At 45.0% G+C, this 274,570-nt stretch overlaps 1 protein-coding gene across 1 annotated transcript; it reads right to left on the minus strand.

Moving 5' to 3' along the window:
* Positions 1 to 12,885: 12,885 nt before the first annotated feature.
* On the minus strand, positions 12,886 to 188,123 carry LOC137364732 (SH2 domain-containing adapter protein B-like). Its single transcript, XM_068027764.1, has 5 exons — positions 187,797 to 188,123; positions 182,647 to 182,776; positions 117,289 to 117,492; positions 52,295 to 52,448; positions 12,886 to 13,009 (listed from the first exon to the last, which is right to left on the minus strand). The coding sequence occupies exons 1-5, from the start codon at positions 188,121 to 188,123 to the stop codon at positions 12,886 to 12,888; spliced, it is 939 nt and encodes a 312-aa protein (XP_067883865.1).
* Positions 188,124 to 274,570: the final 86,447 nt, after the last annotated feature.

Consider the following 274,570-nt stretch of genomic DNA (forward strand, 5'->3'; position numbering starts at 1 on the left):
TCATCACGAGATAGGGGCAGTTACATCATCCTGACTCCTACAGCTGAGGTGGGTACTAAGTGATTCATTGGCCTATACTGCAGAGCATAAAGCATGCGCAACAGTAATTTCATTGGAGGGAGGGAAGCTCTGACACTGATGTTCTTTCATTATTTCCTTTCATGTAAAATGTGCCCTTGAGAAAACAATCCTTGACACTTAAGGACGGCATTCAAGCAAAGGAGGCAGTGCAGGAGATGACGCAAGGATGTGATGATTCCTGCATCTGAGGTGGGTAATAAGTGCTTCATTGGCGACGTTATCAATTGGTGCCTTCACTGCAGAACTTAAAAAGGTGTGCGCAACAGTAATTTCAGTGGATGGAGGGAGGCAAGCTCTGACTCTGATTTGCTTTTCTTCTTTTCATGTAAAACATGCCGTCGAGAAAACAATCCTCGAGACTTACGGTCAGCATTCAAGCAACGAAGGCAACTAGATCATGCTGCGGAGCTCATCACGATGTGGAAAGGAACATTGCATTTATGGATGAATTGGGAATGCACATTGGGATGCGCTTGGGGAACATTCACCAAGAATAGACTGAGCTCAGACTCTTGTGACTTTGCCTTCTTCACATGGATAATACAGTAGTGGAATAGAGAGCCAAGCGTTCATTCACCACAAGGCTCTCCAGGAACAATCTCTTTAGCTGTGCATAGCAGAGACTCGGCCTGTCTGTCTAATGGGAATGCTGGACACAACACTCATGTATCCATGCACAGCAGTTCCTCGGATACTTAATGAACTTAATAAAACTTTTCAATAATTAAACCCAGAATTGTTGAGGTTTTGTTTTGCATGCTATTTCCCCGACTTTGCAACTGCACTTCAGATATTCAACTATGGTGGAGGGGTGGAGGTAGGGGGGGTAGAGGGGGGGGTGGGTGAAGAGGGGGAGGGGAGGGGTAGGTGAAGAGGGGAAGGGGTGGGGAGAGCGGGGAGGAGTGGGGAGAGGGAGCATGCAAAATGCAGGGACCAGACAGTTGCAATGCCTGAAGTACTGTGGAGAAGTAGAGAAAGCAACTGCGTAGGGGAGAAAGCAACTGGATTGGGCATCCGCAGCTGGAGGGAACGGCTGAATGGAGAGGGCCGGAAGCGAGAGGCCGCAGAGGGCCGCGGGGAGCGAGCGTGCGAAGACCTTGTGTCACCGGGTCCAGGGACTGGCCAGCAAGTCTTTTGCTGTTGTGTTTATGGCGCATGCACAGAAAAAGGCGCTCCTCTTCCGTTCCGCTGCTCCCCCCCCGCCCACTCTCTCCCCTTCCTCCCTCTCCCCCTCCCCCCCCGCTCTCCCCCACCTCTCCCCCCCCCTTGACCCCTCCCTCTTTCCCCCCCTCCCTCTCCCTCTTTCTCCCCCCCCTCCCTCTCCCTCTTTCTCCCCCCCTCCCTCTCCCTCTTTCTCCCCCCCCCTCCCTCTCCCTCTTTCTCCCCCCCCTCCCTCTCCCTCTTTCTCCCCCCCCTCCCTCTCCCTCTTTCTCCCCCCCTCCCTCTCCCTCTTTCTCCCCCCCTCCCTCTCCCTCTTTCTCCCCCTCCCTCTTTCTCCCCCCCTCCCTCTCCCTCTTTCTCCCCCCCTCCCTCTCCCTCTTTCTCCCCCCCCTCCCTCTCCCTCTTTCTTCCCCCCCTCCCTCTCCCTCTTTCTCCTCCCCCCCCACGTTCTCTCTCTCCCCCCACCCCCACGTTCTCTCTCTCCCCTCACCCCCCTTTCTCTCTCTCCTCCCACCCCCCTTTCTCTCTCTCCCCCCACCCCCCTTTCTCTCTCTCTCCCCCCACCCCCCTTTCTCTCTCTCCCCCCACCCCCCTTTCTCTCTCTCCCCCCACCCCCCTTTCTCTCTCTCTCCCCCACCCCCCTTTCTCTCTCTCTCCCCCACCCCCCATTCTCTCTCTCCACCCCACCCCCCCGGCACCTCTACCGCTGCTCTCCCCGCCCCCCCGCGCTGCTCTCCCCGGCCCGCTCCACTCTCTCACTTCGGCCATTGTATTCTGCCACGTGTTTGTTAGGTTTCATCTCTGTGATTCTTTGAGCAGCGCCATCTTTAGTCCTGGCAGCTGCTACAGTCGCAATCTGTGACGTTTTCGTGGCACATGCTGGATTTGCGCATGTGCCAAAACAGCGCCACCTACCGATCGCGTTGTCAACAATTGCGGTCATGTTTTATTGACTGCTCTCTCAACCTGTCCTGCAACCTCCAATGACATAAGCACTCAAGTGCATCTGCTCATGCACCTCGTTTAAAATTGTTCACTTGTATATTATCTCTCCATCTTCTTCCTACCAAAATGAATCACTGCACATTTCTCCGCATTGAACGTCAACGTCCACTTATTCGCCCATTCCACCAACTTGTCTACATCATTTTAAAGTTCTATACTATCCACCTCACAGTTCACAATGTTTCCAAGTTTTGTACCATCCACAAATTTTGACACTGTGCACTGTTCACCAAGGTCTAAGTCATTAATAGATCAGGAAGAGGAAGGGTCCCAACACTAACCACTGGGGAACTCCACTACATACCTTCCTCCAGCCTGAAAAACATCCATTAACCACTACTCTCTGTTTCCTGTCACTCAGCCAATTTCATATCCATTTTGCTACTGTCCCTTTTATTCAATGAGCTATAACGTTGCTCACATGTCTGCTGTCCAGCACTGTATCGAATGCCTTTTGAAAGTCCATGTACACCACATCAACAGCATGCCCTCATCAACCCTCTCTGTTATCTCATCAAAAAACTCCAGCAGGTTAGTTAAACATGATTTTTCCTTAACAGATCCATGCTGGTTTTCCTTAATTAACTTGCATTTGTCCATGTGACCATTAATTAATTTGGTCCAGAATTATTCTTCCTAGAAGTTTCCCCACCACCAAAGTTAAACTGACTGGCCTGTAGTGGCTGGGCTTATCTTTACACTATGGTGTAACAGTTCCAATTCTCCAGTTCTCAGGCACTATCCCTGAGTCTGAGGAAGACTGGAAAATTATGGCCAGTGCCTCTGCAATTTCCACTACAACTTCCTTCAGTATCCTTGGATGCATCTCATCTGGTCCTGGTGCTTTATCAACTATAAATATCGACAGCCTATCTAATACCCCCTCCTAATCAATTTTAATTCCTTCTAGTGTATTAATTACCTCCTCTTTCACTGTGGCCTGGGTCGTATCATCTTCCTTGGTAAAGACAGATGTCCTCAGCTATTGCCCCTGCTTCCATGCGTGGATTCCCCTTTTGGTCCCTCATCGCCCTACTCCAGCCTTTACCACACTTTTACAATTTATCTGCCTATTGAAAACATTGGGATTCCTTTTATGTCAGCTGCCAGTCTCTTTTCTTACTCTCTCTTTGTTTCTCTTATTTGCTTTTTCACTTCCCCTCTGGGAGTCTTCAGGGTGTGTGCCACTCTCAAACCATTACTCAGCATTGGAGACTGCTGGGAGTGACAACACCATAAAGGAATGCTTTCCAAAGGAATGCACCAATGGGCAAGGGACTGCACAGGAACGAACAGCAAAGAGTAGAAATACAGTTGTGATAGGAGATTCCATAGTTAGGGGACAGACAGGCATTTCCATCACTGTCATGGTGAGTCCCACATGGTGTGTTACCTCCCTGGTGCCAGGGTAAAGGACATAATTTTCTTTAGTTAATTTTCTTTCTCCTCTGCACCCTCCACCCTTGGATGCTGCTGGCTGCTTCTGGGTTACAGTCTCATTAACACCACGGTACTTTGTCCAAGTCACAGTGATTCACTGTGACCCTTGCTATCTTGTATTGACAGGCTCCTCAGAGAAAGGAGCATCACGGCTAGAGTTGTTAACTCTGGTTGGACATATTCCTGGAAATTTCACAATGATTTCCTGCTTCCAAACAGCCTGTCCAGCCTAACGGCACTTTTTTGCTAACTCTAATAACGTCACAATCAATACGTGAATGTGTTCATAGAATTTTACTTTTATTTAAAAAAAAACCTTTGTTTTTATTCCCCCTGTGAATTTTGAAGACTCCAGGATAATCCTGGCACGTTAGCAACCCTAATAGCAGCCTAATCCAAATCTGAACTTGGCTGATGTCCATATGTGCACTTTGAGCACGGTTTTCTGGATAACTATTGGAACAGGAGCTCCTGCTGAATGCCCCCTACCTAATCCCGTGACACTGAGGTTAATTGAAGTACAAACTAAATAGTGGGGGCAAGGGATCAAATTTGGGAAGAAGTGGTAAATCAAAGAGTAGAAACAAGGCAAGAGAGAAAGGTATTAGTATGGGAAATGATAAACAGACTGTGACAGGGAGGGACAGACAGTACAAATCTAAGAGTAAATCAGCAGTCCAGACTAGACGTTACAACGATAATAAAAGGACAAAACTAAGGGCTCTGCATCAGAATACACATAGCATTCGAAACAAAACAGATGAACTGATAGCACAAATAGAAATAAATAAGGATGATCTGATAGCCATTACAGAGACATGGCTGCAGGATGACATAGATTGAAGGGTACATGACATTTAGGAAGGACAGAAAGCTAGGTAAAGGTGGAGGGGTAGCTCTGTTAATTAATGATGATATTAGCACAATAGAGAGGGATGACCTACGTTCAGGAAACCAGGAAATAGAAGCAGTTTAGGTAGAGATGAGAAATAATAAAGGCAAGAAGTCACTTATGGAAGTGGTGTACAGGCCTCTTAACAGTAACCATACGGTATGACAGAGTATAAAGGAAGAAATAATGGCAGCTTGCCAGAAAGGTACGGTGATAATCATGGGGGATTTTAATCCACATATAGACTGGCCAAGGAAGCCTAGACGAGGGATACTTTCTCAGAGCGGCAGGTTTTGGAGCCAACCTGAGAGCAGGCTATACTACACCTGGTATTGTGCACCAAGATAGGATTAATTGATAACCTCATAGTGAAGGTACCCCTAGGCAGCAGGGATCATAATATGATTGAATTTTACATTCAGTTCGAGGGAGAGAAGAATCGGTCCAAGAACAGTATTTTAAACTTAAATAAGGACAATTATGAGGGCATGAAAGCAAAGCAAGCTAAAGTAAACTGGAAGATTCTCAATGATACAGGAGCAAAAGAGATGATTGACCTCCAACAACCACAACCATCTTCCTTTGTGCTAGGTACCATTCCAACCAGTGGAGAGTTTTTCCCGATTCCCATTGACTCCAGTTTTGCTTGGGCTCCTCGATGTCAAAAGATAAGGCTGAAGCATTTGCAACGATCTTCAGCCAGAAGCACCGAGTGGATGATCCATCTCACCCTCCTCTTGAAGTTCCCAGCTAATTCGATTCACTCCGCGTGATATCAAGAAATGACTAATGGCACTGGATACTGCAAAGACTATGGGCTCCGACATCATTCTGGCAATAGTACTGAAGAACTGTGCTCCAGAACGTGCTGCGCCCCGAGCCAAGCTGTTCCAGTACAGCTACAACACTGGCATCTACCCAGCAATGTGGAAAATTGCCCAGGTATGTCCTGTACACAAAAGCAGGACAAGTCCAACCCGACCAATTACGGCCCCATCAGTTGACTCTGGATCATTAGTAAAGTGATGGAAGGTGTCATCGACAATGCAATCAAGCAGCACTTGCTTAGTAATAGCCTGCTCAGTAACGCTCAATTAAGGTTCCATCAGGGCCACTCAGCTCCTGACCTTATTACAGGATTACAGTTCAAACATGGACAAAAGAGCTGAACTCAAAAGCTGAGGTGAGAGTCACTGCTCTTGACATCAAAGCAGCAGTTGACCGAGTATGGCATCAAGGAGCCCTAGCAAAACTAGAGTCAATGGGAATCACGGGGAAAACTCTCCACTGGTTGGAATTGTACCTAGCGCAAAGGAAGATGGTTGTAGTTGTTGGAGGTCAATCATCTGAGTCATAGAGTCGTACAGCATAGAAACAGGCCCTTCGGCCCACCGCGTCCATGCCGACCATAATGCCTATCTATACTAATCCCACCTGCCTGCATTAATTCTATATCCCTCTATGCCTTGCTCATTCAAGTTGCCTCTTAAATGTCGCTACTGTTCCTGCCTCCACCACCTCCTCAGGCAGCTCATTCCAGATACCCACTATTCTTTGTGTGAAAAATTTACCCCTTTGATCACCTTTAAAACTCCTCCCTCTCACTTTAAATCTATACCCTCTGGTTTTAGTCACCCCTACCATGGGAAACAGACTCTGGCTATCTACTCTATCTATGCCTCTCATAATTTTATATACCTCTATCATGTCCCCTCTCAGCCTCCTTCGCTCCAGGGAAAACAGACACAGCCTAATCATGCCCCCTACATTCATATCCAAGTCATTAATATATATGACGAACAACAGAGGGCCCAGCACTGATCCCTGCGTCACACTACTGGTCACTGGCCTCCAATCTGAAAAACAACCCTCCACTGCCACCCTCTGCCTCCTATCACCAAGCCAATTTTGTATCCAATTTGCTAGCACACCCTGGAACCCATGTGTTCGAACCTTCTGGGCCAGCATACCATGCAGGACCTTGTCAAAGGTCTTGCTAAAGTCCATGTAGACCACGTCCATTGTCCTGCCCTCGTCACCTTGGTCACCTCCCTAATCAGACCCTGCCTTTCCAAATGCATATAAATCCTGTCTCTCAGAATCCCTTCCAATAACTTTCCCACCTCCTCCTTTGTAATGTTGATACGCTCCAGGATATTGCTGTTCCTTCCCTTGAACTCACTAGCTTCCATGACCTTCTCCACAGCAAATACAGACGAGAAGTATTCATTTATGACCGCGTCCATTTCCCGTGGCTCCACACATAGATTGCCACACTGATCCCTAAGGGGACCTACTCTCTCCCTAGCTACCCTTTTACTCTTAATATACTTATAGAATCTTTTAGGATTCTCCTTTATCTTATCTGCCAGGGAAATCTCACGGCCCCTTTTCGCAGTCCTAATTTCTTTCTTAAGTGTAGTCCTACATCCCCTATACTCCTCGAGGGACTCGTTTGATCCCAGCTGCCTATACCCGACACATGCGTCCTTCTTTGTCCTGACCAGACTCTCAATATCCCTTGTCAACCAAGGTTCCCTAAACTTGCCAGTCTTGCCCTTCCATCTAACAGGAACATGCCAGCCCTGAACTCTTTCTATCTCACTTTTAAAAGCCTCCCACTTGCCAGACGTCCCTTTACCTGTAAACAGCCTCTCCCATTCAACTTTTGAGAATTCCTGTCTGATGCCATCGAAATTAGCCTTTCCCCAATTTAGGACTTCAACCCGAGGACCAGTCCTATCCTTTTCTACAACTATCTTGAAGCTAATAGAGTTATGGCCACTGGTCCCAAAGTGCTCCCCCACTACACAGTCCATGTAGAAATGCAGCAAGACCTGGACAATATGCAGGCTTGGGTTGATAAGTGGCAAGTAAGATCTGCACCACACAAGTGCCAGGCAATGACTATCTCCAACAAGGGAATCTAAGTATCTCCCCTTGACATTCGCAGTCGCAGATGACACGAAAATCGGTGGTGTTGTAAATAGTGAGGAGGAAAGCCTTAGATTACAGGATAATATAGATGGGCTGGTAAGATGGGCAGAGCAGTGGCAAATGGAATTTAATCCTGAGAAGTGTGAGGTGATGCATTTTGGGAGGACAAACAAGGCAAGGGAATATACAATGGATGATAGGACCCTAGGAAGTGCAGAGGGTAAGAGTGACCTAGGTGTACTTGTCCATAGATCACTGAAGGCAGCAGCACAGGTAGATAAGGTGGTTAGGAAGGCATATGGGATACTTGCCTTAATTAGCTGAGGCACAGAATATAAGAGCCGGGAGGTTATGATGGAGCTGTATAAAACGCTAGTTAGGCCACAGCTGGAGTGCTGAGTACAGTTCTGGTCACCACATTATAGGAAGGATGTGATTGCACTGGAGAGGGTGCAGAGGAGATTCACCAGGATGTTGCCTGGGCTGGAGTATTTCAGTTATGAAGATAAACTGGATCGGCGAGGGTTGTTTTCCTTGAAACAGAGAAGGCTGAGGGGGGACCTGATTGAGGTATACAAAATTATGAGGGGCATAGATAGTGTAGATAGGAAGAAGCTTTTTCTCTTAGCGGAGGTGTCAATAACCAGGGGCCATAGATTTTGGGTAAGGGGCAGTTTAGAAGGGATTTGAGGAAAAATCTTTTCACCTACAGGGTGCTAGGAATCTGGAACACACTGCCTGAAGGCGTGGTAGAGGCAGGAACTCTCACAACATTTAAGAAGTATTTAGATGAGCACTTGAAACGCCATAGCATACAAGGCTACAGGCCAAGTGCTGGAAGATGGGATTAGAATAGTTAGGTGCTTGTTGGCCGGCGCAGACATGGTGGGCTGAAGGGCTTGTTTCTGCCCTGTATATCTCTATGACTCCATGACATTCAACAACATTACGATCGCTGAATCTCCCACTATCAACATCCTGGGGGTTACCATTGACCAGAAACTGAACTGGAGTAGCCATATAAATACTGTGGCTACAACAGCAGGTCAGAGGCTGTGAATCCTGAGGCGAGTAACTCACTTCCTGACTCCCCAAAGCCTGTCCACCATCTGCAAGGCACAAGCCAGAAGTGTGATGGAATACTCTCCACTTGCCTGGATAGGTGCAGCTGCAACAACACTCAAGAAACTCGACACCATCCAGGACAAAGCAGCTCACATTATTGTCAACCCATCCACAGACATTCAATCCCCCCACCAACGATGCAGTGGCAGCAGTGTGTACCATCTACAAGATGCACTGCAGCGACGCACCAATGCTACTCAGGCAGCACCTTCCGAAGCCTCGACCTCTACCACCTAGAAGGACAAGGGCAGCAAATGCATGGGAACACCACCACTTGCAAGTTCCCCTCTAAGCCACACACTATCCTGACTTGGAACTATATCGCTGGTCCTTCACTGTCGCTGGGTCAAAATCCTGGAACTCCCTTCCTAACAGCACTGTGGGTGTACCTACCCCACATGGACTGCAGCGGATCAAGAAGGCAGGTCACCACCACCTTCTCAAGGGCAATTAGGGATGCTGACAAAGTATTGGTAGAAGTGGAGATGGTAGAGGTAATAGATGGGGAAGAAATTTGATAGGCAGGATGTACTGGAAAGGCTGGCTATGCTTAGAGTGGATGAGTCACCCAGTCCAGTTAATGTGCATCCCAGGTTGCTAAAGGAAGAAATGGGGGTGGAGATAGTGGAAGAGTTTGCCATAATCTTCCAAACTTCCCTAGATATGGGGGAGGTGCCAGAGGATTGGAAAGTGGCAAATATGACATCCTTGTTCAAGGATGCAAGGTCAGGTCAGTCAGTTTAACATCAATGGTGAGTAAGGTTTTAGAAATGTAAATCAAGAAAAGAATTAACAAGCACTTAGAGAGGTTTGAGTTAATTAAGGAGAGCCAGCACGGATTTCTCAAAGGAAGATCGTGCTTGATTTATCTAATTGAATTTTTTGATGAAGTAACAAGGAAGGCTGATCAGGGGAATGCGGTGGATGTGGATGGATTTTAAGAAAGCATTGGGCAAAGTAACACACAAAAGGCTGGTTAACAAAATTGTGCCTCATGTAATAGGAGGGTCAGTGTCAGCTTGGATAAAAAAATTGGCAGAAGGACAGACAATTGCAAGTCATGGTAAATGGTTATTTTCCAGACTGGAGAATGGTACTGTGACCCCAAGTGTCAGTGCGCGGTCCATTGTTCTCTTTTTTATATATATACATAAAAATTACTAGGAAATTGGAATACAGAGTAAAATTTCAAAATTTGCCAATACTGGGTCCCCTGTTTTTTGTGGTATATATTAATGATTTGGACGTAAATGTAGGGGGCAGGATCAAGAAATTTGCAGGCGACACAAAGATTGGCTGTGTGGTAGATAGTAAGGAGGATCGCTGTAGGCTGCAGGAAAATAGTCATGGTCTGATCAGATGGACAGAAAAGTGGCAAATGGTATTCAACCTAGAGAAGTCTGAGGTGATGCATTTGGGGAGGTCAAATGAGGCAAAGGAATACACCTTTAATGGCAGAATACTGAGAGGTGTAGAGGAAGTGAAGGACCTTGGAGTGAATGTCCACAGATCCCTGAAGGGACCAGGACAGGTTGATAAGGTGGTTAAGAAGGCATAGGGTATCCTTTCCTTTATTAGCCGAGGTATAGAATATAAGAGCAGGGAGATTATGCTGGAACTATATAAATCATTGGTTAGGCCACAACCTGAGTACTGTGAGCAGTTCTGGTCACCTTATTACAGAAAGAATGTAACTGCACGAGAAAGGGTACAGAGGAGATTTACAAGGATGTTGCCAGATCTGGCAAAATGCAGCTATGAAGAAATATTGGATAGGCTGGGGTTGTTCTCCTTGGAACAGAGAAGGCTAAGGGGAAATCTGATTGAAATGTACAAAATTGTGAGGGATCTAGATAGAGTGGATGTGAAAGGCCTATTTACCTGAGCAGTGATTAGAGGGTGTAGATTTAAAGTGATTGGTAGAAAGATTGAAGCATGAGGAAAATATTTTTCACCAAGAGAGTGGTGGGGGTCTCGATCTCTTGAAAGGTTAGTAAAGGCAGAAACACTCAACTCATTTAAAAGGTGTCTGGATATGCACCTCAAGTGTCGCAACCTGTAGGACTACGGACCAAATGCTGGAAGGTGGGATTAGACAGGATGGCCCATTTTTCGGCTGGCGCAGACACGATGGGCCAAGTGGCCTCTTTCTGTGCTGTAAACTTTCTATGATTCTATAATTACGCCAAACTTGAAGGTGTGGCAGAAAGTGACGATGATGCCAATCAACTGCAACAGGACACAGATAGACTAGCTGAATGGGCAGATATGTGGCAGATGGAACTTAATATGGAGAAGTGTGAGGTGACACATCTGGGAGAAGGGATAGGGAGGGGCAATATAAACTTAATGGCACAGTTCTAAAGAGTGCACAGGGACAGAGGAACCTGGGGGTTTATCTGCATATGTCTTTGAAGGTGACGGGACACATTGAGAGAGTAAAGCATAAATAGAGGCATTGAGTACAAAAGCAGGGAAGTTATGCTGAACCTTTGTAAAATTCCAGTTAGGCTCCAACTGGAGCAGTGTCCAGTTCTGGTCACCACACTTCAGCAAGGATATGAGGGTCCTTGTGAGGATGCAGAGAAGATTTACCAGAACGGTTCTAGGGAACAGGGATTTTCGCACCAAGGTTATGTTGGAGAGCTGGAGTTGTTCTCCTTGGAACAAAGGAGGTTGAGCAGAGATTTGATAGAGGCATTCAAGATTATGATAAGCTGAGATAAGGCAGACAAATAAAAGATGTTCCATTAACTGATGGTAAAAAGACTAGGGGACATAGATTGAAAGTTTTGGGCAAAAGATACAGGGTGCAGTGTGAGGAAGAACATTTTATTACTCAGAGTGGTAATGACCTGGAACAGGCTGCTCATGAGGGAGGTGGAAGTGGAGACCATCAATGATTTCAAAAGAAAACTGGATGGGCACTGGGAAATAAAATTGCAAGGGTATGGGGATCGAGTGGGGGAATGGGACTGACTGGATTACTTTACAGAGAGCCAGCATGGATTTGATGGGCTGAAAGCAGTTAAGATTCCATGACTCTTATATCTAATATCTTTCAAACGGGAATTGCAATAATTCAAAGAGGAAATATTTGGACGACTAAGGGAAAAGGACAGGGGAATGGGACTAACTAGCTCTTTCGAAAGAGGAACTGACACTTATTAATTTGAAACTCAAAGAGCTTAAAAGGTGTACCACTTGCTGCACTAATTCTATACCATTTGTTTTAGTAACAAAACTTGCTTTACACGCTTCCTCAATTGCAAAAAGCAGCTGCCATTGAATAAAAGTATTTATTTTGTTGGGTTGTATGCAGATGGCAAAAAGTCATGCCATTTAGTTGATGACTTAGCTGATGATATGAGCCTGCATATGTAAGCTGAAAATTTAATACTGAAATTCAAATTATTCCTTTTGTTCCCCTTTAGATTTATTTACCTCAATGAATTTCTCCCCTCAGCTAAAAGTCAGAATGAACAGATGCCAACCAAATGACTTTCCATTTCCTGTAGTGGAAAAGCAAAGAAAAGGGAAGCTCATAAGTCTGGTTGCTGGAACTGATTGTTAGCTCGTATTGAACTGCAATCACAAGAGTATTCTGAAGGAGGAGGGTGAACAACCAGAGGTTGTGGTCCATATAGATATCGTTGAATACAGCTAGGAATAAGAATGAGGTCCACAGGCAGATTTTGGGGAGCTAGGAAAGAATTACTAAGGCGGTGTTAATCTTTGTATTACTTCCAGTGCCACAGGCTGCTAAGTACAGAAATAAGAAGATAATGTAGATGAATGCATGGTTGGAGAGATGGTGTAAGAGTGAGGGCTTTAGATTCTTGGGTGCATTGGGACTTGCTCTGGGTGTGATGAGACCTGCACAAGTTGGACAGTTCACACCTCAAAAGGCTGGCACCAATATTGTCACAGAAATATTTGCTGTTGGGAGGGTTTAAACTCATTTGGCGGGGACTTGGGAACCTAAGTGTAGATCCGGAAGGGAGAGAACAAAGCTGGAAATGGAAGGCAGAAAATAAGTGAGTATGGAAGGCAGAGGAAACACATCAATCTAGGGTCAGGGATGCATTCCAAAAGGTACATGCTGAGTAAGAGTGATTGTACCATTTTGTGTAACCAGAAATCAATGTCTTGGTTCATTAGATTATGAGACAATCACTGCAGATATTTACACCTGTTTCTAAATTTGTCAGTAAATTATAGTCAATTGTTTAAGATGATTTCACTTACTTCAGTGAAAGTGAGTAATCATTCTTGTTGCTTTGGCTATTTCGGATGAGATAGCTGCACTCTTTACACAACCGTAGAAGATTTTCTGCATCTGTTCTGCTAATGGCCCCATGATACCATCTGTAAGAGAAAATGTGCAAAGAAATCAAAATACTCAATGACATGTGCAGGGAAACCCATTTTGAATGGGTGTCTCAGGAAATGGGCACCATTACATCTTTCAGGAGCAGTACAGCATCTTTCCACAAAGTGTCAGCTGTGACTCAGTTGGTAACACTCTCGCCTCTGAGTCACAGGTTCCACCTTTAAGTCCCACTCCAGGCCTTGAGCACCAAAATCAAGGCCGACAGTCCAGTAGTACTGAAGGAATACTGCACTGTTGGAGGTGTCGTCTTTCAGATGAGACGTTCGATCGAGGCCTTATCTGCCTGATTGGGTGATGTAAAAGATCGCTTGACATTATTTCAAAGAAGAGCAGGAGAGTTATTCCTGATGTCCTGGCCAATATTTATCGCCCAATCAACATCATAAAAACAGATTAACTAGTTACAATCACATTGTTGTCTGTGGGATCTTGCTGTGCACAAATTGGCTGCTGCATTTCCTACATTACAAAAGTACTTCATTGGCTGTAAAGTGCATTAAGATGTTCAGTGATCATTATATAAATGCCAGTATTTCTTTTAAAGAACATTTTCTTCAATTCAGAGAATATTTTAGACAAAGAAATATTAAATAACTTTATTTTAAAATGGTAAAACACAGGCATACTACCCACAATTTTCAGTCCATTAACTTTGATGAGTGAAAAACCATGGGAAGCATACTTACATGGGTGTCCTGGATGGATGAAGCTCCCTGCCGGAAGCAGATATTCATAAAATTGATCCTATAATGACTATAATCATTTTCACTGATTCATATTCACTGGGGTCCTCTTATTCTGATCTGCTTTAAAGTAATTCTCCAAATTTACCTCATCAGTAACAACTTGCATTACATAGCATCTTTAACATAGTAAAAACATCCCAAGGTGCTTCACAGGAGCATTCGAAGACAAATGTCGACACAATATTAGGATAGCTGACTATTAACCAAGTCAAAGAGGCAGGTTTTAAGGAGCGAATTAAAGGAAGCCAGAGAACAGTGTTCCTGCTAAGCTGTGCAGCAACCCGAAACTTCCCACGCAGGCTGGCACATGTTGGTTCCTTTAAGTTACCACACGTGAACAGTCACACCAAAACAAATTTACACTTAACAAATGGCCCACACAGTCCAAAAAAAAAAAGAGGATATGTTGGTAGGGAGGCAGAGAGATTTAGGGAAGGAATTTCAGAACTTGGGGTCCAGGCACAGCTGTCAATGGTAGAGTAATCAAAGATTTTGGGGTGGTTATAGGGCTTGGAAGAAGTTACAGAGATAGGGAGGGGTGATGCCATGGAGAAATTTGAAAACAATGACGAGAATTTAAAAATCAAGGCATTGCTGAGCTGAGAAGAAAAGAAGGCTAGTGAGCACAGGGGTGATGGGTGAACAGGACTTGGTATTTGATTTAGGATACAGGTAGCAAAATTTTCAGCAATGCCAACTCGTGCAAAATTTTTCGTGAGACATGCGATTTCTAAATAAAATTAAGCCTCCCTTATGATCTTGCGATAGAGGTCAAATCTCAGGATTCTTCTGGCATGATTTCGTGCAGTTCTGGTCGCCGCATTATAGGAAGGATGTGGAAGCTTTGGAAAGGGTGCAGAGGAGATTTACTAGGCTGTTGCCTGGTATGGAGGGAAGGTCTTATGAGGAAAGGCTGAGGGACTTGAGGTTGTTTTCGTTAGAGAGAAGGAGGAGGAGAGGTGACTTAATAGAGACATACAAGATAATCAGAGGGTTAGATAGGGTGGATAGTGAGAGTCTTTTTCCTCGGATGGTGATGGCAAACACGAGGGGACATAGCTTTAAGTTGAGGGGTAATAGATATCGGACAGATGTCAGAGGTAGTTTCTTTACGCAGAGAGTAGTAGGGGCGTGGAACGCCCTGCCTGCAACAGTCGTAGACTCGCCAACTTTAAGGGCATTTAAGTGGTCATTGGATAGACATATGGATGAAAATGGAATAGTGTAGGTCAGATGATCGGCGCAACATCGAGGGCCGAAGGACCTGTACTGCGCTGTAATGTTCTAATTCTAATTCTAATTTGCATGAAGCTTCTCAAAATTAGATTCAGAAAATAAATCAAAGTAAACGACACCACTACAGGTGCAAATACAATGCAAGCAGGAGCAGTTCCTATCCAGTAAAAAAAGCAGACTTTCAGATGAACATGCATTTTGTCTTGTTTGATCTGAGGACATTAGCATTGCCAATTCTGGAGTAAACAACCTCAAAAAGCACCCGGAAACTTACAAGCGTGTAAGTCGGGCTTTGGCCTCGAAAACGCAACAGTTGATTTACAGGATTTTTTAGCCCAGTTCAGCAGACTTAAGGTCAGAAAGTTACAAATACTGAAGTACTTTTTCATTAAGCCATTGCAGAACATGGATTACTGATTGCATTTGCAAATCATTTCACAAAACTCGTAAAGCTGACATTTCTCGATTCAAACCCTGCAAAAGCGTTTTTCTGTGGGAGAACATTGACAGAACCAGTGTCAAGTAGATTCTGAACAAGACTGGATGATTATGGGGGCAAATGCTGGATCTTAACAAAATGGGGACACAAGAAAAGCAGTATCCAGCTCTCAGTAAATTGATTGCTACACTTCTGATTTTCCCTTTTAATCTCGCTCGCCTTTCCTCCCTGATGTGGAGAAAGTAAACCACTTTTCAATCCAGAATCTGCAGCAAAGTTTTATCTGTTATGCCTGTAATAAAAACAGTCTGGCTTGCTATAAACTCAAACTTTCTCAACTGTGACTAGTAATTGCTAAACCTGCAACACTCCAGCAGATGTCATACAAATCACTGTCATTGTAACCTTAAACCGAGAGAGCAGGTATAGAATCCTGGAACAAAAACAAGAAATGCTGGAATCACTCAGCAGGTCTGGCAGCATCTGTGGAAAGAGAAGCAGGGTTAACGTTTCAGGTCAGTGACCCTTCTTCGGTTCCGAAGAAGGGTCACTGACCTGAAACGTTAACTCTGCTTCTCTTTCCACAGATGCTGCCAGACCTGCTGAGTGATACCAGCATTTCTTGTTTTTGTTTCAGATTTCCAGCATCCGCAGTATTTTGCTTTTATTATAGAATCCTGGAACTCCCTTCCTAACAGCACTGTGGGTGTACCTACCCCAAATGGACTGCAGCGGTTCAAGAAGGTGGCTCACCACCACCTTCTCAAGGGCAATTCGGGATGGGCAATAAATGCTGGCCTAGCCAGCGACACCCACATCCCTGAATGAATAAAGAAAAACAATCCACTAACAAGGTTTATAAACCAACTGTCAAATCTATGTTGGTTTATATTTTTAAAAAATTGCAAATCATTTATTTTCCTAATCTCTTGATTTTTAAGTGTTTGTCTCTTGATTTATGAGATGGTGGGGTTGGTATTAATACGTTTTGAATAAGCTTCAGTTTATGGAAGGAGGAATTTGAGAGACCGTCCAGGAGTGCATTCGATACGTTCAGCAGCAGATAAGATGGGGCAGGAATGGAGACAGGCAATATTATGGAGGTGTGGTCTTGGCGATGAAGAGGATCTGAAGTCGGAAGTTCAGCCCAGTGTCAAACAGGATGCTGATGTGGTGAACTGTCCAGTTCAGCCCCAGATAGTCGCAAGGGAGGAGGATGAAGTCAGTGGGTAGGGAACATAGTTTGTGCAGGGACTAAAGACAAGCACTTTGGGCTTGGCAATAGTTAATTGGAGGAAATTTTTGATCATCCAATAATGGATGTCAGGTAAGCAATGTGCTAAGTGAGAGAGATGGTGGTGAGGTAGAGATGGGCGTGGTCAGTGAACATGTAGAATCTGACCTTGTGTTACCAAGGGACAGCACACAGATGAGAAATAGGAGAAAGCCAAGGACAGAACGTGGAAGGTCAAGCCATCGCTCCCATGACTGACCCCATCTCCTCTGTCTTGGCATTGAGAGTGTTAAGATTTATATTACTCCCTGGTCCCTTTCTAAGCTCATTTTAGTTGCATTCCTTTCAATGTGCACATGTTTCATTTGATGGGCAACACTTAATATTCGCTAATATTAAATTTAGTCTACCATATGTCTTCCTAATTGCGTATAATCACATTCTTTGATCATCCGATTTCATTTTTGACAAGCTTACAATTAGAACAACACAGGAAAATTAACTCATGGGTGCCCAAAGGTCAGTGCGGGGATCTTTGCTTAGTGGGAATAGAGACAAAACTAATAAAAATTTGTCACTGGGCAGGAGGTTGCAAACAATCAGGAGCAGGTGCAGAAAATTCTCCTGAACACATTCAGAAACTCCTCCCACACTCTGCCCTTTACAGTACTACTATCCCAGTCTATAAGGGTAAGTAGAGTCCACTATTATCACTACTCTATACTTTTTGCACCTCTCTGTAATTTTCCTGCATATTTGCTCCTCCACATCTTTCCCACTAGTTGGTGGCCTATAGAAAACACCCAGTAGTGCAATGGTACCTCTACTATTTCTTAACCCTAACCTGTCATTGGCCCCTCCGCTCTATAATATTCTCCTTAATCAATACCGCCACCCCTCCTTTCTTTCATGAACACCAAGTACTAAGAAATATTTAGTACCCAGTCCTGCCCGTTGATGAGCCAGGTCTCTGTTATCGCTACAATATCATGTTCCCATGTAAAGGCTATTTGCACCTGCAGCTCGCCAACCTCATTTACCCTAACTGTGTATTTACATACATGCACTGTAAACCTAATTTAGACCTTATTGCATTCCTTTTTAGTCTAACTCCACATAATACCTTACTATTTCTTATACCAGTTCTATCGGTCTCTCCCAACCCTTTGTGCACCTAGTTTCTCCTTTCTAATGCTACACTCTTGCTCCTATTTCCCCTGCCAAATCATTTTAAACCCTCTCCAGCAGCACTAGCAAACCGTCTCACGAGGACATTGTACCTCAACAGAGTCAGGACCAATCTGTCTGGCCTGTACAGGTCCCATTTCCCAAAGCTGGTCCCAATGTTCCAGGAATCTAAGGCCCTGCCTCCTGCACCATCTTTCCGGCCACGCATTCATCTGCTCTATCCTCTTATTTCTATATTCATTAGTGTGTGGTACCGGGAATAATCCAGAGATTGCTAGGCTTGAGGTCCTGCTTGTTAATCTCTTTCCCCTCTCCCTAAAATATGCCTGCAGGATCTCATCCCTTTTTTTACCTATGTTGTTGGTATTGATGTTGACCATGATATCTGGCTGTTCACCCACCATCTTCAGAATGCTCTGCAGCCACTCAGTGACAAACGTACATACGAATTAGGAGCAGGAGACTCGACCCCTCGAGTCTGCTCTGTCATTCAATAAGATCATGGTTGATCTGTTTGCAACCTCAACTCCACATTCCCACATACCCCTGATAATCTTTCACCCCCTTGCTTATCAAGAATCTATCTACCTCTGCCTTAAAAATATTCAAAGACTCTGCTTCCACTGCCTCTTGAGGAAGAGTTCCAAAAACTCACGACCCTCAGAGAAAAAAATTCTCACCTCAAATGGGTGACCCCTAGTTCTAGATTCTCCCACAAAGGGGAAACATCCTTTCCACATCCACCTTGTAAAGACCCCTCAGGATCTTGTATGTTTCAATCAAGGCACCTCTTACTCTTCTAAATTCCAGCAGATACAAGCCTAGCCTGTCCAATCCTTCCTCATAAGACAACCCGCCCATTCCTGGTATTAGTCTAGTAAACCTTCTCTGAACTGCTTCCAACACATTTACATCCTTCCTGAAATAAGGAGACCAATACTATACACAATACTCCAGATGTGGTCTGCTCTGATGAAAGGTCACAGACCTGAAACATTAACGTTGCTTCTCTCTCCATAGCTGCTGCCAGACCTACTGCATATTTCCAGCACTTTTTGTTTTGTTTTACTCCAGATGTGTTCTCACCAATACCTGAAGCATAACCTCCATACTTTTGTATTCAATTCCCCTGGCAATAAACAGTAACATTCTATTAGCTTTCCTAATTATGTGCTTTACCCACATACTAACCTTTTGCGATTCATGCACTTGGACACCCAGATCCCTCTGCATCTCTGAGCTCTGCAATCTCTCACCATTCAGATAATATGCTTCTTTTTATTCTTCCTGCCAAAATGGACAATTTCACATTTTCCCACATTATACTCCATTTGCCAGAACCTTACCCACTCACTTAACATATCTATATTCCTTTGCAGCCTCATGTCCTCTTTACAACTTACTTTCCTACCTGTCTTTATGTCATCAGCAAAGTTAGCAACCATACCTTCCGTCCCTTCATCCAAGTCATTTATATAAATTGTAAAAAGTTGAGGCCCCAGCACTGATCCCTGTGGCACACCATTCGTTACATCTTGCCAACCAGAAAATGACCCACTTATGTCAACTCTGTTTCCTGTTAGCTAGCCAATCTTCTATCCATACCGATATGTTACGCCCTACACCATGAGCTTTTATTTCCTGTGTCATGCAGACGCCCACCTGCCAAGAATGAGGCATATTAATTTCACCACATGGTCATTAAATTTCAAATTATTGCTGGGAAAAAGAGAAGGCCTATTACAAGGGCTGCCAGATGGGCTGGAAAGACATTTCTGCATATTGACAGACAGCACTTGACAGGACAAAGGGGCTATTCCCTGTTCCAATTTAACCCACAATGGACTTTTGATCACCAGCTAATGTGTGCAGAGGAGACATTCCAAGGTCTGCTAGGACAAGACAATCCACAAGGGCCAGGACTGATTAGGCTAGCTGGTTACATGACTAACTGGCTGTTGTAGGTTTTTTTGAACTTGCCACAGAGAATTTGGCCATTATTAAAAAATTGCCCCTAGTATAGGTAGCTGTAGGGAAATATAGGGACAGGTGGGGATGGGATAGGAATATGAGATTAGTGTAGGATTAGTATAAATGGGTGGTTGATGGTCGGCACAGACTCGGTGGGCCGAAGGGCCTGTTTCAGTGCTGTATCTCTAAAACTAAAACTAAAACTAAGAAAGCTGTTCCTGGGCTGAGAAGACATCTCTTCTGCCTGCTCCCATCTCTTTCTCACGGAACTGAAAACCACTGAAGACATATGAACCCCATGAGAGAAAAGTCTTTTAGAGTGAACAAGGTTTAAGAATGCTGGGCTCCAATGAAAACCAAGATCAGCCTACAAAAGGACTCTACAGTGAGCTCGAAGAACTGTAACAAACCCTTCAGATATTGCCTCAAACCTTTCCACTATTTTGCTTCTGCTTTTTTCTGTCTCTATTTGCATGTGTGTATCCATGCATGCTAGCGTGGGGCTCGGCGCGTATCCGCAGGCATTAACCGAATTAGAGTTTGTAGTTTAAGTTTAATTAAACTTCACCTTTCATCTTTAAACCTAAGAAAGCCTGTTTGTGCTCATTTCTTTGCCTGATAATTGGAAAGCGTGAACAAGGATTTACCAAGCGGGAGCTCAAAACACAGTGTGTTAAAAAATCAAACCCTGTGACAGTAAGACCAGGTGAAGGCTGAGAGGGACCCCTAGACACCTTTCTCACCTGGTCGTAACATCCACAATAACCTTTGATGTGGCACCTTATCAAATGCCTTCTGGAAACCCAAGTACAGTATAGCCACCAGCTCCACTTAATCCACAGCACATGTTACTTCTTCAGGGAACTCCAATAAGTTAGTTAAACATGATTTCACTTTCACAAAACCATGTTGACTCTGTCTGATTACCTTGAAGTTTTCTAAGTGCCCTGCTATAACATCTTTAATAATAGCTTATAACATAAAGTCATAGAGTCGTACAGCATAGAGACAGGCCCTTCAGCCCACCGCGTCCATGCCATCCATAATGCCTATCTATACTAATCCCACCTGCCTGCATTAATTCCATATTCCTCTATGCCTTGCTCATTCAAGTATCTGTCCAGATGCCTCTTAAATGTTGCTACTGTTCCTGCCTCCACCACCTCCTCAGGCAGCTCATTCCAGATACCCACTATTCTTTGTGTGAAAAATTTACCCCTTTGATCTCCTTTAAACCTCCTCCCCCTCATCTTAAATCTATGCCCTCGAGTTTTAGTCACCCCTACCATGGGAAACAGACTCTGGCTATCTACCCTATCTATGCCTCTCATAATTTTATATACCTCTATCAGTTCCCCTCCCAGCCTCCTTCGCTCCAGGGAAAACAGACCCAGCCTATCCAATCTCTCTTTATAATTCAAGCCCTCCAAACCGGGCAACATCCTTGTGAATCTTTTCTGCACCCTCTAGCTTAATCACATCTTTCCTGTAGTGCAGTGACCAGAACTGCACACAGTATTCCAAATGCGGCCTAACCAACGTTATGTACAACTGTAACATGACGTCCCAACTCTGGTAATCAATGCCTTGGCTGATGAAGGCAAGCATGCCATACGCCTTCTTCACCACCCTGTCTACCTGTATTGCCACTTTCAAGGAACTATGTACTTGCACCCCAAGGTCTCTCTGCTCAAGAACACTCCCCAGGGACCTGCCATTCACTGTATATGTCCTGCCCTGGTTTAACTTCACAAAATGCATCACTTCACACTTGTCTGCGTTAAATTCCATTTGTCACTCCCTTGCCCACTTTCCTAGTTGATCTATATCCTGTTGTAACCTTAGACAACCTTCTTCACTGTCCACTATACCACCAATTTTGGTGTCATCTGCAAACTTACTAATCATGCCCCCTACATTCACATCCAACTCATTAATATATATGACAAACAGAGGGCCCAGCACCAATCCCTGTGGCACACCACTTGTCACCGGCCTCCAATCTGAAAAACAACCCTCCACTGCCACCCTCTGCTTCTTATCACCAAGCCAATTTTGTATCCAATTTGCTAGCTTACCCTGGATCCCATGTGTTCGAACCTTCTGGACCAGCCTACCATGCGGGATCTTGTCAAAGGCCTTGCTAAAGTCCATGTAGACAACGTCCATCGCCCTGCCCTCATCAATCCTCTTGGTCACCTCCTCGAAAATCTCAATCAAAAGAACAAAGAACAGTACAGCACAGGAACAGGCCATTCGGCCCTCCAACCTGCGCCGATCTTGATGCCTGTCTAAACTAAAACCTTCTGCACTTCCAGGGTCCATATCCCTCTATTCCCATCCTATTCATGTATTTGTCAAGATGCCTCTTAAACGTCTCAATCGTACCTGCTTCCACCATCTCCCCCGGCAGCAAGTTCCAGGCACTCACCACCCTCTGTATAAAAAGAAAAAAACACTTGCCTCGCAGATCCCCTCTAAATTTTGCCCCCTCGCACCTTAAACCTATGTCCCCTAGTAACTGACTCTTCCACCCTGGGAAAAGGCTTCTGACTATCCACTCTGAAAACTCGTGAGACATGATTTCCCACACACAAAGCCATGCTGACTATCCCTAATCAGATGCATATAAATCCTGTCTCTCAGAATCCATTCCAATAACTTTCCCACCACTGAAGTAAGGCTCACCGGCCTGTAGTTCCCTGGCTTATCCCTGCTGCCCTTCATAAATAAAGGCACAACATTAGCTATCCTCCAGTCTTCCGGTACCTCACCCGTGGCTAACGACGATACAAAAATCTCTGCCAGGGCCCCAGCAATCTCCTCCCTCACTTCCCATAGCATCCTAGGATACACCTGGGGATTTCAGGTTCCACCTTAATGCGCTTCAAAATCTCCAACACCTCCTCCTTTGTAATGTTGATACGCTCCAGGATATCAGTGTTCCCTCCCTTGAACTCACTAGCTTCCATGACCTTCTCCAAGGTAAATAGGGACAAGAAATATTCATTTAAGACCTCGCCCATTTTTTTGATTAGAGATACAGCACTGAAACAGGCCTTTCGGCCCACCGAGTTTGTGCCGAACATCAACCACCCATTTATACTAATCTTACACTAATCCCATATTCCTACCAAACATCTCCAACTGTCTCTATATTTCCCTACCACCTACCTATACTAGTGACAATTTCTAATGGCCAATTTACCTATCAACCTGCAAGTCTTTTTGGCTTGTGGGAGGAAACCGGAGCACCCGGAGAAAACCCACGCAGACACAGGGAGAACTTGCAAACTCCACACAGGCAGTACCCGGAATCGAACCCGGGTCACTGGAGCTGTGAGGAACCACTGCGCCACTGTGCCGTGGCTCCACACATAGATTACCACACTGATCCTTAAGGGGGCCTACTCTCTCCATAGCTACCCTTTTACTCTCAATATACTTAGAGAATCTTTTCGGATTCTCCTTTATCTCATCTGCCAGGGAAATCTCATGGCCCCTTTTTACCCTCCTAATTTCCTTCTTAAGTGTAGTCCTACATCCCCTATACTCCTCGAGGGACTCGCTGGATCCCAGCTGCCTATACCTGACATATGCCTCCTTCTTTGTCCTGACCAGACCCTCAATATCCCTCGTCAACCAAGGTTCCCTAAACTTGCCATCCTTGCCCTTCCATCTAACAGGAACATGCCGGCCCTGAACTCTTCCTATCTTACTTTTAAAAGCTTCCCACTTGCCAGACGTCCCTTTACCTGTAAACAGCCTCTCCCATTCAACTTTTGAGAGTTCCTGTTTGATGCCATCGAAATTGGCCTTCTCCCAATTTAGGACTTCAACCCGAGGACCAGTCCTATCCTTTTCCATAACTATCTTGAAGCTAATAGAATTATGGTCACTGGTCCCAAAGTTCTCCCCCACTGACACATCAATCACCTGCCCATCCTCATTTCCTAAGAGGAGGTCGGGTAGCCCCTTCTCTAGTCGGGCTATTAACATACTGCTTCAGAAAACTATCCTGGACACACTTAACAAATTCTTCCCCATCTGATCCCTGAGCATTAAGGCAGTCCCAGTCAATATTAGGGAAGTTAAAATCACGTACTATTACAACCCAATAATTCCTACACCTATCTGTGATTTCCCTACATATATGCTCCTCCACTTCCCTCTGACTATTGGGGGGCCTATATCATTAAAGTGATCACCCCTGTCTTATTTCTAAGTTCTACCCATATGGCCTCACTGGACATTCCCCCCTAAGTACTGCCTCTCTAATTCCTCTCTAAGTACTGCCGTGATGTCCTCCCTAAACATTTTCCCTATGATAGATGTTAAGCTAACTGGCCTGTAGTTTCCTGCTTTCTGTCTCCCTCACTTTTTGAATAAAGGAGTTATATTTGCTATTTTCCAATCCAACAGCTCCTTCCCTGAATGTAGGGAATTTTGGAAAACTAAAACCAACACATCAACTATCTCACTAGCCACTTCTTTTAGGACTTTAGGATGAAGTCCATCAGGGGAACTTGTCAGCCCGCAGCTCCAATAATTTGCTCAGTGCCAATTCCCTGGTGATTGTAATTTTCTTGAGTTCCTCCCTCCCTTCCAGCTTTTACGGTGATGTTACATGTATCCTCTATCGTGAAGACCGATTCAAAATACCTGTTCAATTCACCGGCCATTGCCTTATTGTCCAATATTAATTCCCCAGACTCACTTTCTATAGGACCATCACTCACTTTGTTAACTCTCCCTTTTTTTAAATATCCAGAGAAACTCTTACTATCTGTCTTTATATTTATAGCTAGCTTTCTCTTGAACTCTCCTTATCAATCTTTTAGTCGTTCTTTGCTGTTTGTATATTCTGTCCAATCTTCTGGCCTGCCATCTTTGCATAATTATATCTTTTTTCTTTAAGTTTGATGCTATCTTTAACTGTTTTAGTTAACCAAGGATAGTGGGTCCTCCCTTTGGAATTTTTCATTCTTGTTGGAATGCACCTATTCTGTGTATTCTGAAATATCCCATTAAATATCTGCCACTGCATCGCTATTGATCTATCCCTTAACTTAATTTGCCAGTTCACTTTAGCTATGTCTGTTTTCATACCCTCATACTTGCCCGTATTTAAGTTTAAAATAGTCGTCTTGGATCCATTCTTCTCTCCCTCAAACTGAACGTAAAATTCAATCATATGATCGTTGCTACCAAGGGGTGCCTTCCCTGTGAGGTTTAGTTTAGTTTAGTTTAGAGATACAGCACTGAAACAGGCCCTTCGGCCCACCAAATCTGTGCCGACCATTAACCACCCATTTATACTAATCCTACACTAATTCCATATTCCTACCACATCCCCACCTGTCCCTACATTGCCCTACCACCTACCTATACTTGGGGCAAATTTATAATGGCCAATTAACCTATCAACCTGCAAGTCTTTGGCATGTGGGAGGAAACCGGAGCACCCGGAGGAAACCCACGCAGACACAGGGAGAACTTGCAAACTCCACACAGGCAGTACCCGAATTGAACCCGGGTTGCTGGAGCTGTGAGGCTGCGGTGCTAACCACTGCGCCACTGTGCCGCCCATCAATTAATACCATTTCCTAGACCCTGGCGCAAGGGAGGCAACATACCATCTTGGAATCACATCTGCAGCCGCAGAAACATCTGTCTGTATCCATAACTATTGAATCCACATCACAATTGCTTTCCCAATCTTCCAGCCCACTCTACAGCTGAGCCACCCATAGTGCCATGGACTTAGCATTAGCTGCAATTCCCATAGGAACCATAGTCCTCACCAGCATTCAGAAGTGCACTACCGTCAGGTCCTCCTTGACTGTCTGGTGGTCACCTATTCCCTCCCTACCTGCACAGTCTTAAGCTAAGGGGTGAACACCTCCAGAACTGTGCTATCCACATATCTCTCAGCCTCATGGATGCACTGTTGTGATGCCAGCTGCTGCTGAAACTCCAAAACTTGGAGCTAGAGCTCCTTCAGCTGATGACACTTCCTGCATATGTAGTTGTCCAGGACATGAAAAGCATCCTGGAGTTCTCACATGGAACAGGATGTACATTCCACGGGACTGAAGTGCCCTGCCATGGGTCTAATTATTAGACTATTAAGTTTTTTTTATTCATTCATGGGATGTGGGCGTCACTGGCTATGCCAGCATTTATTGCCCATCCCGAATAGCCCTTGAGAAGGTGGTGGTGAACTGCTTTCTTGAACAACTGCAGTCCATGTGAGGTAGGTATACCCACAGTGCTGTTAGGAAGGGAGTTCCAGGATTTTGACCCAGCGACAGTGAAGGAACGGTGATATAGTTCCAAGTCAGGATGGTGTGTGACTTGGATGGGAACTTGCAGGTGGTGATGTTCCCATGCATATGCTGCTCTTGTCCTTCGAGGTGGTACAGTTCGAAGGTTTGGAAGGTGCTAAGGAGCCTTGGTACGTTACTGCAGTGCATCGTGTAGATGGTACACACTGCTGCCACTGTGCGCCGGTGGTGGAGGGAGTGAATGTTTGTGGATGGTGTGCCAATCAAGCGGGCTGCTTTGTTCTGGATGGTGTCGAGCTTCTTGAGTATTGTTGGAGCTGCACCCATCCAGGCAAGTGGAGAGTATTCCAACACACTCCTGACTTGTGCCATGTAGATGGTGGACAGGCTTTGGGGAGTCAGGAGGTGAGTTACTCGCCACAGGATTCCTAGCCATGACCTGCTCTTGTAGACACGGTATTTATATGACTACTCCAGTTCAGTTTCTGGTCAATGGTAGCCTCTAGGATGTTGATAGTGGGGGATTCAGTGATGGTAATGCCACTGAATGTCAAGGAGCGATGGTTAGATTCTCTCTTGTTGGAGATGGTCATTGCCTGGCACTTATGTGGTGCGAATGTTACTTACCACTTATCAGCCCAAGCCTGGATATTGTCCAGGTCTTGCTGCATTTCGACACGGACTGCTTCAGTATTTGAGAAGTTGCGAATGGTGCTGAACATTGCACAATCATCAGCGAACATCCCCACTTCTAACCTTATGATTGAAGGAAGGTCATTGATGAAGCAGCTGAAGATGGTTGGGCCGAGGACACTACGCTGAGGAACTCCTGCAGTGATGGCCTGGAGCTCAGATGATTGACCTCCAACAACCACAGCCATCTTCCTTTGCGCTAGATAAGACTCCAGCCAGCGAAGGGTTTTCCCCCTGATTCCCAATGACTCCAATTTTGCTAGGGCTCCTTGATGCCATACTCGGTCAAATGCTGCCTTGATGTCAAGGGCAGTCAGTCTCACCTCACCTCTTGAGTTCAGCTCTTTTGTCCATGTTTGAACCAAGGCTGCAATGAGGTCAGGAGCTGAGTGGCCCTGGCAGAACCCAAACTGAGCATCACTGAGCAGGTTATTGCTAAGCCAGTGCTGCTTGATGGGACTGTTGATGACACCTTCCATCACTTTACTGATGATTGAGAGGAGACTGATGGGGCGGTAATTGGCCGGTTGGACTTGTCCTGCTTTTTGTGTGCAGGACATACCTGGGCAATTTTCCACATTGCTGGACAGATGCCAGTGTTGTAGCTATACTGGAACAGCTTGGCTAGGGGTGCGGCAACTTAATGGAAACAAACTTAAGATTTAAATAAAATCGCACCAGCTACTGAAGGGAAAAAATAATAGCACCTCTTCCCACATGCACGACTGACTTTAGCACTCTTAACGATGCACTCAGTTCTACGATCGCTCTGTGCTCCCTATTCTGAGAACATTAATCTGGGACAAAACTAACAGTCGCTTTGACTAATATGAACTAGTTAAGGAAAGAGAGCACAGATTTGTTAAAGGCAAATCATGTTTAACATGATTTGAGTTTTTTGATGAGATAATAGAGGGGGTTGAAGTAGAGTATATGGACTTCCAGGAGGCTTTTTGACTAAGTGCCACATAATAGACCTACTCATGGAATAAAAGGAACAGTTGCAGCATGGATACGAAGCTGGCTGAGTAGCTGCAAACAGAAAGTAGTAGTGAACGGTTGTTTTTTGGACTGAAGGAAGGTATACAGTGGCGTTCCTCATGGGGTGGTACTAGAACCACTGCTTTTGTTGATATATATTGATTTAGACCTGGGTAAACTGGGCACAATTTCAACATTTGCGAACGACACAAAACTTGGAAGTATAAGTGTACTGTGAGGAGGATAGAAATAGATATCAAGAGAATAAAAGCAGGCTGGTGGAATGGGTTGACACGTGGCAGATGAAATTTATCATGGAGAAGTGCGAAGTGATATATTTTGGTAGGAAGAGTGAAGAGAGGCAATATAAAAGGTACAATAACAGAGACCTGGTGGTATGTGCATAAACCATTGAAGGCAGCAGGATGGGTTGAGTCATTAAAAAGGCATACAGGATCCTGGGCATAGAGGCATATAGAGTACAAAAGTAAGGAAGTTATGATAAACCTTCATAAAGCACTGATTGGCCTCAACTGGAATGCTATGTCCAATTCTGGGTACCACACTTTCGGAAGGATGTTAACATTTTGAGACAGGGTGCAGAAAAGATTTATGAGAATAAGGTCCCGCATGGGAGATTGGTTAAGAGCCCATGGGATCCAGGGCAATTTGGCAAATTGGATCCAAAATTGGCTTCGTGGCAGGAGGCAAAGGGTGATGGTCGAGGGTTGTTTTTGCGATTGGAAGCCTGTGACCAGTGGTGTACCACAGGGATCACTGCTGGGATCCTTGCTGTTTGAGATGTAATTTAATGATTCAGATGTGAATATAGGAGGTATAATCAGTAAGCTCGCAGATGACACGAAAATTGGTGGTGTTGTAAATAGTGAGGAGGAAATCCTTAGATTAGAGGGAGATATCGATGGGATGGTAAGATGGGCGGAGCAGTGGCAAATGGAATTTAATCCTGAGAAGTGTGAGGTAATGCATTTTGGGAGGGCGAACAAGGCACGGGAATATACAATGGATGGCAGGACCCTAGGGAGTACAGAAGGTCAGAGGGATCTTGGTGTACTTGTCCACAGATCACTGAAGGCAGCAGCACAGGTAGATAAGGTGGTTAGGAAGGCATATGGGATACTTGCCTTTATTAGCCGTGGCATAGAATATAAGAGCAGGGAGGTTATGATGGAGCTGTATAAAATGCTAGTTAGGCCACAGCTGGAATACTATGTACAGTTCTGGTCACCACACTATAGGAAGGATGTGATTGCACTGGAGAGGGTGCAGAGGAGATTCAGCAGGATGCTGCCTGGGCTGGAGCATTTCAGCTATGAAGAGAGACTGGATAGGCTAGGGTTGTTTTCCTTAGAGCAGAGAAGGCTGACGGGGGACCTGATTGAGGTGTACAATATTATGAGGGGCATTGATAGGTTAGATAGGAAGGAACTTTTTCTCTTAGCGGAGGGGTCAAGAACCAGGGGGCATAGATTTAAGGTAAGGAGCAGGAGGTTTAGAGGGGATTTGAGGAAAAATGTTTTCACCCAGCGGGTGGCTGGAATCTGGAACGCACTACCTGAAGAGGTGGTGGAGGCAGGAACCCTCACAACATTTAAGAAGTATTTAGATGAGCACTTGAAACGCCATAGCATACAAGGCTACGGGCCAAGTGCAGGAATATGAGATTAGAACAGTTGGGTGCTGGATGTCCGGCACAAACACGATGGGTTGAAGGGCCTGTTTCTGTGCTGTAAAACTCTATGACTCTAATGTTTAAGTTCAGGTTTCTTGTTTTGGACTGGAGTATGTCAATTTCAAACTTATTATGGAATTCAATTATATTGTGAATGGTCTCCTCCTGTGCTGCAACCATTCTGCGTCTATGAGGTGCAGAGAGATTGGGATAGATTGGAAGGTATGTTAGAGGTTGTGTCTACACATAAAACTGTAGACTAGTACAGTACAGATGGAGCCATTTAGTCCATCGAATCTGCACCAACTCTCTCAAGAGCAATCCAGTTAGTTCCAGCAATCCCTCGCTCTTTTCCCATATCCCCACAATATTTTTTCCTTCAAGTATTTAACCAAATCCCTTTTGAAAGCTACTACTGAATCTGTTTCCACCACCCTATCAGGCATAAATTCCAAATCCCTACCACTCATTATGTAAAAAAGCTTTCCTCATGTCACCTCTGGTTCTTTTACCAATTCCCTTAAATTTGTGTCCTCTGGATATTGACCCTTCAGCTACTGGAAACATTCACACCCTTCATGATTTTAAGCAACTCTAGCAAATCTTCTCAGCTTTCTCCGCCCGAAGACAACAACTCCAGCTTCCGCAACAATACTGATAAAAAGTGATCTGCTTGAAACATTAACTGTTTCTCTCTCCACAGATGTTGCCAGACCTACTGAGTATTACCAGCATGTTCAGTTTATCACCCCAGCTTCCATCCACATTACTGTAATGTCTCATCCCTGGAATCTTCCGAGTAAATTTCTTTGGTACGCTCTCCAAAGTCTCCATGTCCTTCCTATAGTGTGGTGTGCAGAATGGGAAACATTACTCTGGCTGGGGCTGAATTAGTGTTTTATCTAGGTTTAGCACGACTTCCTGGTTTTTACACTCTATTGCGTCAAAATAGTCATCAAGAGACATACGGGGAAGAACTTTTTCTATGCAGTGAGTCATGGAAGCAGACACAATCGGCGATTTGAAAAGAAAATTAGATGAGTACTTGACGGAAATAAATTTGAAGGGCTACGGGAATAGAGCAGGTGAATGGGACTGACTGGATTACTCTATAGAGAGCTGGCATGGACTCGATGGGCCAAATGGCCTCTTCTGTGTCATTATTACTCTATTTATAAAGCCCAGGATCCAATATACTTTATTAACCACTTTGTTAATCTATGCTACGTTCTTTCAAGATTAGTACAGAAAGACCCTAAGGCGTTCTTGCGATTCTTGCACTTTAAATTGTACCATCGGACTCTCTCATCATTCTTCTTACCAAAATGTATCACCTCATACTTATCGGTATTGAATTTCATCTGCCATGTGCCCTCCCATTCCACCAGCCTATTTTCTCTTTAAATCTATTCCTATCTTCTTAACTGTTTACTACACTTCCAAGTTTTAGATCATCTGCAAATTTTGAAAGTGTGCCCTGTACCACAAGTCCAAGTCATTAATGTGCATCAAAAACAGCAGAGGTCCCAGCACTGAAATCTAGAGAAAACCATTTTATTCTTCTCTCCAGTTTCACCACAACTCTCAGTTTTCTATTCCTTAGCCAATTTTGTATCCATACTGTTGCTGCCTCTTTTATTCCATGGGCTTCAATTTTGACAATAAGTAGATAATGCGATACTTTAACATCTTTTGAAAGTCCACGTACACATCATCAACTGCACTGCCCCGGCCATCCTCTTTACCTCATCAAAAAAACTCAATCAAGCTAATCAAACATGATTTGCCCTTAATAAGTCCTTGCTGGCTGTCCTTGTCCATACTTGTCCAAGTGGCTCTTAGTTTTCTTCCAGATTCTTGTTTGAAAAGCTTCCCTACAAATGATGTTAAACTGACTGGCCCCCTTTTTGAGCACGGCATGGGTTTAGGACATTAAAGGTGCTAGTTCACTAGAGGGCGAGGATGCATACTAGTTGCGCTGTGGAATGCTCAGACACTGACTTTGAGGGTCCAGACCAATGAAGAAGGCTTATGAGTATACACCAGGAAATGTTAGGTACATTGGACAACCTGCCAGCAAAATGTCTCAGAGCATGGAAGAATCCAGCTCCAGCATGTCTCAAGGCTTCATGGAGCGTAGAGACCAATCTGCCCAGTATAGACTGAGCTGTCAGCTCCATTAACATATCAGAGTTATGTCATTTTGAAGCCTCTGCTGACAGCTCTGATAATATCATAGAAACTCAGGTGACTACCATAGCAACTTACACTGCTGCAATGGAAGCTCAAACAACTGACACACATATTGGCTCTGTGGGCCAATGTTGACAGAGGCCCCCAAAGAGTCGCAGTCGTCCCACACTCACATTTAGTGTACGACTGCTGAGGAGCTACCTACAAGACTACGGACCAGGTGCTGGAAGGTGGGATTAGAATGGGCAGCTAGTTTTTTCAACCAGTGCAGATACGATGGGCTGAAAGGCCTCTTTCTGTGCCCTAACTTTTCTATGGTTCATGGGAAAGGCATCTGCTGTCCACTCTCAGAATGACAGAATATCTGTATCTCACACTGCCAGTCTTCTTCAACCCACACTGAGATGATGCAGTCTGCAGTCGGACCATAAAGACCCAGAGCAGATTGAAGTCTTTCATACCAAATGCAAATTCCCCTCCCTACTCCTGTCACCATTCTGAAGGGATCATTCCCTCCACGACACCCTGGTCCACTCCTCCGTTACCCCCACCACCACATCCCCTTCCCATTATACTTTCCTATGCATTCGCAGGAGGTGTAATACCATTTACCTCCTCTCTCCTCACTATCCCAGGCCCCAAACACTCCTTTCAGGTGAAGCAGCGATTTATTTTTACTTCTTTTAATGTAGTATACTGTATTCGCTGCTCACAATGCAGTTGCCTCGACACTGGGGAGACCAAACGCAGACTGGGTGACTGCTTTGCGGAACACCTCTGCTCAGTCTGCAAGCATGACCCCGAGCTTCTGGTTGCTTGCCATTTCAACACTCCCCCCTGCTCTCATGCTTACATCTCTGTCCTGGGATTGCTGCAGTGTTCCAGTGAACATCAACGCAAGCTCGAGGAACAGCATCTCATTTACCGATTAGGCACACTACAGCCTGCCGGACTGAACATTGAGTTCAATAATTTCAGAGCGTGATGGGCCCCCCATTTTATTTTTATTTTTAGTTATTTTTTCTTTTTTATATTTTTTTTGTGAGTTTATTTTATTTTATTTCATCTTAGTTTGTTCAGTTTGCTTACCCACTGTTTTTTTTTCAAGTTTGTACTTGCTGCTGTTCAATTTCCAGTCCTTTAACACCCTATCTGTACTAATGCTTTGTCTTTCAACACACCATTAACATATTGTTTGCCTTTGCTCCATGATCTTCTGGTCAGCTATTATGTGACCTTGTGCTATCTACACCTTCTCCTTTGTTATCTTTTGCCCCACCCCCGCTTTACTTGCTTATAACCTTTCACATTTCCAATATTTGCCAGTTCTGAAGAAGGGTCACTGACCTGAAAAGTTAACTCTGCTTCTCTCTCCACAGATGCTGCCAAATCCGCTGAGTATTTCCAGCATTTTTTGTTTTTATTTCAGATTTCCAACATCCGCAGTATTTTGCTTTTACTGAAGTCTTTCACTACAACCTGAAATGTCCTCAGTAGACCTCTAAGGAGAACTGGTGCAGGGGTGATGCAGGAAGTGATGCTTGAGCATGCTGATTTGTATGCTCAATGATGCTTCTTGTGGCAGCACAGCTCTCACTGTAGGATTGCTCTGCAGCTGTAACAGGAATGATGAGCTAGGTCTGGAGAGGACTGTCCAGCACAGAAGGAGGCCATTCAGACCACTGTATCTGTACCAGCTTTTTAAAGAGCTATCCACTTAGTCTTAGTGTCCTTCTTGCTTCCCACAGCCCTGCAATTTTTTTCCTTTAAAATCATGTGCCCAATTCCCTTTTGAAAGTTATTATTGATTCTGTTTTCACCATCCATTCAGGCAGTGTATTCAAGATCATAACTTGCTGCATTAAAAAAATTCTCTTAATCTCCCTTCCGATTTATTTGTAATTATCTTATGTCATCTGGTTACTGACCCTTCTTGCAGGGGGAATAAAATTCTCTTCATTTACGCTATCAACGTCCTACATTATTTTGAACATTCCTATTACGTTTCCCCTCAATCTTCTCTGCTCAAAGGATAATACCAGTTTATCTTTGTACCATGAAATCTTTTGTCATTTAATCTCTCCTCCCCTCCGCCATATCAGAGACCTTTCCTTTTGTTCTTCTTTCCCTCCACCCCCCTTTCACTTGGTCAAAACCTGTTACATTTCAAACCTTTGCCAGTTCTGACGAAAGGTCACTGACCTGAAACGTTAACCCTGTTTTGCTCTCCACAGATGCTGCCAGACCTGCTGAGCATATTCAGAATTTTCTGTTTTTGTTCCAGTTTCTCCAGTCTCTCCACATAACAGAAGTCTCTTGCTCTTCGGATCATTCCTGTAAATTTCTTCTGGATCCTCTCTGAGGCCCTGTCATCCTTCCTAAAGTATGGTGTCCAGAATTGGATATAATGCTCTAGCTGAGGCCTAAACAATGGTTTGTAAAGGTTTAACATAACTTCCTTGCTTTTGTACTTCATGCCTCTAATTCTAAAGTCCAGGATCCAGTTTGCTTTAACAGCCTTATCAACTTGTCTGCTACCTTCAAATATTTGTGAATGTGTAGTCAGCGTGTAATTTGTCACTCTGGTTAGAATCTAGGTGGCTTGGAGGACTGGTGCAAAATTGGAAAAGTCACAACTGCTGCCAAAGTAGCTGGCAAGATGTGTGGCCTATGGTCACAGACCAGCTGCACACATTGAGGAGTGTAATCCATTGCAACTGATACCGATGACAGATTAGTGATAGCGAGCACGCAAGGCAAGGTGGGTTCAGACTACAACAATGTGCATTTATACAGAACCTTTAACACAGTTAAACATCCCAAGGTAGTTTACAGGAGCATTATCAAACACATTTGACACTGAGCCACATAAGCAGATATCAGGACAGTTGATCAAAAGACTGTTCAGAAGTAAGTTTTAAGCAGCGCTTTAAAGGAAGAGACAGAGATAGAGAGGCAGAGAGGAATTTTCTACCTTCGAAGGCTCAGACATTGGGTAGATTCAAAACAGAGTTTGTACTAAGGGAATTAAGGGATGTGGGATAATGTGGGAAGGTGGAGTTGGGGTAGAAGATCAGCAATGGTCGTATTGAATGGTGGAGAAGGCTCGAAGGAAGAAATGGCCTACCCCTGCTCCTATTACGTATGTTTTTATGTTGACTTGATATCAGCAGTGAGTGAAATAATGCTCATGTGCTTAATGATCACGGAAAACATTCTCAACTTGACAGTTCTAATTCATGTCTGCAATCTCGCACAGGGCCTTCAAGTGTCCTACAGGAGATGGTCCAGAAATACAACGACAACTGCTCAGAGAAGAGTGAACAATAGACTGCAGCTGAACGCCAAGAGAAAAGGATCTCTCTCTCTCTGTCTCCCAGTCCAGCAAAGCCCCAGGGAAACCACGAGCACAGCTTCTAAACCAAGACTACAGAACTTCACAGACGACCACCAAGCAAACAGTTGAAACCTCCCTTCGGCCTTCTGGAACCAGTGAAGCAAGCCTGAAATTGAGCACTTGGCCCCCCCAGCGAGGACTCCAAGGCTTTGACTTCAGTTAAGGACATTAACTTACCTTCCGGGAGCAGAGTGGAGAGGATCTGCAGGGAGAACACCGAGAGCGGAGCCTACAAATCGAACCAGAGGATCGAGGCCCAGTCTCTTACCTTCTGGGAGAGCAGTCCAGGCGCGCCGGAGTTTGAAATAAACATCAACAGTGACATCACAGGAAGGCTGCAAGGTGATTGGTTGGTGAGTAACTGCTGTTAGGGAATAACTCTAAATAACTGGCTTAGTAACTAAGGTAAGAAAGGTCCACAGTTTATTTTCATAAATAGGAAGTAGTTTTTTTTTAGGGAGTTCTGTAGTAACGAGGACCAGGGAAGAAGGGCCCCAGAGTAATCGATATTATTTGATATTAAGATCTTCCAAAAGATTTAATTTAAAGGGTTAAGTGATGGCAGGAGAGCTCAAAGCTGTGGTGTGCTCCTCGTGCTCTATGTGGAAAGCCGGGAACAATTCCAGTGCCCGGGACCAGCATGTGTGCAGGAAGTGTCTCCAGCTGCAGCTCCTGGAAGCCCGGGTTTCAGAGCTGGAGTGGTAGCTGGGGACGCTGTGGAGCATCCACGAGGCAGAGAGTATCGTGGATAGCACGTATAGAGAGGTGGTCACACCGCAGGCTCAGACTCCACAGGCAGGAAGGAAATGAGTGACCACCAGGCAGAGCAAGAGGACTAGGCAGGCAGTGCAGGAATCTCCTGTGGCTATTCCCCTGCAAAACAGATATACTGCCTTGGATACTGTTGGGGGGAATGGCCTCTCAGGGGAAAGCAGCAACATCCCAATTTGTTGCACCACGGTTGGCTCTGCTGCACAGGGGAGGGGTAAGAAGTGTGGGAATGCAATAGTTATAGGGGATTCAATTGTAAGGGGAATAGATAGGTGTTTCTGTGGCCGCAAACTAGACTCCAGGATAGTATGTTGCCTTCCTGGTGCTAGGGTCAAGATGTCTCAGAGCTGTTATAGGACATTCTGAAGGGGGACGGTGAACAGCCAGTGGTTGTGGTACACATTGGCACAAACAACGTAGGTAAAAAAAGGAATGAGGTCCTAAAAGCAAAATATAGGGAGTTAGGAAGTGAGTTGAAAAGTCGGACCTCAAAGGTAGTGATCTCAGGATTATACCAGTACCACGTGCTAGTCAGAGGAGAAATAGCAGGATATATCGGATGAATACACGGCTGAAGAGATGGTGTGAGGGAGAGGGTTTTAGATTCCTGGGAAATTGAGACCGGTTCTGGGGGAGGTGGGACCAGTACAAACTGGACGGGTTACACCTGGGCAGGACAGGGAGTGATGTCCGAGGGGGAGTATTTGCTAGAGTGGATCAAGGACAAGAACAAAAGACAGTAAGGGAAATAAGAAAAGTGATAGGCAGAGAAATCAAGGGCCAGAATCAAACAGGGCCACAGTGAAAAATACTGGGAAGGGGACAAGTCATGTGAAAAAGACAAACCTTCAGGCTTTCTGCCTTAACGTGCGGAACATTCACAATAAAGTGGATGAATTAATCACACAAATAGATGTAAATGGGTATGATACAGTCGGGATTACGGAGACATGGCTGCAGGTTGACCAGGGATGGGAAATGAACATCCAGGGGTATTCAGTATTTAGGAAGGACAGACAAAAAGTAAAAGGCAGTGGAGTTGCATTGCTGATTAAAGAGGAAATTAACGCAATCATGAGGAAGGACATTAGCTCGGACGATGTGGAATCTGTATGGGTAGAGCTGGGAAACAATAAGGGGCAAAAGAAGTTAGTGGGGGTTGTATATAGACCCCCAAACTATAGTGGTGATGTTGGGAATGGCATTAAACAGGAAATTAGAGACGCATGCGATAAAGAAACATCTGTAATTATAGGTGACTTTGATCTGCATATAGATTGGGCAAATCAAATTATTCACAGTACCATAGAGGAGGAATTCATGGAATGTATATGGGATGGTTTTCTGGACCAATATGTTGAGGAACCAACTACAGAACAGGCCATCCTAGACTGGGTATTGTGTAACGAGAGAGGAATAATTGACAATCTAGTTGTGCGAGACCCCTTGGGGATGAGCGACCATAATATGATAGAATTCTTCATCAAGATGGAGAGTGAAGTAGTTGATTCTGAGACTAGGGTCCTGAATCTTAATAAAGGAAACTACGAAGGTATGAATGCGAGTTGACTGTGATGGATTGGGAAACGTTACTTGAAGGGATGATGGTGGATAGGCGATGGCAAACATTCAAAGAGCGCATGGATGAACTGCAATGATTGTTTATTCCTGTCTGGCGCAAAAGTAAAACGGGAAAGATGGCCAAATCATGGCTTACAAGGGAAATTAGAGATAGCACTAGATCCAAGGAAGAGGCATACAAGTTTGCCAGAAAAAAAACAACAGACCTGACGATTGGGAGAAGTTTAGAATTCAGCAAAGGAGGCGCAAGGGATTGATTAAGAAGGAGAAAATAGAGTACCAGAGTAAGCATGCAGGGATCATAAAAACTGACTGTAAAAGTTTCTATAGGTATGTGAAGAGAAAAAGATTGGTGAAGACAAATCTAGGTCCCTTACAATTAGAAACAGGGGAATTTATTATGGCGAACAAAGAAGTGGCTGACCAACTAAATGCATATTTTGGTTCTGTCTTCACAAAGGAGGACACAAATATCATACTAGAAATGTTGGGGAACACAGGGCTTAGTGAGAGAGAGGAACTGAAATAAATCAGTATTAGTAGAGAAATGGTATTGGGGAAATTGATGGGATTGAAGGCTGATAAATCCTCAGGGCCTGATAATCAACATCCCAGAGTACTTAAGGAAGTGGCCCTAGAAATAGTGGATGCTTTGGTGGTCATCTTTCAAGATTCTATAGACTCTGGAACAGTTCCTACAGATTAGAGAGTAGCTAATGTAACCCCACTATTTAAAAAGGGAGGTAGAGAGAAAACAGGGAATTGTAGACCAGTCAGCCTGACGTCAGTAGTGGGGAAAATTCTAGAGTCCATTATCAAAGATTTTATAGCAGAGCACTTGGAGAACAGTGGTAGAATCGGACAGAGTCAACATAGATTTACAAAAGGGAAATCATGCTTGACAAATCTATCAGAATTCTTCGAGGATGTAACTATTAGAGTTGATGAGGGGGAGCCAGTGGATGTGGTTTATTTGGACTTTCAGAAGGCTTTCGACAAAGCCGTGTAAAATTAAAGCGCTTGGGATTGGGGGGTAGTGTATTGAGATGGATAGAAAATTGGTTGGCAGACAGGAAACAAAGAGTAGGAATAAACATGTCGTTTTCCAAATGGCAGGCAGTGACTAATGGGGTACCGCAGGGATCAGTGCTAGGACCCCAGCTATTCACAATATATATTAATGATATAGATGAGGGAACTAAATGTAGTATCTCCAAATTTGCAGAGGACACAAAACTGGGTGGGAGGGTGAGTTGTGAGGAGGATGCAGAGAGACTTCAGGGTGATTTGGACAAGTTGAGTGAGTGGGCAAATGCATGGCAGATGCAGCATACTGTGAATAAATGTGAGGTTATCCACTTTGGTAGCAAAAACAGGAAGGCAAATTATCTGAACGGCTATAAACTGAGAGGGGGGAATATGCAACAAGACCTGGGTGTTTTTGTACACCAGTCGCTTCAGGTAAGCATGCAGGTGCAACAGGGCAAATGGTATGTTGGCCTTCACAGTGAAAGGATTCAAGTACAGGAGCAGGGATGTCTAGCTGCAATTATACAGGGCCTTGGTGAGGCCATACCTGGAATATTGTGTGCAGTTTTGGTCTCCTTATCTGAGGAAGGATGTTCTTGCCCTAGAGGGAGTGCAGCGACGGTTTACCAGACTGATTCCTGGGATGGTGGGACTGATGTATGAGGAGAGATTGAGTCGGTTAGGATTATATTCGCTGGAGATCGGAAGAGTGAGGGGGGATCTCATAAAAACCTATAAAATTCTAACAGGACTTGACAGGGTAGATGCAGGAAGGACGTTCTCGATGGTGGGGGAGTCCAGACCCAGGGGTCATAGTCTAAGGATACGGGGTAAACCATTCAGGACTGAGATGAGGAGGAATTTCTTCACCCAGAGAGTGGTGAGCCTGTGGAATTCACTACCACAGAAAGCATTTGAGGCCAAAACATTGTATGTTTTCACGAAGGAGTTAGATATAGCTCTTGGGTTTAATGGGATCAAAAGGATATGGGAAGAAAGCGGGAACAAGTTACTGAGTTGGATGATCAGCCATGATCACAATGAATGGTGGAGCAACCTCGAAGGGCAGAATGGCCTGCTCCTGCTCCTATTTTCTATGTTTCTAGGAGGTCACTCTCTCTGAGGGTGCACTGTCACAGGTCTCATGCAGACCAAGCACTAGCTCAGATACTCACACTTTGGTGGGACCGGTAAGGAGGATAGTTGGATTTTCACTTGGTGACTCACACATCACAAGTGAACAAAGCAGATGGTGGAGACAGGGGCAGCAGTGGAAAGTCTGCGTTGGAGGCTGCAGGACGCTCCAAGCTCTGCTTAGCTGGATGTAAACGCTGTACCTTGGGGGCCAATGAACAGGATGCTTTTGGAGCAGCAAAGAATGTGCGATGACTGGCAGACATCCCAGTTCAACTGTGCATGCTTGCAGAAAGAATGGAGAGTCTGTCCTCATGAATGGCATGATGTCACATGTCACCGATATGATATTTTCTCCAGTTCATTGCTAGCAGTAAGTGTGGGTGAGCCACAAGAGGGATGATGGTGAAAGTACTTCCACTCCTCCTCCGACAAAGCCCCAGGCAGTACCTCACATGCTGCCTTGTATCCTGCTGGCCAAGTCTGCCTGTGTAAAGGTGCTGGTGGAGCAGTCTTTGGTGAGGTCCTCATGGCTCCAAAACATAGAGGACGTCGGCAGAGAACACTTCAGCAGACAGAATAAGGACTTAAGCAGCCTGTCTCTACCTCTACTGAAGCCACGGACATAGAAATGCTTGGGCGTGGAAGATTCGTATTTGCACATGGGCGTGTTACACAATGCTGAATTGGAGGTCTGTGATAGAGATCATAAGATCATAAGAAATAGGGGCAGGTGTAGGCCATTCAGCCCCTTAAGCCTGCTCTGCCATTCAGTAAGATCATAGCTGAACTGATTCTGGCCTTAACTCCAATTTCGCGCCTGCCCCCCACCATAACCCTTGACTCCCTTGTAGATCAAAAATCTCAACCTTAAATGTATTCAATGACCCAGCCTCCACTGCTGTCTGGGGAAGAGCATTCCAAAGATTTACAACCCTCAGAGAAGAAATTCCTCCTCATCACCGTCTTAAAAGAGAGACCCCTTATCTTGAAACTGTGCCCCCTAGTTCTAGATTCCACCACAAAACAAAACATTCTCTCAGCATTTACCCTGTCAAGCCCCTTCAGAATCTTATATGTTTCAATCACCTCTCATTTAGAAAAACGCAAGTAAAGGCCTAACCTGCTCAACCTATCCTCATAAGACGAGCCCTTCATCCCAGATTCAGCCTAGTGAGCCTTCTCTGAATGGCATCATAGAATCATAGAAAGTTTAAGGCACAGAAAGAGGCCACTTGGCCCATCTTGTCTGTGCTGGCCAAAAAACGATCCACATATTCTAATCCCACCTTCCAGCATTTGGTCCATAGCCTTGCAGATTACAGCACTTGAGGTGCACATCTAGACTCCTTTTAAATGGTCTCTGCCTCAACTACCCTTTCAGGCAGTGAGTTCCAGATCATCACCACCCTCTGGGTGAAAATGTTTTTCCTCATCTCACCTCTAATTTTTCTACCAATCACTTTAAATGCCCCCTCATCACTGACCTCTCTGCTAAGGTGAATAGACCTTTCACCTCCACTCTATCCAGGCCCCTCAAAACTTTGTACAATTCAATCAGATCTCCCCTCAGCCTTCTCTGTTCCAAGGAGAACAGCCCCAGCCTATCCAATCTTTCCTCAAAGCTGCATTTTTCCAGTCCTGGCAACATCCTCGTAAATCTCCTCTTTACCCTCTCTAGTGCAATTACATCCTTTCTGTAATGAGGTGACCAGGACCGCACACAGTACTCAAGTTGTGGCCTAACCAATCATTTATATAGTTTCAGCATGACCTCCCTGCTCTTATATTCTATACCTCAGCTAATAAAGGAAAGGATTTCATATGCCTTCTTAACCATCTTATCGACCTGTCCTACTCCCTTCAGGAATCTGTGGACATTCACCCCAAGGTCCCTCACTTCCTCTACACCTCTGAGCATTTTCCCATTTATTCCTTTGCCTTGTTTGACCTCCCAAAATGCATCACCTCACACTTCTCCAGGTTGAATTCCATTTGCCACTTTTCTGCCCATCTGACCAGACCATCAATATCTTCCTGCAGCCCCTACAGTTATCCTCCTCGCTATCTACCACACAGCCAATCTTTGTGTCATCTGCAAACTTCTTGACCATGCCCCCTACATTTACGTCCAAATCATTAACATATACCACAAAAAGCAGGGGACCCAGTACTGAGCCCTGCGAAATGCCACTAGAAACAGCCCTTCAGTCGCTAGAACAGCCATCAACAATTACCCTTTGTTTCCTGCCACTGAGCCAATTTCGTATCCACCTTGCTGCATTTCCCTGGATCCCATGGGTTTTTATTTTTTTAACCAGTCAGCCATGTGGAACCTTGTCAAAAACCTTGCTAAAACCCATGTAGACCACATCAACTGCACTACCCACATCTATCTTCCTCGTTACTTCTTCAAAAAATTCGATCAAGTTGGTCAAACAAGATCTTCCCTTAACAAATCCATGCTGACTATCCTTGATTAACCCGTGCCTTTCTAACTGACAGTTTATCCTATCTCTCAGAATAGATTCCAATAACTTGGCCACTACTGAGGTTAGTCTGACTGGCCTGTGATTAGTCGGTCTATCCTTCGCTCCCTTTTTAAACAAACGTTAGCAGTTCTCCAGTCCTCCAGCACCACACCTGTATACAGTGAGGACTGGAAAATGATGGTCAGACCTTCTGTTATTTTCTCTCTCGCTTCTCTTAACAGCCTAGGATACATTTCATCTGGCCCTTGTGATTTATCAACTTTCAAGGATGCTAATCCCATTAATACTTCCTCTCTCCCTATGTTTATCACATCCAATACTTCACACTCTTCCTCAATTACAATATCTGCATCGTCCCCTTCTTTTGTGAAGACAGATGCAAATTATTCATTAAGAACCATCCCAACATCTTCCGCCCTTACACATAGGTTACCTTTTTAGTCTTTTATGGGCCCTACTCTCTCCTTAGTTATCCTCATACTCTTAATGTACTGATAAAACATCTTTGGGTTCACCTTGATTTTGCTTGCCAATATTCTTTCATGCCCTCTATTTGCTTTCCTAATTTCCTTTTTGATTTCACCCCTCCACTTTCTATACTCCTCTCGGCTTTCTGTAGTATTGAGCTCTCTGTGTCAGACATAAGCTTTCCTTTTCTGCCTGTAGCCTCTTGCCATCCATGGGGCTCTAGATTTCACCATCTCACCCTTTTTCTTTGTGGGAACATGTTTACTCTGAACCCCTTGAATCTCCCCTTTGAATACCTCCCACTGTTCTGACACTGATTTACCTTCAAGTAGCGGTTTCCAGTCCACTTTTTGCTAAATCACTCCTCAGTTTAGTAAAATTGGCCTTGCCCCAAAATCTAATGCAAGTATAGTCCTCAAGTAAGGAGACCAAAACTGTCTGCAATACTCTAAGTGCAGTCTCACCAATGCTCTATAAGTTGTAGCAAGACTACCCTACTCTTATACTCCATCCCCCTTGCAATAAATGCCAACATTCCTTCTGCCCTAACAACTTGCTATACCTGCATGCTAACATTTTGCGATTCATGTACAAAGACACCCAGATCCCTCCGTACTGCAGCATTCTAGCACTCTGCAGTCTCTCTTAATGTAAATAATATTCAGCTTTTCTATTCTTCCCGCCAACGTGCACAACCTCACATTTTACCACATTATACTCATCTGACAATTTTTTGCCCACTCATTTAACCTATCTTTTCAGACTATTGGTGTCTTCCTCACAACTTGCTTTCCTATCAATCTTTGTATTGCCTGCAAATGTGGCTATGATACGCTCATTCCCTTCATCCAAGTCATTAATATAGATTGTAAATAGTTGAGGCCCCAACACAGATCGCTGTGGCACTCCACTAATTTCAGTTTGCCAACCTGAAAATGCCCCATTTATTCAGACTCTCCTGTTAGCCGATCCTCTATCCATGCTAATGTATTACCACCCCCCCCACCCCCAACACCATGAGCTCTTAACTTATGTAGTAATCTTTTATGTGACAACTTATTGAACACCTTTTGGAAATCCAAAGACACATCGACTGGTTCCCCTGTATCCACCCTGCTTGTTACATCCTCAAAGAACTCTAATAAACTTGTTAAACACGATTTTCCTTTCATAAAACCATATTGACTCTGCCTGATTGTATTACGATTTTCTAAATGTCCTGCTATAATTTCCTTAATAATGGATTCTAGCATTTTCCCAATGACAGATATTAGGCTAACTGGCCTATAGCTTCCTGCTTTCTGTCTCCTTCCTTTCTTGAAAAGGGGTGTTACATTTGTGGTTTTCCAATCCCCTGAGATCTTTCCAGAATCTAGGGAATTTTGGAAGATTACTACTAGTACATCCACCATCTCTGTAGCCACTTCTTGTAAGACCCTTGGATGCAGGCCATGACGTCCAGGGAACTTTTCAGCCTTTAGTGCCATTACTTTCTCTCGTACTTTTTTTCCAGTGATAGTGATTGTTTTAAGTTCCTCCCTCCCTTTTGCCTCTTGATTTTCTGCTATCCTGGGGATGCTTTTTGGGTCTTCTACTGTGAAGACAGATAGAAAATACTTGTTCAAAGTCTCTGCCATTTCCTTGTTTCCCTATTAGTAATTCTCCAGTCCCATCCTCTAATAGACCAATGCTTACTTTAGCTGTCTTTCTTTTCATATATTTGTAAAAGTTTTTACTGTCCGTTTTTATATTTCTTGCTAGTTTACTCTCATACTTTAATTTCTTCCTTTTTGTTTAAAAGTCATCCTCTGCTGGTTTCTAACATTTTTCTAAACTTCTGGCCTACCACTAATGTTTGCAGCATAGTATGCCTTTTCTTTCAATTTGATACCATCCTTAATTTCCTTAGTCAGCCACGAATGGTGCGTCTTTCTCGTGGAGTCTTTCTTTCTCAATGGTATATATCTTTGTTGAGTTATGAAATATCTCCTTAAATGTCTGCTACTGTCTTACCTTTTAACCTATTTCTCAGTAAACTTTAGCCAACTCTGTCTTCATACCCTTGCAATTGTCCTTATTTAAGTTTAAGACACTATTTTTGGAACATAACCTTGCACCCTCAAACTGAATGTGAAATTGTATCAGGTTATGATCACTTTTGTCTCGGGAACCCTTTACTATGAAGTCATTTATTAATCCTGTCACATTACACATTACCAGGTCTAAAATGGCCTGATTGGTTCCAGAACATTGTGTTCTAAGAAACTGGTCCTAATACACTCTGAACTCATCCTCCAGGCCACCTTTGCCAATTTGATTAGTCCAATTTATATGGAAATTAAAACCGCCCATAATTATTGCAGTACCTTTCCTACAAGCCACCATTATTTTTTGATTTATACTCTGTCCTACAGCGTAGCTACTGTTAGGGGGCCTATAACCAATTCCCACCAGTGACTCCTATCCTTTGCTACTTCTTATCTTCACCCAAACTGATCCTACATCTTGATGTTCCAAGCCAAGATCATTTTTCATTACTGTATTGAATTCATCCTTTATTAACAGAGCTACCCCACCTCCTTTTCCTTTCGTTCTATCCTTCCGAAATGTCACATATCCTTGAATATTTAGGGGTTCCAGCTTTGGTCACCTTGCAACTACGTCTCTGTAATGGTTAACATTTCATAACATTTATTTCTATTTGTGCTATTAATTCATTCATCTTGTTAAGAATGCTGCACACATTAAGATAAAGAGCTTTTAATTCTGTCTTTTTTTTAACCATTTCTCCCTACTATGACCTTATTTGCTGGTGCACTTTTATGTTTGTACGCTCTGTCCCTTCCAGTCATACTCTGGTTATCATTACCGGTAAAACTACTCTACACTACTGCCTCGCCCTTTCTCGTTAACTTTCTAAATTCCCCTCATCTGATCCCTCCCCTACACTGTTTAGTTGAAAGCTCTCTCTCCAGCCCTAGTTATACGATTCACCAGGACACTGCTCCCAATGCGGTTCAGGTGCAGGCTATCCCAATGGAACAGCTCCCTCTTTCTCCAGTACTAGTGCCAGTGCCCCATGAATCAAAACCCATTTCTACTGCACCAATCTTTGAGCCACGCATTCAATTCTCTGATCTTATTCGCCCTATTTCAATTCATGGCTCAGGTAGTAATCCAGAAATGATTGCCTTTGTGGTTCTATATTTAATTTAGCCCTAGCTGCTCATGCTCCCTCCGCAGAATGTCTTTATTAGTCCTATCAATGTCATTGGTACCCACATGGACCATGACAACTGGATCCTTCCCCTCCCAGTCCAAGTTTCTCTCCAGCCCTGAGGAGATGCCCTTAACCCTGGCACCAGCAGGCAACACAGCCTTTGGGACTCTTGCTCTCAACTACAGACAACTGTATCAATCCCCCAAAATATCCTGTGCCCTAATGCTACTACATTCCTTTTTACTCCCCGCACTTGAATGGCTCCCTGCACCACAGTGCTGTGGTCAATTTGCTCATCCTCCCTGCAGTCCTGGCTCTCATTCACACAAACTGCAAGAACATCAAACCTGTTGGACAAGTGCTTGGTTGTTTGCAGCACTGTTTGATGTTAGTGGCAATAAGTAGGGCGGGGGTTTTTGCATCTGCTTGTCAGATGGTGTACTGGTGGAACCTAAGTGAACCTCACAATAATTAAGGCATCCAAGGCAGCAACGAGCACCGCTGCTGGTACAATGGCCATGTTCTGCCTCCTCCTAACAATCATCTGAAGATGCTCTATGCACCTTGTTCCTGCTGTTGGTCCAAACCTTGCTGCTGTGCAATGCTCTGCAGAGCATAGCAGACCACAATAATTCTGGTGACCCTGGCTGGTGCACACTGAACAACTTGAGTACTGTGTGCAGTCTGGTCACCTCATTACAGAAAGGATGTAATTGTACTAGAGAGGGTGCAGAGCAGATTTACGAGGATGTTGCCAGGACTGGAAAAATGCAGCTTTGAGGAAAGATTGGATAGGCTGGGGTTGTTCTCCTTGGAACAGAGAAGGCTGAGGGGAGATCTGATTGAAATGTACAAAATTTTGAGGGGCCTGAATAGAGTGGAGGTGAAGGGTCTATTCACCTTAGCAGAGAGGTCAGTGACTAGGGAGTGATCGGCAGAAAAATTAGAGGGGAGATGTGGAAAAACATTTTCACGCAGTGGGTGGTGATGGTCTGGAACTCACTGCCTGAAAGGGTATTTGAGGCAGAGACCCTCAACTCATTCAAAAGGAGTCCGAATATACACCTCAAGTGTTGTAATCAGCAGGGCTACAGACCAAATGCTGGAAGGTGGGATTAAAATAGGTGGATTGTTTTTCAGCTGGCACAGACACGATGGGCCCGAGTGGCCTCTTTCTGTGCCTTAAACTTTCTATCATTCTATGACAGCTCCAGATCTGCTCAGACACCTGAAGTACAGCTTCAGTATGCCGATAGCTTGCTCAATGACAAATCTGATCATATGGCTTTCATTGAACTGGTCCTAATTGGTTGTATTCCTCACAGCTGTCATCAGCTATCTCCGAGTAGCCAGTCGGTAAGTCTGCTTTGAGGTATGACGAGAACAGGGAGGGTGGACTGCTGCAGGACAAAACCATCACTGCAGCTGCCCAGGAACCTTGCACACATTATAAACATAAACATTATTTTGTGTTTGCACAGCAGCTGCACATTGATGGAATGCAGTGGAAGTGACGAATATGCCTGGGATTTGGGAGTGCCTTAATTGCGACATGCGTGCAGTTGATGGCGCCCTACGCCTGTGGGAAGCCAGCCTGAGCTCATTCTGACTGGCATCATTAAGGAAAAGTGCTCACGAGAATGGTTCCAGGGATGAGGAGCTTCTGTTATGTGGATAGGTTGGAGAAGCTGGGGCTGTTTGCCCTGATGAAGAGAAGATTAAGAGATTTGATAGAGGTGTTCAAAATCATGAGGGGTCTGGACAGAATAGATAGAGAGAAACTGTTCCTGTTAGCTGAAGGATCCAGAATCAGAGGGCACCGATTTAAGGGGATTGGCAAAAGCGACAGCGACAAGAGGAAAAACTTTTTCACGCAGCGAATGGTTAGATCTGGAATGCACTATTTGATACTGTGGTGAAGGCAGATTCAATCGAGGCATTCAAAAGAGAACTGAATAATTATCTGCTGAGAAAAGCTTTGCAGGGCGAGAGGGAAAAGGTAGGTGAGTGAGACCAGGTGAGCTGTTCTTGTAGCGAACTGGCAAGGGCACAGCAGCCGAATGGCCTCCTTCTGTGCTGTATCCATTCCTTGATTCAATGATAACAGTTGGCCCTGACAAGCAAGCCATCAGTTCCGATGAAGGGTCACTGACCCGAAACGTTAACTCTGCTTCTCTTTTCACAGATGCTGCCAGACCTGCTGAGTGGTTCCAGTATTTCTTGTTTTTATATCAGTTACCTTTATATGCATTTGTGGGCTGCCAACTGTGAGATCCTGCAAATATCTCCGGGAGAGCCCTGGAAGGATCCAGAGGCAAGGAAGTTGAGGGTGGTGGTGACTTTGAAAGCAATGGTAAAGTATGGCCACCAGGTCCACTTGGCAGCAGGTCTTGTTTCAACAGGCTGCAAATGCCTGCCATCACTTGGCATAACATCCTAAGACACTGGTGTTCAAACATATGGAGGAAGCTTATACTCTGCCTGTGAACCCTGTGAGCCGGGTATGGCCTCCTGTGAGCTGCAGTTTCCTGCTGATCCTCTCTCCCCTGGAGCTGCAGGTCTATGAGCAACCAGATGTTGCTGGTGCTGCTCTTGCTCCCGCTGCTGAAGCTGCTGCTGGTCACCCTGGTCCTCATCTAACGTCCAAAGTAACATAACATTAGCAGCATGCACGCTGATCTGATAGATCAGAGTTTCAAAGTGCTGAATGAGATGTGAAAACCTCCGAGGTGAAGATGATATCTCCAAAGACCAAAGAACAGTACAGCACAGGAACAGGCCATTCGGCCCTCCAAGCCTGTGCCGATCTTGATGCTTGTCTAAACTAAAACCTTCTGCACTTCCGGGGACCGTATCCTTCTATTCCCATCCTATTCATCTATTTGTCAAGATGCCCCTTAAACATCGCTATCGTACCTGCTTCCACCACCTCCCATGGCAGCAAGTTCCAGGCACTCACCACCCTCTGTGTAAAGAACTTGCCTCGCACATCCCCTCTAAACTTTGCCACTCGCACCTTAAACCTATGACCCCGAGAAACTGACTCTTCCACCCTGGGAAAAAGCTTCTGACTATCCACTCTGTCCATGGCACTCATAACTTTGGAAACCTCTATCAGGTCGCCCCTCCACCTCCGTCATTCCAGTGAAAACAATCCGAGTTTATCCAACCTCTCCTCATAGCTAATATCCTCCAGACCAGGCAACATCCTGGTAAACCTCTTCTGTACCCTCTCCAAAGCCTCCACATCCTTCTGGTAGTGTGGCGACCAGAATTATATTCCAAGTATGGCCTAACTAATGTTCTGTACAGCTGCAGCATGACTTGCCAATTTTTATACTCTATGCCCCGACCGATGAAGGCAAGCATGCCGTATGCCTTCTTGACTACCTTATCCACCTGCGTTGCCACTTTCAGCGATCTGTGGACCTGTACGCCCAGATCTCTCTGCCTGTCAATACTCCTAAGGGTTCTGCCATTTACTGCACACTTCCCACCTGCATTAGACCTTCCAAAATGCATTACCTCACATTTGTCCGGATTAAACTCCATCTGCCATTTCTCCGCCTAAGTCTCCAACCGGTCTATATCCTGCTGTATCCTGACAATCCTCATCACTATCCACAACTCCACCAACCTTTGTGTCGTCCGCAAACTTACTAATCAGACCAGCTACATTCTCCTCCAAATCATTTATATATATACTACAAACAGCAAAGGTCCCAGCACTGATCCCTGCGGAACACCACTAGTCACATCCCTTCATTCAGAAAAGCGCCCTGCCACTGCCAGCCTCGGTCTTCTATGGCCGAGCCAGTTCTGTATCCATCTTGCCAGCTCCCCTCTGATCCTGTGTGACTTCACCTTTTGTACCAGTCTGCCATGAGTGACCTTGTCAAAGGCTTTACTGAAGTCCATGTAGACAAAATCCACTGCCGTTCCTTCATCAATCATCTTCGTCACTTCCTCAAAAAACTCGATCAAGTTAGTGAGACACGGCCTCCCCTTCACAAAACCATGCTGCCTCTCGCTACTAGGTCCATTTGTTTCCAAATGGGAGTAAATCCTGTCCCGAAGAATTCTCTCCAATAATTTCCCTACCACTGACGTAAGGCTCACCGGCCTGTAATTTCCTGGATTATCCTTGCTACCCTTCTTAAACAAAGGAACAACATTGGCTATTCTCCAGTCCTCTGGGACCTCACCTGTAGCCAATGAGGATACAAAGATTTCTGTCAAGGCCCCAGTAATTTCCGCCTTTGCCTCCCTCAGTATTCAGGGGTAGATCCCATCAGGCCCTTATGTCAAAGTTTAGTTTAGTTTAGGAATACAGCACTGAAACAGGCCCTTCGGCCCACCGAGTCTGTGCCGACCATCAACCACCCATTTATACTAATCCTACATTAATCCCATATTCCTACCACATCCCCACCTGTCCCTATATTTCCCTACCACCTACCTATACTAGGGGCAATTTATAATGGCCAATTAACCTATCAACCTGCAAGTCTTTGGTATGTGGGAGGAAACCGGAGCACCCGGAGGAAACCCACGCAGACACAGGGAGAACTTGCAAACTCCACACAGGCAGTACCCAGAATTGAACCCGGGTCACTGGAGCTGTGGGGCTGTGGTGCTAACCACTGCGCCGCAGATATAAAAGTAACTTCCAAAGTGTGTAAAATAAACACTCAGGACAAGCATGGTGAATGGAGCCTTTCACACAAGCAGGCAAGAAAGCAACTGTGAGGTGGCAGTAGTTACTGGCATATTTCCTGTCACATCTCCAGTTTCTCAATTGCCACATTATTCTCACCTTGCCTTTACGTCAAGTTCCAGGAAGCCCGGGAAACCTGTGGACCCACAATTAAATTGCAAAAGCCATTTTAATATCGCTGTCATGGAATGACTGACACATTGAGACTGATAACCCTCCACTCCTGAGTGGGTTGCGACATGCAGCCTAATGCACTGAAGCTAAATGTAGAAGTCGTCAGGTTGAAACCCGCTTCCTGACACACTAACATTTTTGCCATTTTAACCTCACCCGCATCCAAACCCATGCAGGTTAAAACTTCTAATATGTCTAAAACTGATTCACCATGGATAGATCAGGAGAGTAACATATTGTGTGGCAACTGGTAACAGTGCCATTGTATTTTAAATCAAAATCTTTAATTCAGGCAGACTCTTCCTCGCCTTCCTGCACCTGCATACTATTGATTGCCTGGAACAGAACATTGCAGAAGTACAGGCTGAGGCAGGTCAGACTTGGTTTGTATATGTTCAAAAATTTTCGCCACCATATTCCTATTTAAAAATATACCAGTTCTGCTGTTCCTGATTGCTAACCAGTTAGGGGGGGGGGGGGGGGGGCGCGGTGGCATAGTGGTAATGTCATTAGACTAGTAACCCAGAGCCCCACACTAATGCCCTGGGGACATGGGTTCGAATCCCACCAGGGCAGATGGTAGAATTGAATTCAATTGTTATAAAAATCTGGAATTAAAAAGCCAGTCTAGTGGTGATCATGAAACTATTGTCAATGGCTCACTAATGTCCTTTAGGGAAGGAAATCTGCCATCCTTACCTGGTCCGGCCTACATGCGACTCCAGGGCACAAAGCAATGTGGTTGACTCTTAAATGCCCTCTGAAATGGCCGAACAAGCCACTCAGTTCAAGGGCAATAAGGGATGGGCAAAAAATGCTGGCAAAGCCAGCGATGCCCACATCCCCCAAACAAATTTCAAAAAGAGTTACTCCAACTGCTAAGTGCATGTCAGCTCTTGTGAGGACCACTGGGTGTGGCTGTGATGCTACTTACAGTTAAATAACCTGCCAACATTAGATCATAGTTAGCCAATAACAATGGCCACTTAGGCAATGTACTTATGTGCTGTTGATACCCAGGTCCTCATATTCCAACATGCACTGCCCATCTCCAGAAAAATGAGCAAAGGAGAGCAATTGGGAGGAACAAAATACTGAATTCCAAACTCGCATTTCTTCACACTGTGGTATCAATTTTATTTCCCTTCTCTTGATTCAAGATATCCTACTTTTCCACCTCACCCCCACTCAATCCCTAGCTCAAAGTTCCCAGGATGAATCAGCTGTCGATTCTGGATCCTGCAAGCAGGCAGAACCCAACTTTCACTCAGTGTCCATACATAATGGTTCCAGGGCAAAGATTAGAGATTTGCCTTAAAAGAATTACAGACCTAAACCTATATAGTTACTAAACCTGAAAACTGTCATTATTCGTGGCACAGTTTGTTACTTATTAATTTTGAAATCATAAATTATGATAAAACACTGGTCACATAAATGTCGTCAAAATGAACTCAACGGTTATCTCCATTTCTACAAGTACAGATGTGAATTTTAGTTTCCCACCTTGCAAATATAGGCAGCCAGTACATTGATTAATTCTCTGATAGAAAACATGACAGTTTAAAAGGGAGATTGGGCTGTTTGGAGCACAAAAGTACAAAACATTGACTTACACTTGTTTCTCCAGTGGGGTGTTTGGGTCTATTCTCTCTCCTATAATCCCACAGAACTCCGGACCGCCATGTTTGATTAGACCTGGGGGCATCAGTTGCCTGCGTCTGTCACGTAAGGGAGAGGATTGCCTTTTCTCAATTCCATTGAACTGGACTACAAAGAGACAAGACACAACAACCATACTTTAAAAAAGTTTTCTCCTTCGCTCTTAGCCATTCTCATAAGATAAAAAAATTCAGGACCAGGAAAAGTTATTGGACCCAACTCTTTTTTTTTGTTAGAACTAATTAAATTATTTTCTCAGCCTTTTTGATATCTTTATGAACTAAGATTGTCCAATGATTACAGATGTCGCAATTCAAACTTAAAAATGTCAACATCAAAAACAACTGAATGCTGAATCAAAATTCAAAAGAATAAGGACAAAATTCGAATCATATAAAAGCAAATTGCCAATATAACCTTGGCATGTTTTAATTGTATCCATCCGTCAGTGGTGAAGCTGCAGGGGTTCAGTTTCGTATCTTCCAAGTTTTCAGCCTGCAAGCACAGGAATTCCTAAGTTCCAACCATTCCTGCTTCTCTGCTTTCCTAATTGCCGTAAATTTTGATTTACTTACGATGAATATGAAATCAAAGTGCTATATAAAGACAGAATGGAGGACTATAATATGGTGTTACGACCAGGTGAGAAAGGTGTCAGTGGTCTGCTACTATCTTTGCCTGGTCTTATTGTAACAGGGTTTAATATTAAACACACTGTGTTTTGAGCTCCCCTTTTGTGAATCCTTGTTCACAGTTTTCCAATTATAAGGCAAAGAAATGAGCACAAACAGACTTTCTTTGGTTTAAAGAAGAAAAGTGAGATTTATTAAACCTTAAACTTCAACTCTAATACGATTAACGCCGATTGATATACGACATTCCCCAGCTAGCATGCACATGCAATTCAAACATGCAAATAGGGACAGAAAAGAGAAGTAAAAAATAAGTAGAACAGTTTGAGGCAATATCTTGTTACTGTTTCTCAAGCTCGCTGTAGTCCTTGATTGAATATATGGTCTTGCGCTTCATTGGGGCCCAGTATTTTTCGTAAACCTTGTTCACATATGAGATTTTTCCCTCTCTGAGTCTACGTGTTTTCACAAGATTCAGTTCCATGGGAAAGAGAGGGAGATGTTCTCAGACCACGAGCACTCGGCTTTCTGATCTCAAGTACTGTTTTCTCCAATTTAAAAATTGCCTCATAATTTCTTTGCCTTATAATTGGAAAACTGTGAACAAGGATTCACAAAAGGGGAGCTCAAAACACACTGTGTTTAATATTAAACCCTGTTACAATAAGACCAGGCAAAGATAGTAGCAGACCACTGACACCTTTCTCACCTGGTCGTAACACCATATTTAAAAAATCCAGTTCAAACCGTTGCAACAGCCAGTTAGACATGTGGCTAGAACTGGTCTGACCACTTCTGTGTATTGGGGAAGGAATTACTGGGTCCGCATTGTTTCAACACCATCTGTTACTGTGCAAATCAGGGGCGTGCAATTTTTTTTAAGTTTTAATGTTCATGTGGCAAAAATCTTGTGTGCCTCAATCTTGGCAGGTGGGGGTTTGCCTGACACCTCCACATCCAGGGGAATGAAATGCGATTTGAAGAAACATGGTGCATTTCATTACAGAGTTTGAGAGAAATATAAGATACAGAAAGTAAAGCCATGCATTTCTCTCTTTCATTTTCATTCATTCATCAATCTTAAGCTTATTTAAAATTGGTCTGTTGTGGGTGCCAGGGCTGCTTTAATTTTGCCCTTTTTTCAGGATAGTAGTAGTGGGCGGGTCTATCCTGAACTCCCCAAGTCATGGCTTCGGGGATGGGTGGTTCTCTTTTCCTCCGACTGTGGGGGAGGAGTCTTTGTTACACTTCCCTTTGTTCTCTCGGACACTCCTACCTGCAGGAATTTGTGCAGACTTAACTGCATTCTCCTGTGACATTTCGACTATGTGAGGCATCACCTTCATGGTTTCTGTGCCCCCTAGAGTACTCCCTTTGTCTCTACAGGTTCCTGTAAATGCTGTTAGCAACTCTGGTGGGGTGCTTCTAGAGTCTGCATTCCCATTGGAGGATATGAGGTCTAAGTTTTCACATTTGTCGGGGCTGGTTCCCCAGAATTCCTTTAACCTGTCCTCTTCGTCATTTTTTCCCCTTCTCCTTCTTAACATTTGCCAGCTCTGTGCCTGCCTGTCCCCTTTTGTTCTCGCCAGTTCCCTTACAGTTCACCAGCCCTCTGCTGGAGGATCCTCCTAACACTGGTGCAGGACTTAGAGGTGCAGGTTTCATTATAGATTGGGGTTTCCCCTCAACCTGGCACATGTGGCAACTCCTGCAGTACTCCACCACATCTTTGTGGAGTTTTTGCCAAATTGCTGTCTTATATGGGCTTTGGTCTTTCGTATACCGGCCACTGTAGTTTCATGGGCCTTTAATATTTCTCCCAGGTACCTCTGCGGCACTGTTGAACTACTGTCCACTCCTTGCCCTCAGGTCTGTGAGGAGAACTCCATTTCCTCATCAGTACCTCATTCTTTAAATAGTAGCAGTCAGGGATCCCCTCTGCTTCAGCCTGTGCGAACTCTCACAATACTAGATCAGCTCGCTAAGCCTCAGCTAGGGAAAATCCATTTAATTCATTTCTGGGTCTCCTAACTTTCCAAAGAAAGTCTCGGACAGGCAGACCTCGTGATCATTTGTCTGCACTGCCAATGCAGTCTCCTCTGGGGGAGCTGGTTTGATCATGGCCTGACCCACTACAGATTCATGGAAACTGCAGGAGACTGCCACTGCCCTGTCTCTCTGAACTCCTGTGGTCTCTCTTTCACTACTGGGGTTGGGGGAGGGAGGGGGGGGGGCTACCACCTTCACCCCTGCCAGATCATTACCTAGGAGCAGGTCAACCCCATCCACAGGCAAATTAGGAACAATCCCTACAGTCACCGGTCCCGAAACTAGGTCGCTCTCCGGGTGCAGCTGATGTACAGGTACAGGCATACACATTTATCACCATTTTGGTGTTCACTGCACTCTCTGGGGGAAAGGTCAGGCCTTCTCCCAGTAAAAGGGATCTGGTGGCCCCTGTGTCCCTGAGAATTACTATGGGCTTGCTTGCCCCACTCGAGGGATATGGGATTACTCTCCCTTCAAACACAAAACCCTGATAACCTTCAGGAATCTTATTAACTTTTCTTGCACTGGCCGTAGTAAGCTGCCTGGGTTGCACTCTTACTGCAGTTAAAGCCGCAGCTTGTTCTGTTTTATCCATCAGGTCCCCGTTGTCACTGAACGGGTGTGCCCTGTTTAACCCGACCGGTTTTCCCTTTAGTTTCCAGCAGTCAGCTTTTAAATGCCCTGCCTGATTACAATGGAAGCACACAGGTCTCCGGGTCTCACTTGTACTCACAGCACCTTCCTTTGTGGCTGGAGGAGGCCCCCTGCGTCTGCTGCTTTCCTTTCTCTTCCAGGACTGTCTGGGCAGATATCATCTTCCCACCCTTGGTCTGTTTCGGATTTGTGGGGGTGATTAGGAAAGGTTGTCCCCTCGGAAACTGACTTAAAAATTAAAGCAAATTCTTGGGCCAAAATGGCCACTTGCCGGGTTCCCTGAACCTGCTGTTCCTCGACGTGGGCCTTTTTGAGAGTGGGAGAGAGTTTTTAAATTCCTCTAACAGGATTACTTTTCTGAGAGTCTCATAGCTGAGCTGTATTTTTAAAGCCCTCAGCCATTGCTCAAAAGCCAGCTGCTTGCTTCTTTAAAACTCCAGAGGAATTTAATTGCCTTGCATTTTGAAGGTTCTAAACTTTTGGCGATAGGCTTCGGGTAGTAATTCATATGCCCCAAGGATAGCATTTTTGGTCAGTTTATAATTTGATGAACTTTCATCTGGCAACAAGGAATAAACCTCATGGGCTTTTCCAGTTAATTTGCTTTGTAATAAGAGAGACCAGGTCTCAGCTGGCCATTTTAATTGCTTTGCCAGTTTCTCGAAATACACAGAAAATGCATCCACATCTTCCTCATTGGAATTTTGGAATTAATTGAGCGAGTGTTAGCAACCTCGTACCCAGCCCTGAATTCTGCTGCTCCATATTGGCCATGCTTTCACTAGGGTTACTCTGTCGCCCCCTAGCTAACTCAAGCCGCCGTAACTCTCTTTCTTTGCATTCCTGCCTGAATATTCTTTCTCTCTCTCTTGCCTCTTGTTCCTTCTCCTGCCTTTCATTCCCTTCACATTCCTTTTGGAAGGCTCTTTCTCCCTTTCCTGCCTCTCCCTCTCTTTTTCCTCTAATTCAAGTTTTCTTTGTTCCACTTGTAACTTTGCTAGCAGTACCCTCTCTGGGTCTACTTCTAACCCTGTTTCTGCTTCTTCAGATTCGAGGGAACAATGGTTGGCCACTAGCCTTAGGGGTTCAGACTTCCTAGCCTTGCCATATACAGTGATCCCACGCTGCTCAGCCATTTTTCTATACCCCTTAATGCTTTTAACTTATCCCAAGTTACTTCACCCTAGTGAAGTACTAGAGAGCTACTCGTTTCGGTTGCAATTAATATTCAATCACACAAAACTACAAGAAAACCTGTATTGATCTTTGCTCTTTTTGATTGGGAACAATTTGACTTCCCACTTCCATTTCACTCATTCATCTGTAGGCAAAATCCCAGACGCTAGCACCCAATTTCTGTTATGACCAGGAAAGAAAGGTGTCTAGGGGTCTGATACTATTTTCACCTGGTTTTATTGTAACAGGGTTCAATTTTAAACACAGGGCGGCACCGTGGTTATCACTGCAGCCTCACAGCTCCAGCGACCCGGGTTTGGTTCTGGGTACTGCCTGTGCAGAGTTTGCAAGTTCTCCCTGTGACCGCGTGGGTTTTCGCCGGGTGCTCCGGTTTCCTCCCACAGCCAAAGACTTGCAGGTTGATAGGTAAATTGGCCATTGTAAATTGCCCCTAGTGTAGGTAGGTGGTAGGAGAATTGAGGGAAGGTGGGGATGTGGTAGGAAATATGGGATTAATGTAGAATTAGTATAAGTGGGTGGTTGCTGGTTGGCACAGACTCGGTGGGCCGAAGGGCCTGTTTCAGTGCTGTATCTCTCTATGACTCTATGTTTTGAGCTCCCCCTTTGTGAATACTTGTTCACAAATTTCCAATTATAAGGCAAAGAAATGAGCACATACAGGCTTTCTTTGGTTTAAAGAAGGAAAGTGAGATTTAGAATAGAATAGAATAGAACATTACAGCGCAGTACAGGCCCTTCGGCCCTTGATGTTGCGCCGACCTGTGAAACCATCTGACCTAAACTATTCCATTTTCATCCATATGTCTAATTTATTAAACATTAAACTTAAACTCTAATACAGTTAATGCCTACGGATATACGATGCGCTTACGCTAGCATGCACACTCATACACACATGCAAATAGGGACAGAAAAGAGAAGTAGAAAAGTTTGAGGTAATATCTTGTTACTGTTTCTCAAGCTCACTGTCATCCTTGATTGAAGATATGGTCTTGCGTTTCGTTGGGGCCCAGTATTCTTCGTAAACTTTGTCGCATAGGAGATTTTTCTCTCGCTGAGTTTACGTGTCTTCACAAGATTCAGTTCTGTCGGAAAGAGATGGAGGCAGGCAGACAAAAGAGGAGATGTTCTCAGGCCACCAGCACATGGCTTTCTGATCTCCAGTACCGTTTTCTCCAATTTAAAACTCTCAGTTCAAACCTCGGCAACAGCCAGTTAGTCATGTAACTAGAACTGGTCTGATCACTTCTGTGTATTGGGGAAGCAACTACTGGGTCCCCATTGCTTAAACACCATCTGTTACTATGCAAATCTCTTTCCAGTCAGGGGCTTGCAACTTTTTTTAAGTTGTAATATTCATGTGGCAAAAATCATGTGTTCCTCAGTCTTGGTAGATGGGGGGTTTGCCTGACAATGGGAACTGAATATTTACATATTTTATCTCTATCCGCATCACAGTAAATTGTCATAGGAGCTTTTTTTAAACTTCTGTTTAAAAACTAAGGGCGGCTGTGTACTTTTAAGGCAGAGAGAAGCTTTTAGATCCTCTGGGCAGAATGTGTGCCAACAGTAAGCCTGTTTCCTAGGCAACAGCAGGAGAGAGGTGGTCACATGCTGTATTGTTTCAGCTTATTGTGGGTAAAGAACCAGTTTGATCTGGAGACCAGCGAAGCGTGCTCTACATGGAAGAAAGGAGTTATCTGTCTCTCTCAGCAGAAAATCTACTTTGGTCTACAGGCTGTTTCACCTGGAGAAGGAAAAAACCCCTGAAAGAATATTTGCACTGTTGGAGGTAGCAAATTCCTTTTTACTTCCAATCTCTAAGAAGTCTTTTCCTCAGGAGAGACTTTCTGTTGCCTTTTTGTGCTTCTGGGAGTTCTGGAATTCTCAGTAAAATTTCTACTGATGGACTGCCAATTTAAAAATCCAAATAGACCTGTTGCTATACTCCTCGTTGAAAGAACTATGTGATGCCTGCTGCAACCAAAGTGCTTTGAACTATCCATTAAAGACTGTTCGTCGAATTTGCCTGGCGACTGCGATTGGCAGCTGACAATTCAATTCTGGGACACCCTCAACGAACCGGGAATGTAACCCACAAAGACTTACAACCCAGTTATTTTATTATTCCTAAGGAACAGCTCTAATTTAAACCATCATTTTTAAAACCGGTTAACATGTATATGTGCATGAAATTTAGGAGGCATAAGAATTTATAAAGTCTTTTAGACATAGATTTATCTTAATATTGTTTAAGAATTAGTTTATTTATAAATAGTTAATTTGTTGTTGTTTAAAGATACCTGGTTTGTATTTTTATTCTGGAGGGTTAGTAGTGTTTAATTTGGCTAATTTCAGTTATTTGGAAAACTTTAATAATATGCTACATGGGACTGAATTGACAGTGCATTACTCCTGCCTCAGTGGTAACAATATAAAGAATTTGGGGGCAAATTGGATAGCCCCTGAAAATGTGCATGGGGAGCGATGCAGGCAGCATGCAAACTCATCCCTTGAGTAGGGCAAGTAGCCATAGTAATTCTCAGGGACACAGGGGCCACCAGATCCCTTTTACTGGGAAAAGGCCTGACCATTCCTCTAGAGTGCAGTGAACACCAGAATGGTGGGGAATGTATTGGAGGGCAGTGTATGCCTGTACTTGCACCTGGAGTGCGACCTAGTTTTGGGACTGGTGACTGTAGGGATTGTCCCTAGTTTGCCTGTGGACGGGGTTGACCTGCTGCTAGGTAATGATCTGGCAGGGATGAAGGTGTTAGCCCTCTCAGTAGTGAAAGAAAGACCGCAGGATGTTAGAGAGACAGGGCAGTGGCAGGCAGTGTCCCCTGCAGGATCCCTGAATGTGTAGTGGGTCAGGCCATGATCAAACCAGCTCCCCCAGAGGAGACTGCACTGGCAGTGCAGGCAAATGACCATGAGGTCTGCCTGTCCGAGACTTTCTTTGGAAAGTTAGGAGATCCAGGGAATGAATTAAATGGATTTTCCCTAGGTGAGGCTCAGCAAGCTGACCCAGTATTACCAGAGTTAGCACAGGCTGCCCAATCTGAAAGTGAAGCAGAGGGAGTCCCTGACTGCTACTATTTAAAGAATGAGGTACTGATGAGGAAATGGAGTTCTCCTCACAGACCTGAGGGCAAGGAATGGACAGTAATTCACCAGTTAATGGTGCCACAGAGGTACCGGAGAGAAATATTAAGGGCCCACGAAACTACAGTGGCAGTACATGCCGGTATACGAAAGACCAAAGCTGGCGTGAGACAGCAGTTTGACTGGCCAAACTCCACAAAGATGTGGTGGAGTACTGCAGGAGTTGCCACATGTGCCAGGCTGATGGAAAACCTGAACCTGCAGTGAAACCTGCACCTCTAAGTCCTGTACCGGTGGTAGGAAGACCCTCCAGCAGAGGGCTGGTGAACTGTAAGGGACCCCAGAAAACAAAAGGGGACAGGCAAGCACACGGTTGGCAAAAGTTTTGAAAGAGAAGGGGAAAAAGTGACCAAGAGGGCAGGTTAGAGGAAGTCTGGGAAGAATCCCAGATGAAAACCCCGACTGTCCAGTCAACCAACCCCGATAAATGTGAAAAGTTAGACCCCACATCCTCCTATGTAAATGCAGACTCTAGAAGCACCCCACCAGAGTTGCTAACAGCATTTACAGGAACCTGTGGAGACAAAGAGAGACCTCTGGGGAGCAGAGAAACCATGAGGGTGATGCCTCACCTAGTCCAAGTGTCACAGGAGAGGGCAGTCAAGTCTGCACAAATTCCTGCAGGTAGGAGTGTCCCAGAGAACAAAGGGAAGAGTAACAAAGACTCCTCCCCTACAGTCAGAGGAAAAGGGGATCACCAATCCCCTGAAGTGAAAAGTCTTTGCATGACTTAGAGTGTTCAGGATACTACACCCACTGCTAACTCTCCTGAGGAAAAAAAAGGGGGCATTAAAACAGCCCTGGCACCAGAAAAGAGCATTTTTAATTGGCTTTAAGATTGGTGAATGAATGGAAATGAATGAGAGAAATGCATGGCATTTCTTTCTGTATCTTATATTTCTCTCAAACCCTGTAATGAAATGCACCGTTTTTCTTCAAATCGCATTTCATTCCCCTGCATGTGGAGGTGTCAGGCAAGCCCCCACCTGCCAAGAATGAGGAAAATTAATTTTGCCACATGAACACTGATTTTAAACTGATGAAGAAATAACTTGATTTAAAAAAACAATTGGAATCTTTGGCTGGAGAGACATTAGCATATCCACAGACAGTACTTCAAAGAACAAAGGGGTTGCTCCAATTTAATCCACGATGGACTTTTGATCACCAGACGTTGAAGGTGGAAAGGCTAGCATTCCAGATTAACTGCCAAGATGGCCGAATACACAAACAGATGTTTTCGGACCAGTTTGATCACATGGCTGGCTGACTGCTGGAGTTGTTTGAATTTTGAACTTGCCACAGAATGTTTGAAATCAGAAGGCTGTTAGCTCCTGGACTGAGAACACCTCTCTCCTGTCTGCTCTCATCTTGCTCAAACCAGCTTCGGAAACCACGGAAGACATATGAACCTCAAGAGAGAAAAGTCTCCTACAGTGAGCAAGGTTTTAGAAGAATACTCGGCCCCACTAAAAAGTAAGAGCTGTCTACAATCAAGGACTCTACGGCGAGCTGGAAACACAGAAACAGTAATAAGAAACCCCTTTTAGAGAGTGCCTCAAACCGCTCCATTTTATTTTTCTTCTGCTCTTTTCTGTCCCTATTTGCATGTGTGTATCGCGTGTGCATGCCAACGTGAGTGCGTTGTATATCCGTAGGCATTAACCGTATTAGAGTTTAAGTTTCAATAAAATTTCAATTTTCTTCTTTAAACCTAAGAAGGCCTGCTTGTGCTAATTTCTTTGCCTTATAATTGGAAAGCTGTGAACAAGGATTCACAAAGACGGAGCTCAAAACACAGCGTATTTAAAATTAAACTCTGTTACAATAAGGCCAGATGAAGACAGTAAAAGACCCCTCGACACCTTTCTCACCTGTTTGTAACATACTTGAAAGTAAATCAATGTCAGAGCAATGTCAAGGGGTTCAAAGTAAGCATACTCCCACAAAGAGAAAGAGTGGCAAGTCATGCTGCAGCTGTGCAGAACCTTAGTTAGGCCACACTTAGAATATTGCGTGCAACTCTGGTTGCCGCACTACCAGAAGGATGTGGAGGCTTTGGAGAGGGTACAGAAGAGGTTTACCAGGATGTTGCCTGGTCTGGAGGATATTAGCTATGAGGAGAGGTTGGATAAACTCGGATTGTTTTCACTGGAATGACGGAAATGGAGGGGCGACATGATAGAGGTTTACAAAGTTATGAGTGGCATGGACAGAGTGGATAGTCAGAAGCTTTTTCCCAGGGTGGAAGAGTCAGTTACTAGGGGACATAGGTTTAAGGTGCGAGGGGAAAAGTTTAGAGGGGATGTGCGAGGCAAGTTTTTTTTTTTACAGAGGGTGGTGAGTGCCTGGAACTTGCTGCCGGGGGAGGTGGTAGAAGCAGGTACGATAGCGACGTTTCAGAGGCATCTTAACAAATACATGAATAGGATGGGAATAGAGGGATATGGTCCCTGGAAAATGTAGAAGGTTTTAGTTTAGACAGGCATCATGATCGGCGCAGGCTTGGAGGGCCGAATGGCCTGTTCCTGTGCTGTACTGTTCTTTGTTCTTTCTTTAGTGGGATGGCCAAATCTAGTGTCCCATGGATGTCAAGGAGCTTACAGGGTAAGATAAGGCAGAAAAGGGAAGCGTATGTTCAACTCTGAGAGCGCAATACTGCAGAAAGTCAAGAGTAGTATAGAAAGTGGAGGGGTGAAATCAAAAAGGAAATTAGGAAATCTAAGAGAGGGCACGAAAGAATATTGACAAGCAAAATCAAGATGAACCCAAAGATGTTTTATCAATATACATTAAGAGTAACAGGATAATTAAGGAAAGAATAGGGCCCATAAAAGAACAAAAGGGTACACAAGAGATTTGTATCATCAGCAAACTTAGATTACTCCAAGTCATTAATATAGCGTGCTGAGGTCCCAGCTCTGATCCTTGCGGCATCCCACTATTCACTGCCTGCCAACTTGAAAATGCCCCATTTATGCCCACTCTCTGCTTCCTGTCTGTTAACTAATCCTCTATCCATGCTAATATATTACCCCCAACACCATGCACCCTTATCTTGCCTATTAATATTTTATGTGGCCCCTTATTGAATGCCTTTTGGAAATCTAAGGAGACAACATCTCCTGGTCCCCCTTTATCTACCCTACTAGTTACATCCTGAAAAAACTCTAATAAATTTGTCAAACAGGATCTCCCTTTTGTAAAACCATGCTGACTTGTTCGAATCAGACTATGCTTTTCCAAGCGCAATGTTAAGACTTCTTTAATAATAGTTTCCAGTATCTTCCTAACGATTGATGTTAGGCTAACTGGCCTGTTCCCTGTTTTCTCTCTACCTCCTTTCTTGAAAAGCGGTGTAACATTTGCCAACTTCCAAACTGACAGGACCATTCCTGAATCTAAGGAATTCTGGAAAATAGCCAGTGCAACCCATGTATAGGGGCCGAAGATGTTGGTATGGTTCTTAATGAATAATTTGCATCTGTCTTCACAAAAGGTGGGGGGGAGGGGGCAATGCAGATATTGTAGTTAGAGGAGGAGGAGTGCGAAGTATTGGATGTGATAAACATAGGCAGAGAGGAAGTATTAATGAGAATAGCATCCTTGAAAGTGGATAAATCACCAGGGCCAGATGAAATGTACTCCAGGCTGTTAAAAGAAGCCAGAGAGGAAATAACAAATGCTCTAACCATTATTTTTCAGTCCTCACTGGATACAGATGTGGTGTCAGAGGACTGGAGGACTGCGAACGTTGTAGCATTGTTTAAAAAGGGAGCGATGATAAACATCATAATTACAGGCCAGTCAGTCTAACCTCAGTAGTGGGCAAATTATTGGAATCAATTCTGAGAGACAGGATAAATTGTCACTTGGAAGAGCATGGATTAATCAAGGATAGTCAGCACGGATTTGTTCTTCAAAACAATTCTATGAGCATTGATGAGGTTAGTGCAGTTGATGTGGTCTACATGGATTTCAGCAAGGTTTTTGACAAGATCCCACATGGCAGACTGGTTAAAAAAAATAAAAGCCCATGGGATCGAGGGAAATGTAGCAAGCTGGATACAAAATTGGCTCAGTGGCAGGGTGGCAGGAAACAAATGGTAATTGCTGACAGGTGTGTTTTTTGCAACTTTTTCCAGTGGCATTCCGCAAGGCTCAGTACTAGGTTCCCTGCTTTTTGTGGTATATATCAACAATTTGGACGTAAATGTAGGGGGCATGATCAAGAAGTTCGCAGATGACACAAAAATTGGCTGTGTGGTTGGTAGCGAGGAGGATAGCTGTCGACATCATAAAGGTATCAATGGACTGGTCAGGTGGGCAGAAAAGTGGTAAATGAATTTTAACTTGGAAAAGTGTGAGGTGATACATTTAGGGAGGTCAAACAAAGGCAAAATATACACAATTAATGGTCGAATACTGAGAGGTGCAGAGGAAGTGAGGGCCCTTGGAGTGAATGTCCACAGATCCCTGAAGGTAGCAGGACAGGTTGATAAGGTGGTTAAGAAGGCATAGGGAATCCTTCCTTTTATTAGCCAAGGTATAGAATATAAGAGCAGGGAGATTATCCTGGAACTGTATAACTCATTGGTTAGGCCACAACTTGAGTACTGTGTGCATTTCTGGTCACCTCATTACAGAAAGGATGTAATTGCACTAGAAAGAGTACAGAGGAGATTTACGAGGATGTTGCCAGGACTGGAAAATTGCAGCTATGAGGAAAGATTGGATAGGCTGGGGTTGTTCTCCTTGGAACAGAGAAGGCTGAGGGGAGATCTGACTGAGATGCACAAAATTGACAGGGGCCTGTATAGAGTGGATGTGAAAGGCCTATTTACCTTAGCAGAGAGGTCAGTGACTAGGAGGCATAGATTTAAAGTGACAGGCAGAACAATTGAAGGGGGGGGGGGGGGGGGTGGGGAGATGAGGAGAAATGTTTTCACCTGGAGGGTGGTAGGGAACTGGAACTCACTACCTATAAGGATAGTAGGGGCAGAAACCCTTAACTCATTCAAAAGATATCTGGACATGCACCTCAAGTGCTGTAATCTGCAGGGTTACGCACCAAATGCTGGGTGGCTCGTATTTCAGCCGGTATAGACATGATGGGCCAAGTGGCCTCTTTCTGTGCCATAAAATTTATGTGATTAAAACAGCAACAGATGAAAGAATAGGAAGAAACCAAAAGACTTGCAGGTTGATAGGTAAATTGGCCATTATAAATTGCCCCTAGTATAGGTAGGTGGTAGGGAAATATAGGGACAGGTGGGGATGTGGTAGGAATATGGAATTCGTGTAGGATTAGTATAAATGGGAGGTTGATGGTCGGCACAGACTCGGTGGGCCGAAGGGCCTGTTTCAGTGCTGTATCTCTAAATAAATAAAGAAACAACACCATCATTCGCTCACACACTCTCAGCCACCAGCTCAGATGCTGACACTGCGCATACTTTAAACTGTAACTTAGAAGTGGGATCTGGACATTGGATAGCATAGAATGGTTAAAGTACAGGAGGCGGCCATTCAGTCCGTCAAGTCCATGCCGGCTCTCTGTAAGAGCAGCTCAGCTAGTCCCACTCCCTGGCCCTTTCCTTGTAGCCCTGAAAATTTTTTCTCTTCAGGTATTTATCCAATACCCTTTTGGAAGCCACAATTCGATCTGCCTCTAACACACTTGCAGGCAGGACACTCCAAATCCTAACCTTTCTGTTTAATTTTTTTTTCTCATGTCACCATTCGTTCTTTTGCTATTCACCTAATATTGGTGTCCTCTCGTTCTCCACCATTCTGCCAATAGGAACATTTTCTATTTACTCTGTCTAGACCCATTATAATTTTGAACACTTAAAGTGTCAGAGAGTCGTACAGCATAGAAACAGGCCCTTCAGCCCGCCACGTCCATGCTGACCATATTGCCTATCTATACTAATCCCACCTGCCTGCATTAATTCCATATCCCTCTATGCCTTTCTCATTCAAGTACCTGTCCAGACGCCTCTTAAATGTCGCTACCGTTCCTGCCTCCACCACCTCCTCTGGCAGCTCATTCCAGATACCCACTATTCTTTGTGTGAACAATTTACCCCTTTGATCCCTTTTAAACCTCCTCCCTCTCACTATAAATCTATGCCCTCCAGTTTTAGTCACCCCTATCATGGGAAACAGACTTGTGAATCTTTTCTGCACCCTCTCTAGCTTAATGACATCCTTCCTGTAGTGCAGTGACCAGAACTGCACACAGTACTCCAAATGCGGCCTAACCAACGTTATATACAACTGTAACATGACGTCCCAACTCTTGTACACAATGCCTCAGCCGATGAAGGCAACTATGCCATATGCCTTCTTCACCATCCTGTCTACTTGTGTTGCCACTTTCAGGGAACTATGTACTTACACCCCTAGGTCTCTCTGCTCAACAATACTCCTCATGGTCCTGCCCTGGTTTAACTTCCCAAAATGCATCACTTCACACTTGTCAGCATTAAATTCCATTTGCCAATCTCTTGCCCACTTTCCCAGTTGATCGATATCCTGTTGTAACCTCAGACAACCTTCTTCACTGTCCACTAAACCATCAATTTTGGTGTCATCTGCAAACTTACTAATCATGCCCTCTACATTCACATCCAAGTCATTAATATATATGACAAACAACAGAGGGCCCAGCACCGATCCCTGCGGCACACCACTGGTCACCGGCCTCCAATCTGAAAAACAACCCTCCACTACCACCCTCTGCCTCCTATCACTGAGCCAATTTTGCATCCAATTGGCTAGCTCACCCTGGATCCCATGTTTTCGAACATTCCAGACCAGCCAACCATACGGGACCTTGTCAAAGGCCTCGCTAAAGCCCATGTAGACCATGTCCATCGCCCTGCCTCATCAACCCTCTTGGTCACCTCCTCAAAAAACTTAATCAAATTCGTCAGACATGATTTTCCACACACAAAACCATGCTGACTATCCCTAATCAGACCATGCCTTTCCAAATGCATATAAATCCTGTCTCTCAGAATCCCTTCCAATAACTTTCCCACCACTGACGTAAGGCTCACCGACCTGTAGTTCCCTGGCTTATCTCTGCTGCCCCTCTTTAATTAAGGCACAACATTAGCTATCCTCCAGTCTTCCGGTAGCTCACCCGTGGCTTACGATGATACAAAAATCTCTGTCAGCGCCCCAGCAATCTCCTCCCTTGCTTCCCATAGCATCCTAGGATACACCTGGTCAGGCCCTGGGGATTTATCCACCTTAATGCACTTCAAAACCTCCAACACGTCCTCCTTTGTAATGTTGATATGCTCCAGGCTATCGGTGTTCCCTCCCTTGAACTCACTAGCTTCCATGATCCCCTCCACGGAAAATACAGACGAGAAGTATTCATTTAAAACCTCGCCCATTTCCCGTGGCTCCACACATAGATTATCACACTGATCCTTAAGGAGGCCTATTCTTTCCCTCGCTACCCTTTTACTCTTAATCTACTTATAAAATCTTTTAGGATTCTCCTTTATCTTATCTGCCAGGGAAATCTCGTGGCCCTTTTTCGCCTTCCTAATTTCCTTCTTCTGTGTACTCCTATCTCCCCTATACTCCTCGAGGGACTCGCTTGATCCCAGCTGCCTATACCTGACATATGCCTCCTTCTTTGTCCTGACCAGACCCTCAATATCCCTCGTCAACCAAGGTTCCCTAAACTTGCCAGCCTTGCCCTTCCATCTAACAGGAACATGCCGGCCCTGAACTCTTCCTATCTCACTTTTAAAAGCCTCCCACATGCCAGACGTCCCTTTACCTGTAAACAGCCTCTCCCATTCAACTTTTGAGAGTTCCTGTCTGATGCCATTGAAATTAGCCTTCCTCCAATTTAGGACTTCAACCTAAGGGCCAGTCCTATCCTTTTCCATAACTATCTTGAAGCTAATAGAGTTATGGTCACTGGTCCCAAAATGCTTCCCCACTGACACATCAACCACCTGCCCATCCTCATTTCCGAAGAGGAGGTCGAGTGTAGCCCCTTCTGTAGTAGGGCCATCCACATACTGCTTCAGAAAATTATCCTGGACACACTTAACAAATTCTTCCCCATCTGGTCCCTTAGCACTATGGCGGTCCCAGTCAATATTAGGGAAGTTCAAATCACCTACTGTTACAACCCTATAATTCCTACACCTATCTGTGATTTCCCTACATATATGCTTCTCCAATTCCCTCTGACTATTGGAGGGGCTATAGTATAATCCCATCAAAGTGATCACCCCTTTCTTATTTCTAAGTTCTACCCATATGGCCTTGCTGGACATTCCCCCCAGGGACTTCATACAATTAACTTAAGTAAATCATCAGTAACAAGGAAATTAATGGAACTAAAGAGTGAAAAATCCCCAGGACCTGACGGTTTCCATCCAAGGGTATTAAAGGAAGTAGGGAAGCACATTGTAGATGCCCGAACTATAGTCTTTCAGAGTTCCCTCGATTCAGGAGCAACATACCATCCTGGAGTCTCGTTTGCAGCCACAGAAATGCCTATCTGCACCCCTTACGATAGAATCCCCTATTGCTATAGCCCTTCCACCCCTGCTTTGCAGCAGAGCCCTCCGTGGTGCCACGAACTTGGCTGTTGCTGCTTTCCCCTAGGAGGTCATCCCCCCCAACAGTATCCAAAGCGGTATATCTGTTTGAGAGGGGGATGGCCACAGGGGACTCCTGCACTACCTGCCTGCGCCTACTATTCCATCTGGTGGTCACCCATCCCTTTTCTGCCTGCGCAGCTGTACCTGTGGTGTGACCACCTCACTAAACGTGCTATCCATGATGTCCTCAGCATCGCAAATCTAGCAAATCTCTTTCAACCTTCTCTTCTCTTAGCAGGACAACCTAACTTCTGCAATCTAACCACATAACCCAAGTGTCTAATCCCTGGAACCATTCTCATGAATCTTTTCTGCACCCTCTCTAATGCCTCACATCCTTCCTAAAGTGTGGTGCTCAGAATTAGACACGATACTCCAGCTGAGGTCAAACCACACTTTTATAAAGATTCACCAGAACTTCCTTACTATTGTACTTTATACCTCTATTGTCATGCTAGGCCCCCACCGACCAAGAATGAGGCACATTAATTTTGTCATGAACACTGATTTTGAACTGTTGCTGGAGCGAAAAAATGACTTGTTAAACAGATCAGCCATAGCTGGAAAAGACATTTGCATATTAACAGACAGTGCTTGGAAAGACAAAGGACCATTCCCTGACACTTTCAACCCACAATGGACCTTGCTCTCCAGGTGCTGTGTGTAAGTGGAGCATTCAAGAGACTGCTAAGGCGATTACAATCCAGGACTGGTTAGCCCAGCTGGTCACATGACTAACTCGCTGTTCCAGGGCCTTTTGAACTAGCCACAGAGAGTTTGATCAGAAAGACTGTTTGCTCCTGGACTGAGAAGATCTCTCCTATCTGCTCCCTTCTCTTTCTCACAAGCTTCTGAATCCACTGAAGACACAAGAACCCCAAGAGAGGGACTCCTACAGCGAACAAGGTTTAAGAAGAATACTGGGCACCAACGAAAAGCAAGATCTACCTATAATCAAGGACTCTACATAGAGTTATACACCACAGAAACAGACCCTGCGGCCCATCGTGTCCGTGCCGGCCATCAAGCACCTATCTATTCCAATCCCATTTTCCAGCACTTGGCCTGTAGCCTTGCATGCTATGGCGTTTCAAGTGCTCATCTAAATAATTCTTAAATGTTGTGAGGGTTCCTGCCTTTACCACCCCTTCAGGCAGTGTGTTCCAGATTCCAACCACCCTCTGGGTGAAAAAAAGTTTCCTCAAATCCCCTCTAAATCTCCTGCCCCTTACCTTAAATCTAAGACCCCTCCGCTAAGGGAAAAAGTTTCTTCCTATCTACCCTATCTATGCCCCTCATAATTTTGTATACCTCAATCAGGTCTCCCCTGAGCCTTCTCTGCTCGAAGGAAAACAACCCCAATCTATCCAGTCTCTCTTCATAGCTGAAATGCTCTAGCCCAGGGAACACAGTGGCGCAGTGGTTAGCATCGCAACCTCACAGCTCCAGCGACCCGGGTTCAATTCTGGGTACTACCTGTGCGGAGTTTGCAAGTTCTCCCTGTGACCGCGTGGGTTTTCGCCGGGTGCTCCGGTTTCCTCCCACAGCCAAAGACTTGCAGGTTGGTAGGTAAATTGGCCATTATAAATTGCCCCTAGTATAGGTAGGTGGTAGGAGAATTGAGGGAAGGTGGGGATGTGGTAGGAATATGGGATTAATGTAGGATTCGTATAAATGGGTGGTTGATGGTCGGCACAGACTCGGTGGGCCAAAGGGCCTGTTTCAGTGCCGTATCTCTAAATAAATAAATAAAATAAAAAAATAAAAATCTCCTCTGCACCCTCTCCAGTGCAATTACATCCTTCCTATAGTGTGGCGAGCAGAACTGTACATAGTACTCCAGCTGTGGCATAACGTTTTATACAGCTCCACCATAACCTCCCTGCTCATATATTCTATGCCTTAGCTAATAAAGGCAAGTATCCCATATGCCTTCCTAACCACCTTACCTACCTGTGCTGCTGTCTTCAGTGATCTATGGACAAGTACACCAAGATCCCTCTGTACTTCCTCGGGTCCTACCATCCATTGTATATTCTCTTGCCTTGTTCGTCCTCCCAAAACCTCACACTTCTCTGGATTAAATTCTATTTGCCACTGCTCCGCCCATTATACCAGCCTGTAATCTAAGGCTTTCCTCTTCACTGTTTACAACACCAATTTTCATGTCATCTGCGAGCTTACTGATCATGCCTCCTATGTTCACATCTAAGTCATTAATGTACACTACAAACAGCAAGGTTCCCAGCACCGATCCCTGTGGTACACCACTGGTCACAGGCTTCCACTCGCAAAAACAACCCTCAACCATCACTCTCTGCCTCCTGACACCAAGCCAGTTTTGGATTCAATTTGCCAAATTGCCCTGGATCCCACTTACCCTTTTTTTTTTAAAGAGATACAGCAATGACCAACAACCACCCATTTATACAAATCCTACATTAGTCCCATATTCCTACCACATCCCCACTATTCTCCTACCACCTACCTACACTTGGGGCAATTTACAATGGCCAACTTACTTATCAACCTGCAAGTCTTTGGCTGTGGGAGGAAACCAGAGCACCCGGCAGAAACCCACCCGGTCACAGGGAGACCTTGCAAACTCCGCATAGGCAGTACCCAGAACTGAACCCGGGTTGCTGGAGCTGTGAGGCAGCGGTGCTAACCACTGCGCCACCCCTTAACCTTCTTAACCAATCTCCCATGCAGGACCTTATCAAAAATCTTACTGAAGTCCATGTAGACTACATCAACTGCTTTACCATCATCAACACAACTAGTCACCTGCAGTGAGCTCGAAGAACCATCACAAAAATTCTTCAGATATTGCCTCAAACTTTTCCACTTTATTTTTCTTCTGCTCTTTTCTGTGTCTTTCTGCATGTGTGTATCGCATACGCATGTATCTGTAGGCATCAACTGAATTAAGAGTTTAAGTTCAAGTTTAATAAATTTAAACTTTTCTTCTTTAAACCTCAGAAAGCCTGTTTGTGCTGGTTTCTTTGCCTTATAATTGGAAAGCAGTGAACAAGGATTCAGCAAGGGGGAGCTAAAAACACAGCGTTTTAAAAATTAAACCCTGCTACGGCAAGACCAGGTGAAGGCTGAGAGGGACCCCCAGACGCCTTTCTCACCTGGCCCAGGATTCCACATACCTTATTAACTGCTTTCTCAACCTGCCCTGCAACCTTCAAAGATTTGTGGACAGAAACGTCCATGCCCCTCTGCTTCTGCACCTCTTTTAGAATTGTAACCTTTATGTTATATTTCCTCTCAATTCTTCATACTAAAATGAATCACTTCACACTTTTCTACATTAAGACTGCAATTTTATGCCCCCCCCCACCTCCCCAGAGCGGGCTGGTGGCAGTGGGGTGGGGGGGTTGTAAAATGGAGTGGGAGGCTCGGAGGGCCCTTCCCGACCCGCTCCCACCTCTGCTGCCACTTTACGCGGGGAACAGCCCGCCCGCCTCAGGCCTATCCAGGCCTTAAGTGGCCAATTAACGGCCACTTAAGGGCCTCCGCCCACCGCCAGGAAGATTTTACCGTTGGCAGGCATACAGTTGAGGCCTCAGAAAGTCCGCCTGATAAAAGTTGGAGACCTTCTGACGGCCTGGGTGGTGGCCCTTCTGATTTGGTACTCTGTGCCCAACTGAGGACCGCCCCGATGCCCCAACCACTCCCAATGCCCAACACGTCCTTCCCCCCGCCCAATCGACCTCCATTGTCTTGTTGGAGCCTAATCGATCACCCCCAGCGAGGTTCCAAAAACCCACCTCTTTTCTGGGCGACTTGCGTCTTCATCTTGAAGCTGGGTGTAGTCCCAGCAGCGGCCACTGCTCCCGGTGGCACTGCTGAGACTAAGAGCTGCCGGCCTGCTGATTAGCCGGCAGCTCTATTAGGTGGGACTTCTTGCCTCAATGAGGTGGAAGTCCCGCCTAAGACCAATTAAGGGCCTGTGGACTGTAAAATCCAGTCTGGATCTCCAGGCCTGGTGGAGGCGGGATCGCCGACTTTTCAGTCAGTGGATGGCTCCCATCCGACAAGCGAAAAATTCTGGCCTAAATTTCATCTGCCACTTGTATGCCCATTCCTCCAGCCTTTATGTCCTCTTGCGGTCTACCACTATTCTTACAGTTCACAATACTTCAAGTTTTGTGCCATCTGAAAATTTTGAAATTGTGCCCTGTACAGCCAAGTCTAGGTCATTAACATATATTAAGGAAAGTAGGCTCCTAATACCGACCCCTGGGGAACCCCACTTCCACCGGTATGCATAAGGACCGTTCACAACTACTCAATTTCCTGTCACTCTGCCAACTTTAGAGCATAGAACATAGAACATTACAGCGCAGTACAGGCCCTTCGGCCCTCGATGTTGCGCCGACCTGTGAAACCATCTGACCTAAACTATTCCATTTTCATCCATATGTCTATCCAATGACCACTTAAATGCCCTTAAAGTTGGCGAGTCTACTACTGTTGCAGGCAGGGCGTTCCACGCCCCTACTACTCTCTGAGTAAAGAAACTACCTCTGACATCTGTCCTATATCTATCAGCCCTCAACTGAAAGCTATGTCCCCTCGTGTTTGCCATCACCATCCGAGGAAAAAGACTCTCACTATCCACCCTATCTAACCCTCTGATTATCTTATATGTCTCTATTAAGTCACCTCTCCTCCTCCTTCTCTCCAACGAAAACAACCTCAAGTCCCTCAGCCTTTTCTCGTAAGACCTTCCCTCCATACCAGGCAACATCCTAGTAAATCTCCTCTGCACCCTTTCCAAAGCTTCCACATCCTTCCTATAATGCGGTGACCAGAACTGCACGCAATACTCCAGGTGCGGCCGCACCAGAGTTTTGTACAGCTGCAGCATGACCTCGTGGCTCTGAAACTCGATCCCCCTACTAATAAAAGCTAACACACCATATGCCTTCTTAACAGCCCTATTAACCTGGGTGGCAACTTTCAGGGATTTATGTACCTGGACACCAAGATCTCTTTGTACCCATGCTGCTACTGTCCCTGTTATGCTATGGGCTATAACTTCACTGACAGGCCTGTTAAGTGGCACTTCATCAAATGCCTTTTGGAAGTTCATGTACACATCAGCTACCTTACCCTCATCAACCCTCTCAGTTGTCTCATCAGAAAACTCCAGAAAGTTAGTTAAACACAATTTGCCCTTAATAATTCTGTGCTGGCTTTCCTTAATTAATCCAGATTTGCCCAAGTGACTATTAATTTTGTCCTGAATTAACATTTCTAGAAGCTTCTCCACCATGGAGGTTATACTGATTGGTCTGTAGCTGCTGGGCTAATCTGTACACCTTTTTTTGAACAAAGGCGTTCACATTTGCAATTCTCTAGTCCTCTGACACCACCTGGGTCGCAGGAAGATTGGAAAGTTATTATTTTTTTTAGAACATTACAGCGCAGTACAGGCCCTTCGGCCCTCGATGTTGCGCCGACCTGTGAAACCATCTGACCTACACTATTCCATTTTCATCCAGCTGTCTATCCAATGACCACTTAAATGCCCTTAAAGTTGGCGAGTCTACTACTGTTGCAGGCCAGAGCCTCCAAAATTTCCACTTTCACTTCCCTCAGCATCCTTGGATGCAGCTTATCCAGTCCCAGTGCCTTAACAACTTTAAGGACAGACATCCTATCCAATATCTCCTCCTTATTAATTTTATACCCTTCAAGTGTCTGAATTATCTCCTCTTTCACCATGACCTGTGTAGCATTTTCTTCCTTGGTAAAGACAGATGAAAAGTATTCATTTAATAACTGAACTATGCTCCTTGCCTCCATGTGTAAATCCCCATTTTGGTCCCTAATCGTCCCTGTTCCTCCTTTTACCTCCCTTTTACTATTTATATGCCTATAGAAGACTTTGGGATCCTCTTTTATGTTAGCTGCCAGTCTCTTCTCATACTCTCTCTTTGTTTTCTTATTTGCTTTTTCACTTCCCCTATGAACCTTCCATATTCAGCCTGGTTTTTGGTTTTATTATCTACCCGACATCTGTCATCAGCATACTTTTTCTTCTTCATCTCCATCTTTATCACTTTTGTCATCCAGAGAGCTCTGGATTTGTTTGCCTTACCTTTGTCCTTCATGGGAATATACCTTGACTGTGCCTGAATTATCTCCTCTTTAAAGGCAGCCCATTGTTTAGTTACCATTTTGCCTGTCAACCGTTGATTCCAATTTATCTGGGTCAGATCCATTCCTACTCCATTGCAGTTGGCTTTGCCCCTGTTATTTATTCTTACTCTGGATTGTTCCTTGCTCTTTTCCATAGCTAGCCTAAACCATATCATGCAATGATCACTGTCCCCTAAAGGTTCCCCTAGTAGATTGCACACCAGATTCATGAGCTAGATAGCAGAGAACATCTGTCACCCCGCAGCCATTGACTGATTTGCCATAGTGGCTCAAGTGCAGGTGGTACTGTGGGCTGTTGAAAATGAAGGCATCATGACTGCTGCCTGGATAGCAGGCATTGGTCTACATGATGTGCTGAGTATGATTACACACCAGTTGGACACTGAGTGAGTAGAATCTCAGAATTTATATGCTGCACCTACAAACCCTTGTGTGAAGAATCAATGGCACCCTGCACCATGCAGAAGCCTGCAATCCTCTTGAAGCTGTGTGCTCACTCCGCCTGCTGCTCTCGATGAAGCAGCAATGAACAGTATTCAGTTCTGTTTGCAGACTGAACTTTAGTGACTTCCCTTTACGCAATAGTAAACATCGAACTGGGAGATGTTGCAAATATCACCTTCTCAGCCTAGAAAGAGCCTGACACAGAGAAGTTCATGGCAATGATCACCTTCACAGCCACTGGGCAATGCCATACTTGCCCCACTCTGGGCTGCAGTTCCAGCTGCAATAGATGGCAGATTTCAGTGACCACCTCCTTGGTGAGGCAGAGATCTGATGCACTATTCCTTGCTGAGACGGAGATCGGAGAATTGTTCCTTGTAGACCCTGAGACAGATATGGCTTCCTGTTGAGATCATCTCTCCCCATCCACCTCCCCCCTTTTCCATGTAGCAGATAATGGCCATGCACTGCTCTGTTGCAAACGGAGTTACTTAATGGGTGGCACAGTGGTTAGCACCGCAGCCTCACAGCTCCAGGGACCCCGGTTCGATTCTGGGTACTGCCTGTGTGGAGTTTGCAAGTTCTCTTTGTGACCGCGTGGGTTTTCGCTGGATGCTCCAGTTCCCTCCCACAGCCAAAGACTTGCAGGTGATAGGTAAATTGGCCGTTGTAAATTGCCCCTAGTGTAGGTAGGTGGTAGGGAATATGGGATTACTGTAGGGTTAGTATAAATGGGTGGTTGTTGGTCGGCACAGACTCGGAGGGCCGAAGGGCCTGTTTCAGTGCTGAACCTCTAAAATAAAAAATAAAAATAAAACTAATGCACCTGCCAAGACATAGAGACACACACACAAACACAAAAACCCACCGCCCGAATAACGATACTAATAACGATATCTTAGGGGACTAGAACACAAGCAGGTAGAAGTCATGCTTCAGCTATACAAAGCCCTAGTTAGACCACACCTGGACTATGAGCAGTTCTGGGCATAAAACCTTAGCAAGGTTATATTGGCCTTGGGGGGGGGGGGGGGGGTGGGGGGGCGAGGGGGAGGGAGTGTGGGGGGTTGATTTATTGAAATGATGCCTGGACTCCAAGGGTTAATTTTGAGGAAAGATTAAATAAACTGGGGTTGTATTCCTGGAATTTAGAACATTAGGGAGTTTTTCAAGATATTCAACAGATAGCTTCTCCCAATCCACTCTATTTACACCATTTTGGGGAGTCTAGGTCTAGGGGGCATAGTCAAAAAATTAGAGTCACATTTTTAAGGAAACACTTCTTCATGCAAAAGTTGTAGAAGTTTGGAAAACTCGCAAATGGCAAGTAGTGCTGGATCAATTGTCAATTTTAAAACTGAGATTGATAAGATTTCTGTTAGCCAAAGATATTAAAGAATATGGGGTAAAAGGTGGGTATATTGAGTCAGGTTGCATATTGGTCAAGATCTCGCAACAGGTTTGAAGGGCTAAATGGCCTACTCTTGTTCTTATCTCCCTATGAGGATGAGTAGCTGACAATAATTAATGAACTAGGGCTGTAAATAAAACATATCAGGCCATTCACAAACTAGAATCACACTGTGCCTTGTTTTAGGTTGTTTGCAGCCAGCACAAGCAGCACTGTGTGTATTATACAGATACAGTAATACAGTAGGCTTTGGTCCATGCGAATGAGACAAACCAGTGTCACAGGAGATCCATGACAGCCCCCTAAAGAGGGGTTCCACTCATAATAAAAAAAAAAATGGCCTACCTAACCAGAACAAATGTGTGTGAATGTTGATTTAGTTAAGGATACGAATGCATGCTGTTTTCAAAGCTTGAGGCAGTAGGATACCACATAGGGACCGGACATAGACATGAGCACTCAAATACTCATTTAAACTACTTACATTTTCCACTCGGAATTGACAAACATAACTGACATAAGCAAAGGCAATATTCATTTGCAAGAAAACTTGTTTTGAGTTTTAATGATAGCTTTTCCTTTCCAACAAAAAACATATTTAACCACGCTGACTGAGAGATTACATGACCCTGTATGTAACCTGCTGAAAAAACAATTTGCAGGTTGTCAGGCACATAATTGGTGAACTCTTTGGCACATCTGTCACATTTAGATCTGTTCCTAATATTAGTAATTGGAAGTGGCAGATAAATAGGATGGAATAATAAGGGCATGCAGGGACTTTGGACATCAGCTTTCAGGTTTCAATGAAATCATGTTGATTTCAAACTGTGTTTTCAAAAGGGTCTTTAAAACATTAAATTAAGGAAAAATATGTAGGGAGAGTGGAAGGAGAAGGAGGTGAGTAACTTGTTCCAAAAATAATTACAAAAATATTATCGTCTCGACCTTCCATCCAAAAAGTGATATATATTTCGATACGTGTACCATGAATTGGAGCCTGAAAAGACACGCCATCCTGAGCTCCTTGTCGGAGACATATCCAATGGCTGTTTTTCTAACAGCGGTTCATCACTGTCTTTCCCTTTCCTCCCATTTGAGCAGCAGTAAAACACATTAGCAGGGACTTGGATATAGAAATGCAAAATATCCTAGGATCTATATACTTTGATCAAGAAAACAGCAAATTTGATAAAACCTAAAGGCTTAAAAATTCATCTGCCCCCTTTTTTGAGTGCGGGGTAGTGACTTGCGACCTGCCCGCGCCGGTTCCGTTGGAGGTGGGCAGAATGCAAACTTGGTGCTCTCAACTCATTCCCATGATTGAAGCATGGGGTAGAGCGGGTTCCTCATCGCATGGCCAAATAACTCTGTACTCAGAAGGGGGCCGAACAATATTGTTCTGAGAGCTGGTGGTATGGCCAGCCTGCTCTTCTTAGAGGTAAGCTGCCTCTCTTAAAGAAGCTGCACTGAATAATAATGTTGGAATTTAAAACGTGGAAAATGGAGGGTTCCAGGGTGATGGTGCAGCACTGAAGGCATTTGCGCTGGAGATGGACAGGAGGGGTGATGTCATGGTTCCATAGTGGACCAGGAGGCCCTTGAGGGCCCTCACAGAAGGTGGCAGGAGCAGGTGGCTAGGAAGGTCAATTCCTGAAATATGGATCTGAGGGTGCAGTAGCAGTGATATTGCTCAATGTATCACAAACTCATCACTCACCCAGCAATTCTCCCTGGCACTCAGGACTCACACCTAATATCCAGATACCCCACCTCACCCTCACACACCTACCAATGCTGCTAGCCTCACACACCTGCCTCAATGCCTTCATCGATCTATTCTGCTAAGGCAAGCACATCATCCAAACATAGTGCTGCACAATCACTGACATTTTGTCCTCTCTCTTACAGAACGAGGTTGCACACAATAGAAGGGAGATGTGTAACTGGCAGGGGACAAGAACGCCTGCCTCTCCTGAGCCCTATGGGGAAGATGGCTCTCAATATCATGGGGCCAGCTGCAACAGGGTCTGTGGCATCTGGAGTCACTGAGAACTTTGGGAATAACGGCTTGTTCCTACCTTATGCCCCGTCTCAACTCCCAGCACACCCTCATCCTGGTTTCTGGCATGATGAGCAAGCTGCTGAGGGTACCCCATGTACCTCTTGCCTCTCACTGCATTCCCATACCTTCACACCACCTTCCTCTTCTGATTTCCCACTTTCACACTCCCAAGAACTACTACCTGCCAAGTCACAGCTGCCCAAGGAGGAAGAGAGAGAGCGCCACAGCACAGCACTAATGCAGAGGCCCCGTCCCTTGATCTGACACTTGCAGCCACCAGCTCAGATATTGGCACAGCTTAGACACATCACTTAGAGGCAAGTGCAGAGTTGAAAACAGCACATGGTGGAATCATCTGAGCACACAAGACGGTAAGTCTGGCTTACAACAATTCTGAATTTAGAGCAGAGGGAGGAAGAAAAAAATGGAAGTTGTAGATCCCAGTTTGAATGCCAACATTGCTATATCTACAGGGGAATTCTTTCCCAGACATGGGGAGGCAGCTTTGGCAACATCCAGTTCTAAAGAAGTGTCACTGAGCTGAAATGTTAACTCTGCTTCTCTCTCCACAGATACTGCCAGACCTGTGTGTATTTCCAGCACTTTCTGTTTTTATATCAGATTTCCAGCATCTGCAATATTTTGTTTTTATTAACATTTAGAAGTTAACTTTTTAAAAAAAAATCTGCTTTTCTATTCTTTGTACCAAAGTGAATAACCTCACACTTGCCCATATTATGCATGATCTGCCATCATGTTGCACACTCACGTAACCTGACTATATCTCTTTGCAGCTTCTTTGGTTGGAATTTCACATTGAGGCAGTATCCCGTCCACCAGCTGAAATGTCAGGGGCAAACCTGCCACGCAGCAATTTTGCATGGCCCAGGCCCTTAATGAGCCTCAGTTTGCTCCTTTGAGGCAGGAAGTCCCACCTACAACAGCTGAGGGCTGGCAGCTCCCAAGTCCCAGCAGTGCCACCAGGAGCTAAAATGCTGCTGGAACACCTGGATCCCTGCCCTGCACAAGGACCAACAACCACTGGACAGATCAGAATGACCTGGCACCATGGTTGAGTCCAGACATTGGATGGCCCCACAATTTAGTCATGCCTCCCCGGAGATTCTCCTCCAGGCTGTAAGGAAAAGGTGGGAGGTCCTCTTTCCAAGGGATGGCAAGAAGAAATCCTCCCACCTGACCAAGCTGGCCTGGATGGAGATCGCAAGAGGTCAGCAGCTGTGGGATCACCCCATGCAAGAGAGTCAATAACTTCCTTTGTTCTGCCAAGATAAGTCCTCCATATCTCTCTCCTCTTTGGGGCTTGGATGTGGCTATGTGGGAGGGAGTACAACATAGGGAGGGAATGACCACAAAGGCACTGGCAAGAGGGTTAGGCATCACCATGCCCTGGCAATTGCATGGCTGCATCTCAGTGATAGGCTGCTTTCTTTCATAGCAAACCCCCTTTAACTCCCAATTGCAGACGTGAGAAGCCATATAAAGAACCCCAGCAGGAAACACGGAGCTGCCACTAACATAACTGCCCTGTTCCTCTTCCTGTGAAGTCTTACTATGTTCCTCTTTATACTTGCTGGACAAACAAGACAAGAGAGAACTCGAGGACCAGCGGAGGCATCCCAGATCTCGGGCCTCTGTCGTCAGCTGAGGAGGACGTCTGCTCACTAGCGGATGGTGAGACAGGAGCCTCGGCACAAGAGGGTGACGATGGTGTTCATGTGTCCTCCACCACACTTTTTGAGATCTACATCACACATGGACGGCATAAGGAGATTTGCACAACCTAACCCACAAATGTGTGTTCTCTCATGCAGGTTGTTGTCTGCAGGAGGCTAGCATTGATATTGCGGCAGGGAGCCAGCCATCGACCTGAGGAGGAGGAGGAGGAACTATCAGAGGATTCGCTATCACCTCATTCTCCTGCACTTTCTACTTGCACAGCACGGTTCAGGCTTAGATTCAGGGCCAGAAGCTGGTGAGAGCACCACACATGTGACTGAGCAGCTGATGGAGGCAACGACAGCCGGAGTCACTGACAGTCGGAGGACTGTGGGTGGCCAGGCCCATGCTGAGCCCTAGGCTGATGTCAAGCCTCTGATGTCAACAGCATACAGCATGCTGGAGTTGCAGAGGGAGGTAAGGCAACATCTGGCCACGCCATGCCAAGAGTGCTGCCATGTCTCAGGCATGTGAACGCACGGTTTCTTCCATCGAGAGGTTGGCGACCCTTAGAGAGCTAGATCCCACAGATATCCACAGACCTTTACACCATCGCCTTGGCCACGAGCTCAACTCAGCAGTGACAAGGCGAGAGAAGAGCGAGGCACCTGCAGTCTTCTCTAGCTCCTCGTTTTTCTCTGGTCAGCAGGGAGGTTCAAGTGAGCCTTGAAAGGTACGAGGTGAGGCTAACTTCCACACCTAGGGACTCGCCTCAGGACGTGCTGAGTGTGGACACTGGCTCCTCAGTCCCTCTGCCAGCGTGCCCAGCTCCAGTAGCCACTATGCATGAGGACAGTCCTGCACCCGTGTAGGAGTCCTTAACGCGGCCCTTGCCCTCCAAGCCTCAGGCACCCAGAGGACAGCCGCCGAAGTCATCCCAGGCCAAGGACCAGCCTGATCAGCAGCCTGTCTCCAGCCCAGTTGTTAACACAAGAGGCGCACCTCATCGAAGCACTCGTAAACGTATAAAGAGCACCTAGACACACTTGGGATTAATGGGTGTTTGGCATTTGGCCTTTTTATAATTTTCTGCACTTTTGTCATAAATAGAGTTAACAGTCAACATTCATTGTGGTGAAATACTCATTCTTTCATGCCTGAATTGTGAGATGGTGCCTGCACCCTTGCTTCCTCATTGGGCTGCCAGTGTAGGCACAGGCCCCCTTTGGTAAATGTCTCAGATGAGCCAGAGTGCTTGATGAAGCTGGACGCTAGGCAATGAATCGAGATGTGAAGGAGGCAACAAGCAGAATACAGTGAGGTGAGTTTTTATTGAGCTCAATTTGAGAGGTCATCACAATGTCAGGAAGCGGGTATATATGAGATTGTCTCTTGCCTCCTTTGTGCATTCCTCAATGTGCCTGACTCCAGTGGAAGGGGTTCTATATCCAGTGCTGCCTGCTCAGTAGCCTCCTCATTAGATGAGGAATGGCATTCGATCACGACCTCTTTGTGCAAGGCCTCCCCCACTCTGCACTCCTAGATAGTGCTGAGTGCAGCAGACCACCACGATACACGAGACCCTCACTGGGGCATACTGCAGGGCTCCACCAGATCGATCGAGGCAATGGAATCTCCTCTTCAGCAAATACATGAATAGGAAGGGAATAGAGGGATACGGTCCCTGGAAGTGCAGAAGGTGTTAATTTAGGCAGGCATCAAGATCGGTGGAGGCTTGGAAAGCCGAATGGCCTGTTCCTGTGCTGTACTGTTCTTTGTTTAACCCAATCGCCTGCTCCATTGCAGCTTAGATGGAGCCGTGGGAAGTGTTGTACCACTCCTCCACTGAATTGCGAGGGTTCCTCACAGGTGCTTGTAACCATATCTTCAATGGGTAGTCTGGTCCCCAAGAATCCATCCCTGAAGGGCAGATGGTGGGGGCTGCCTGAAAACTGTGGTACCTGGGACTGTCGAAGTATGTAGGCATCGTGGCTTTTGGCTGGGAAATGGGCACACACCGTAGGAAATGCTTCCAGTGCTCGCGGACCATTTGAACTTCGATTGAATGGAAGCCCTTCCTGTTGATGACGTCGACTGACTGGTCCGTGGAAGCCTTAATTGCCACTTGTGGCCAACTATCACACTTTGCACCTGGAGGAATCCAGCCATAGCCCCAAACCCGATAGACCTCCCCGCCCAACTATCAGGGTGGGTCTGGCATGACACAGTCACCAGCCCTCTTCAACAGGGTATTGGTCACCGCCTTGAGACCCCACACATGTCCCTGGTAGTTTCCTGGGAAGAGCTAAATATGTAAAAGTTGCATGCCACAGTAATCTTCAGGGCCACTGCACTGGGTGTCCACTGAAGCCGACAGGTTGCAACTCATTCTGCAGAATGGCGCATAAGTCGGTGACGGCCTCCCTGGACAGCCGCAGGTTTCACTAGCAATGCTGCTTGGACATCTGGAGATAGCTGTGGCGAGCCCTGTATTCTCTCTGGCGCAGGTAGGCCCTGCTTGGCATGGCCAGCTGCTGCCATTCTCCTCTTGGAGTTTCACGGGGGGAGCGTGGCTGCGTCCTGGCACTCCCTCCATCTGAGCCACTGCTGCGCAGCATGGGGGTCCACAACAACAGGGTGCATGAGACCCATGCCAGCTCATCAGTAGCTCTCCAAAGCGCAGTCCTTTCATAGACAAACTAGCTTGGCACCTTTCTCTTTGCTACTCCCCTTGGAAAACATACTAATTTCCCTAAGTGCCCAACCTTGCAGAGAGCCCAGCACCCAATAAAATGCCCACCCAACCCTGGCACCCAAGATATAGCCAACTGGACCTTGTCACCTGAGATATAACCCTGTCAGCTGATACATTGCCCACCTGACCCTGGCACCCAATACTGTGCTTACCTGTCCCTGTAACCTGAGATATAGCCCACCTGACCCTGTCAGCTGATACATTGCCCACCCAACCCTGGCACCCCTATGCCCACTTGTGCAGAGTGCCCAGCGCTGCAGGCCGACAATGACCTCCGCTCCCCGCTCTTTCTTTATCTATTGCTCCCCAAGGCTGCCTTCCCACAGTGTCACTTCGCCTCGACGCCACCACCTTTAAGCAGCCGGGGACCAGAAGGCATGTGATCCCTGCAAGCCGTTGACTCAATTCAAAACCCTCCATAGAATTGTAATCATTTCAGTGCTAATGTATGAAAATAAGCTGTTCATCAATTTATATTGCAGCCCAACTGCATCAGAGCAGCAACACTGCCTTGGAGTTTTCCCGTCACTGACAAATCCGGAACTGAAGTCATGATGTCGGGTTTCCGAGGGAGAGCACCTGACCCAATTTTTCAGCCACTCATGCCTCCATTCCCGCTCCTGCAGGCCTCACAGAATTCAGTCCGATCTCTCAATTTCAACAGTTTTATAACTGTCTCCCTCCAGTTTTGGTAATAAAGTATATTGAATTTTGATTCATCGCAACTCCAACATAAACTGAAATATTTACATCATTTAAATCCACATCCATCAATGGTTGATGTGCTAGGCTTTACATTATTCACCCATTCCTACCAAACTTCCACAGGAGACCAACACAGATCAATGCATTAGACCTCCTAGATTACAGATAATGTACAGCATAGAAACAGGCTTTTCAGCCCAAATAGCCTGGGCTGGTGTTTATGCTCCACAGGAGATTCCTCCCAAACTATTTCATCTAACTCTATCAGCATACCCTTCTATTTCTTTCTCACTCATGTACTTATCTAGCTTTCCCTTAAATGCATCTATGCTCTTCGCCTCAACTAGTCCAGGTAGCAAGTTACACATTCTAACTACCCTCTGGGTAAAGAATCCACTCCTGGATTTATTAGTGACTATCTTACATTCATGATCCCTAGTTTTGGATTTCCCACTTAATTTTTAAGAGCTCTGTCAGGTTGCACCTCAGCTGACTCTTTTCTCGAGAAATGAACCCCAGCTTGTTCAGTCTTTCCTGACAGGTACAACCTCTCAGTTCTGGTATCATCCTTGTCTTTTTTTGTACTTATATCATCATTTTTATAATATGGAGATAATAACTATTCACAGTACCTTCAAGTCTGGTACAACCAAGATTTAATACAAGTTTAACATAAACTCTCTCCTTTTCAATTCTCTAAAAATGAATCCCAGTACTTTGTTTGTACTTTTTAAGACCTTGTTAACCTGCAATGCTTAAATCTACTACTTCAAATTTAGCAATGTCAAAATTAATTTGCCATTTATACATCCATTCTGCAACTGTATTGATGTTTTTGATGACGCTGAGAGTCAAATATCTTGTTGCAGCTACTGGGCTGCCCGAAGCAATGTGTTTTATATTTTAACTAGTTTTATTACAAGGAAGATAGGCTGTATATCCCACAGCCACAAATTCTTCCCAAGAGCTGCAGTTATTGTTTGGATTCACTACTGATCTGTCAAGTCGCACTTATTTTAAGTAGTGCTCATTAAAAAAAGTAAACTTTTGTCCCAATGAATCCTAGCTCTGTTCATTTCAGGGAATTGATAGTGTAATTGTTGACTCCAAAATACTCCCTGTCGGCAGCTTTATCACTGGAATTTAATAACTCTGCACAAATGGAATCACAGCCAAATACAAGAAACTGCTACATTTGCTTAAAAGGGATTTTGATCTAAACCAAACAAAGGCTCAATCCAGGCAACAAAATTTGCACTCAGGATAAATATTAGCAAACAAAACAGCACAGCCCTCTGGGCTCATCTTTGTCGGATTTGGCTTATACTCAATCAGGTGACCAGAAAAAAAAAGAGCTGGAATTCTACCCTGAGGCTAAGTTATCTCATCAATCTATCTGGAGACGACCTTTGACTTCGGACTCAAAAGGAGGCAATTCCACAATTAACTGTGAGAATACAGGTTTGGTATACTGCAATCGTTCAAATGGGCATCAATATCACAGCATTGCCATGAAAATAAAATAATGCAATTACAAATTATCGCTACAGATTTAAAGAGATTGTTCTAAGTATTGAATATTTTTCAATGCATCCAGGATTTTCCAAATGTCTTACTGAAATTAACCACTGGGCGTCTTTTAAATGTTCTCAAGTTTCCCGCCTGACAGGCGGGCAGATTCACAGGCTTGTTGCCCATTGGGCTTAGGGTAGAAAGCAACCCAAGAGTGGATGTCAAATGAGGAGATTGCGATATGTGGGAGATACTTGGAGATCATTAGGGGTTTGGGAGGAGTCCAAGATTGCAGGGGGAGGGGGGTGTTGTAGATCACAGGGGATGGGGGAGCGGAGTCAGAGGTTACGGTGAACCCCTGGAGATCATTTTGGGTGAGGGAGGGGTGGGTGGTATTCGGATTTCGGGGGAGGGGTCAGAGATTGTAGCGGCCGGGGTAGTAGCTTTGAGGGGCTAGGACGTTAGCCATGCGTTACAGTCTATGTCCTGCTCTTGTACCTATGCTGTTGATATGGAGGATGATTGACCAGTCTCCTGCAATTGTGTTGGTCATCATCTACTCCTGGCCCTTCTCCATTAAAACTTGAAGTGGGTGGTTGGCTTTACCTCCCATTCACCATACATCCTTGGGGTAAAAATTCCCCTCAAGCTGCTCATTGGAAGTGGAAGCATGTTATAAGCTGTGACAGGACCTGTTATGACAAAGTGTTTTTGTCATTGCTGTATTTTGGCAACTAGAAAAGACGCTGCCACTTTGAGTATATTTTTGTTCCTAAGGTATGGACAATAGTGATGATGCCATATTTCTTTCCCACCCTTAATGGCCCCTTAAGTTCCTAGCTCCCACAGGTCTTCCAGAGTTTTATCTAGTTACAATGAAGGAATGACAACATGTGTGATTAACGTGAGTGACTTAATTGAGGTGCACAAAATTATGAGCGGCAGAGATAAAGTAGACAGGAAGGACCGTTGGTTAGGCCGTAACTGGAATATTGTGTGCAGTTCTGGTCGCCGCACTACAGGAAAGATGTGATTAAGCTAGAGAGGGTGCAGAAAAGATTAACCAGGATGTTGCCTGGTTTGGAGGGCTTGAGTTATAAAGAGAGATTGGATAGGCTGGGTCTGTTTTCTCTGGAGCAAAGGAGGCTGAGAGGGGACATGATAGAGGTATATAAAATTATGAGAGGCATAGATAGAGTAGATAGCCAGAGTCTGTTTCCCATGGTAGGGGTGACTAAAACTAGAGGGCATAGATTTAAGGTGAGAGGGAGGAGGTTTAAAGGATATCAAAGGGGTAAATATTTCACACAAAGAATAGTGGGTATCTGGAATGAGCTGACAGAGGAGGTGGTGGAGGCAGGAACAGTAGCAACATTTAAGAGGCATCTGGACAGGTATGAGCTATGAGCTCATGAGCAAGGCATAGAGGGATATGAAATTAATGCAAGCAGTTGGGTTTAGTATAGATAGGCATTATGGTCGGCATGGACGCGGTGGGCCGAAGGGCCTGTTTCTATGCTGTACGACTATGACTCTATGACCAGTTTCCCCTAGTGGAGAGGTCAATTACCAGGGGGCACAGATTTAAGGTGATTGGTAGAAGGATTAGAGGGGAGATGAAGAAAAACTTTTTCACCCAAAGGGTGGTGGGTGTCTGGAATTTGCTCCCCGGATTGGTGGTGGAGGCAGAAACCCTCAACTCATTTAAAAGGTAGCTGGACCTGCACTTGAAGTGCTGTAACCTGCAAGGCTATGGACCAGGTGCTGGAAGGTGGGATTAGAATGGGCGGCTAGTTTTGTTCAGCCGGCACAGACACAATGGGCTGAATGGTTCTTTCTGTACCGTAACTTTTCCATGGTTTTATGTCCAAGTTGGGATAATATGTGACTTGGAGAGGAACTTAAGAGGTTATGGTCTTCTTATGACATTTCTTCTTTTGTCTTTGTGAGTTTCTGTGATACTTCCTGCACGACATGTGCACTGCAACCATTTGTGCGACTTTTTGAAGCGGGAATGGGGGTGGGGATGGAAAATCATGTCGGAAGCATCCACCTGGCAATCCGGCATCCTGAGGTTGGTTCCGAATTTAGTCAGTAGCAGGAAAGCACCAAGGCAGCATTGCCATCCCCAATGCAACAGGGATCTATTTTAAATTGCTGACTGGTTAATTGTAATGCTTTTGCATCTAATTCACTGCAATTTAATGGTGGGTTTGTAATTTAGTGGACGGCAGGTGGCACTCACTTGCCTTTGGCTTCATGACCGTTAAAAGGTGACGGCACCTAGACGAGAAGCTTCAGTGCTGTGATGGGTAGGCATCCACAAATAATGCGGCATAGGGGAAGTGGGGGTTGCAGAGGTCATTGTTAGACTCCAGTGCTGTGCGCTCTGTAAAAGGTGGGTTGGGGGGAGAGGGGGGGGGGCGTCGGGGTCTTGGGAGTCTGCAAAAGGGGCCCTTAATTTTGCATGGCTTTATTGGGTGAATTAGTTGCCGATACTGCTGGATAAGAGGGATGGACATCAGCAATGCTGGGCACTAAGGACCATCAGGGAGTCTGCCGGGAGAAGTTGCAAAAGCTCAGTTGCCAAGTTAGGGACATCTCTGCATCAATAGTGCTCTGCAGGCCCACTGGACACCTGGCATGGGTCTCATACTCAGTATTTTTGGACCCTCATGGCATGATGCAGCGCCTCCAATGGATGGAGGGCCAAGAGGCAGCTGTGCCTGTCTGTTCAGTTCGACGGCGAGAGCAGCAGCAGCCAGTCATGCCAAGAATGGCCCACCAGACTTCAATCAGCTACCTCCAAATGTCCAAGTGGCATTGCCAGAGAAGACTGAGCCACTCCAGGGAGGCTGTCACTGACTTCTGTGCCCTGCTGCTGGACAAGTTGCAACCTAAGGGATTTGGGGGTAACCCTATGCCAGTGGCCTTGAAGATCACCGAGGCACTAAACCATTATGTATGTGGATAATTCCAAGGATCCACCGGGGCATGCATGGAGTTTCCCAGGCAGCAGCCCAACACTGCATCAAAGAGGTGACCAATGCCTCATTCAAAAGGGCCGGCGACTTCCAGACCGACCCTGACAGTCAGGCAGAGAGGGGCATTGGATTCATGGCTATCACTGGATTCCCCCGGGTGCAAGGTGTGATAGATTGTATGCATGTGGCCATCAAGGCTCCCCAGACTAGTCCACTGCACTGAGCAACAAGAAGGTTTGCATTCAAAGTTCAACTGGTCTGCGACCACTGAAAGCACTTCCTGCAGGTGTGTGCCCGCTTCCTGGGAAGCGGCCACGCCGCCTACATAATGCGGCAGTCCCAGGTACCTCAGCTTTTCAGGCTCCCTGCTGCCTTCAAGGATGGATTCTTGGGGACAACAGCTACTCATTGAAGACATGGCTACCGACACCAGTGAGGAACCCTCACAATGCTACAGAGGAGAGATATAGCACTTGTAAAGGCTCCACCCGACTGGCCAGCAGGCAGGAGATAGGGCTGCTGAAGATGAGATTCTGTTGCCTCGATCGATCTGGTGGAACACTGCAGTATGCCTCTGCAAGGGTCTTGCATATCGTTGGGGTCTGCTGTCTGCTGTCCTCTGCACAATCTAGCAGGCCTTGCTTGGCAATGAGATACCTAAGCTGCATTCCTTCACCAGCGAGGAGGATGCAGAGGAGGGAGATGAGTAAGCAGCACTAGATGTTGAAGCCCTTGCACCAGAGGCCAGGCAGATTGAGCGACGTGCCAAGGAGACAAGAGACAATTCCAGCCACCATGATGTCCACTCAGAGGGAAACCAATAAAGACTGACCTCAAAGCATGTATTCTGTCGCCTCCTTTCCATTTGTGTTCTGAGACTAGTGCCCAGCTGAAGCATGCGCTAGTACCCATGAGAGATCATAATTATATAAGGCCGTGCTTATCTTGGCATCCACTAAGGGGAAAAGGGGCGAAGTCAGCAGGTCATAATTAAGGCATGATAGAATAATCACTTTTACACAATGAAAATTAATGGGCTTGAACAAAAAAACTTTATATGAAGCATCTCATCTCGGACTCAAACACCCATGAACACCCCTCCCCCCAAGTGTGCCCAGGCGCTTTTCTTCACATGTTTACGAGTGTTTCTAAGAGGTCTGACCCCAGCACTAGCAGCTGGGCTGGAGGCAGGCTGTCCCTTGGCCTGTGATGACTTCGGCAGCTGTCGTCCGGCTGACTGAGGCCTGGAGGGCCCCAACTGCCTGAGGCTTTCCTGCACAGGTACAGGACTCCCCTCGCTTGTCGTGGCTGCTGGAGCTGGGCTCACTGGTGGAAAGGCTGAGGAGTCTGTGTCCACAATCGCAGCGCTCTGAGGGGAGCCTCCAGTTGTGGAGGCCAGCCTCCTCTCCTCCCTTTCAGGGCTTACTTGAACCTCCCTACTCACCAGAGAAGAACGAGGAGCTGGTGAAGACTCATGCGCCTTGTCCTTCTCTCGCCTTGTCACAGCTGCGTCGGGCTAATTGCCAAGGCAGGTCCATGCTGAGCCCCAGAATGATTATGAGCCTCTGGTGTTGACAGCACAGGGCATGCTAGAGTTGCAGGGAGAAGTAAGGCAAGATCTGGTGGAGATGAAGAGGCCATGCGCAGCCATGAGCAGATGATGGAGGAGTCCATCCATACCATGACTGCTGCCATGTCTCAGGCATGGGAGTGCATAGCTTCCTCCATCGACAGATTGGTGACCCTCAGGGAGAGCCAGATCCCACAGATGATCGCAGACCTGCATACCATCGCCCTGGCCATGAGCTCGATGGATGGGAAAAGACCCTTTGGTTCAGCCAGCTTGTGTATCACAATATTTACACTCTCCACCTTAACCAAAAACTGTGTGGTTTCCTGGGAGAGGGGAAAACCCAGATAATAACCCAGAGTAAGTTGGGGGTAAAAATCTCGGAAATTCACCTCCGCACCAGCGCTCCCCTGGCTCCTGCAATCACCTGCCCCAGGGACTCCAGGCAGGGAGTCAGCAGCACAGGGTCTCCAGGCAGGGGGTCAGCAGCACAGGGTCTCCAGGCAGGGGGTCAGCAGCACAGGGTCTGCAGGCAGGGGGTCAGCAGCACAGGGTCCCCAGGCAGGGGGTCAGCAGCACAGGGTCTCCAGGCAGGGGGGCAGCAGCACAGGGTCTCCAGGCAGGGGGGCAGCAGCACAGGGTCTCCAGGCAGGGGGTCAGCAGCACAGGGTCTCCAGGCAGGGGGGCAGCAGCAAAGGGTCTCCAGGCAGGGGGGCAGCAGCAAAGGGTCTCCAGGCAGGGGGTCAGCAGCACAGGGTCTCCAGGCAGGGGGTCAGCAGCACAGGGTCTCCAGGCAGGGGGTCAGCAGCACAGGGTCTCCAGGCAGGGGGTCAGCAGCACAGGGTCTCCAGGCAGGGGGTCGGCAGCACAGGGTCTCCAGGCAGGGGGGCGGCAGCACAGGGTCTCCAGGCAGGGGGTCGGCAGCACAGGGTCTCCAGGCAGGGGGTCGGCAGCACAGGGTCTCCAGGCAGGGGGTCAGCAGCACAGGGTCTCCAGGCAGGGGGTCGGCAGCACAGGGTCTCCAGGCAGGGGGTCGGCAGCACAGGGTCTCCAGGCAGGGGGTCAGCAGCACAGGGTCTCCAGGCAGGGGGTCAGCAGCACAGGGTCTCCAGGCAGGGGGTCAGCAGCACAGGGTCTCCAGGCAGGGGGTCAGCAGCACAGGGTCTCCAGGCAGGGGGTCAGCAGCACAGGGTCTCCAGGCAGGGGGTCAGCAGCACAGGGTCTCCAGGCAGGGGGGCAGCAGCACAGGGTCTCCAGGCAGGGGGTCGGCAGCACAGGGTCTCCAGGCAGGGGGGCGGCAGCACAGGGTCTCCAGGCAGGGGGTCAGCAGCACAGCAGAACAGGGTCTCCAAGCAGGAGTATGGAGTACAGCAGCACAGCAACGGCAAAACTTCATCAAAGGCAAAGCAGTAGCAAAGTCAGTTAATGAGTGCTGTCATGTATTCTGTATCTGTTGCAGGGTTAAAGGGAAAAGGCAGGAGAGTGAAACTGAGGAGCTCTTTCAGAGAACTGGCATGGACATGATGGGCCAAATAGCCTCCTTCGATGCTGTATCTATTCTATGATTCTATGAAGCAGCAGTTTAAGCAGGCCTGGCAGCACTTTAAAGATGTCGCCAGCACCTGCGTTGCCTCCGCTGACAATGCCATTGGTGCCTCACCGCCCGCCCTGGCACGTGATTTGCAGGGCTGTGTGCTGCCATTATGATAACTGGCTGCCCGCTGCATGATTATGGTGGGCTGACCACATACATGATGAGCAGTGACAGTGCCCACTTCAGGGTCCACCGCCAGAATCCGTGGTGGGTTCACTAAATCCAGCCTGCAGTGTGCCAGTGATGGAAGGAGTAGAGGGGTAGGGACATTCATCAAACAATCTGCTGAGTCCTGAATGATGATGTTGTGGCTGCACCCATCCAAGCAAATGGTGAATATTCCATCACAATCCTGAGTTGAATTTTGTAGAAAGTGCACAACTTTGAGGGGTCAGGAGGTTAGCCACTGGTCACAGACTACCCAGTCTATGCCCTGCTCTTGTACTCAGGTGTTGATATGGAGGTGCAGCTAAGTTTCTAGGATGGTGAGGCCCAATATATTAATATTGGAGGAATCAGTGATGGTGATGCCATTGAGAGTCATGGGGTGGGGATGGTTGTACTTTCTCTTCTTTAGGATGGTCATCACCTGCCACTTAAGTGGTGTGTATATTACTTACTGCATCTCCCCTTGACATTCAATGGCATTACCGTCGTTGAGTCCCCCACGAACAACATCCTGGGGGTTACCATTGACCAGATACAAGAGCAGGTCAGAGGAACAGCAGGTCATGGAATTCTGCAGCAAGTAACTCACCTCCTGACTCCTCAGTGCCTGTCCACCATCAACAAGGCACAAGTCAGCAATGTGTTGGAACTCTTTTTATTATTCATTCATGAGATGTGGGCGTCACTAGCTACACCACCATTTATTGCCCATGCCTAATTGCCCTTGAGAAGATGGTGGTGAGCTGCCTTCTTGAACCACTGCAGTCCATGTGAGGTAGGGGCACCCACTGTGCTGTTAGGAAGGGAGTTCCAGGATTTTGACACAGTGACAGTGAAGGAACGGCGATACAGTTCCAAGTCAGGATGGTGTCTGACTTGGAGGGGTGCTTGCAGCTGGTGGTGTTCCCATGCATTTGCTGCCCTTGTCCTTCTTGTTGGTAGATGTCGCGAGTTTGGAAGGTGCTGTCTAAGGAGCCTTGGTGCATTTCTGCAGTGCATCTTGCAGATGGTACACACTGCTGCCACTGTGCATCGGTGGTGGAGGGAGTGAATGTTTGTAGATGGAGTGCTATTCAAGCAGGCTGCTTTGTCCTGGATGGTGTCGAGCTTCTTGAGTGTTGTTGGAGCTGCACCCAACCAGGCAAGTGGAGAGTATTCCATCACACTCCTGACTTGTGCCTTGTAGATGGTGGACAGGCTTTGGGGAGTCAGGAGGTGAGTTACTCACCGCAGGATTCCTAGCCTCTGACCTGCTCTTGTAGCCACGGTATTTATATGGCTTGTCCAGTTCAGTTTCTGGTCAATGGCAACCTCTCGGATGTTGACAGTCGGGGATTCAGCATTGGTAATGCCATTGAATGTCAAGGGGAGATGGTTAGATACTCTCTTGTTGGAGATGGTCATAGCCTGGCACTTGTATGCCACGAATGTTATTTACCACTTATTAGCCCAAACCTGGATATTGTCCAGGTCTTGCTGTATTTCTACAAGGACTGCATCAGTATCTGAGGAGTCGCGAATGATGTTGAACAATCTCAGTGAACATCCCCACTTCTGACCTTATGATTGAAGGAAGCTCATTGATGAAGCCGCTGAAGATGGTTGGGCCTAGGACACTACCCTGATGTCCTGGAGCTGAGATGATTGGCCTCCAACAACCACAGCCATCTTCCTTTGTGTTAGATCTAACTCCAACCAGCAGAGAGTTTCCCTCCTCATTCCCAATGACTTCAATTTTGCTGGGGCTCCTTGATGCCATACTCGGTCAAATGCTGCCTTAATGTCAAGGGCAGTCACTCTCATCTCACCTCTTGAGTTCAGCTCTTTTGTCCATGTTTGAACCAAGGCTGTAATGAGGTCAGGAGTTGAGTGGCCCTGGCGGAACACAAACTGAGCGTCACTGAGCAGGTTATTGCTAAGCAAGAGAGCTGAACTCAAGAGGTGAGGTGATAGTGACTGCCCTTGACATCAAGGCAGCATTTGACCGAGTATGGCATCAAGGAGCCCTAGCAAAACTGGAGTCAATGGGAATCAGGGGGAAAACAATCTGCTGGTTGGAGTCATACCCAGTGCAAAGGAAGATGGCTGTGGTTGTTGGAGGTCAATCATCTCAGCTCCAGGACATCACTGCAGGAGTTCCTCAGGGTACCTTCCTTCGATCATAAGGTCAGAAGTGGGGATGTTTGCTGATGATTGCACAATGTTCAGCACCATTCGCGACTTCTCACATACTGAAGCAGTCCGGGTAAAATGCAGCAAGATCTGGTCAATATCCAGGTTTGGGCTGAGAAGTGGCAAGTAACATTTGCACCACACAAGTGCCAGACAATGACCATCTCCAACAAGAGAGAATCTAACCATCTCCCCTTAACATTCAATGGCATTACCATTGCTGATTCCCCCACTATCAACATCCTAGGGGCTACCACTGACCTGAAACTGAACTGGAGTAGCCATATAAATACCGTAGCTACAACAGCAGGTCAGAGGCTAGAATTCCTGCGGCGAGTAACTCACCTCCTGACTCCCCAAAGCCTGTCCACCATCTACAAGGCACAAGTCAGGATGTGATGGAACACTTTCCACTTGCCTGGATGGGTCCAGCTCCAACAACACTCAAGAAGCTCGACACCATCCAGGACAAAGCAGCCCGCTTGATTGGCATCCCATCTACAAACATTCACTCCCTCTACCACCGACGCACAGTGGCAGCAGTGTGTACCATCTACAAGATGTACTGCAGCAATGCACCAAGGCGCCTTAGACAGCACCTTCCAGACCAGCGACCTCTCCCACCTCGAAGGACAAGTGCAGCAGATGCATGGGAACACCACCACCTGCAAGTTCCTATCCAAGTCACACACCATCCTGACTTGGAACTATATCACCGTTCCTTCACTGTCGCTGGGTCAAAATCCTGGAACTCCCTTCCTACCTACCTCACAGGACTGCAGCGGTTCAAGAAGGCAGCTCACCACCACCTTCTCGAGGGCAATTAGGGATGGGCAATAAATGCTGGTCGAGCCAGAGATGCCCACATCCCATGAATGAATAAAAATAAAGTGGTGCTTGACAGCACTGTTGATGACACCTTCCATCATTTACTAATGATTGAGAGTAAACTGATGGGGTGGTAATTAGCTGTGTTGGATTTGTCCTGCTTTTTGTGTACAGGACATACTCTCCACTTGCCTGGATGGGTGCAGCTCCCAACACTCAAGAAGCTCGACACCATCCAGGACAAAGCAGCCCGCTTGACTGACACGCCTTCCACCACCTTCAATATTCACCCCTTTATCACCACAGTGGCAGCAGTGTGTACCATCTACAAGATACACTGCAGCAACGCACCAGGTTCCTTCGACAGCACCTTCCATAGGAACATAGGAAGATAGGAACAGGAGTAGGCCATTCAGCCCCTCGAGCCTGTCCAGCCATTCAATGAGATCATGGCTGATCCACGGCCTAACTCCATATACCTGCCTTTGGTCCATATCCCTTAATATCTTTGTTTAACAAAAATCTATCTATCTCAGATTTAAAATTAACAACGATTCTAGCTTCAACTGCTGTTTGTGGGAGAGTGTTCCAAACCTCTACCACCCTTTGCGTGAAGAAGTGCTTCCGAACAACTCTCCTGAACAGTCTGGTCCTAAATTTTTAGACTATGCCCCCTAGTTTTAGAATCTCCAACCAGTGGAAATAGTTTATCTTTATCTAGCCTGTCTTTTCCTGTTAATATCTTGAAGACTTCGATCAGATCACCCCTTAACCTTCTAAATTCTAGCGAAAACAGGCTTAATTTGTGTAATCTCTTCTCGTAACTTAACCCCTGTAGTCCAGGTATCATTCTTGTAAACCGACGTTGCACTCCCTCCAAGGCCAGTATATCCTTCCTAAGGTGTGGTGCTCAGAACTGCTCCCAGTACTCCAAGTGGGGTCTAACCAGGGTTTTGTACAGCTGCAGTATAACCTCTGTGTCTTTATACTCCAATCCTCTAGATATAAAGGCTAGCATTCCATTAGCCTTTTTGATTATTTTCTGTACTTGCTCATGGCATTTTAAAGATCTATGTACCTGAACCCCCAAGTCTCTTTGGACATCCATTGTACCTAACCTCTTCGCATTTAGAAAGTACCCTGCTCTATCCTTTGTGGGTCCAAAATGGATAATCTCACACTTGCCCACATTGAAATCCATCTGCCACAGTTTTGCCCATTCACCTAGTCTGTCAATATCTCCTTACAACTTTATGCTATCATCTAGACTGTCTACAATGCCGCCTAACTTTGTATCATCAGCAAATTTGGATATATGACCTACTATGCCATCATCCAATTTGTTAATGAATAATATGAATAATTGAGGCCCCAACACAGATCCCTGTGGGACACCACTAGTGACATACTGCATACATACATACCCATTATCCCCACTCGCTGTCACCTACCAAAGCCGCGACCTCTACCACCTAGAAGAACAACGGCAGCAGATGCATGGGAACACCACCACCTGCAAGTTCTACTTCAAGCCATACAACATCCTGACTTGGAACTATATCGCCAATCCTTCACTGTCTCTGGATCAAGATCCTAGAGCTCCCTTCCTAACAGCACTGTTGGTATACCTACATCCTGATGACTGCTGCGGTTCAAGAAAGCAGCTCACCATCACCTTCTCAAGGGCAATTAGGGATGGTCAATAAATGCTGGCCTAGCCAGTGATGCCCACATCCCATGAACATATATAAAAAAAAATCTCAGCTTAAACCTGGAAAGCATCCAAATCATGCAGTGGGATGGATGAGAAATAGGTCCTCCCTATCCAATCGAACTAGGCCCTTATAATTTTAATTACTTTAATTAAATCTTGCCTTGGCTTTTTCTATGCCAAAGCAAACGATCCCAGCCTATCCAATCTTTAGCTAAAATTCTCCAGCCCTTGTGTAAATCTCTGTACCCTCTCCAGTGCGATCACATCCTTCTGGTAATGTGCTGAGCAGAACTGCATTCAGTACACTAGCTTGTGGCCGAACTAGCATTTTATACAGTTCCAGCAAAATCTCAATGCTCTTACGTTCTATGCTTTAGCTAAAAATAGTATCCTGTATGTCTTCTTAACCACCTTATCTACCAGTCCTGCTACCTTTATGGATATGTGGACTTGCACTTCCAAGGTCCCTCTGCTCCTTTGCATGTCTCATTTATTGTGCATTTCCTTGCCTTGCTTGCCCGCACCTAATGCATTACCTCACTTGCCTGGATGGAATTCCATTTGCCAGTTTTCTGTAAACCTGACCAGTCCATTGATATCTACCTCTGCAGCTATCTGCTTCACTATCAACCACATGGCAAAATTTTGTATCATATGCAAACTGCTTAACCAAGCGACATTTAAGTCTAAATCATTGAGACACAACATGAAAAGCAAGGGACCTACCACTGAGCCCTGCAGAACCCCAGTGGAAACAGCCTATCAGTTACTAAAACAACCATCCCTGCTTCCTGTCACTAAGCCAATTTTGGCTCCAACTTGCCGCCACTAGGGCGGCACAGTGGCGCAGTGGTTAGCACCGCCGCCTCACAGCTCGAGCGACACGGGTTCAATTCTGGGCACTGCCTGTGTGGAGTTTGCAAGTTCTCCCTGTGTCTGCGTGGGTTTCCTCCGGGTGCTCCGGTTTCCTCCCACAAGCCAAAAGACTTGCAGGTTGGTAGGTAAATTGGCCATTATAAATTGCCCCTAGTATAGGTAGGTGGTAGGGAAATATAGGGACAGGTGGGGATGTGGTAGGAATATGGGATTAGTGTAGGATTAGTATCCCACACTTTTTGGGATTTTCTTCTCCCTGCTGCTTTCACATGCGTTCAAATCCTCTGAAGAAGGAATTTTCCTCCACACAAGATCAGGGGGCAGGTTGTTCAACCTTGCCCGTCTAAGAGCGAAGTCCAAAGTACGGAAAGTCCTCATCAGAGAACTCCTCTTTGCTGACGATGCTGCTTTAACATCTCACACTGAAGAATGCCTGCAGAGTCTCATCGACAGGTTTGTGTCTGCCTGCAATGAATTTGGCCTAACCATCAGCCTCAAGAAAACGAACATCATGGGGCAGGATGTCAGAAATGCTCCATCCATCAATATTGGCGACCACGCTCTGGAAGTGGTTCAAGAGTTCACCTACCTTGGCTCAACTATCACCAGTAACCTGTCTCTAGATGCAGAAATCAACAAGCGCATGGGTAAGGCTTCCACTGCTATGTTCAGACTGGCCAAGAGAGTGTGGGAAAATGGCGCACTGACACGGAACACAAAAGTCCGAGTGTATCAGGCCTGTGTCCTCAGTACCTTGCTCTACGGCAGCGAGGCCTGGACAACGTATGCCAGCCAAGAGCGACGTCTCAATTCATTCCATCTTCGCTGCCTTCGGAGAATACTTGGCATCAGGTGGCAGGACTATATCTCCAACACAGAAGTCCTTGAAGCGGCCAACATCCCCAGCTTATACACACTACTGAGTCAGCGGCGCTTGAGATGGCTTGGCCATGTGAGCCGCATGGAAGATGGCAGGATCCCCAAAGACACATTGTACAGCGAGCTCGCCACTGGTATCAGACCCACCGGCCGTCCATGTCTCCGTTATAAAGACGTCTGCAAACGCGACATGAAATCGTGTGACATTGATCACAAGTCGTGGGAGTCAGTTGCTAGCATTCGCCAGAGCTGGCGGGCAGCCATAAAGACAGGGCTAAATTGTGGCGAGTCGAAGAGACTTAGTAGTTGGCAGGAAAAAGGACAGAGGCGCAAGGGGAGAGCCAACTGTGCAACAGCCCCAACAAACAAATTTCTCTGCAGCACCTGTGGAAGAGCCTGTCACTCCAGAATTGGCCTTTATAGCCACTCCAGGCGCTGCTTCACAAACCACTGACCACCTCCAGGCGCGTATCCATTGTCTCTCGAGATAAGGAGGCCCAAAAGAAGAGTATAAATGGGTGGTTGATGGTCGGCACAGACTCGGTGGGCCGAAGGGCCTGTTTCAGTGCTGTATCTCTAAACTAAACAAACTAAACTTCCCTTTGTTTCCATGGCCTTTTACTTTTAGAGTCATAGAGTCGTACAGCATAGAAACAGGCCCTTCGGCCCCCGCGGATATGCCGACCATAATGCCTGTCTATACTAATACCAAATGCCTGCATTAATTCCATATCCCTCTATGCCTTGCTCATTCAAGTACCTGTCCAGATGCCTCTTAAATGTCGCTACTGTTCCTGTCTCCACCACCTCCTCAGGCAGCTCATTCCAGATACCCACTGTTCTTTGTGTGAAACATTTACCCCTTTGATCCCCTTTAAACCTCCTCCATCTCACCTTAAATCTATGCCCTCTAGTTTTAGTCACCTCTACCATGGGAAACAGACTCTGGCTATCTACCCTATCTATGCCTCATAATTTTATATACCTCTATTATGTCCCCTCTCAGCCTCCTTCGCTCCAGGGAAAACAGACCCAGCCTATCCAATCTCTCTTTATAACTCAAGCCCTCCAAACCAGGCAACATCCTTGTGCATCTTTTCTGCACCCTCTCTAGCTTAATCACATCTTTCCAGTAGTGCAGCGACCAGAACTGCATACGGTACTCCAAGTGCGGCCTAACCAACGTTATGTACAACTGTAACATGACATCCCAACTCTAGTACTCAGTGCCTCAGCCGATGAAGGCAAGAATGCCATATGCCTTCTTCACCACCCTGCCTACCTGTGTTGCCACTTTCAGGGAACTATGTACTTGCAGCCCAAGGTCTCTCTGCTCAACAACACTCCCCAGGGCCCTGCCATTCACTGTATATGTCCTGCCCTGGTTTAACTTCACAAAATGCATCACTTCACACTTGTCTGCGTTAAATTCCATTTACCAATCCCTTGCCCACTTTCCCAGTTGATCTATATCCTGTTGTAACCTTAGACAACCTTCTTCACTGTCCACTATACCACCAATTTTGGTGTCATCTGCATACTTACTAATCATGCCATCTGCATTACATCGAAGTCATTAATATATATGACAAACAACAGAGGGCCCAGCACCGATCTCTGCGGCACACCACTGGTCACCGGCCTCCAATCTGAAAAACAACCTTCCACTATCACCCTCTGCCTCCTATCACCAAGCCAATTTTGTATCCAATTGGCTAGCTCACCCTGGATCCCATGTGTTTGAACCTTCCGGACCAGCCTACCATGTGGGACCTCGTCAAAGCGTTGCTAAAGTCCATGTAGACAACGTCCATCGCCCTGCCCTCGTCAATCCTCTTGATCACCTCCTCAAAAAACTCAAATCAAATTCGTGAGACAAGATTTCCCACACACAAAGCCATGCTGACTATCCCTAATCAGACCTTGCCTTTCCAAATGCATATAAATCCTGTCTCTCAGAATCCCTTCCAAAAACTTTCCCCTTACTGATGTAAGGCTCACCGGCCTTTATCACCAATCTTGTCATTTGGAGTCTTGTCAAAAGTCGTGTGAAAACCCAAGTAGACTACATTAAATATGGCACCCTCAGCGATCCTCCTTGTAATCGCCACAAAAAATTCAGCCAAGTTACTCAGACACAACCTTCTCTTAACTAATCCATGCTGACTGTACTTGATTAATCTGTGCATTTCTAAATGATAGTTAATGCTGCCCTTCAGTACTCTGTTCCAATAATTTATCCATCAGCGGGGAATTTAACAAAGGGGCAGGAAGGAGTGAGAGTGTGTGAGAGCAGCGGGGAATTTACCACAGCAGCAGAAAGGAGTGTGAGAGAGAGACAGTGAGAGCGCCAGAGAGCGAGAAAGCCGGACAGTGGGAGAGCCGGAGAGCGGGAGAACGAGAGAGTGAGAGAGAGTGAGAGCGAGGGACAGAGCGAGAGAGAGAGCGCAAGAGCGAGAGAGATCGAGAGAGCGAGAGAGATCGAGAGGGTGAGAGAGTGCGAGAGACCGAGAGCGTGAGAGAGCACTAGAGCGCACGAGAGAGCACTAGAGCGCACGAGAGAGCACTAGAGAGCACTAGAGCGCACGAGAGAGCACTAGAGCGCACGAGAGAGCACGAGAGCGCACGAGAGCGCACGAGAGAGCACTAGAGCGCACGAGAGAGCACTAGAGCGCACGAGAGAGCACTAGAGCGCACGAGAGCGCACGAGAGCGCACGAGAGAGAGAGCGAGAGAGAGAGCGAGAGAGAGCGAGAGAGAGAGCGAGAGAGAGAGCGAGAGAGAGAGCGAGATCAAGAGCGAGATCGAGAGCGAGAGCGAGATCGAGAGCGAGAGCGAGAGAGAGCGAGAGAGAGAGAGAGAGAGCGAGAGAGAGAGAGAGAGAGAGAGAGAGCAAGAGAGAGCAAGAGAGAACAAGAGAGAACAAGAGAGAACAAGAGAGAACGAGAGAGAGAGCAAGAGAGAGAGAGCGAGAGAGAGCGAGAGCGTGAGAGAGAGCGAGAGCGTGAGAGAGAGCGAGAGCGTGAGAGAGAGCGAGAGCGTGAGAGAGAGCGAGAGCGTGAGAGAGAGCGAGAGCGAGAGAGAGCAAGAGCGCGAGAGAACTAGAGCGAGAGCGAAAGAGAGCAAAAGCGCAAGCAAGAGAGTGAGAACGAGAGAGCGAGAGCAAGAAAGCGAGAGCAAGAGAGCGAGAGCAAGAAAGCGAGAGCAAGAGAGCGAGAGCAAGAAAGCGCGAGCGAGAGACAAAGCGCAAGCGAGAGAGCGGGGCAGAGAGCGAGAGAGCGGGGCAGAGAGCGAGAGAGCGGGGCAGAGAGCGGGGCAGAGAGCGAGAGAGCGGGGCAGAGAGAGCGAGACCAGCGGGGAGTTTAACAGAGCGGGAAGGGGAGAGAGAGAGCGAGAGCACGAGACCAGCGGGGAATTTAACAGAGCAGCGAGAAGGAGAGAGCGCGAGACCAGAGGGGAGCTATCCTATTCAGTTCTGTCCAATCTGTGGCTCCAGAGTCGACCAACCGCATTCTGAGAAAGGTCGAGATGTGACGACACAGGAAAGCGAGTGGTTGATTGGTTAGTGAGTATTTTTCTCATTTATCTTTCAAAACTCGATTAATTTTAGGAATTGTAAGATTTTATTATCATTGCTAAGGGTTACTAATAGTAGTAAAGCTTATTAGACTGGCTTGGAGTATTTCCTCATTATTACTATTGCTATTGGTAATGTTTATTACTACTGGTGAGATTTTTAATACTATTGGTAACGTTTTAATATTGGTAGGGTGTCCTAATAGTGGTAAGGTAGAGTATTGAGTAAGTTTATTATTAGCAGTAGTAAGGTTATTACCACCATTGGTAGGGTTATTATTAGCAGGAGCAGGGTTTTATTAGTAGCAGTGTTTATTTGGAGTACCAAAGTTTATTATCTAATAGAGGAATGGCAGGGCTGCTCCAACCTCTGGAGTGCACATCTTATGCTATGTGGGAACTGGACACTTCTCATGTCCTGGATAACCATATGTGCAGGAAGTGTTGTCAGTTGCAGCAGCTTGAGCTCTGGGTTTCAGAACTTGAGCAGCAACTGGCGACACTGCAGTCCATCCATTAGGTTGAGGGGGTCGTGGACAGCATGTTTATAGTTGTGTTCACCCCATAGCTTAAGAGTATACAAGGAGAGAGGGAATGGGTGACAACCAGACAGTCAAGAAGAAATAGGCAAGTAATGAAGGAGACCACCAAGCTTATCTCACTTTCTAACCTGTATTCACTTCTGAATACTGAAGAATGCGATGGTTCATCTGGGGAGTGCAGCCGGAGCCAAGGCCATGGCACCACGGCTGGTTCAGCTGTACAGGGGATACAAGGAAGATTGGAAGAGTGATAGGATAGCCAGGGGAACAGACAGGCGTTTCTGTGGTCACAGACATGAATCCCAGATGGTGTGTTGTCTCCCTGGTGCCAAGGTCAAGGATGCCACTGAATGGCTGCCGAGCACGCTGAGGTGGGTGAACAGCCAGCAGTCGTGGTCCACATCAGAACCAATGTCATGGGTAGGAAGAGGGATGTGGTCTTTCAGAAAAAGTTTAGTGAGCTAGGTAAGAAATTAGCAAGCAGGACCTCAAAAGTAGTAATCTCTGATTACTCCCAGTACTCCGTGCAAGTGAGCATAGAAATAGGAGGATAGTGTAGATGAATACATGGCTGGAAAGAAGGTGCTTGAGGGAGGGCTCTAGATTCCTGGGATACTGGGACCTGTCCTGGAGAAGGTCGGACCTGTACAGGCTGGATGGGTTGCATCTTAACATAGCTGGGACAAATTTCCTGGCGGGGCGATTTGCTACTGCTATTGGGGAGGGTTTAAACTTAACTTGGCAGGGGTGTAGGAGCCAGGAGATAATACAAGAGAGGGAAAGTAAGGTGTATGGAGAGTTGGAAAACACAGAAAGCACTAGAGTAGGAAATAGTCAAGTGTTAGGTGGGGTCAGAGTGAGGGTGTTAGACAATAATAGAGATCGCAGTAGTTCTTTATTAGATGGGAGTGGACTGAGAAGGACTACGAGGAATGAAAGACAGGATTATAATGCATGTGCGAAAATGCACAAAGTGTTGTGAATAAGGTTGGTGAGCTACAAGCACAAATATGGGAATATAATGCAGAGGCAATAACGGAAACATGGCTCAAAAATGGCAAGGACTGGGTGCTTAATAGACAAGAATATAAAGTGTTCAGAAAAGAGAAGGAAAAAGGGAGGTGGGGTAGCAGTCGTGATTAGGGAAGACATTGCAGTGCTGGAAAGGGAGGATGTCCTTGAAGGGGCAAGAACAGAATCCATTTGGTTAGAGCTGAGGAGCAAAAAAGGGTATGATCACACTATTAGGGGTATTCTATAAGCCTCCAAATAGTGAGAGGGAGATAGAGGAGCAAATCTGCAGGGAAATCACAGAGATGTGAAAGAACTATAGAGCGATGATATTGGGGTAATTTAATTACCCAATTATCAATTGGGATAATTTTAGAATAAAGGGTAAGGAGGGGGAGGAATTTCTAAAATGTGTTACAGAGAACTTCCTTGATCAGTATGTTCCCAGTCCAACTGGAAAAGAGGCATTGCTGGATCTGGTGCTGGGAAATGAGGTGAGCCAAGTGGACCAAGTGTCTGTGGGGGAGCACTTGAGGAAGAGTGATCATCATATCAAGGTTAGACCAGTAATGCAGAAAAGCAAGGAACAAAATAAGGTAGAATGTCTAAATTCAACACAATGAGAAGGGATCTAGCCAGGGTAGAATGATCGGCCCCTTATCCTAACTGTGCCCCCGTGTTTCAGATTCCACGAACAGCAGAAACAATATCTCAGTGTCCACCCTATCCAACCCCTTCAGAATTTTGTATGTTTCAATGAGTAAAACTCTCACTCCTCTGAACTCGAGAGAATATAGGTCCAATTTCTCAGCTTCTCATCATAGGACAACCCCCTCACCCCACATTCAGTGATCCTTTGCTGTACCACCTCCAATGCAATTATATCCTTTCTTAAATATGGAGACCAAAACTGCACATAGTACTCCAGATGTTGTCTCACCAACACCCTGTACAATTGCAGCAAGACTTCTTTATTCCTGTACTCCACTCACCTTGCAATAAAGGCCAACATGCCATTTGCCTTTCTAATTGCTTGATGTACCTGCATGCTAACTTTCTGTGTTCCTTGTACAAGCACACCTAAGACAAGACTTCTCTTTTTACATCAACACTAACAAGTTTCACACCTTTTAAAAAATATTCTGCTTTTCTATTTTTACGACCAAAGAATTACTACATTATACTCCATTTGCCATCTTGTTGCCCACTCAGTTAACCTGTCTATATCTCTTTGCAGCCTCTCTCTGTCGTCAAAAAGGGGCCTGGAAAATGATGGTCAAACCCTGCACTATTTCCTCCCCAACTTCTATTTATCTCCTGTGAAGTATTACATTTGAGCCTGGTGATTTAACTACTTCTGAAGATGCTAAACTCCTTAACATTTCCTCTCTCATTCTCCATTATCTCACACGCCTCCTTAACCACAACATCTACTTCGTTCCCCTCTTCTGTGAAGGCAGACACAAAGTATTCATGAAGAATCGTGCCCTCATCTTCCACCTCCACACCGATCACCATTCTGGTCTCCAACAGGCCCTACTCTTGTTTTTAGTTATCCTCTTGTTCTTTATGCATTTACAAAACATCTTCAGGTTTTCCTCTATTTTACTTGCCAGTATCTGGGGGCTAAATATTCCTGGATACAAGGTGGGTACCAAATATTTCTGGGATACAAAGTGTTCATGGTGGGGGTGCTGGGTAGCTCAGTTGGCGAGATGGTTAGCAAATGGAAAAGAACAATATCAACAGCGTGGGTTCAATTCCTGTTCCAGTCTGAGGAAGACAACAGAAAACCATCTGTCATCCTACAAGAGAAGGGACAGTACTGGACCTAATCCTAGGGAATGAAGCCAGACAAGTGGTGGAAGTGTCAGTGGGGGAGAATTTCAGGGATAGTGACCAAACACTAAGATTTAAGGAAGTTATGGAAAAGGACAAAGAGGGACCGGAAATAAAGGTACTGAATTGGAGGAAGGCCGATTTCAATATGAAAAAACATTTACATACCAACAGACATCGAAGGTGAGGATGTGCATTCCAGGGCTGCTAAGGAGGATACAATCCACAAGGGCCAGAACTGGTTAGACCAGCAGGTCACATGACTAACTAGGGTTTTCTTTTGAACTGGCCACAGAGAGTTTGAACTCAGAAAGACTGTTTGCTCCTGGACTAAGAAGATCTCTCCTGTCTGCTCCCATCTCTTTCTCACAAGTCTCTGAATCCACTTAAGACACAGGAACCCCAAGACAGGAAAGTCTCCTACAGCGAACAAGGTGTAAGAATAATACTGGACCCCAACGAAAAGCAAGATCTACCGACAAAAACTCTACAGTGAACTCGAAGAACCATAATAAAAACTCTTCATATACTGCTTCAAATTTTTCCACTTTATTTTTTCTTCTGTTCTTTTCTGTCTCTATTTGCATGTGCATATCGTGTATGCATGCAAGCATGGGCGCGTTGTGTATCCATCGGTGTCAACTGAATTAGAGTTTAAGTTCAAGTTTAATAAATTTTAACTTTTCTTTAAACCTAAGAAAGCCTGAGAGTGACCCTTAGACACCATTCTCACCTGGTCATAACAGGAGTGAGTGGTGATTACCTGGAACTCGCTTCCCACGAGGGTGGTAGAAGTGGAGACAATCAATAATTTAAAAAGGAAATCGAAATAACAATTGAGGGAAATAAACTTGCAGGGCTAGGGGACTGACTGGATCGCTCGACAGACTCCAGCATGGACTCGACGAGCTGAATGGTCTCTTGCTATACTGTAATGACTCCATGACTCTATAACCTTTTATTAGCCAAAGCCCAGAACACAAGTGCAGGGAAGTTTTTTTTTTATTCATTCATGGGATGTTGGTGTCGCTGGCTAGGCCACCATTTATTGCCTATCCCTAACTGCCCTTGAGAAGATGGTGGTGAGCTGCCATCTTGAACCGCTGCAGTCCATGTGGGGTCGGTACACCCACAGTGCTGCTAGGAAGGGAGTTCCAGATTTTTGACCCAGCGACAATGAAGAAACGGCGATATAGTTCCAAGTCAGGATGGTGTGTGACTTGGAGGGGAATTTGCAGGTGGTGGTGTTCCCATGTATTTGTTGTCCTTGTCCTTCTAGTTGGTAGAGGTCGCAGGTTTGGAAGGTGCTGCCTAAGGAACCTTGGTGTGTTGCTGCAGTGCATCTTTTAGATGGTACACACTGCTGCCACTGTGCGTTGGTGGTGAAGGGAGTGAATGTTTGTAGATGGGGTGCCAATCAAGAAGGCTGCTTTGTCCTGGATGGTGTCGAGCGTCTTGAGTGTTGTTGGAGCTGCACCCATCCAGGCAAGTGGAGAGTATTCCATCACACTCCTGACTTGTGCCTTGAAGATGGTGGACAGGCTTTGGGGAGTCAGGAGGTGAGTTACTCACCTCAGAATTACTCGTCTCTGACCTGCTCTTGTAGCCACAGTATTTATATGGCTACTCCAGTTCAGTTTCTGGTCAATGGTAGGCCCGAGGATGTTGATAGTGGGGGATTCAGCAATGGTAATGCCGTTGAATGTCAAGGGGAGATGGTTAGATTCTCTCTTGTTGGAGATGGTCATTGCTTGGCACTTGTGAGGCACAAATGTTACTTGCCACTTATCAGCCCAAGCCTGGATATTGTCCAGGTCTTGCTGCATTTATACACGGACTGCTTCAGTATCTGAGGAGTCATGAATGGTGAACATTGTGCAATCATCAGCGAACATCCCCACTTCTAACCTTATGATTGAAGAAAGGTCATTGATGAAGCAGCTGAAGATGGTTGGGCCGAGGACACTACCCTGAGGAACTCCTGCAGTGATGTCCTGGAGCTCAGATGATTGACCTCCAACAACCACAACCATCTTCCTTTGCGCGAGGTATGACTCCAGCCAGCGGAGGGTTTTCCCCCTGATTCCCATTGACCTCAGTTTTGCTAGGGCTCCTTGATGCCATACTCGGTCAAATGCTGCCTTGATGTCAAGGGCAGTCACTGTCACCTCACCTCTTGAGTTCAGCTCTTTTGTCCATATTTGAACCAAGGCTGTAATGAGGTCAGGAGCTGAGTGGCCCTGGCGGAACCCAAACTTAGCATCACTAGGCAGGTTATTGCTAAGCAAGTGCTGCTTGATGGCACTGTTGATGACACCTTCCATCACTTTACTGATGATTGCGAGTAGGCTGATGGGGCGGTAATTGGCCAGGTTGCACTTGTCCTGCTTTTGGTGTACAGGACATACCTGGGCAATTTTCCACATTGCAGGATAGATGCCAGTGTTGTAGCTGTACTGGAACAGCTTGGCTAGGGGCGCGGCAAGTTCTGGAGCACAGGTCTTCAGTACTATTGCCGGGATATTGTCAGGGCCCATAGCTTTTGCAGTATCCAGTGCCTTCAGTCATTTCTTGATATCACGCGGAGTGAATCAAATTGGCTCAAGTCTGGCATCTGTGATGCTGGGGACTTCAGGAGAGGCCGAGATGGATCATCACCTCGGCACTTCTGGCTGAAGATTGTTGCAAATGCTTCAGCCTTATCTTTCGCACTGATGTGCTGGGCTCCCCCATCATTGAGGATGGGGATATATGTGGAGCCACCTCCTCCAGTTAGTTGTTTAATTGTCCACCACCATTCACGGCTGGATGTGGCAGGACTGCAGAGTTTCGATCAGATCCGTTGGTTATGGGATCGCTTAGCTCTGTCTATCGCATGCTGCTTCGGCAGTTTGGCACGCAGATAGTCCTGTGTTGTAGCTTCACCAGGTTGACACCTCATTTTGAGGTATGCCTGGTGCTGCTCCTGGCATGCCCTCCTGCACTCTTCATTGAACCAGGGTTGGTCTCATGGCTTGATGGTAATGTGGGGGATATGCCAGGCCATGAGGTTACAGATTGTGGTTGAGTACAATTCTGCTGCTGCTGATGGCCCACAGCACCTCATGGATGCCCAGTTTTGCATTGCTAGATCTGTTCGAAATTTATCCCATTTAGCACGGTGATAGTACCACACAACACGATGGACGGTATCCTCAATGTGAAGACGGGACTTAGACTCCACAAGGACTGTGCGGTGGTCACTCCTACCAATATAGTCACAGACAGAAGCATCCGCAGCAGGCAGATTGGTGAGGACGAAGTCAAGTCTGTTTTTCCCTCGTGTTGGTTCCCCCACCACCTGCCGCAGACCCAGTCTAGCAGCCATGTCCTTTAGGACTCGGTCAGCTCGGTCAGTAGTGGTGCTACCGAGCCACTCTCGGTGATGGACATTGAAGTCCCCCACTCAGAGTACATTTTGTGCCCTTGCCACCCTCAGTGCTTCCTCAAAGTGGTGTTCAACATGGTGGAGTACTGACTCATCAGCTGAGGGAGGGCGGTAGGTGGTAATCAGTAGGAGGTTACCTTGACCATGTTTGATCTGATGCCATGAGACTTCATGGGGTCCGGAGTTGATGTTGAAGACTCCCAGGGCAACTTCCTCCCTACTGTATACCACTGTGCCACCACCTCTGGTGGGTCTGTCCTGCTGGTGGGACAGGACATACCCGGGGATGGTGATGGCAGTGTCTGGGACACTGTCTGTAAGGTATGATTCCATGAGTATGACTATGTCAGGCTGGTGCTTGACTAGTTTGTGGGACAGCTCTCCCAACTTTGGCCTCAAGCCCCCAGATGTTAGTAAGGAGGACTTTTCAGGGTTGACAGGGCTGGGTTTGCCGTTGTCGTTTCCGATGCCTCGATCGATGCCAGGTGGTCCGTCCGGTTTCATTCGTTTTTATTGACTTCGTAGCGGTTAGGTACAACTGAGTGGCTTGCTAGGCCATTTCAGAGGGCATGTAAGCGTTAACCACATTGCTGTGGGTCTGGAGGCCAGACCAGGTAAGGACAGCAGATTTCCTTCCCTAAAGGACATTAGTGAACCAGATGGGTTTTTACAACAATCGACAATGGTTTCATGGCCATCATTAGACTAGCTTTTAATTCCAGATTTATTAATTAAATTCAAATTCCACCTTCTGCTGTGGTGGGATTCGAACCCATGTCCCCAGAGAAATACCCTGGGTCTCTGGGTTACTAGTCCAGTGATAATACCACTACGCCACCACCTACCCTTGTTATGCTGGAACTGTATAAAACACTAGTTAGGTCACAGCTAGAGTTCTGCAACATTTCTCATCATTACAGGATGTGATCGCATTGGAGACGGGACAAAGGACATTTATAAGGATGCTGTCAGAAGTGGTGAATTTTAGTTATGAGGAACGATTGGATAGATTGGGGTTGATTTCTTTGAAACAAAGGTGGCTGAGAAGAGATTCAATTGAGGTGTATAAAATTATGAGGGGCCTAGACAGAGTGAAGGTGGTCCTATTTCTCAGCAGAGAGATCAATAACCTGGGGGCATAGATTTAATGTAATTGTTGGAAGAATTAAAGGGGGATTGAGGAGAATGTTTTTTCATCCAGAGGGTGATGTGGTCCTGAACTCACTGCCTGAAATGGTGGGAGAGGTAGAAAGTCATCATCGCAAAAAGTCCATTCATATGCACTTGAAGGGCCGTAACCTACAAGGCTACAGCCGAAGAGCTGGGAAGTGAGATCAGGCTGGATGGCTGTTTCTTTGTCAGCGCAGATACGATGGGCTTAATGGCTTCCTTCTGTGCTGTAAATAACTACAACTCTATAAAGAGATATTAGGGTAGATGGCCAACAACTTGGTGAAAGAGGTAGGTTTTAAGTAGCACCTTGAAGCAGGAGAGAGGGAAAGAGAGATGCAGAGGATAAATGGAGGAAATTTCTGAGTTTAGGGACTTGACTGCTGAAGGTAGAGCCAATGTTGGAGCAATTAAAATCGGGTTACTCAACAGGCCAGCTTTGGATGAGTGCAGATATCTTGGAGGGTTGTAGGGATAGACAATATTACAGAGATAGGGGTGAGGCCATGGAAGGATTTAAAAACAAGGATGAGAATTTTAAAATCGAAGCATTGCTTAAGCAGAAGTCACTGTCGATCAGCGAGCGCAATGGGTGATAGGCGAACAGGATTTGGTTCAAGTTAGGATAGGGAGAACAGAGTTTTGGATGACCTCAGGTTTGTGGAGAGTAGAATGTGCGATTTTGGCCAATCGTGTATTGGCAGTGGATAGAGGGATACAGCACTGAAACAGGCCTTTTGGCCCACCGAGTCTGTGCCGACCATCAACCACCCAATTATACTAATCCTACATTAATCGCATATTCCCTACCACATCCCCACCTTCGCTCAATTCTCCTACCATCTACCTACACTAAGGGCAATTTACAATGGCCAATTTACCTATCAACCTGCAAGTCTTTGGCTGTGGGAGGAAACTGGAGCACCCGGTGGAAACCCACACGGCCACAGGGAGAACTTGCAAACTCTATACAGGCAGTACCCAGAACCGAACCCGGGTTGCTGGAGTTGTGAGGCTGCGGTGCTAACCACTGCGCCACTGTGCCGCCCAGTATTCAAGTTAAAAAGTCACAAAGGCATGGATGAGGTTTTTGGCAGCAGAGAGTTGATGCAGGGGCAGATTTGTTGGAGGTAGAAACAGGTGGTATTAGAGGTTGTGAACAGTCTGGTTCAGTCTCAGTTGCCAGGTAGAGGGATTGAGCCAGTGGCTAGAGAACGGATTATTGGCAAGGACTAAATACAATGGCTTTGGTCTTCCCCTATATTTAGTTGAGGATATTTCTGCTCATCTAGTAGTAGATGTTGGACAAGCAGTATGACAATTTAGAGATAATGGAGGGGTCATCAGCGTACATGTGGAAACTGGTGCTGTGTTTTTGGATAATGCCACTGAGCAGCAGGATGTAGATGAGGGGGCCAGGAACATGGAGTCACTTACGGCACTGAAGGAGGCTATTTGGCCAGTCAAGTCCATGCTGGCTCTCCACAGAGCTACGCAGTCAGTCCCACTCCCTGACTCGATCCCCGTTGTCTCTCAGGTGGCCATGAACACTAATCCAAACAAACTCACTAATCTGCATGATGCTGGATATCAAACATTAGCAATTTGTAGCAATGGAACGCAATCATACTTGAAGAAACTCAGCTATTAAGATAACAATGTATGAGGCAAAAATGGATCCGTACATGCTCAAGAGGCACGAAGACACAGTTCATATTGGGAAGTTTCAGTTTCCCACTGGAAATTTGCATAGGAAAGTTTGGTATTTTGAATGTAGGTGTAGACATATATGCAGCACTTGCTAAGAACATGGAGAAAGCCAGAATACATGTTACGGTACCAGCAGTGGTCTGAATCAACTTTGCAGACAATAGTGAGTACAAAAGACAAGGTTGAAAAGTGCACAACAATCTTCAGCCAGAAGTGTTGAATGGATCCTCCTGGCCCTGTTCCTGAGGATCCCACCATCACAGATGCCAGTCTTCAGCTAATTTGATTCACTCCACACAACATCAAGAAATGGCCAAGTGCAGTGGAGATGACAGAGGCTACGGGCCTTGACAATCCCAGCTATAGTGCTCAAGACCTTGAGGTCCTTAGCTAATCTGTTCCAGTACAGCTAAAAAACTGGCATTCACCCAACAATGTGAAAAATTGCCCAAGTACATAGTGTTCATAAAAAGGACAAATCCAAAATTGCCAATGACTGCCCCATCAGGCTAATCCCAATCATCAGCAAAATGATGGAGGAGTTATTAACAGTGCGATCAAGTGACACATAGTCACCAATAGCCTACTCAGTTTGGGTTCTGCAACACACACTCATTTCCAGATCTCTTGTGAAGTCCACAAAATGGAGAAATAACAAGCAATATAGAAAATCACAACTACCTATTATTGTATAAAACTGCAGCTTTGTAGAATGGCACTATTCTGTCTGAATCAGGAGAAGCCGGCGTTGGGGAAAACATAAGGAGCCAGCAAGCTAATCATTGTGCTGTTCATACAATGCATGAGTACCGACAGTTATAGCTGTGCAGGGCAAGTGAACCATTAGTCAGTGGAATCTTACATAAATAGGACATAGGCTGTTCAGCCAATTGAGCATGGTCTGCCATTCAGTTCGATCATGGGTGATCTGCATCCTAACTCCATTTACCTGCCTTCTTTCTGCAACCCTCAATAAACTTTGCCAAACTCTAGTTTATCATCTTTTCCATGCTCCTGACCTTCACCTTCCCTGCAGGTGTGGAAGGAGTCTGCTTGCACACTCAGTCAGATGGCAAGCTCTACAATCTATCAAGGCTGAAAGCAAAGACAAAAACACATCATGTCCTGATCAGAAAACTCCTCTATGCTGATGATGCTGTGCTCGTCGCTCACACAGAAACTTAGCTCCAAAGACATATGGACTGTCTCTCCCGTGCCTGTAACTTGTTCTCCTTGACTATAAGCGTCAAGAAAACAACCATGGTCATGGGACAAGATATTGCATCTCTGCCCCTGATCACACTAAACACCACCCCACTGGAAGTGGTTAGCAAATTCTGCTATCTTGGGTCCACGGTGATGCAGAGCTTGACACACGCGTAGGGAAAGCAGCTACTACCTTTGGCTGACTTGCGAAACGCGTATGGAATAACACCAAGCTGATTCTTAGGACCAAGCTGATGGTTTATAAGGCCTGTGTTCTCAGCACCTTGCTGTATGGCTGTGAAACATGGTCAACTTACAGCGACCAGGAAAAGCAGCTCAATAATTTCCATCTTCGCTGTTTGTGGCGCATTATGGATATATTCTGGCAAGACAAAATCACAAATGTGGCAGTCGCTCAAAGGCTGAGCTCCCAAGTGTATTGGCACTAATCAAACAGAGGCGGTTATAGTGATAGAACCATTGAAAAGGTACAGCACAGAAGGAGGCCATTCAGCCCATCGCGTCCGCACCGGCCCAACAAACTAGCCACCCAAACTAATCCCACCTGCCAGCACCTGGTCCATAGTCCTGCCGGTTACAGCACTTCAGATACATGTCCAAGTACCTTTTAAAAGAATTGAGTGTCTCTGCCTCCACCACCATTCCTGGCAGCGAATTCCAGATAGCCACTACCCTCTGGGTGAAAAAGTTTCCCCTCATGTCCCCTCTAATCCTTCCATCAATCACCTTAAGTCTGTGTCCCCTGGTAGCTGACCTCCCCACCAAGGGGACAGGTCTACTCTATCTAGACCCCTCATACTTTTGTACACTTCAATCAAGTCACTCCTCAGCCTCCTCAGTTCCAGGGAAAACAACCCTAGCCTATCCAATCTTTCCTCATAGCTGCAATCTTCAAGCCCTGGCAACATTCTTGTAAATCTCCTCTGTACTCTCTCTCGATAGAGCAATTATGTCCTTCCTATAATGTAGTGACCAGAACTGCACACAATATTCCAGCTGTGGCCTAACCAACGTTCTATACAGTTCGAGCATCACATCCCTGCTTGTACTCTATACCTTGGGCAATAAAGGAAAGCAATCCATATGCCTTCTTCACCAAAATAAAAGCAAAATACTGCAGATGCTGGAAATCTGAAATAAAAACAAAAAATGCTGGAAATACTCAGCAGGTCTGGCAGCATTTGTGGAGAGAAGCAGAGTTAATATTTCAGGTCAGTGACCTTCCATCAGTCCTGATGAAAGGTCACTGACCTGAAACGTTAACTCTGTTTCTCCCTCCACAGATGCTGCCAGACTGCTGACTATTTCCAGCATTTTTTGTTTTTATTATGCCTTCTTCACCACTCTATCTACCCGGACATGCACTCCAAGGTCTCTCACTTCTCCTACCCCTCTCAACATCCTCCCGTTTATTGTTTATTCCCTCACTTTATTTGCCCTTCCCAAATGCAACACCTCACACTTCTCTGGATTGAATTCCATTTGCCACTTTTCCGCCCGCTCAACCAGACCATTCATATAATTTTGGAGTCCACGGCTTTCCTCCTCACTATTAACTACATGGCCAATTTTTGTGGCATCAGCAAATTACCCAATCATGCTTTCCACATTTAAGTCCAAATCATTAATATATACCACAAACAGATCGGACATGTCCGCAGAATGAGATGGTCGCATACCCAAGGACCTTCTGTATAGTGAGATGGCTGGGGCCAGCCGACCAGTGGGGCACCCAAAGCTCAGCTGCATCGATGCTTGTAAGCATGACATGAAGGCCCTAACACACATGGGAGTCACTAGCGGGTGAAAGAGGGAAATGGTGACACTTCCTGTGGACTGGTGTGCACTACCACAATGACCAGTAGCTACAGCAGCTTGGCAACAGGCACCAACATCAAAAACAACAACTCACAGCGTAACTTGGCAGCTTCACATGTGGCACTTGCAGCAGAACCTGCCTCTCAAGGATTGGCATTCTCAGCCATCAGAGGTGCACCAAGAGAAGACACCAACCTAAACGGATTGTTTGCTGTGTGTCGATCATCTTTCGTAGATGGAAGGATGCCAAAACCAAAAACAAACCTCATCAATGTTTTGGGGGAGGGAGTTTGAGATTTCAACGACACTTAGTGTGAAGAAGTGCTCTATGATATCACCTCTGAACAGCTTAACTCTAATTTTACGGTTATGCTGTTTTGTTCTGCATCTCACCACCACAGAGTCATAGAGTTATACAGCACAGAAACAGCCCTTCAGCCCATCGTGTCCGTTCCGGCCATCAAGCACCTATCTATTCTAATCCCATTTTCCAGCCCTTGGCCTGTAGTCCTGTATGTTATGGAGTTTCAAGCGCTCATCTAAATACTTCTTAAATGTTGTCAGGGTTCCTGCCTCTACCACCTCTTCAGGCATTGCATTCCAGATTCCAACCAACCTCTGGGTGAAAATGTTTTTCCTCAAATCCCCTCTAAACCTCCTGCCCCTTACAATAAATCTATGCCCCCTGGTTATTGACACCTCCGCTATGGGAAAAAGTTTCTTCCTATCTACCTGATCAATGTCCCTCATAATTTTGTATACCTCCATCAGGTCCCCCCTCGGCCTTCTCTGCTCGAAGGAAAACAACCCTAGCCTATCCAGTCTCTCTTCAAAGCCCAGGCAACATCCTGGTGAGTCTCCTCTGCACCCTCTCCAGTGCAATCACATCCTTCTTATAGTGTGGCGACCAGAACTATACACAGTACTCCAGTTGTGGCCTAACTAGCATTTTATACAACTCCATCATAACCTCCCTGCTCTTATATTCTATGCCTCAGCTAATGAAGGCAAATATCCCATAAGCCTTCCTAACCACCTTATCTCCCTGTACTGCTGCCTTCAGTGATCTATGGACAAGTACACCAAGGCCCCTCTGAACCTCTGTACTTCCTAGGGTCCTACCACCCATTGTATATTCCCTTGCCTTGTTAGTCCTCCCAAAATGCATCATCTCACACTTCTCAGGATTAAATTCCCTTTGCCACTGCTCTGCCCATCTTACCAGCCCATCTATATCGTACTGTATTGTAAGGCTTTTCTCCTCACTAGTTACACCACCACCAAACACCAGAGGAAATAATTTTTCTCTACCTACCCAATCAAATCCTTTTAATCATCTGAAACACTTAAATTAAATCACCCCTTAATTTTCAGTATTCAAGTGAATACAAACAAAGTAGATGTAAACTGCTCTCACAATTTAACCCTTTTAGCCCAGTATTATTCTGGTGAATCTGTGCTACAGCATCTCCACGACCAATGTATCCTTCTTGTGGTCCAGTGCTCAGAACTGAATGCAGTTCTCTGGATCTGTAACAATATTGATGCAAATCTTACAAATCTAGGAGGAATAAATCAAAACAGCAGAGACCCAGCATGAGGGACACCACCACGGACAGAAGGTTAGAATGCTTTTAAAGATAAACGAACATATTAAGAGTACATAAGCCTCTTGTATGGGATGGGGGCAAAGAGATTGGTTGCTCATTACAGATTTGCAGCAGTGAACTGTAATTCCAAGAGGTTTGTGCATAGGAACTGAACAAGCAGAGAGTGTTCTTCTCTACTCAGAAGAAAGTGCTTTTAGTTTCTCCTTGGGAGAAACCAGACTAATGAGTTGCACATAATTTGTTGGTCGCAGTTGGTGGCACGAAATATATTCATTCCAGTTTCCAGCTGGCACTACAGAATGAGACATGATCATTAACCAGGTTCTCAGCTGGTAGTGTAAACCATGTCGTTCACATGTTTACTACAATACTGCACTGTAGTGGTTAGATTCTGTTTAGAACAGATGTCAAAACAGCTGAAGTGAAGCCCCTGTTGTTTGAGGTATGGAACCAGAAGACCAGATGAAAGCACTGTTGTCCATTGTGTACCAAAAATTCCCCCAAATTAAGAAATCTTCTGAACCAGAGGTGACATTGTTTCTCAACAGACTACACTCCTTTAATTAAGGAAATGACAGACCTATTTGAACAAATATGTATCAGTAAGAGTGCCCGTGTCTAAAAGTTTGCCACTTTAGCAATACTGTTCTTTGCCTGAATATTTGCAGTGAGCAGGAATTTTCCCCATTACTGATGTTTTCAACATGTGCTTGATAGGAGCTACAAAACTGGTCACCCAATTTCTAATTACTTTTTTTAAAACTTATTTCAAGTTGTACAATTGTATACGCAGGCTTTGACTAGAACATGAATATACTGATAAACCTATGGTGGTTGTCTTAATGTTTGGTAAATTTACACAGCTTTGCTGCCAGCCCATGATCTTGCTGAATGCAAGCACCAGTTGGAATTGGGACTACAACAATTCCTGCTGGTCCCAATGAAAGATGCATTTACTTCATAGTGCTAGATGCATTCCACTCTCCGACCTTCTGAAGGGGCTGGGCGCAAACAGTAACATTCCACTAAGATGCATGGTAACATCATTCTGATTCGATAATACATTACTAGCAACTACTGATGGTGAAATGCTCTGCACTTCCCCCATTGAGTTGCATATCTAAAATTAAATTAGAAAAGTACCTGCTAGGGTTGGCACTGTAACCTTATTCCACTCCCATGGTTGGTCATATTCCTCTGCAGGCCTTGTGTCGTCTTGTGGTAACTTGCTTTCCCTTAGGTAACTAGCATCACACTCTGTGTCTGAAACTACACCACTCCCTTCAAGTTCACAGGGTGTGTCATATAGCTGAATTTCTTTCTTCTGGCTCTCTTGCTTGTGAATCTCTGGGAAACAAAAGTAAGTCTCATGAGTGCAAAAGAAGAAAAGCAGCCAAGAAAAAAAAAATTCTATGAAGCATGCTGTTTAAAGTCCATATGATTTAATGTGGTTGCTATAAATTGAGGTTGTAAAAATATTAATATCAGGAAAACAGAAAATAAATTGCTACATCCTTTTCCAGTTTGATACTTTCCTCTTACCCCTTTACAGCTAAAAGCAATGATGCCTGCTGAGAGGTAGATCTGACCCAAAAGGCTATTCTTTGAGAGTCTGGAAAGTGTTGAAAGGCTGCTCATTCTCTCATAAGGCATTACAACCAAACCTGACGCTGTCTTACCAGGCATTGATACAAATGCCCATTCTAACAGGATCATGGAGTAACATTCCACTGTGGTTCATTTTCTTCCTGCAAACCCTGAGCACACTGAGGCCAACTGGATTTGTCTTTTTGTATTGCTGAAAATAGAGACATGTTGTCGAAGCTTTTCACCTTGCACTCGTCAGGCCAATCGCAAGAATAACCAATGTAAGGGAAAACAACAACTTATACTATATGAGAAGAGAGTGTTGAATGGTTATCAAGTGAACTCTGATTGGTAGAGGCATTGCCTTGACCAATCAGAGTCAAGCTGCCTGGTTTAAATTTTAAATGGTTCCAGGGATGGAGGATTTTAGTTACTAGGCTAGGTTGGAAAAGCTGGGTTTGTTCTCCTTAGAACAAAGGAAATTGTGGGGAGATTTAATAGAAGTGTACAAGATTATGACAGGCTTAGATAAGTTAGACAAGAAAAACTGTTCCCATTAACAAATGGAACAAGGACTAGGGGACACAGATTGAAAGTTTTGGACAAAAGATGCAGGGGGAATATGAGGAAGCACTTTTTTTTACGCTGTGGGTGGTAATGACCTGGAACTCGCTGCCCATAAGGGTTGTGGAAGTGAAGATGATCAATGACTTCAAGAGGAAATTAGATGGCCACCTGAGAGATGTAGATTTGCAGGACTACAAGGATCGAGTTGGAGAGTGGGATTGACAGCATAGCTCCGTGGAGAGCCAGCATAGACTCGATGGGCTGACTGACCTCCTTTGTTTCCATAAATGACTCGATGACTCCATGTCCAACTATCCTCCTCCATGGCTGCCTGATCACTGAAGCATGTAAAACACGTATATCAATATGAACAACTGTGTTGTCAGTTTATGCACCCTCATGTAAAAGCTGTGCTAAGGAAATATAAAATTTACAAAACCATTTGGCCAATTCTCCAACCACATGCTCATCAAGTGAGACTCCACGTCAGAAACCTCACCTCATGAAACTACCCCTAATATGTTTAGACTTGACAGTTAGTTGTTAAATGTTTGATAGATTTCTTGTATGAATTTGTAATGATTATCTGCATGAAAATAAAGCTTTTAAAAAAAACTTGAACCCATTAAAAATGCCAAGTGGTTAAGGAAAGATTGTTTGTACTGCATAGGTTTGAATCATTATACACACATCAACCTTAATATAATTCTGTTATACCTGAAGGCAGTGTCTAATTTTTGAGTGCCCCAATCATTTTAATCTATTGCATAAGACAAGATTGATCTCGCGTACATTTAAGAGAAAAAAAAATTTACACATTTTGAGCCTTCAAGGAATATTTTTTGGCTCTGCTCCAGACCTGTCAAACTCTTTTATCTGTCTCACAGCAGTTAAAATACTGCTTGATCTACACAGGTTCCATGACAAAACTGTTGCCTTTGAGAGACTTGTAACATTTCTTGTTCACACCAGAACTAGCATCACGGCCCAAAAACATTAGGTGCACAGGAAGTGTTTCCTGCATTTACTGTTTTCATTTCAGATTTCTAGCATCAAAGTGATGGAAGGTGTCGTTGACAGTGCTATCAAGCAACACTTACTCAGCAATAACCTGCTCACTGATGCTCAGTTTGGGTCCTACCAGGCCCACTCAGCTCCTGATCTCATTACAGCTTTGGTCCAAACATGGACAAAAGAGCTGAACTCAAGAAGTGACAACAAGGCAGCATTTGACCAGGTATGGCATCAAGGAGCCCGAGCAAAACTGGAGAAAATGGGAATCAGGAGGAAACTTCTCCACAGGTTGGAGTCATACCTAGCACAAAGGATGATGGTTGTGATTGTTGAAGGCCAATCATCTCAGTCCCAGGGCAATACTGCATGAGTTCCTCAGGGAAGTACTCCCCCGAGGGGGAATATTTGCTAGAGTGGTTGGGAGGGTTTAAACTAAAATGGCAGGGGGATGGGAACCTTTCCAAGGATTAAGAGGAGGGGGATCAAGGACAAGAACAAAAGACAGTAAGGAGAATAAGAAAAGTGATAGGCAGAGAAATCAAGGGCCAGAATCAAACAGGGCCACAGTGGAAAATAGTGGGAAGGGGACAGGTAATGTTAAAAAGACAGGCCTCAAGAATTTGTGCCTTAATTCGCATAGCATTCACAATAAAGTGGATGAATTAATCGCGCAAATAGATGTAAACGGGTATGATACAGTCGGGATTACGGAGACATGGCTGCGGGGTGACCAGGGATGGGAAATGAACATCCAGGGGTATTCAGTATTTAGGAAGGACAGACAAAAAGTAAAAAAGCAGTGCAGTTGCATTGCTGATTAAAGAGGAAATTAATGCAAAAGCGAGGAAGGATATTAGCTCTGATGATGTGGAATTTGTATGGGTAGAGCTGAGAAACACTAAGGGGCAAAAAACGTTAGTGGGGTTGTATATAGGCCCCCAAAATGTAGTGGTGATGTTGGGAATGGCATTAAACAGGAAATTAGAGACACATGCGACAAAGGAACATCTGTAATTATGGGTGACTTTGATCTGCATATAGATTGGGCAAATCAAATTAGTCACAATACCATAGAGGAGGAATTCATGGAGGGTATACAGGATGGTTTTGTGGAACAATACATTGAGGAACCAACTCGAGAAAAGGCCATCCTAGACTGGGTATTGTGTAATGAGAGGGGAATAATTGACAATCTAGTTGTGTGAGACCCCTTGGGGATGAGTGACGATAAAAGACAGAATTCTTCATCAAGATGGAGAGTGACGTAGTTCATTCTGAGACTAGGGTCCTGAATCTTAATAAAGGAAACTACGAAGGTATGAGGCACGAGTTGGCTATGATGGATTGGGAAACGTTACTTAAAGGGATGATGGTGGATAGGCAATGGCAAACATTCAAAGAGCGCATGGATGAACTGCAACAATTGTTTATTCCTGTGTGGCGCAAAAGTAAAACGGGACAGGTGGCCAAACCATGGCTTACAAGGGAAATTAGAGATAGCATTAGATCCAAGGAAGAGGCATACAAATTCGCCAGAAAAAACAACAGACCTGAGGATTGGGAGCAGTTTAGAATTCAGCAAAGGAGGACCAAGGTATTGATTAAGAAGGGGAAAATAGAGTACGAGAGTAAGTTTGCGGGGAACATAAAAACTGACTGTAAAAGTTTCTGTAGGTATGTGAAGAGAAAAAGATTGGTGAAGACAAATGTAGGTCCCTTACAGTCAGAAACAGGGGAATTTATTATGAGGAACAAAGAAATGGCTGACCAACTAAATGCATTCTTTGGTTCTGTCTTCACAAAGGAGAATACAAATATCATACCAGAAGTGTTGGGGAACACAGGGTTTAGTGAAAGGACGGAACTGATGGAAATCAGTATTAGTAGAGAAATGGTGTTGGGGAAATTGATAGGATTGAAGGCCGATAAATCGCCAGGGCCTGATAATCTACATTCCAGACTACCTAAGGAAGTGGCCCTAGAAATAGTGGATGCATTGGTGGTCATCTTCCAAGATTCTATAGACTCTGGAACAGTTCCTACAGATTGGAGAGTAGCTAATGTAACCCCACTATTTAAAAAGGGAGGTAGAGAGAAAGCAGGGAATTATAGACCAGTCAGCCTGACGTCGGTAGTGGGGAAAATTCTAGAATCCATTATCAAAGATTTTATAGCAGAGCACTTGGAGAACAGTGGTAGAATCGGACAGAGTCAGCATGGATTTACAAAAGGGAAATCATGCTTGACAAATCTACTAGAATTCTTCGAGGATGTAACTAGGAGAATTGATGAGGGGGAGCCAGTGGATGTGGTTTATTTGGACTTTCAGAAGGCTTTTCACAAAGTCCCACATAAGAGGTTAACATGTAAAATTAAAGCGCATGGGATTGGGGGTAATGTATTGCGATGGATAGAAAATTGATTGGCAGACAGGAAACAAAGAGTAGGAATAAACGGGTCTTTTTCTGAATGGCAGGCAGTGACTAGTGGGGTACCGCAGGGATCAGTGCTAGGACCCCAGCTATTCACAATATAGATTAATGATTTTGAGGAGGGAACTAAATGTATTATCTCCAAATTGGCAGATGACACAAAACTGGGTGGGAGAGTGAGTTGTGAGGAGGATGCAGAGAGGCTTCAGGGTGATTTGGACAAGTTGAGTGAGTGAGCAAATGCATGGCAGATGCAGTATAATGTGGATAAATGTGAGGTTATCCACTTTGGTAGCAAAAACAGGAAGGCAGATTATTATCTGAATGGCTAAAAACAGAGAGGGGAATATGCAACATTCTCTTACACCATTCGCTGAAGGTAAGCATGCAGGTGTAACAGGTGGTAAAAAGGGCAAATGGTAGTCGGCCTTCATAGCAAGAGGATTCGAGTACAGGAGCAGGAATGACTTGCTGCAATTATACATGGCCTTGGTGAGGCGACACTTGGAATATTGTGTGCAGTTTTGGTCTCCTTATCTGAGGAAGGATGTTCTTGCTATGGAAGGAGTGCAGTGAAGGTTTACCAGACTGATTCCTGGGATGGCAGGACTGACATATGAGGAGAGATTGAGTCGGTTAGGATTATATTCACTGGAGTTCAGAAGAGTGAGGGGGGATCTCACAGAAACCTATAAAATTCTAACAGGACTTGACAGGGTAGATGCAGGAAGGATGTTCCCGATGGTGGGGGAATCCAGAACCAGGGGTCATAGTCTAAGGATACGGGGTAAACCTTTCAGGACTGAGATGAGGAGAAATTTTTTCACCCAGAGAGTGATGAGCCTGTGGAATATGCTACCACAGAAAGCAGTTGAGGCCAAAACATTGTATGTTTTCAAGGAGTTAGATATAGCTCTTGGGGCGAAAGCAATCAAAGGGTATGAAGCGAAAGTGGGAACAGGTTACTGAGTTGGATGATCAGCTATAATCATAATGATTGGTGGAGCAGGCTCGAAGGGCTGAATGGCCTACTCCTGCTCCTATTTTCTATGTGTTCATGTAGTGTCCTAGGCTCAACCATCTTCAGCTCTTCATCAATGGCCTTCCCTCCATTTATTTATTTTATTTATTTAGAGATACAGCACTGAAACAGGCCCTTCGGCCCACCAAGTCTGTGCCGACCAACAACCACCCATTTACACTAACCCTGCAGTAATATTCCCTACCACCTACCTACACTAGGGGCAATTTACAATGGCCAATTTACCTATCAACCTGCAAGTCTTTGGCTGTGGGCGGAAACCGGAGCACCCGGCGAAAACCCACGCGGTCACAGGGAGAACTTGCAAACTCCGCACAGGCAGTACCCAGAAACGAATCTGGTTTGCTGGAGCTGAGAGGCTGCGGTGCTAACCGCTGCGCTACTGTGCCGCCCCATCATAAGGTCAGAAGTGGGGATGTTCGCTGAGGATTGCACAATGTTCAGCACCATTTGTGACTCCTCAGATACTGAAGCAGTTAGTGTCCATTTGCAGCAAGACCTGGACAACATTCAGGCTTAAGCTAATAGTGGCAAGTTACATTCATGCCACACAAGTGCCAGACATTGACCATCTCAAGCAAGAGAGAATCCAACTATCTCCCCTTGACATTCAATGGCATTACCATTGCTGAATCCCCCGACATCCTGGCAGTTATTATGGACAAGAAATTGAACTCGACCAGCCACATAAATACTGTGGCAGGTCACAGGCTGGGAATTCTGCAGTGAGTAACTCACCTCCTGACTCCTGACAGCACAAGTCAGGAGTGTGATGGAATCTTTTCCAACTACCTGGATGGGTGCAGCTCCAACAATACTCATGAAGTTCGACACCATCCAGGACAAAGCAGCCCGCTTGATTGGCACCTCATCCATCACCTTCAACATTCACTCCCTCCACCACCACTGTAGCAACTCACCAAGGCTCCTTCGACAACACCTTCCAAACCCACAACCTCTACCACCTAGAAGGACAAGGGCAGCAGATGCATGGGAATGCCACCATCTGCAAGTTTCCTTCCAAGCCAAACACCATTCTGACTTTGAACTATAATCGCTGTTCCTGGGTCAAAATCCTGGAACTCCCTAACAGCACTGTGGGTGTACCTACACCACATGGACTGCAGCAGTTCAAGGCAGCTCGCCACCACCTTCTCAAGGGCAATTAGGGATGGGCAATAAATGCTGGCCTACCCAGCAATGCCCACATCCTGTGAAAGAACAAAATAAAATTTCACATCCATTCTAATGTATGGTGCCCAGAATTGAACAATGGGCAGAATTTTAATTTGTCAAGGAGCATGGGTTCTGATGCGGACAGGGGAATTAAAATTCTGAAAAGTGCCAGTGGATCAGAAACCCGATGTGATGCCCCACTTTCGGGCTTTACCAGTGAGCGTTTGCAGGTGAGCGGGAATGCCTGTGGCGCTGTCAGGTCAATAAATTAAATATTTAAATAATCAATTAATTGTAGATTTAACTCAGGATTCTGGCTTTAACAGTCAGCGTACAGGTTTCCTAAGCTGTGTGGAACTTAGCAAGGTCAACAATCGGGAGAACAGCAGGGAGTCATTGAAAAACAAACCTGACAGACAAGAAAGCTTGTAAGCAGTGAAACTGAACAGCTGCAGCCCTGCCTATGGGAAAGGCTTGTTCTCACACAGCAGCTGTTCTGAGAGCCTGATTTCAACACTTGACAGGTGATTTCCAATTTCTTGGAAGTCATTCCATCTGCCTTGGACTTTACTCACTTTGATCTTAACTTCCATGTTGTCAGCCTTCACTCTAGCATGGCAGCAGTTTATGCAGCTATAGCATTGACCTCTGAAGAGCAGGAGGAGCAGCCACAACACCAGCAGCAGCAGCTGCCTTCTCTTTGAACAATGCCACTCCACAGGAAACAGGATAAGGACACAGAGCTCCAGCTCGAAGAAGGCAATAACCCCAGCACAGTGTATAGAAAGAAGATTAGCTTCCATGACATGACCAAGCAACAGTGCCTCAGGAGGTTCAAGTTTTCATGCAAGTCGTTGCTGGCATCTGCAGATTCCTGGAAGAAGACTTCCTCCTAAGAGGACTAGATGGGTATGTCAAGGTCACCACAGTCCTAAATTTCTTTGCCTTCAGCATCTTCTAGTGATTTGCTGGTGACATCTGTAGGATCTCACAATCAGGTGCCCACAAGGTAACATACCATATTTGCCAAGGCTGCCAGTTTCGTCCATTTTGAAACTGATTGAGGCCAGTCAGACACAGAGGGCTCTTGCATTTGCTGCAGTGGCTGGAATCCCATAGCTACAGGGAGTCATAGACTGCACAATGCGGCAGTCAAGGCACCCTGGAACAGCCTGAAGTCTTTAACAATTGAAAGGGTTTCCACTCCCTCAGTGTTCAGCCTCTATACAATCACTGGAAAGCATGTCGGTGCAAGATATCTGGAAGTTGTCATGAATCCTTCATCCTTCACCAGTCAGGTTTCCCTCCAAGCAGAGAGGGCGTGTGGCTCCTCTGAGGGCCTGGCTGATGACACCTGTGAGGAGTGATTCAGGTGCCTGGATAGATCTGGAGGTGCATTTCAGTACACACCATCAAGGGTCTTGAATATGATACTGGTCTGCTGTGCTTTCACAACATCGCACTGCAGAAAAGAATGGATCTGCAGGAGGAGGAAGGTGCAGGGCACTCGACATCCTCCAACGAGGAGGAGGACCATAGAATAATTATGGCATAGAAGGAGGCCATTCAGCCCGTTGTGTCTGTGCCGGCTGAAAAAACTAGCCACCCAATCTAATCTCACCTTACAGCACCTGGTCCATAGCCTTGAAGGTTACAGCACTTCAAGTGCGTGTCCAGGTACCTTTTAAATGAGTGAGGGTTTGGGCCTCCACCACCGTTCCTGGCAGCGGATTCCGGTGAATTTCACCCTCTGGGTGAAAATGTTTTTCCTCATGTCCCCCCTAATCCTTCTACCAATCACCTTAAATCTGTGCCCCCTGGTAATTGACCTCTCCATTTCGCGAAACAGGTCCTTCCTGGCCCCTCATAATTTTCTACACCTCAATTAAGTCACCCTTCAACCTCCTCTGTTCTAAGGAAAACAACCCTAGCCTATACAATAATATAAAAGCAAAATACTGCGGATGCTGGAAATCTGAAACAAAAACAAGAAATGCTGGATTCACTCAGCAGGTCTAGCAGCATCTGTGGAAAGAGAAGCAGAGTTAACGTTTCGGGTCAGTGACCCTTCTTCGGACCCTAGCCTATACAATCTTTCCTCAAAGCTACAACTTTCGAGCCCTGGCAACATTTTTGCAAATCTCCTCTGCACTCACTACATTACTCTGTAATGTGATGATCAGAACTGTACACAATACTCCAGCTGTGGCCTAACCAGTGTTTTATACAGTTCCAGCATTACATCCCTGTTTTTGTATTCTGTACCTCAGCCAACAAAGGAAAGCATTCCATATGTCTTCTTCACCACTCTATCTACTTGTCCTGCCACCTTCAGGGACCTGTGGACATGCACTCCAAGGTCTCTTACTTCTTCTACCCCTCTCAATATCCTCCCGTTTATTGTGTTTTCCCTCGCTTTGTTTGCCCTCCCCAAATGCATTACCTCACACTTCTCGGGATTGAATTCTATTTGCCTCTTTGCTGCCCACTCAGCCAAACCATTGATATCATTCTGGAGTCTACGGCTATCCTCTTCACTATCAACTATACAACCAATTTTTGTGTTAGCAGAAGATTTCCCAATCATGTCTCCCACATTTAAGGCCAAATCATTAATATATGCCACAAACAGCAAGGGACCCAACACTGAGCCCTGTGGAACACCACTGGAAACAGCTTTCCATTCACAAAAAACATCCATCGACTACAACCCTTTGTTTCCTGGCCCTGAGCCAATTCTGGATCCAACCTGCCACATTCCCCTGTATTCCACGGGCTTTCATTTTACTGACCTGTCAAATACCTTACTAAAATCCATCTAGACCACATTCACTGCACTATCCTCATCAATCCTTCTTGTTATTTCCTCAAAAACCTCAATTAAGTTAGTAAGACATGACCTTTCCCTAACAAATATATGCTGACTATCCCTGATTAATCAGTGACTTTCTTCTAAGTGGCAGTTTATCCTGTCCCTCAGTATAGATTCTAACAATTGACACACCACCGAGGTCAGACTGACCGGCCAATAATTATTTGGCCTATCCCTCGCACCTTTTTTTAAAAATGGTACATTTGCAGAGCTCCAATCCTCTGGTACCTCTCCTGTATCTGGTGAGGATTTGAAGATGATCCTCAGTACATCCACTATTTCCTCATGGCTTCCTTTAACAACCTAGGATGCAATCCATCCGGCCCTAGTGACTTATCCACTTTCAAGGATGTCAGACCCTCTAGTACTTCCTCTCTTATTATGCTTATCGTATCTAATATTTCACACTCCTCCCTTTTAACTACAATGTCTGTATCAACCCTCTCCTTTGTGAAGGCAAGTTTAATGTAACTTCCCTGCTCAGTTTTGACCTGCTAGAAATGAGTCTGTGCTTTGTATTTTTTTTTAAACGACCTTATGAAACCATGTTGCTTCTTTTGGTGTCTTGTGTATCATTTTTCGTAAAGACTCTCCAAAATACAATGCAAAGCAATGATCACAAATCTGTGCAGTGAACAACCTGCATCTCTTCAGGACCTTTAATGTAGTAAACCACACAAAGCACTTAAAAATTGTGATAAAAAAAACATTTTTTTGACATCGAGCCACATAAAGAGATATTAGGACAGCAAAGAGGTAACTTTTATGGAGCGTCTTAAAGGAGAGAAAGGTAGGGATGTGGATAGGTTAAGGGAGGGAACTTGAAAGCTTAGTTCCTAGGCAACTGAAGGCATGGTCGCCAATGGTGAAGGGAAGAAAATCTGGAATGCGCAAGAGGCCAGAATTGGAGTAGGATTGATATCTCAGAGTTTGGAGGGCTGGAGGAGATTGTAGAGATAGGAGGGGAAAAATTATGGAGGGAATTGAAAACAAGGTGAGAATTTTTTTTAAACGGGAAAATGCAGGTCAGCAAACATACGGATGAAGGGTGAATCGACTTGTTGAGAGTTAGAATGTGGGAGCAGAGATTTAGATGAGCTCAGTTTTTGAACAGTTGAAAATGGTAGATCAGCCAAGAGAGTCTAGATATAAAAAAAGGCATAGTTGCAACAGACGAGCTGAGGCAGGGCAGAGACAGGTGATGTTACGGAGGTGAAAGTACATGATCTTGGTGATGGAGTCGACAGATATGTGTCAGCAGTTCATCTCAGGATCAAATAGGACGTCAAGGTTGCGAACAGTCTGGATCAGCCTCAGAAAGTGCCCAGGGAGACAGATGGAGTCAGCGCTAGGCAACAGAGTTTGCATCAGGGCCCAAAGACTTTGGTTTTCCCAATATTTAATTGGGGGAAATTTCAGCTCATCCAGTACTGACTATTGGACAACCAGTGTGACAAATCCGAGGCAATAGTGGGGTCAAGAGAAGCAGTGATGAGGTTAGTGTAAACGTGGAACCTGACATCGCGTTTTTGGATGAGGTCTCCAAAGCATGCAAATGAGCAGTCGGAGAGGGCCAAGAATAGATCCTTAGAGATCTACAGAGATAGATGTGCATGAGCAGGAAGAGAAGCCATTGCAGGTGATTCTCTAGCTACTACTGGGTAGACAGGAACAGAATCAGGCAAGGCAGTCCCAGCCACCTGGACAACAGAGGGTAGATGATTCAGGAGGATGGTGTGACCAACTGTCAAAAGTTGCGCAGAAATCAAGGAAGAGGGGGAATAATTTACCACAATTATAGGTCAAAGTAACTTAAGATGTCAGCTGCGACTTTGGTAAATTCTAATTCGCTTTGTCAGGGGAAAAAATCTGAGGGGTTCAAACATGGAGTGATAGGACAGATGGGCACATATTTGGGAGGTGACAACACGTTAAAGGACTTTGGCAAGAAAAGGGAGGTTGGTGTTGGGGTGATAGTTTTCAAGTGCAAAAGTGACAAGGGTGGGTTTTTTGAGGAAGATGTGATGATGGCAGATTTTAAGGAGAGGGTGACAGTACCTGAGGAGACAGAACCATTAACGATATCTGCTAACTTCATGACTAGGAAGGGAAGTTTGGTGGGAATACTGCTGAGGAAGCAGTAGGTGGGCCTCACGGACAAGTTGAGCACAGAAATGGAATGAGGAGTGATAGAAAAGAAACTAGAGAAAGATGCAAGTTCAGGACTAAAGCAGGGGGAACCTATGGCGAGGTTTGGCTTGGTGATCTAGGGAAGGGAGGGAAGAGACAGATAGCTGAAAGAATGGTCTCAAAATCTGAGTGACAAAGAAGTCCATGAGCTCCTCACACTTGTCGTTGGAGATGACGGTGAAGAGGACAGAGCACAAGGTTTAAGATGATGGTTTGTAGTGGAAAAGTTGGTGCTGATCTTGGAATAATGAGCAGTCTTGGCAAAAGGGAACAGGATGCCATACTGCTTCATGTAGTCTAGCCGGATCTGGCAATGAATGGCTAAATCAGTTGTCCGCTATAAACATTCAAGCCTGCGTCCCTTGAACCTAAGGAAGCGGAGGTGCAGGTTGTACCGGGGGCAATTATGGCGACAGATAGTAATAGTTTTAATGAGGAAAAGGGCATCAAAGGTGGAGATGAAGGTGTGAATGAGATTCAGAAATGTTATGCCAATTCGAGGGCCAATGGCTATATAGTTTGGAATTTGAAAGTGCCATTGTATGTGACTTATGTTATGAACGTTAGACTTTGTAGCATGATAGTTTTTAAAACTGAGATTTTTTAAATGTCGTTTAAGATGGAGTCAGAGAAGTCAGGTGACCTCACATCAACTCTGCTAAAAGACAAGACAGGAATCTTGGTTACCAGGGCAACAAAGAACCCAGATCAAAGACCATTTTTGAAAAATAGACACTGCAGGGTATAACACCTTTCACCTTCCCAGACTTTCAAGTTGCAAACAAAGAGTCAGTGACTCTGAGAATGAGGCCATTCCTAACACCCAGAAGCAATGGAAAGCCCAGGTGGCTCTGCTGTAGTCAGACTTGTGAACTTTGCATATTGGAAAAAGATTACTGACTATTGATTTTTGATTCCAGATAAAGTCAACAGATTTTCAGAAGGCAGGCAGGCAGGATCGAGAGAAGACCAGCATTGGCAGCCAGAGAGAGAGAGAGAGGGAGGGAGGGAACAGGTGCTGTCAGAAGACTGATACAGCAAAAGGCTGTGAAGGCTTGAACCTGTTTTGAAAGATGAGGCTTGTGGAGAAAGACCAACAGGATCACCAGAAATTTCCTTATTCACAGATGAAAGTGCTCGGAAGATGTGAGCCAGGAGGACACTGACTTTGACAAAGGTCTGGGATATCCAACCCATTGCAACTGGGAGGAATTTGGGACTTTTAGCTGCAATTATTTCACCATCAAGGAGAACTGTGTAACATAGAAGTGTGGTATGAGGTTTTCAAGTGTTTTAATAAGTGTAGAAAATACCTTTCTCTGTAATATGGGGTATCCACTACTTACAAAGTAACCCTTACAAAGGGTTCCGAGGAAGGGTCACTGACCCGAAACGTCGGCTCTGCTTCTCTTTATACAGATGCTGCCAGACCTGCTGGGTGGTTTCAGCATTTCTAGTTTTTATTTCAGATTTCCAGCATCCGCAGTATTTTGCTTTTATTATTTTACTTACAAAGTACTGTTTAGTTAATGGAGATGCTTTTAGTTTAGTTGTAACAATAAGACTTTTAAGTAAGTAATTAAATAACATCAGAGAAGAACAGTGAGTTATACCCAGTGTCCCGGTCAATATTTATCAACATCACAAAATAACGATTATTTAGTCATTATCGCTTTGCAGTTTGTGGGAGCTTGCTGTGCACAAATTGGCCGCTGCATTTCCTCCATTACAACATGACTACATTTTAAAATTATATCATAGATTGTAAAGCACTTTGGAACATCGGGTGGTCATGAAAGGTGCTATATAAATGCAGGTTTTTTTTTTAAGAGGCCACGAGAGATGCTAAGTCTAAGGGACAACCATGAATATTTGTAGTTGCAATATAAATAATACACATAATCTGGACAAAGTCAGAGAGTCGTACAGCATAGAAACAGGCCTTCAGCCCACCGTGTCCATGCCGACCATAATGCCCATCTATACTAATCCCACCTGCCTGCATTAATTCCATATCCCTCTATGCCTTGCTCATTCAAGTACCTGTCCAGATGCCTCTTAAATGTCGCTACTGTTCCTGCCTCCACCACCTCCTCTGGGCAGCTCATTCCAGATACCCACTATTCTTTGTGTGAAAAATTTACCCCTTTGATCCCCTTTAAACCTCCTCCCTCTCACCTTAAATCTATGCCCTCTAGTTTTAGTCACCCCTACCATGGGAAACAGATTCTGACTATCTACCCTATCTATGCCTCTCATAATTTTATAGACCTCTATCGCGTCCCCTCTCAGCCACCTTTGCTCCAGGGAAAACAGACCCAGCCCATCCAATCTCTCTTTATAACTCAAGCCCTCCAAACCAGGCAACATCCTTGTGAATCTTTTCTGCACCCTTTCTAGCTTAATCACATCTTTCCAGTAGTGCGGCGACCAGAACTGCACACAGTACTCCAAATGCAGCCAATCCTACGTTATGTACAACTGTAACATGATGTCCCAACTCTTGTACTCAATGCCTGGGCCAATGAAGGCAAGCATGCCGTAAGCCTTCTTCACAACCCTGTCTACCTGTGTTGCCACTTTCAGGGAACTATGTACTTGCACCCCAAGGTCTCTCTGCTCAACAACACTCCCCAGGGCCCTGCCATTCATTGTATATGTCCTGCCCTGGTTTAACTTTGGCGGCACAGTGGCGCAGTGGTTAGCACCGCAGCCTCACAGCTCCAGGGACCCGGGTTCAATTCTGGGTACTGCCTGTGCGGAGTTTGTAAGTTTTCCCTGTGACCGCGTGGGTTTTCGCCGGGTGCTCCGGTTTCCTCCCACAGCCAAAGACTTGCAGGTTGATAGGTAAAATTCGCCATTGCAAATTGCCCCTAGTGTAGGTAGGTGATAGGGAATATGGGATTACCGTAGGGTTAGTATAAATGGGTGGTTCTTGGTCGGCACAGACTCGGTGGGCCGAAGGGCCTGTTTCAGTGCTGTATCTAAATAAATGAATAAAACTTCCCAAAATGCATCACTTCACACTTGTCTGCGTTAAATTCCATTTGTCACTCCCTTGCCCACTTTCCCAGTTGATCTACATCCTGTTGTAACCTAGACAACCTTCTTCACTGCCCACTATACCACCAACTTTGGTGTCATCTGCAAACATACTAATCATGCCCCTTACATTCACATCCAAGTCATTAATATATATGACAAACAACAGAGGGCCCAGCACCGATCCCTGCTGCACACCACTGGTCACTGGCCTCCAATCTGAAAAACAACCCTCCACTACCACCCTCTGCCTCCTATCACCAAGCCAATTTTGTATCCAATTTGCTAGCTCACCCTGGATCCCATGTGTTCAAACCTTCTAGACTAGCATACCATGCGGGACCTTGTCAAAGGCCTTGCTAAAGTCCATGTAGACAACGTCCATCGCCCTGCCCTCGTCAATCCTCGAAAAAACTCAATCAAATTCGTGAGACATGATTTGCCACACACAACGCCATACTGACTATCAGACTATGCCTTTCCAAATGCATATAAATCCTGTCTCTCAGAATCCCTTCCAATAACTTTCCCACCACTGATGTAAGGCTCACCGGCCTGTAGTTCCCTGGCTTATCCCTGCTGCCCTTCTTAAATAAAGGCACAACATTAGCTATCCTCCAGTCTTCCGGTACCTCACCCGTGGCTAACGATGATACAAAAATCTCTGCCAGGGCCCCAGCAATCTCCTCCCATGCTTCCCATGGCATCCGAGGCTACACCTGGTCAGGCCTTGGGGATTTATCCACCTTAATGCGCTTCAAAACCTCCAACATCCCCTCCTTTGTAATGTTGATATGCTCCAGGATATAGGTGTTCCCTCCCTTGAACTCACTAGCTTCCATGACCTTCTCCACGGTAAATACGGAAGAGAAATATTCATTTAAGAGCTCGCCCATTTCCCATGGCTCCACACATAGATTACCACACTGATCCTTAAGGGGACCTACTCTCTCCCTAGCTACCCTTTTACTCTTCATATACTTAGATTCTTTTAGGATTCTCCTTTATCTTATCTGCCAGGGAAATCTCATGGCCCCTTTTCGCCCTCCTAATTTCCTTCTTAAGTGCAGTCCTACCTCCCCTATACTCCTCGAGGGACTCGCTTGATCCCAGCTTCCTATACCTGACATATGCCTCCTTCTTTGTCCTGACCAGACCCTCAATATCACTCGTCAACCAAGGTTCCCTAAACTTGCCAGCCTTGCCCTTCCATCTAACAGGAACATGCCGGCCCTGAACTCTTCCTATCTTACTTTTAAAAGCCTCCCACTTGCCAGACATCCCTTTACCTGTAAACAGCCTCTCCCATTCAACTTTTGAGAGTTCCTGTCTGATGCCATCGAAATCAGCCTTCCTCCAATTTAGGACTTCAACCTGAGGACCAGTCCTATCCTTTTCCATAACTATCTTGAAGCTAATAGAGTTATGGTCACTGGTCCCAAAGTGCTCCCCCACTGACACATCAACCACCTGCCCATCCTCATTTCCTAAGAGGAGGTCGAGTGTAGCCCCTTCTCTAGTAGGGCCATCCACATACTGCTTCAGAAAACTATCCTGGACACAGTTAACAAATTCTTCCCCATCTGATCCCTGAGCACTAAGGCAGTCCCAGTCAATATTAGGGAAGTTAAAATCACCTACTGTTACAACCCAATAATTCCTACACCTATCTGTGATTTCCCTACATATATGCTCCTCCACTTCCCTCTGACTATTGGGGGGCCTATAGTATAATCCCATCAAAGTTATTTCTTTCTTATTTCTAAGTTCTACCCATATGGCCTCGCTGAACATTCCCCCCGGGATATCCTCTCTAAGTACTGCCGGGATAGCTTCCCTAATCAATAGTGCAACTCCCGCTCCTCTCTTACCTCCACCTCTCACGCCGGAAGGATCGGTACCCCGGAACATTGAGCTGCCAGTCCTGCCCATCCCTCAACCACGTTTCCGTAATGGCTATAATATCACAATCCCATGTACCGATCCATGCTCTGAGTTCATCTGCCTTACCTGTAAGGCTTCTTGCATTAAAATAAATGCAGTTCAGCCTACCAGACCTTCCACGCTCCCTGTCCTGCCCCTGCCCGGCCTGCCTACTGGACTTGCTTGCTTTAAACTCTACATTTGCTTCAACTATCTCAGATGACAGACTACTACTTTGGGTGCCACCCCCCTACAACACTAGTTTAAACCCTCCCGAGTAGTACTAACAAAGGTTACATTGGAAAAGCTGGGGCTGTTCTCCTTACAGCAAGGGAGACTGAGGGGATATTTAATGTAACAGTTCCCATTAACAAATAGTACAAGGACTAGGGGACACAGATTGAAGGCTTTGGGCAAGATGCAGGGGGAATGTGAGGTCGAATGTTTTTAATGCAGTGCGTGGTAACGACCTGGAACTCGCTGCCCATAAGCATGGTGGAAGCAGAGACAATCAATGATTTTGAAAGGAAACTGGTGGCCATTTAAAGAAAAGAAACTTGCAGGGCTACAAGGATTGAGCGGGGAAGCGGGGCTGACTGCATAGCTCCGTGGAGAGTCAGCATGTGCTCAATGGGCCGAGTAACCACTTTCTGTGCCATAAATAAATGGCTCTATATCACAGAATAGGTGATATGTCTGGACTGCAGATGTGGGTGTTTATGGACTGCGAGACTATCCCAAGCTGACTTATGTATCTTGAATTTCTCTGGCTCAGTCATTGAGGTGGAGTGGGAATTGCAGACACTCTGACACATAAGGGAGTGGGGGTAGGGAGGTGAAAAAGTATCTGGATGGTTTGCTCCAGACCTTGGTCACACCTCACAGAGGTGCAGAATCAGAACAGGGCTGGGGTGACCGATAGTGTACAGAATAATGGGAACCCAAGTGAGGTAGAGAGTGGGGATCTGCAGAAACTGATTCTATCCAAACAGGTACAGTCCACTTACTGCATGTGGGGATAAGGATAAAGACTGTTGGAAGAACAGCCAGAATGTTTACTGTGGCACCCTGGAGCAGGAGGTTGTCCAAATGGGGGAGTAGGAGAAGGAGGGGAAGCATAATGTAGTAGTTGTAGGGGATTCAATGATTAGGGAGCTAGATACCAACCTTTTTTTAACAGGATTGAGAGTCCCACATGGTATGTTGCCTACTTGGTGCCAGGGTGAGGGATATCTGAAACTGGCTCAACAGGGTGTCGGAGAGGAGGGAGAGTGATCCATTTTGGAACTAATGTATGGAAAAAGGTAGAGAGGGAGGCCTAGTCTTAGCGATTAAGGATGAAACTACTTCAATAATAAGAGGATATTATGAGAGAGAAGCAGGCAGTGGCGAATTTATGGGTCGAATTGAGAAATAGAAAAGAATTTAAGACGAAAGTGGAAGTTGTGCATAGACCCCTGGTATCAGCTGTGAAATGGTAGTTTGTATAAATGCAAAGATTAGACAAGCATGTAGCAAAGGATGAGTGTTTTTGGCTGAAAATATAATTAGCAAATCCATTATCTTTCTGACCACCAACGTTAAGCTAATTTGACAATGGTTTCCTGGACTTTCTCACATTATATAAGAATCACTAAATCCAGTTTTAGCTTGACAGTGTTCTTTAAACTCTGTCTTGATTTATAAGGAGGTAAAAATCTAGCCGCATTTAAGGTCATGTCGCAGCCTAAATCCCTAATGGGCTCAACATTATAATAACAACATTGACCCAGTGGCACAGTGGCGCAGTGGTTAGCACCGCAGCCTCACAGCTCCAGTGACCCGGGTTCAATTCTGGGTACTGCCTGTGTGGAGTTTGCAAGTTCTCCCTGTGTCTGCGTGGGTTTCCTCCGGGTGCTCCGGTTTCCTCCCACATGCCAAAGACTTGCAGGTTGATAGGTAAATTGGCTCATAGGTAATAGGGAAATATAGGGACAGGTGGGGATGTGGTATATGGAATTAGTATAGGGTTAGTATAAATGGGTGGTTGATGGGAGGCACAGACTCGGTGGGCTGAAGGGCCTGTTTCAGTGCTGTATCTCTAAACTTGACACTTTAGAGAAGGTACAAAGCATATTCACTGCGACACTTTCTGGTATGAAGAAATACAACTATGGAAAAAGACTTGGAAAAATTGGGGATATTTTCATTTTCATATGAAGCAATATCATAGAAATCTTTAAAATTATGAAATGATGGAACATGGTACATAGGAACAGGAGTAGGTCATTCAGCCCTTCAAGCCTGTTCACCATTCAATCAAGAATGATTTATATCTTAGCTCTATCCACCTGCCTTGGCTCTATAACCCTTTAACACCCTTGCCTAGGTTTTGAAATTTTCATCCTCTATCATCTTAATCCAAATACAAATTTTAGAATCATATGCAAACCAGCTGACCATACAACTTGTATTTATACAGCACCTTTAATATAATAAAATATCCCAAGCTGCTTCATGAAGCAATATAAAGCAAAATTTGACACCGAAGCACTTAGGAGATAATGACCAAAAGTTTGGCTTAAAGAGGAACGTTTTTAAAAAAAACTGAAAGTAGGCAAGCGAAGAAGAGAGGCAGAGAAGTTTCGGGAGGGAATCCCAAAGCTTAGCGCCTTGGCAGCTAAAAGCATGGCCACCAATGGAGGAGTAATTAAAATCAGGGATGTTCAAGAGGCCAGAATTAGAGAAGCGCAGATAACTTGGAAGGTTCTGGGGCTGCAGGAGATTACAGATGTGAGGAGGGGTGAGGCCATAAAGGGATTTGAAAACAAGGATGAGAATTTTAAAAACAAGACATTGTTGGACCAGGTGTCAACATAGGCCAGTGAGCACAGGAGCGGCAAGTGAACAGGACTTGGGCAGCAGATTTTTGTATGACCTCAAGTGCACAGAAGATAGAACTCAGGAGACCAGCCAGCAGTGCACTGGATCAATCAAGTCTAGAGGTAACAAGGCAAGCAGCAACAGATGAGCTGAGACAGTGGCGGAGGCAGGCTAACTAATGTAGTATCATTTAAATTGAGTTAAACACTACTTTGACTATTTCAAGTTTTAGAGAACAAGGTACAAATATTCAATTTGTATAACCACTGCTCCAGTCCATAGTAGGTAGGCTTGGATTACTGATAAAAATACATGATCCATGTATTCTACTGAATTAGGCATTACTTTTCCTTGCTCTATTATTGAGGTTTTCCTTGCTGAACATCACATTTTAAAAAACAATAAATACTGTATCTAAATATATCTGTAAAAATGTCCTGATCAAAATATGTACTTGTTAATCTCTGACCTGATGAGGGCTGCTAATATACCTCCTCCTCTCTTCGCTATCCAGGCCCCCAAATACTCCTTTCAGGTGAAGCAGCGATTTACTTGTACTTCTTTCAATGTAGTATACTGTATTCGCTGCTCACAATGTGATCTCCTCTACATTGGGGAGACCAAACGCAGATTGGGTGACCGCTTTGCGGAACACCTCCGCTCAGTTTGCAAGCATGATCCCGAGCTTCCGGTTGCTGGCCACTTCAACACTCCCCCCTGCTCTCATGCCCACATCTCTATCCTGGAATAGATTAGATTAGATTAGAGATACAGCACTGAAACAGGCCCTTCGGCCCACCAAGTCTGTGCCGACCATCAACCACCCATTTATACTAATCCTACACTAATCCCATATTCCTACCAAACATCCCCACCTGTCCCTATATTTCCCTACCACCTACCTATACTAGTGACAATTTATAATGGCCAATTTATCTATCAACCTGCAAGTCTTTTGGCTTGTGGGAGGAAACCGGAGCACCCGGAGAAAACTCACGCAAACACAGGGAGAACTTGCAAACTCCACACAGGCAGTACCCAGAATCGAACCCAGGTCCCTGGAGCTGTGAGGCTGCAGTGCTAACCACTGCGCCACCCTTTTTGCTGCAGTGTTCCAGTAACATCAACGCAAGCTCGAGGAACAGCATCTCATCTACCGATTAGGCACAATACAGCCTGCCAGACTGAACATTGAATTCAATAATTTCAGAGCATGACGGGCCCCCCCTTTATATGTTTAGTTATTTTTTCTTTTTTCTTTTTAATTTGGTTATTTTATTTTAGGCTTTTTATTGTGTTTAGTTTGTTTCTACTGTACCTACCCATGGTTTCTGTTTTTAAAAAAATAAAATTTTTAATGTTCGTGCTTCAAATGCTTTGTGCTTTACAGTCTATTCACACCCTCTCTGTACTAACGCTTTGTCTTTCAGCACACCATTAACATACCGTTCACCTTTGCTCCATGACCTTCTGGTCAGTTATTCTCTGTGACCTTATCCTATCAACACCTTCTCTTTTGTTACCTCTGGCCCCATCCCCAGCTTTACTTGCTTAAAATCTTTTACATTTCTAATATTTGTCAGTTCTGAAGAAGGGTCACTGACCTGAAACGCTAACTCTGCTTCTCTCTTCATAGATGCTGCCAGACCTGCTGTGTATTTCCAGCATTTGTTTTTATTTCAGATTTCCAGCATCTGCGGTATTTTGCTTTTATTATATGGCTGCTAATATGTTTGGTCAGTTGTTATGTGACAGACAATTAAGGAACCCAAAGCAGAGCTGGCTGCCAGTTGTTGAAACAGCCATTGAGTTTTGAGATATAAATCATTATGGAAGGTTACTTCCTGATAATTTGCAAAATCATCCCTCAGTTTTTCCAACCGACATCCCATTTTGTGTCTAATTCAAGATGACCAGGATAATAAAATACATCACATGCACAAAAATGCTGGATAAAAGATTCAGGCTCAAAATGGTATGAAGTCTGATTTACATGTATGTGTCGCAATGATGTTTTCCCCTTCCTAATTCCCCTTTAAGGTCTTACACCACGGCCTCACTGAGGAAAGACTGCAATCACCTGCCAATCTTACTTTATTAGCAGCCATTAGGAAAGTGATTCCCAACTCCTGGAAAGTCTCCCATGCAAAGGATGTTATTAATCTTGAAACCAACTTCACAAATTCCATAGGATCCACATATAGTGCCGAAGGATGTTGTAGGGTACAGAGGGACATAGATAGGCTGCAGAGCTGGGCTGAGAGATGGCAAATGGAGTTTAATGCGGAAAAGTGTGAGGTGATTCACTTTGGAAGGAGTAACAAGAATGCAGAGTACTGGGCTAATGGGAAGATTCTTGGTAGTGTAGATGAACAGAGAGATCTTGGTGTCCAGGTGCATAAATCCCTGAAGGTTGCTAACCAGGTTAATAGGGCTGTTAAGAAGGCATATGGTGTGTTAGCTTTTATTAGTAGGGGGGTCGAGTTTCGGAGCCACGAGGTCATGCTGCAGCTGTACAAAACTCTGGTGAGACCGCACCTGGAGTATTGCGTGCAGTTCTGGTCACCGCATTATAGGAAGGATGTGGAAGCTATGGAAAGGGTGCAGAGGAGATTTACTAGGATGTTGCCTGGTATGGAGGGAAGGTCTTACGAGGAAAGGCTGAGGGACTTGAGGTTGTTTTCGTTGGAGAGAAGGAGGAGGAGAGGTGACTTAATAGAGACATATAAGATAATCAGAGGGTTAGATAGGGTGGATAGTGAGCGTCTTTTTCCTCGGATGGTGATGGCAAACACGAGGGGACATAGCTTCAAGTTGAGGGGTGATAGATATAGGACAGATGTGAGAGGTAGTTTCTTTACTCAGAGAGTAGTAAGGGCGTGGAACGCCCTGCCTGCAGCAGTAGTAGATTCGCCAACTTTGAGGGCATTTAAGTGGTCATTGGATAGACATATGGATGAAAATGGAATAGTGTAGGTCAGATGGTTTCACAGGTCGGCGCAACATCGAGGGCCGAAGGGCCTGTACTGCGCTGTAATGTTCTAATTCTAATATAAAAGCTACAACTGGGATTGGATTTGATGTGTTTTGATTTTAATAACCTCTCCATTGAATCACACATTTTAAGTTCTTTAGTATCATGAACTTTGGCATTCCAGACTAATCAATCAACTCCAACATGTTGGTCATGTGGATTGCAAGCCTGGGCTACTGGCACTCAATGTAACTTCAGCATTTTGAAACCCGCTGTTTGGAAAAAAGCCTTTGATGCCAACTTGCCTGACCGACGATCAATGTTGCTATTGGGATTTAATGACATCCTTTTTGCTTCAACAGTGAAAGAAAGGAAAAGAATATTATAAGAGAGCATTCTATCTGTCTCAGTGAATACATACACTGTCTGGCTTGCTGTAGAACCATACAAAACAGTCAAGTCCCAGCATCAATCTTTGATCTGTGTTCAGTTAGCAGCTCAGAACTAGAATCAGCCTCAGTGTTCTAAGGCCAGCAATGGTAACAATACATAAATCAGCAAGAACTTTTGATCTGATAGGTCCTGGACTGTACTCGGGCTTGGCTGCAACACCTCCCACAATTGAAAAGTCTAATGATACTGTATTTAAATGGACACAAGAAAGAACATTCAGCTCTACAGAAAGAAAAAAAAAGAAAAAATAACTGCAGCCATGGCAGCAGCCATGGCAGCGAGGGCCACGTAATGAACTGGATCTCTGTTCAAAAACTTGAAATTTGTGCCATATGCAAGGTGTGTAAATTCAGGGGTACTGAGACCCAAGCTCCTAAAAGTTCCCCAGAACCTGAACATCTCAACAGCCGTTCATTGATCCACAACACTGTACCTCTCAGCTACGTTGCAGTATGCAGTAAGCATTCCTGTACTCTGTGATCTTGTAATGCAAGGTTACATTCATAACAATTTTTGGTATTTCACCAGATGCTGTTAGTGGAAGAACAGATGTTGGGTATGACAACTGATGGACGAGGAGCACGGATTATTCAGATGAACTTCTGTTCAAGGAACCGCTGCCAAATAGCTCTGCCTATAGGCAAATGCTAGACTACCTCCGCTTCCTCACCATCCTTCATCTCATCAGCGTCCGCTCCCTAATTATGTTGAAGGTCATGCTTAAATGGTTGAAATACTCATGTACTGTCCTTGTTGGAAAACAAAGTTATGCAGCATTCAGCATTGATTTTTGAAGACACTCTTCGAAGCCACCAGATTTGTCTAGGCATCTGAATTGTTCTAAGACTTCAAAGATCTGATCAAACTCAAGCATTTTCAAAGCAGATGCAATATAGCCAAGTAAGCAGAGTAAGCATACTTCCGTCCCAATCTCAGAAGAGAATACTCTGCTCCAGTATTACATTTTTTCAGTGCAACATCATCCAACCAAAATGCAATTTCTAAATTACTGTCAAATTACAGTCAGATTTGTGATGAAGGCCCACATGCACTGGAACTGAATTGAAACTGCCCAAAAACATATTTCACGTCCATCCATTACAGCCAGAGAAAACGTTCATCCTATCAGTCTAGGGTGACTTTAAATCCAGAAATGAAGAGATAGTGTTTAATAGTCTGCAGAAATGGATCTTAAATCTTACGGGTTCTTCAGGACCATGCACAAAGCGAAGGCCTTTTTTCCGAATTCCACCACACTGCTAATCTAATCTATTTCTTAGACCAGATCCTAACTATGGCACAGTTTCGATAGGTTATATGGTGTAAATTGAATGTAATGCCTATGGTTTTCAGTCTACCATTCAATAATCAAACCATTCCTTAAAGATCTTCCCTTGCAGGGTACCGCAGCTCAAGTTTTGTCAGTGTTGATTCTTGCTTTGTTACAATTGTGGGGCAAGTCTCCAGAAGGTCAGAGGCTCAAGAATTACAGCTTCATAGAATCATAGAAATTTACGACATAGGAAGAAGCCATTCAGCCCATTTGTGTCTGTGCCAGCTGAAAAATATCTATGCAGCCAATCCCACTTTCCAGCTCTTGGTCCATAGCCTTGTAGGTTAAGACACTTCAAGTGCATATCCAAGTACTTTTAAAATGTGATGAGATTTTCTGCCTACCACCCTTTCAGACATTGAGTTCCGGACCTCCATCACCCTCTAGTTGAAAACAATTCTCCTCAACTCCCCCACTAATCCTTCCACCAATTACTTTAAATCTATGCCCACTATTACTGACCTCTTGGCTATAGGACATAAGTCCTTCTTATCCACTCTATTAAGGCCCCTCATAATCTTACATATTCCTTCTGTCACCTCTGTTCCAATCTTTCCTCGTAGCTAAAATTCTCCAGTCCTGGCAATATCCTCGTAAATCTCCTCTGTATCTTCTCTAGTGTGATCACATCCTTCCTGTAAAGCAGTGAGCAGAACTGTATGCAGTACTCTAGCTGTGGCCTATCTAGTGTTTTATACAGTTCTAACATAACCTCCCTGCTGAAATATTCTATGCCTCAGCTAATAAAGGAACGTATCCCTCATGCCTTTTGACCACCTCATCTACCTGTCCTGCTGCCTTCAGGGATCTGTGGATGTGCACTCCAAGATCCTTCTGTTCCTCTACACTTCTCAGTATCCTACCATTTACTGTGCATTCACTTTCCTTGTTTGCCCTCCCTAAATGCATTACCTCACACCTCTGAATAGAATTCCATTTGTCACTTTTCTGCCCACTTGGCTAATCCATCGGTATCTTCCTGTGATCTACAGTTTTCTTCCTCACTACCAACATGGTCAATTGTTGTATCATCTGACCTAGACCCTCTGGTGGAGCCCAGGGAGGACCCCTCTGCCATCGATCCTGGGGATGCGATGGTGGCGGAGCTGGGGCTAGCTGGTGCAGCTGCGCTACCTGTCGCACCCTGTGCAGAGAGGGTGGTTCAGTCAGTGATGGTGACAACCCAAAGGAGGACAGTGACTCATGGGGGCACCGGGAAAGAGTTGGAGCTAATCGTCAGTGAGTGGTGGACACCCTTCTGCCACCTACCAGGTTTCCCCTCATCTCACTTGAGAAATTCCAGGAATTCATGGTTAATAATTTGGGTTTCTGTAACAAAGTCCAGTTGGCCATCGACTGATGATTGGAGCTGGCACTGTTCATCAGTTCCATCCGCTCTGCTGCGAAGTCCACAAGCACGAGGCTGTGGACCCACTCGAGCGGCAGCAGATCAAGACATTCATTACTGGGCTGCTGAGGGAGTGGAAAGTCAATAATGACTTCGCTCCCTCCCAGCACCGGAGTGCAGGTGGTGGTTGCACTAGACTCTTGCCATGAAGCCAGCCTCAACATCAACAGCAAAAGAGAGGCAAACCATAGATTTCTCAACCTCTTGCTCCTTAAGGAGGGGGGAGTATATGGTGTGCTTCCGGCAGAAAAACCACACCGTTCTAAGAGACAAAGCTACATGGCTCCTGAAGTGGCAAGGAAGGGTCTACATAAGCCACCTCACCTCCAATTTAAGCAGGGTCGCTATTTTACTGGCGCCACATTTTCAGCCGGAGATCTTGGGGGTCAAGGCGCCTGTACTGGGCTGCTTGTTCCATCTCACCATCCGGCTAGGGGACGTGCCACTTCACCAAATGAATGTTTACGTTCCCAGGCTGATGTGTAGCAAGCATGCTTCTTCGAAGAAGTGTCCAGTCATCTTGCCTCCATGGACACCAGCAAGTATGTTATCCTGTACCCTCGAGGCGAAGGACTGCTCCCAGACCCTGCACCGCTGGGCAGTGATAGAAAAGTTGACGGAGCTGGTCAGGTCCTACGGCTTGGTGAACATCTGGTGAAATCTCCTTTGTGAAGTCTGGAGGAGGAGGGTCCAGAATCAACCGTTTTTTACTTTTCTCGGGCATATGTCTCCTGCCAGGGGGAGAATGAGTAAACCGAGTGACATCCTCACGGAACTGATCCTGGGCCTGGCCAAAGTGACCATTAACGGGTCCAGGCAGTGTGCAGTTGGGGAGAGGCAGGGGGGTGGCGCCATTCGGCCAGACTGTCTGCTTCTCTTCCGCAACTACGTCTGCACCTGGGTGTCCCTGGAGAGGGAGCACACCGTGTCCACTGGTAAACGTGAGGCCTTCCATGACTGGTGGGCAGCAGGGAGACTGGAGTGCATTATAAGCCCTGGGAATGTTATTGGAATTTGAATTGTTAACAGTCCTATAAAGTTTTAGTTACTGCATATTACTGATGTCCCTTCAGTAGGGGCACTTAATCGCTCCTTTTAAGTTATCATTAGGTTCAAAAGAGGTACCAGTAGAGGCAGACTAAAAGTGTGGTTGTTGGGTTAGCAGGTGTATGCTTGTAATGTGTAACTCTGTAACTGAATATAAAAGCATGTAGAGATTGGCTCCAATTCTATCCTGCGCCAACTGGCTTTCTGGAATAGAACTGGCACCAGAACTGTAATGCTGGGATGGCCTTCAGCTGAGTGGGCCTGAGACCAAGGTTCTAGCTGATAAAATAGGGCTGTAAATAGACTTTTAGACTAATAAAGGGCTCAGACAAAAATAAAAAGCCTAAACACTAAAAGGGATATCAGCAAAATCCATGTCATCATTCGTGATTTCAAAAGCTATTGTAAATTCTTCAAGTTTAGAAAAAAATAAAGAATGCAAAATAACTAATAAAAATGCAACACGCATGATAGGAAACAAGGGATGTAATAATTTAAAACATGTGTTAAGAACATCAATCAGGGGATAAAAGCAGAACAGGAACTATTGTTAAATTGTAAGCACTATACACATATGCACATAGCATAGGAAGTAAAGCAAGCTTTTGGATGAAACATTAAATCGAAGGCCCATCTGCTCGGGTGGAGGCAAAAGATCCCATGGCATTGTTTCAAAGGAGAGCAGAGGAGTTATGCCTGGTGTCCTGGCCAATATTTATCCTTCAATCAACATCACAAAAAACAGATTGTCCAATCATTATCACATTGCTGTTTATGGGAGTTTGTTGTATGCACTGGCTGCCGCATTTCCTATGCTACAACAGCGATTACACTTCAAAAAGTCCTTTATTGGCTGTAAGCGCTTTGAGACGTCCAGTGGTCGTGAAAGGCGCGATAAAAATGCAAGTCTTTCTTTGAATTGGAAGTACAAATTTATGTGAAAGGGTATGACATAGTGGCCATCACGGAGATCTGGCTACAAACTAGACATGACTGAGAGATAAATATTCCAGGTTCTAAGGTGTTAAAAACAATTACGCAAATTCAAAAGGGAGGGGAAGTGGAAAAATTGATAAGGGACATTACTGCAACATTAGAAAGAGATGATATCTGTAAGGATGAAGGTAGTAGAAGCTCTATGGGTACAACTGAGTACGAGAAAAGGATGCAATACACTGGCAGGGTTGTTTATCGACCAGCAGTGGTACAGTAGTGGGATACATAAATGTAAAAATAAGAGAAATTTGTTGCAAAAGCAGGGCAGTTACAAGAGCCTTTAATTTTAATAGATTGGAAGAAGCAGAGCAGGTTAAGTCAGAAAGAATCTCAGAATTATTACAGCACAGAGGAGGCCTTTCAGCCCATCGGGTCTGCACCAGCTCTCCAAGTGAGCAATTCACCAAATGCCATTTCCCCCATCTTCTCCCAGTAACCTTGCACATTCGCCCTTTTCAGTTAACTGTCTAGTTCCCTTTTGAATGCCTCGATTAAACCTGCCTCTACCACATGCTCAGGCAGTGCATTCCAGACCTTAACCACGCGCTGCGTGGAAACCTTTTTCATGTCACCATTGCTTCTTTTGCCAATTACTTTAAATCTGCGCCCTCTCGTTCTCGATCCTTTCATGAGTGGGAACAGTTTCTCCCTATCTACTCTGTCCAGACATCTCATGATTTTGAATACCTGTTTCAGATCATTTCTCAGCCTTCTTTTCTCTAAGGAAAACAGTCGCAACTTCTCCAATCTATCTTCATAAAAGGAGTTGCTCATCCCTGGAACCATTCTTGCGAATCTTTTCTGCACTCTCTTCAATGCTTTCACATCTTTCCTAAAGTGCAGCGCCCAAAACTGGATGTAATACTCCAGCTGAGGCTGAACTAATGTCTTATACAAATTCAACATAACTTCCTTGCTCTTGTACAGTATGCCCCTATTAATAAAGCCTAGGATACTGTATGCTTTATTAACTGCTGTTATGACCAGGTGAGAAAGAGGTCGAGGGTTCCTTTCAGCCCTTATCTGGTCTTACTGTAACAGGGTTTAATTTTAAACACAGTGTTTTTAACTCCCCTTGGTGAATCCGTGTTCACCGCTTTCCAATTATAAGACAAAGAAACCAGCACAAACAGGCTTTCTTAGGTTGAAAGAAGAAAAGTCGAAATTTATTAAAATTAAACTCTAATTTGGTTAACGCCGACGGATACATGACGCGCCCATGCTCGCATGCATACGCGATACACACATGCAAATAGAGACAGGAAAGAGAAGAAAAAAAGTGGAAAAAGTTTGAGGCAATATCTGAAGAGTTTTTGTTACAGTTCTTCAAGCTCACTGTAGAGTCCTTGATTGTAGGTAGATCTTGCTTTTTGTTGAGACCCAGTATTCTTCTTAAACCTTGTTTGCTGTAGGAGACTTTTCTCTCCTGGGGTTCATGTGCCTTCAGTGGATTCAGAGGCTTGTGAGAAAGAGATGGGAGCAGGCAGGAGAGATCTTCTCAGTCCAGGAGCAAACTCTCTGTGGCTAGTTCAAAAAACTCTGGAATAGCCATTTAGTCATGTGACCAGCTGGTCCACCCAGTCCTGGCCTCTGTGGATTGCATCACCCCAGCAGGCCCTGGAATGCGCTTCCCCACCCCCTCACTGTACAGTGATCAACATCCATTGTCAGTTGAATGGGCCAGGAAATAGTCCTTCCATGTCTGTTAGTATGCAAATGTTTTTTCCAGCCACGGCTGATCTTTGCATCTTCTTTGGGCCTCCTTATCTCGAGAGACAATGGATACGCGCCTGGAGGTGGTCAGTGGTTTGTGAAGCAGCGCCTGGAGTGGCTATAAAGGCCAATTCTGGAGTGACAGGCTCTTCCACAGGTGCTGCAGAGAAATTTGTTTGTTGGGGCTGTTGCACAGTTGGCTCTCCCCTTGCGCCTCTGTCTTTTTTCCTGCCAACTACTAAGTCTCTTCGACTCGCCACAATTTAGCCCTGTCTTTATGGCTGCCCGCCAGCTCTGGCGAATGCTGGCAACTGACTCCCACGACTTGTGATCAATGTCACACGATTTCATGTCGCGTTTGCAGACGTCTTTATAACGGAGACATGGACGGCCGGTGGGTCTGATACCAGTGGCGAGCTCGCTGTACAATGTGTCTTTGGGGATCCTGCCATCTTCCATGCGGCTCACATGGCCAAGCCATCTCAAGCGCCGCTGACTCAGTAGTGTGTATAAGCTGGGGGTGTTGGCCGCTTCAAGGACTTCTGTGTTGGAGATATAGTCCTGCCACCTGATGCCAAGTATTCTCCGAAGGCAGCGAAGATGGAATGAATTGAGACGTCGCTCTTGGCTGGCATACGTTGTCCAGGCCTCGCTGCCGTAGAGCAAGGTACTGAGGACACAGGCCTGATACACTCGGACTTTTGTGTTCCGTGTCAGTGCGCCATTTTCCCACACTCTCTTGGCCAGTCTGGACATAGCAGTGGAAGCCTTACCCATGCGCTTGTTGATTTCTGCATCTAGAGACAGGTTACTGGTGATAGTTGAGCCTAGGTAGGTGAACTCTTGAACCACTTCCAGAGCGTGGTCGCCAATATTGATGGATGGAGCATTTCTGACATCCTGCCCCATGATGTTCGTTTTCTTGAGGCTGATGGTTAGGCCAAATTCATTGCAGGCAGACGCAAACCTGTCGATGAGACTCTGCAGGCATTCTTCAGTGCGAGATGTTAAAGCAGCATCGTCAGCAAAGAGGAGTTCTCTGATGAGGACTTTCCGTACTTTGGACTTCGCTCTTAGACGGGCAAGGTTGAACAACCTGCCCCCTGATCTTGTGTGGAGGAAAATTCCTTCTTCAGAGGATTTGAACGCATGTGAAAGCAGCAGGGAGAAGAAAATCCCAAAAAGTGTGGGTGCGAGAACACAGCCCTGTTTCACACCACTCAGGATAGGAAAGGGCTCTGATGAGGAGCCACCATGTTGAATTGTGCCTTTCATATTGTCATGGAATGAGGTGATGATACTTAGTAGCTTTGGTGGACATCCGATCTTTTCTAGTAGTCTGAAGAGACCACGTCTGCTGACGAGGTCAAAGGCTTTGGTGAGATCAATGAAAGCAATGTAGAGGGGCATCTGTTGTTCACGGCATTTCTCCTGTATCTGACGAAGGGAGAACAGCATGTCAATAGTCGATCTCTCTGCACGAAAGCCACACTGTGCCTCAGGGTAGACGCGCTCGGCCAGCTTCTGGAGCCTGTTCAGAGCGACTCGAGCAAAGACTTTCCCCACTATGCTGAGCAGGGAGATTCCACGGTAGTTGTTGCAGTCACCGCGGTCACCTTTGTTTTTATAGAGGGTGATGATGTTGGCATCGCGCATGTCCTGGGGTACTGCTCCCTCGTCCCAGCACAGGCATAGCAGTTCATGTAGTGCTGAGAGTATAGCAGGCTTGGCACTCTTGATTATTTCAGGGGTAATGCTGTCCTTCCCAGGGGCTTTTCCGCTGGCTAGGGAATCAATGGCATCACTGAGTTCCGATTTGGTTGGCTGTATGTCCAGCTCATCCATGACTGGTAGAGGCTGGGCTGCATTGAGGGCAGTCTCAGTGACAGCATTCTCCCTGGAGTACAGTTCTAGGTAGTGCTCAACCCAGCGGTCCATCTGTTTGCGTTGGTCAGTGATTATGTCCCCCGATTTAGATTTGAGGGGGGTGATCTTCTTGATGGTTGGCCCAAGAGCTCTCTTCATGCCATCATACATTCCTCTGATGTTTCCGGTGTCTGAGGCCAGCTGAATATGACTGCATAGGTGTTGCCAGTAGTCGTTTGCGCAACGCCTAGCTGTTCTTTGTGCAGTACTTCTGGCTGCTTTAAGTGCTGCGGATGTTAAATCGCTGGGGGCTTTCTTGTAGTTCAAAAGTGCAATGCGCTTAGCGGCTATGACAGGTTCCAGCTCTTCATTATGAGATTGAAACCAGTCTGCATTTCTCTTCGCACTTTTGCCGTAGGTGGTCAAAGCTGACTCATAGATGGCGTCTCTGATGTGGGCCCACTTGGTCTCAGCATCCCCTGTGGGAGTGTTTTGAAGGGCTGTTACAAGTGAATTTAGAAATTTTTGTAACAGCTGTGGGTGAGAAATTCTGCTCGTGTTGATGCGCGGGTGGCCCTTCTGCTTGGAATGATGCAACTTCTTTGGTCTGAGTCTAACCTTGCTGCACACCAGGGAGTGGTCGGTGTCGCAGTCCGCACTGTGGAAGCTGCGTGTGATTTGAACACTGTTTAAGGCGGCTCGCCTTGTGACAATGAGGTCCAGCTGGTGCCAATGACGTGATCTTGGGTGCCTCCATGAAACCTGGTGACAGGGTTTAGTGTGAAAGAACGAGTTGGTGATGCAGAGGTTATGATAGGTACACAACTCAAGCAGTCTCTGCCCGTTCTCATTCATCCTTCCAACGCCATAGCGCCCAAGGCAGGAGGGCCATGAGTCATGGTCGGCCCCAACCCTGGCATTAAAGTCCCCCAGCAGGAATAGGTGTTCGGTGTTGGGGATGCTGCTAATGATGTTATGGAGTTGTTCATAGAACTGGTCTTTAGCTTCAGGTGCGGAACAGAGTGTTGGAGCATAGATGCTGAGTAGGTGTACTGGACCAGAGGTGGTGAGCAGTCGGATGGACAGTATGCGTTCCGAGCCATTTGAGGGAGGCTCTATCATGCTGAGCAAGGAGTTTCTGATGGCGAAGCCCACTCCATGCTGTCTTGGTTCTTCAGGATCCCTGCCCTGCCAGAAGAAGGTGTAGTCTTGCTCTGCTAGAGAGCCACTCGCGGGGAGGCGAGTCTCCTGAAGTGCTGCAATGTCCACATTGAGTCTACTGAGCTCGTTGTTAATGATGGCGGTCTTCCGAGAATCGTTGATTTGTGTAAGGTCTTCCGACAGGCCAGGACACATAGTTCTGACGTTCCAGCTTGCAAAGCGAAGGGCTGGTACCTTCTTTCCTTTTTTCATGTTGTTTGGTGCAGTGTATCAGTCCACCTTTCGGGCAATGACCCTGAGCTCCAAGCACCCATTGAAGCAGGCAGACTGTGGCGGGACAGAACCTTATTGACCGGGGGCTGCCCGGTTTGAGGCGGGCGGTAGCTGTCCAGTGAGGTGCAATGACCTCTCCCACCGACAAAGGCAACCCGTGGCGCCCAGTTTCTACGCCAATTTATCTGGACTTATAACCCGTAACTGCTGCCTTCCGTGTTGTTTCAGTCGCTGTGAGGCAACTATGGAGTGACCTCTCCATGGCGCATGCCTGGGCAAATTTATGGAGGTTGAGAGTTGCCCAGTCGTCAAAGCCCCACTCTCGGCCTTTCTGGTGGGGTCCAAAGGAGTGGAGGACACGACGTTTGGCACCAGTATGGCTGCAGGAACTGCCGGAAACATGCCAAAGGTGACACATGACCGCCTACGGGGTTCCGCTCCGGATTATCTGTTAGGGTTTACTCCCTTAGCCTTGGTCTCTCCCGAGACGCCCACAAGGCAGTGGGGTTGTTGGGGCCCCTACACAGGTGTAGGATGGTGCCGGTGGGAGGAGGGGATGCAAGGGGGAGGGGTAGAGGGAGGGGGTGGGTGCAGGGGAAGGGGGTGCGGGGTGAAGATGGTGCGAGGGGGGGGCGGGCTGGGACGGGGTTGTGAGGGGGTGAGCTGAGAGGGTGGAGCAGGGAAGGGGACGGGGGTGGGGGGGGGTAAAGGGGGGGGGGAGGGGGGGTGGAATCTGGTGCAGGTAATAAGCCATTTCCTCAGTGCCCACCATCGACGTCCGGAAAGCTCATCCACGTCCTTCGGGAGGTGAAGCATCATTTGGCAGACTTAGAGGTGATTACATTTGCTAAGGGTTTTTTTTTTTTGCAGTGGTTTAAATAAAGGCATGCAGCATTGCCGACAGTGCGCTGCAGATGCTCTCCAAGCCATCTCCCGCGGGCGCTTTGAAGTAGCGGCCGGGGGGGCCGTTCGTGGATGTTTTGGGTGTTCGGGGCACCTTTTCACAGGACTTCTCTCGGGTCCCGCAGCTCCTTCTTCACCTCAATGGACTTACCGCATGCCGTGGCTGCAGACACTCTGGACTGTGAAGACAGCAGGATCGGAGATTGAAGTATCGGCAGCTGTGCTCGTCAGTTTCATCCGGATCAATTTCATTGAGAAAACAAAGAGCAGGTGTGGCTGGGGGAGGGCAGTGGGCCCAGGTAACATACACTGAACTAACTGTTAACTTTTAGATAGGGCTAAAATGAACTGATTTAAAGAGCCAGGGGAATTTAAACAGTTTAAGAGGGCAGATTGGGGGAGAAAACGTTAGGGATGGGAGCAGATGGCCATGGATAGAGTTGAACAGCAAGGGAGCTTCCTAGGGAGCTTCCAGCCCAGGAGCCATCTTGAAACAATGACTTTGCATCAGCAACAGTTAAAAATCAATGTTCATATGACAAAACCGGTGTGCCTCATTCTTGGCAGTTGGGGGTCTGCATGACACCACTCTCTCAACCTGTCCTGCCACCTTCAATGACTTATGCACATATACACCCAGGTCCCTCTGCTCCTGTGCCATTTTTCGAGTTTTACCTTTTATTTTATATCGTCTCTCCAAGTTCTTCCCACCAAAATGCATCACTTTACATTTCTCCACATTGAACTTCATCTGCCACTTGGTCTGCCCATACCGACAACTTATCCATATCATTTTGATGTTATGCACTATCCTCTTCACAGTTCATAATGCTTCCAAGTTTCGTATCATCTGCAAATTTTGAAATTGAGCCCCGTACACCAAGGTCCAGGTCATTAATATATATCAGGAAGAGCAAGGGTCCCAACACTGATCCCTGGGGGAACTGTACTAAAAAACCTTCCTCCAGCCCGAATCACACTCTGTTTCCCATCACTCAGCCAATTTCTTATACATGTTGCTACTGTCCCTTTTATTCCATGAGCTATAACTTTGCTCATAAGTCTGTTGTGCATCACTTTATCAAATGCCTTTTGGAAGTCCATGTACACCACATCAACAGCATTACCCTCATCAATCCTCTGTTACCTCTTCAAAAAAATTCCAGCGTTAGTTAAACATGATTTCCCTTAACACATCTGTGCTGGCTTTCCTTAATTAACCTGAATTTGTCCAAGTGAATATTAATTTGGTCCCGAATTATTGTTTCTAGAAGTTTCGCCACCACCATTGTTAAACTGACTGCCCTGTAGTTGCTGGGCTTATCTCTACACCCTTTTTTGAACAAGAGTGTAACATTTGCAATTCTCCAGTCGTCTGGCACCACCCGAGTCTAAGGAAGGCCGGAAAATTATGGCCAGTGCCTCCACAATTTCCACTTGCATTTCCCTCAGTATCTTTGGATGCATCTCATCTAGTCCTGGTGCTTTAACCATGGCCTAGGTAGCATCTTCTTCCTTGGTAAAGACAAATGCTAAGTATTCATTTAATACCTCAGCTATTGCCCTGCCTCCATGTGTAAATCCCCTTTATGGTCCCTAGTCGGCCCCACTCCTCCTTTTATCATCTTCTTACTATTTATATGCTTATAGAAGACTTTGGAATTCCTTTTTACGTTAGCTGCCAGTCTCTTTTCATACTTCTTCTTGGCTTCTCTTATTTGCTTTCTCACTTCCCCTCTGAGCCTGCTTCTCCATTGTATTATCTACTTGGCATCTGCCTTAAACACACTTTTTCTTCATCATCTTAATCTGTCTCTTTTGTTATCCAGGGAGCTCTGTATTTGTTTACCCTATGTTTCCCCTTTCAGGAAATATACCTCGACTGTGCCTGAACTCTCTTCTTTGAAGGTAGCCCATTGTTCTTCTACCGTTTTCCCTGCCCACCATTGATTCCAATTTATTTGGCCCAGATCCATTCTTACCCCATTGAAGCTGGCTTCCACCACCACCCCCCCCCTACCCCACCCAGTCAATTATTCTTACTCTGCATTGTTCTTTGTCCTTTACCATAGCCAACCTAAACCTCATGATATAATAATCACTGATCCCTAAATTTTCTCCTACTGACACTTAATCCACTCTGGTTAACCTCTGGTTCCCAAGAACAAGGTCAAGCAATGCCTCCCCTCTTGTTGGACTGGAAACATTCTGCTGTTGAAAATTTTCCTGAACACACTCTAGGAACGCTTGCCCCTTTCTGCCCTTTACACTACTTTCTTTTGGGCCTCCTTATCTCGAGAGACAATGGATACGCGCCTGGAGGTGGTCAGTGGTTTGTGAAGCAGCGCCTGGAGTGGCTATAAAGGCCAATTCTGGAGTGACAGGCTCTTCCACTACTATCCCAGTCTATATTTGGATAATTAAAGTGCCCCATTATAATTACTCTATAATTCTTGCACCTCTTTGTAATTTCATTGCAAATTTGTTCCTTTACATCCCTTCCACTAGTTGGTGGCCTGTAAACTAGACTGAGCAATATAATTGCACCTTTTTTGCTCCTTAGCTCTAGCCAAATAGTTTCTATCCTTGACCCCTCTGGGATATCCTCTCTTTCCAGCACTGTAATACACTCCTTAATCAATACTATCAGTCCTTCCCTTTTTCTTCCTTTCCTATCTTTCCTGAACACCTTGTATCCAGGAATATTTAATATCCAGTCCTGCTCTTCTTTGAGCTGTCTATTTTATAGCCACAACATCATTTTTGCACATCAATCCACACCTGCAACTCACCAATCTTATTCACTACACTCCATGCATTCACATCCATGTACATTCACCCTGATTTAGACTTTGTTTCTTTATCCAATACTCTGACCCCACCCAATAACTTACTATTCCCTACTCTGGGGTTATCTATTTCTCCCAGTATTTTGTGTACCTTGGTATTCCTCTGATATTTCCTCCTGGTTCCCACACTCCTGTCAAGTTAGTTTAAATCCTCCCCAATAGCACTAGCAAATTGCCCCACAAGGAACTCATGTAGCGAATTTCCTGTGTATTCTGGACTGTTTTTTGTAACAGTACTTTTTGAACCATGAGAGGCAGGCCATATTAGATTCGGTGATGAGTTCCCTGAACTAGTCAATAATCTAACAGTAAGGAAACACCTAGATAACAGTGATAATATAATAGAATTCAGTATTTCATAGTTATTAGAGTGCAGAAGGCGGCCATTCGGCCCATTGTGTCTACACCAACTCTCCTAATGAGCATTTTACCTAGTGCCACACCCCCACCTTTGCTTTTACCAATTATTTTACATCTGTGCCCTCTCGTTCTCGATCCTTTCACAAGTGGGAGCAGTTTCTCTCTATCTACTCTGTCCAGACCCCTCATGATTTTGAATACCTCTATCAAATCTCCTCTTAGCCTTCTCTTCTCCAAGGAAAACAGTCACAACTTCTCCAATCTATCTTCATACCTGAAGTTCCTCACCCCGGAACCATTCTTGTGAATCTTTTCTGCACTCTCTTCAATGCTCTCTCATCCTTCCTGATGTGTGATGCCCAGAATTGGACGCAATGCTCCAGCTGAGGCCGAAATAGCGTCTTATACAAGTTTAACATAACCTCCTTGCTCTTGTACTCTATGCCCCTATTAATAAAGCCTAGGATACTGTATGCTTAATTAATCACTCTCTCAACCTGTCCTGCCACCTTCAATGACTTATGCACATATACACCTAGGTCCTTTTGCTCCTGCAAAATTGTACCCTTTATTTTATATTTAATATGAGCTGAGAGTCATGAACTAAGGTTTTAAACTTGGGTAAGGCTGACTTTGGAGGGATGAAGCAGAAACTCACCACAATAGACTGGGCAAAACTACTAATGGAAAGAACTATGGATAAACAGGGGACAGTATTCAAAAAAGTATTTGGTAGAATGTAAGACCAGTCCTAAAGAGCAAGAATTCTACTTATGTAGTTAAGCAACCTCAGTCAACAAGCAAAGTGAGAGATTGTATATGCCCTAAGACTGGGAGAGAGATCTAACAAACAGCAAACGAATAGGATGGAAGTGGCAAGAGCCACAAAAAGGAAGAAGAAAATGCTTGTAGGGGATATCAAGGACGACACAAAAGGTAACTAACGTAGTTGACAAGGGAGTGTCTATGGATGTTACTTATATGGACTACTAGAAGGCATTCAACTGGGTTAAAAGATTAAGAAAAATGAGAATGCATGGAATTCATGATCTAGGAGTGGAGGGATAATGGGAATCTATTCAAATTGGCAGTGGCAAGAATTTGTACTGCAAGCACAGTTTTCCACTTTTTTTTTTAAAGATACAGCACTGAAACAGGCCCTTCAGCCCACCGAGTCTGTGCCGACCATTAACCACCCATTTATACTAATCCTACACTAATCCCATATTCCTACCACATCCATCCCTATATTCCCTACCACCTACCTATACTAGGGGCAATTTATAATGGCCAATTTACCTATCAACCTGCAAGTCTTTTGGCTGTGGGAGGAAACCGGAGCACCCGGAGGAAACCCACACAGACACAGGGAGAACTTGCAAACTCCACACAGGCAGTACCCAGAATTGAACCCGGGTCGCTGGAGCTGTGAGGCTGTAGCACTAACCACTGCGCCACTGTGCTGCCCACTTTATTTATAACTTACTTGAATGAATGACTAGAGAGCTGTATATCTACGTTTGTTGACAATATTAAGTTAGGTGGCACAGTAAATAGTGTAGATGGGAACAGAAAGTTGCAGAAGGTACCTTGATAGATTCTGTCAGTGGCAAAAATCTGGTGGATGAAGCTCAACATGGGTGAGTGAGGTCATATACTTAGGACCTAAATGGTGAGAAGCTAGGAACTGAGGATGAGCAGAGCTATTCAATGATCCAAATACAGCACAGTAAAAGCTTAGTGGACTTTGGGGAGGCAGTGGCGTAGTGGTACTATCACTGGACTAGCAATCTAGAGGACCAGGCTAATGCTCTGGAGACACATGTCCAAATTCCACCATGTGGATTTCAAATTCAATTGATAAAACTGGAACTAAAAAGCTAGTCTCAAGTAATGGTGACCATGAAACCATTGTTGATTGTCGAAAAAACCCATCTGGTTCACTAATGTGCTTTCAGAAAAGAAATCTGCAATCCTTATCTGGTCTGGCCTACATGTGTCTCCAGACCCGCAACAATGCGGTTGACTCATAAATGTTCTCTGAAACGGCCTAGTAAGTTCTATTAAACCGCTAGAGAAAAGTCTACAAAGGAATGAAACCATACGGACCACCCGGCATCAACCTGGACACCGGAAATGACAACAGCAAACCCAGCCCTGTCGACCCTGCAACGTCTTCCTGACTAACATCTGGGGACTTGTGCCAAAATTGGGAGAGCTGTGCCACAGACTAGTCAAGCAACAGCCTGACATAGCTATACTCATGGAATCATACCTTACAGACAATGTCCCAGACAACACCATCACCATTCCTGTCCCATCAGCAAGACAGAGATCGTGGCGGCACAGTGGTACACAGTTGGGAGGGAGTTGCCCTGGGAGTCCTTAACAATGACTCCAGACCCCATGAAGTTTCATGGCATCAGGTCAAACATGGACAAAGAAACCTCCTGCTGATTACCAGCAGCCGCCCTGCACCACCCCATCTCCCACACCCACCCCATCAGCTGATGAATCAGTACTCCTTCATGTTGAATGACACTTGGAAGAAGCATTGAGGGAGGCAAGGGCACAGAATGTACTCTGGGTGGTGGAACTTCAATGTCCGTCTCCAAGAGTGGCTCGGTAGCACCACTAGTGACCGAGCTGCCTGGGTTCTAAAGGACATAGTTGCTAGACTGGGTCGCGGATGCATCTGTCCGTGACAGTAGTACCACTAGAGTGGTAGCCAAGTGACCACAAGTCCTTGTGGAGATGAAGTCCCAACTTCACATTGAGGATACCCTCCGTCATGTTGTGTGGCATTACCACAGAACTAATTGGGACAGATTTCGAACAGATCTAACAACTCAAAACTGGGTATCCATGAGGCGCTGTGGGCAATCAGCAACAGAACTGTATTTCACCACAACCTGTAACCTCATGGCCCAGCACATCCCCCACTCGATCATTACCATCAAGCCAAGGGAACAACGCTGGTTCAATAAAGAGTGCAGGAGGGCATGCCAGGAGCAGCTTCAGGCATACCTAAAACTGTGGATTCAACCTGGTGAAGCTACAACACAGGACTACATGCAAGCCAAACAGTGGAAGCAGCATGGACAAATGTGAGTTCATTAAGGAAAGCCAGCATGGATTTCTTAAGGGAAAATCATGTTTAACTAACTTGAAGTTTTTTGAAGAGGCAACAGAGAGGGTTGATGTGGGCAATGCTGTTGATGTGGTGTACATGGACTTTCAAAAGGCATTTGATACACTGCCACACAACAGATTTGTGAGCAGGTTATTGGTGAGTAAGTGCTGCTTGATAGCACTGTTGACGATACCATCCATCACTTAGCTGATGGTCAAGAGTAGACTGATAGGGCAGATATTGGCTGGGTTGGATTTGTGTTGATTTTTTGAGGACAGGACATATCTGGGCAATTTTCCACATTGTTGGGTAGATGCCAATGTTGTAGCTGTACCGGAACAGCGTGGCTAGGGGTGCAGCACGCCAGTTCTGGAGCGCAGGTCTGCAGTACTATTGCCGGAATGTTGTCACGGTCCATAGCCTTTGCAATATCCAGTGCCTTCAGCTGTTTCTGGATATCACGTGGAGAGAATCGGATTGGTTGAAGATGGATGCAAATGCTTCAACCTTGTCTTTTGCACTGATGTGCTGGACTCCCTCATCATTGGGAATGGGGATATTTGTGGCGCCTCCTCCTCCAGTTAGTTGTTTAATTGTCCTCCACCTTTCACGACTGGATGTGGCAGGACTGCAGAGCTTGGATCTGATCCGTTGATTGTGGGATTGCTTAGCTCTGTCTATCACATCACAGAAACGTTACAGCACAGAAGGAGGCCATTTGGCCCATCATATCCACACTGGCTGTCTGAAAGAGCAACTCCCTCAGTCCCATTCCCCTTCCTTCTCCCCGAAACCCTGCACATTTTTCCTTTTCATATAACTGTCTAATTACCTTTTGAATGCTTCAATTGAACCTACCTCCACCACGTTCGCGGGCAGCGCATTCCAGACCTTAACCACTTGCTGCGTAAAAAGGTTTTTCCTCATGTCACTTTTGCTTCTCTTACCAAATAATTGAACTCTGTGCCCTCTCATTCTCGATCCTTTCACGAGTGGGAACAGTTTCTCTCTATCTACTATGTCCAGACCCCTCATGATTTTGAATACTCTATCAAATCAGCCTTCCTTTCTCCTAGGAAAACAGTCCTAACTTCTCCAATCTATCTTAATAACTGAAATTCCTCATCCCTGGAACCATTCTCGTGAATCTTTTTAGCTCTCTCTCCAATGCCCTCATGTCTTTCCTCAAGTGTGGCGCACAGAACTGGATGCAACACTCCAGCTGAGGCCGAACTAGTGTCTTATCCAAGTTCAACATAACTTCCTTGCTCTTGTCCTCTATACCCCTATTTAATAAAGCCCAGGATACTGTATGCTTTATTAACCGTTCTCTCAACCTATCCTGCCATCTTCAATGACTTAAGCACATATACATCCAGATCCCTCTGCTCCTGCACCCCCTTTAGAATTGTACCCTTTATTCTATATTGTCTCCATGTTCTTCTACCAAAATGAATCACTTCACATTTCTCTGCATTGAACTTCATCTGCCACCTGTCTGCCCATTCCACCAACTTGTCTCCTTTTGAAGTTCTGCACTATCCTCCTCACAGTTCACAATGCTTCCAAGTTTCATATCATCTGCAAACTTTGAAATTGTGCCCTGTACATCAAGGTCTAGGTCATTAATATATATCAGGAAAAGCAAGGGTTCCAACACTGACCCCTGGGGAACTCCACTAAAAACCTTCCTCCAGCCCGAAAAACATCCATGTAACCACTACTGTTTGTTTCCTGTCACTCAGCCAATTTCGTATCCATGTTGCTGTGCTGACGCACAGTTTGGGTTCCGCCAGGGCCACTCAGCTCCAGACCTCAGTACAGCCTTGGTCCAAACATAAGACAAAAGAGCTGAACTCAAGAGGTGAGGTGAGAGTGACTGCCCTTGACATCAAGGCAGCATTTGACCGAGTGTGGCATCAAGGAGCCCTAGCAAAACTGGAGTCAATGGGAATCAGGGAGAAAACTCTCCGCTGGTTGGATTCATACCTATCACAAAGAAAGATGGTCGTGGTTGTTGGAGGGCAATCATCTCAGTCCCAGGACATCACTTCAGGAGTCCCTCAGGGTAGTGTCCTAGGCCCAACCATCTTCAGCTGCTTCATCAATGACCTTCCCTCCATCTTAAGGTCGGAAGTGGGGATGTTCACTGATGATTGCACAATGTTCCGCACCATTCGCGACTCCTCAGATGCTGAAGCAGTCCGGGTCTATATGCAGCAAGATGTGAATAACATTTAGGCTTGGGATGATAAGTGGCAAGTTATATTCGCACCACACAAGCGGTGGGCAATGACCAAGAGAGAATTTAACCATTTCCCCTTGACATTACCATTACTGAATCCCCCACTGTCAGCATCCTGGGGGTTACCATTAACCAGAAACAACTGGAATAGCCATATAAATACCATGACTACAAAAGCAGGTCAGAGGCTGGGTATTCTGCAGTGAGTAACTCATCTCCTGACCTCCCCAAAGCTTGTCCACCATCTACAAGGCACAAGTCAGGAGTGTGATGGAACACTCTCTATTTGCCTGGATGGGTGCAGCTCCAACAATACTCGAGAATCTCGACAACATCCAGGACAAAGCAGCCTACTTGATTGTTACCCTGTCCACAAACATTCACTCTCTCCACCACCGATGCACAGTGGCAGCAGTGTATATCATCTACGAGATGCACTGCAACAACTCACCAAGGCTCTTTGACAGCACCTGCCAAACCCACGACCTCCACCAACTGGAAGGACAAGGGCAGCAGATGCATGGGAACACCATCACCCCGTGTCGAGCTTCTCCAGTACTGTTGGAGCTGCCAGTTCCCCTCCAAGTCACACACCATCCTGACTTGGAACTATATCGTCGTTCCTTCACTGGCGCTGGGTCAAACTCCTGGAACTCCCTTCGTAACAGCACTGTTGGTGTATCTACACCTCAAGGACTGCTGCAGCTCAAGAAGGCAGCTCACCACCTTCTCAATGGGAGTTACGGTTGGGCAATAAATGCTGGTCTAGCCAGCGAGGCTCACATCCCATGAAAGAAGTAAAAAAAAAGTACAACAAATTATTTAAATGGCTAATAAAATGTTGGACTATATCTGAACAGAGCTGGAATACAAGGTGATGCAAGTTATGTTCACAGCTTTGGTTAGACCACCTCTGGTATACGGCATTCAGTTCTGGACCCCCTACCTAAGGGAGGATATAATGGCCTTGGAGGAGACACAGCGCAGCTTCACTACTGGGGCTATAAATTACGAGGACAGGTTAGACCAGGCTGGAATTCTCTCCAATATAAAATGTTTAAGATGATAGAAAGATCTGTTAGAGTAGAGGGAGAAAGAGAAACTATTCCCTCTGGTGGGAGAGTCCAAAATAACGGGGCATAACCTTAAAATTAAAGTTAGGTCATTCAGGAGTGATGTCAGGAAGCACTTTTTTTACACAAAGGGTAGTGGGAATCTGGAACTCTCTCACAAAAACCTGTTGAGGCAAGGTCAATTGAAAACTTCAATTCTGAGTGACAGATTTTTGTTGGACAAGTGTATTCAGGGTTACGGAACAAACATGGATAGATAGTATTAAGATACAGATCAGTCATGATCTAATTTAATGATAGGACCAACTCGAGGGGCTGAATGGCCTACTCCCATTTATGTTTTTATAAGCTACACGAGGATTTGAATATAATTTGCACTTGGGCAAATAGGTGGCAGATGAGCTTCAATGTAAAGAGTTAAAAAGTACTTCTTGTTGGACCAAAAGAAATCCAGGGAGTATTACTTCAATGGGAAGAAAACAATGTGCACAAAATATATGGGGGCCCAGATTGACAATCAATTGAAGCTATCATAACATTGATCATAGAATCATAAAATCTTACAGCACAGATGCAAGCAATTTAGCCCTTCATTCCTGTGCTGCTCTTTGAAAGAATGTCTAATTAGACTCACACCCCAACTTTCTCCCCATAACTCTGCAAATTAGTCTTCAAGTGTATATCCAATTCCCTTTTGAAAGTTATTACTGAACTTGTTTCCAACATCTTTTCAGGCAGGGCATGTCAAATTATTACAGCTCGCTGAGTAAAACAAAAATAAATTCTGATCTGCCCTCTGGATCTTTTGTCAATTATCTTAAACTGTGCCCTATGTTACCAACCTTTTTTCTAGTGAAATACTATCTCCTTCCTTTCCCCATCAAAACCCATTATAATTTTGAACACCTGTATTAGGTATCCCCTTAAAGTTCTTTGCTCTTTGGAGAATGAACAAACTCAGTTCTCCAATCTTTCCAAGTAATTCAACTTGCTCATCCCTGTTCATACCATCTCTAAGGCATTGACATCCTTCCTAAAGTGTGGTCCCAGAAGTTTACACAATAGCCCAGCTGAGGGATAACCAGTGATTTATAAAGATTTGCAGGACTTCCTTGTTTTTGTATTCAATGCCCTTATTTACTAAGCCAAGAATCCCATACACTTTCTTCTCAACTTGCCCAATAATCTTCAAAGATTAATGAATATGTACCTCCAGGTCCCTCTGCTCTTGCACTCCCCTCAAAAGAGTACCATTTAGATTATACTGCCTCTCTATGTTGCCTCTCCTAAAGTGCATCACTCCACACTTACCCATATTAAATTGCATCTGCCATGTGTCTACCCATTTAGCCAGTCTGTCTATATCCCCCTGAAGTCTACTACTGTCCTGCTCTCTATTTACTACAGTGCTGTATCATCCACAAACTTTTAAACTACTCCCTAAACCCACATCCAGGTTATTAATATACAAGAAAAGCAGTTTTCCTAATACTGAGTTCTGGCAGTCAAAAAAATCATTTGTTCACCACTGCGCCCTTTCCCATAGCCAATTACATACCAAGGCACCATTATCGATTTAATACCATGTGCTTCTATTTTCCAAATAGCTGTTATGTGGTATTTTGTTAAATGCTTTTTGGAAGTCCATACATACATTGAATGATGAAGAACCATTATGTAAATTGGATATGTTCTCACTGAGAGGTAGTTGAGAGGTGATATCATTGCTGATTTGAAGATTCTAAAGGGACTAGATAATGCAGATGATGACAAGTGATTTCATTTTGTCCAGAGCAGTGGAAACAGGGAACACAGCCTACACCTGAAGGGGGTTAAATTCAAAATTAATCTGCAGGAACAATATTTCAGTGAACAAGTGGTCAATGTATGGAACAGCTGCCTCGGAAGGTGAAAGCATTTAGTACTGACTCAGTCAAATGCAAATAAGTAGATTTCTTTCGGAAAAGAATATATTAGGTCACACTAAGTAAACAGAGACATGTTAAGTATAACAGGCTTGCAAGGAGTAGGTGAGTTTGGACCTCCAACTTCCCAACACTTGGGTTTTCCTTACTCCATTTCTGGGTTTGGTTGTAGACTAATTGAAAGAGATTGGTTAGTCAACAAAATTATCATCGTATCATGCAGCTACCAGGATGGAAGAAGGCAAACTAGATGGACTTTGCCTATTATAGAATCATAGAATGATACAGCACAGAAGCCAATTCATCCCATCATGCTATCCAATTAGTCCAATGCCCTGCCCTTTGCCCATAGCCTAGCATTTTTTTCTACTTCAAGTATTTATCCAATTCCCTTTTGAAAGTTATCATTGAATCTGCTTCCAGCACTCTTTCAGGCATTGCATCCAATATCATCAGCTGCAAAAAATTTCTGCTCATCTCGGCTCTGATTGCTTTGCCAATGACCTTAAACCCTTTGGTTACTGCCCTTTCTGCCACCGGAAACAATTGCCCCTTATTTACTCTACCAAAATGCTTCAATGCTTTTACACACCTCTATTAAATCACCCCTTAATCTTCTCTGTTCTAAGGAGAACAACGCCAATTACTCTTGTGGCTCAATGCAACTGTGGTCCTACATCCCTGGTATCATTCTGGTAAATCTCTTCAGCACCCTCTATAAGATCTTGACATCCTTCCTAAAATGTGGTGGCTAGAATTAAACACAGTACTCCAAGCAGTGATTTATTATGGTTTACCATAACTTTCTTGTTTTTGTACTCTGCTGCTATTTATAATGTCCATATGATGCTCTAACAGCATTCTCAACTTGTCCTTCCAACTTCACAGATACGTGTATGTAAATCCATAGGTTCCTGCGACCCCACTAAATTGTATCATTTAGTCTATATTATCTGTCCATATTCTTCCCACCAAAATGCATCACTACACACTGCATTGCGTTTCATTTCATTCAAGAAGTGTCTGCCCATTTCACCAGTCAGCCATATCCTCCTGACATCCATTACTATTCTCCTCATTCCTAATTACATTTGAGTTTTGTGACATGAGCAAACTTTGAAATTCTACTCTGTATACCCAAGTCCACACCTTAATAGATATCAAAAATCCTTCTGTGGGAGACCAGCGTAAACCTTCCTCTAGTCTGAAAAACAATCATTTACTGCTGCTGTCTGGTTTCTGTCCCTTAGACAATTTTGTATCCATGCTGCCACTGCCCTCTTAATCACCTGAGCTTCAACTTTGCCAAAGAGCTCAATTAAATTGGTCAAACATGATTTGCCTTTAACAAATCTGTGCTAGTTGTCATTGATTAACACATATTTTTCCAAGTGACAATTTTTCCAATTCTGGGCACCCACTTTAGGAAGAATGTGAAAGCTTGAGAGAGGGTGCAGAAAAGACTTATGTTCCACGGATGAGGGTCTTCAGTTACATGGATAGATTGGAGAAGCTGGGATTGTTCTTCTTAGAGAAGGAGATTTGATAGAGGTTTTCAAAATCATGAGCTGTCTAGACAGAGTAGATAGAGAAAAACTGTTCCCATTGGTGGAGGGGTTGAGAACCAGACAATATCGATATAAGGTGAGAGTCAAAAGAACTAACGACTACATGAGGAAAAACCTTTTGAATCGTCGAGTGGTTAGGATCTGGAATGCAGTGCCTGTGATTGTAGTGAAGGCAGATTCAGTCTTATCTTTCAAAAGAGAATTGGGTTAGTGTCATAGAGAGATACAGCACTGAAACAGGCCTTTTGGCCCACCGAATCTGTGCCGACCAACAACTACCCATTTATACTAATCCTACATTAATCCCATATTCCTACCAAACCCCCACCATTCTCCTACCACCTACCTACACTAGGGGCAATTTACAATGGCCAATTTACCTATCAACCTACAAGTCTTTGACACTTTACAAGTGCTTGAAGAGAGATAATTTACAGGGCTATGGGGAAAGGGCGGGGGATTGGGATTAGCTGAATTGCTCTTAGAGAGTTGGCACAGACATGATGGGCCAAGTAGCCTCCTTCTGTGCCGTAACCATTCTATGATTCTAATGCACCCAGAATGCTGTTGCTAAAAGTTTCCCCACCACTGATATTAGGCTTACTGGTCTGTAGTTGCCAGATTTATCCCTTTCCCCTTTTTTGAACAGGGGTGTAACATTTGCAATCCTGCAGTCCTCTGGCACCACTCCCATATCTAAGTAGGGTTGGAAGATTGTGGCCAAAACCTCTGGTGTTTCAACCCTTACTCCCCCAGCAACCTCGGTTCCATCCCATCCAGACCAGGTGACTTTTTCTGTTTAGGTACTGGCAACCTTTTAAATATCTCTTTACCTATTTTTCTCCTGTTTAATTTCTCTACTACCTGCTCCTTTCTATGACATTAGCAGCATCCTGTTGTCTAGAAAAAAAGGTGCTTGTGCTCATTTAATAACTTAGCCATGCCCCAGCCTTCAAAAGTAGACCTCCTTTTTGATCACTAATCATCCCCATGCTTCATGTTACTGTGTATATTTTCACAGATAAATTTTGGATTCCATTTTATGTAACTCACAAATCTATTCTCAAACACACTATTCCCCTCTTATTTCCTTTTTCAGTTCTCCTCTTCACTTCCTGTATTCAGCTTAGTTCTCTACAGTATTTTGAACTTGACATTTATCAATGCCTAATGGCTTTCCAGCCTCACTGCCAATTGAGGCCCTTAAATAGGCAATTAATACCCAATTAAGGATCTCATCCCAACGCCAGGGGATTAGCCCAGTGGTGGGCAGGCCTGTCACCACAAAGGAAGCATGTCAAGCAAACCTGTGTGAGTTGCTTGCCAGCTCCAGCAGAGGGGTGGGGGCGATGGACCTGGCATCGGGAAGGGGGCGGGTGCCATGAGTCACCCCCTGTCCTTACTGCCAACCCTCCCTACAAACACCCTCTCCGCGAAACCCCTCCCACCGTGAGGTGTCCCACCAGCACCTCGGATGAGTCTTTTACTGGCAGCAGCCGTTGCCTGCGTGATGGCGCTGTGCAGTTAAACAGTTGCCGGCCTCTGATTGGCTGACAACTCTCAGCAGGCGGGACTTCCATTGCCGGGGCTCTTGATCCCAGGGAATGCCCGCCGAAGTCCACTTAAGTGCCTAATTGGCACTTGGTTTGGCAGGCTTTCTCCAGAGGGAGCGACGCCAGCACTTTAGCTGGTGTCCAAGAACCCTGTTGCCATGACAAAATCCTGGCCTACATTTCTGGTCAGTGAACCTGCTGAGCAGTTCCAGGATTTTCGGTTTTAATTTATCATAAACGTTCTTTTTCTGTTTCATTTTAACTTGTTTATCCTTAGTCATCCAGGGTGTTCTAGCTTTGGATGCCCTCTGCTTCCTCTCAGCCAATGCTCATTTGCTGTTTTGCCTCCCAATCATTGATCACTTGGACCAGATCTCTCTTCAACTCACGGAAAAAAGCCTTACTCCAGCTGAGTATTTTTCTGTCTGATTGTTCCTTATCCTTTTTCATAACTACTGTAAACCTAATAATGTCATCACTGTTTCCCAAATGCTCCCCCAAAGAAACATGCTCCACTTCTCCCACCTCATTCCCAAAAATTCCCAGCATTGTTTCCTTCCTTGCTGGGCTGGAAACACACTGATAAAGTTTTTTTTTAATAACAAAAACAGAAAATGCTGGAAATGCTCATCAGTTCTAGCAGCAGCTTGGAAAGAGAAATACAGAGCTCAAGTCGATGACCTTTCTTCAGAGCTGGAAAAGGATATAGCTGTAACAGGTTTTCAGGAAGGAGAGGGGGGAGAACAAAAGGGAAGACCTGTGATAGGATGAAATTAATTGACAAAAGGGATGATAGAGTCATAGAGTCGTACAGCATAGAAACAGACCCTTCAGCCCACCGCGTCCATGCCGACCATAATGCCTATCTATACTAATCCCACCTGCCTGCATTAATTCCATATCCCTCTATGCCTTGCTCATTCAAGTACCTGTCCAGATGCCTCTTAAATGTCGCTACTGTTCCTGCCTCCACCACCTCCTCAGGCAGCTCATTCCAGATACCCACTATTCTTTGTGTGAAAAATTTACCCCTTTGATCTCCTTTAAACCTCCTCCCCCTCATCTTAAATCTATGCCCTCTAGTTTTGGTCACCCCTACCATGGGAAACAGACTCTGGCTATCTACCCTATCTATGCCTCTCATAATTTTATATACCTCTATCATGTCCGCTCTCAGCCTCCTTCGCTCCAGGGAAAACAAACCCAGCCTATCCAATCTCTCTTTATAACTCAAGCCCCCCAAATCAGGTAACATCCTTGTGATATAAAAGCAAAATACTGCGGATGCTGGAAATCTGAAACAAAAACAAGAAATGCTGGAATCACTCAGCAGGTCTGGCAGCATCTGTGGAAAGAGAAGCAGAGTTAACGTTTCGGGTCAGCCGAAGAAGGGTCGCTGACCCGAAACGTTAACTCTGCTTCTCTTTCCACAACATCCTTGTGAATCTTTTCTGCACCCTCTCTAGCTTAATCACATCTTTCCTGACCAGAACTGCACACAGTACTCCAAATGCGGCCTAACCAACGTTATGTACAACAGTAACATGACGTTCCAACTCTTGTACCCAATGCCTCGGCTGATGAAGGCAAGCATGCCATACGCCTTCTTCACCACCCTGTCTACCTGTGTTGCCACTTTCAGGAAACTATGTACTTGCACCCCAAGGTCTCTCTGCTCAACAATACTCCCCAGAGCCCTGCCATTCACTGTATATGTCTTGCCCTGATTTAACTTCCCAAAATGCATCATGATGGTGCAAGACAAAAGGAGATGGTAATGGGGCAAGTAACAAAACCAAAGATGGGTCCCGAGGACGTGTAAATGGGGAAAGCATAATAATCACCAACAGCTGCTGTCCAAAACCACCCACAAAAAAGGGTAGAGCTTATAATCTGAAATTGTTGAATACAATGTTGAGGCCAGAAGACTGTAAAGTGCCTGATCGAAAAATGAGGTCCTGCTCCTTCAGCTTACATTGAGCTTCATTAGAACATTGTAGGAGGCAGAGGTCACAGTGGGAGTGGGTGGAAAATTAAAATGACAGGCGAGCAAAAGTTCGGGGTCATGCTTGCCGACTGAATGGAGGTGTTCTGCAAAGCTGTGACCCAATCTAAGTTTTATCTCCCTAATGCAGAGGGGACCACAATTCTGAGCAGTGAATACTGTATGCCAAATTGAGAAAAATACAAGTAAACTGCTGTTTCACCTGGAAAGAGTGTTTTCGGCCTTGACGGTGAGGAGGAGGTAAAATGGCAGGTGTTGCATCTCCTACGTGTGCACGGAAAGGTGCCTTGGAAAGGGGAGGGGGTGTTGGGAGCGATTGAGGAGTGGAGCAAGAGACCATCGAGGGACCTGTCCCTTCAGAATGCTGGGAGGGGAGAGGAAGGTATGTTTGGTGGTGGTATCACACTGGAGGTGGGAGAAATGGGGGAGGATGACCTGTTGAAAGTGGAGACTGGAAGAATGGACGGTGGAAGAGGATCCCTATCGGGGTTCTTGGAAGAATGGGAGGGATGACAGGAGAAGTGAGGGAAATGGAACAAACAGAGTCAAGGACTATGGTGGGAAGAATCAAAAGAAAGACTTGCATTTATATTGTGCCTTTCACGACCAGACGTCTCAAAGTGCTTTACAGCCAATGAAGTACTTTTTGAAGTGCAGTCACTGTTGTAATGCAGGAAAAGGAAGACATATTGGAAGCACTCGTATTGGGAGGTTGCAGTGTGAGAACAGATGCAGTGGAGACAGAAAAACTGGGAAAATAGAATAGAGTCCTTACGGAAGCAGGGTAGAAGGAAGTGTAGTCAAGGTAGCTGAGAGAGTTATTGGGCTTCTAGTGGATATTGGTCAACAGCCTATCCCCAGAAATGGAGACAGATAAGTCGAGGAAGGGAAGAGTTGGAGATGAACCATGGGAAGCTGAGGGAAGGGTGGAAATTGGAAGCAAAGCTCATGAAATTTTTCCGTTCGGGGTGAGAGCAGGAAATAGCAGCAATATAGACAATGTAATAAAAATGGTGAGGGAGGGGATGCGAGTAGGACTGAAACAAAGAATGTTCCACATATCTTTCATATATCATAGCCAGCCATAGCTAGGACCCATACGTAGTAACACCACCTTTTTTGGAGGAAGTGAGCGAAGTTAAAGGAGAATTTACCCAATGTAGGAACAGGTTCAGGCAAGTGGAGGAGTGTGGTGGTGGAAATGACTTGGCTGGGGATAAGATATTGGCATCTCCTGTGGTTTCAGGGAAGCCAGCTGAGGCTGCGGAAACTGAGGTCTTACAGGAATAATTTCCTGGATTATTCCCAGATTGTGTTGTGACAAGGTCCCAGGCTCATGGGGTTAAACAAAATGGAACAGATTCAATTGTTGTGGAGGACAATTCAGATATTTGGTTGGCTGAATCTTTTTTCAAGGATTTGGATGGGGATGTTGATGTTAAAGGCTCCAAGGCTAACAATAGTGAATTGAAATCTTCCTTTGTTTAGGCACAAAAGGTAGATCCTGAATTGACGAACTTGACTCAGACGGCATGTTCTGAGGCAGAGGCCGAAAAATTCCCCGAGTGTTATGATGTCAAAAATGACATTTTGATGAAGAAATGGAGAGCTCCCTAGAGGTCCGTTGATGATGACTGGACTGTCGTCCAAATTGTTGTCCCTCCTTGCTACCGCAGTGAGAATTGCCCATGAGATTCCAGTTGCAGGTCATTTGGATATTCAGAAGACTCAGGTTAGGATAAAGACATTTTTACTAGGCAAAGCTGCATAAGGATATTTTAGACTTTTGTAACACATGTCACAAATGTCAGATAGTTGGGAAGCCCAAACCTTCGATTAAGCCAACCCCATTAATACAGTTCCTGCATTTGATCAACCATTTAGTTGAGTACTTGTGGATTGTGTTGGGCCCTTGCCTAAGACGAAGTTGGGTCATAAGTATCTTCTAACCATCATGCATTTGTTCCCTCGATTTCCAGAGGCAGTGCCATTGAAGATCACAGCGAACATTGTGATTGAGGGTCAATCGAGTTTTTCACTAGGTATGGGTTGCCGAAAGGAATTCAGTCTGACCAGGGATCAAATTTCATGTCAGGTGCAGTTCAGGAGGTCATGTGTAATTTCAGAATGAAGCAGCTCAAGTCATCTGCTCATCACCTGCACTCCCAGTGTGCTTTGGAGAGATATCACCAGATCCTAAAGATTATTGTCTTGAATATCTCCTGGATTGGGATAAAGGGATATCATTCTTGTTATTCACAACCAGGGACATGCCAATGAGTTTAATGGTTTCAGCCCCTTCGAATTGTCTATGGGCATAGGTTTATGGGCTCCCTTAAAGTTAGAGAGATTTTTGGCACAGGAGGAAGAAACTACTCTCCTAAATTGTGTCAAAATTCAAAGAAAGACTCTCAAAAGCTTGTGCAGTGGCCAGAGAACATCTCAAGGCTTCTCAACAGGTGATGAAAGCACAAGCAGATAGAACAGCTAAGGTACACAGTTTTCAACCTGTGAATAAGGTCCTGTTGCCTTTCCCTGGAGAACCACTGAAAGCTAGGTTTTGGGGACCCTATTATATCAAAACTATGTAGTTAGTACCCCAGACACACAAATGAGTCAACGGGTATGTCATGTGAAAATACTGAAGAGGTACTACGACCGTGAGCATAGTCAGTATGTAGGTGTAGCACAGATGGTAGAGAATGTAGATGGTGATACTGGTGCACAGGATAAACCAGATGATGAGTCTGACAGAGTTCTCAGATTAAGCCTCCTGAGGTGAAGCTGGCAGATGCAGAGGTGTTGGAGGATCTGGATAAGATGCTACACCATCTACCTGAGCAACAGAGGAAAGAGATAACTGACCTATTGTGGGAATATAAGCCTGTATGTGCAGATAAGCTTGGTTGTAGCTCCCTGGATATTCATGAGGTTGATGTAGGAGAAGCTAAACCAATTTAAAAAACCCCTACAGACTCAAACCCAACAAATTGACCAAAGTCAGGCAGGAGGTTCAATACATGTTAAATAACGATATAATTGAACCCAGTCAACATAGTTCAAGTTCTCCTGTCATTTTGGTACCAATACCAGATGGTTCTCAAACATTCTGCAATGATTATCGAAAGTTTAATGCGGTGTTACAACCAGGTGAGAAAGAGGTCTAGGGTTCCCTTTCAGCCTTCACTTGGTCTTACCGTAACTAGGTTTAATTTTAAACATACCGTATTTTTTGCTCCCCCTTGGTGAATCCTTGTCCACCGCTTTCCAATTATAAGGCAAAGAAACCAGCACAAACAAGTTTTCTTTGGTTTAAAGAAAAGTTGAAATTTATTAAACTTAAACTCTAATTTGGTTGACGCCTATGGATACACGACGCACCCACGCTAGCATGCATACGCCATACACACATTCAAATAGAGACAGAAAAGAGGAGAAAAATAAAGTGGAAAGGTTTGTGGCAATATCTGAAGAGCTGTTATGGTTCTTCAAGCTCACTGCAGAGTCCTTGATGGCAGGTAGATCTTACTTTTCGTTGGGGCCCAGTATTCTTCTTAAACCTTGTTCGCTGTCGGAGACATTTCTCTCTTGGCGTTCATGTGTCTTCAGTGGATTTAGAGGCTTGTGAGAAAGAGATGGGAGCAGACAGGAGAGAGATCTTTTCACTCCAGGAGCAAACATACATTCTGCCCAAACTGTGCAAATTCAAAAACTCAGGTTGTCTAGCAGGTTAGATTAGAGATTAGAGATACAGCACTGAAACAGGCCCTTCGGCCCACCGAGTCTGTGCCGACCATCAACCACCCATTTATACTAATCCTACACTAATCCATATTCCTACCAAACATCCCCACCTGTCCCTATATTTCCCTACCACCTACCTATACTAGTGACAATTTATAATGGCCAATTTACCTATCAACCTGCAAGTCTTTTTGGCTTGTGGGAGGAAACCGGAGCATCCGGAGAAAACCCACGCAGACACAGGGAGAACTTGCAAACTCCACACAGGCAGTACCCAGAATCGAACCCGGGTCCCTGGAGCTGTGAGGCTGCAGTGCTAACCACTGCGCCGCCACTGCTAGTCATGTGACTAGCTGCTTTGACCATGTCCATTTGTGTATTTGGCCATCTTAGCAGTTAACCTGGAATGTGAGCTCTCCCACCTTCAACAGCTGATGATCAAAAGTCCATTATGAGTTGAATGTCAGGGAATGGCTGTTTTGTCCTTCCAAACACTGTCTGTTAATTTGCAAATGTATTTTCCAGCCATAGCTGATCTGTTTAACAAGTCCTTTCTTCACTCCAAAACAGTTTAAAATCATGAGACAATAATGTACCTTATTCTTGGCAGGTGGTTGGTTTAGCTTAACACCTCCACATCCAGTGGAATAAAATGTGATTTGAGAAAAGGCACATTTCATGAATAGGGTCTAGAGAAAAATATAAGATACAGAAAAAAAAAGATGTATTTCTCTCATTATTCACAAATTCAAAAACTTATTAAAATCGCCCCTTTTTTGGCATCCCAATAAACATGTGGCTCTTTTTTGGGGAAGGTTCTCTTCCATTTGCCCATTTCCATGGCTGCCTTGGGTCTTTGTTTCTGCTGAGGTAATTTTTTTTTCAGGAGAGTCAGTAATTGTCAGAGCTATCCTGAACACACTTTCAGTGCTTTGCTGAGTCATGCAAAGGCTTTTGACCTTAGAGGAATGGGTGGTTTTCTTTTTTCTGACTGTGGGGGAGGATTCTTTGCTAATCTCCCGTTTGTCCCAGAGGACATCCCCGTCTGCAGGTGTTTGTGCAGACTCTACGACACACCCCTGTGGCACTTCGACTAGGTGAGGCAGCAGGTTCCAGTAAATGCTGTTAGCAACTCTGGTGGGGTGCTTCTAGTGTCTGCAGTTACGTAGGAGGATATGGGGTCTAACTTTCCACATTTTTCGATTAGGTGACCGGACAGTAAGGGTTTTCATCCGGAATTCCTCCCGGACTTCCTCTAACCTGCCCTTTTGGTCACTTTTTCCCCTTCCCTTTCTAAACTTTTGCCAGCCTTATGCCTGCCTGTCCCCTTTTGTTCTCAGCGGGGGTCCCTGACAGTTCACCAGTCCTCTGCCGGTGGGTCCTCCTAACAACAGTACAGGACTTAGGGGTGCAGGTTTCACTGCAGGTTCAGGTTTCCCATCAGCCTGGCACATGTGGCAACTCCTGCAGTACTCCACCACATCTTTGCAGAGTTTTGGCCAGTCAAACTGCTGTCTCATGTGGGCTTTGGTCTTTCTTATACCGGCATGTACAGCCACTGTAGTCTCGTGGGCCCTTAATATTTCTCTCCGTTACCTCTGCAGCACCACTAACTGGTGAACTACTGCCCACTTCTTGCTCACAGATCTGTGAGGAGACCTCTATTTCCTCATCAGTACCTCATTCTTTAAATAGTAGCAATCAGGGATTCCCTCTGCTTCACTTTCAGACTGGGCAGCCTGTGCTAACTCTCGCAATAGTGGGTCGGCTCGCCAAGCTTCAGCTAGGGAAAACCCATTTGATTCGTTCACTGGGTCTACTAACTATCCAAAGAAAGTTTTGGACAGGCTGACCTCATGGTCATCTGCCTGCAGTGCCAATGCTGTCTCCTCTGGGGGAGCCAGTTTGATCATGGCCTGATCCACTACACATTCAGGGAAACTGCAGGGGTCCATCTCCCACCACTGCCCTGTCCCTCTGACCTCCTGCGGTCTTTCTTTCACTACTGGGGGGCTACCACCTTCACCCCCGCCAGATCATTACCTAGGAGCAGGTCAACCCCGACCACATGGCAAACTAGGGACAGTCCCTAGTCACCGGTCCCAAAACTAGGTCGCTCTCCAGGTCCACCCTGTGTACAGGTACAGGCATACACTGCCCTCCAATACCACTCAACACCATTTTGGTATTCACTGCACTCTCTGGGGGAAAGGTCAGGTCTTTTCCCAGTAAAAGGGATCTAGTGGCCCGTGTCCCTGAGAATCACTATGGGCATGCTTACCCCACTCGAAGGGTATGGGGTTTACTTTTCCTTCAGACAAAAAACCCTGACAACCTTCAGGAATCCGATTACATTTTCCTGCACTTGCAGCAGTTAAGCTTCCGTGGTCTCACTCTTACTGCAGTTAAAGCCACAGCTTGTTCTGCTGTGCTTTTTTTTAATTCAATCATGGGATGTGGATATCGGTGGCTAGGCCACCATTTATTGCCCATCCCTAATTGCCCTTGAGAACTGAAGAAACGGCGATATAGTTCCAAGTCAGGATGGTGTGTGACTTGGAGGGGAACTTGCAGGTGGTGGTGTTCCCGTGCATTTGCTGCCCTTGTCCTTCTAGTTGGTAGAGGTCGCGGGTTTGGAAGATGCTGTCTAAGCAGCCTTGGTGTGTTGCTGCAGCGCATCTTGTAGATGGTACACACTGTTGCCACTGTGTGTCGGTGGTGGAGGGAGTGAATGCTGGTGGATTAGGTGCCAATCAAGCGGGCTGCCTTTGTCCTAGGTGGTGTCGAGCTTCTTGAGTGTTGTTAGAGCTGCACCCATCCAGGCAAGTGGAGAGTATTCCATCACACTCCTGACTTCTGTCTTGTAGATGGTGGACAGGCTTTGGGGAGTCAGGAGATGAGTTACTCGCCGCAGGATTCCTAGCCTCTGACCTGCTCTTGTAGCCACAGTATGTATATGGCTACTCCAGTTCAGTTTCTGGTCAATGGTAGCCCCCAGGATGTGGGGGATTCAGCGATAGTAATGCCATTAAATGTCAAGGGGAGATGGTTAGATTCTCTCTTGTTGCAGATGGTCATAGCCTGGCACTTGTGTGGCGCGAATGTTATTTGCCACTGATCATCCCAAGCCCATATATTGTCCAGGTCTTGCTGCATTTCTACACAGACTGCTTCAGTACCTGAGGAGTCACGAATGGTGCTGAACATTGTGCAATCATCAGCGAACATCCCCGCTTCTGACCTTATGATTGAAGGAAAGTCATTGATGAAGCAGCTGAAGATGTTTGGGCCTAGGACACTACCCTGAGGAACTTCTGCAGTGATGTTCTGGAGCTCAGAAGATTGACCGCCAACAACCACAGCCATCTTCCTTTGTGCTAGATATGATTCCAACCAGCAGAGAGTTTTCCCCCCTGATTCCCAACGACTTCAGTTTTGCTAGGGCTCCTTGATGCCATACTCGGTCAAAGGCTGCCTTGATGTCAAGGGCAGTCACTCTTACCTCACCTTTTGAGTTCAGCTCTTTTGTCCATGTTTGAACCAAGGCTGTAATGAGGTCAGGAGCTGAGTGGCCCTGGCGGAACCCAAACTGAGCATCACTCAGCAGGTTATTGCTAAGCAACTGCTGCTTGATGGCACTGTTGATGACATCTTCCATCACTTTGCTGATCATTGAGAGTAGACTGATCGGGCGGTAATTGGCCAGGTTGGACTTGTCCTGCTTTTTTTTTTGTGTACAAGACATACCTGGGCAATTTTCCACATTGCCGGGTCGATACCAGTGTTGTAGCTGTACTGGAACAGCTTGGCTAGGGGCATGGCCAGTTCTGGAGCACAGGTCTTCAGTACTATTGCAGGAATTTTGTAAGGGCCCACAGCCTTTGTCGTATCCAGTGCCTTCAGTCATGTTTCCATCATGTTCACTTCTTCACTGAGCGGGTGTGCCCTGATTAACCCGACCTGTTTTCCCTTTAGTTTCCAACAGTTAGCTTTTAAATGCCCTGCTTTATTACAATGGAAGTAAACATCGGGTTTCACTCTTGCTCACAGCACCTTCCTTTTTGGCTGGAGGGGGACCCCTGTGTTTCCTGCTTTCCCTTCTCTCCCAGGACTGCTGAGGCTCCTATCACCTTCCCACCCTTTATCCTTATCGGAATTGTGGGGGTGACTGGGAAAGGTTCTCCCCGGGAAACTGACTTACAAATTAAAGCAAACTCATCAGCCAGGTCGGCTGCTTGCCGGGCTCTCTCAACCCACTGCTCCTCTACTTGGGTCTTTATTGAGAGTGGGAGAGAGAGTTTAAATTCCTCTAACAGAATTTGTTCTGAGATTTTTTTTTTATTTTTAGAGTTACAGCACTGAAACAGGCCCTTCGGCCCACCGAGTCTATGCCAACCAACAACCACCCATTTATCTAACCCTACATTAACCCCATATTCCCTACCACATCCCCACCATTCTCCTACCTACACTAGGGGCAATTTACAATGGCCAATTTACCTATCAACCTGCAAGTCTTTGGCTGTGGGAGGAAACCGGAGCACCCGGCAGAAACCCACATGGTCACAAGGAGAATTTGCAAACTCCGCACAGGCAGTACCCAGAATTGAACCTGGGTCACTGGAGCTGTGAGGCTGCGGTGCTAACCACTGCACCGCCCCATAGCTCATAGTTGAGCTGTACTTTAAGAGCCCTCAGCCACTGGTCAAAAGCCAGCTGCTTACTTCTTTCAAACTCCAGATAGGTTTGATTAGCTTGCTTTTTGAGGGTTCTAAACTTTTGGCGATAGGCTTTGGGTACTAATTCATATGCCCTGAGGATAGCATTTTTGGTCAGTTCATAATTTGATGAACTCTCATCTGACAACAGGGAATAAGCCTCATGGGCTTTTCCAGTTAGCTTGCTTTGCAGTAAAAGAGGCCAGGTCTTAGATGGCCATTTTCTCAAAGGACACAAAATACTCTTCCACATCCTTCTCATTGAACCTTAGAATTAGTTGAGCTAGTTTTAACAATTCTGTACCCAGCCCTGTATTATGCTCCTCCATATTGGCCATGCTTTCACTGCAGTTACTCTGTCTATTCAACAGGCTGGCCAAAGCTAAGCTCGTCATAAACCTGGCAAACAGCGAGTTTACCAAGGCCAAGGTCACTTATTAGAAAATATTATGGGTCAAGGCCAAGCAGTACCAGGACAGGCTAAGGTCCAGGTGATAATAGACTTTCCTGTACACAAGACAAAGAAAGAAGTGTTATAATTTCTGGGTATGCTTCGGTTCTATAGAAAGTTTGTCCCTAATTTCAGCACAGTAGTCACCCCATTGACAATTTTATTAAAGAAAAACGTTAAATTGAAGAAGTAAAAGGCCATTTTGATAAGGCAACCAGTTCATGCAGCCCCAGATTTTAGTAAGCCATTCAACGTGGCTATCAACGCCAGTGATGTCGGGGTAGGAGTGGTGCTTCTCCAAGATGCTGCTGCTTTTATGGATTGGCCCTTTAGCTACTTGTCTAGGAAGCTTAATAAGCATCAATCGAGAAAGAGGCTTTAAATCTTGTACTGGCTCTTCGACAGGTTAAGGTTTATGTAACCAACAGATGGGTGAAGTACTAGTTTATACAGACCACAATCGATTTGTGTTTCTAGAAAAGTTCAAAACAAAGAACCTCAGGCTATTTTGTCGGTGTTTAATGTTACAGTCATTTACACTAAAAACTGCATGCTGCAGGGAAAAACAATGTAATTGCAGATGCTCTGTCCAGGGTTTAGAGGAGTGTAAGAAAGGAAGGTTCTGAGTTCGGACAATGTTATGTTTGAATCTGCTCATCCTAATTGTCACATTTACTTGGTGATTGTTTCAGCCCTTCTGATTTGGTAAATACGATGTGTTGTGAAATATGAAAATGTTACCTGTACAGTATGTTACCATTTGTTAAAATGTTGATGTTAAGAACTTTGCTGTATTTCGGAACTGGTGTAAAGAAAACTTTACTACAGTAAAGCCTTTTCCTCTGAGGGGACCAGTGGTGCACGTGTGAGCTGTTGCCTGAACAGATGACCTGTTGAATGTTCTGTTAGGTGCACAGACCCTGGTTGCAAAGCTTCCTTTTTCTGAGACAGACCCAAACTGAAACTGAAGCAGAAACTGGGGAAACTGAAACTTGTTGGAACAAAAGGACGCAAAGCCATCCGAGCTCAGATTTCAGATCACATAGGAGCGGAGTGCCGGCAGGCTGAAGAAACTGAAGGCTGAATCCAGGAGCGTTTTCTGTTATTTAAAGTAACTGATTAACCAGACCTGGCCATACAATGTACAGGGTTGTCGCTGAAGGGCTCGAATAAAGGTAGTACTGGTGGATCCACACCATCAAGACTGTCGTGAGCAGACCTGAGATGGTTCTGGAGACGTACGACATTTTGGAAGAACATGTCCATAGAGATCGGGTTGAAGGGGAACTGCTGTCGGATGAGAATCGATGGCTGCATCTTGGATAAAAGAAGCTGGAGATCTACCTGAGTGGACTGCCCAGTAAATCAGTGAGATCTATCTTTGTTGTATCTGGTAACTAATGTGCAATCTGTAAAATATATATTGACCATTATCTGTAAGTTAATTCATGTTTAATTTATGCTGATTTTGGTTTGATAGAGTAAAAGTTATTATAAAAGTGAAATCTCACCCAGTTGCTTTTTTTTTTTAATTGGGGTGTTTCAGTAAATTCAGTTCTTTTGGTTTGTTGATCTCCAACGGGATCATAACAGTCTCTTTTACATATATCAGTAATTCCTCCCCTTCTTTGCCCTTTACAATTATTCTCCTAGTCAGTATTAAGATAATTGAAGTCCCCCATTATCACTACTCTGTAGTTCTTGCATCTTACTGAACATTGCCTTCAAATTTGCTCCTCTACCTCTTTCCCATTATTTGGTGGCCTATAGTATACAACCAACAGCATAATTGCTCCTCTATTGTTCCTTAATCCTAACCATGTAGATTCTGTCTTTGAAGCCTCAAGTACATCATCCCCTTTTAGTGCTGTAACATTATTTTTGTTCAATATTGACACACCCCTCCTTTTTTATCCTTCCCTATATAAGGAATATAAGTTCCCCATCTTCCCTGTTTGAGCCAGGTCTCCATCATTGCCACTATATCATAACTCCATGTGGTAATTAATGCTTGCAGCTCATCATTATTTACTATGCACATGCAACCTAAACCGAGTCTGCTTTTCATTCCCGCCACCCCAAACCCTGTCGTCATTTCTCTATTTTAAAACTTCTCTTTATTTTACTGTTGTTTGTCTCTCCCAGTCCTCTCTTATACTTCATCCCAGAGCCCCCGCGCCCCCCCACACCCGCCACCCCCCCCCGGCAAAATTAATTTAAACCCTTTTTTCTCCATAGCACTAGTTAACCTCCTTCAAGTACATTGGTCCCAACCCTGTTAAGTTGCAACCCTTCCATCCTGTACAAGTCCCTCCTGCCAGAGAGCTGGTTCCAATACCTCAGGAAACTGAAGCCCTTCTTCCTGGACCATTTCTCCAGCCATGCATTAATCTGCTTTTTCAGACTGTTCCTATACTCACTAGCAGGTGGCAATGGAGGTAATCTTGAGTTTACCACCATTAAGCTTCTACTCTTTAATTTCTTCCCTAGCTCCTGAAACTCTTGACTCTTCCTCCTATCTCCCTGGTTCCAACATGGATCACAACTCCTGTCCATTCTTCTACCCCTGCAATATGTTTGGTACCCGTTCTGTGATATCCTTTAATCTGGCACCAGGGAGGCAACACACCACATAGGGCTCACATTGGTGGCCTATCCCCTGACTATTAAATTTATATCAAACTTATAAGAGCTAGAATATAAACATTTTGCTTCACCAGCAGAAAAGATCAATGAGCAGTCTTTCCATGTTCTCTAATGATCTGTAAATACTGCAAACTGACAGCGAAAGTCCTGTAAATGCCAGGTTTTTAATGGCTTGTGACTGCACTGTGCTTCAGGTGATCTGTATTGCCATCTGTTTACTGACAGCATTTATTTATATATCTAACCAGCGGCTTCTCTAGCTGTGACTGAAGTTTTACCATGTAAGCATATTTAATGCAGTATCCATATCAGAATTACCAGAGAAGTACAAAAAACCTTCTCAATAAATAACATGTGTAAAACAAGTGGATGAACACTGTTGCATTATACAAATAATGTGACTCTGGCTAACAGTTAGTCCATGCTTATTACAATCTATTGTGAATACAGACAGCATTTGTCCTGATTTCAGTTCTTATTTCCCTGAAATCCCTCTGCTAGAGACATAGAAAGTGAAGCCAAATATTGCTGGCTACACTTAATGCTCAGCAAAGTCATCTGCAATTGAATATAAAGATCAAATCTCAAATAGTTACCAGAAGGGAGAAGGGAATTTTGATGCAAGGACTCCTGACTGCACTTCTGTACCATAAAATGTAGCAACCCGATCTGAATCCTTTGTAAGAGATCACTATTTGGTACACACCACCGGTTGAGCAACAACTTGAACTTGTTTATTTTAGTAAAACAGAACACAAATGTTGGATAGAAGTTTCAATTACATTTCTGATAAGTCTATTGTTATTGTATATAGATTGTAGATATGCTTGAAAAGGGGTCTGGCAATCAATTTAAATGTCTGTTAATATTCTGTGCCACTTCACGTTGCAGAGAATACATACCAAGGTCTGATATGCAAAAGGTCATTTCAATGACATTATCATTGAGAAGCATTTCCTGACACCAATCAGATCTGGCATTGTTCAATTCAAATTGGTCTTTAGTCAGGTAGAAACAGACAGGCTGAGGGGTTTTAAACTCCACTGTAACTATCAACTACATATATCTGGGCAGAAGTCAACTTTGATAATGGAATAAAGAGCGATATATCCAAGTTTACTGATGGCAAGAAGTTAGGTGGCACAGGAAGTAACATGGGAGCAGAAAGTTAGAAAGGGATATGATAGATTAAGCAAGTGAGCAAAACTGTGGCAGATGGCGTACCACATGGGGAAGTGCAGGGTCATCCACTTTGAGCCGAAGAATGATAGATCAGAGTAAAATGCCAACTCCACATTGAATGGAATCCAACATGTTTAGTATGCTAAAAAGACATTAATTTTGTGAAAGATCCATTCATTCAATCATTAGTACTTATAATATAGTATCCAAAGTAAACATGCAGCCCACTCTCCCTTCCCTCAGCATTCCACATGTTCACCACTGTCTGCATAGAGTAGTTAAATCTGAACTGCCAGTGCACTTTCTGTCTTCTAGGTTTGAGCGTGTGTCCCTTGCTTCCATTCATATCAAAATATCCCAGGGTCTCCAACCTGAGATATCTTAAGCTAGGTATCAGTTTATTGGTACTTGAAAACAGTAATTTTGATTTTATTTTCCATTTCATTCAGGATACTTTGGTAAGACAAAGAAATCCATCAGAAAATAAATATTTCATAATTTGTAAAGTTACAACAATTTTTAGTCACCGTAGTGAGTCCAGCTGCCCCCAAGATCAAAAATCCTGAACTCGAGCTCAAGCTGGAGGCACTTCCTACACACATGTCCCCCAAGACACGTGCATTACTAAGGTCACCAGCGTCACATTGAAGAAAGTGAGAGCCCCTCTCCCTGGCCTGCAGCTCCATTACCAGCCTTCTTCTTTTAAGCGAAGCCTTCCTGCGATTGTTCCAGCAACTGCTTGGCCTTATGCACTCACACCCACCACCCACCCCTTTAAGAACTGCAGGCTAGCTGTACATTGTGTGAGCTACACACACTCCTGGGCCCCATGCTGATTGCGTAGCCCGCCAGCAGCGCGCAGAACTCTGGGTTGCTGCTTCAATCAGCCTGATGAACAGGCAGCACAAAGTTTGCGTGCTGCCTGCCTCAATGTGGCCAGTTGAGGGGTAAGCACACATCACGATCCCAGTGCCTGAAAAGGGACCGTATCGATTTTTTCTCCTTAAATCTCTAGTGATTCAGGTTCATTCATAAGGAGATACTCTACAGTCAATATTTTAGTAATTTACTGTTATCCACCAAGTGATCAATAAGTTGTGATGCACCGCAAATTTAAATTCACATTTAGATGATTCAGCCCAGTGTGTAGGTACCCTATGCACCCAACAAAGAGCAACATAGGCATGAGAGCATAAGCTGTCAATCTGCTCTGGTTTTTCCAACTTACAACTCACCTGTAGTCAAGATCCTCTGTATGTCTGCTTGGTTCAAAGATTTTATTTGTATCTATATGTATATCTCCATAATTATATCCCAGTATGTTATTTCATTAGTATTACTAAAAATACAAACATTGCCATCTTTTAAGCATGTGCAAATATAAATTTGGAGAAGTAGCAAAAAGATTACTACTAACAATTTATTCAAAACTGCCCAAATTCTTGAGTTACCAAGGTAAGCTGGTGCACAATAATTATAAGAGGCACAATGACGACAATTTTGGACTCTGTTTCAAGAATTTCAGAAACTTTTGAATTTGTACCATGTAACTTTAAAGGAGGTGCAGGAACACAGAAACCTGGGGTGTATGTATACAGATCTTTGAAGGTGGCAGGACAGTCGGAAGGCTGTTAGATAAAAAAAAAATTGGGATCCTTGTCTTTAAAAACAGAATACAAAAGCAAGTTATATTGAATCATTCTAAAATGCTGGTTAGGCTCCAGCTGGAGTATTGTATCCAGGCAGCAAACTTTAGAGAGGGTGCAGAAGAGATTCACTAGAATGGTATCGGGAGAGATTTATTACAAGTGTTCAAAATCATGGAAGGGTTTTGTTGGGGTAAAGAATGAGGAACTGTTTCCAGTTGGTGAAGGGTCCGTAACCAGAGGACACAGATTTAAAGTAACTGCCAAAAAAGCCAGAGGCGAGATGAGAACAGGTTTTTTTTGCTTTTCATAGCAAGTTGTGAGTTGAAATGCACTGCTTGAAAGGGTGCCGGAAGCAGATTTAATAACATTCAAAAGAGAATTGGATAAATATTTGAAAGATAAAAAAATTATAAAGATATGGGGAAAGGACAGGTGAGAGAGATTATTTGGATAGCTCCACCAAAGAGCTGGCATCGATCTTTAAAGCAACTCAGGAGAATGCAGACAATAAAACAAGCTTAAATAAATCTACAGTGACTTGCAGAGTTTGGACACAGTAATCTTACCTGCCATCATCTTCTGAGCCTCATAAGGTTCCATATAACCATTATTTTCCACTTCTCGCTTTTTGATAACTATATTCTTCAACTCATTTTTGGCATCAAATGGATCAGAGTAGTCATCCCTAATAGCAACCTGAAACAGTCAAAAAGTGATTCAAATTACTACCATACCTGTAAATGATATGGCAGCTTTGACAAGGACAGAATTCCTTAATCACAAAAACAAGGTATATTTATTTAGTGCCGAGAGTACAGTGAAATGTCCCACAATGCTGCACAAGAGTACAATCAGACAAAAATTGATGCAAAGCCAAAATGAGATTACAACAGTTCACACAAGACACAAGAATATAAGAAATAGGAGCAGAGGTAGACCATATGGCCACCGATCCTGCTCTGCCATTCAATACGATTATTGACAACCCCCCCATCCCAGGGACCAATTTAGTAAATCTTCGCTGCACTGCCTCCAGTGCAAGTATATCCTTTCTCAAATGTGGAGACCAAAACTGCACACAGTATTCCAGGTGCGATCTCACCAAAGCCCTGTACAGTTTTAGTAAGACATCTTTATTCCTGTACTCCAATCCCCTTGCAATGAAGGCCAACATGCCATTTACCTTCCTAATAGCCTGCTGCACCTGCATGTTAACTTTGTGCGTTCCTTGTTTGAGTACTCCAAGTCTCTCTGAACAGCAACACTTACCAGTTTCACACCTTTTAAAAATATTCTGCTTTTCTATTTTTACGACCAAAGTGAACAACTTCATACTTCCCTACATTATCCTCCATTTGCCATCTTGTTGTCCACTCACTTAACCTGTCTATATCTCTTTGCAGCCTCTCTGCATCCTCCCCACAGCTTACCTTTCCACTGAGCTTTGTATCATCAGCAAACTTAGATACATTACTCTCCATCTCTGCAGCCAAGTCATTAATATTGAGTGCAAATAGCTCAGGCTGCAGCACCGATCCTTGCAGCACCCCATTATTCACTGCCTGCCGACTTGAAAATGCCCCATTTATGCCCACTCTCTGCTTCCTGTCTGTTAAACTAATATATTACCCCCAACATCATGAGCCCTTATCTTGTCTATTAATTTATGTGGCACGTTATCGAAAGCCTTTTGGAAATCCAGCTATATTACAGTTACTGGTTCCGCTTTATCTAGTTATCCTCAAAAAACTCTAATAAATTTGTCAAATAGGATTTCCCTTTAGTAAAACCATGCTGACTTGTTCTAATCATACTATGCTTTTCCAAGTGTAATGTTAAGACTTCTTTAAAATTAGTTTCCAGCATCTTCCCAATGACTGATGTTAGGCTAACTGGCCTGTCGTTCCCCGTTTTCTCGCTCCTTCCTTTCTTGAAAAGTGGTGTAACATTTTCAACTTCCAATATGATGGGACCATTCCTGAATCTAAGAAATTCTGGAAAAACAAAGCCAGCGCATCCACTATCTCTGCAGCTATTTCTTTTAGAACCCTCGGATGTAGGTCATCTGGTCCCGAAGACTTGTCAGATTTTAGTCCCTCAAGATTCTCCAATACTTTTCTCGGCTGATATCAATTTCCTTAATTTCTTCACTCTTTTTAGCCCCTAGGTTACTGCCTATTTCTGGTATGGAACTTGTGTCTTTCACTGTGAAGACAGACACAAAATATATTTGTTCAATGCTTCTGCCATTTTCTCATTCCCCATAATGATTTCTCCTGTCTCTGCCTCGAAGGGATCAACGTCTACTTTAGCTACTCTCTTCCTTTTTATGAAAGTTCTTACAGTCTGTTTATATATTGTTGGCTAGTTTACTCTCATATTCTATTTTTTCCCTTTTTATCAACTTTTTTGTGGCCCTTTGCTGGTTTCTAAAACACTCCTCAGATTTGCTACTAGTTTTTACAACATTGTAAGCCTCCAAAAGCTTAGTCAAATAGGTAGGTTTTATGTTATTTATTTAGAGATACAGCACTGAAACAGGCCCTTCGGCCCACCAAGTCTGTGCCGACCATCAACCACCCATTTATACTAATCCTACATTCCTACCACATCCCCACCTGTCCCTCTATTCCCCTACCACCTACCTATACTAGGGGCAATTTATAATGGCCAATTTACCTATCAACCTGCAAGTCTTTTGGTGGTGGGAGGAAACTGGAGCACCCGGCGAAAACCCACGCAGACACAGGGAGAACTTGCAAACTCCACACAGGCAGTACCCAGAATTGAACCCGGGTCGCTGGAGCTGTGAGGCTGCGGTGCTAACCACTGCGCCACTGTGCCGCCCATATTTAAGCAATGTCTTAAAGGGAAAGCAGTGAAGAGGCCTTTTTTGGGTTTAGGGAGTGTTACGCCCACGACAGGAGGAGTGCAGTGTTTACTCTAGTTCCACTTCTCCACTGTCACAACATTTTTTTTTCCCACTTACCGATACAGCCAATCATAGACTCTACTGTTATCCCAGAATAAAACACACTAACCAGGTTTCTTTAATAAACAACAAAATTATCAGTTTATTATAAAACAAGTCTTAACCAGTAATGAAGTAAAGCATACACACACAGATTTAAATTTTAAAGTTCCCTTTTTACCTTAGCCCCTCACACGCACACTCCAGTTAACCGGAAAAATACAGGGATTTTTGTTTTTAGAACTCTACTACAGACAAAAAAAAACGTGCTCATTCTTGAAGAAACAGATGAGATATGTTGTGTTCCAAAACTGACATCCAGTCTGGCCTCCGAGTACACGTAGACAGGTCCCTGGGATCTTTTAGAATTGTTCTTTTCAGGCAGCATTGAGAATTAATTTAGCAGGCTTTTCTTCAAAGACAGGAGACAAGATGGGTTAACACAGTGGGCTTCTCAGGGTCTTTTAGAGAGGTGCTGGAAAGCTGAGCTGGGTTGTGGTCTTCTCTCCTATCCTTGGAAGTTCCCTTTTTCTACTCCAACTCAAAACAACTCAAAACAATTCAAAAGCAAAACTAACAATAGGAGGTCAATGTTGTGACCTCCATCAATCTTGACTTATCATTTCTTTGTAAACAACTTCTCCAGGTGTCCAAAGTTCTTTGTTGTTTATTGAGCTAGAAGTCAGGTGGTTTCCCGGAAAGGCTTGTCTTCCTCACAAGACCTCTCAGTGCCCCTTTTAAAAACATTTTCAGGGACTGTTTTTTCAAAGTCAAGCAGCTGTTACATGACTCCTTTTGAAAACCCCAAAGTTTAACATTTTTCAACTTTTCAAAAATGAATCCTCAAAAAATATATTTAACAAAACATAGAGGCACTTTCATAACACCTCCATCCTTGAAGGCATGAAATGCCATTTTTAAATGTGTTTCATTACAAAGTGTGGAAAAAATAGAAGATGAAAATGTTAAAAACACAATTTCACACTCATGCACTCTTTTCTTATAGCTAATACAGTTCTGCTTTTTACCATCTTTACACTTAGATAACTCAAAGCAAAGTTAACTTCTAGATAAAGCATCTGCAATCACAATATTTTGTCCCGCAATGTGGGTTATGTTTAAGTCATAAGGCTGTAAAAGTAAACTCCATCGGAATAGTCTGGCATTCTGGTTTTTGAATTTTTCCACAAAGACTAGGGAGTTATGATCAGTATATACCAGTGTCTCTCTGTAGTCGTGGCGATATAGATTTCAAAATGCTTCAGAGCCAATAATAGATCAAGGGTTTCTTTTTCCACTGGTGAATATCTTTTTTGGTGTCGATTTAGTTTTTTGAAAAAGTATCCCACTGGCCCTTCTATCCCTGATTCATTGTCTTGGAACAGGACGACACCGAACCCAGGTCACTAGCATCAATTTCAACCTTGAAGAGCTTGGTGAAATTTGGAGCAACCAAGACGGTTTATTTAGTCAAAATGGCTTTAGACTTCTCAAAAGATGCTCGGCACACTCCTGACCACACTACCTTGCTTTTCATTTCTGTAGCAAATCTGTTAGTGGAGCAGCTATTTAGCAGCTACTAAAATAAAAGCAAAATACTGCGGATGCTGGAAATCTGAAACAAAAACAAGAAATGCTGGAGTCACTCAGCAGGTCTGGCAGCATCTGTGGAAAGAGAAGCAGAGTTAACGTTTCGGGTCAGTGACCCTTCCGAAGAAGGGTCACTGACCCGAAACGTTAACTCTGCTTCTCTTTCCACAGATGCTGCCAGACCTGCTGAGTGACTCCAGCATTTCTTGTTTTTGTAGCAGCTACCAAAGTTTGGTACAAACCACACATCCCCAAAAACCTCAGAAACATAGAAAAATAGGAGCCTGAGTAGGCCATTCGGCCCTTCCAGCCTGCTTTGCCATTCAATACGATCAGGGCTGATCATCTAAACTCAGTAACCTGTTCCCGCTTTCTCCCCGTATCCCTTTAGCCCTAAGAACTATATCTAACACTTTCTTGAATATATTTAATGATTTGGCCTCAACTGCTTTCTGTGGTAGAGAATTCCATAGGTTCACCACTCTCTGGGTGAAGAAATCTCTCCTCATCTCAGTCCTAAATGGCTTACCCCTTATCCTTAGACTGTGACCTCCTGGTCCTGGAGTCCCCCACCATCGGGAGAATCATTCCTGCATCTAGTCTGTCCAGTCTTGTTAGAATTTTGTAGGTTTCTATGAGATCCCCTCTCATTCTTCTGAACTTAAGCGAATACAAGCCTAATCGACCCAATTGCTCTTCATAGTCCTGCCATCCCAGGAATCAGTTTGGTGAAACTTCACTGCACTCCCTCCACAGCAAGAACATCCTTCCTCAGATAAGGAAACCAAAACTGCACACAATACTCAAGGTGTGATGATTTCTTGCCTAGTCTTAGGGGTAGGGAACACCACCAATGCTTGTACTTGCGTGGGCCTTGACAACACTCATCCTTGCCCTAGTATATGCCTGAGGTAGGTCATTCTCACTTTTGCAAATTCCCTTTTGGTAAGGTTTATTGAGAAATCAGGCGATTGCAATTTTCTAAAAGAGCCCCTCAAAAGGACTCCTTCCAAGTGTCACTGGAGACCATCACATCAAGGTAAACCACACAGTTAGGAACACTGGCTACCACTTGGTTCACTAATCTCTGAAAAGTGGCTGAGGCATACCCTAGCTTGAATGTCTTCACTCAGCACTGGAAAAGACTGGTCTGACCGCTATTTCTTTAGCTCGGGCTGTTAAAGGAACTTGCCGATATCCCTTTAAAAAATCCATCTTTGTAAAAAACATGGCACTGCCCACTCTGTCAATACAGTCTTCCAAGCGAAGAACTGGGTACGACTCTGTCTTTGTTATTGCATTAACTTTTCTGTAGTCTATACAGAGGTGGTCACCTCCAGACGCATACCCATTGTCTCTCGAGACAAGGAGGCCAAAGAAGAAGTCTATACAGAGTCTAGTTGAACCATCAGATTTGGGCACTAATACCAGTGGTAAACTCCAGCTGCTTTGACTGGGTCCAATTAGGTGGTTTTCCAGCATGTATTGGATTTCTGCTTTTACCTGGGCCTGTTTCTCTGGACTTAAGCGATAAGGATGCTGTTTTATAGGAAAGGATTCCCCCATCTCTACATCATGTGTGACTAAGGTTGTACATCCTGGCTTACCCCTACAGACTCTTTTAAATGGCATGAAGTCTTGTTAGGACTTCTCATTGCTCAGCATCTAAATATGAAAGCATTATGTCCAATCTCCCTGACAATTCAGTATTAGCTAACCAGATAGTAGGAGGTTCAAACTGAGAATTGTCTAGGTCTCCTGCTGCTGCATCCTCACTATCCCTTTCATCCTTCACTGTCCCTACTACCTGACATAGCTGTGCTTGCTTATCGACCTGACGATAATTTTTTTTTAACATACTGATATGACACAGCCAATTCTTTTTTCCAGCGATTTTGGATGTCAATCAAATAATTTACCAATTCTCTTGACCACTTCATATGGACCACGCACCGTGCTTTCAACGTTTTTCCGTGTAAAGGCAGTAATACTAACACCTCATCCCCTGGTTGAAATGTTCAGGTCTTGGCACGCTTGTCTGCCCATTTCTTCATGGTCGTTTGGGAAGCTTTAAGGTGTTCCTGAGCCACTCTGCAAACTCTTGTGAGCCATTCCCAGAACACGGATACATAATCTAGTACAGAAGATTCATCCCTCTGCTCTAAAAATCTTTATTTAATCAGTTTTAGAGGATCTCTTATCTCATGTCCATAAGCAAATTCAAAAGGACTAAAACCAGGAGACTCATTAGGTGAAGGCAAACAAAAGAAATTCTAGCCCTTCATCCCAATCATGGGGATATTCATGACAGTATGCCCAGATCATCATTTTCAGGGTCTGATGGTACCTTTCTAAAGCTCCTAGTGCCTGTGGGTGGTATGCTGAAGACTTAAAATGTTTTATACCCAAATTACCCATAACTTCCCGAAAAAGTTTAGACATAAAATTGGAACCTTAATCTGACCGAAGCTCAATCGGTAATCCATATTTAGTGAAGTACTGGGTTAACTTCTCGACCACAATCCTTGCAGAAATTGTTCTCAAAGAAATGGCCTCTGGGAACTGAGTAGCCATATCCATGATAGTGAGTATATATTGGTGCCCCGCTTTTGTTTTCGGTAAAGGTGCTACACCTTGGGCGGCACAGTGGCGCAGTGGTTAGCACCGCAGCCTCACAGCTCCAGGGACCCGGGTTCGATTCCGGGTACTGCCTGTGTGGAGTTTGCAAGTTCTCCCTGTGTCTGCGTGGGTTTTCTCCGGGTGCTCCGGTTTCCTCCCACAAGCCAAAAGACTTGCAGGTTGATAGGTAAATTGGCCATTATAAATTGTCACTAGTATAGGTAGGTGGTAGGGAAATATAGGGATAGGTGGGGATGTTTGGTAGGAATAAGGGATTAGTGTAGGATTAGTATAAATGGGTGGTTGATGTTCGGCACAGACTCGGTGGGCCGAAGGGCCTGTTTCAGTGCTGTATCTCTAATCTAAAAAAAATCTACCAACACACAATAACTGGTATGGGAATTAGAGGTGCCGGTTTTAAGGCAGGTTGCGATTTTCCCACAATCTAGCATGGATGGCACGTTTTAGAAAACAGCACCACATCCTTGGAAAGGGCCGGCCAGTGAAAATTTCGACTTATAGATGATTGGGTCTTCTGGATCCTAACAAGTCCCTCTATTGGAATTTCATGCGCTATCTTTAATAGTTCCTGGTGATTCTTTGACAGTACCACTATCTGATGAACTACCATCCATTCTTTGTCTGCAGATTTGTGAGGAGGTCGCCACTTCATCAGAACCCCATCTTTAATATAATAGCCTTCTGGAACTCTGTTTGCCTCAGCTTCAGTTCAAGCTGATTATGTCACTTTATTTAACTCTAGATCAGCTTGCTGAGCCATGATCAGAGAAGACTTATTAAGCATTTCCTTTGGATTATCCAATCCCCAAAGAAAGTTTCAGATATTCGACTATCTGACTATGCCAATTTTACCTCCAACAATGGAACTGGTTTAACTATTGCTCGAGTTACTGCACATGAAGGAAAAATTCCTGGAACCTTTTCCTGCAACTGTTCTACCTCTAACTTCACTTGGTTTTTCCATGACTACTGGAAAAGCTACTACTTTTGCTCCAGCCAAACCTTTCCCCAGGAGTAGGTGAACTCCGTCTCCTGACACAGAGACAAGGTTGAGGGTGGGGCAGGACTGGTAGCTCAATATTCCAGGGTATAGAATCTTCAGGCGTGACAGGGGATGGGATAAAAGAGGAGGTGGAATTACACTGTTGATCAAGGAGTCAATTACTGCAGTAAGGAGGGATGATATCTTAGAAGGTTCTTCAAATGAGGCCATATGGGTAGAAACTAAAAACAAAAAGGGGGCAATCACTTGGCTGGGAGCGTACTATAGGCCTCCAAACAGTCAGGGAGAGATAGAGGAGCAGATATGTAGGCAGGTCTCAGAGAGGTGTAAAAATAATAGGGTAATAATCGCAGGGGATTTCAACTTCCTTAATATCAACAGGGATAGTCTTAGCGCAAAAGGCTTGAAGGGGGCGGAATTCTTAAAATGTATACAAGAGAACTTTTTGAGCCAGTACATAGAAAGTCCTACAAGATAAGTACTGGACCTAATCCTCGGGAACGAAGCTGGACAAGCGGTAAAAGTGTCAGTGGGGAGCATTTCAGGGATAGTGACCACAACTCTAAGGTTTAAGGTAGTTATGGAAAAGGACAAAGACGGGCCGGAAATAAAGGTACTGAATTGGGGGGGGGGGGAAGGCCAATTTCAATATGATAAAACAGGATCTGGCCAAAGTGGACTGGGAGCAGCGACTTGTAGGAAAGTCCACATCAAACCAGTGGCAGTCATTCAAAGAGGAAATAGTGAGGGTTCAGAACAAACATGTACCGTTAAGATAAAGGGTAGGACCAACAAGTTTTTTTTAATTCATTCAGGGACGTGGGCGTCGCTGGCTAGGCCAGCATTTATTGCCCATCCCTAATTGCCCTTGAGAATGTCGTGGTGAGCTGCCTTCTTGAACTGCTGCAGTCCATTTGGGGTAGGACACCCACAGTGCTGTTAGGAAGGGAGTTCCAGGATTTTGACCCAGTGACAGTGAAGGAACGGCGATACAGTTCCAATACAGGATGGTGTGTGACTTGGAGGGGAACTTGCAGGTGGTGGTGTTCCCATGCATTTGCTGCCCTTGTCCTTCTAGTTGGTAGAGGTTGCGGGTTTGGAAGGTGCTGTCTAAAGAGCCTTGGGGCATTGCTGCAGTGCATCTTGTAGATGGTACACACTGCTGCCACTATGCGTCGGTGGTGACGTGAGTGAATGTCTGTAGATGGGGTGCCAATCAAGCAGGCTGCTTTGTCCTGGATGGTGTCGAGCTTCTTGAGTGTTGTTGGAGCTGCACCCATCCAGGCAAGTGGAGAGTATTCGATCACACTCCTGACTTGTGCCTTGTAGATGGTGGACAGGGAACCCAGGCGGTCAAGGGATATAGAGGATTGGATCAGGAAAAGAAAAGGAGGCTTATGGCAGATTCAGAGCACTGACAACAGTGGAGGCACTAGAGGTGTATAGAAAGTGTGGGTGGGGGGGGGTACTAAAATAAGTAATTGAGAGAGCAAAGAGAAGACATGAAAAAACACTGGTGGGCAAAATAAAGGAAAATCCTAAGATGTTTTCGAAGTATATTAAGGGTAAGAGGATAACCAGGGAAAGAGTGGGGCCCATTAGGGACCAAAGTGGCAATCTGTGTGTGGAGCCGGAGGACATAGGTGAGGTTTTAAATGATTACTTTTCATCTGTGTCCACGATGGAGAAGGACGATGTAGGTGTAGAGATCAGGGAGGGGGACTGTGATATACTTGAATTAATGAGCATTGAAAGGGAGGAAGTATTAGCTATTTTAACGGTCTTAAAAGTGGATAAATCCCCAGGCCCAGATGAGATGTATCCCAAGCTGTTATGTGAGGCAAGGGAGGAGATAGCAGGGGCTCTGACACAAATTTTCAAATCTTCTCTGGCCACAGGAGAGGTACCAGAGGACTGGAGGACAGCGAATGTGGTACCATCATTCAAGAAGGGTGGCAGGGATAAACCAGGTAATTACGGGCCGGTGAGTCTAACGTCAGTGGTTCGGAAAATATTGGAAAAAATTCTGAGAGACAGGATTAAGCTCCACTTGGAGAGGCAGGGATTAATCAAGGATAGTCAGCATGGCTTTGTCAGGGAGAGATCGTGTCTAACTAACTTGATTGAATTTTTCGAGGTGGTGACTCGATGTGTAGATGAGGGTAAAGCAGTTGATGTAGTCTACATGGACTTCAGTAAGGCTTTTGATAAGGGCCCACATGTGAGATTGGTTTAGAAGATAAGAGCCCATGGGATCCAGGGCAATTTGGCAAAGTGGATCCAAAAGTGGCTTAGTGGCAGGAGGCAGAATGTGATGGTCGAAGATTGATTTTGAGTGGAAGCCTATGACCAGTGGTCTACCACAGGGATCGGTGCTGGGACCCTTGCTGTTTGTAGTGTACATTAATGATTTAGACGTGAATATCGGAGGCATGATAAGTAAGTTCGCAGATGACATGAAAATTGGTGGTGTCGTAAATAGAGAGGAGGAAAGCCTTAGGTTACAGGACAATATAGATGGGCTGGTAAGATGGGTAGAACAGTGGCAAATGGAATTTAATCCTGAGAAGTGTGAGGTGATGTATTTTGGAAGCACTAACAAGGCAATGGATGGTAGGACTCTAGTAAGAACAGAAGGTCAGAGGGACCTTGGTGCACTTGTCCATAGATCACTGAAGGCAGCAGCACAGGTCGACAAGGTGGTTAGGAAGGCATATGGGATACTTGCATTTATCAACCGAGGCACAGAATATAAGAGCAGGGTAGTGATGATGGAGCTGAATAAAACACTAATTAGGCCACAGCTGGAGTACTGTGTACAGTTCTGGTCACCACACTATAGGAAGGATGTGATTGCACTGGAGAGGGTGCAGAGGAGATTCACCGGGAAGTTGCCTGGGCAGGAGGATTTCAGCTATGAAGAGAGACTGATGAGGCTAGGGTTGTTTTAATTAGAGCAGAGAAGGATGAAGGGGGACATGACTGAGGTGTACAAAATTATGAGGGGCATTGATAGGTTAGATAGGAAGGAACTTTTTCCCTTAGCGGAGGGGTCAATAATCAGGGGGCATAAATTTAAGGTAAGGGGCAGGAGGTTTAGAGGGGATTTGAGGAAACTTTTTTTCACCCAGAGGGTGGTTGGAATCTGGAACACTCTGCCTGAAGGGATGGTAGAGGCAGGAACCCTCAGAACATTTGAGTATTTAGATGAGCACTTGAAACGCCATAGCATACAAGGCTACGGAACAAGGGCTGGAAAATGGGATTAGAATAGTTAGGTGCCTGATGGTCGGCACGGACGCGATGGGGGAAGGGCCTGTTTCTGTGCCATATAACTTTATGACTCTAGGTGTACCCGATACAAAAGGTATGCCAATGCCATTCACTAAAACTTTAGCATTCATTGGTTCATTAGCCCAATGCGTTTACCTCGCAACTTCCAACATCCTGCACGAAGGTGTCCCATCTTATGACAATGATAACACTTAGGCTTTCAGACCTCACTTCCACCCTGAGCCTCTTCCTGTCTGGCCTGAGGAGGAAATCCTGGGGCATTCCCAGCTGTCCCTTCTTGTCCCCGGCTACTTGCCTTCCTTTCACCCTCCCACTTCTCGGGTTTGTGGGGGTGACAGGCAAAGGGTTTGGGCTTATACACAAGCTTGTAATCATTAGCAATTTCCACTGTCTGTCTGGCTGTTGAAACCTTCTGGTTCTCTACATGGGCTCTTACTAACAAAGGGAGTGAATTTTTAAATTCTTCCAGGAGAATTAGTTCCCTAAGGTTCTCATACGTGGCCTCCATCTTTCATGTCCATATCCAATGATCAAAATTAATTTGTTTTGCCCTCTCAAATTCTATAGAAGTCTGCCCAATCTCCAGAGGTTCCAAAATTTCTGCCGGTAAGCTTCAGGGACTAAATCATATGCAGCGAGAATAGCTTTTTTTGCCATTTCATAATCCTTCGAAGCCTCTTCAGAATGTATGGCATAAACATCATGAGCTCTGTCCATCAACCTGCTTTGCATAAGCAGTTCCGATGAAAGGTCACTGACCCGAAACGTTAACTCTGCTTCTCTTTCCACAGATGTTGCCAGACCTGCTGAGTGGTTCCAGCAGTTCTTGTTTTTATTTGCATAAGCAGTGTCCAGCTTTCCTTTGGCTGCTTCATCTGTCTGGCTATCTTTTCAGAAGAAATGAAAAGTGCCTCTATGCCCCTTTCCTCAAACTTAGGGAGGGCTTGTACAAATTTAAACAGCTCTCCATGGGTTCCTGGGCTGGAGTCAGATCTTTCTTCATTAGAACTTTCCTTGGTACCATCTTTTTAGCTTTGAATTCCCTTGCTTCTCTTTCCTCAAGTTCATGTTTCTTCATTATCAATTCTCTTTCAAGTTCAAGTTTTTTCAATTATTTTTCCTTTGTTTTTCTGTTCAAGCTCGAGCTGCTTCATCTGTAACTGAATTTTAGCTAATTCACCTTCACTACACTCTTGCTTGCTTTCTTCTTTTTCCAATTGTAAATGGTGTGCTAGTATTTCAATTATGCCTGCTTTCTTACCTGCTCACTTTAACTCTAACCCCAATTTTGCTGCCAATGCTATTGGCTTAACCTTGGTTAAGTTCCGCAAATCACTCAGGGATACATCCCCCAACCCCAGAAAAGTTACAGTAATTGTTAAACACATTCCAGTGGTGTACACTTTATTATGCATGAAACCCAGTTATTTTCATTATTCCTTTCTCAATTATTATTTTCCTACTTACAATTGTACGTCGTCAGTGCTGGGTTTATCCCACAAAAAGCCCACAATTATGTGTTACGACCGAGGCAGGAGCAGTGCATTGTTTATTCTAGTTCCACTTCTCCACAGGTAACAACATTTTTTTTTAATGTTTACCCAGTTACCGATGCAGTCACTCATATACTCTACTCTTTATCCCTGAATAAAATACACCAACCAGGTTTCTTTAATAAACAAAAAATTACCAATTTAGTATAAAACAAGACTTAACCAGTAATGAAGCAAAGCATTAACACAGATTGAAATATGAAAGTTCCCTTTTAAATGCCCCACACACAAACTCTCACACACTGAAAATATATAAAAATTCTCTCTGCAGAGGTCTGTTACAACATAAAGACAAAAAAAGGAATACTTTGGACAAATACTTGCTCATTCCTGAAGAAAAAAAAATATGGAAAGATGTCAGTTGTCCTTTTATGGTCTGGCATCCCAAATATGCATAGACGACAGTCAATGGGATCTTTCGAAAGCAGTTCTTTTCAGGCGACGTTGAGGATCAGTTTGGCAGGCTTTTCACAAGAAATGCAGCATCATAGAACATAGAACATTACAGCGCAGTACAGGCCCTTCAGCCCTCGATGTTGCGCCGACCTGTGAAACCATCTGACCTACACTATTTCTTACACTTGATTTTCAGTAAGTTCTAAGAGATGGAAGAGGGTGAGCTGATGGTGACTGCTCTCTTGGCTGCTTTTCGCCAACTGTCATAAAAATAATTCACACTCCAACACACTGTCCAATGCAAAACCAAAAACAATATCTCAAGAGTCAAGCCTCCTGACCCCTTATAAATCTTGACCTGTCACTTCTCTGTAAACTTCTTCCCCAGGTTACCAAGGTTTCTGTCATTTATTGCTTAAAGCACATGACTTCCAGCAAGGTTGTTTTTAAAGAACACCTGTGTCCTTTCAATGAACTGTCAAAAACAAAGCAAAGTCCAGCTACCCTTGATTCAATATTAGTTTTCTTGGGATGTCCACCATGCCAACCTCTGCCTGTAAAAACCAATGCAAAGCAATGATTCAAAATGGCCACTATTTCATTGACATCACCATTATCAGTTGTCAAGGGACCCACATTGCTTCTGACCACCCTCTTTTTCCTAATGTAATTGTAAAAGTTTGTGTTGATTTTGATATTCCTTGCAAGTTTCTTTTCATACTCCCTTTTTGTAGCTCTTGCTATTTGTTTTGCCACCCTTTGTTATTCGTTGCATCTTTCCCATTTTATTTTTTTATTTAGAGATACAGCACTGAAACAGGCCCTTTGGCCCACCGAGTCTGTGCCGACCAACAACCACCCATTTATACTAACCCTACAGTAATCCCATATTCCCCATCACCTCCCTACACTAGGGGCAATTTACAATGGCCAATTTACCTGTCACCTGCAAATCTTTGGATGTGGGAGGAAACCGGAGCACCCGGCGAAAACCCACGCAGACACAGGGAGAACTTGCAAACTCCGCACAGGCAGTACCCAGAATCGAACCCGGGTCCCTGGAGCTGTGAGGCTGCAGTGCTAACCACTGCGCCGCCCTGTTTGATAGGATCTGTGCTTTGTTTGTAGTTCTGAATGAATTTTCGTTTAGTTTTACCTCTTTGGTCATCCAGGACTTTTTTTTAAGCAAGTAGAGCTCTTGTCCCTTAGGATACAAAATCAGTTTATACTCCCTATTAAATTATTTTTTGAACATGTTCTGTTAGTGGGTATTACAGACTGGCCCAGTTTACTGTGGACAGTCTGTGCATTAATGTCAGCCTTACTTAAGTCTAGAAATTTAGTAGCTGTTTCGCATTTCTCCCTTTCAAATGTTAAATTCAAATCATATGATGCCCAAATAGGTAAATGTTCATGAACCGTTAAGCTGTTAGCTAAATCTGTCTCATTGTTCATTACTAATTCTAATATGGCATGCTCCCTTGTTGGTTCCAGGACATACTGTTACAGAAAACTATCCTGGACACACCTACGACAGTCATTATCTTTGAGATATGCAAGTCTGCCTGTCCCAATCTATATGAAAGCTGAAATCCCTTATTAAAACCACTCTGCCTTTACTGCATGCTAGCATAATCTCAGCATTAGCGCAATCTATTACTTCACGGCTTCTGCCTATCAGCCTACATTACAACAGTGAATACACTTCAAAAGTTCTCCATTGGCTCTCAAGCTTTTGAGACATCTGAATGTTGTGAAAGACAGTATATAAATTCAAGTCTGTCTTCTTCCTTACGTAGTCCCAACATAGATCACAATAACTGGATCCTCCCCTGTCCTCTCCAGTTTCCTTTCAAGCCTGTTCGAGATGTCCCTCACCAGGAAGACAACATACCATGTGGGACTCTCGATCTTGCTTACAAAGGATGCTATCTGTCCCCCTTTCTATTGAATCCCTTACAACCACATTACATTTCCCCTCCTCTTCCCTGCTGTGGACAGCTTCCTGCTCCACATGTGCATTCCGGCTATCCTTTGCACAGATTCCTTAATTACAGTCAAATCCATGAGGCACTGATTCGATCAACTATAGAATTGGTTTGGGTTCTGGCCACAATAGGCTCCAGTGTATAAAACTGGCTGTATTGTGAGAGTAGAGAACTTACAAAGAGTGCAAAAATTGTCAGATCAGCAGTAAAACAAAAGCAGGATAAATCCGAAAAGGCGATCTCATAGCGTAGCAGGAGGAGCTGCAAAACCCAGGAAATTTAAGTCTTTTATTTATGATGCACACTTTAATTTTAACAAAGCAATCCATCAACTTTTAACAGTTAACTAAATAAATAGCAATTCATTATCTGGAACCGTCCTTTTAGATTGGGAAATTACAAATGCAACTCAATTGTTTAAGAAAGGTGATACAGGAAACAAAAACAGGAAATTATAGACCGATAGTCTTAACATCTACTGTGTGGAAGTTATTGGAATCTGTAATTAACAACAAAGTGACTGAGCATTTAGAATCATAGGATCGTAGAACAACAGCACAGGAGACTGCCATTCAACCCATCGTGTCCATGCCAGCTCTCTGCAAGAACTACTCAGCTAGTCCCACACCCCGCCTTTCCCCATAGCCCTGCAATTTTTTTCCTTTCAGATAATTATCCAATTCCCTTTTGAAAGCTACAATTGTATCTGCCTCCAAAACACTCAAAGGCAGTACATTCTAAACGCTCGCAGTGTAAAAATGTTTTTCCTTTTGTCACCTCTGGTTCTTTTGCCAATCACCTTAAATCAGTGTCCTCTGGTTCTCTATCCTTCCACCAATGGGAAGGGTTTCTCCCTATCTACTTTGTCCAGACCCCTCATGATTTTGAAGACATCTATCAAATCACCTCTCAACCTTCTCTTCTCCAAGAAGAGCAGCCCCAGCATCGCTAATCTATTCTTGTAACTGAACAACTTGTAGTTACATAGCACCTTTAACATAATAAAATGCCCCAAGACACTTCACAAGAGAATTATCAAACAAAATATGACACTGAGCCACATATTAGGTTAGATGACCAAAAGCTTGGTCAAAGAGGTAGGTTTTAAGGAGTGTCTTAAAGGAAGAAAGCAAGGTACAGAGACATTGAGGTGTAGGGAGGATATTACACAGCTTGGCTCCTCGGCAACGATGATGTGGCCACCAATCATGGAGTGATTAAAATCAAGGATGCACAAGAGGCCAGAATTAGAGTGCAGCTATCTTGAAGCGTTATGGAGCTGGAGGAGATTATAGAGATAGGGAGGGGTGTGGCCATGGAGGGATTTGAAAACAAGGATGAAAATTCTAAAATCAAGATGTTGCTTGTCTAAGAGACAATGCAGGTCAGCGAGCACAGGGGTGAGGGGGGAAACAGGACTTGATGTCTTATAATTTGGTGTTTTATAAGTTTCTGGAATCTGTTGTTAGGCGCAGAGAGCCAGGGCATGTGGACAATATGAACTGATCAGATAAAGCTAGTTTGGATCGGTCAAGTAATTTCTAACAAGCCCAACTGAAATTTTCAAGCAGGTCACTGCCTGTGTGGAGTTTGCAAATTCTCCCTGTGACCGTTTGGGTTTTCGCCAGGTGCTCCAGTTTCCTCCCACAGCCAAAGACTTGCAGGTTGATAGGTAAATTGGCCATTGTAAATTGTCCCCAGTTTAGGTAGGTGGTAGGGGAATATAGGGAAGGTGGAGATGTGGTAGGAATGTAGGATTAGTATAAATGGGTGGTTGATGGTCGGCACAGACTCTGTGGGCCGAAGGACCTGTTTCAGTGCTGTATCTCTAAATAAAAATAAAATAAAATAATAAAGAACTCATTCATGGGATTTGGGAACTGCTGGCAAGGTCAACATTTATTGCCTATCCCTAACTGCCCTTGAGAAAATGTCTTAACACAGGCAGAATTTTGGATGACCTCAAGTTTACAGAGAGTAGAATGTGGGAGACCAGCTTGGAGTGTGTTGGAATAGTCAAATCCAGAGGTAGCAAAGGCATGAATGAGGATTTCAGCAGCAGATGAGCTGAGTCAGGAGCGACGTTACGGATGTGGATGCAGGCAGCCTTGATGACGGCACAAATATAAGTTTGAAAGTTCATCTCAGGGTCAAATGTGACAACAAGATTGCAAATAGACTGGCTTAATCTCAGACTGTTGCAGGAAGAGGGAAGGAGTCGGTAGCTTAGCGTCTCATCCTCAAATCTTTTCTGCACCCGCTCTAAAGCCTTCACATCCTTCCTAAAGTGCAGTACTCAGAATTGAACACCGTATTCCAGTTGAGACCAAACCTGTGTTTTTATAAAAGATTCACCACACCTTCCTAGCTTTTGTACTCTATGCCTTTATTGGGGGGGGGGGGAAAGAGGGAAGAGGGGAGGGGGGGGAAAAAGATGGAGGGGGGGGAAAAAGATGGAGGGGGGGGGAAAAAAGATGGAGGGGGGGGGAAAAGATGGAGGGGGGGGGAAAAGATGGAGGGGGGGGAAAAAGATGGAGGGGGGGGAAAAAGATGGAGGGGGGGAAAAAGATGGAGGGGGGGAAAAAGATGGAGGGGGGGGGAAAAGATGGAGGGGGGGGGAAAAGATGGAGGGGGGGGAAAAAGATGGAGGGGGGGGAAAAAGATGGAGGGGGGGGAAAAAGATGGAGGGGGGGGAAAAAGATGGAGGGGGGGAAAAGATGGAGGGGGGGGAAAAGATGGAGGGGGGGGAAAGATGGAGGGGGGGGTAAAGATGGAGGGGGGTAAAGATGGAGGGGGGGGAAAGATGGAAGGGGGGGGAAAGATGGAAGGGGGGGGAAAGATGGAAGGGGGGGAAAGATGGAAGGGGGGGGGGAAGATGGAAGGGGGTGGAAAGATGGAAGGGGGGGGGAAGATGGAAGGGGGGGGAAGATGGAGGGGGGGGAAGATGGAGGGGGGGGAAGATGGAGGGGGGGGGAAAGATGGAGGGGGGGGAAAGATGGAGGGGGGGGAAAGATGGAGGGGGGGGAAAGATGGAGGGGGGGAAAGATGGAGGGGGGGGAAAGATGGAGGGGGGGAAAGATGGAGGGGGGGGAAAGATGGAGGGGGGGGAAAGATGGAGGGGGGGGAAAGATGGAGGGGGGGGATAGATGGAGGGGGGGGATAGATGGAGGGGGGGAAAGATGGAGGGGGGGAAAGATGGAGGGGGGGAAAGATGGAGGGGGGGGAAAGATGGAGGGGGGGGAAAGATGGAGGGGGGGGAAAGATGGAGGGGGGGGAAAGATGGAGGGGGGGGAAAGATGGAGGGGGGGAAAGATGGAGGGGGGGAAAGATGGAGGGGGGGGAAAGATGGAGGGGGGGGAAAGATGGAGGGGGGGGAAAGATGGAGGGGGGGGAAAGATGGAGGGGGGGGAAAGATGGAGGGGGGGGAAAGATGGAGGGGGGGGAAAGATGGAGGGGGGGAAAGATGGAGGGGGGGGAAAGATGGAGGGGGGGGAAGATGGAGGGGGGATTGAGCCTCTTGCCAGCAGATATCCTCTGTGAGCACCACCCCCCACCAAAGTCTGCAGGGAGGGCACCTCGTTTTACAAGGCAGCCTCCCTGCATGACGGATGCACTCCTTGCCGTTGGTAAGATCCCAGCAGTGGCAGGAAGCAGCCCTTAAGAGGCCATTAATATGCACATAAGGGCCTCGAATGGCCACTGGGTCGGAAGGCCGTCAAAGGCCTATCCTGTCCCCGGCCTCTGACCCCATCTCAGGAGGTGCCCATAAAATCCAGTCCTATGTGAGTGGGGCGAAACTGTGACAGATGGAGTTCAACGCAGATAAGTGTGGGGTCACCATTATGGACCAACGTTTGACTATTATTTAAATAGCACAAAGCTGGAAACAGCAAGGGACCTAGCACACAGATCACTAGAATGGGAGAACAAGCTCGACTGGTTGAATGGGCTATGCCTATTCTTATGGTCCTATTAAAAATAAAGAAAAGACAGACTTCCTAAATAATTAATTTGTAATCATTTTTCACAGTAGAGGAAGAGGATAAAGTGCCAGAGAGTTGAGGAAAATTACAAATAAATCAAAGGAGGAACTTACTAAATTTAATACAAGTTTAAAAAAAGATGGTAATAGAGAAAATAATACAACTGAAGGTAGACAAGTCCCCAGGACTTGATGGTTTCCACCATAGGGAATTGAATGAAGCATGTGAGGAAACGTAGATGCTTTAGTCTTGATCTTACAAAACTTTTCTTTCAAGTCCCCTTGGACTGGAAAATTAAATAATAGAGTGTCATTGGTAATAAGGCTCGGAGAAATAAACCAGGAAATTACAGACTCATTAGAGTAAAGTCTGTTGTGGGGAAGTTTCTAGAATCTGTTATTAGGGTCAGAGCAACTGGGCGTGTGGACAATTTGAACTGATCAGACAGCGCACCAGTTTGGATTCGTAAAGGGCAAGTCATGTCTAACAAGCCCAACTGAATTTTTTGAAGAAATCACTAGCCTGTTACATAAGGGAGCTTTTTTTTTTAAAAAGAACTCATTTATGGGATGTGGGAACCACTGGCAAGGCAAGCATTTATTGCCCATCCCCAATTGCCCTCGAGAAGATGACGGTGAGCTGCCTTCTTGAGCCGCAGTAGTCCATATGGTGTAGGTACGCCCACAGTGCTGTTAGGAAGGGAGTTCCAGGATTTTGACCCAGCAACAGTGAATGGCAGAACATGTGTGACTTGGAGGAGAACTTGCTGGTGCTGGTGTTCCAATGTTCCTGCTGTACTGGATCTTATAGGTGGGTTTGAAAAGGCGCCGTCAGAGAGGCGTTGGCAAGTTGCTTCAGTGTACCTTGTGGATGGTACATACTGCTGCCACTGTGCACTGGTGCTACAGAAACTGAATATTTAAGGTGGTAAATGGGATGCCAACCTGAATAGTGCCAAGCTCCCTGAGTATTGGTGAAGCTGCTCTTGTCCAGGCAATGAAGAGTATGTCATCACATTCCTGATTTGTGCCTTGTAGATGCTGGACAGGCTTTGGGGGAGTCAGGTGGTGAGTTACACAGCATAGACTACCCAGCTTCTGACCTACTCTTGTAATCAGTGACTGGCCTAGTTAAGTTTCTTGTCAATGGTGACCCCTAGGATGTTGATAGTGAGGCATTCAGAGATAGTAATGCTGTTGAATGTCAAGAACAATGGTTAGGTTCTCTCTTGTAGGAGATAGTCATTGCCTGGCACTTGTGTGGTGCAAATGTTACTTGCCATTTATCAGCCTAAGCCTGGATGTTGTCCAGGTCTTGCTGCATGCAGGCATGAACTACTTCATTATGTGAGCAATTGAGAATGGATCTGAGCACTGTGAAGTCAGGCAATATTCACAATTCTGACCTTATTGGAAAAAGGTCATTGAAGAAGTTGAAGATTGTTGGGCACAGGACACTGTTGAAATCCTGCAGTGATGGCCTACTCCTGTTCCTATGGTTTTCTAATTTATAGTTTATTTTTTCTTCAACATCATCATTAAATAGCATTAACAGTAGGGGGAAGCTATGGACAGAAAGGAAGAAAATGAATATTACAAAATCCCTTAGCAGGTTATTCGGTAGACATTTTACACACATGCCAGATCAAATTGCAGCTGTACTGGTATATTCATAGCAATTAAAGAGAGATATCAAGTTAATAAAATGAATGGAATGATTACTGCTAGGGTTTCTTCAAGACCTTTTACAGGTATGAACAGGAAAAGCAACCAAACTTCGGAGGGAGTTCCAGTTTGTATCAGAGGTCATGCACCAAGAAACGGGCTGCATATAATTGGAAAGTTTTATGGCTAAAAGCCAAGCAAATGATGCAATGACTTTCATCAATGCCTTGCGGATGTGACCATCCCACATTGCAACATTCTTCAAGCACAGAAACCTTTACAAATAACTAACTACCTTTCTTACAGGACATAAGAAATGGCAGACAATTTGATCTGTACATTTTTCAACTAGCTGGTAAACAACATAAAGCTGAACAGTACTCAGTTTCATACATGGGTAGTTTCACTCGCAGGTGTGATTAGTCTCAAAGTTTGGATTTCTTTGCATGATCAGTAATATCCTTTATTTGAAGCAGTTAGTCTGGATAACTGCTATAATTTGCAAATTACATAGAACACTGTTTTGGGAGGACACTAGTCTTCAGAAGAAGCTCTATGTGAAGATAATACCCATTAAAATGCAATCAAATCCATGGCATGTTTTAGCTTCAGAAATGACCACAACCAGAAAAGCTATATGCCATTTTGTTCCAATGAAATGATGACTCAATATGAAATAAGTCATCACACAGTAGGTTAACAAAAAGTTTGCCAAAATACTTGTGACAAAGATAGTGCCATTTACATAGATAGTACAATTGCTCCATTTTTCCCCCCCAAGCACTCCTGTACTTCCAGCCTTCTGACAATCACAGCAAAGTATTCCAAAAATGTGTCAGAGAGCAGCTTCTAATTCAGAAGACAGTTAAACTGCACCATAGCACATTATTTAAATTTTAAAAAACAGGAAAATTAAACCATGCAATCTCCAAGCACATTTGACTTTATCTGCGACTCATTCACATTTCTACTGTAATGCACATTATACACAGAATCCTGAACAGATGATTTTGCTGGTCAAGGAGAATGTGGGGTGAAAGTAAATGGGGGAGGGGTGAAACAAAGGAATAGGAGGTGGTCATTCATCACCTTGAGTCTGTTTTGCTGTTCAGTTAGAAGTTGGTTGATTTACATCTTAACTCCTTGTGTCCACCTCGGTTCCAGATCCTTTAATACTCTAACCTAACAAAAATCTATTAATTTCAGTTTTTAAATTTTCAACTGACCTAGTCTTAAAATATTCTGGGGTCAGCGGGAGAGTGTTCCAGATTTCCATTACATTTTGTGTGAAGTGTTTCCTGATTTCACTCCTTAATGACCCCTCATGTTAAGGTTATGCCCCCATTGGTCTGGACTCTATCTACTCTATCAACTCCTTTAATCATCTAAAATACCTCAATTATAACACCCCATGATCTGCTATACTCTAGAGAATACAAGCCTGATCAATGCAACCTTTCCTCATAATTTAACCCTTGTTAAATTTAACCTGTGCTCATTCTGCAGAATGCAGAACAGTGAAGCTTCACTGCACCTGCTCCAAAGCCACTCTGACCTTCCTGAGGCAAGAGACTGGAAACTGAATGTAATAATCCAGATGCAGTCTAACTAGAGCTTTATAAAATTTCAACATAACTTCCATCCCTTCATCTTCTAGCCCCCTGGAAAGAAAGAAAATGAAGACTTGCATTTATATAGTTTAGTTTAGAGATACAGCACTGAAACAGGCCCTTCGGCCCACCGAGTCTGTGCCGACCATCAACCACCCATTTATACTAATCCTACACTAATCCCATATTCCTACCAAACATCCCCACCTGTCCCTATATTTCCCTACCACCTACCTATACTAGTGACAATTTATAATGGCCAATTTACCTATCAACCTGCAAGTCTTTTGGCTTGTGGGAGGAAACCGGAGCACCCGGAGAAAACTCACGCAAACACAGGGAGAACTTGCAAACTCCACACAGGCAGTACCCAGAATCGAACCCAGGTCCCTGGAGCTGTGAGGCTGCAGTGCTAACCACTGCGCCACCCTTTTTGCTGCAGTGTTCCAGTAACATCAACGCAAGCTCGAGGAACAGCATCTCATCTACCGATTAGGCACAATACAGCCTGCCAGACTGAACATTGAATTCAATAATTTCAGAGCATGACGGGCCCCCCCTTTATATGTTTAGTTATTTTTTCTTTTTTCTTTTTAATTTGGTTATTTTATTTTAGGCTTTTTATTGTGTTTAGTTTGTTTCTACTGTACCTACCCATGGTTTCTGTTTTTAAAAAAATAAAATTTTTAATGTTCGTGCTTCAAATGCTTTGTGCTTTACAGTCTATTCACACCCTCTCTGTACTAACGCTTTGTCTTTCAGCACACCATTAACATACCGTTCACCTTTGCTCCATGACCTTCTGGTCAGTTATTCTCTGTGACCTTATCCTATCAACACCTTCTCTTTTGTTACCTCTGGCCCCATCCCCAGCTTTACTTGCTTAAAATCTTTTACATTTCTAATATTTGTCAGTTCTGAAGAAGGGTCACTGACCTGAAACGCTAACTCTGCTTCTCTCTTCATAGATGCTGCCAGACCTGCTGTGTATTTCCAGCATTTGTTTTTATTTCAGATTTCCAGCATCTGCGGTATTTTGCTTTTATTATATGGCTGCTAATATGTTTGGTCAGTTGTTATGTGACAGACAATTAAGGAACCCAAAGCAGAGCTGGCTGCCAGTTGTTGAAACAGCCATTGAGTTTTGAGATATAAATCATTATGGAAGGTTACTTCCTGATAATTTGCAAAATCATCCCTCAGTTTTTATTTCCCTACCACCTACTATTTATAATGGTCAATTTACCTACCAACCTGCAAGTCTTTTGGCTTGTGGGAGGAAACCGGAGCACCCGGAGAAAACCCACGCAGACACAAGGAGAACTTGCAAACTCCACACAGGCAGTACCCGGAATTGAACCCGGGTCGCTGGAGCTGTGAGACTGCAGTGCTAACCACTGCGCCACTGTGCCGCTCAAGTGTCTTTCATGACCACCGGATGTCTCAAAGTGCTTTACAGTCAGTGAAGAACTTTTTGAAGCGTAGTCACTACTGTAATGTGCACAGCAAATACCCACAGAGCAATGATGTAATACTGACTAGGTAATCGGTTTTTGTGATGTTGATTGCAGGATAAATATTGGCTAGGACACCGGGGATAACTCTCCTGTTCTTCTTCTAAATAATGCCACAAGATCTTTTACATCCACCCGAGCAGACGGGGCCTCAATTTAAAGTCTCATCTGAAAGATGGCACCTCTGACAGCGCAGTACTCCCTCAGGACTGCATTTGACTGTCAGCCTTGATTTTTCTGATCAAGCCCTGGAGTGGGACTTGAACCTGGAACCTTCTGACTCAGAGGCGAAAGTGCTGAGTGACAGCTGACAGAGCTAACATGTCATCAGCCTTTTGGATTACTTTTTGCACCTGTCTACTAGTTTTAGTGATTCCTGTACCTGTCTCCCTGCTCCTCCACTGATGCTAACTTCTCACCATTTAGAAACTCTTTCTTAACTCCAAAGTAGATAACCTCATACTTCCCCACACTGAACTCCATCTGCTGTTTTGTCCACTCAGTTAATCTATCAATGTCCCTTTGCAACTTTCTATTCCCACCTAAGCTACTTGCTGTGCCACTTAGCTAATGTCACCAGCAAACCTGGACATATGGCTCTTTATTCCTTCATCTGAGTCATTCATAAATAAATATAGGGAAAAACTGAGGCCCTATAGATGCTAATCACTTGTGCCAATTGGAGCACTTAACCATTATTCCTACACTGTCTCTTACCTCCTAACCAACTGCATATCCATGTCAAAATGTTGCCTCCACATCCACCTGCTTCCATTTTTCCTAACAGTTTCTTGTGTGGAACTTTATCAAATCCCTTCTGAAAGCCCATATAAATAACATCTGTGGATATTTCCTTATCTACCACATCAGTGATCTGCCAAAAACATTCAATTCAGTTAGTTATACATGACTTAGCAAGAGCTATATGAGACTTTATGGAAGTCATCTTGCCCTGAAACAAAAGTGAGATAAACAAAAATCAAGCTCCAGACTCAGAAGGAATAAATGGTGCTTTAAAGAGGCTTAAAGGAAATCTGGAAATGTTTTATTACAGAACAGAATATCATTTGATTTAAAGTATTTATAGAAAAGGACCAGGCACAATCAAATGTACCTCAAGTAGACGGCTAATTTCAGCAAGTTGAAAAGAGTTGAATCCAGATGGATTGGATTAAAGATTGGCAGGCAAATAGTAAATGGGCAATGGCAGGCAAAGAGAGGACATAGCTTGGGTACAGACTAGGCACAGACTGAGGGGGAAAAGAAAAGGCATCCAAAGCTAGAGCACCCCAGGATGACTAAAGATAAAGAGATTAAAATGAAACAGAAAAAGGAGGCTTATGATAAACCCTGGGTTCAATGGCTTTTTTTGCCTGCTCCCATACTGTTACTTCTGGTGCTCCCCAAGGTCCCCCTCTCATCTACATGCTGCCCCTCGGAGACATAATCCAAAAACACGTCCGCTTCCACATATACGTTGACAACACGCAGTTCTAAATCACCACCACCTATCTCAACCTGTTTGCCGTCTGAATTGTCTGACTGTTTGCCTGACATCCAGCATACGAGAAGTTTCCTCATATTAAATTTTGGGAAGACTGAAACCAATTGTTCCCGACACAAACTACATCCCTCTCCCTGGCAACCGCCTGAAGCTGAACCAGACTGTTTGCAACCTCGGTATCATATTTGACACCAAGATGAGCTTCGGACCACATATCCACGTCATTACTAAGACTACCGATTTCCATCTCCATAACTTCGTCCGACTCTACTACAACCTCAGCTCATCAGCTGCTGAAACCTTCATTCATGCCTTTACCTCCAGAATTAACTATTCTGATGCACTCTATAAACTTGAGGTCATCCACAACTCATTGACAAACCCAGCAACTACAGGCCAGTCAGTTTAACCTCAATGGTGAGAAACTTTTAAAAATGATAATCTGGGACAATGTTGAAATCATTTCAGTTCTGGAGTTCATTTGTGCTAAGTGCTTGACTTTTCAGATGGTAAAATCTCGAGTCATTCCATACTTTAAGGAAGTCACTTTGTCCTTAAACTTATCAAACAGAGTCATTTGGACAAATGCAAGTTAATTAAGGAAAGCCAGCGTGAATTTCTTAAGGGAAAATTATGTTTAACTAACATGCTGGAGTTTTTTGAGGAGGTAACAGAGAGGGTTGATGAGGGCAATGCTGTTGATGTGGTGTACATGGACTTTCAAAAGGCATTCGATACAGTGCCACACAACAGACTTGTGAGCAAACTTGTAGCTCATAGAATAAAAGGGACGGGAGCAACATGGATACAAAATTGGCTGAGTGACATGAGACAGTAGTAATGGATGTTTTTTGGACTGGAGGAAGGTTTGTATTGGAGTTCCCCAAGGATCAGTGTTGGGACCCTTGCTTTTCCTGATATATGTGAATAACCTAGACCTTGGTGTACAGGGCACAATTTCAAAGTCTGCAGATGATTCGAAACTTGGAAGCATTGTGTACTGTGTAGAACTGCAAAAGGACATGGACAAGTTGGTGGAATGGGCAGACAGGTGGCAGATGAAGTTCAATGCAGAGAAATGTGAAGTGATTCATTTTGGTCGGAAGAACATGGAGATACAATATAGAATGAAGGGCACAATTCTAAAGGGGTGCAGGAGCAGAGGGATCGAGGTGTATATGTGCATAAGTCATTGAAGGTGGCAGGACAGGTTGAGAAAGCAGTTAATAAAGCATACAGTATCCTGGGGTTTATCAACAGGGACATAGAGTACAAGAGCAAGGAGGTTATGCTGAACATGTATAAGACACGCGGTCGGCCTCAGCTGGAGTACTGCATCCAATTCTTGAGGAAAGACGCGAGGCTCTGAATAGAGTATAGAAAAGATTCACGAGAACTGTTCCAGGGATGAGGAATTTCAGTTATGAAGATAGATTGGAGAAGTTAGGACTATTTTCCTTGCAGAAAAGGCGGCGGAGAGGTGACTTGATAGAAGTGTTCAAAATCATGAGGGGTCTGGACAGAGTAGATAGAGGGAAACTGTTCCCACTCATGAAAGGATTGAGAACGAAAGGGCACAGATTTGAAGTAAAAGAGAAGCAAAAGTGACATGAGGAAAACTTTTTTCATGCAGCGAGTGGTTAAGGTCTGGAATGTGGTGGAGGCAAGTTCAATTGAAGCATTCAAAAGGGAATTAGACCATTGTATGAACAGAAAGAATGTGCAGGGTTACAGGGAGAAGGCAGAGGAAGGGAACTGAGGGAGTTGCTCTTTCAGAGAGCTGGTATGAACATAATGGGCCGAATGGCCTCCTTCTGCACTGTAACGATTCTGTGATTTGGATTGTTTAAGGAAAGCCAGCAGGGTTTAAGAGCAAATCATGTTTAAGTAATTTGATTGAGTTTTTCCAGAGAGGGTTAATAAAGGTAATGCAGTTGATGAGGTAAACATGGACTTCCAAAAGGTGTTAGATAAAGTGCCACATAATAGGCTTGTCAGCAAAGCTGAAGCCCATGGAATAAAAGGGACAGTAGGAAGCACGGATATGAGGTTGGCTGAGTGACAGGAAACAAAGTAGTGATGAATGGTTCTTTTTCTGGACTGGAGGAAGGTATATAGTGGGGCTCCACAGAGATCAGTATTAGGACCACTGCTTTTAGAGTCATAGAGTTATACAGCACAGAAACAGGCCCTTCGGCCCATCGTGTCTGTGCCGGTCATCAAGCACCCAACTTTTCTAATCCCATATTCCTGCACTTGGCCTGTAGCCTTGTATGCTATGGCGTTTCAAGTGCTCATCTAAATACTTCTTAAACGTTGTGAGGGTTCCTGCCTCCACCACCTCTTCAGGCAGTGCATTCCAGATTCCAAACACCCTCTGGGTGAAAAAAGGTTTCCTCAAATCCCCTCTAAACCTCCTGCTCCTTACCCTAAATCTATGCCCCCTGGTTCTTGACCCCTCCGCTAAGGGAAAAAGTTTCTTCCTATCTAACCTATCAATGCCCCTCATAATCTTGTACACCTCAATCATGTCCCCCCTCAGCCTTCTCTGCTCGAAGGAAAACAACCCTAGAATTTTCAGTCTCTCTTCATAGCTGAAATGCTCCAGCCCAGGCAACATCCCGGTGAATCTACTCTGCACCCTCTACAGTGCAATTACATCCTTCCTATAGTGTGGTGACCAGAACTGTACATAGTACTCCAGCTGTGGCTTCACTAGCGTTTTATACAGCTCCATCATAACCTCCCTGCTCTTACCAGCCCATCTATATTTCCCTATAATCTAAGGCTTTCCTCCTCACTATTTACAACACCACTAATTTTCATGTCATCTACGAACTTATCATATCTCCTATATTCACGTCTAAATCATTAATGTACACTACAATCAGCAAGGGTCCCAGCACTGATCCCTGTGGTACACAACAGGTCACAGGCCTCCAATCGCAAAAACAGCTCTCGACCATTACCCTCTGCCACTAAGCCAATTTTGGATCCAATTTGCCAATTGGATCCCATGGGCTCTTACCTTCTTAACCAATCTTTCAATGCGGGTAAGTGTGAGATTATCCATTTTGGATAATCGTTCTAAATGGAAGAGGTTAAGTACAGTGGATGTTCAAAGAGATTTGGGGGTTCAGATGCATAGATCTTTAAAATGGCATGAGCAAGTGCAAAAAATAATCAAAAAGGCTAATGGAATGCTAGCCTTTATATCTAGAGGATTGGAGTATAAAGACACAGAGGTTATGCTGCAGCTGTACAAAACCCTGGTTAGACCCCACTTGGAGTACTGGGAACAGTTCTGGGCACCACACCTTAGGAAGGATATACTGGCCTTGGAGGGAGTGCAACGTAGGTTTACAAGAATGATACCTGGACTACAGGGGTTAAGATACAAGGAGAGATTACACAAAAATTGCTAGAATTTAGAAGGTTAAGGGGTGATCTGATCGAAGTCTTCAAGATATTAACAGGAAAAGACAGGCTAGATAAAGATAAACTATTTCCACTGGTTGGAGATTCTAAAACTAGGGGGCAGTCTAAAAATTAGGACCAGACCATTCAGGAGAGATGTTAGGAAGTATTCTGAACGCAAAGGGTGGTAAAGGTTTGGCACTCTCACCCACAAACAGCAGTTGAAGCTAGAACAGTATTTAATTTTAAATCTGAGCTAGATAGATTTTTGTAAAGCAAAGATATTAAGGGATATAGGCCAAAGGCAGGTGGTATATGGAGGTAAGCCGCGGATCTGCCATGATCTCACTGAATGGCAGGAAAGGCTCGAAGGGGCTGAATAGCCTACTCCTGTTCCTATGTTCCTATAATCTCCCATGCAGGACCTTACCCAAAGCCTTTCTGAAGTCCATGTAGACCACATCTACTGCTTTACCCTCATCGACACATCTAGTCACCTCCTTGAAAAATTCAATCAAGTTAGACATGATCTCCCCGACAAAGCCATGCTGACTATCCCTGATTAATCTCTGCCTCTCCAAGTAGAGATTAATCCTGTCCCTCAAAATTTTTTCCAATATTTTCCCAACCACTGATGTTAGACTCACTGGCCTATAGTTACCTGGTTTATCCCTACTACCCTTCTTAAATAATGGTACCACATTCGCTGTCCTCCAGTCCTCTGGTACCTCTCCTGTGGCCAGAGAGGATTTGAAAATTTGTGTCAAAGCCCCTGCTATTTCCTCCCTTGCTTCACATAACAGCCTGGGATATATCTCATCTGGGCCTGAGGATTTATCCACTTTTAAGCCCGCTAAAACAGCTAATATTTCCTCCCTTTCAATGCTAATATGTTCAAGTATATCACAATCCCCCTCCCTGATCTCGACACCTACATCGTCCTTCTCCATAGTGAACACCGATGAAAAGTAATCATTTAAAACCTCACCTATGTCCTCCGGCTCCACACAAAGATTGCCACGTTGGTCCCTAATGGGCCCTACTCTTTCCCTAGTTATCCTCTTACCCGTAGTATCCTTATAAAACGCCTTGGGATTTTCCTTTATCTTGCCCGCCAGTGTTTTTTCATGTCCCCTCTTCGCTCTCCTAATTACTTTAAGTACCCCCCTACACTTTCTATACTCCTCTAGTGCCTCTGCTATTTTCAGCACTTGGGATCTGCCGTAAACCTTTTTTTTCCTGATCCAATCCTCTATATCCCTTGACATCCAGGGTTTCCTGGGCCTGTTAGTCCTACCCTTCACCTTAACGGGTACATGTTGGCTCTGAACTCTCACTATTTCCTCTTTGAATGACTCCCACTGATGTGATGTAGACTTTCCTATAAGTAGCTGCTCCCAGTCCACTTTGGCCGATTCTGTTTTATCATATTGAAATCGGCCTTCTTTTGTTGATCTATATTAGCAATCGAGACTTGGGTGTGCAAGAGTACAATTTCAAAATTTGCAGATGACACTAAACTTGCAAGCATTGTGAACTGTGAGGAGGATAGTGATAGATTTCAACAGTAAATAGACAGGCTGGTGGAATGGGCAGACATGCGGCAGTTGAAAATTAAAACAAAGAAATGTGAAGTGACACCTTTTGGTAGGAAGAACAAGAAAAGGCAATATAAAATAAAGGATAGAGTTCTAAAAGGGGGTGCAGGAGCAAAGAGACCTGGGTGTAATGTGCACAAATCATTGAAGGTTGCAGGGCAGGTTGAGAAAGTAGTTAAAAAGGAATTCAAGTAGAGACATAGAGTACAAAAACAAGTTATGATGAACCTTTATAAAACACTGGTTCAGCCACAACTGGACGATGGTGTCCAATTCTGGGCACCACACTTTAGGAAGAACGTGAAAGCATTGGAGAGGATGCAGAAAAGATTTACAAGAATGGTTCAGGAATGGGCAGATAAGAGAAACTGGGGCTCTTCTCCTTTGGGAAGAGAATGTTGAGAGGAGATTTGATAGGTGTTCAAAATCATGAGGGGTCTGGACACAGTAGGTATAAAGAAACTGTTGCCATTGGTGGATGGGTCGAGAACCAGTGAACACTTATTTAAGGTGATTGGCAAAAGAACCAGAGGTAATACAAGGAAAAACGTTGATATGCAGGGATTGGTTAGGATCAGGAATGCACTACCTGACAGTGTGGTGGAAGTAAGTACAATCAAGGCCTTCAAAGGGGAATTGGATAATTATCCGAAGAGAAAAAAATTGCGGGGCTACGTTGAAAATGTGGGTGAGTGGGACTAGCTGAGAGCTCTTAGAGAGTGAGCATGGTGTTTGATTATTGACATTGATTGTTAAAGCATTCTCTTTAGTATAGTAAGGTTGAAAATGTAGAAGCAGGACAAACTATAAATTAATGTCAAGGTAGAGGAATTATGGGAAGTAACGCCAAGCTTTAAACTACATTTAACGGCGTCAAGACAAAGATCTTGTAGAGACTTTAAACTGCTTCGGTAAGCTGTAAACACAATGTTCTGGGGCTGCTACAGATAAGTGACTACAGCAATGGAAAGGATGGAGATAATGGGATGCTGAGATGTATGTGTACTCATGTTCAGGCCGTACAGTTCACGTGAACTCAGCCATGATTGGGCAAGAGAGGCATAGTTATGTGGTGATGGTCACAGGTCCAATTACAATCGGATTCTTCAGGATATTAGTTGGAAAGAGGCAGAATAAAAGAAACCCTTCGATTAGGTCCAATAGAGAGAAGAACCAGAAACAAGACGACAAACGAGAGGAGAAATTCAAAGACCAAAAGCTGCAGGTGAAGACGTGCACTCCCACGTCCAAGACTAATACAGGAAGCATATAGCCCGCGTTAGACTGTAAATTGCTGTTCACTTTGTCTCAATAAAGTAGATTCATAACAGAATATTTTGTCACGTCCAATCCTGTACCAGTGAGGGGCCGATTACAATAGACACAACAGGCCAAATGGCCTCGTCCTGTGCTGTGACCATTCCATGGTTCTATGAACTCTACTACTCGTGCCCTAACTTTCACCAAATCCCTTTCCCTGTGCTCACTGGTTAAGCAATGCCACAATTTAAAAATTCTCATCCTTATTTTCAAATCCCACTATGGCTGCACCCCACCCTATCTCTAATCTCCTCCAGGCCCATAACCCTTTAAGATATCTACAGTCCTTTAGTTCTGGCCCCTTGTGAATCCCAGGTTTTGAATGCTTCTGAACCTTCAGCTGTATAGGCCCTAAGCTCTGGAATTCTTTCCCTTAACCTCTCTATCTTGCTTTCTTCCTTTGAGACACTCCTTAAAAATCGTCTCTTCCATCTGCCATAATATCTCCTTATGTGGCTTGGTGTTAAATTTTACTTTATAATGCCCCATGAAGCTCCTTCGGACATTTTATTACGTTAAAGGTGCTACATAAAAACAAATTGTTGTGGTTGTACCTAAAAGGAGGGTAGGGCCAATTAGGGACCAAAAAATAAATAATCTTGTGGAGTAGAAGGTATGGCTGAGACATTAAATGAGTACTTTCATTTGTCTTCATAATGAGATGCTTCCAGTGTTGCAGTAAAAGAGGAGATAGAGAAATTGGATAGGATAAAAATAGAAGAGGAGGTAATGAAAAGATTGGTTGCATGCAAAGTAGAAAAGTCACCTGGCCAAATTTGAATGTATTCTAGGGTGAGGAAAGTAAGGGTGGAAATAGCTGAGGCTCCAGTCACAATCTTTCAACCTTCCCTGCAAATGTGAGTGATGCTAGAGGACTGGAGGATTGCATATGCTACACCCCTGCTCAAAAAAAGAGAGAGGCATAAACATGGCAACTAGAGGCCACCAACCAACATTGATAGTGGGGAAACTTTCACAGGCAATGATCTGAGTTAAAATTAGCTGTAACTTGGAAAAATATGGGTTAATAAATGAGGGCCAGCACAAATTTGTTAAAAGCTAATGACTAATTTGATTCAGTTCTTCATGGCAGTAACAGAAAAGGTTGATGAAATTAGTGCAGTTAATGTGTAGATGGACTTTCAAAAGACATTTGATAAAGTACTACATAATAGACTTGTTAGCAGAACTGAAGCCTATGGGATTAAAGGGACGGTGGCTGTAAGGATACAAATTTGGCTAATGGACAGAAACCAGAGAACAGTTGGTTTTCACATTGGAAATAAGAACACAATAGCATCCACAGGTTTTTTTTTTTTTAGGTACATACTAAAGACCTGGGCTTTGATATACAGAACATGATTTCAAAGATCAAAGATAACACGAAACTTGGAAATATAATAATTAGTGAGGAGGATAGTAACAGACTTCAAGAGGACATAGAGTAGCGAACATGAACAGACAAGTAGATGATATTTAATGCTGAGAAGTGTGAAGTCATTCATTTTGGTAGTAAGAATTGAGAAACAATATTTATTTTTAATCTGTTCTTGGTATGTGAGCATCGCTAGCAAGGCCAGCATTTATTGCCCATCCCTAATTGCTCTGCAGAACTGCTGCAACCAATGTGTTGTAGATCCACCCACACTACTTTTAGGGAGGGGGTTCCAGGATTTTGATCCAGCAACAGTGAAGGAACGGCAACATAATTCCAAGTCATGATGGCGTGTGACTTGTCGGGGAACTTGCAGGCGGTGGTGTTCCCATGTGTCTGCTGCCCTTACCCTTCTAGGCGGTCGAGGTCACGGGTTTGGAAGGTTCTGTCGAAGGAGGCTTGGCAAGTTGCTGAAGTGCATCTTGTGGATAGTAAACACTGCTGCCACTGTGCGCTGATGGAGTGAGTGGATTTAGAAGGTTGTGGATGGGGTGCCGATTGTAGTGTTGTAGCGTTTTGAAATAGCAATTGCATTATACATTGCATATTCTAGAGGCTGCTGTACAACACACGTGCTAGCAAAGTGAAACTAAAACAGACAAACTAAAACAGAAGCCTTTATGTTCAGCAGCTGCAGCCTTTGTCTCCGTCTCTGCCTCTGCCTCATATCCTATACCAAACTCGGGTAAACCTCACTCAAGTACCAGGGACATCACAATGGCTATGTGGTAAACAGAAAAAGGATGGAAAAAAAAACATTGCTTTCAGGTATACAAATTTTTGAAGCTTTTGTCTACTTTCACAAACAGCATTTTAACTTGGAGACTTGAAGTAGCACACAGGAAGCTTGCACAGTGCATATTTGCACACTTATCTTTCCAAAACAACAATCCGAACAAAAAAAAAGGATTTAATCTCAGATTCAAAAAAGGAAGGAAACAGCAGGAAACTTCAGGCCAGTTTGCTTAATATCTGTCATAGGGGAAATATTAGAAACTATTAAAGACGTTATAGTAAGGTACTTAGAAAAATTCAAAGTAATCAGGCAGAGCCAACATGGTTTTGTGAAAGGGAACCATGTTTAACCAATTTATTGGAGTTCTTTGAAGTAGTAACATGTGCTGTGGATATAGGGGTACCGGTGGATGTACTGTACTTAGATTTCAAGAAGGCATTTGATAAGGTGCCACATCAAAGGTTATTTTATTTTCTGCAATCTCATGGTATGGGGGTAACATATTGGCATGGATAGAAGATTGGCTAGCTAACTCTAAAAAGGAGTGCCACAGAGATTAGTGCTGGGGCCTCAACTTCTTACAATTTACATCGACTTGGATGAAGGGATCAAATGTATGGTAGCTAAATTTGCTGATGACACAAAGATAGGTAGGAAAATAAGTTGTGAAGAGGACATAAGGGGCTACAAATGGATATAGCTAGGTTAAGTGAGTGGGCAAAGATCTGGTAAATGGAGTGTAATGTGGGAAAATGTGAAATTGTCCATTTTGGGAGGAAGAATAAAAAAGCATATTATCTAAATGGTGAGAGATTGCAGAGCTCTGAGATGCAGAGGGATCTGGGTGGCCTAGTGCATGAATCACAAAAGGTTAGCATGCAGCTTCAGCACGTAATTAGGAAAGCTAATAGAATGTTATGATTTATTGAGAGGGGAATTGAATACAAAAGTAGGGAGGTTATGCTCGAGTTATACAGGGTATTGGTGAGACCACATCTGGAATACTGTGTGCAGTATTGGTCTGCTTATTTAAGGAAGGATGTAATTGCACTGAAAGCAGTTCAGCAAAGGTTTACGAGACTAACACCTGGAATTGGCGGGTTGTTTTGTGAGGATAGGTTGGACAGGCTAGGCTTGTATCTGCTGGAGTTCAGAAGAGTACGAGGCAACTTGAATGAAACATGAGAGATTCTGAGGGGTCTCGACAGGGCGGATGTGGAAAGGATGTTTCCCCCTGATGGAGAATCAAAAACTGGGGTCATTAATTATAAATAAGGGGTCGCCCATTTATTTATTTTATTTATTTTTTATTTAGAGATACAGCACTGAAACAGGCCCTTCGGCCCACCAAGTCTGTGCTGACCAACAACCACCCATTTATACTAATCCTACATTAATCCCATATTCCCTACCACATCCCCACCGTTCTCCTACCATCTACCTACATTAGGGGCAATTTACAATGGCCAGTTTACCTTTCAACCTGCAAGTCTTCGGTTGAGAGAGGAAACCGGAGCACCCGGCGGAAACCCACGCGGTCACAGGGAGAACTTGCAAACTCCGCACAGGCAGTACCCAGAACTGAACCCAGGTCACTGGAGCTGTGAGGCTGCGGTGCTAACCACTACGCCACTGTGCCGCCCATAAGACGGTGATGAGGAGAAATGTTTTCTCTCAGAAGGTTGAGTGTCTTTGGAACTCTCTTCCTCAAAAAGCAGTGAAAGCAGAGTCTTTGAATATTTTTAAAGCAGAGATAGATAGATTCTTGCTAAGCAAGGGCGTGAAAGTTTATATCGGAGGTAGGCGGGAAAATGGGGGTGAGGTTACAATCAGATCAATCGTGGTCTTATTGACTGGTAAAGCAGGCTCAAGGGGCTGAGTGGCCTACTCCTGCTCCTAATTCGTATGCTCGTTTGTATCAGTGCAGAGAGATTTCCTCGAAAAGGAATACGAATTCGGATCCCTTATCACTCCATTGTCTACGCCCAATCTACCTCCTTTTGATGTGTATTCAGAGCCATCATCCATATCCCGCGTCGGCAAAAGTGGCTGCGATGCTTCAAAGGTGTGATGGCAGGTTTCACAATCACAAACGACACAATGAAAAGGGCCTTACTTCTGCACTGTGGAGATGAAGAATTAGAAGATATCTTTGTGACACTTACACCTGAGCAAAATGACTGCGACTCAGCAAAGAGCGTACTGACGACCTACTTTATGCCCAAGAAAAACACCATATACAAAGCCATTGTAGTCCAGCACACTAAGCCAGAAACAAAGAGACAATTCACCAATATGGCATGCGTTTGAGGCAACTGACAATCAAATGTGATTTCAGTGATGCTGAACATGCCAAAAAGGAAATCAAGACACAATTAATCAAAGGCTGTCTGTCCTGTCAACTATGCCAAAAAGCACTCAAAAAAGATGGAAAGCTGTCAAAGTTGTTGGAGTTAGCAAGATCACTATCGCTCAGAGTCCAGAGCTACTGAGGTTTAGGCTAACAGTAACTACCACATGCCAAGTTCAACACCTGTGAACACTATCCATCACTCATGTGCCAGGAAACCACCAGTTACAACACTGGCATCTACCTGGCAACGTGGAAAATTGTCCAGGTATGTCCTGTACACAAAAAGCAGGACAAATCCAACCCCGGCCAATTACCGCCCCAGTCCACTCTCGATCATTAGTAAAGTGATGTAAGGTGTTGCCGACAGAGCTATCAAGTGGCACTTGCTTAGCAATAACCTGCTCAGTGACGCTCAGTTTGGGTTCTGCCAGGGCCACTCAGCTCCTGACCTCATTACAGCCGTGGTTCAAACATGGACAAAAGAGCTGAACTCAAAAGGTGAGGTGAGAGTGATTACCCTTGACATCAAGGCAACATTTGACAGAGTATGGCAACAAAGAGCCCTAGCAATACGGAAGTCAATGGGAATCAGGGGGAAAACACTACACAGGTTGAAGTCATACCTAGCGCAAAGGAAGATGGTTGTGATTGTTGGAGGTCAATCATCTCAGCTCCAGGACATCACTGCAGGAGTTCCTCAGGGTAGTGTCCTAGGCCCAACCATCATCAGCTACTTCATCAATGACCTTCCTTCAAGGGCGGCACAGTGGCGCAGTGGTTAGCACCGCAGCCTCACAGCTCCAGGGACCCGGGTTCGATTCTGGGTACTGCCTGTGTGGAGTTTGCAAGTTCTCCCTGTGTCTGCGTGGGTTTTCTCCGGGTGCTCCGGTTTCCTCCCACAAGCCAAAAGCCTTGCAGGATGGTAGGTAAATTGGCCATTATAAATTGTCACTAGTATAGGTAGGTGGTAGGGAAATATAGAGACAGGTGGGGATGTTTGGTAGGAATATGGGATTAGTGTAGGATTAGTATAAATGGGTGGTTGATGTTCGGCACAGACTCGGTGGGCCGAAGGGCCTGTTTCAGTGCTGTATCTCTAATCTAATCTAATAACGTCAGAAGTGGTGACGTTTGCTGATGATTGCACAATGTTCAGCACCATTTGCGACTCCTCAAAGTCTGTATAGAAATGCAGCACGTCCTGGACAATATCCAGGCTTGGCTGATAAGCAACAAGTAACATTCACACCACAAGTGCCAGGCAATGACTATCTTAAACAAGAGAGAATCTTACCATCTCCCCTTGACATTCAATAGCATTACCATCACTGAATCCCCCACTATCAACATCCTGGGGGTTACCATTGACCAGGAACTGAACTGGAGTAGCCAAATATCGACCATGGCTACAAGAGCAGGTCAGAGGCTAGGAATTCTGCAGCGAGTAATTCTCCAAAGCCTGTCAACCATCTACAAGGCACAAGTCAGGTGTGTGATTGAATACTCTCCATTTGCCTGATGGCTGCAGCTCCAATAATGCTAAAGAAGCTAGACACCATCCAGGACAAAGCAGCCCACTTGATTGTCTGTGGATGGGGTGCCATTCAATCCGTCCACCACCGACACAGAGTGGCAGCAGTGTGTACCATCTGCAAGATGCACTGCAGCAATGCACCAAGGCTCCTTAGACAGCACCTTCCAAACCCACAACCTCTAGCACCTAGAAGGACAAGGGCAGCAGATGCATGAAAACACCACCACCTGCAAGTTCCCTCCCAAGCCACACAACGTGCTGACTTGTAACTATAATCGCCATTCCTGTACTCTCGCTGGGTCAAAATCCTGGAACTCCCTTCCTAACAGCACTGTGGGTGTACCTACCTCACATGGACTGCAGCGGTTCATGAAGGCAGTTCACCACCACCTTCTCACGGGCAATTAGGGATGGGCAATAAATGCCGGCCCAGCCAGTGACACCCACATCCCATGAATAAATATTTTTTAAAAGGCCTTGAGGTTACAGATTGTGGTTCAATGCATTTCTGTTGCTGTTGAAGACCCACAACGTCTCATGTTTGTCCAGTTTCGAGCTGCTAGATCTATTCTGAGTCTATCCCATTTAATATTGATAGTGCTACATAACACAGGGCATTGTCTCCACAAGGACTGTGTGGTAGTCATTCCTACCAATACTGTCATGGACAGATGCATCTGCGACAGGCAGATAGGCGAGGATGAGGTCAACTAGGTTTTTCTCTCTTGTTGATTCTCTCACAAACTGCCGCAGGCTCAGTCTGGCAGATATGTCCTTCAAGACTCAGCGAGCTCAGTCAATAGTGGTGCTACCGAGCCACTCTTAGTGATGGACATTGAAGTCTCCCACCCAGAGTACATTCTGTGCTCTTGATACCCTCAGTATCTTGCAATTGGTGATCAATATTAAAGAGTACTGATTCATCAGCTGGGCTGGGGGTTGTTTTTGGGGGGGGGGGGGGGGCGCGGAAATGGTACGTGGTAGTCAGCAGGAGGTTTTCTTGCCCATGTTTGACCTGACGCCTTGAGGTTTCATGGGATCCGGAGTTAATGCTGAGGACTCCAAAGGCCACTCTCTCCCATACCACTGTGCTGCCAGCTCTGGCAGGTCTGTCCTGCTGATGGTAGAGGAGTCTCAGACATGGGCTATAAGTATACAGTGAGTACGACTATGCCAGGCTGCTGCTTGACTAGTCTGTGGGACAGCTCTCCCAACTTTGGCACAAGCCCCAGATGTTAGTAAGGAGAATTTTGCAGGGTCGACTGGGCAGGGTGTATCTTTGTTGTTTCTAGGGCCTAGGTTGATGCTGGGTGGTCCGTCCAGTTTTATTTCTATTTGACTTTTCTGTTGCAGTTTCATGCAACTGTGCGGCTTGCTAGGCCATTTCAGAAGGCAGTTAAGAGTCAATCACATCGTTGTGGGTCTGAAGTCACATATAGGCCAGACACGGCAAGGGGGACAGATTTCCTTCCCTGGAGGACATTAGTGAACCAGATGGGTTTTTTCAACACCCCGGTAGTTTCATGATTATTAATGAGACTAGTATTTTACTTCCGATTTATTAATTAACTGAATCTAAATTCTCCCAGCAGCCATCGTGGGATTTAAATTTATGCCTCTGGAGCATTAAACCAAGCCTCTGGATTACTAGTCCAATAACATTACCACTATGCTGCCGTCCCACAATTAGTAGAGTTTTAAAGGGGGTGCAGGAAGAGAGAGGTCTGGGGGTGTAAGTGCACAAGTCTTTCAATGTGACAGGACATGTTGAGAAGGCTGATAAAGCATACAGAATTCTTTGCCTTTATTGAGAGGCAGAAAGAACAAAAGCAAGGAAGTTATGCTAAACCTATATAAAATGCTGGTTAGGCCCCAGGTGGACTTAATTTTATTTGTTTCATGAGCTTATGGATGTTGATGGCAGTGACAGCATTTGTTGCCCATCCCTAATTGCACTTGACAACTGAATTCTGAGGGCAGTTAAGAGTCAACCACATTGCTGTGGGTCTGCAGCCACATGTAGGCCAGACCAGGTAAGAATGGCAGATCTCATTCTCTGAAAGACATTTGTGAATCAAATCGGATTTTTTAATGACATGGTCACGGAGACTGGCTTTCAATTCCAGATTTTTAAAATAAATCTAATGTATTATTTTAATTTAATTTTTAATTAATTGAATGTATTAATTATTAGCTTGGGTTTCTGGATTACCTGTCCAGTGATGTTATCACTAAGCCACTGTCTCCCCTGACTATTATGCCAATTCTGGGCACTACACTTTTGAAGGATGTCATGTTAGAGAGGATATAGAAGCAATTTATGGGAATGGTAGAAGGAATGAAGGACCTTAGCTCACAGAGCAGTTATGAAAAGAATGCAGTGTAAATAGAGAAAAAAAAAGTCAGGAATTTGGTGAGAGAGAGCGCAAGAGGGAATTCTGTGATAAGTATAGGTGACCTATTTCTCAAACAAGTTTAGTTTAATATTTTAAATTTAACTTAGAACTTTAACAACTGCAAGCTCATGAACAGAAACTGTTTGGCAGTGGCTGTTAACTGCCAATTTGCTGTAAGTCACTGCCTGAATTGGTGCTAATTACTGTGTGCAGGAATCTGAGTCAGCACTTGTAACTTGGGTGTGGCTGTGGCACAAAAAGGTGTATAAAGTCAGCAGTATTTGCAAATACAGAGTAGTCACGAAGAGTCCAGTATAGTCAGGAACTTGGTGAGAGTGGGAAATAAGTGCAGAGGGGTAAGATGCTGCTGCATTTTTGCCTCCAAAAATTTGCATTGGCTTGTGTAAGCTGGCGGCAATAAGTGCTTAAAATTTCAGTCCAGCCTTTAGTGCAAGTTAGTGTGTCGAAAGAAAAAAAAAACATAAACCAAGAAGTAGACGAAAATAATCCATACTGAGAAATGGCACAGCACATTGTGTATCTGGACTGCAGTCTGTGGGAGTGTGTAAACAATGAGACTGTCCTGAGCAAACAGGTTGGATGGGTTGCATCTGAACTGGAACAGGACCAACATACTTGCTGGGAAGTTTGCTAGTGCTGTTGCATGGGGGTTTACTTGACAGGGGGCTGGGATACAGAGTGGAGGTACAGTAGGGGGTGATGCACAGCCAAATATAGAAGAGAAATTAAGGCAGTCTGGAAGGCAGAGCAAATATAGACCTGTTAAGGCACAAGCGAATAATGCAAGGCTGGATTGTATCTATTTTAATGCAAGGAGTCTTAAAAGTAAGGCAGATGAATTGAGGGTATTGATTAGCACATAGGAATATGATATTATTGCTTTCACAGAGACATGGCTGAAGGGCAGGACTGGCAGCTCAATATTCCAGGATATAGAATCTGCAGGCATGACGGGGGGAGGGGCAGGTGGGTGGTGTAAAAGAGGTAGCATTGCAATATTGATCAAGGAGTCAATTACTGCAGTAAGGAGGGATGATATCATAGAAGGTTCCTCAAATGAGGCCATATGGGTAGGACTTAAAAATAGAAAGGGGACAATCACTTGGCTGAGAGTGTACTACAGGCCTCCAAATAGTTAGGGAGAGATAGAGGAGCAGATATGTAGGCAAATTTCAGAAAAGTGTAAAAATAGGGTAATAATTGGGGATTTCAACTTTCCCAATATTAACTGGGATAGTCTTAGTGAAAAAGGCTTAAAGGGGGCGGAATTCTTAAAGTGCATACAGGAGAACATTTTGAGCCAGCACATAGAAAATCCTACAAGAGAAGGGGCAGTATTGGACCTTACCCTAGGGAATGAAGCCAGACAACTAGCAAAAGTGTCAATGGGAAGCATTTTGGGGATAGTGACCATAACTCTAACGTTTAAGGTAGTTATAGAAAAGGACAAAGAGGGACCGGAAATAAATACTGAATTGGGGGGGGGGGGGGAGGCTAATTTCAATATGATAAAACAGGATTTGGCCAAAGTGGACTGGGAGCAGCTACTTGTAGGAAAGTCTACATCAGACCAGTGGGAGTCATTCAAAACGGAAACAGAGTGTTCAAAGCCAACATGTTCCCGTAAAGGTGAAGGGTAGGACCAATAAGAACAGGGAACCCTGGATGTCGAGGGATATAGAGGATTGGATAAGAAAAAGAAAAAGGAGGCTTATGGCAGATTCAGAGGGCTGGAAACAGCAGAGGCCCTCGAGGAGTATAGAAAGTGTTGGAAGGTACTTAAAAAAGTAATTAGGAAAGCGAAGAGGGGGCAGGGGTAAAAAACGGGCGGGCAAGATAAAGGAAAATCCCAACCAGCCCGTGCTTGCAAAACCCGAAACACAGTGTCCAACATTAATGTGATTCCGCAATTGGACAACATTTGACATCAGTGTGCTAAGAATTACGCTGACAACCAATTTAAGATTATCAGTAGGGCTCGCAGTGTGGTGCATTTGCATGTACTGGAAACTACATATATTCATGCAAATGGCCCTGTTCTTTGCAGACAGAAAGAACATGTACAAACATCGCGCCTGTTTCAGCTAAACAAAATAAGTAACAGCCATTTGCTGGTTCCTTCCTCAGGGCAATGCCTTGACCAGAGTCAAACTGCCTGGTTTAAATTTCAAACTAAGCTTGGCAGTTAACGGTCAGTCACTGTAAACTGGTGTATTCTCCATGGCAACGCCTCTACCAGAGTTCACTTGCCAACTAATCAGCACTTTCTTCTCACAGAATAAGTTGTTGTTTTCCCTTACATTGGTTATTCTTGCGTGTTGTCCTGATGAGTGCAAGAAGAAAAGCTTCGACAACATGTTTCTATTTTCAGCAATTCTCAAGTTCTGTACTACCAAACGACTATAGGTACAATGTACTTGCTACCTGTGAAGATAAGGATAAAGACTTATCTTCAAGGACAGTCAAAATGTGGACTGGGAGTAGGAGGCTGTCCAAGGGCAGTGGCGGGGGGGGGGGGGGGGGGAAAGGGGAGTAGCAAAATATGGTAGGTGCAGGGGATTCAATGATTGGCAGGATCAAGTTTGAAAGGACATTGAGAGGAAGGGGGAGAATCCGGTTGTTATGATCTATGTTGGTACCTCCAAAATAGGGAAAAGTAGGCAAGACGTCATGTTTGGAAAGTACCAGGAACTCGGAGATAAATTAAATAGAAGGAGCCACATGCAAATTGGCTATTTAAAAAGGGAGGTAGAGAGAAAACAGGGAATTATACACCAATCAGCCTGATGTCAGTAGTGGGGAGAATTCTAGAGTCCATTATCAAAGGTTTTATAGCACAGCACTTAGAGAACAGCGGTAGAATCGGGGCAGAGTCAGCATGGATTTATGAAACGGAAATCACGCTTGACAAATCTACTAGAATTCTTTGAGGATGTAACTAGTAGAGTTGATGAGGGGGAGCCAGTGGATGTGGTTTATTTAGACTTTCAGAAGGCTTTTGACAAAGTCCCACATAAGAGATTAGCATGTAAAATTAAAGCGCATGGGATTGGGGGTAGTGTATTGCGATGGATAGAAAATTGGTTGGTGGACAGGAAACAAACAGGAGGGATAAATGGGTCTGTTTCCTTTAGGGTAGCCAGGGAAAGGGTTTGTCCACTCAAGGACAGAGGTGGGAATCTATGCCTGAAGCCAGAGGAAAGGGGTGAAAAACTAAATGAGTACTTTGCATCAGTATTCATCAAAGAAAAGGACTTGGTGGATGATGAGTCCAGGGAAGGGAGTGTAGATAGTCTGGGTCATGTCGTTATCAAAAAGGAGATATTGGGCGTCTTGCAAAGCATTAAGGGAGATAAGTCCCCAGGGCCTGATGGGATCTACCCCAGAATACTGAGGGAGGCAAGGGAGGAAATTGCTGGGGCCATGACAGAAATCTTTGTATCCTCATTGGCTACAGCTGAGGTCCCAGAGGACTGGAGAATAGCCAATGTTGTTCCTTTGTTTAAGAAGGGTAGCAAGGATAATCCAGGAAATTATAGGCCGGTGAGCCTTAAGTCAGTGGTAGGGAAATTATTGGAGAGGATTCTTCGGGACAGGATTTACTCCCATTTGGAAACAAATGAACTTATTAGCGAGAGGCAGCATGGTTTTGTGGAGGGGAGGTCGTGTCTCACAAACTGGATTGAATTTTTTGAGGAAGTGACAAAGATGATTGATGAAGGAAGGGCAGTGGATGTTGTCTACATGGACTTCAGTAAAGCCTTTGACAAGGTCCCTCATGGCAGACTGGTATAAAAGGTGAAATCACACAGGATCAGAGGTGAACTGGCAAGATGGATACAGAACTGGCTCGGTCATAGAAGACAGAGGGTAGCAGTGGAAGGGTGCTTTTCTGAATGGAGGGCTGTGACTGGTGGTGTACTGCAGGGATCAGTGCTGGGACCTTTGCTGTTTGTAATATATATATATATAAATGATTTGGAGGAAAATGTAGCTGGTCTGATTAGTAAGTTTGCGGACGACATAAAGGTTGGGGGAGTTGCGAATAGTGATAAGGATTGTCAGAGGATACAGCAGGATATAAATAGGTTGGAGACTTGGGCGGAGAAATGGCAGATGGAGTTTAGTCCAGACAAATGTGAGGTAATGCATATTGGAAGATCTAATACAGGTGGGAAGTATACAGTAAGTGGCAGAACCCATAGGAGTATTGACAGGCAGAGCGATCTGAACGTACAGGTCCACAGATCACTGAAAGCGGCAATGCAGTTGGATAAGGTAGTCAAGAAGGCATACAGCATGCTTGCCTTCATCGGGCAGGGCATAGAGTATAAAAATTGGTAAGTTATGCTGCAGCTGTACAGAACCTTAGTTAGGCCACACTTGGAATACTGCGTACAGTTCTGGTCGCCACACTACCAGAAGGATGTGGAGGCTTTGGAAAGGGTACAGAAGAGGTTTACCAGGATGCTGCCTGGTCTGGAGGGTATTAGCTATGAGGAGAGGCTGGATAAATTCGGATTGTTTTCACTGGAACGACGGAGGTGGAGGGGCGACCTGATAGAGGTTTACAAAGCTATGAGTGGCATGGACAGAGTGGATAGTCAGAAGCTTTTTTCCAGGGTGGACGAGTCAGTTACTCGGGGACATAGGTTTATGGTGCGAGGGGCAAAGTTTAGAGGGGATGTGCGAGGCAAGTTTTATTTTTACACAGAGGGTGGCGAGTGCCTGGAACTTGCTGCCGGGGGAGGTGGTGGAAGCAGGTACGATAGCGATGTTTAACAGGCATCTTGACAAATACATGAATAGGATGGGAATAGAAGGATACGGAAGGTTTTAGTTTAGACAGGCATCATGATCGGCGCAGGCTTGGAGGGCCGAATGGCCTGTTCCTGTGCTGTACTGTTGTTTGTTCTTTTGTTCTTTGACACAGGCACCAGTAGTGGTTCAGAAAGGAACTGTAGCATTGGGATGTGCTCCATCTGAAGCAGGCTGGGACTGGGTCCCAAAAGAAAGGATAAGTACAGCTGTCACAAGTAACATGTCCTCCAATTTTTTTTTGTAATGGGTGGCTGATTCAATTCAGCGTGCGGACCCTTTAAATTATTTTGCACAGTTGTAGCCCTACAGTAACTTAAAGGGCTGACTTGGTCTCGGCCAGCATGAGGTTGTCAGGTTGCTGCGTAGCTAAGCGGGTACATTGGTCACAATGACATTAAAATGAGCTGGGGAGGTGGGGGGGGGGGGGGGGTGGTGGTGGGTGGGGGAGTGTTCAGGTGGAAAAGTTAGTATAAATAGCTCAAAAACAAAAAGGAAGAGAGTACATTAACAGTCAGAAATTGTGCTCCAGACACTATAGATAAAGGGAATCGAAAAAGACAAAGTGTAAACCAGGGGAGAGAAACAAGAAATGCGTAAGTTGAAGATTACAGCAGCAGCACAGGTTGGGGCATGTGGGCCAAGTAAATGTTCTTTATACAAACTCACAAAATATAAGGACCAAACTGAATGAAATACTGGTGCAAGTTCAAGTTTGAGTGTATGCCAAGACAGCCATTACTGAAACATGGCTGGAAGACAGTCAGGACTGGGAACTAAATATACCAGGTTATAAGGTCAGCAGGAAAGATAAGGAAAATGCTAGAGCGAGAGGAGTAACTGGATGATTAAGGATAAAACCACTTGAATGATAGAATTTAATAAGATGTAAGCAGGCAGTGAAGATTTTATGGGTAGAATTAAAGAAATAGAAAATAACTTAAGACTAGTCAAAGATGTGTATCGGTCACTGGAACATAGGTACAGGAATAGTCCAATTGGCCCCTAGGCTCTGTTCTGCATTCATTGAGATCATGGCTAATCTGTGAACGAGCACCATATCCCTGATCTACCATCAATTGCTGTTTGCAGAAGAAACTTCCAAACTTCTACCACGCTTTGTGTGTTTAGAAGTGTTTCCTAATTTCACTTCTGAAAAGTCTGGGTCTAATTTTTAAACTATGTCCCCCAGTCCTAGCCTCGCCAAATAGCCTCAACTCTATGTACCTTATCTGTTCCCCTTAACATCTTGAACACATTGATCAAATCACCCCTTAACCAACTAAATTCCAGGGAACCAACCCTAGATGTTTAAACTGTCCTCATAATTTAAACCTTGGAGTCCAGATATTATTCTGGACTCCCTGCAAGGCCAATATGTCCGTACAAAGATGGTGCCCAGAACTGCTCTCAGTACTCCAGATGTGGTTTAACCAGAGCTTTGTACAGCTCAAGTATGAATTTTAACTCTTTGTATTGTAGCCCTCCAAATATAAAGGCCAGCATTGCATTACCCTTTGATTATTTTCTGTACGTGTTAGTGATATATTTATGATCTATGTAACTGGATCCCCAAATCTCTTTGGACCTCCACTGTTTCTAACTTAGCACCATTTCTGTTCTGTTCTTTATAGGTCCAAAGTGGATGACCGCATATTTGGTTACACTGAAATCCATTTGCCACTGTGGGTAAATGTCTCCCCCTATGATTCTATAACCATGGAAGTTCAAAATACAGAAAGAAATAATTTGGACGAGCATGTCCGTGTCTTTGCTATAAAAATCTAAAATTAACCTGACTGCCCTGCTGGTTCCCTGTACCCTTGTATTCACATCCTCTACTTAAAATATGTAACTAATGTTTCTTAGCACAATAACCTATTTTGAAAACCCATAATTACTTAAAAGGAGGGACTAGGTGCCTCTATTAAAGGTGCACCACTAAAGTACAGTAACAAAATGAAAATAAATTCAAGAAAAACTTTTCAGAAGACTTAAGTCAAATTAAAATAAATCAAATTAAAATAACATTCCCGGTGGGAATAATGCACTCCAGTCTCCCTGGTGCCCATCGGTCACGGAAGGCTTCAAGCATTTTGGTGGACATTACGTACACCCTCTCCAGAGACACCCAGATGCGACGTGATCGCTGAAAAGAGGCAGGCAGACTGGCCGAGTGACCCCTTCGTCTTAGGATATCTAAGGGGCAATTTTCCCCTGTTACTTTAGGCACTGAAGAGCCTCAAGGTAACAAAAATGTGATCTTGAGCTCAAATGCCACTTTAGCCTGCATTTAGTATAAAATACCATCTTGGTAAAGGAGTTGAAGCACACCTCAAAAACAGCTGCCCGGAAGAATGTTAAGGGGCCAATTGCCACTTAATTTCCCTGCTGGTGCTTATTGAGGAGGCTGCAAGGTATTTTGATGGACAGCATTTGAACTAACATCCTCTCCAAACAGTGACCAGCTGATTGCAAGTATATAGGTTGCTGAAAATCCTTTGCAACATTACTTAAAGCTACATCACCTTTTACTGTTCACTTGCTACTGAAAGTTTAAAGCGGTCTTTTGAAACACATCAGGAGACTTTCTACGACACGGTCAAGATTTCACACGTCATCAACATTTATTCTAGAAATTCCGAGGACTTCACAAAGAATGCATGCTGTAGATTAGATTAGAGATACAGCACTGAAACAGGCCCTTCGGCCCACCGAGTCTGTGCCGAACATCAACCACCCATTTTATACTAATCCTACACTAATCCCATATTCCCAAACATCCCCACTTGTCCCTATATTTCCCTACCACCTACCTATACTAGTGACAATTTATAATGGCCAATTTACCTATCAACCTGCAAGTCTTTTGGCTTGTGGGAGGAAACCGGAGCACCCGGAGAAAACCCACGCAGACACAGGGAGAACTTGCAAACTCCACACAGGCAGTACCCGGAATCGAACCCGGGTCCCTGGAGCTGTGAGGCTGCGGTGCTAACCACTGCGCCACTGTGCCGCCCTATGTACTATGTACCTTATACAAGTCGCCAGGAGAAAAGGAGTAGTTGGTCATCGACAACTTGCTAGGGGTCCTCCTTGGTCTGCAAGAAGAATAGGAGCACGACGAAGCATAGGATAACCCTTTTTTTGTTAATTCATTCATGGGATGTGTGCGTCGCTGGTCAGGCCAGCATTTATTGCCCATCCCTAATTGGCCTCGAGAAGGTGGTGATGAGCTGCCTTCCTGAACCGCTGCAGTCCATGTGAGGTAGGTACACCCACAGTGCTGTTAGGAAGGGAGTTCCAGGATTTTGACCCAGCGACAGTGAAGGAACGGCGATATAGTTCCATGTCAATATGGTGTGTGACTTGGAGGGGAACTTGCAGGTGGTGATGTTCCGATGCATTTGCTGCCCTTGTCCTTCTAGTTGGTAGAGGTCGCGGGTTTGGAAGGTGCTGTCTAAGGAGCCTTGGTGCATTGCTGCAGTGCATCTTGTAGATGGTACACACTGATGCCACTGTGCGTCGGTGGTGGAGGGAGTGAATGTTTGTAGATGAGGTGCCAATCAAGCAGGCTGTTTTGTCCTGGATGGTGTTGAGCTTCTTGTGTTGTTGGAGCTGCACCCATCCAGGCAAGTGGAGAGTATTCCATCACACTCCTGACTTGCGCCTTGTAGACGGTGGACAGGCTTTGGGGAGTCAGGAGATGAGTTACTCGCCGCAGGATTCCTAGCCTCTGACCTGCTCTTGTAAACACAGTATTTATATGGCTACTCCAGTTCAGTTTCTGGTCAATGGTAGCCCTGAGGATGTTGATAGTGAGGGATTCAGCATTGGTAATGCCATTGAATGTCAAGGGGAGATGGTTAGATACTCTCTTGTTGGAGATGGTCATTGCCTGGCACTTGTGTGACACGAATGTTACTTGCCACTTATCAGCCCAAGCCTGGATATTGTCCAGGTCTTGCTGCATTTCTACAAGGACTGCTTCAGTATCTGAGGAGTCACGAATGGTGCTGAACATTGTGCAATCATCAGCGAACATCCCTACTTCTGACCTTATGATTGAAGGAAGGTCATTGATGAAGCAGCTGAAGATGGTTGAGCCTAGGACACTACCCTGAGGAACTCCTGCAGTGATGCCCTGGAGCTCAGATGATTGACCTCCAACAACCACAACCATTCCTTTGTGCTAGGTATGACTCCAACCAGCGGAGGGTTTTCCCCGATTCCCATCAACTCCAGTTTTGCTAGGGCTCCTTGATGTCACACTCGGTCAAATGCTGCCTTGATGTCAAGGGCAGTCACTCTCACCTCACGAGTTCAGCTCTTTTGTCCACGTTTGAACCAAGGCTGTAATGAGGTCAGGAGCTGTGTGGCCCTGGCGGAACCCAAACTAGCGTCACTGAGCAGGTTATTGCTAAGTAAGTGCCGCTTGATGGCACTGTTGATGACACCTTCCATCACTTTTCTGATGATAGAGAGAGTAGGCTGATGGGGTGGTAATTGGCCGGGTTGGACTTGTCCTGCTTTTTGTGTGCAGGACATACCTGGGCAATTTTCCACATTGCAGGGTAGATGCCATTGTTGTAGCTATACTGGAACAGCTTGGCTAGGGGCGTGGCAAGTTCTGGAACACAGGTCTTCAGTACTATTACTGGAATATTGTCAGGGTCCATAGCCTTTGCAGTATCCAGTGCATTCAATCGTTTCTTGCTATCATGCGGAGTGAATCGAATTGGCTGATTTCTGGCATCTGTGATACTGGGGACTTCAGGAGGAGGCCGAGATGGATCATCAACTCGGCACTTCTGGCTGAAGATTGTTGCAAAAGCTTCACCCTTATCTTTTGCACTGATGTGCTGGGCTCCCCCATCATTGTGGATGGGGATATTTGTGGAGCCAAATCCTCCAGTTAGTTGTTTAATTTCCACCGCCATTCACGGCTGGATGTGGCAGGACTGCAGAGCTTAGATCTGTCTATCGCATGCTGCTTATGCAGTTTGGCACGCAGATAATCCTGGGTTGTAGCTTCCCCAGGTTGACACCTCATTTTGAGGTATGCCTGGTGCTGCTCCTGGCATGCCCTCCTGCACTCTTCATTGAACCAGGGTTGGTCTCCTGGCTTGATGGTAATGGTAGAGTGGGGGATATGCCGGGCCATGAGGTTACAGATTGTGGTTGAGTACAATTCTGCTGTTGCTGCTGATGGCCCACAGCGCCTCATGGATGCCCAGTTTTGCATTGCTACACAACATCCCTCCGCCTTTGGCCCTCCTGCACCAGGGCCTTCCTTGTCTGGGAATATGTACACCCTTTTCACTCAGTTCCCAAGCCATCCTGAAACATATCACTGTGTCAGCCAGCACATTCCACACCTTCAGTGGAAGTGGGTGCCTAGAGCCCGCATGTACTGCTGTATGAAAATTATGTCTAATCAGTGCTCGAGTTCTAAACTTGCAGGTGTCTGCTTTAGCACTTCCAGACAAATTCAAATTACAGTAAATCGGCAATTAGGACCAAAATTACATGCTAAAACCAGGCTTTCAAACAGGCGTGTCTTATTAGCACATCACACATTTAGCACCTGTTTTTACCCTTTCACCAAATTAACTCCCATCGTGGTTCTGCCTCAACTACTCCCTGTATGTAAGCATTTCATGTTCCAACAACCTCACGTGAAGACATTTCTCGTAACAACTCTACTCACACTCATGGCTGCGTTTATTTGGTTACACCATCAGTGTATTAATGAAGAAGTGCAGTGGCAGCACCAGGAAGTGGGTGGATAATATTCTACACTCCGGAATGCATAATTTGATCTGATCAGGCTGTAGACTGACATTACAGTATTCAAGTTCTCTAGATGGCTGAGTTCAATGTGTAATTTGATCCAGTTACTGGCAGGCACAGTGGCGCAGTGGTTAGCACTGCAGCCTCACAGCTCCAGCAACCCAGGTTCAATTCCGGGTACTGCCTGTGTGGAGTTTGCAAGTTCTCCCTGTGTCTGCGTGGGTTTTCTCCGGGTGCTCCGGTTTCCTCCCACAAGCCAAAAAGACTTGCAGGTTGATAGGTAAATTGGCCATTATAAATTGTCACTAGTATAGGTAGGTGGTAGGGAAATATAGGGACAGGTGGGGATGTTTGGTGGGAATATGGGATTAGTGTAGGATTAGTCTCAATGGGTGGTTGACGGTCGGCACAGACTCGGTGGGCCGAAGGGCCTGTTTCAGTGCTGTATCTCTAATAACGTTAACATTCCAGAGTTCAGATAAATCACAACACTAACACTCCACAGTTCAGTAAGAACCAGAAGGTAAATTTAGAGAGGAAAACCAAGGTTTCATAGAGATCGATAACCCTAGAGTAGGAAATAGTAAGCCATCAGGTGGTGTCAGTATAATAGGGAACAGAATAAGGTCTAAAATTGGGTCACTGACCTGAAACGTTAACTCTGCTTCTCTCTCCACAGATGCTGCCAGACCTGCTGAGTATTTCCAGCATTTCTTGTTTTTATTTCAGATTTTCAGCATCTGCAGTATTTTGCTTTTATTATTATAAAGTCGAAATTAGGTTTACTGTGCACGTATATGAATACATGGAGTCTAGTAACTAAGGTTGGTGAGTTGCAGCTAGCCATGTGTCACAGTCATAGAGTCAGAGTTATACAGCACAGAAATAGGCCCTTCGGCCCATTGTGTCTGTGCCGGTCATCAAGCATCTAACTATTCTAATTCCATTTTCCAGCATTTGGCCTGTAGCCTTGTATGCTGTGGCATTTCAAGCGCTCATCTAAGTACTTCTTAAATGTTGAGGGTTCCTGCCTCCACCACCTCTTCAGGTAGTGCGTTCCAGATTCCAATCAACCTCTGGTTGAAAAATATTTTTCTTCAAATCCCCTCTAAACTTCCTGCCCCTTACCTTAAATCTATGCCCCCTGGTTATTGACCCCTCCGCTAAGGGAAAACGTTTCTTCCTATCTAACCTATCAATGCCCCTCATAATCTTGTACACCTCAATCATGTCCCCCCTCAGCCTTCTCTGCTCGAAGGAAAACAACCCTAGCCTCATCAGTCTCTCTTCATAGCTGAAATGCTCCAGGCCAGGCAGCAGCCTGGTGAGTCTCCTCTGCACCCTCTCCAGTGCAATCACATCCTTCCTATGGTGTGATGCCCAGAACTGTACACAGTACTCCAGCTGTGGACGAACTAGCGTTTAATACAGCTCCATCATAACCTTCCTGCTCTTCTATTCTGTGCCTCGGCTAATAAAGGCAAGTATCCCATATGCCTTCCTAACCACCTTATCTACCTGTGCTGCTGCCTTCAGTGATCTATGGACAAGTAGACCAAGGTCCCTCTGACCTTCTGTACTTCCGAGGGTCCTACCATCCATTGTATCTTCCCTTGCCTTGTTAGTCCTCCCAAAATGCATCACCTCACATTTCTCAGGATTAAATTCCATTTGTCACTGCTCTGCCCATCTTACCAGCCCATCTATATTGTTCTGTAATCTAAGGCTTTCCTCCTCACTATTTACAACACCACCAATTTTCATGTCATCTGCAAACTTATTGATCATACCTCCTATATTCACGTCTAAATCATTAATGTACACTACAAACAGCAAGGGTCCCAGCACCAATCCCTGTGGTAGACCACTGGTCACAGGCTTCCACTCACAAAAACAACCCTCGACCATTAGCCTCTGCCTCCTGCCACTACACCAATTTTGGATCCAATTTGCCAAATTGCCCTGGATCCCATGGGCTCTTACCTTCTTAACCAATCTCCCATGAGGGACCTTATCAAAAGCCTTACTGAAGTCCATGTAGACTACATCAACTGCTTTACCCTCATCTACACATCTAATCACCGCCTCGAAAAATTCAATCAAGTTACTTAGACACGATCTCCCCCTGACAGTTATGCTGACTATCCCTGATTTATCCCTGCCTCTCCAAGTAGAGATTAATTCTGTTCACAGGCCTTCCCATCACAGACCAAATTTTCAGTGAAGCAATAAGGTGGCAGGAGCCCCACCCCAGCACCTTCCCACCTGATTTTATCCTCTCCCGCCTCTAAACCTGCAGCAGGGGAGAGCGTAAAAGTCCCCATGGGTTAAATAATGCTCCACCTGATGTAGGACGATATCCAACTCGTGACAGAAAACATCCACCATACTTAAGTGACTACGTTATGAAATGAACTATTCTGTTTAAGTTTACTGTTTACATTTTCGGAAACAAACCATTGAAACAGGTTATGTTTCTCATTTCCTAAGAAGGGGAGAGATGTAGTGTTGTGAAATTGCAATTGCATTGAGCATTGTGTACACTTGGGGCTGCTGTAGAACACACATGCTAATGAAAGGAAAGTGAAAGTAAAACATAATAAAGACTGCATTATGTTCAGCCTGCAGTCTCGGTTTCACATCTTATACTTTCTTTCTTTGCTCTTTCTTTGGCCTCTTTGTCTCGAGAGACAATGGGTAAGCGCCTAGAGGTGGTCAGTGGTTTGTGGAGCAGCGCCTGGAGCGGCTATAAAGGCCGATTCTAGAGTGACAGACTCTTCCACAGGCGCTGCAGATAAAATTGGTTGTCAGGGCTGTTACACAGTTGGCTCTCTCCTTGCGCTTCTGTCTTTTTTCCTGCCAACTGCTAAGTCTCTTCGACTCGCCACGCTTTAGCCCCGCCTTTATGGCTGTCCGCCAGCTCTGGTGATCACTGGCAACTGACTCCCATGACTTGTGGTCAATGTCACAGGACTTAATGTCGCGTTTGCAGACAGCTTTAAAGCGGAGACAGACGGCCGGTGGGTCTGATACCAGCGACAAGCTCGCTGTACAACGTGTCCTTGGGGATCCTGCCATCTTCCATGCGGCTCACATGGCCAAGCCATCTCAAGCGCCGCTGGCTCAGTAGGGTGTATATGCTGGGGATGTTGGCCGCCTCGAGGACTTCTGTGTTGGAGATACGGTCCTGCCACTTGATGCCAAGGATTCTCCAGAGGCAGCGAAGATGGAATGAGTCGAGACATCGCTCTTGGCTGACATACGTTGTCCAGGCCTCGCTGCCATAGAGCAAGGTACTGAGGACACAGGCTTGAAACACTCGGACTCTTGTGTTCCGTGTCAGTGCGCCATTTTCCCACACCCTCTTGGCCAGTCTGGACATAGAAGCGGACGCCTTTCCCATGCACTTGTTGATTTCTGCATTGAGACACAGGTTACTGGTGATAGTTGAGCCTAGGTAGGTGAACTCTTGAACCACTTCCAGAGCGTGGTCGGCGATATTGATAGATGGAGCATTTCTGGCGTCCTGTCCCATAATATTCGTTTTCTTGAGGCTCATGGTTAGGCCAAATTCGTTGCAGGCAGCCGCAATCCTGTCCATGAGTCTCTGCAGACACTGTTCCGTGTGGGATGATAATGCAGCATCATCAGCAAAGAGGAGTTCCCTGATGAGAACCTTCCGTACTTTGGTCTTTGCTCGAAGATGGGCAAGGTTGAACAACCTGCCATCTGATCTCGTGTGGAGGAAAATTCCTTCTTCTGAAGACTTGAACGCATGTGAAAGCAGCAGGGAGAAGATGATCCCAGTGTAGGTGCGAGAACGCAGCCCTGTTTCATCTTATACTAAACCTCACTCCAGTCCCAAGAACGTCGCAACAGTTACTGTAGCAAATTTCAGAGTTTGGCTTAAACCATAAACACCAAGGTACTCGTAGCAGGTAACAGTAATAGACTCAATATAAAAGGAAAAACACTACTTGTAACATACACACGTGCTGTAATCAAATGCTGTCACAACACTGTCACCGACTGCATTCATGTTTCACAAAGGAAATTAGCTGTCGAACATGGCAATAATTTCTGTTCAGAACAGGCATGTTTATGTTTGCAAGCCTGGAGTCAAACAAAGTCTATTTACTTTCACTGCTGCAGGCTTGTAACCACTGTAATGGATGGTTCCTTGGTTCGTGCTGTGTTCCACAGCTGCTTTTTATTCTAATGGACCCAATACCAGGGATGAGAGCATATTACAAAAGCTGCTGTCATTTTAATGTGCTATTTTTTGCTTTCCTACTTTTGCGTAGAGAGGGAGAGACAGACAGACAGAACATTGATTTCCCATTTTTTTTAATCTTGCATGGGACCTGGACATCACTAGCCAGGCCAGGATTTATTGCCCATCCCTAATTTCCCTTGAGAAGGTGGTGGTGAGCTGCCTTCTTGAACCACTGCAGTCCATGTGGGGTAGGTACACCCACAATGCTGTTAGGAAGGGAGTTCCAGGATTTTGACCCAGCAACAGTGATATCGTTCCAAGTCAGGATAATGTGTGGCTTGGAGGGGAACTTGTAGGTGGTGTTGTTCCCATGCATCTGCTGTCCCTGTCCTTCTAGGTGGTAGAGGTTGCAGGTTTGGAAGTTGCTGTCGAAGGAGTCTTGGTTCGTTGCTGCAGTGCATCTTGTAGATGGTACACACTGCTGCCACTGTGCATCAGTGGTGGAGGGAGTGAATGTCTGTAAATGGAGTGTTAATCAAGCAGGCTTGATGCTGTAGAGCTTCTTGAGTGTTGTTGGAGCTGCACTCATCCAAGCAAATGGACAGTATTCCATCACACTCCTGACTTGTGCCTTGCAGATGGTGGTCAGGTTTTGGGAAGTCACGAGTTACTCTCCACAGGATTCCTAGCCTCTGACCTGCTCTTGTAACCACGGTATTTTCTGGCTACTCCAATTCAATTTCTGGTCAATGGTAACACCCAGGATATTGATAGTGGGGGATTCAGCGATCGCAATGCCATCGAGTGACATGGGGAGATGGTTAGATTCTCTCTTGTTTGAGATGGTCATTGCCTGGCACTTGTGTGGCGCAAATGTTACTTGCCACTATTCAGACCAAGCCTGGACATTGCCCAGGTCTTGCTGCATTTCTACACGGACTGCTTCAGCATCTGAGAAGTCGCAAATGGTGCGGAACATTGTGCAATCATAAGTGAACATCCCCACTTCTGACTTTATGTTTGAAGGAAGGGCATTGATGAAGCAGCTGAAGATGGTTGGACCTAGGACATTACCCGGAGGACCTCTTGCAGTGATGTCCTGGAATTCAGATGATTGACCTCCAACAACCACAACCATCTTCCTTTGCGTTAGGTAGGTCGCCAGCCAACGAAACTTTTTCTCCTGGATTCCCATCGACTCCAGTTTTGCTAGGGCTCCTTGATGCCATACTCGGTCAAATGCTGCCTTGATGTCAAGAGCAGTCCCTCTCACCTCACCTCTTGAGTTCAGCTCTTTTTATCCATGTTTTAACCAAGACTGTAATGAGGTCAGGAACTGAGTGGCCCTGGTGGAACCCAAACTGAGCATCACTGAGCAGGTTGTTGCTAAGCAAGTGCCGTTTGATAGCGCTGTCGAAGACACCTTCCATCACTTTGCTGATGGTCTACAGTAGACTGATAGGGCTGTTATTGGCTGGGATGCTTTTGTCCTGCTTTTTGTGTGCAGGACATACCTGGGCAATTTTCCACATTGCCGGGTAGATGCCTGTGTTGTAGCAATACTAGAACAGCATGGCTAGGGGCACGGCCAGTTCAATGTAGTAAAATGTCTCAAGGCACTTCCCAGAGGTACATTCAAATAAAAATGGGTACTGAGCTAAAGGTGGAGAAAAGAGGAGCAGTGACCAGAAAACCTGGCCGAAAGAAGAGGATGTTCAATGAGAACCTTCAAGGGGAAGGAGGAGGTGGAGAAGTGGAGAGGTTTATGGAATTCCAGAGAGAGACAGAATTACAAAAAAGGCTTGCAATTTATATAGCAACATTCAAGATCACTGGACGTCCCAAAGCAGCATACAGACAATGAAGTACTTTTTAAACTGCTGTCACTCTTGCAATATAGGACATGCATCAGCCAGTTTGCACATAGTAAGCTCCCAGAAACAGCAATGTGATAATGACCAGATAATCTGTTTTTGTAATATTGATTGAGGGATAAACATTGGTCAGGCCATATGAACATACGAATTAGGAACAGGAGTAGCTACTCGGCCCCTGGTGCCTGCTCCGCCATTCAATAAAATCATGGCTGATCTGATTGTAACCTCAACTCCACATTTCCACCTACCCCAAATAACCTTTCACCCCCTTGCTGATCAAGAATCTATCAACCTCTGCCTTAAAAATATTCAAAGACTCTGCTTCCACCGCCTTTTGAGGAAGAGAATTCCAAAGACTCATGACCCTCAAAGGAAAAATTTCTCCTCATCTGTCTTAAACGGGCGACGCCTTATTTTTAAACAGTGACCCCTAGTTCTAGATTCTCCCACAAGGGAAAACATCCTTTCCACATCCACCCTGTCAAAACTCCTCAGGATCTTATATGTCTCAATCAAGTCATCTCTTAACACTTCAAAACTCCAGCGGATACAAGCCTAGCCTGTCCAACCTTTTCTCATGAGGCAACCTGCCGATTCCAGGTATTTGTCTAGTAAACCTTCTCTGAACTGCTTCCAGCGCATTTACATCCTTCCTTAAAGAAGACCAATACTATACATAATATTCCAGATGTGGTCTCACCAATGCCCTGTGTAACTGAAGCATAACCTCCCTACTTTTGTATTCAATTCCCCTCACAATAAACAATAACATTCTATTAGCTTTCCGAATTACTTGTTGCACTTGCATACTAACCTTTTGCAATTCATGCACCAGGACACCCAGATCCCTCTGCATCTCTGAGCTCTGCAATCTCTCACCATTTAGATAATATGCTTTTTTATTCTTCCTCCCAAAATGGACAATTTCACATTTTCCCACATTACACTCCATTTGCAAGATCTTTGCCCACTCACTTAACCTATCTACATCTCCTTATGTCCTCTCCACAACTTTGTGTCATCAACAAATTTAGCAACCATACCTTTGGTCCCTTCATCTAAGTCATTTATATAAATTGTAAAAAGTTGAGGCTCCACCACGGATCCCTGTGACACACCACTCGTTACATCTTGCCAACCAGAAAATAACCCATTTATGCCTACTCTGTTTCCTGTTAGCGAGCCAATCTTCTACTCATGCCAAAATGTTACCCCCTACAACATGAGCTTTTATTTTCCGCAATAACCTTTGATGTGGCACCTTATCAAATGCCTTCTGGAAATTAAGTACAGTACATCCACCGTTTCCCCTTTATCCACAGTACATCTTACTTCTTCAAAGAACTCCAATAAATTGGTTAAACACGATTTCCCTTTCACAGAAAGGGCCAAACCCATGACAGAATTCCAACAGAAAGACGAGTACTATAAAGTGAAGCAGTTGGGGGAACCAAAACCCATCGCCGGTCAGCAAGCGCAGGTTAAATGGGAGTTGGTGACAGATAGGCCACAGGCAGTAAAGTTTTGAACAAGCTAAAGTTTACAGAGGGTGAAGTATGGGGCACTAGGCAAGAGAGCATTGGAACAGTTGAAGCTGGAGGTGGCAAAGGCATGGTTGAGAGATCCAGTGGCAGATGGGTTAAGGTAGGTGCAGAGGTAAGCAATGTTAAAGGTGAAGTAAGCAACCTTTGTGAAGGAGAGGATATAGGGTAGGAAGCTCAGTTCAGGTCAGAAGTAGACACTAAATTTAGCCTGAGACAATGGTCATAGTGGGTGATGGAATTAGAATGTGTGGCGATAGCTTCAGCCTTATTAATGTTTTAATGGAGATAAGACTGGACACTACACAAGCAGTCTCACAACATAGATGCAGTGGACGAGCCGATAGAAGGGATGGAGGGGTAAAGCTGGGTGCATTCACCATGCATGTGGCAGCTGACCCCAATTTCTGAGGATGGTGTGGTCAAAGGGCAGATTCCAAATGAGGATGACAAAGAAGCCAAAGATAGATCCTTTGGGACCTGAGAGGTAACTTTGCGAGATGGGAGGAGAAGATATTATTGGAGCTGCTCTGGCTATATTCAGAAAAATAAGAGTGAAAGCATGTAAAGGCTATCCCACTGAGCTGCATAACAGAGGAAAGTTTTGAAGAACATTGCGATCAACCATTTCAAAGTTTAAAGAGAGGTCAAGGACAGAAAATGCACCGCGGTTAGAGCCACAATGGATGTGACTTGTGGCTTTGATTAGGGCCATTTCAGTACAGTAGGAGGGTGGAAACCTGGTTGTTGAGATTCAAACATGGAGTTATGTGAAAGAGGGGCACAGATTTAGGAGATGCCAACATATTCAGGAGTCAGCACTGGTACAATGGGCCAAATGGCCTTTTTCGGTGCTGTACAATTCTGTGAAGCTTGAATCCTGTACTTAAAGCAGAAAGGGTTAAGTAGAGATTTAATATCGGTATTCAAAATGAAAGGGTGATCGATGCAGATTCAATAATAATATTCAAAAGGGAACTGGATAAATACTTGAAGAGGAAAAAAGATCATAGTTACTTCGGTGATTGGGTAGAGTCAGAGAATCATTTACAGCAGAGAAGGAGACCATTCATCCCATGGAGTCCATGCTGGCTCTCTGCGGAGCAATCCAGTCAGTCCCAGTACCTCACTCGATTCCTGATGACCAGCAAGTTTATTTCATTCAAGTGCCCATCCAATTTCCTTCTGAAATCACTGATTGTCTCCACTTTCAACACCCTCATTGTCCACAAGTTCCAGGTCATTACCACTTGCTGAGTAAAAAAAAGGTTCTTCCTCACTTCCCCCTGCATCTCTGGCCCAAAAACTTAAATGTGTCCCCTAGTCCTTGTGCCATCACTTATTAGGTACAGATTTTCCTTGTCTAACTTATCTAAACCTGTCAAAATCTTGTACACTATCAATATTTTAATATTTATTCATTCATAGGATGTGGGCATCGCTGGCTTCTTTGGGCCTCCTTTTCTCGAGAGACAATGGATACGCGCCTGGAGGTGGTCAGTGATTTGTGAAGCAGTGCCTGGAGTGGCTATAAAGGCCAATTTTGGTGTGACAGGCTCTTCCACAGGTGCTGCAGAGAAATTTGTTTGTAGGGGCTGTTGCACAGTTGGCTCTCCCCTTGCGCCTCTGTCTTTTTTCCTGCCAACTACTAAGTCTCTTCGACTCGCCACAATTTAGCCCTGTCTTCATGGCTGCCCGCCAGCTCTGGTGAATGCTGGCAACTGACTCCCACGACTTGTGATCAATGTCACACGATTTCATGTCGCGTTTGCAGACATCTTTATAGCGGAGACATGGACGGCCGGTGGGTCTGATACCAGTGGCGAGCTCGCTGTACAATGTATCTTTGGGGATCCTGCCATCTTCCATGCGGCTCACATGGCCAAGCCATCTCAAGCGCCGCTGACTCAGTAGTGTGCACAAGCTGTGGATGTTAGCCGCTTCAAGAACTTCTGTGTTGGAGATATGATCCTGCCACCTGATGCCAAGTATTCTCCGGAGGCAGCGAAGATGGAATGAATTGAGACATTGCTCTTGGCTGGCATACGTTGTCCAGGCCTCGCTGCCATAGAGCAAGGTACTGAGGACACAGGCCTGATACACTCGGACTTTTGTGTTCCGTGTCAGTGCGCCATTTTCCCACACTCTCTTGGCCAGTCTGGACATAGCAGTGGAAGCCTTACCCATGCGCTTGTTGATTTCTGCATCTAGAAACAGGTTACTGGTGATAGTTGAGTCTAGGTAGGTGAACTCTTGAACCACTTCCAGAGCGTGGTCGCCAATATTGATGGATGGAGCATTTCTGACGTCCTGCCCCATGATGTTCGTTTTCTTGAGGCTGATGGTTAGGCCAAATTCATTGCAGGCAGCCGCAAACCTGTCGATGAGACTCTGCAGGCACTCTTCAGTATGAGATGTTAAAGCAGCATCGTCAGCAAAGAGGAGTTCTCTGATGAGGACTTTCCGTACTTTGGACTTCGCTCTTAGACGGGCAAGGTTGAACAACCTGCCCCCTGATCTTGTGTGGAGGAAAATTCCTTCTTCAGAGGATTTGAACGCATGTGAAAGCAGCAGGGAGAAGAAAATCCCAAAAAGTGTGGATGCGAGAACACAGCCCTGTTTCACACCACTCAGGATAGGAAAGGGCTCTGATGAGGAGCCACCATGTTGAATTGTGCCTTTCATATTGTCATGGAATGAGGTGATGATACTTAGTAGCTTTGGTGGACATCCAATCTTTGCTAGTAGTCTGAAGAGACCACGTCTGCTGACGAGGTCAAAGGCTTTGGTGAGATCAATGAAAGCAATGTAGAGGGGCATCTGTTGTTCATGGCATTTCTCCTGTATCTGACGAAGTGAGAACAGCATGTCAATGGTCGATCTCTCTGCACGAAAGCCACACTGTGCCTCAGGGTAGACGCGCTCGGCCAGCTTCTGGAGCCTGTTCAGAGCGACTCGAGCAAAGACTTTCCCCACTATGCTGAGCAGGGAGATTCCACGGTAGTTGTTGCAGTCACCGCGGTCACCTTTGTTTTTATAGAGGGTGATGATATTGGCATCGCGCATGTCCTGTGGTACTGTTCCCTCGTCCCAGCACAGGCATAGCAGTTCATGTAGTGCTGAGAGTATAGCAGGCTTGGCACTCTTGATTATTTCAGGGGTAATGCTGTCCTATCCAGGGGCTTTTCCGCTGGCTAGAGAATCAATGGCATCACTGAGTTCCGATTTGGTTGGCTGTATGTCCAGCTCATCCATGACTGGTAGAGACTAGGCTGCACTGAGGGCAGTCTCAGTGACAGCATTCTCCCTGGAGTACAGTTCTAGGTAGTGCTCAACCCAGCGGTCCATCTGTTTGCGTTGGTCAGTGATTATGTCCCCCGATTTAGATTTGAGGGGGGCGATCTTCTTGATGGTTGGCCCAATAGCTCTCTTCATGCCATCATACATTCCTCTGATGTTTCCGGTGTCTGAGGCCAGCTGAATATGACTGCATAGGTGTTGCCAGTAGTCGTTTGCGCAACGCCTGGCTGTTCTTTGTACAGTACTTCTGGCTGCTTTAAGTGCTGCGGATGTTAAATCGCTGGGGGCTTTCTTGTAGTTCAACAGTGCAATGCGCTTAGCGGCTATGACAGGTTCCAGCTCTTCATTATGAGATTGAAACCAGTCTGCATTTCTCTTCGCACTTTTGCCGTAGGTGGTCAAAGCTGACTCATAGATGGCGTCTCTGATGTGGGCCCACTTGGTCTCAGCATCCCCTGTGGGAGTGTTTTGAAGGGCTGTTACAAGTGAATTTAGAAATTTTTGTAACAGCTGCTCGTGTTGATGCGCGGGTGGCCCTTCTGCTTGGAATGATGCAACTTCTTTGGTCTGAGTCTAACCTTGCTGCACACCAGGGAGTGGTCGGTGTCGCAGTCCGCACTGTGGAAGCTGCGTGTGATTTGAACACTGTTTAAGGCGGCTCGCCTTGTGACACTGAGGTCTAGCTGGTGCCAACGACGCGATCTTGGGTGCCTCCATGAAACCTGGTGACAGGGTTTAGTGTGAAAGAACGAGTTGGTGATGCAGAGGTTATGATAGGTACACAACTCAAGCAGTCTCTGCCCGTTCTCATTCATCCTTCCAACGCCATAGCGCCCAAGGCAGGAGGGCCATGAGTCATGGTCGGCCCCAATCCTGGCATTAAAGTCCCCCAGCAGGAATAGGTGTTCGGTGTTGGGGATGCTGCTAATGATGTTATGGAGTTGTTCATAGAACTGGTCTTTAGCTTCAGGTGGGGAGCAGAGTGTTGGAGCATAGATGCTGAGTAGGTGTACTGGACCAGAGGTGGCGAGCAGTCGGATGGACAGTATGCGTTCCGAGCCATTTGAGGGAGGCTCTATCATGCTGAGCAAGGAGTTTCTGATGGCGAAGCCCACTCCATGCTGTCTTGGTTCTTCAGGATCCCTGCCCTGCCAGAAGGTGGTGTAGTCTTGCTCTGCTAGAGAGCCACTCGCGGGGAGGCGAGTCTCCTGAAGTGCTGCAATGTCTACATTGAGTCTACTGAGCTCGTTGTTAATGATGGCGGTCTTCCGAGAATCGTTGATTTGTGTAAGGTCTTCCGACAGGCCAGGACACATAGTTCTGACGTTCCAGCTTGCAAAGCGAAGGGCTGGTACCTTCGTTCCTTTTTTCGTGTTGTTTCAGTCCACCTTTCGGGCAACGACCCTGAGCTCCAAGCACCCATTGAAGCAGGTAGACTGTGGCGGGACAGAACCTTATTGACTGGGGGCTGCCCGGTTTGAGGCGGGCGGTAGCTGTCCAGTGAGGTGCAATGACCTCTCCCACCGACAAAGGCAACCCGTGGCGCCCAGTTTCTACGCCAATTTATCTGGACTTCTAACCCGTAACTGCTGCCTTCCGTGTTGTGTCAGTCGCTGTGAGGCAACTATGGAGTGACCTCTCCATGGCGCATGCCTGAGCAAATTTATCGAGGTTGAGAGTTGCCCAGTCGTCAAAACCCCCCTCTCGGCCTTTCTGGTGGGGTCCAAAGGAGTGCAGGACACGACGTTTGGCACCAGTATGGATGCAGGAATTGCCGGAAACATGCCAAAGGTGACACATGACCGCCTACGGGGTTCCGCTCCGGATTATCTGTTAGGGTTTACTCCCTTAGCCTTGGTCTCTCCCGGGACGCCCACAAGGCAGTGGGGTTGTTGGGGCCCCTACACAGGTGTAGGATGGTGCCGGTGGGAGGAGGGGATGCAAGGGGGAGGGGTAGAGGGAGGGGGTGGGAGGGGGGTGCGAGGGGGAGCAGGCTAGGCCAAAAGTAATTGCCCATCCTTAATTGCCCTTGAGAAAGTGGTGTGAGCTGCCTTCTTGAACCGCTGCAGTCCATGTGGTGTACGTACACCCACAGTGCTGTTAGGCAGGGAGTTGCAGGGTTTTGATCCAGCAACCATGAAGAAATGGCGATATAGTTCCAAGTTAGGATGGTGTGTGACTTGCAGAGGAATTTGCAGGTGGTGGTGTTCCCATGCATCTGCTGCCCTTGTCCTTCTAGGTGGTAGAGGTCGCGGTTTGGAAGATGCTGTCGAAGGAGCTTTGGTGCGTTGCTGCAGTGCATCGTGTAGATGATACACACTGGTGCCACTGTGCATCGGTGGTGAAGGGAATGAATGTTTGCGATGGGGTGCCAAGTGTGCTGCCTTGTCCTGGATGGTGTCAAGCTTCTTGAGCGTTGTTGGAGCTGCACCCATCCAGGCAAGTGGAGAGTATTCCATCACACTCCTGACTTGTGCCTTGTAGATGGTGGACAGACTTTGGGGAGGCAGGAGGCAAGTCACTCGCCACAGGATTCCTAGCCTCTGACCTGCTCTTGTAGCCATGGTATTTATATGGCTACTCCAGTTCAGTTTCTGGTAAATGGTCACCCCAGGATGTTGATAGTAGGGGATTCAGCAATTGTAATGCCATTGAATGTCAAGGGGACATGGTTAGATTCTCTCGTGTTGGAAATGGTCATTGCCTGGTACTTGTGTGTTGCGAATGTTTCTTGCCACTTTGCAGTCCAAGCCTGGATATTGTTCAGGTATTGCTGCAATCTCCCCTCGATCTCCTTTGTTCCAGGGAGAACAACCTTTTCCAATCTAACCTTGTAACTTAAATCCCCCATCCCCAGCACCATTCTGTTAAATCTCCCATGCACCCTCACATCAGGGACAGATAGTATCCTATAAATAGGGATGAATAGAGTTGTAGAAATGATTTTAAACCAGTAGGGGATGGCTCAGGAGTTAAAATAGCATAAAGATTCATTAAAAAGATGAGAGCCAAGTCTAGATCATAAGTAAAGGTTTAGAAGAAAATACGAAATAACTGATTTAAAAACACAGAAGTGATGAAAAATATTAAGTGTGGGAAGTTTAAAAATTTGAGATCAGCATCTTCTTCAGGACAAATGGGTAGAGTAGAGTCTGTTGTACAAATAAATGAGGTCTACACAACTGCATGTCGCAGAAGGAGCAAAAGAAGTGAAAATCCAGCTTAAAAGATATGACATAAGCAATCATTGAGATCGAGTTACAAGCTGGGTGTGACCAGGAATTAAATAGTCCATCTTATATCTTTGGGGCATAGAGTATAAAAATTGGCAAGTCATGCTGCAGCTGTACAGAACCTTAGTTAGGCCACACTTGGAATATTGCGTACAATTCTGGTTGCCACACTACCAGAAGGATGTGGAGGCTTTGGAGAGGGTACAGCAGAGGTTTACCAGGATGTTGCCTGGTCTGGAGGGTATGAGCTATAAGGAAAGGCTGGATAAACTCTTGACTGTTTTCAGTCGACGGAGGTGGAGGGGCGACCTGATAGAGGTTTACAAAGTTATGAGTGGCATGGACAGAGTGGATAGTCAGAAGCTTTTTCCCAGGGTGGAAGAGTCAGTTAGTAGGGGACATATGTTTAAGGTGTGAGGTGCAAAGTTTAGAGGGGATGTGCGAGGCAACTTTTTTTTTTTACACAGAGGGTGGTGAGTGCCTGGAACGTGCTGCCGGGGGAGGCGGTGGAAGCAGGTACGATAGCGACGTTTAAGAGGCATCTTGACAAATACATGAATAGGATGGAAATAGAGGGATACGGTCCCCGGAAGTGCAGCAGTTTTAGTTAGACAGGCATCATGATCGGGGCAGGCTTGGAGGGCCAAATGGCCTGTTCCTGTGCTGTACTATTATTTGTTCTTTTGTTCTTAAAGGGCAGGGAAATTGGAAAAGAAGAAATAGCAATATTGATAAAGGACAGTATTTTCACGCCTCCTTTGTTTTCTCTGCTCCCAGATAATCGACCCTTACAAATTCCAATTCTTCAGTATTCATCATCTTTCATAAGAGGATAAGAACATAAGAAATAGGAGCAGGAGTAGACCATATGGCCCATCAAGCCTGCTCTGCCATTCAACACGATCATGGCTGATGTTAGGCTTCAACGCCATTTTCCAATCCACTCCCATATCCCTTGATTGCCTAAAAGACCAAAAATCTGTCTCTCTCAGCATTAAATATATTCACCTCCTCTGGGGTAGAGAATTCCAAAGATTCACAAGTCTCTCAGTGAAGAAATTCCTCATCTCAGTCCCTTATCCTTAACCTGTACCCCCATGTTTTAGATAAGCTAGCAACCGAAACAACCTCTCAGTATCTACCCTGTCAAGCCCCTTCAAAATCTTGTATGTTTCAATGAGATCACCTCTTATTTTTCTAAACTCCAGAATGTATAGGCCCAATTTACTCAACCTCTCATCATAGAAAGACCCTCTTATCCCAAAGACCAATCTAGTGAACCTTCACTACACTGCGTACATTAAATATGGAGACCAAAGCTGCTCACGGTGGGCTGGATTTAGTCGCACTGGCGGGGCTCCCAGCGCCAGGCCAAAAAGGCGAGGGGAACCCCGCCTCAGCCTTTCGGAGCCCCCTCTCCCCACCACCACCCCCGGTGTGATTCAACGGCGCTCAAGCACTTAAGTGCCCGGCAGTTGGGTACCCATCCCTTTAAAGACAGCAATCCCACCTCCAAAAGCTGCCAGCCAGAAGGACAGCAGCTCAGTAGTACTGGCAGCACCACTGGGAGCAGTGGCCACTGCCAGTATTACAGGAAGCCTCGGACCAGGCACAGCACTGAAGCTGGGGATCATAGGTAAATGAGGTGTTTCAGAGGAGGTTTATGAGATTGATACCTGGAACGAGTGGGTTGTCTTATGAGGAAAGATTGGACAGACTGGGCTTGTTTTCACTGGAGTTTAGAAGAGTGAGGGGAGACTTGATTGAAGTTTATAAGATCCTGAATGGGCTTGACAAGGTGGATGTGGAATGGGCGTTTCCTCTTGTGGGCGAGTCCAGAAATGGGTCACTGTTTGAAAATTAGGGGTCGTCCTTTTAGGACAGAGATGAGGAGAATTTTTTTCTCTGAGGATTGTGCGACGTTGGAACTCTCTGCCTCAGAAGGTGGTGGAGACAGGGTCATTGAATATTTTTAAGGTGGAGGTGGATAGATTCTTGTTAGGCAAAGGAATCAGAGGTTATTGTGGGTGGATGGGAGTGTGGAATTCGAAACACAAACAGATCAGCCATGATTTTATTGAATGGCGGAGCAGGTTCGTGGAGCCGAATAGCCTACTGCCGTGGCACTCTACTAGTCACAGCCTGCCCACTTGAAATTGCCCCATTTATACCGACTCTTTGCTTCCGATCCGTTAAACAATCCTCTTTCCTGCTCTCATGCTGTCATCCCAGGCTTGACACACCCTTAAATAATCCTACAGCGTCCTTCTGGCTAGACCACTGAAAGCATTAATAGGCAATGTTCTCCATCAGTAAAACTGCCCAGTATTCAAAGATCATCCAAGAAGACAAAGATAACATCCAGCTTCTCACCCCACCACTTAAACCACTCTAACCACTCTCTCCTGCCGCCTCCACCCTCACTTCCAACAATTAAGTGTGATGAGCTCATGCACTTTTTCTTGTTACAAAGATCAAGATAATCCCTTCACCTGCCTCTGCTGCTTCCTTCTCTTCCCGTAGCCCACCAGGCCCAAATTCCTCAAAGGTTCCCTCTGCCCTAACTATGAGTTTGCATCTTGCTCTACTTTCTCTCCAATCTCCCCTCATGCCCTCTCCAAGCTGATGTTGTCGATGAAACCTACTCTCTCTCTCTCTCTCTAGACAGGGCGTGAGGGGGCGAGAGCGAGACAGTTCCAAAAGGAAAAGGAGGAAAGAGTTTCAATTGGACAGAGGAACTACCATTGCAGAGGGAAGCGAGAAAGAGGTGAAGAAAGTTGAGTTAGAAAGGCTGCAAGCACAAGGTGAGAATGCCACTTCAAACCTCATACACAATTCAGAGCAAATCTTTCATGTATTAAGACACTCACGGTTAGTCCTGTTTAATCTCCTTTAAAAAAATAGCTAAAAGAATAGGCTGAAAGAATATTGGACCCTCCTCTTACAAAGCAAATTGGTGGGTAGAGCTCATGAAGCTCAGTCCATGTTATAAGAAAGCTCACTCAACCATGAACAGATGAAAACAGCATATGAGTTAGCTCCTAAAACCTTTTGGCAAGTTTCAAAATGCGAGGAAAAGACCTGCCCAAACCTATTTCGAATTTGAAAGAATTAAACATATGACTTCTGATCGCTGGATCCGATCTCTTTAGTTAGAGATCACACATGAAAATTTGAAAGAAGTGATTTCACTAGACAAGTTGAAAAATAGCATTCCCCTTAATTTAGTGATTCATATTGAAGAACAAAAAATGACAAGGGTAAGAGAAGCAGCTGTGATTGCAGACGATTATGAGCTTACTCAAAAACCCTTTTTTCAAGGAAAACCCTTCCATCATAATCCCCAGAGGTCTAGGAAGGACAGAGGTGGGATAATGATCAGAGATGGGGTGCTAGTGAAAAGGGAGGCAAAAAAGTGAGAATGCAAGAAAGTACAGAAGGCAGGGATGCTTTCCACAGACCTGTGTGTTCCCACTGCAGTAAAACAGCATATGTAAAAGCGAAACGCTGGAAGTTGAGAGGGAAACCCATAAATTTTGTAGGCGTTTACAAAGCTAGCCTAAAAAAGGATGCACAAGCAGGCAACAAGGCAGACAAGCCTGTGACCCCAACTATAGGACTGGACCCCTCAAAGAATACTACCCTATATGTGGCAAAAATAGAAAAGATCCCTGAAGGTTATCGGGATTTTGTTTCAAAGGGAAAGATGAATTCATACTCCTATAATGAGGCAGGCAAATCCATTGTCCTGCTCCGAGATACAGGGGCCACTCAATCCTTAATGTTAGAAACATAGAAAATAGGAGTAGGCCATTCAGCCCATCGAGACTGCTATGTCGTTCATGGTGATCATGGCTAATCATCCAACTCAGTAGCCTGTTCCCACTTTCGCCCCATACCCTTTGATCCCTTTAGACCCAAGAACTATCTCTATCTCCTTCTTGAAAACATACAATGTTTTGGCCTCAACTGCTTTCTGTGGCAGCAAATTCCACAGGCTCACCACTCTCTGGGTGAAGTAATTTCTCCTCATCTCAGTCCTGAATGGTTTACCCCATATCCTTAGACTATGACCCCTGGTTCTGGACTCTCCCACCATCGGGAACACCCTTCCTGCATCTACCCTGTCAAGTCCTGTTAGAATTGTATAGGTTTCTATGAGATAGGTTTCGCAAGAACATCCTTCCTCAGATAAGGAGACCAAAACTGCACACAATATTCCAGGTGTGGCCTCACCAAGGCCCTGTATAATTGCAGCAAGACAGCCCTGCTCCTGTACTCGAATCCTCTCGCTATGAAGGCCAACATACCATTTGCCTTTTTTTACCGCCTGTTGCACCTGCATGCTTACCTTCAGCAACTGGTGTACGAGAACACCCAGGTCTCGTTGCATATTCCCCTCTCTCAGTTTATAACTGTTCAGGTAATAATCTGCCTTCCTGTTTTTGCTTTCAATGCCTTTTTCCCCACACTATCCCTATAATCCCCTTATGTCATTGGTATTCAGAGATCTGTCAATCTCTGCTTTAAACATACTCAATGACTGAGCTTCCACAGCCCTCTGGGGTAAAGAATTCCAAAGATTCACAACCCTCTGAGTAAAGAATTTCTCTTCATCTCTGTCCTAAGTGGCGTGCCTCTTATTTTGAAATTGTGTCCCTGGTTCTAGACTCCCAAACCAGGAGAAACATCTTACTTGCAATCTTCCCTGTCTATCCCTTTAAGTATTTTGCAGGTTTCAATGAGATCACCTCATTCTTCGAAACTCTGGAGAGTACAGACCCAGTTTCCCCAATCTCTCTTCATTGGACAGACCCGCCATCCCGGGAACAAGTCTGGTGAACCTTTGTTGCACTCCCTCTGTGGCAATATGCTTCTTAAGGTAAGGGGTCCAAAACTGCACACAGTACTCCAGGTGTGGTCTAACCAAGGCTCTATACAATTGAAGCAAGACTTCACTACTCCTGTACTCAAATCCTCTTGTGATAGGGCGGCACAGTGGTGCAGTGGTTAGCACCGCAGCCTCACAGCTCCAGCGACCCGGGTTCAATTCTGGGCACTTCCTGTGTGGAGTTTGCAAGTTCTCCCTGTGTCTGCGTGGGTTTTCGCCGGGTGCTCCGGTATCCTCCCACCACCAAAGGACTTGCAGGTTGATAGGTAAATTGGCCATTATAAATTGCCCCTAGTAGATCGGTGGTAGGGGAATATAGGGACAGGTGGAGATGTGGTAGGAATATGGGATTAGTGTAGGGTTAGTATAAATGGGTGGTTGATGGTCGGCACAGACTCGGTGGGCCGAAGGCCCTGTTTCAGTGCTGTATCTCTAAATAATAAAAAAATAAAAATAATAAAGGCTAACATACCACTAGCCTTCCTAATTGCTTGCTGCACCTGCATGTTAGCTTTCAGTGACTTATTGACGAGGACACCCAGGTCCCTTTGTACATCTACACTTTCTAATCTATTACCAATTAAGAAACATTCTGCACATCTGTTCCTCCTACTAAAATGGATAACCTCACATTTTTCACATTATATTCCATCTGTCATGCTGTTCCCCACTCACTAAATCTGTCCAAATCCCTTTGAAGCCACTTTACATCTTCCTCACAACACACATTCCTACCTAGTTTTGTATCATCCGCGAACTTGGAAATATTACATTTGGTCCCCAAATCCAAAAACACTAGACCCTTAACTGGAAAGTCATTTGCATAGTAGCAGACAGCACTTGGAAAGGACAAAGAGGCCACTCCCTGCTCCAATTTAATCCACAATGGACTTTTGATTACCAGACGTTGAAGATGGAAAAGCTAGCATTCCAGGTTAACTGCTAAGATGCTTCCAATACACAGAAGAGACCTGGTCAAACCAACCAGTCATGTGACCACCTGCCGGCCAACTAGGGGAGTTTTAAATTGGGGAAAGTGTGTTTGAGAAAGCTGTTTGCTCCTGGACTGAAAAGATCTCTCTCATGGCTGGCTTGCCGCCGCCTCTCTCCTCTCTGCTCTCATCTCGCACCAGCTTTGGAAATCTTTGAAGACATATGAACCCAAGAGAGAAAAGTCTCCTACAGTGAACAAGGTTTAAGAGGAATATTGGGCCTCAACGAGAAGCACAATCTACCCACAAGCAAGGACTACAGCAAGCTCGTAGCACAGTAACATAAAACCCCTCTTCAGAGATTGCCTCAAACCTCTCTATTTTTTCTTCAGCTCTTTTGTGTCTCTATTTGCATGTGCGTATCACGTATGCATGCTAGCGTGGGACGCGGCGTGCATCCGTAGACGTTAACCGAATTAGAGTTCAAGTTTAAGTTTTAATGAATATCACTCTTTAAATCAAAGAAAGCCGGTTTGAGTTCATTTCTTTGCTTTATAATTGGAAAGCGGGGAACTCAAAAGGGCAAAGGGGAAACTCAAAAGACTACGTTTAAAAATTAAATCCTATTACAGTAAGACCAGGTGAAGGCTGAAAAAGACCCCTGGACACCTTTCTCACCTGGTCGTACCACCACCTATCGTTCTCTCTCTCTATCTCGCTACCTGCCTCACGTTCCTCTTCATCTCATTCTCTAATCTTTCATTTTCATTCCTCCCCATCTTATACTCTAATACACAGTCTCCTTCTCACTTACTCTTGCTACACACATCCATTTTGCCCATTCCTTTGACTCTGGCTGCACTCTTATTTTTACACCCTGTCACTTTCTTATTGCCTTGATTCTTTCTCTCCTATTCACTTCTCCTGGTAAAAGCTTTTCCCTCATTCTATCTTTCCATCTCTCATTTTGTCATTCTAACCATAATTTCTTTTTCTCTCTGCTTCTTTCACTAATTTCATCTCTCCCCCCAACAGTTACCAGCAGTCTCCATGCCTGTTAACATCATCTTCTTTTCCGTTGGCAGAAACAAAATCCTGGAGGTGCTAGAAATCTGAAACAAAAACAGTAAATGCTGGAAACAGTAACTGGTGCTATATTTGGATTTTGGAATTTCACTATTTCTCTCCTCCTTCGTAAATCAAAGCTTGAAGTTTGGTTTTCAAAGCCATGTAGTTTTTCAGCAGTAAAGTATACACAAGCTTCTTATTCTACAACTTTTCCAGAACCAATCTCCACATTTGGAACTGAAATTATGATGTTCTATTTTCTGTTATGCATGTAATTATACCATTAGGTTATTTTTATAAATATGAAAGACCAAAGGGAAAGAAAATGAATAGGCCAGAATGCAGCCAATAAGAAAAACCAAAGAAAAACACCACAGCTGATGTCTGTCGCAGCAGATTTGAGAACCTTGCGTGTTCTGGATTTAAGTGAGGAAGCAGAACTAATCTAAGCTCCAGAGCTCAACATTAAGTAACTGTACATTAGGCACTATACAATTATTAAACCCCAAGAAAAGAATCAGTTCAAGGGAACAATCTGCAAAAGCTATAACCTACAAGTAATTGACACACACGTGGTGGAATTGTTTTACTCAAGTTGAAGAGTTTCTATTAGCACAAACTATTCTTCAAAAAATCTGCTTTACTCTAGATACAGATGTGCCTAAAAAAAAATCAAAACGATCATAAAAACAGTTCTAATTGCAAGAAACATGCAATCTGATTCTAGGATCCCCAACTTAATTAGCTGATAGAACCTGATCAGACAATGCAAAACTTTGTTATGCTGCTTACAAACAGGGCAGTTAAACAAAGGATTCATAAGCTGCATTTTAGCAACCAAGCATGGGCTGCAGAAGAGCTGCAAAATGCCGGATGCCCACGCCTGAATGAAACCATTAACCAATGGCAAATGACGTGTTACAGAAGGTTGCTAGACGTACGTGGTTGTAAATGTATCTGGCATATAAAAAAATCAGGGGGAAATAAATTCGATTTGTTGTTTTGTAGATTACATAATATAAAAAACAGACTTTGTTTTATTCATTCATGGGATGTGGGCGTCGCTGGCCAGGCCAGCATTTATTGCCCATCCCTAATTGCCCTCGAGAAGGTGGTGGTGAGCTGCCTTCTTGAACCGCTGCAGTCCATTTGGGTTAGGTATACCCACAGTGCTGTTAGGAAGGGAGTTCCAGGATTTTAACCCAGCGACAGTGAAGCAACGGCAATATAGTTCCAAGTCAGGATGGTGCGTGACTTGCAGGGGAACTTGCAGGTGGTGGTATTCCCATGCATTTGCTGCCCTTGTCCTTCTAGTTGGTAGAGGTCACAGGTTTGGAAGGTGCTGTCTAAGGAGCCTTGGTGCATTGCTTTTTTTTTTTAAAGAGATACAGCACTGAAACAGGCCCTTCAGCCCACCGAGTCTGTAGATGGTACACACTGCTGCCACTGTGCGTCGGTGGTGGAGGGAGTGAATGTTTGTAGATGGAGTGCTATTCAAGCGGGCTGCTTTGTCCTGGATGGTGTCGAGCTTCTTGAGTGTTGTTGGAGCTGCACCCATCCAGGCAAGTGGAGAGTATTCCATCACACCCCTGACTTGTGCCTCGTAGATGGTGGACAGGCTTAAGTGTAGCCTATTTTCTTCTGCAACTCAGGAACTTCAAACTGAGCTTTCTCTAGGCTAATTGAACCTTCCGCTGCAATCTTCAACGTTCCTTTCCTTTATATACCCAAAGGCAAGCAATACGTACAGCGAAACACGCACATCTCTCCCATGGAGGCATGTTGGAACTCGAAACATGCATTTGTACATTATGAACTGCTCTCAAGTGTGAAAATAAAATGTGCAGTCATACCAACCCAAAGCTAAGCACAGACCATTTTTGTTCTCTCTCAAAAAGTCAGAGAAAGATCACAGGACAGTTAATAAGTACTGTGGTAACTAGTACCAATGTAGATCAGAGGATATGTTTCCCCACAGCAAAATTTAAAAACACGAAAATCAATAAGGAAAATATACAAGGTGAAGAGTCTGAGAAGTTTGCAAAGCTCCAAAATGAAAATGCATACAGGTATAAGCGATGCAGCAAGTTCAAATTCAAAATGCTCATAATAATGCAGGAGGAAATGAGAGGATGAGATATATCACGTGAAGGGACACAGAGGAGTTGCAGTGAGGTGGGGGTGTGGGAGAAGGAGGGCGGGTTTGCGTGCATGGCTGGGGGAGGGTTAGGGCCACACCAACAGGAAACCACAATGGTTTGCTCGGATTGTAGGCTTCCCATGGAGCAGGGCGTTCCATTGACTGTACACATATTGCTTTGCTTGCACCTCACGTGAGCTTTGCCACTTTCCTGAACTGAAAGGGATTCCATTCCCTCAATGTGCAGCTGGTGTGCAACCATAGAAAATGCATATGCAGGTGAATATCTGTTATCTTGGCAGTAGTTATGATTCCTTCATTCAGCAGCAGTCCTCTGTGCCACCTGTATTTGACACAACAGAGCAAGTCAAAGGATGGTTACTGACAAGGGTTATCCACTCATGACGTAGCTCATGACTCAGACCCAAAACCCATCCACACCATGAGCCATGGTACCACAAACATTATAGAGCAGTGTCCTCTAACAACACTTCCACTGCCTGAGCCACCTTGCAACGTTCAGTAGAGTGAGCATCAAGATTTGTTGTAGCATGCTGCATGTATTATGAGGCAACAGCCCTTCTTGTCACCACCTATCAAGGCAAAAAGCTGTGCAGCAGGTAGAGGAAGAGCAAGTGTAACATGAAGTGAAAGGACCAGAAGAGGATGGGAGGATACAACATTGACTGCACCTTTCTGCCCGGGCTCCACATGATCAAATATGCACCAGTGTTACCAGTAACCTCAACCACAACTTCCCATGCACCAGCAGCTCCACACCTTACATTTCCAACAATACAAAGTAAAAGCCACCACAAAATGCTCATTCCCATCCAAATTTATAAATTAAATTATGATCAACGGCAGAAATAAACTAATCACCCTTGTGCATTCCCCTATTGGTTCTGTATGCCTTTGCCTCTCCTAGTGTTCAACAGCATGGCCGGTGGAAGGCTGCATACCTTCAACTGAGACTGTAGATGGCCTTGGAGCGAGATCTTATTTATTTAGAGATACAGCACTGAAACAGGCCCTTCGGCCCACCGAGTCTGTGCCAACCAACAAACACCCATTTATACTAACCCTACAGTAATCCCATATTCCTTACCACCTACCTACACTAGGGGCAATTTACAATGGACAATTTACCTATCAACCTGCAAGTCTTCGGCGGTGGGAGGAAACCGGAGCACCCGGCAAAAACCCACACGGTCAAAGGGAGAACTTCCAAACTCCGCACAGGCAGTACCCAGAATCGAACCCGGGTCCCTGGAGCTGTGAGGCTGCTATGCTAACCACTGCGCTCTGGACTTCAAAGGCCCGGCTTCAAACTGCAGAATCTTGAACTGGGCTGCAACATTCTGGGCTTGCTGGCTGACAGGACACTGGCAGAGATAGGAGCATAAAGGCTGTCAGCCTGAGAGAAAACAGCAGCTTTGTACTCAATGGAGCCACTGCCAGCTCAGTAATTCTACAGAACAGATTGATGGACTGCTGTGATGCCCTGGAAGCCATTTGAACACTGATATCCAGAACCATGAGGGCAGCATTCAGAGTTTGAATGACAGCAACCTAAGCTTCCACTGCAACACATACCTTTGGTGGAAGAGAAGCTGCTTATCTCAGCTTCCATTGTAGTACAATAGCCATCAGATGCTGCATCATGCTGGTTTACACGTGTGCTGATAGAGGTGACCAGCTGTTACATGTTGAAAAGTAAGGGCTCCAAGCTCTGGGGTAAGGTGAAGCTGGGCTTCTCTATTCTCCTTGATATTGAGCGCAGGCTTACCAGTGCTGCAAGCATTTGAGTGTGTATATCCATTAGCAACTAATTAGCAATTATCCTTCTGCAACTAGGCCCATCCAAGTGTTCAACTGAGTCCTGTGCAGCAGAATAGTCAGCAACTTTGCACTCTAGTGAGCTGGCACCCACGCCATCCTTTCCACCGGCCCTGGCTCCTGCATGCTTCAGCCCAGTGACACACCACATGCAGATTTCTCCTCTATCCTAGCCTCTAAAATGCATGCTGTGTCAGTATCTGAACTGGTGGCTGACAGTGAAACATCAAATGATGGCGTCACCACATCTTCACTGCCTTCTTCCTCTACTGCCTGGGCAGATTCCAGGTCTTGCGTATCTGAAATGAAAAACGGACAAGGTGGGTTGTGGTGAGAGGAAAGATGAAAGCAAGAAGTGCATGTTTACACCCACTGTAGCCTCTCACTCAGAAGGATTGAGAGATGAGGGAGAAATGGGATGAACAAAGGACACGTTCTGATGAAAGGTCACCGACCGGAAACACTAACTCTTTCTCTCTCCACAGATGCTGCCAGACCTGCAGAATATTTCCAGCATTTTCTGTTTTTACTTCAGATTTCCAGCACCCACAGTACTTTGCTTTTGCTCAAAGAAGGTGGAATATCAATCACTTCAGCTTCAGCAGCATCAAAAGCCTCAGCAGTGTCCCACACCATGATGGCCAGCACTACTTCTTCCATGGATGTTTAAACATACAGGCACACTTGTCGTCCTTGCTGCCTGCTATAATGTGCCACCTCCACCTGCAAGAAACAGGGATGCATGTCACGAGTCTCATCCAATATTTTTGTGCGTTGCGGCTGTCATGGTTCAATAGCTGCCAGTTGTGAGACCTGCAACAGTATTAACTGGGTGAGGGTGAGGCAAATGAAGCACAAGAATATCAATTGGGACTCAACCTAACCAGAGTTCGTTGAAAGATGAGTGATGGGGACATAGTGAATTGAGCAGATGAGGCTACTACATAGGATATGCTATTTGAGGATGAAGTCACTCACCTTAAAAACTCATGCAAAATCATTCAACTTCTTCCTGCACTGTATCCATGTTCAATGGGCAATTCTTCTTCTTTGGCCTCCTTGTCTCGAGACACAATGGGTAAGCGCCTGGAGGTGGTCAGTGGTTTGTGAAACAGCGCCTGGAGTGGCTATAAAGGCCAATTCTACAGTGACAGACTCTTCCACAGGTGCTACAGATAAAATTGGTTGTCGGGGCTGTTACACAGTTGGCTCCCTCCTTGCGCTTTTGTCTTTTTTCGTGCCAACTGCCAAGTCTCTTCGACTCGCCACGCTTTAGCCCCGCCTTTATGGCTGCCCGCCAGCTCTGGTGATCGCTGGCTCCCACGACTTGTGATCAATGTCACAGGACTTCATGTCGCGTTTGCAGACTTCTTTAAAGTGGAGACATAGACGGCCGGTGGGTCTGATACCAGCGACAAGCTCGCTGTACAACATGTCCTTGGGGATCCTGCCATCTTCCATGCGGCTCACAAGGCCAAGCCATCTCAGGCGCCGCTGGCTTACTAGGGTGTATATGCTGGGGATGTTGGCTGCCTCGAGGACTTCTGTGTTGGAGATACGGTCCTGCCACCTGATGCCAAGGATTCTCCGGAGGCAGCGAAGATGGAATGAATTGAGACGTCGCTCTTGGCTGACATACGTTGTCCAGGCCTCGCTGCCATAGAGCAAGGTACTGAGGACACAGGCCTGATACACTCGGACTTTTGTGTTCTGTGTCAGTGCGCCATTTTCCCTCACTCTCTTGGCCAGTCTGGACATAGCAGCGGAAGCCTTTCCCATGCGCTTGTTGAATTCTGCATCGAGAGACAGGTTACTGGTGATATTCGAGCCTAGGTAGGTGAACTCTTGAACCACTCCCAGAGCGTGGTTGCCGATATTGATGGATGGAGCATTTCTGACGTCCTGTCCCATGATGTTCGTTTTCGAGGCTGGTTAGGCCATATTCATTGCAGGCAGCCGCAATCCTGTCGATGAGTCTCTGCAGATACTCTTCAGTGTGAGATGTTAATGCAGCATCGTCAGCAAAGAGGAGTTCCCTGATGAGGACTTTCCGTACTTTGGTCTTTGCTCTAAGACGGGCAAGGTTGAACAACCTGCCCCCTGATCTTGTGTGGAGGAAAATTCCTTCTTCTGAAGACTTGAACGCATGTGAGAGCAGCAGGGAGATGATCCCAAACAGTGTAGGTGCGAGAACACAGCCCTGTTTCACGCCACTCAAGATAGGAAAGGGGTCTGATGAGGCACCGCTATGCTGAATTGTGCCTTTCATATTGTCATGGAATGAGGTGATGATACTTACTGGCTTTGGTGGGCATCCTATCTTTTCTAGTAGTCTGAAGAGACCACGTCTGCTGACGAGGTCAAAGGCTTTGGTAAGATCAATGAAAGCAACGTAGAGGGGCATCTGTTGTTCACGACGTTTCTCCTGTAGCTGGCGAAGGGAGAACAGCATGTCAATGGTGGATCTCTCTGTTCGAAAGCCACACTGTGCCTCAGGGTAGACGCGCTCAGCCAGCTTCTGCAGCCTGTTTAAAGCGACTCGAGCAAAGACTTTCCCCACTATGCTGAGCAGGGAGATTCCACGGTAGTTATTGCAGTCACCGCGGTCACCCTTGTTCTTAGAGGGTGATGATATTGGCATCGCGCATGTCCTGCGGTACTGTTCCCTCGTCCCAGCACAGGCAAAGCAGTTCGTACAGTGCTGAAAGTATAGCAGGCTTGGCACTCTTGATTATTTCAGGGGTAATGCCATCCTTCCCAAAGGCTTTTCCGCTGGCTAGAGAATCAATGGCATCACTGAGTTCCGATTTTGTTGGCTGTACGTCCAGCTCATCCATGACTGGCAGAGACTGGGCTGCATTGAGGGCAACATTTTCCCTGGAGTACAGTTCTAGGTAGTGTTCCACCCAGTAGTCCATTTGCTTGCGTCGGTCAGTGATTGTGTCCCCTGATTTAGATTTGAGGGGGGCGATCTTCTTGATGGCTGGCCCAAAAGCTCTCAACGCCATCATACATTCCCCTGATATTTCCGGTGTCTGAGGCCAGCTGAATATGACCGCATAGGTGTTGCCAGTAGTCATTTGTGCAGCGCTTCTGGCTGCTTTAAGTGCTACGGATGTTAACTCGCTGGGGGCTTTCTTGTAGTTCAGCAGTGCAATGCGCTTGGCGGCTACGACAGGTTCCATCTCTTCAATGTGAGATTGAAACCAGTCTGCATTCCACTTCACACGTTTGCCATAGGTGGTCAAAGCTGAGTCATAGATGGCGTCTCTGATGTGGGCCCACTTGGTCGCTGCAGCCCCTGTGGGAGTGTTTTGAAGGGCTTTTTCAAGTGAATTTAGAAACTTACATAACAGCTGTGGATGAGAAATTCTGCTTGTGTTGATGCGCGGGCGGCCCTTCTGCTTGGAGTGATGCAGCGTCTTTGGTTTGAGTCTAACCTTGTTGCACACCAGAGAGTGGTCGGTCACGCTGTCCACACTGTGGAAGCTGCGTATGATTTGAACGTTGTTTAAAGAGACTCGCCTTGTGACGATGAGGTCCAGCTGGTGCCAACGATGTGATCTTGGGTGCCTCCAAGAAACCTGGTGACAGGGTTTAGTGTGAAAGAACGAGTTGGTGATGCAGAGGTTGTGATAGGTACACAACTCAAGCAGTCTCTGTCCATTCTCATTCATCTTTCCAATGCCATAGCACCCAAGGCAGGAGGGCCATGAGTCATGGTCGGCCCCAACCCTGACATTAAAGTCCCCCAGCAGGAACAGGTGTTCGGTGTTGGGGATGCTACTAATGATATTATGGAGTTCCTCGTAGAACTGGTCTTTAGCTTCAGGTGGGGAGCAGAGTGTTGGAGCATAGATGCTGAGTAGGTGTCCTAGACCAGAGGTGGTGAACAGTCGGATGGACAGTATGCGTTCAGAGCCATTTGAGGGTGGCTCTATCATGCTGAGCAAAGAGTTTCTGATGGCGAAGCCCACTCCATGCTGTCTTGGTTCTTCAGGATCCCTACCCTGCCAGAAGTTGTAGTCTTGCTCTCTTAGAGATCCGCTCGCAGGGAGGCATGTCTCCTGAAGTGCTGCAATGTCCACATTGAGTCTACTGAGCTCGTTGTTAATGATGGCGGTCTTCTGAGAATCGTTGATTTGTGTAAGGTTTCCGACAGGCGAGGACACACAGTTCTGACGTTCCAGCTTGCAAACGAAGGGCTGGTACCTTCTTTCCTTTTTTGGTCGTGCTGTTTGCTGCGGTGTTACAGTCCACTTGTCGGGCAATGACCCTGAGCTCCAAGCACCCATTGAAGCAGGTGGACTGTGGCGGGACAGAACCTTACTGACCGGGGGCTTCCCGATTTAAGGCCGGCGGTAGCTGTCCAGTGAGATGCAATGACCTCTCCCACCGACAAAGGCAACCCGTGGCGCCCAATCTCTGCGCCAATTGAGCTGGACTTATAACCCGTAACTGCTGCCTTCCGTGTTGATTTGGTCGCTGTGAGGCGACTATGGAGTGACCTCTCCATGGCGTGTGCCTGGGCGGATGTATGGAGGTTGTGAGTTCTTCCCACTACCTCCTGAGCACGTCTCAGGAGGGACTCGTTTCCCCCGCGAAGGCCTCCAGTTCACTGCCTGAAAGCCTTGGTGCACACTCTCTCACATATTCAACCATTACTCAAATTATCACAGCACTGATTCAGTTTTGAAAAAATTCCTATCATTTGCTGCAGTCACAATGCACTTCCCCCTTATGAAGTGCAGGCTGCCTTTAAGTCAGACTAGACAGCTGCAATATCGGGCCCCCGCTGATGCATGCAACCAATGAACAATGCGGGTAAGCACTAGTTCTGATGAACAATGCGGGCAAACATGCAGAACAGGCGCAACTTAGTCATGGGCCATGATCCCTGAACCAGTTTGAGTCTTATCCAAGTTGTCCCCCCTGTCTTTGGTTCCTTAAGTAGATCACCCCTTTCCAGTGCTGTATTACCACCTCTGATCAACATTCCTCTCTTTTTCCCTTTCTTGACTATTTTGTAGCTAGGAACATTAAGTGCTCATTCCTCTCTGTTTCAGCTAGGTCACCATTATTGTCGCTGTATCAAAATTGATTACTTGGGCCTGAAGCTCATGAGCCTTATTTACCATGCTCTGTAAATTTATGCACACCAAACCTATTTTAGTCTCCCTTGCTGATATATATTGTTATACTATCTGTAAAGTGCTAGGAACTAATTTGCGAAGAACTAGTTGTTATGTGTAAGTGTTCCAATGAGGAGCCGCATTCACGGCTGCAATGGGGAGTCATGTTATATGTAACACAAGAAGCACTTCAACCAGGTTTCTACAGCAGACAGCATGGCGCTGTGATAAACAGACTGACTCCAGCCTTTCAAAGTTTAAAGTGTGATTCTTTCCAACATCTGGGAACCAGAAAACAAAGATGTAACACTCACATTTAATCGCTGCTTAATTATTCCCATTTTTGAACTACGCTTTATTCTAATACTGTTAATGTCTACTAGTCCTCTGTGCACCGAAAGCGTCCTCCCCTCCTCATTAATGCCTCTCCCCCACCAAATTAATTTAACTGATGCTGTGGGGAAAGATTTAACCTCCCTGGAAGGTCACAGGTCCCAGCCCTGTTGAGGTACAACCCATCCATCTTATACAGGCCCCTCCTGCCCCAGGACTGATCCCAGTGCTCCAGGAATCTGAATTTTTCCCCCCCACCCCACCCTCACACCATTTCTCCAGATCACACGTTAACTATCTTGTCTTAATGCTCCTGTACTCACGAGCTGATGGAGTAATTCAGAAATTACTACCTTTGAGGTCCAGCTCAAATGTCTTCTCTAGCTCTGAACTCTATCTGTAGGATCTCAGCCCTTTTGCTTCCTATGTCACAGTTCCAACAGGGACCATGACTTTTGGTAGTTCCCTACACAAAATGTTCAGCACCCGTTCAGTGACGTTTTAACCCTGGCACCAGGAAAGTGTCACATCATGCGAGACTCACATCAGTGATAGCCATCCATCATTGTGCTCCCCTGTGCAATCATTTCCCCCACAGTGCCATAGATGTTCTCTGGATTGTACTCCCCAGAGATGTCATGTTCACTGGCATCAGTACTGAAGAACAGTTTGCAAGCCATACACCCAAAGGATTCTTGCAGTGCCTTCCTCTTCCTACCCTGCTAGACAGTCATCCACTTATGATCATCCCAAGCACTTTTGGCTGCCGAGTGACCACTTCACGGAATGAGATATCTCGGACATTGTCAGCCTCCCATATGCCTGCCGTGACTCCAGCGTTCCCCAAGCTCAGAAACCTTGTGCTCGACTTCAAGTAGTTGAAAGCACTTTCTGCACACAGTTTTGAAGTGATGCATTCAGAAGGAAGGATCAGTAGAGGCATTATAAACTAAAAAGGTACAATTTTAAAAGGGGCTGTGCAGCTCCAACACCATCCAGGACAAAGCAGCCCACTCGATTGGCACCCCATCCACCACCTTCAACATTCCCTCCCTTCACCACTGATGCACAGTGGCAGCAGTGCGTACCATCTACAAGATGCACTGCAGCAACTCACCAAGTCTCCTTCGACAGCACCTTCCAAACCCACAACCTCTACCACCAAGGGCAACAGATGCATGGGAACATCAGCAGCGAGATATACAAACTGGGTGGTTTTATTTTAATAAAAGTCAACAGATGAAACTCTCCGCCAATACCTGCAAGTTCCCCTCCAAGCCACACACCATCCTAACTTGGAACAATATTGCCATTCCTTCACTGTTGCTGGGTCAAAATACTGGAACTCCCTTCCTAACAGCATTGTGGGTGTGCCTACAACACATGGACTGCAGCAGTTCAAGGTGACTCACCACCACCTTCTCAAGGACAATTGGGGATCGGCAATAAATGCTGTTGCAGCTAGCAACATCCACATCCCATGAAAAAATAAAAAACAGCTTTAGAAAAGTATCTCAAGATCAAAAAAAATGTCATTGTTGAACAGGCAAAGTTTAGTAAGTATACCCAGAGAAAAGGGGAAAGCTTTGATTCGTTTATTAATGACCTATACAAGGTCGCAGAAGACTGCGTGAGGAGTTGATTCAAGTTGGCATCATAGTGGGGGTTATAGACAATGTGCTGTCAGATTAGCTACAGTCAGGGAAGACTTGAGTTTACAAAAAGCCATTCAATAGAACAGTCGGAGGTTAGAAAATTCAACCAACCCATGGCTTATGGGGACAGGGAGAATCCGAACTCGAAGGCCTTAGGCTCAGTGGAGTTTGAAAAAAAATAATGGAAAGGAATGGTGCCATAAAGCCAGGAAAGGCATCTGGAGGCAGCAGCACTGAATTGCAGTAGGTATGGCCAAGGGGGTCACTGGCAGGAAAGTTGCCCAGCCAAAAGACAGGATGCTTCCTATGTAAAAAAAAAGGGACATTTCCAGTCAATGTGTCGCAGCAAAAAGCAAATGTTGCAGACCAGCAAAGGGACAAAAATCGCTTAAACGAGAGAATAAATAAGATACAAGATGAGCAAACAATTGATCTCCTTTCTTAGGAGAAATACAAGGAGCAAATGAAAATTGCTGGGCAGCAGATATCATGGCAGAAGAAAATAAAACTAGCTTTAAGTTGGGTACGGCAGCAGCAGTTTCCGTTCTATCGGATAAGGAATCATGGCTCAAGGTGGTAAGCTTTAGAACAACAAAGAACAAAGGGCCTGGAGACATAGAGCTAAAAATTACTTAAAGATACAAGAATAAAGAGATTCCTGAAAAGCTGTATGTTATTAAGAATAAGAGTTGTTCATTACTCAGCAGGAAGTCTTGCATCAGCCTACAACTGTTATATAGTGTGGAAGAAATTAAAGGACAAGAGAAGCAGCCAAGATATTTCCCAAAGCTATTTAGAGGATTGGGAAAATTGAAAACAGAGAAAAGAGACACAGTCAGTGTGTTTATTCACACCGATAAAGGTCCCACACACACTCCTGGAGAAGGTTAGAAAAAATAGAAGCAATGCAGAACCAAGGAGTGACATCAGCAATAATTAAACCTACTAGATGGTGTTCTGGTATGGCTTCAGTAAAGAAACCAAATGGATCCAGAAGAATCTGTGTAGACCTCACCCAACTTAATAAAGCAGTGGAGAGAGATCCACCCAATAGCATCAGTGGATGAATGTTTGGCAAAACTATGGAAAAACTCCATATTTACGAAATTAGACACAAATAGTGGATTCTGGCAGTTAGCTTTGGACGAAGAGTCTAAATTGTTCACAACATTTATAACACCATTTGGAAGATTCTGTTTTAACAAGTTACCATTTGGTATTGCGTCAGCACCTGAGATCTTTCAGAGAACAATGTAAAGGATCCTGGAAGGTTTAGAGGGAATAATTTGTCCCATGAACAACGTCCTAATTCGTGGAGCAAATCAGAAAGAACACGACACAAGGGTAAGAGCAGTATTACAAAGATTAGAAGCAGGTCTCACATTGAACGAAAGGGGTGTATCTTCTCAACTAACAATGAGGTTCCTTGGTCAGGTATCAAGGCAGATCTACAGAAGACAAAGGCAATAAAAGATTTGTCAGAACCAAAGAATGCAACAAAACTACAAAGATTCATGGGAATGGTGAATCAGATAGGAAAATTCTCACCAAACTTAGTCACTTATAAATGAGCCTTTGTGATAGCTGCTAAAGAGGAGTAATATCTGGTGTTGGGGAGAAAGCCAGAAAAAATCCTTTGAGAAAATCAAAGAGATGTTAATTTCATCAGAGATGTTAGTGCACTATGATCCAGAGCTAGTGACCATAATAACAGCAGCTGCATCAGCAACAGGATTAGGTGCCGTCTTGTTTCGAATCCAGAATGATGGATGAGGCAGACCTTCTCGTTCGTTAACTGAAACCGAACAGATATACAGTTATTGAGAAGGAAGCTCTGGCAGCAACGTATCGGACTACATATGGGGCCTTAAGTTTAAGATTGAAACCGACCACAAACCACTTGTGACATTGTTGAATTCGAAACAGCTAGCAAAGATACCTCCAAGGGTACAAAGATTTCGACTAAGACTGATGGGGTATAATATGACGACCAAATAAGTTTCAGGGAAAGAGAAAATGCATTATCGAGCGACAACTGGAAGATCTGAAGGAGCCATCTTACTTCTGGAGGAAGTAAAAGCCATTGCTTTAACAATAACCGTGAATTTACTGGCAACAGCTCAGAAATTGAGTGAAATCAGAAATTTGCAGAAAAACGACAAAATATGCAAAAGAATAAGAGAATATTGTCAAAATGGTTGGCCAGATATTTGTCACATAACCCGGTTTTATGGAAATATCATGAGCAAAGGAGCCAAAGTATTATGGATGATTTGTTAGTCTACGACAAAAGATTGGTCATCCCAAGAGCTTTAAGATTGGGTCTTGGAGAAATTACAGCAAGGTCACTTAGGAATCACCAACTGTAGAGCAAGAACAAGAGCAAACAACTTAGTATGGCGGCCTGGGATATCAAAAGATATTGAAGAAATGGTATCCAGATGCATCAAATGTGCAACTACCAGACAAGAGATGAGAGAGCCACTCATGTCATCTTCATTTCCATCCAGACCATGCGAGCATCTAGGAATGAATCTTTTTGAGCAGAAAAGGAAGATGTTCCTTATTATCTTTGACTATTACTTGAGATAAGTTGAGGATAAGCCACTACATGGCCAGACTTCAGAGGTTGTGATCAGATCTTTGAGAAGTTTTTGTTACACATGGCATTCCAGATATTGTGATATCTGACAATAGGCCGCAATTTGTGAACAAAAGTTTCAAAGAGTTTACTGAAACATACAGATTTGTTCTGGTTACCGATTCACTGAGGTACCCACAGGTCAATGGAGAAGCAGAGAGGTATTGGAGAAAAAATAACAAAGGATTTTCAACATGCATTGTGAAGCTATTGATCTACACCACTTCAGAATGGGATAGCTCCATGCGAACTGTTAATGGGAAGGCAGCTGAAGACACAACTTCCTGTACTCCCCGGTTAAAGATCAGAGTCGATATAAAGAAAAGCATACATTGTCCAGATTGATCAGGAGACAAGGATCATTGGTACCGGCACAACAGCAGAATCAAACGGAAGAAAGGCAACGGAATCAGTCATCATAGAGAGTTGATGAACCAGTGAGGCTACAGTCAACAGATAGCCCAGCGGACAACAGGAATAGAGAATCTGAGTCATCGAATAGTTCCACTCAAATACAAGAAAGTGAGGAGGAAGAACAAAAAGACTCAAAACCTCAAAAATCAAGTGAAAAGAGAATGTGTTGTGGCAGAGTCGTGAAAATGCCACAGCATTACTTAACCTGATAAATGAAGTCAGAGACCTGGGGAGGGGGTGAGGGGAGATGTAGAATAATGTGATATAGTTGTTGCTGGGTAGATTATGTAAATAGATGGTAGGCACCATTCCAGGATGTGATGTCACAGATTATACAGAACCTTGCCTGAGGAATATTGTAATGGCAGCCAGGGATGCGAGACATTTGTAAATAAACTCCAGTTACCTTAACCCACAGACTAATATCTTTATTCGGTACAAAGAGTACAGTAACCCAGATATTACATTATCCACTATTTAATAATTCAATTCCCTTACTAAATTTAAAAAATACTAGTCAATCTCCCACAGTGCTGCACACACACAGGGAGGCTGAAGAAAGGGTGGGGTGAGGTGTGAATTTATACTTTTAACACTTGGGTAGTAAACCAGTGGAATGGATCATCCATCCATTGCAACACCCATCCGATTTCCAGTTCGATTGAAATCAAGCAGGTTCTAAACCAGGTGGACAATCCACTCCACCAGTTTACAGCCTAAGTGAAAATTACTCCCAGGGTGTCAAATTAAGTATAGTCTCAGATGAAGTGAGTCTAGCGGATGGATGTGTCTGCACTGCAGTCTGAAAAGCTAGAAGATTCATAACCTACCAATGGTGTGATTGTGTATGTAAATTAGTCACACTGTTCTCCATTTGAAATTTAAACAGAGCAATATAAAGTGATTGGTTGACAGAAGAGTTGGACAAAAATGTGATCAGCAAAAAGATGCCTTATAGACAGGAAGCACTTGCAAATGGAAGTCTTCAATATTTCATACACTGCAGATTTGTTAAATATCAATTCACTTCATGTAGCACCACTTACAATGATTATTGAGCATCCCTTGATGTTTTAGTGAGTTACGGAATTACCCAGTGTAGAAATGAACCACAGAGATTAGAAGGGTCCTTAATCCTGTCCCTGGCCCGTGCTGAGTGAGGAAAACCTCAGTCAAAGCAGTATCATCTGTATCAATGTCCCTGAACTTGATAGTGCACACATGAATAGCTGAGAATCCACTGAAAGACTTCCATCCCTCTGTGGCCTGTTACGAGTGCTTCCTTTTTTTGTTAGATTATGAGGATTTGTGTGCTAAAACTGAAAGATCCCACAGATGCTGGAACTTATATTAAAAAGAGGTCATCAGATGATCTTTTACATTGAGCTTGAAAACAGTTACTGGAAGAATCAAGTGCTAAAAACAAGCCCTTACTGGAAGTCTTCAAATAATTACCCAGCAGGGGGTTTTTTTGACTTGGGGAAAGATGTTTACAAAGAAGTGGCAGGTCAAGATTTATCAGGGTGAGGGGGCTAGATTCTTATGACATTGTTTTTGGTTTCACTTTGAACAGTGAGCTGGGGGTGTTGACAGTGTTACAAAAGACAGTTGCAGAAAACTTGCCAAGAGAGCAAACCCCAGCTCAGTCTGTTCCAGCTCTTTGAAAAGCCTGCCAGTTTTCCATCTCGAGAAGCTGAGAAGCAAGTGTAAGAAACCGCCTGAAATGCCTGTTGCTGCATTTTTTTCCGGAAAGCCTGCCCAAACTGATCTTCAAAGTTGCCTGACAAGAACTGTTCTAGGAAGATCCCAGTGACAGCTGTCTACACGTATTTGGGACGTCAAACAAAAAAAAAAGGACATCTGAAACTTTTGCATATCTTCTCTTTTTTCTTAAGAGTTAGCAAGTATTTTTGTCCAATGTATTCTTTTTTGTACGAAAGCTCTAAAGAGTAAATCTCGATTTTTTTCAGTTAACGGGTGTATGTATGTGTCTGTAGCTAAGATAAAAAGGGAACTTTTAAATTTCAATCTGTGTGTTTATGCTTTGCTATATTACTGGTTAAGACTTGGTTTATAATTAACTGATAATTTTGTTATTTAATAAAGAAACCTGATTGGTGAGCTTTATTCTGGGAAAAAATAGAGTATGATTGGCCGTATCGGTAACTGGGAGAAAATTTAAATATATGTTGTGACCTGTGGAGAAGTGGAACTAGAAAAACAGTGCACTCCTCCCGTCTCAGTCATAACAGCCCATAGGCCAGTCAACAAATGACCCGAAAAACTCGAGGCCCAGACATGCAAGTTTCCATTAAATGTATTCTATGTACCAATATTGCAAGAGTCAATGCATGTTTTTATATGTATTTATCCTATCTATTTAATCGTAGCCAGAGTATCACTTGCAATGGCTTCTCTTCCTGCTCCGACACCATTAACTCTGGTGTCCTCGAAGGATCTAGCCTTGGCCCCCTATTTTGCATCTACTTGATGCCCCTTGGCAGCATCATCTGAAAGCACAGCGTCAGTTTTCACATGGATGCTAATGACACTCAGCTCTACCTCACCACCGCCTCTTAACTCCTCCGCTGTTACTAAGTCATCAAACTACTTATATGACATCCAGTACTGGATGAGCAGAAATGTCCTCCAATTAAATATTGGCAAGATTGAAGCAAGTGTCGTCGATCGCCAATCCAAATTCCGTTCCCTAGCTACGAACCCCGTCCCGCTCCCTGGCAACAGTCCGAGATTAAATTAGTCTATTCACAACCTTGGCATCATATTTGACCTCAAGATGAACTTCAAACCACATACTCATGCCATTACTAAGACCACCTATTTCCACCTCCAAACATCACCCTCTTCACCCCTGTCTCAGCTCACCTGCTGCTGAAACCCTCACTCACGCCTTTGTTATCTCGAGACTTGACTATTCCAACATGGTTTTGTCTGTTCTCCCACATTCTACCCTCCGTAAACTTGATGTCATCTATGCCCGTGACTTAATTCGTACCAAGTTCCTTTCACCTATCACCGCTGAGCTTGCTGACCTACTTTGGCTCTCAGTGAAGCAATGAGTTGACTTTAAAATTCTCATCCTCGTTTTCAAATCACTCCATGGCCTTGCCCCTCCCCATCTCTAATCTCCTCCAGCCCCACAACCCTTCGAGATATCTGCACTCATTTAATTCTGGCCTCAACATTCCCGATTTTAATCACTCCACAATTGCCTTCAGTTGTCTAGACCCTAAGCTCTGGAATTCCCTCCCTAACACCTCTCCATCTTGCTTTCCTCCTTTGAGACATCTCTTAAAACCTACCTCTTTGGCCAAGCCTTTTGGTCATCTGACTCAATGGGCTGGATTTTGTGCAGGAGGCGGAACTCCCAGTACCAGGCCGAAAAAGGAAAAGGCGGGGGAACCCTGCCTCTGCATTTTTCCAGCCCCCCCCACCAATTACCTACCCCCCGCCTACCAGAGCGATCCTTCAGACTTTTTGGGTCAAAGTTTTAGGAGGTGGAATCCCCGTCCCTTCAAAGGTTTTATAGTGACGGGGATCCTGCTTCCAAGACCTGCTGGCCAATCGGCAGCGCCATCAGGAGCACTGGCCACTGCCGGTACAGCAGAGGCCGCGGATCCAGGCCCAGCACTAGAACCCCAGAACTCAGGTAGATGAAGTGGAGTCTCCAGGGCCAGTCTAGAAGGTCCCAACAAGGCTGGGTGGGGGGGGGGGGGGGGGGGGTTGTTCAGTCGAGGTGGAGGGGGGGTCCCATTGGGGTACAGTTATGTGCAAGGTGGGGGGGGTCAGCCACAAATTACCAATGAACGAGGGATTTCTCCCCACACTCATCACGTAGGGAGGGCGCCTCGTTTTACAGGCAATCCTCCCCATGTGGAGGAGGCCCCCTCCCCTGCCACTGGTAAGATCTTAGTGGCGATGAGAAGATGCCCTTAATTGGCCATTAATAGATCACAAAATAGAACACAAAAGTCTGAGTGTATCAAGCCTGTGTCCTCAGTACCTTGATCTATGGCAGCGAGGCCTGGACAAAGTATGTCAGCCAAGAGCGACGTCTCAATTCATTCCATCTTCGCTGCCTCCGGAGAATACTTGGCATCAGGTGGCAGGACCGTATCTCCAACACAGAAGTCCTCGAGGCGGCCAACATCCCCAGCTTATACACACTACTGAGTCAGCGGTGCTTGAGATGGCTTGGCCATGTGAGCCGCATGGAAGATGGTAGGATCCCAAAAGACACATTGTACAGCGAGCTCGCCACTGGTATCAGACCCACCGGCCGTCCATGTCTCCGCTTTAAAGACGTCTGCAAACACGACATGAAGTCCTGTGACATTGATCACAAGTCGTGGCAGTCAGTTGCCAGCGTTCGCCAGAGCTGGCGGGCAACCATAAAGGCGGGGCTGAAGTGTGGCAAGTCGAAGAGACTTAGCAGTTGGCAGGAAAAAAGACAGAGGCGCAAGGGGAGAGCCAACTGTGTAACAACCCCGACAAACAAATTTTTCTGCAGCACCTGTGGAAGAGCCTGTCACTCCAGAATTGGCCTTTATAGCCACTCCAGGCGCTTACCCATTGTCTCTCGAGATAAGGAGGCCAAAAAGAAGAAAAAGAAGAATAGATCACTAAGGGCCTCAGTTGGCCTCTGGGTAGGAAGGCTGTCATCGGCCCATCCCACCTGGGAAGATCAGAACCGGGAATCTCGACGTCAGGTTCCACAGCGGACTGTTCCGCTCTGACTCTCCAGCCCCACCCCCCGCCATAAAACACGCCTTCCGGACGAGCACAAGATCTGCGTCAGTATCTGCTTATGTGGCTCTGTGTCATATTTGGTTTTATAATGCTCTTGTGAAGCACCTTGGGATTTTTTATTATGTTAAAGACACTACATAAATATAATTTGTTGTACTAAGGAATTCCCAAGTGGGATTAGGCCAAATAGCTCTTTTTCAGCCAGCACAGACACAACAGCCAAATAATCTCCTCCTGTGCTGTAAATGTTTTATGTTCCTATCTTACATTTTATTTGGTAGAGGGTACAAAGAAAAATCAGGCATCAGATAAAAAACTTGCCATTTATGTAGCACCGTTCATGATCACAGCTTTACAACCAATGAACTACTTTGAACAGCAATGAATGACAACACTGTGGTTAGGTAGGAAATGCAGCAGTCAATTTGTACACAGCAAAATCCCACAAACAATGCGACAATAATCAGATAATCTGACTGATACTGATGTTAAAAGGAAATAAATCATTCCCCTGTGGAGATTGACTATTCAAATCTATGCCACAAACCAGGCAAAACATGCTGATAGCAATCTGCAGCTGTCATCAGAAAGCTCAAGTGTTCAACTTGGTTCAGTAATAACACTTGCACCCAAATCAGATGGTCGTGAGTTCACTCCAGAGGCTCCATGCACAGACTGGAGCTCACATCCCAGCCTAGCACTTCAGTACAGTACTGACGGAGTGCTGTCATTCAGATGAGATGTAAAACAAATAAAAGATAAAAGATGCCACAGCATTATTTCGACAGCAAAGGGATTCTCCTAGAGTCCTGGCCAACAATAAGAGCTGCAAAAAGGAAGTATGAAAAGAAACTTGCAAGGCATGTCAAAATCAAAAATTTTTTACAGTTCCATTCGGAAAAAAAAGAGGGTGGTCAGAGGCAATGTGGGCCTGTTGAAACTGACAACGGTAATATTGTCAATGAAAATAAGAAAATGGCAGACATGTTGAACAATTACAGTGTCAATATTTACAGTAGAGGAAGAGATCAGTGTGCTGGAAATCCAAAGGAAACTAATATCGATTAAGGAAGAAGCATTCACCAAAATTAACACAAGCAGGACAGTAGTGAAAATAATAATGGCACTAAAGAGCAACAAATCCCCAGTACCAGATGGTTTCCAAGTGGCTGATAACATTGGAAGATAAGAGGTGAGGCATCTGCAAAGTACTCGAAGATTCAAGAACCGATCTTTCATGTTGGAAAATGGTACATGTCACTCCGCTGCTCGCTCAGTCGAGGTGGAGGGGGGTCCCAGTGGGGTACAGTTGTTGGTGGGGGGGGGGGGGGGGAGGAGGGAGAAGAGGAGAGAAAAACCAAGGAATTATAGACCAGT

This window comes from Heterodontus francisci, unplaced genomic scaffold (genome assembly GCF_036365525.1).
Source record: "Heterodontus francisci isolate sHetFra1 unplaced genomic scaffold, sHetFra1.hap1 HAP1_SCAFFOLD_933, whole genome shotgun sequence".
NCBI classification, from domain to species: Eukaryota; Metazoa; Chordata; class Chondrichthyes; order Heterodontiformes; family Heterodontidae; genus Heterodontus; species Heterodontus francisci.

Bases quoted from the DNA above. Each gene is read 5' to 3' on its own strand.
- LOC137364732 (XM_068027764.1), bottom strand. From the start codon at position 188,123: ATGCTGGAAAACCACCTAATTGGACCCAGTCAAAGCAGCTGGAGTTTA. The intron at 182,777-187,796 runs GTCAGACCAGTC...TGACTGTTTCAG, and splicing joins CCCGAGCTAAAGAAATAGCG to GTTGCTATTAGGGATGACTA. The intron at 117,493-182,646 runs GTAAGATTACTG...TTTGTTTCCCAG, and splicing joins GGCTCAGAAGATGATGGCAG to AGATTCACAAGCAAGAGAGC.